General features: G+C 55.0%; 1 protein-coding gene and 2 non-coding genes across 4 annotated transcripts; 2 read left to right on the top strand and 1 right to left on the bottom strand.

Moving 5' to 3' along the window:
- The first annotated feature begins 19,172 nt into the window (after window positions 1-19,172).
- On the top strand, window positions 19,173-123,201 carry GRM4 (glutamate metabotropic receptor 4). Of its 2 annotated transcripts, none has more exons than XM_030315286.2 (10): window positions 19,173-19,716; window positions 61,306-61,522; window positions 87,169-87,304; window positions 90,221-90,375; window positions 92,587-92,727; window positions 105,879-106,079; window positions 106,311-106,447; window positions 109,732-110,667; window positions 116,870-117,116; window positions 123,059-123,201. In XM_030315286.2, exons 1-10 carry the CDS (start codon window positions 19,198-19,200, stop codon window positions 123,106-123,108), a joined length of 2,739 nt encoding a protein of 912 aa, XP_030171146.1. In that variant the 5' UTR covers window positions 19,173-19,197; the 3' UTR covers window positions 123,109-123,201. The 2 variants fall into 2 exon arrangements, with proteins under 2 accessions (XP_030171146.1, XP_030171147.1); XM_030315287.1 differs by lacking the exon at window positions 123,059-123,201 and adding an exon at window positions 121,990-122,612.
- Window positions 78,172-78,244, bottom strand: TRNAK-CUU. Its single transcript has one exon. It is a non-coding gene; the product is annotated as a tRNA-Lys (tRNA).
- Window positions 123,202-134,110: 10,909 nt separating the features above from the next.
- Window positions 134,111-134,416, top strand: TRNAW-CCA. The gene is made up of 2 exons: window positions 134,111-134,147; window positions 134,381-134,416. It is a non-coding gene; the product is annotated as a tRNA-Trp (tRNA).
- The last annotated feature ends 119,749 nt before the right edge of the window (window positions 134,417-254,165 follow it).

Here is a 254,165-nt window from a genome sequence, read left to right as displayed (position 1 = left end):
TCCAGAGCTGGGGCTATGCAGAGTTGGGCCAGGGACGGAGGTCAGACGAGCTCTGCAGCGAAACTGGTATGCAGCATTGGCCTGGTGGCTCCCCCTTTCTGGGTCTCAGTGGCTCATCTGTAGCCCGAAGCGGGGGGGGTACAGACCCCTGAGGTGGTAGGGGCTAGGAGAGGCCCAGGTGTGGGGATGTTGGGGTGGGACTGGGTGCATGAGGTGGGCCGGCTGGGGGGCCCTGGGTCCTCCACTCATTCCCATGCCCAGCCCTGCTGAGAGGCCCCCACTCCCCACCTAGCCACTCGCCCACCTTCCTCCTGCTGGTCCCCCGGGGTCTTCAGTTGTGGGGGCCTCATGCCCCACTCCAGCTGGTTGGAGTTCTATTAATATTTCAGTTTGATGAATTAAAGATTCTTTCTACCCTCCTTCTGATGTCCCAGGAGGGAATTAAAAACGAATCCGATCCAATCAAATGCCATTGAAATGCAGCCCACGAGGGGAGGAGCGGGTGGGTGTGGGCTTTTCTTTCCCAGCTCTGCTTTGTCCTCTTTGGGGTGTGTGTGTGTGTGTGTGTGTATGTGTGTGTGTGTGTGATGGGCTGGTCTTTGTGAGGCGGGGACAAGAGGCAAGAGAAAACTGGGGCGGAGGAGGGCAGAGGGTATCTGCACGGTTGCCGCTGCCTTTAGAGGGGAACTGGATCCCGAGTGTGGCTCAGGTTGCAGGGAAACTGAGGCTGTGGGGTGGGGAGGGGCGGTGCAGCTGTGACCCCAGCCCCACGAGCTGACCACGACTGCCCCCTGCCCCTTGTGGGATGTTGGATGCTTTCCAGGTCAGCTCCACCTCCCTGGCTTTCCCGGGCTGTGCTGGAGATACCTCAGCAGTGAGGACGTGAACCTTGGGGATAGCGTGAGCGGGATCGTGAGCGGGATCGTGAGCGGGATCGATGCTCCTGAGGCTCTGACAGCGGGAGGTCCTGGAGGTCATTTCCAGCTTTCTGTCCCGTCAGCTGTCTGGGTTCCCCTTTGGAGGGAGCAAATGCTGGGGCTTCCTTCCCGCACTGTCCAGGAGCTTCCTAAGGGGGACCGAGGCTGGAATACGTTGGGGGCGGGACTGACAAAGGGGCTTGCTGGCAATTTCCAGCCCTGCGGTGGATCGTCAGCCAGGCCCTGTGGCCTTTGCCTCCTCCCAATGGCCTGGGGCCCATTTGGAAGACAATCTAAGGCTCCAAATCACAGCGTCCTTTACACTTGAAAAGCCTTTCTCCTCCCATTCTTTCCTTTCACCCTCAAGGTGGCCTGAGTCCCTGCAGCATCACGACCCACACTTGACAGTTGAGGAAGGACACTGAGGCTCAAAGCAGGGGACTGGCGTGCCACACCATCAGTGCAGTGGTGCTGGGACTGTCTGCAGCTGGGCGGTCCCCGGAGTGTGTGATTGAGATTGGGGACAAGTGTGGAGAAGGCACAGCGGAGCGAAGACATTCCCTGCCACCAGGGCCAGCTGGACCGCGTCCCCTCCTGCGCCTGTCACCTGGCTGCTCCCCCTGGCGCCCAGAGCCCTGCCACTCAGCCAAAGGAGCGGGCTGGCCGTGAGGCACGGGCGGGCGGGCGGGCGGGAGGGGCTTTTAAATGTTAATTGTATTTTGACATCCCGGCTTGTGACATCCATCCTAATGACATTTGGCTCCCAGCTGACAGCCCCCGGACATGTGGAGGGAGAGGGATGATAAGTAGTTTTAAATTGCAGTGTGGCAAAGAGGCTGGAAAATCCTGAGTCTTAAGAAAAAAGAGACAGGGCCAGGAGCGGGAGAGGGAAGGAGGAGGTGAAAGTGGAAACCAAGGAGGAGAAAGAGGAAGGCTCCTTCTGTCTGGGGGGTCAGCCATTCATTTGTTTAACAAGTGGACATTTATCGGGCACCTACTGCATGCTCGGGGGCACAGTCTCAGCTGCGGGGGCGAGGGGGAGGGTGTCAAAAGCCCCGTCTGGCTGTGCGCCCCACTCCCCCACGTGGCTCTCAGTGCTTGTAATTCCAGCCCCTCCGTCAGGGTGTAAGTGACCCTCCTCCCTGACCTCCCTTCCCTGCCCCCCTTGAGCTTGAGGCAGCGCCGCCGATGCCTCCCTGGCTTTTCCTTTCTCCTGTCCCCTCTCTCTTCAGCCCTATGGGTGGGGAAAACGAGGCTGAGGAAGGGAAGGGGAAGCATCATCTTTCAGGCCAGGGAGCTCCAGAGCAGCCGGAAGTAGCTAAAATTGACCTTGGACCATTTGTGTCCCTTCACCCGCCCCACAACCACAGCCCTTCCCCTGCCGTCCACTTGCTGAACTTCCCCTCCTTCCCAGCTGCCTTGATCGCCGTGCAGGCTGGAAGAGACAGAGGCTCCCAGCCCAGCCTTCTGTCCCACACCCCCATTTTTGTGGGGTGCTCCTGCAGCGTGGGTTAAGGCCTCTCTAGCAAGTTGGTGCTGAACGTCCTCTAAATCCTCACATACCTCATTTGGCTTCTGCCTCCGGTCCTGTGCGCTTGGGCTTAGCAGAGCTGTGTTCCGAATCTGCTCTGTTTTGCTCTCCGCTCTGTCTAGTCTCCTCTTTCCCTTTACAGGGGCTGGAGGGAGGGTGTGGGTATGACGGTGCTGTGTAACCTGGAAAAGTCCTTGGTCCAAATGGAATGATTCTAGGAGCATAGACCCTTATCAGAGACCCCTGGGGCTAGATCTTTTTGGAGTTTAGAAAGATAATAGGGCGCACACATTACAAATTGTACAGTCCTCCAGGAGGCCTCGTAGTGGTATCCCCAAAACAAATATGCTGGCTCCTATTCCTGCAGGGAAACAGAGTGTCTCCCACCAAGGGAGCCAGACAGTGGCAATGACTTGCTCTCACATCAGGTTTTGCAGCCAGACGAGTTTGTTGAAAACTTATGGACAAGCTTGTGGTGTTCAGAGCATTCTGGACTTTGGAATTGTGGAAAGGGGACGGCAGCATCAGCCGGCCCACGACTCCTCAGAAAAATCCCAGAGCTCATAGGAGGGGTCCTGGAGGTTGGACCCACACTGGCCTAAGGGAAGAGCAGATTCCCCGGGTCCCTCTTCTGCTAACCCTCAGGAGTGTCAGGAGCCTGTCCCAGAGCCCAGGCTGGGGGTATTTCAGAGCGCCCAGGCCCTTGACACTCAGTATCTCCGTGGGGCAAAGGAGAAGGGCTGGTGTGACCATGGGAGGCAGAGTAGGAATGACTGACCCCAGCTCTCCACAACTCCTCCATGCCTGCAAAGTGACTTATGAGTCTCCAGAGAGCACGGAGCCATTGCCTTCTCTTGCAGTCAGCTTTTCATCCTGGAAATGTCCCGCCATTATTGTTTAAACCAACTCTCCCATCACAGGCGTTTCCGTCTAATGGCCTGGTTTAGGGGAAACCCAAATTGAGACCCATCAGACGCTGAGGTTGAGACAGTGGCTGGGTCACCGCAACATGGGGACCCTTTATTAGGTATTCCAAGCCTGCCGGGCTCTCCCCTGGCCCCTGCACCTTCAAGTTCACTTTGATGTATTTCAACAAATTCTAAACTTCAGGATTTTCAAAGGCAGCTGCCCTCTCCTATTAGGATTCTTTGGAAATGGAGACATCCTCGTAGGAGTAGCTCGGCGGGTTTGAGTTGCCAAACGCGGGGGGGGGGGGGGGGGGGGGGGTGGGAAGGGGCGGGGAAGTTGTTTCCCTTACCAGGGAGATCAGAATAAGAGCTGGAAGGAAGGATTTGCTGCAGCACGAGGGAGTGAGGTCAGACTTCAGGAAGAACTTCCAGGTCAAAAAGCTATGAAGCACAGGGCCCGGGTGGCTCAGTTGGTTAAGCGTCCGACTCCTGGTTTTGGCTCAGGTCATGATCTCATGGCTGGTGGGTCTGAGCCCTGCGTTGGGCTCTGCGCTGACAGCGTAGAGCCTGCTTGGGATTCTGTCTCCTCCTCTGTCTGCCCCTCCCCTGCTCGCTCTCTCTCTTTCAAAATAAATGAATAAACTTAAAAAAAAAAGTTCTGAAGCACACGTGTATTTTTATTTGCGTTAACATTTGTATTATCATTTTCTCTAGGACTGACCACCTCTTTCCCCTCCCCCAAGCCCCTGTCCCCCCAGTGCGAAAATGGTGTCTCCTCATCTCCGGGTAAGCGTGTGCACATGGGATTGGTGGGACTGGTGGATTAGAATGACCACCGTGTTTACCCCACGAGTGTCAATCAGGTCATCCTCTTTAAGGGTTTCGGAAAGAGACCCAACCCTGAATCCCGCATCCTTAGAGAAACCTGAGCCCAGCGCCTCTTCTCACTGATGGGGAAACCAATGCTCAGAGAGGCTGGGCCTGACTGCCCCAGGCCACACAGTATGAGCACCAAGGACCTAGCCTCTTGCTTCCAGCCCTGCGCCCCCCTTCCCACACCTGGGCGCCTCCCAGTCAGGGTACAGCTTGCTGAACAGGGCATTTGGGAAGTCAGGCCCTTGCACCACCCGGCCTGGGCCAGGGCACTCGTGACCTGACCCCTCTGCTGATCACTCACCTACAGAGGTGGCTCTGTAGCTCCCTTGTTTCCCCATGATGCCCCCAGCAACCCCGGGGGCAGGGGACACCAATTGAAGTTGCTGGAGGGGCGTGTGTGTATCTGTATGTCCGCGTGTTTAGCTGTGTCTGAGGGTGCCCGTGTGAGTGCGTCTGTATACGTGTGTGTGTGTGTATCTGAATGTATCTCTATGTATGTGTCTGTGTTTCTGTGTCAGTCTCCATGACAAGTCAAGTCAGCCAAAGTCAGCAGGAGGGAGGAGTCGGCAGGAGAAGCTGGCTCAAGCTAGGGCTCACAGGTGAGCGTGGGCGGCTGACCACTCAGAGGCAGGGAGGCCCGGAGTGGCCCAGGACGGCTGCCCGGAAGAACTAGGCCTTCAGGCTGGGTACCTTCACACTGGACGAGTCCACAAACCCAGCCATCTGCCAGCCAACAGCGTTTCTTTTTTTAACCCCTGAAAAATATAGCCTGCCCAGCCTTCTGCGACACAGCTGGTGGGGGGCGGGGGGGCAGGATAATTATGGCCAGAGTGAAGGCAACACTGAGGGGCAGGGAGTGGGGAGAATGGCTGGGTTGGTTTGGGTTCTCAATAAACCGTGGCCCATTTATTTCCAGTTTAATTAATTAATTGATTAATTAAATAAAAGGATATTGAGGACAATATCCTGTGTTAAAAACCATAGTGGCTCCCACTTACTGGCATGTGAACACGGGACTGGGTGCTGTGCGTACATTCTTTTATTCCCTTTTGATGACGGCCTGGCCCGTAGCTAACTTTCCATGAGTTAGACAGAGGACCCCCTTTTAGGCAGACATAGCCTCAAGACAGGACCTGTCACTTGTCAAGCCTGAGGGAGGCTGGATTTGAGCCTCCCAGCATTTCCTATTCTTGCACACCAGCCCTGCTCTGAGGTCAGCATCACGGTCCTTGTTCTATGGGTAGGGAGCTGAGGCACCCTGGCCAGGAGGACCCCGGCAGGCTCTTCCCAGGGACGAGGCCTCCCCAGGAGTGACTTGACCGTCCTGCACGCCCAGAGGAACGCACACTCTTGTGGCCTTAGCTTAAGTCTCTGTAAAATGCGCCGTGCTGAGGTGTGGGTGGCCACGGGCTGCACTCCTCAAGGGCAGGATGGTGTGCAGTCATTTGTGTATTCCCAGGGCTGGGAATGGAACAGGATCTTGGCCAGTGCTGGTTGTGTTAAAAAAAAAAAAAAAAAAAAGAAAGAAAGAAAAAAAAAAAAAGGCATGAATGAATGCATGATCCAGGCCTTCCATCAGAGGCTTCAGTCTGACTGGGTAAATGAGACATGTATTTGGGGCCATTACATATGTCAGCAAAGGGAGTTCAGGCTTTGCCAACATTTATTCATTCACCAAACATTCACTGAGCTCACAGGCATCGTGCCAGGCACCGGATGAGCCACGGTGAACCAGTTGTGGTTCTGGCCTGGCATAGTCTGGGATACTGGAGGAGGGGGTGCCCGAGTGGGTCTCTGGGAAGGGGCAGGGGTGTTGGATAAGGGGCTTGGAGGGAGAAGGGGCAGACCAGTAGGGGGGAGGGTCATTCCTGCTATCCCCAGACATTCCTTTGACCCATAAGGGTGCTGTCTGCGGAAATTAGGGGTGGGGCGGTAAGAGGGATGGTGGGTCCCCCCTGACCCAGGCACCTTTGAGCACCGGGTGGCACTCTGCAAATCAGCCAGGAGGACTGAGGTACTGATGGGGAGGAAGGCCACTGCGAGCCACTCTCCCCCCAGCTCCCTGACACTGTGCAGCACACCCTCCCCGGGACAAGGACAGTCACACGTCACAGCTCTAATTGAAGCCGCTTCTGCAGTCTGGGACGAGACGCTCTTGTAATCCTAAGAGGGCTGAATGGCTCCCTCCCTCTCTTCTTCCTCAGTCTGCCTCTAAGGCCAGACCTCCCCCACGAGTTTTTTCAAGTCCCCCCCCCCCACCCGGAAGGAGGAGAGCTGGGGCTCCAGCCTCTCCCCCGGGTTGAGGGATTCCCTCCTGGGCTTGTGTTAGCCTGCCCGCCTGGCCACCTGTTACACTTTGCAAACCAGTGCTGGAGAGAGAGGAGCAGGCTGCGGGCCATGGGCTGGGGGTTCCCCTAGCCTGGCGGGGTTCTGGGGCCTCAGCGGAAAGGGGCCTCCCTGACAGGCTGTGAGATTGGGGGCAAGTGCAATTGCCTCACTGAGCCTCAGTTTCCCCCCGCGTGGTATGCTCGAACCAGGAGCGGTGGGGCGTGCAAATGAACATGCCACATGGGGGCACACGCCACGTGCATGCGGATGTGTGAGAAGAGGCCCTGCGGGTGGGGGTTCTAGTGACGCACGGGGGTGGGGAGGAGCGCAACCCCTTCGCATCGCAGTGCTTTGCTGTACTTCTCAGGGTGTGTGTCGGAGGCTGTGTCGCCTGCCCCTCGACCTTTGGAGTCAGGAGGGCCCCGCCCGCCACGTCCTGGGGTGGCTGAGCTGACACCCGCAGGGTGGGGGGAGGGGGCGAGGAAGGGGGCTTCCGGGAGAGGGCGCCGGTGGGGCGTGGTGGGAGCGGGGAAAGACCGCGGGGCGGGGGGGGCGGGGTGGAGGGGCGCTTGGAGAGCTCCGGCCTTCCCGCGGCGAAGGTGCGGGGTCGGAGGTGGGCTCCCAGGTGCTCTCTCTTTAAAAGGCCGGCGGAAGCGCCGCGCGCTTGGCCCGCACTTGCAGCGCAAACTTGCCGGGCTGGGCTCGCGCCTTCTCGAGTGCGGCAGCGGCAGTGGGCGCGGGGGCTGAGCGGCTGCGGTCCCCTCGCCCCCTCGTGCTCCCGGGCGCTCCCGCCCCCTCCCGCAGCCTCCCCTCTCAGCGTCTTCCTCGCTCCCCCTGTCTCTCGCTCGCTCTCCAGCGCGCTCTCTCGCTCGCTCTCATTTTTTCCTGCTGCTGCTGCTGCTGCTGCTGCCGCTGCCGCGGCGCCGCCAGGCGCCCGCATCTCGGCCGGCTGCGCTCGCCAGTCGGCTCCCGCTCCACTCCTTTCCCCTCCCGGAGCCCCCGGCTGCACCCCGCTCCCCGGAGCCGCCTCGCCCGCTCCCTTCGGCTCGGACGCCGGGCTCCGCGGAGCCGGAGCAGGGCTGGCCGCCGCTCCCTAGCTCGCTCGCTCGCTCTCGCCGGAGCGGCAGCAGAACGCCGCGCGCTTGGAGGCGGCTCCGGCCGGGCAGCCGCCAGCTCATCCCCGCCGCGTCCGGGACTCCGGGCGGCTCCGCGCCCGGCTCGGTCCGCAGCGTCAGCGCCGTCCGCCGCGGCCCCGGCTCTGGGCAGCGCGAGCAGCAAGCCGCCGCCGCCGCCTCTCTGCGCCCCCGGGGCAGGCGGGAGCGCAACCGACCCCTCGCCGCGGCTCAGACCTCGCCCGCGCGCGGTGAGTTGTGGCCCGCGGGAAACCGGCAGAGGGGACCGTGCCCTCCGGCCTCTGGGGCGCGGGCTGCGGCGGGGACATCGGGGCTCGGGGAGGTGGCCTCTGACGAGCTCCCGCGCTCAGGGCTGCCCGGAGGAGGGCCGGGGGATCTGAGCCCTCAGGGCTAGAGGGCGCGGGACCGAGGCTGGAGGGTCTCCCCGAAGGCCCCCGAGGGAGGGAACGGGGCAGCGGCTTTTTTGCGGGCCTGGGGGAAAGTGTCTCCGTGTAGGGGTGTTCTGTCAGGTTCTACCGGATGGGGGGGGGTCGTGCCAGCTCTCAGGTGGGGGCGGCGGCATTAGCGCGCCCCCTCTGCGGAGGGGCAGGGCAGGCGGGGGCGCGGGGCGTTATTTGCACCTCTTCCCCGCCGTCTCCCGGCGGGAGGGCAGCGCCAGCCTCGCGCGCCTCGGCTCCTTTCCCGTGCACCGCGTCCCGCTCCCCTGGCCGCCCCGGCGCCACCTTCGCCACCGGCCGAGTCCCCGCTCGCTCGCGGCCGCGGCGGGTTGGGACGGCGCTCCAGGGTCTGGGGTCTCCCCGCGGCCCCGGGACCTCAGGGTCAGGTTCTCCTCGGATACTCCCCACCGACCCTCTCCGAGACCCCGGTGAACCCCCGGCGGGGGCGGGTGGCCAGGCCCCGTGTGTGTGTGTGTGTGTGTGTGTGTGTGTGTGTGTTGGGGGGGTCCCCTCCCGGGTCGGGCTTCCCCGGCGCCCAGGAACTGGAAGAGCCCCCTCCCCGCGCGGGGGCGGGGCTGGGAGGTGGAGGCCCGGACTGAGAGTGGCGCCCCCGCACAGGGGCGGTCTGAGGCTGTTTGTGCTGAAATGGGGCGGCGGTAGCGGCGGCAGGGAGTCCTGAGGCCCGAACGTACGAGCGCCCCCTGCCCCCAGGCCACGAGTGACACCCCTGCCTTCAGACTTAAGGTCCTTTTTAGAGGAGGCTCCTTGCCTCTTTACCCCCTCTCAGCGCCATCCCTGCCCATGGGTGCGGGTAAAGCTGCTTTGCGGGACTGGGCTGGGCTTGCCTAGTGGGGGGTCCGAATCCACGTGTCTGTTAGAGCCGTGGTTAGTCTTTCTGACCTTTGTCATCTGTCAGAAAGCTCTCCGTGATGGCGGAGTGGGGGGTGGGAGTACTGTGTGTGTGTTCCCATCGTAGTCCCCTATTCTGGGGTGACAGTGGGGGCTCAGGGCAGGCAGGGCGGCCAGTGTTCTAAGTCTCCATACTGGACACCCCCTTTCCACAGCCTGGTCCTCAGCCTCACATCCCTGGGGCCAGCTCATGGTGGAAATGAAGGATGTTCTAATTCCCATCTCCCCACTCCCCCAGGACGTGTGCTGGGTCTGCCCCACTGTCCCCCCTGAGATCCATGTGGAAAGCTGGGCCGCAGGCTCTGGGTCTGCGTCCTGAGCGCCCCAGAGGCCTCAGGGCCTGGGTGGGAGAGAACTTCAACGAAGAGGTGAGGATCCCCGGGAGGTCTTTCCTGGTGACCTTTCCTGAGGTAGCAGAGAGAATTCCTACAGAAGCTCCTGGGTGTGGTCACCTTTCCTGGGCAGGCTCTGGGGGCCAGTGGTGAGGGCCCCTGAAGAGGGCCTGTCTGCAGGGGAGAGTGGGGGTCAGAGCCCTGGTCTCCCTCCCTGGTGCCCCCAGAGGACCACTTCTGGGAGGGCCTCTCTAGCCTTGAGTCAGAGTCCTGTCCTTGGCATGGAGTGGGGGGCTCTTGGTCTGGGTTGGTGCCCCCAAGCCTCTGCTTAGCCTTGGATGGGCATGCCTGCCCACAAATGAATTAAGTGACCACTGTTTTCACCTTCCTCCAACTTTTTGTCTTTTAGCCATAAACTTTCCCCCACCTGTCAACACCTTCAACCTCTCAGAGACAAAAAACCAGAAAGTTATAACCCTCTGAGACGTAGTCACCGCCAAGGGCTACCCCTCCCTGAGACATTTGCATTTAAGAGAGGCCCAGAGAGGGAGTTGGCGGTGCTTAATCCCAAAGAATGCTCTACTGGTGGTGATTCTCCGGAGAGAGATGTCTGGGATGGCAGGGGGGGGGGGGGCACGCAGCATGGCTTCGAGAACAGGTCCCGAGCAGGCTGAGGGGGAGGAGGGGAGGCGGGAGCACGTCAGGAGTCGAGCTGCTTTCTCGGCCTCAGTGGCCTAGCGTAGGCCGCTCCTGTCTTCCTCCCTTATCCCTCCTCCCCCACCCTGCGTCTGGGCGGCTTCATTCTGTTGGAGGCGTGACGTCCCCAGGAGGAGCGCCTCGCACAGCGGCAGGCAGGCATCCTGAGGTAGGTGAGAGCATAGGGAGCCAGCGAGCGAGCGAGCGAGCGAGCGTGCTGGCGGGCAGGGTTGGGGATGGGCCCAGGCCAGAAAATCTCTGAAGGGTCCCCAGCCCAGCTTCCAGGATGCTTGGCCACACCCGAACCCACCGTGCTGCAGGGGGACAGCTGGCAGGAAAGGATGGGACCAGGACCCACGGGTTTCTGAGCTTTATAATTACAGCCGTTAGACGCATCCTCTCCCCTAGACGAGTGTGGAGCCGGCAGCCCCTAATTACCACCCACCCCACGACATCTGCCCACCCTGCTGTCCTCCCCTGCTCGGCCGAGAACCTAACTTTGCGGTGGGCAGGCCCCGCTGGCAGCCTGGGCAGATGGGCCCGCTGGCTGCTGGCTGGAAGGTTATCTCACTTCTGCAGAGTGGAAGCTGCCTTTGCTGCCCGGGGAAGGTGTGTGTGTGGGGGGGGAGCTGGCATCTGGACTCTGGCTCTGCTCACTGGGGCTGGCATAAGAGCTGCTGGCTGTCCAGGCCCACCTGAGGGAGGAGGAGGCCGAGGGGCTTCCCTTGGTGGGCAGCCGGAAGGACGCCAGTGTTCTGTTGCTCCCACCCAGCCTGGTGCCGGCTCCTGGGGAGAGCAAGAAGGGCTTGTTTTCGTGTCAACTCTGCCCTAGTTAGCAGGGGACTATCAAAAATTAATTTAGAGATTTCACTGCCTTTGGCCCTTGCAGAGTGCAGGCTGCCTTTTCCCTGGCTCTTGGGAACTCTGTTTCTTTCTTGGCTGTGCACTGTCTCCGGCCTCCGTCCGTCCTCTCTGCCCTGCCTCTCTCCCAGTGTCCCCCTCTGCTGCCTCTGGGCCCAACCGGAGGCTTGTAACTCTGCATTCTAGACAAGCTTCCTTCCTTCTCCCCCCCCCCCCATCTCCCCACCCCCGCCAGTCCTCGAGTCAAGCTCCTGGACTTCTGACTTCTGCCTCACGTCCTCCCTGCTCCCCGCCCCCGCCCCAGCCTGCTTCTGAGAGGGAGGGGTATCAGCAGAACTGGCTCGTAAAGACGGGCCTACCCCACAGCCCTGCCCACCCCGCCTCCTAGCCTGGAGGCCTGAGAGAGCCTCTACCGTCCTGTCCATGTTTCTCTTGGCTTCTTGGAAAAACGAGCACCACAAGGATAGTAAAAATCACCCCCTAAATTAAAGCTGATGACTCCCGTCGAAATGTTTTATTATTAACCTCACCGTTTAGCAATCTCGTGGCAGCAGTGAGGCATAAATATATGTGTACACACGTATATTAAATAAATTGGGGAACGCGGTGCATAATGACATTATCTGGACCCCATTCAATTAAGGTAGATATTATCTGCGGTAATTGGGAAATGCCAGCCCATAATGACAACCCATGCCATTCTGGGCTGAGCCACGCTGACGAGCTGGCTGTGGAGTCTCGTTAGGCCTCCCTGTTCTGGAGAAAGCACTGGCTGCCCATTGGCTGTGTTGCTGGGAGTCCTGGGAGAACTCAGACAGCTGCTGGTCCCAGGCTGGGCCACCCGAATGGGGACCAGGAGGTTGGGTCCTGTGCTGTCCCCTAAGCTTAGCCCTCTCTCCCCTCTGCTTCTTGGGGAGACAGAAACTAACCCCCGGACCTGTTTTCTGGTTGGGGCTGTGACTTCTAGTAAAAACACTGTCATTGCTACAGGGTGAGTTTTAGATTTTGAATATAGAAATAAAGTCTGGGGAGTTGACTTGGTTTCTTGTTTCTACTGAGTGATTACTTCGCGGGTGTCACTGCCCCTTCTCTGTGCCCGGCCTCAGTGTGGCCTAGGGATGGAAGTCTCGCCCACAGCCGTGGTTCATGGCTGTGCAAGACGGTAGGGTTTGGGCTTTGACTTGCTAAGCCAATGGGACCCAGCCTTCCAGGGCAGTGCTGGAGTGGGGTGGGGGGGAGCTCTGATTTAAGGAGGGGGGACAGGAAGAAGGAGGAGAGAGGAAGAAACCGCATTAGCCATGAAACCCACAATAGCAACAGCTGCAAACAAAGACACTTGCCCACTTGGATTGTGCCAGAAGCCTGGGGAGGGTGGTGGTAGGTGGCGGTGGGGCAAGTTGGGGTAGGAAGGAGAGGCCGGGGGGCTGCATGGAAGTGGGATCTGGTGGGTGGAGGAGATTTGGACTCTGGTTCTGGGAGAGGGGGAAGGTCAGGGTTGGGCATTTCCTGGGCTGAACCGGTGGGACAAAGGTCTGATGAGATGGCCTGGCTTTGCCCTCCAAATGATGTGAGCTGCTGTGGCCTTAGCAGGCGGCTGCCTTTTGAGCCTCAGGTTTCTCTTGTCATGAATCCTTGCCTATCACTGGGCTCACAGCCCTTCAGTGGGCCCCCATTTCTCCATCCCCATGGGTTTTGCTTGATCTTATATTCAGTGCCCTCTCTGACCTCCTCTCCTACCTCTGCCCCTTCCCATTGCCGTCCAGGTAAGCTGGCTTCCTTGCAGTTCCTTGAACAATGAGTGCTAAACACAGGTTCAGGGCCTTTGCACTCGCTGGCTCCCTGCTCTTTGCCTGGGGCAATTATCTCCTGGAAATGGCCGACACCTTTACTGTTTTTGAGTTTCTGCTCGTGTGCCACCTTCTCAGAGAAGCCTTCCTTGACTCTCTTTTTCTGAAAAAGCCCCTGGGTCTTAACCTCCCCCCTTACCTGTCTTAGTTTTCTTCACAACCCCTTGATTCCCTGAAGCGCCACACATTTTTGTGTAGTACGTGTATTGTCTTTCCTGTGCCACCGCCCCCCACGCCCCGTGGGATGTTGGCTCTCCAGGGCAGGTGCTGGTGTCTGTCACTCCCAGGAGTTTCCCCAGAGCCCAGAGCAGGTGCTCAGCACCTGAGTAGGTGCTCAGCACATATCTGAACGTGATGTTGAATAACTGAGGGGTCATGGTACAACAGATTGTATTCTATGCCTGACCACACAAGGGGGTTATAAGAATTCAGTGCAAGGTCTGAGTCCTACTCTGCGTCCACTGCAGCCCCTCTACCCTGGGCTGCCTGCTGGCTCTGGGCAGGGACCCGGCTGTGTCTTGTTGTTTATTGAGAATTTCCTGTGTTCTGAGCCTTGGGCTAGGCACGGGATACAGAGATGAGGGTGGTCGTCCATGCAGGCCCTTAAAATCTTCCAGGCTCATCATTGCCAAATAGCAACAGAGAGAGAGAGAGAGGTGTTAATGTGGAAGAAGGAAGAAACAGGAACTTGGCTAATCAGGGCAGGCTTCCTGGAGGAGGAAGGGTCTCAGTTGATACCTGAAGGGTGAGAGTCACAGGGAGGGAATCATAGAGTGGGGGAAGCACGGGCAATGGATTTGAAGTTTTCTCCTCCTTAGTTTCTGTCGGCATTAAGCTAAGGAAATGCTTCCTCTTCCGTCCTGTCTTCCTTCCTTTTCTTCTTACCTTCCACATATATTTCTCCACTGTCTCCAGTCACTTCTGAATCTGGCCCTTGCTGTTTTGGTGGAACAGGGAAGGGATGGCCTGTGGAGTGAGATCTGGGGTTTCTGTACTTGGGAGGGTTCCTGATGCAGGCCGGTGGGCTGGAGCTGCTGGGGGACATGGAAGGAAGGGGGCAGGGGGCCCAGACGCCCACTGTGCCCTCTTCCTTGCTCTTAGAATGCGGCCTGGCTCAGGGAGTATCTAGGAGGAGGGCTGCTGTTTCTATTAATATTGAAATTGATGACCCGGGAGAGGGGGTGGGAAGAGCCCAGAATCATTCACTCCCATCACATCATTCATTCACTTTCACAAACTTCCACTGTGCCAGGCTGGGGTGCAGAGATGTCAAGACGAGTACAACACGATCCCCTCCAGTTGTGGTCCCTGTGGGGAGAGGGTTGGGCTGCGGGGGTTTGAGGGAGCTCATTGACCATCCACCTTTCCCCACAGACTGGGAGTCACACGGGCGGATATCAAACCACGGGGCCTGTTGCTGGTGCAATTGGTGGGGGAGAAGGGGGTTGCAGCTTCCTATTACCTGCTCCTTGGGTCTAAGCCTTGTCCATATGGGAGGAGACCATCCAGCAAAGCACACCTCTGTGTGGCCAGTGCGGGGTCCCAAGGGGGATAGGAGAGAGGTGGCCACGGAGGTGGCCTGCCGTCCGGCGTCTCGGGTCCTCATGGGCTCCTGTGGGCACGGGGTGGTACAGGAAGGAGCGGGGAGGCCTCCGGTTCCCCCTCACCTTTTCCGACCGGGGACCGGAGCTGCCAGACCCTCCTGTGGAAATGTGAGATACTCATCCATTCCCAGTGCCCCAGCTTTTCTGAGCACCTGGGCTGGGCTGGGCCCCGCTGAGGCAAAGGTGAATAGAGATGAAAAAGCGTGCTGGAGGGACCATGGAAAGGCCGAGGGGAAGGGGCTGCCAGCAGCTCTGGAGGCATGGCTCAGAGGAAGGCAGAGGACAGGGGGCCTGGGTCTCCCGGCTGAGCCTGGAGGGGTGAAGAGCCACAGCTTGAGGGTCCCCTCAAAGGCTGAAGGCAGGAATGGGTCGCTCTGGAGGTGTCCCCCCCCCCCCCCTCCAAGCAAAGTGCAGGATCAGTTCCTCTGACTCTGCCCTTTACTTTGGTGTTTGGGAGAATTCTATTTCCTTAGTTTTGGGAGAATAAAAAGCAGCTTCGTGAAAAGTGAATCAGAGTAAATCACGGTGCGTCTCTTTGGATCTGGTCATTGTTCCGTGGTTTGTGGTTCTTCCTGGCTCAGGCCCTGGTTGTGGGAGGAAGGATTTAGGTTAGACGTGAGGAAGCATGGGGTCCTGCTTGTTAGGACTTGGAAGGGGTCACTGAGGCAGGTTGGTGGAGTTTCTCCCTGCAGGCCCGCAGATAGCAGAGAGGCCCTCAGATGGTGGGGTGGCTGGGTTGGGGGGGGGGAGGGGTCCACTGCAGCCACTCCCCGGCTCTCCTCACATCCCCTTTCCCTGAAGAGAATGTTCCGAAAAATGCGGTTGGCCAGTGAACAGTTGTGTGCGGAGATGACCGCGTGTTCTTCACTCCACTCCTCATCCCTCCCTGCCTGCCTGGGGCCAGAGATCTGGCAGGGGGCAGAGGGGAAGGGAATACAGGGGTTGGCGGAGAGAGGTGGGGAAGGATAGAATAAGAGGCCCCACTGGGAGTGGGTGGGCACACTGGCATAGACCTGCCGCTTTCTTGGTGACTTCATTTGGGGAGTGATAGATCCCCTCCCCCCAAAATGTCCGAGGTGTGAGCTTTCCTGGCTCTTTTAGAATTCGGGGTGTGGTCTGAGGACTCCAAGCCTCCCCTGATGTGGCCCCCCTTCCCCAAGATGGAGCCGCCCTGTGGGGTATGGAAGGACGCCTCGCTCCCCCTCCTGCCCTACCCCCAGCCTCTGCTCTTGGTGGCTCCTTTCACCCTCAGAGTATTTTTACTTTTCCCTTGTTCCTGTTACAGGATCAAAGGAAGGAGGGGAGGCTAAAAGAGGCGGTGGTTTGCCCAGCTCTTTGGAAATGTTCAGAAAAGGCAGACCTGGCAGGGCTGAGGGGTGGAGAGGGGCCCACTAGGCAGGGGCTGGGCCCAGTGCTGGTGGAGGGAAGCCGGAGGGCAGTCTGGCCAGCCTGGGGCAGGGCCTGGGGCCTTGGGGTCTTGATTCTAACCCTGCAAGTATTTGTTTTTCTCCTCGCTGAGGGCTCCTTCCTCCATGCAGCCTCTGCCCTTCCCCATTGTGTATGTGTGTCTGTCTGTGGTTTCCGGTATGTTTGTGTGTGTGTGTGTGTGTGTGTGTGTGTGTGTGTGTGTGTGTGTGTACATGTGCCTGTGTATGCACATCACTCAGTCTGAAGGGGCTGGGGCTTCAAGGAGAAGCCGGTGTTGAGCCCTCACGAAGAATCTGGAAGCCTGAGCAGGGCCTGACCGTCAGAAGCTGTTGTTCATTGGTTTCCCAGCCTGAATCTGCCCTGCTGCGGCCTCGGCACACAGCCTGTCACGATGCCAAAAATCCTTCCACTTTGAATTCAGGCAAACCAAGCCTGAACTTGTAGGCTGTGGGACTGGGCAGGGCCCGAGAGCCCCTCTGGGCTGGCGTGGTGGGGGGTTGGGGCAGGGGCCTGCGTGGCGCTGTGTGCCTGGGCCGTGGGCCACTGTCTGAGGTTCGGAGCCTCGGCTTCCTCGTCTGTGTGGTGGGGATAGGAATACCGCCCATCTCCCGGGGGGCGTGAGCGTCACCTGGGAAAACGTAAGCGAGGCCCTTAGTGTAGCGCCTGGCACTTGGCAGTATGATGTCATTTGAAGTTATCTCTCCGTGGGCATCAGAGCACTTGGACAGGACAGTGTTTCATTGTGTGGGCTGTCCCACCCAGGGGATAGATGCAGGCCCGGAGGTGACTCCTTCCCATCATTGTCACAACTGAGAATGGCCTGCAGGGGCAGTATGGCCACTAGACTGCATCCTACTCCAAGCCTTCCATTTTATTTCATTTTATTAAAAAAAATTTTTTTTTTTTACACTTATTTATTTTTTGAGAGACATAGAGAGACAGAGCACAAGTTGGGGAGGGGCAGAGAGAGAAGGAGCCACAGAATCCGAAGCAGGCTCCAGGCTCCAGGCTGTCAGCACAGAGCCTGACGTGGGGCTCGAGCTCACAAACCGTGAGATCATGACCTGGGCCAAAGTCGGACGCTTAACGACTGAGCCACCCAGGTGCCCCAAGCCTTCCATTTTAGAGATTTTGAAATTGAGAACCTCTAGGGCATGGCAGGACTGTGGGCGCTCTTGAAGCCTTCTCCAGTTTCTCTTTTCTGAATTGCCCAGTCCTGGCATCAGCAGCTAGTACCCACATGGCCCTCCAGGAAAGCGAGCTGTTAAACTCACCCACATGAAGGTGTAGGTGAGGATGACAGGTCCGTACAGGTGTAGCCGTCCCCTCCCCGCATTTTAACAGCTTTCACTCTTAAGCCTTCCTCCGAGCACTAACCCCCGGTGTTCAGTCACTGGATCCTAGCTTCATGGGTGAGGGTGGTTATTAGGAAGATTTCTTGCAGGCTTCCCCAGGTCTCCCAGTATGGCTGGTGCTGGCTTTGAGTCCTGACCCATCTTGCTGTGTGACTTTGGGAGAGTTATGTGATGCCTCCGGGCTATCGGTTCACCTGCAGAGTGAGAATTAATAGTTGTGTTCTTGGCCTCTGAGGAGCTAATGGGTGAGGGAGCATTTTGATGAGGGGTCAGGTGTGAGGTGAGGATCCAGAGGGCGCTTGCCAGAGAAGCCCAGGAATTGAGGCTGGACCCTTGGGTGCTGTACCGTCTTCGCTCCTCTCCTTTCCCCAGAACCGGAACAGTCAGTAATTCCTGTGTGGGGGGAACTACAAGTGGGGGACGGGTGGCTCCGAGACCCCGCCTGGCCTTGATGCAGGGACCACATCGCTAGGAAAACCTGATCCAAACACAAGCCCTTCTTCCAAATGGCTAGGGAAACTGAGGCGTAGAAATGGCTTGCTAGTCTTCATCTGACAAACCCCTTGGGGCCGGGGGGCCTTAGAGTGAGGCCCCCGGCCAATCCCTGACTCAGCTTCTAGCTCTTCTCCCTGTGGCCTTCTCAGTTGAGGGGAGGGAGGTTGCTGGCTTTGAGAGGGAGGCTGGGGCCAAGGAAGGAACCCCAGGGGAAATTAGCCCAAATTAGCAGCGAGAATGAGGAAGAGCTGGTGTTGTCTCTTCTACCCTTGCAGATAAATATTTAATCACAACAACAATAATAATGACAATGATCATGATAATGTGCAGTAGCTCAGGCCGTAACCTGAGCCCCACTCTCAGAGGGAGGAAGTGGGGGAGAGAGAAGGAGCAGCAGAGAAATGGGAGAGATAAAGACCAACAGAAAGAGGGTGGGGGAGGGAGGCCAAGCACATGACAAGGAGGCTTGCCTCTTGAGCTGGGAGCCCCTGGGGTTGCCCTCTGCCTGGGGTGGCAATGTGAAATTGGCATTGTTTGAGGAGGAGAATCCGGGAACCAACAGCCCCACCTTCTCCCTGGCCTTCAGAGTTAGCAGCTCTCAGCCTGATTTCTTCTGCAGGGGGCCTTACTGGCTTTCCTGGTCTCTCTCCGAGTCCCCAAGGAGCCTGAGTGTCTCTGGTTCCAGAGCTGGCAGCTGGGAAGCTGGGCTCTACACACTGTTTCACTTCTCACTACCTGTGTGACTTGGGCAAAATGCTCTCTTGCTCTGGGCCTCAGTTTCCTCATCTCTAAAATGGGGTTGGGCCCTGCAAAACTGGTTTCTTGTTACTCCTTCATGTGGGTGAGCAAGACCTCTCTTCCGCCCAAGCCAGTTCCAGGCTGTTCCTGGGAATTGCGCTCTCTGATGCCTAGGTTTCTGATGGCAGTGGGTACAGGCCTTAAGAAGTCTTCAAACATGACCTAATTTCTGCCTCGGGCTCTCCCACTTGAACCAAAGTTGAGCAGCAGCTCCAAGAGCCAAGTTCAGAGTTGTGGAGCCTGCGGTGATAACCTCCAGTGTCTCCTTCTCTCAAACTCCTGATGAGCGATCAGAATAGCTAATGTCTTCTTTGGGCTTCTGTTTGATTCTCTCTCTCTCTCTCTCTCTCTCTCCCTTCTAAGGTTGATAGGAGGAGAGCATTGGAGCTGTTTTCTCCTTGATGCCAAGATACATCAAGCTAGGAGCACTCTCCTGTTTTCACATTCATCCATCAAGAACAGGCCTGCAGGACGTGGGGACCAAGACTGGAGCTCTGCTGCTCCCTGGCTACTCCCTGTCGCCCATGGGCATGGCCTGTGTCGGCAACTGAGCACTGCCTGAGTGGCGAGGAGCACCAGCATGGGTTACCCTGTTGGCCGTCCTTGGCCACCCTGCTGCTGAAGCTGCCCCAGAGAGACTTGTGGGGGCTGCCCTGCCCATGCTCACCCAGGCTGCGGGGCTAGGGGCCTGCCAAGGCTAGGAGTGGGGCCCGCCATTCATGGGTCTCTAGGGATTTCCGAGATGCCTGGGAAGACAGGCTGGGGCTGGTGGTGGGCCCGGCTGCCTCTTTGCCTGCTCCTTAGCCTTTATGGCCCCTGGATGCCTTCCTCCCTGGGGAAGCCCAAGGGCCACCCCCACATGAATTCCATCCGCATAGATGGGGACATCACACTGGGAGGTCTGTTCCCTGTGCACGGCCGGGGCTCAGAGGGCAAGGCTTGTGGAGAACTTAAGAAGGAAAAGGGCATCCACCGACTGGAGGCCATGCTCTTTGCCCTGGATCGCATCAACAATGACCCGGACCTGCTGCCCAACATCACGCTGGGCGCCCGCATTCTGGACACCTGCTCGAGGGACACCCATGCCCTCGAGCAGTCGCTGACCTTTGTGCAGGCGCTCATCGAGAAGGATGGCACGGAGGTCCGCTGTGGCAGTGGCGGCCCACCCATCATCACCAAACCTGAACGTGTGGTGGGTGTCATCGGTGCTTCAGGGAGCTCGGTCTCCATCATGGTGGCCAACATCCTCCGTCTCTTCAAGGTTAGTGCCTGGCTGGTTGGCCCCAGATGTGTGTTTGTACCAACAGCCCCAGCCCTCCACACCCAGGGTGCCAGGCCTGGCCAGCTTCTTTCTCCTGTTCCTTCCTGGACTCTGGGGAAGAGAGTATGTTTCCCAGGGAGCAATATATGAGAATTTGGGGGCAGTCCTATGGTTAAAGCCTAGGCTCAGCAGAGTGGAGGTGTCAGGGAGGGACCCAGTGCTGTGGTGCTGACCATGGTGCTGAAACAGCACACGCGGTCTGATCAACTGCACTCCTCAGTGGGGAATGCTGAACCAAGAGGGGAAAAGGAAGTGCTGAACAACAGAAGGGAGGAGGAGCTAGGAAGACAGATATATGTATATATAAAGACAGACAGATGGATACATGGAAATATAGGTAGATAGAAAGGTAAAGAGAGTAAAAGAGAGAGAGAGAGATAGATAGAATCGAAATACAAATGTTGGAGATTGCCAGGGAGAAAAAGCAAGACTTTTGTTTTGACATTGTTTTCAAATAATTGCAATTCCCAAGAAAGAGATGTTTTTCTTCTAGTAGCTGAGAGAGCCCTGTGTGGCCCTCCTACTCCACCCCAAGATTATGGTTAGAAAATGTGTCTTGATATTTTGGATGGGGCATTGGGCTACGGAACCCATAGAGAATGGATGAGGGCAGGGAAAGGGCCTGGAAGGAGCAGGCAGTCTCTGTTTCTGTTGCCCTTGGCCCCGAACTAGGCTTCCCTTGCTCATTTCCTTCCTCCTGCCCTTCTTCCTTGCACACCTTTCTCCCTTTCCTTCTGGAATCCTTCCCTGCCCCCTCCTTGCTACCTCCCTTCCTCTCTTCCTGGGGCAAGAGCTGCTGATTTGCAATTCAATTGGAGCCAAGTGCTTCGCTAAGCTGCTAAAACAACTGAAAGCTACCGGGTAGAGAGAAAAACATTACAAGCATTTTACCAATAATTATGAGCCGCTCTGCTCTCGGAGCCTGCCTTGTTTGCTCTGTGTGTTTGTGTGTGCGTGTGCGACTGCGTGTGTGTGTGTGTGTGTGTGTGTAAGGGGGGGAGGAGGGAGAGAGAGAGGGAGGGAGAATGTGAGGAAAGAGGAGGAAGGAAAGCCCAGAGGAAGCTGCTGGGTCCCTCCTTCACCCTGGTGTTAGGCTCTCAGCCTTTGGAGATGGCCCCTTCTCTCCTCAGAGTCTCCAGAGTTAGGTGCAGTGGGCTGAGAGAGGCTGTCTGGGCCCATGCAGAGTGGGAAGTCTGAGGCTGAAGCTCTCTCACCTGGACCTTTTCTGGAGTCCATTTGCCCAGTCCCATGATGCATCCGTATTTGGGGGCATTTTGGGGAGCGTGGATAGAAGTGGGGGTGGATGGTGTGGAAGGTCACCATGTTGGGGATGGGGGTGGGGACGAGTGGTAAAGAAAGGAAGCTAGAGTTGTCCTGTCACAGTGTGGAGTGGGGGTTGGAACTTTGTGGGGCCATGTGCTGTGCTGTCTCACCTATAGGCCTTTCTGGAGTGTTGGTTTTACTTGGTGGTTTTATGAAACACTGTCTAGGAACACTATTTTAATTTTCCAACAAATGGATGCATTATGAAGAATGCAGAATTAAGATGAAGGAAACTTTGCAATAGACAATCTGAACAACCTCTGGGGGGCTGTGCTGCCTGAGGTCATTCCTGGTAGATGGTTTGGGAATGGGTAGCCTTCCCACCTTCCCTGTTTTGCATTGAGGAGTGGAGACCCAGAGCGGAGGAGGAAGCCGGGCTCAGCTGCTCAGGCCAGGGCCTGATGATGGTGATGGCTTGGGCTAGCTGAGTCATCACTTCAGCCTGCCTGCCCCAGGCCTGAGAGGTGAGGCTACTTTGGCCATCAGCAGAGGGGACAAGCCCCAGACTCCTTGTCAGTCTGTCTGGATGGGGCCTAGACCCCCAGCCTTGGAGAAGGCCAGACCACAGATGGGGCTGCTGCAGTTTCCTTATTGGAGCTTTTTATTAAACACTTTTGGTGACTCTGGATGTTTCAATTTTTTTTTATGTTTATTTATTTTTGAGAGACAGAGACAGAGTGTGAGTGGCGGAGGGGCAGAGAGAGAGGGAGGCACAGAATCAGAAGCAGGCTTCAGGCTCTGAGCTGTCAGCACAGACCCTAACACAGGGTTCGAACCCATGATCCATGAGATCATGATCTGAGCTGAAGTCGGATGCTCAACCGACTGAGCCATCCAGGCGCCCCTACTCTGGATGTTTTAGAAAACAGCCTGATGGGGCCCTGGGGGCTATGACCTCAGTGAGTGCCTCCCTGCCATCTCCCAGGGGCAAGCCAGTGCCCACTTTATAGGGAGGTAGAGAGGATCAAAGGAGTGGAGAGGTGTCACGTGACACAGGGTAAAGGCTCCAAGAATGGTGAGCATGTTCTTGGAAACATGGATATTTCGGGATGAGGCATCCAGTGACCCCACATGGGAATGCGCTGTGACCTCTGTGCTCACCCCTCTTTGGTTGGAGAAAGGTCTCTGGTGGGGTGAGGGTGCCTGGGCCAAAGTGCATCACCAGCCAGGGGCTCACAAGTGTTTCATTTTCCCTGCCCATCTGGTCACCTGTGAACATGGCCCAGGCCTCAGTTTTATCTGTGCCTCCTCCAATTACAGAGAGATGAATGGGTTGGGGCAGAGGGTCAGGAGTCTCCCTGGCTGCTCAGAAAGAGAGACGGGACAGGGGCGGGGGTAGAGGCCTGGGAGGAGAGAAGGAATGGGGGACAGAGGGGGCACGTTGGGAAAGGGAAGGGAGGGGCAGGGCACGGAGATGGGGACCGAGCCAGAAGGAGTCAGTCATCTGTGGTCTGCATTCCCTGGGTTCCTTTTAACAGCGTTAATGTTCCAGGCTGGCGACAAGAGGGCTCCTCAATAATTAAACTGATAGAAATGAGAGGCTGGGTGAGAAACTTAGAAACCATTTACAGAGGCAAAGGGAGCGGAGGCCCCAGGCTGGCGAGCATGAGGGAGGGGCACCCAGGCAGGGACAGAAGCTGTGTCAGGTGTCTATTTCAAAGGGCACCACTGCAGCCCTGCTCTGCCAAGGCCAATAAGTGGGGCCTGCTGGGAGCTTCCACCAGAGTCTGTGATTATAGCTCCCCTTCCTCCAAGAGGTGAATTTCCTGTGCACAGTTCAGAGAGGAGCTCTGGGCTTGGGGACACTAGAGGTGATTTCCTGCCTGGCGAAAAGCTAATGGGGTGCAGTTGGGGCCAGGGGGTGAGCAACCTCCCAGCTACTGGAGCTGGAAGGGCCAACTCCCCTTCGTATAGAGGTGGAATCTGACCCCTGTTAAGTGACAGGGCGGAGCTAGAAGGCAGGTCCCCAGCTCCCAGGCCTGACTCCTTCCAGACTGCCTGTCCAAATAAACTGGGTTGGAAGTGAGACTCAGGCCTTTGTGGGGACCAGAAGCCCTGACTCTGAGTAGTCTTGGATCTGACTTGATAGCTTATATCCCTTACTTCCTGTCCCTTCATCCTCGTTTTGGCTCTCTTCCGGAGACAGGGAATACTGATAGGTATAAAGCATACCTTTTGGAAGACATCCTAAAGCCTGAGGATGTGGCCTACGTAGTGCTATGTTGGGACAGCCCAGGTTTGGGTGCCAGTTAGGCCTGGGTTTGAATCTTCGTGCCCCCAGAGTTCGCTCACCATATAGGGCATTTGCACCATAGTGTGAATAAGCCAATAAGATCTTTCCTTGAGAGCAGCCGTTGTTGGGGGGAGAAGGAACATGTTAAGTGCCTTCGGAAGGAAGCAGTTTTCAAATCCCAGACTTGTGAGAGCTAGAAGGATCCAGAAGTCATTGCACGGAGTCCCGCCCTCATTTGCAGCAGGCAAAAAAGCTGAGGCTTGAAGAAGGGGAGGCTAGCCGGTCCTTGCCATCTTGGCTAATTGTTTAGCTTGTTTGTGCCTCTGTGTATTTCCTCGCTTGTTAAATGGGGATGATAATGGTCTCCTAGGCCAGGTGAGAGAATTAGGAGTTAATGTCCAGGGAGGGCCTAGCACGGTGCCTGGCACACAGTCAGCCCACAGGAAATGTCATTGCACAGCTTGTGGCTGGACCTGAAACCAGCACGAGAGACTCCATTGATGTGGAAGAGGCTGGAGCGGGTGGGCAGTGACAGACGGTGACCTTTGAGGCCGATCCTGGAGAGGCCCCACCATCTGCTGGGCCTCTCGTGTCTTCCTGAAGACTGAGCAGCCAACTTAACTTTCAGATAACGAGCTTTGTTTCGCTGTCACAACAGTGGCATGTGGGAGGAAGAAGCTGGCCGGAGTGGAGGGAGGGCAGAAGGGGGAAGGCAGGAAAGGGGGTGGAGGGGACACTGGTGAGCAGGGGAGAGGGTGGAGGTGGGCAGGTGCCCCAGGTTCCTAAGAGAGACCGGGCCAGGGCCAGTGGTGAGGCATACTAGCCCTTCTGGGCACCCCCCCCCACCCCCCCCGCCTGGCTGTGTGATGCTCTTGACCCACGTGGGGCTGTAAGTGCTGTAACGGTTTGTGGCTTGTTTCTGGAGAAAGCTGCCTGCTTGGGGCTTGGCCTGTCTAAGCTCCTCCGCGCCTGGCCCAGGACTCCTGGGGAGACTTTGTGGCTTAGATAACGCAAGATGTTCTGTTGAGGATCTGGCTTTGTGTCTTCAAAGTGTTTTCGTTGCACAACCAGGAGGAGCTTTGGAGACAGTCCATCTATACTGCCCCCCCCCCGCCCCCGCAGCATGCCCTTCTCCCTTGAAGACCACTTCATCCTTCCAGCACCCAAGCCAAAAACCTGGCAACAGTTTTGACCACCCTTTTTCTGCAAGGAAGCCCTACAGGCTTTCCTTTCAGAATGTGTCCTCTGGGGCCTCCCACCTCTGGGGCCTCTCATCCAGACCATTGCAGAAACCTTCTCTTCTTCCCCCTGCTTCTTTTTTTTTCCCCCCTGCTTCTAAATGGGCCTACCACAGCCAGACTTCTGCTCAGTGGCCAGGGAGATCTTTCTGAAAGCTGAATTAAATCTACTCACCTCTGTTAAACCTTTTATTGCTTTTATTTTTTTTTTAATTTTTTTTTCCAACGTTTATTTATTTTTGGGACAGAGAGAGACAGAGCATGAACGGGGGAGGGGCAGAGAGAGAGGGAGACACAGAATCGGAAACAGGCTCCAGGCTCTGAGCCATCAGCCCAGAGCCCGACGCGGGGCTCGAACTCACGGACCGCGAGATCGTGACCTGGCTGAAGTCGGACGCTTAACCGACTGCGCCACCCAGGCGCCCCACCTTTTATTGCTTTTAGATTAAAATGCAAACTTCCAAACCCTTGCCTGTCTCAGAAGCTCTGTGCTACTTGGCGCCCAACCACGTCTGTTGTCTCTCCTGGGTGCAATCCACACAGTCACTCTATTTTCCTTATGGTCCGTCATGACACTGTGCTATTTTCCCCACCACAGGGCCTTTGCACCTGCGTTCCCCTCTGTATGGAATGTTCTCTCCTGACTCGATGAGGCTAGATCCTTCTCATTCAACCTTAAGCTTAAATGGACTCCCTCCCCTCTGCCTCTCCCCCCGCCCCAGTTATTCTATCTTGTTTCCTCATCTTTCCCTTTATGGCACTCATCACAGTTTGTACTCATGCCCGTATTTGCTTGTTTTCCCTTTTGCCGCTGGCTTCCCCCTCTAGACTAGGGGTTAGCAAACTATGGCCCATGAGCCAAATCTGGCCCACCACTTGTTTTTGTATGACCCATGAACTAAGAATGGTCTTGGTATTTAAGTGGTTGAAGAAAAAGAATCAAAAGAATAATATATCACAACACAGGAAGATCACATGAAATTCAAATTTCAGCGCCCAGCGATGAAGTTTTGTGGGTATACATAAGACCTACATTTGTGTATTGTCTAGGGCTATTTTTAAAATTTTTATTTATTTATTTTTTTATTTTTTGAGGGGGGCTGCGGTGCAAGTGAGCAAGGGGCAGAGAGAGAGACAAATCCCATGAGGGGCAGAGAGAGAGAGAAGTGGGGCTCATCTGAAGTGGGGCTCGAATTCACAAACTGTTGAGATCATGACCTGAGCTGAAATCAGATGCTTAACTGACTGAGCCACCCAGGTGCCCTACAGGGCTACTTTTTTTAAAAAAAGATTTTATTTTTTTTAATGTTTATTTCTTTTGGAGACAGAGAGACAGAGTGTGAGCTGGGGAAGGGGCAGAGAGAGGGAGACACAGAATCCGAAACAGGCTCCAGGCTCCGAGCTGTGAGCACAGAGCCCGACGTGGAGCTCGAACTCACGAACCGCGAGATCGTGACCTGAGCCGAAGTCGGATGCTTAACCGACTGAGCCGGCCAGGGGCCCCAAAAAGATTTTATTTTTTAAGTAATCTCTGTATCCAACATGGGGCTCGAACTCACAACACTGAGATCAAGAGTTGCACACTCTACCGACCCAGCCAGCCAGGTATAGGGCTACTCTTGAACTACCGCCTGGGGACTGAGCAGATGAGACCAGTTGACCCTCAGCAGCACCCGTAGGACCCCCGGCTGGTGCCAGGCCCGCAGTAGGCTCTCAGGAGTCTTGGCTGAATGGTGTCATGGAGAGTGAAGCGTCTGCTCCCCCATGTCCCCCCAAACTCTGTGATACCAGCAGGGATGCCATGGTCTGCACCACCCCGCAGACGCCCCTGGCCGTGGGGATGAGTGCAGCCCGGCCCATCGAGCCATTGGGTCAAACCAGTGCCAACCAGTGCCCATCACTCTGGTGAATCCAGGGCCACTTGGATCTGTTTCCACCCTCCCAAACACCTCCAGCGCCTCCCTGACTTACGGAATTGGAATTCCCTTCACCTACACCTTTTTCCCTGTTCGAGGGTAACCCCATGCACCATTTTAGGCTGTTATTAGAGATTTGTCCCAACAAAGCTTCCTCAATAGATATTTGGGGGTGAATGAGGGACCCTTCAGAAGAGGTGTCTGAGGTGGAATTATCACAGCGTTTGCACGACACATATCCTGTGCCAGGGTCTGTCTTAACCCTCACGGCAGCCCGCGGTGGGCAGTTGTTATCCCCCTTGTACAAGTGGGCAACTGAGGCACAGAGAAGCCAAGCAACTTGACCAAGGTCCCACAGCTAGCGTGGTGGAGCCAGCATGCAAACTGTGCGGCCCCGAATCTACCCATTTTGCCACTCTGCTCTCCTAACTCTTGGCCATCCGATAGACTCGGGTTTGGGACCTGGCCTACTACTGCGTGGCTTTTCTGAGACTCAGTTGATCGTCTGCAGCGCGGACACGATGGCACTCACCTGGCAGAGGTGATAATGTGGGCAAAACCCTTCGTAGGCGCTTTGGGGACACGGGTGTTACCGGAACAGTTTTGATATTGGTAGAATAGTTTTGATAGCGTTGGTGAGGGGCTAGGCGGCCGAAGGGGTGGGGAAGGAGGGGAAGAGGTGGGGGAAGTAGGTCTTGCTGAGGGTGACTCTCAGGGGCTGTTCTCAGGTGAGAAGTGCATAGCCCATGCTTTTACAGCGTCCCTCTTTCCCCCAAGCACCAGGTGTCCCTCTGTGGTGAGAGCCTGGGAAGGGGGACGTCAGGACGTCAGGGTCAGGCTGGAGCCTGCAGAGAGAGGGGAGGGAGGTGCGGTGGGGGGGGGGAATGTGGCACTGGGCTCAGAGCCCCCCACTGACCACTCCACTGGCTGTTCTCTCTGCCCTCTGTGCTCTGTCCCAACCACCTGGTTACTGTCCACAGTGGAGCGGTGCCCCCACCCCCAATATAGTCAGATACCGGGGATGCAAGGCGGGGGGGAAGGATGGGTGGGTAGGGCTGCAGGGGGAGACGTTGCGTTGCCTCGGTGGTTCTCAAGCCTGGTACCTCATCACAGGCACCTGGGGAGTTTACTAGAGCATCGGATTCCTCAAGCTCCAGCAGGCGGATGAGGCCTGGGGGCCGGGCCTGTGGTTGGACACCTGCCAGGAGGCTTGGTTGGCCACCAGACCGTGTGGTCTGAGTCGGCCTAGTATTCCCATCCCACCAGGCTCTCCAGGGAGGACCCTGCCCCCGCTGCAGCCCTCTCGAGCCAGCTGCCTCGCAGGTGCACCCTGGGGTTGCAGACCCAGCTCTGAATACAGGAGGTTTGGGGCTGGAAGCCTGGGTTCAGCTCTGGTGACTGGATTGGCAAACAGGCTCATGATTGTGAAATTTCAAGGAGGCAGAGGGGCCTCTGGGGCCGCTTCCCAGAAATGCCCTGGAGGGAGGCCTGGTGCGCTCCTGGAGTCCAGGTAGGAGATGACAGGGCCCCGGGGCAAGAATTCATTCACTCATTCCACTCACGGACTCCATATCGAACATCTTCTCTGTGCCTAGCACTGCTAGAGAAGTGTTCTCCATCTGGCTGCACCTTGGAATCACCCAGGGAGTTTAAAAAAATCCTAGTACCCAAGCCCCACCCCAGGAATTCAGATTCATTGGTCTGAGATGGGGCTTGGGTTCCCCAGGTGATACCCATGTGCCGCCCAGGTGGAGAACCACCGCTCTAAGCAACTTTGTAAAGCAGGAAACAAAACGGAGTAAGGCCTTGTCCCGGTGGGCTTCTATGTTAGGGGGGGAAAGCAGGCAGGGAACAGGTAAAATGTATAATACCTAATGGGGGGGGGCAGTTCCCTGCAGAACAAAGCTGAGGCATGGCGGAGGGGTGCCAGTGTAGACAGGATGGTTGGGGATGGCTTCACTGAAGAGGGATTATTTCTGCATAAGCTCAAATAGAGCAAAGGGACTTGCCCATTGGATATCTGGAGAGTGTTCTAGGTAGAGAGAACAGCAAGTACAAAGGCCCTGGGGCAGGGCTTTGCTTGATTGTTGACCTCGGGACTCAAGAGGGAGGACCAAGACAGCTCTGGGGATGGGAGAGGGGGACCAAGGGAGTGCCCAAACCTACATCTGGACCCTTATTGCTGCCAAGGGTGTTGAGGGGGGGAGGGGTCAGCAGGAGTCTGGGGACCTTGGGCAGTCACTGGGCCTCTCAGGACCTCAGTTTCCTCACCTGTTAAATATGCAAATGGTCCCTGAACAGTCCTTGTGAAACCACAGAGGTGATGGGTGGGTGGGGGAGGAGATATAAGGGTGGAGGCTCACTCTTTCCCTCCGCTCCCACTCTGCTGGCCTCCTCCCACCCCTGGCCCCTTGTCCCTCTTCCACCCCGTCTCCCTGGCCTGAGGAAGGAGAGCTCGAGATAGGAGCGAGGCAGGGCCAGCCAGATGGGGAGCCCCAAGAGGCAGTAGCATGCGATGGTTAAGGCATGGGCTCCGGGGCCAGATGGCCTGTGCTCAAACCCCTGCTCTGCCGTTTATCACCTGGGAGTACCTCTCTGTGCCTCAGTTTCCTTGTCTGTAAAATGCTCCCCACCTCACAGGGCACGGTAAAGATTAAGTGAATACACGGAAAGTGCTCAGACCAGCACCTGGCACGTAGACTGGGGACATCGGCCGAGTGCCTGGTTGCGGCGGGCAGCCCAGAGCGCTCACTGGCTTTGGAGGCAGCCGCATGGTAGGTGGCTCGGATCTTGGCCCCAGATCCCTCACCCTGTCTGGACCTTGCTCATCTCATCTGTGAAATGGGTAGAATCACGTGTACCTCTCAGGGTAAGGATGTAGGATAATGTAGTGAGGAGCTGGTGGTGTGGGTGCACCGTAGGGCTCGGTAATGTTAGTCCTCATCGCGTGCAGGCAGAGCATTGAAGGGGGGTTCAAGGGGGGAGGGGGAGTGATCTGAGCCATGCAGGCTGGGGAGCTGGACAATGTGGAGGGGCAGATCGCTGGCTTTTGGCAGAGGGATGATGGGTGAGTGTAGCTGAGTTCCCCCCAGTGTGTTGGTCCTGGGGCTCTCCAGGCACTCACTGTGAGGTGTGGGGGATGCTGGGTGATCTCTGGCTCTCCACTTAGGGGAGGGCTGTGGGTCCCCTTACCACTGAAGCCTCCCATAGCTCAGGGACCTGTGTTCTGGGTCTGGCTCTGCTGACAACGCGCTGTGACCTTGGCTGTTCTGTAAAATGAGGGCATCGGATCAGGTGGGCCAAGCCCACTCCTCTACCTGGTGGCCTCTCCTGGAGAAGGAGCACTGAGCCTACTCCCCAGCGGTCAGGTTACCGCGGTATTGCCATGGCCCCAGTGGCCTTTCTCGTGGCCTCTCCGGTGTAGTCCAGCCTGCCTCGACCCTGCATATTCTGAGTGTGTGCTGTGCTTTCCAAAACCCGCCTCGGGGATTTTCCTGGCCGTGTGCTCCTCCTGGAACTTCCCTCCTGATGCCCGACTGGCAGAGTCAGACTCCTTCTTCAAACCCTGACTCAAACTCCAAGACTCTCCTGACCCGTGAAGGGCTGAGCTGTTCCTGGGGTACGTGGGGTCCTTTGTGTGGCTGTTGTGGGCCTCCCTGACGTCCATGGGCTTGTGGAGGGCAGGACTGGGCCTCCCTGGGACCCAGGGACCTGGGCCTGGGTCTTCCCCTTGCCCTCAGTGCCCCTGGCCCTGTCTGTCAGCCTTGGGAAAACCGAGCAACCCCGCAACCCCCCTCCCCCACCCCAAAGCAACCCCAGCGGCGTGGGAGCTGTGCCTGGGGCAGGGGTGTGGCCCATGCCTCCGCCTGTCTCTGTCAGAGGGTTAAGCTCATAGTACCTCCCCCTGCCTAGTCCTAAATGAGCTGTGTGCTTTTCCACTTCCTCCCAGTTTATTAAACTTGCATTTTTATGACCCAGACATGTTGGAAATGAAAAGGCGGCACATTCTGCTTTATATTCCAATTGACCTTTACGCTTGCCACTTACTTGGGGGCCCCGGGCTGGGGTGAGGTGAGGAGATGCATGCCCCCGCCTCCAGGCTCTGGGCTGCCGTGGAGAATTGTATCCTGGAGCCACGTTTTGGGGGGCAGGGAAGCGGGGGAATCAGAGCCCCCCTTGGTCCCCAGCCCCTGCCTCCTTCTTTGGGACTCTGTGGATTTCTCTGCTTCCCTCTTCTGTTCTCCCCCCATCTCTCTCCTTCCTGCCTTTTATACCCTCTCTGGCTCTGCCTGGGCCTCTCTCTGGGTCATGTGGGGTGGCCTTATCCATGGTTAAGGCCAAGAGGTAGGAGTGGCCCACAAGCTCACCTGTTTCTGGACAGGTGTGCCCCGCCTCGTGGCCACTCTGGCCACCTGCCCGCTTCACACCTTGATTAGGGCCGTTGGTACCCTAATGTGCTGAGCACTTTCTGGTGGGCACCCAACCCCTCCAGGTCCCCTTTCCGTTCTCAGATGGTCCTCTCCACCCCAACATAGCTCCCTTGATTGAAGATGTGGCCTGGCTGTGGGCAGATGCTGCTCGGGGCTGTTTTCCTCGCCTGTGGGATGACCGTGAGCGGGCTCTGCACGTGTCCCCGGGGGGTGGAGAGACAGGGTTGGTCTCAGGGGTGTGAAGCTGTTTCAAAAGGGGCCAATCCTGGCCCTGCCACTCCTGCCTGTGTGATCCTTGGGCGGGTCACATGACCTCTGAGCCCAGTTTCCAGATCTATAAGATGGGTAGGATGGTTGTATTAAACGGGACAATGAAAAGTGGCACATGACCCAGTTCGAGGAACAGTAGCTGTTGTAACGCGTGCTCATGTGAGGGGGGGCTGGATTCTTCTCCCTGTTCCTTTCTTTCTTCGTTCCTTCATTCCTGGACCTGAGTCCTCCCCAGGCTTCTGTTTTCCCTGGGGCCACCGAGAAGTGCCCTGGGATGACCCAGGAGGCATGAGGCACAGGTACCACGAAGATGGACCGGCCTGGCTGCCGGCTCTCTAGCCATCCCCGGGGGCCTAGGGGAATTTAAAACTCATTAGGGCTGAAATATGCTGGAGGGAGAGAGGGAGGGAGCCCGCTGAGCACCACCCCATGCGGGGCGGGAGCATAGGGGGGCCCTAAGGGTCCTTGGGTGTCTGGGCATCTCTGGCCGGGGCTGAGGAGCAGTGAGGCGACACTTAGCTCATTCTCCAGCCCCTGGGGCTGTGGTTCAGTGGGAGGTCCTGCAGGGTGTGTGGGGGGGGGGCGGTATTTGTGTTCAGGGCTGCTGCCTCCCTGTCTCCCTCCAAGTTCAGGCCCTGATTGCTGTCAGGGAGTCCAGTGTGGCCCCCTCGTCAGAGCAGCAGGAAGAGGGCAAAGCTGGACCCTTAGGAACGAATTTGGGTGGCAACCCCCCTCCCCCACCAGGGAGGACATTTGAGGCTTAGGACTGGGGGGCCGGGTGTGTGAGGGGTGTGGCTTCCGGGACCAGGTCTGTTCTGAGGGGGGATGGGGATATGGGGTGCACACAGCTTTCACAAAGGAGCCTTTTATCAAAGATGAGTGGTATCTTCCAGGTGGGCTTGACGAAAAAGGTCTCTCTCTCTCACTCTCACAAGGCATCATGTATTCTATTACCCTCCAAACTTCAAGCACATGGAGAATTATGGAGACAAATAAACTGTCCTAGACTCATCACGTGGCTTGATCAAATATTGATATTTTGCCCTACTGGTATCAATGTTTGTTTTCATGCTAAGGAAGAAAACATTGCAAATGTCATCAGAGGGCCCGTGTGAGGGTCCTTGTGCTCCCCCCCTTCCTCCTCAGAGGCCGCCACCGCCCTGTCCTGTGCGGATTGTTTTTAGTTCTTTTAATGACTGTGCACTTAAAAATAGTTTTGTGTGTTTTATTCATTTTTGAGAGCGAGAGAGACAGAGCATGAGTAGGGGAGGGGCAGAGAGAGAGGGAGACACAGACTCTGAAGCGGGCTCCAGGCTCCGAGCTGTCAGCACAGAGCCCGACGCGGGGCTCGAACTCACGGAGTGTGAGATCATGACCTGAGCTGAAGTCGGACGCTTAACCGACCGAGCCACCCAGGTGCCTCTAGTTTTGTGTGTTTTAAGCTTGATAAAAAAATTGGATCATGTTGGGTGTCCTGGGGCTGGCTGCGTTTGCTCAGCTTGTCCCGTTCCTTTTCTTGGCCGTGTGGTTCCTCACTGGAACAGCGCCCTGTGCATTTACTCGTTCATTTCTTGGGGTCACCTGGGCAAGTCCCCTGATGATCTTCCTGGCTCGTCCCAGGGGTGCTGCCCGACCATCCTTGCCCGTGTCTCTTTGTGTTCTTGGGAGAGTTTTCTTGTGGGTCACACTCGGGAGCGGAATTGCAGACTCGTGGAGAATACACCTCCTGAACTTCTCCAGAGGCTGCCATGTTGCTCTCTACCTTTGATGCAGGGTGCTGGTTTCCAAACCTGTCTCCCCATTGGAACCCCCTGGGGCTTGTTAAAACACAAGTTTTCACCAGATGCCTGGGCCTACGTGGCCCTGCGACGGGGACTCTCTGCGTGCGAAGTCTTGTTTCATAAGCTCCTGGGGGCTTCATGGACCTACATTTGGAGGTGCCTTGCCTGGATCTGCCAGTCACTTGCTGTGCAACTTTGAGCAAGTTGCTGGATCTCTCTGAGCCTGAGTGTCCTCCTCTATAAAATGGGGGTGATGATAATGGTGAGGACTCAGTCAGGGTTGGCCCTTGCCTCCTCTGGGGGTTGGCTTGGTGCTTTTGAGGTCTGTGATGTACCCAGGGTTGCCACGGCCTGACCGGGCTCTTGTGTCATCCAGAGGAGCAATGTACCTCCTTGACTCTGTCTGTGAAGTCGGTTTTGGGTTCGTTGTGTTGGTCAACAAGCATGATGGACGACTGCCCCGTGCAGGCCATGCCATGTTTTAGAGACCTGGAGTATGGGCCAAGGACGCTGATGTCAGAAGTCAACGGTCAGTAATTCCATGACAGTGAGATGAGGGCTTTCACGGAGGTGGACGAGGCCCGGTTGGGGGGTGGGGTGTCAGGGAAGGCTTCCTGTAGGAGGACAACTAGCTGAGATTCAACAGTGAGCATACAGCGAGGTAGGTGGAGGGCTGTGCTGGCCAGTGGGGGAGGGCATTCCAGGTGGAGGGACCCAGGAGGCCAAAGGCCTGGTGGTGAGAGAGGAGAGGGAGAGTGGGAGCGAGCCTGGTGCTTGCGTGGGGGTTGGCCGTCTCGCTTCAGGACTGCTGAGGCTCCCGGTGACACAGGCATCTACCTCCTGGCAGTGGTTGCCTCTGACTGAGGCCTCAGATTGCAGCTGGAAGGGGGTTTATGGGAAGCCTGAAGTGTGAGGAAATGTTAAGTGCCTTATAAGTACTTTGATTATTTTAAATTGCTTAAGTGGTTTCTAAGATGGTCCTAAGTATCCCGGGGACACAGACACAAAATCAATTAGGAAAGTACAACAAACCTAATGAGGGGAGAGTAGCCCCCTCCCCCACGCCCACCTCAGCCTGGCTCTGGCCCTGGCCCGTCAGCCCGCACCAGGACCCCTTCTTTCACCTCCAGCATCGGGCTGGGGAGCCCCCAGCCTCTGCGCTGGGCCCTCCTGGCCTTGAGTCCTGCCTTCTCGCTCAAGTGTTTTGCGGGGTGGAGGGAGAGGAAGGGGTGTCTGGAGGGGTAGGGACGGGAGGCAGAGAGAGGGGTTGTATGTGGAAGTGCCTGAGAGGGTCTCCTTTAAAGATGCTTCTCTCTTCTGAATGTGCCTTTTATCCAGGGGCCCTGGAGCCCCCTAGGCCTACAGTATTACCGTTAATATTATTATCACCATCATTGCTATTTACAGCATTATTTTTTAAGCGCGTAATACATTCCCATGGGCTTTCAAACATACCAAAGGACATACCCCAGCCCTACCGTGGAGGCAGCCGCTGCTCCCCGTGTGACCTTCCAAAGAGGGCTGTGGTCTGGACTCGGGGCTGTGGCATTGCAAACTCCGGGGGCGCCATTCACCATTGAATGTTCGCTGAATCTGGGGTGCGGGGTGGGGGGTGGGGATGTGTGCACGCATACGTTCTCCTCCACTGTTTTCACACGCCGCAGCACCTGCCTGGTGGCCGTGGGGATTGCTCATCAGCCAGGAAGGACCTTGGCCTTTGTACGGCCACAGAGTACGCCCTGCTCCCAGTCTCCTCGTGGCAGACACCAGGTGCTTCCCAACCTCGTGTGTTTGATAACACGCCTTGTGCGACTGACTTCGTGCCTCGGCCACGTTGCGTGTCTCTGTCGGGAGAATTCCTACAGAGCGCCGGGTCACAGGACCAGTGTATTCGTAATCTCTTGCCCTCCTGCCGGCCAGGGGTGGGGGCCGCACTTCCTGTGGCTGCGTCTCCACCTCTGCTGTCAGCCGGGCGGGGCGAGAGGAGGCCCTGTGGCTGATGCTGACCCGGGCCCTGTGCCGCCAGCCGCGTGCAGCAGATCGTGGGGAGCAGGGACCCCGGTCCTTGACGCAAGAGCTGCCCAGAAGAGTGAGTGGGCCCCGCTTCACTGTGAGTCTGTGTGGGGGTGGAGGCAGGGGCAGGGGCAGCTCCAGGCCTCTGCGGGGGTCTAGCGGGAGCCGGAGGCCCTGGGCTCCTGGGTCTCCATCCCACACATGCTCTGAGAAGGTGCTGAGAACCGGCAGGGTGGATGACCATCGCTGGCCTGGCTCGGTTGTCTGCCCGCCCTTCCCTCCGCCCCCGCGTCATTCAGGTGTGATTGCTCCTAGCAGAACTGCTTCTGTGCCCACGTTCTGCTGTCTTTGGGCCCCATGGCTGCCTTGTGTGTCCATTTAACAGATGCAGCTCTGAGGGGCGGTGACTCCTTGGGTCCTGCAGCGGCTCGGGGGTGGAGTTTGGCTGGTCCCTTGCCTCCCTGGCTCCTCAAGGAGTGCTTCTGTCCCAGGTCCGCAGGTAAGGCTCATCCGTCCGTCCACATCTCGGTTTAAACACTTCTCGCTGCCCGCTGCCGGGAGGGCCCCCCCTTCTGTTCTAACCAGCCTTGGGCCCTTGGCAAAATCACTTAGACTGGCCTCTCCATCTTCCCATCCGCACAATGCATCCAGATCCAATTTTACTGAATACTTTCTGAGGGTAGTGAGGCAGGAGATTCCCCACTTCTTCCCGGAGGGCCTCAAAACTCTTCTTTTGGGGGACTTGAAACTGTTCTTGTTTTCCATGTGATTTTCCATGCAGTACCTCCTCGGAAGCACCAAGGAATCCGCTGCCTCCTTCCTCCTACCCCAAGGTACACAGTGAGATGAGCAAAGAGCCTTGTCACCTGGAGCACATTGTACATATTTATTATATTAATTTTGCATAATTCACCGAACTCTCTTTGAAAGAGATGTGGCTTCCCTTATTGAAAACTCTCTTTCCCATTCCGCACGTCCAGCTTCAAATGTCCTCCTCCCCTGAGACCTTTCCCGCCCAAACCAGTCCCCGCCTGGACCAACTCCCTTAGTCAATGCTGGCCCCTGAGCTTTCATTCCCTCTGGTCTCTCCACCGAGAGACCCTGAGGTTAGGGACGATGTCACCCGTTTCTTTTGTGGGTCCCCACAGAATCTGGAGGGATGAGTCAAAAAATATTTTTAACAGAAAGCTGTCAATGTGAAGAACAAAAATCTCTGTTCCTCAAAGGAATCAGGCACAGAGCCTCCTGGAAGTTCGGCAGCTGGTACTTGATTTGACAATGAACTTTCCCAGGTTCATTTCCCAATGACCTTTCATGAGAGGTCCGATGAGTGGGTTTTGCTACAATCTGTACAGTGGTCTTTGGTAACGTTTTGAAGGAAGAAGTGGAGTTTTCCTTAGCTTTTGTTTGGTTTCCAGTTTAATTAAAAATACGTATGTTTTATGTACAGTTTGCGAGTCAGCGTAGGAGTATGGCCCATGATTTTGGGGACTTTCAGACACCTGCTGTAGGCAGCTTCTGAGCATTTCTTGGAAACCGTGGTACGGCCTTAGGGCCCGGTGATAAATGGGAATAGGGGAAGCAGGGGTCACTCACAACCATCGGCAGGTGACGATCTTTCACAGTTGCTTCTTGGTCATTCCACACGACGGCCCTACAAAGTGGTCAGGACAGATGCCCTGACTTTACATGAGGAGATTGAGACCCAGAGAAGTTACTGTGTGGGAGGCCACCTAGCTAGTCAGAATCAGAGCTGGGCTTGGAACAGGGGTCCCAGACTTCCAGCCCAGTGCTTGCCCTCTACACTCACCTGGATGTCACAGGCAGATCCTTTGAGGCCACCAGCTCTTAGTGTGAATCCATGGGTGGTGGTGAAGGTGACTTGCAGGCTGGAAGCATGTCGGTCTTTCCTCTGCCCCACAGAGCGCGGGAGAGTCAGCCTTGGGCCCCTATGTGTGAGTGTGGCTTATGCCCCCACACTCCTTCCTGCTGGTGTTGTTATAAAAGCCAACATGTTCATTGCAGATCTGGAAGAAAACAGAAGAGCATAAAGAAGCAAATGAAAATTGCCCACTCATCCCGCCATCCAGAGTGACAAACCTGAAACGTTTGTGTATTTCCTGCTAGCCTTTCCTGTGTATAATTTATGACGTTGCGACCGTAACATCTATGTGGTTCTGTAGCCAGCTTTTGCCCACCAGGCTGCGGTTGGGAGCATTTTCCACCATCCTTAAATAGTCTCTGAAACATGGTGGGTGATGGCTACGCAACCCCCCATCAGGGGGCCCTATCATCTTTTATGTGTCACATCTCTCTGGTGGCTGGTGGGGCGTGGGGTTTCTGGGCTGCTTCCTCACCGTGTCTGGGCATTTGCAGTGGACTCTCCCTCCGTGGGGGGATGTGACCGTGAAGGCTTGGGTGCTGGGTAGGTGGGAAGCAGGAAGTGGGAGGGTCCTGCCTAATTGGACCGGTAATCCTGGGAGAGACAGGTGCTCAGGTGAGCTCCCTGAGAGGGCGGACGGGAAGGTGGACATAGCAGGTGGAGTGTGGGAGGCAGAGCCAGGTGTCCTCAGTGATGCTGTGGGCGTGGGACACGGGGGCCTGGAGAGACACGCTCAGCTGAACTACCGGTGTGGGGCTGAGAGATTGTGGTTTCACTTTATTCCTGCCCTGGGTGAAAGCCCCTCCCCCCCCCCCCCCCCCCCCCCCGGTGCTCCAGAAATTAAACTCAGGGATTCCAATCCAGGGCGGTGGCTGAAGGGGAGGTGGTGGGCAGGGGGCCAGGCTTGGCAGGGAGGGGAAATGACCTCATCTATACCATTTGCTGTGGACAGGTGGGACGCATGGCAGGGGGTGCCTGGAGAAGGAGTTAGCAGCCCCTGGGTTCCCAGGGTGGCATTGTCTCTACAGGCCATCCGGCCTACCTGCACCCAAGATCCCATCTGCTGGTTTCTCTTTCTGGTCTTTCCTTTGTCCACCTTTTCTTCCCTCTACATTAAAAAGAATGGAAGTATAACTTATATGTAGTAACGTGCACACATTTCAGATGTACTACTTGATGAGCATTTATAAATGTGTATATGTGTATGAACATCAAGCCAGAGAACATTTGCAGTACCCTAGAACGTTCCCTTGAGCCTCTCTTAGTCAATATCCTTGCTTCCCCAAGGCTAATCACTAGCCCAACTTCTAACAGCATGGATTATTTGCATCTGGCTTTGAGCTTGTATAAACAGAATCATACAGTAAGCCTTTCGTGGCTGGCATCTTTCACGTGATCTGGGAGATTCATCCATGTGCTTGACTATATTCCTGTTTTTCATTGCTCTGTACTATTCCGTCGTGTGCTTAGTTCGTAATTTACGTATCTCCACTCTGCTTCCGTTGGACGTCTGGGCTGAATCTGGTGACTGGCTATTATGAATAAAGCTACTCTGAATATTTGTATACATGTCTTTGAGTGGACACAGGCACCCATTTTGCATATATGTGAACACACATACCACATACACGCGCGCGTGCACACACACACAAGTTGCTGGCTCATCGGCTACGTGAATGATTAGCTTAATGAGGCATCCTCCAAACATTTCCCCAAAAGGGTTATGCCTTCTTGCCTCCTTTTTTTGCTTTGGAAATTCCACCTGGGCTTCTAGGCCCGTCTCAAATGCTACCTTGCCCGTCATCTTGATGGATAACAACACCCATCATTCAGGTGTCAGCTCTACAAGGCAGGATTGTGTCTCGCTTCTTTACTGCTCTGCCTCCTGGCCAGGAACATAGTGGGTGCTTAATAACACCCATGGTTAGGGGCGCCTGGGTGGCGCAGTCGGTTAAGCGTCCGACTTCAGCCAGGTCACGATCTCGCGGTCCGTGAGTTCGAGCCCCGCGTCAGGCTCTGGGCTGACGGCTCAGAGCCTGGAGCCCGTTTCACATTCTGTGTCTCCCTCTCTCTCTGCCCCTCCCCCGTTCATGCTCTGTCTCTCTCTGTCCCAAAAATAAATAAACGTTGAAAAAAAAATTAAAAAAAAATAACACCCGTGGTTGAATTTATGTGCCTGGCACTGTGTCAGAGCCTCACATAGATTGTCTAAGGTAAGTGACCAGCCGGGAAATTCTACAGGTGAGGAGACAGGCTTGTCCAGGAAGCAGCAGAGGCCCGCAGCACCGCCTTTCCCTGAAGCCTGCGCTCATTCCACAGTTCCTGGCGGCATGTGTTTGCAATTTCTTGCTCTTTTTCAGCTCGCCCACTTTGATTTCACTCGGCCTCATATTCTAGTCCGGGGGTTGTTGAAGTAAATCTCGTGGGTGACCTAGTTAGCTTGTGACCCAGCCAGCTCTTGGAGGATCCGCCAGTTCTGTCTTCATCCTGAGTCTGTGCCCCAGAAGCAGGGAATTTCAGGCTGGGGTATGGGTGGTAAGGCTGCAGAAACCCACTCAAATGAAATCAAAGCCCTCTCTTAGTAGGGCCAACATTCGTATTTCGTTTTTACCTTTTCAAAGCCCCTCTTCATTGATTGTGACACTCCCTGGAGATCACAGCCTGGGCATCATCATTTGCATTTTCTGACTGAGAAGAACAGAGCCCAGGGAGGTGGTGTGATGTGCCCAGAGTTTACCGTGTTGCTTGGAGAAGAGCCGGGGGGGGGCCTTGAACTCTTGCCTTCCGGCCATGTGCTGTAAAGTGTGGCAGGGTGTGCTGGGAGCTGATAGAGAATCGGAGTTCAGCTCAAAACCCAGCCAGGCTTGTCCCAGGGCTGCTTTGGGAAACCAGAAAGGCTCTTTTAGGTCATCGATTTACTAAATGGTTTTTTTTTTTTTTTATTTTTTATTTTTTTTTCAACGTTTATTCATTTTTGGGAGAGAGACAGAGCATGAACGGGGGAGGGGCAGAGAGAGAGGGAGACACAGAATCGGAAACAGGCTCCAGGCTCTGAGCCATCAGCCCAGAGCCCGACGCGGGGCTCGAACTCACGGACCGCGAGATCGTGACCTGGCTGAAGTCGGACGCTTAACCGACTGCGCCACCCAGGCGCCCCATTAAATGGTTTTTTAGAGCCCTGGAAGTTTTGCCAAGTGTCTCAGGGGCAGCTCCGGGTTAAAGGTCACAGCGGAGGCTTGGAGGAGGGGGCACTGTCCGTGGTGCTGAAACAGGACTTGGCTGTGGGGAGGTGAGGGAGGGAAGCAGTGTTGGCCTTAGGGGCGCTTATGGCTTCCCAGGAGGTGCTATCCTGCCAGTTTTGGTGGGAGCTGGGCATGTGGCCGGGCAGACGGTGCGGGTGCCTTGATATTTTAATTGAAGCCTGGAGACACGGTTGCTCTCTCTACTGCGCTAACAATGTACGGAATAAATAATTCAGCAGTGGTTGTGTTGTGCCTGCTGTCCTCACCCATGGGGGTGGCCACGCTCGTGCTCATACGTGCAGGCTGCCGGGCTGGGCCAGGAGCTGCTATTATGGGCTGGACCATTTTAACAGGGCCCTGGCCACCTCTCAACCCTGGTGAATTGGTTTCCTCCCAGGCACCCCCCAAGGAGAGGTTAGTGGAACGTGGGGCCAACTGCTCCTGTGTGTCACGATTAAGTGGCACTTAAAGGTCCGTTTGTCCTCAGACTGGCCTGAAATGCCAGCAAACTGGAGGAAAGGCCCCTCTTAATGGGCACTCTCCCTGGGCTGTGTTTGAACTGGTTCCATTTGATTCAGCAAATATTTATGGAGCTCCAAGTTTATGCAAGATACTGGAGCAGGTGGTAGGAATGGGAGAGATTGCCAGAGTGAATTAATCTGGGTCCTTCCTGGATGGGGAGGTGTGACATACATGCGATTTTGTCATAGCTCAAGTTGGGGTGTAGGAGGGCTATGGTGGAGGTGCAGGTGAGGGTCTGTGGGGCCTCAGGAGGGAGAACTCGCTTTGGACAGGGCACGCACGCGGTGGCTGCCTGGAGGAGGTGGTCAGTGTCCTGCAGGCAGAAAAGGAGCCATGATAGTGCTCTAAGTGGAAAGAGCAGGCGTAGCTGGAACTTCGGGTGTGTCTGGTATGGAAGCAGTAAGGCTTGTGGCATGACGGCAGGACGGTTGGGTGGTGGATGAGTGGAGACGGCTCGGATGAACTGGGGGTTTAGGCCAAGGGTGTGGACTTGATCCTGTAGAACAGTGCCCTGGCTAGATTTGGGGATTAGAAATATTCCTTTGGGTGTGGAGTGGAGGGTTGGTTGTAGGCTGAGGACTTAGTCTGAGAGAGTGATTGGGAGACCAATGAAACAGTTCAGATTAGAGGCAATGATGGCCCGAATGGTGGCCTTGGGCATAATGTCATTCATTCATTCATTCATTCACCAATCAGATTAGTGAGCCAGATGTTGGGCTAGGCTGCAATACAGCAGTGAAGGAAAACACATACAGTCCTTGCCCACATGGAGCTGACCTTCTACAGGGGGAGAAAGATAGTAAACAAGATAAGCAATAATTCAAGTGGTGACAGGCGCTGGGGAGGAAAATTACATAGGGTCGGAGTTTTGAGAGTGACGGAAGAGAGGAAGGGCTCTTTTTTTGTTTTTGTTTTTGTTTTTTAATTTATTTATTTATTTTGAGGGAGAGAGCACAAGCAGGGGAGGGGCAGAGAGAGGGAGAGACAGAATCCCAAGCAGGCTCCACGCCGCCAGTGCAGATTTCCATGCAGGGCTTGACCCCATGAACTGTGAGATTGTGACCTGAGCCAAAATCAAGAGTCGGATGCTTAGCTTGCTGAGCCACCTGGGGGTGCAGGAAGGGCTCTTTTAAGCACGTGGTCAGGGAGAGTGTGTTTGGACATAGACCCAGGAAAGTAAGGAAGGGAGCCAGGTGGCTGGATGGTGTTTGGGTGGAGGGCACAGCCAGTGCAAAGGCTCTGAGGCACTCTCTGGTTGCCCTGTATAGACTGGATTTGCAGCATGGGCAGTGGCAGGCAGGCACGGAGGAGTTTGTAATAACCCTCCACCCTCTTCCGTCCCTCTCTCCTCCGTTCTTCTCCCCCCTCTTCTCCCCTCCTCCCAGGGAGACAATCAACCCCCAGTGCTCCTCCACAGAAAGCCCTGAGGTGGCTTCCCGGGAACCTGGCAATTCCCATGAGCCCTGCCCTGCCCCCCCTGGGCCCCAAATCCCAGCCCACCAGCACCGAGACCCTCAGCCACAGCTAGATGCGCCCAGGGTCCTCTCTGAGCCTCAGCTTGTCTCCCCCTATAAAGTGAGCACCAGTGACAAATACCTCCCTCACCCGGTTGATGTGAGGTTTAAATGGGAGAATGTATGTGGAAGCTGTAAATGGAAGGCAATTATTCTTACAGTTTTCAAAGCCAGAGGGAAAGACCAAAGAGAGTGGTCGAGGGAGGTCCCTGAGAGTAGTTATTTAGGAGCCTGTGACTCTAAAAGGTGGCCTGGCACAAGCAGAAGTGGATTCAAAAGCTGCAATGAAGAGAAATCTGGGGAGGCAGCTGCCCAACAAACTGCCAGCGGAGGTCGAGGGTGCGGGGCGCGTTCTTGGCCCAAGAGCAGTGCAGTGACCTGTGGTGCTCCTTCCCCTGCATGGGAAGTCCTTCCTCAGCTTGCCCTGTGCCCTGCGCCCCCTCCAGCTCCTTCCTCCCAAGGCGTTGTGGCCAGGATGGCGTTTCCAGCTGGAACCATGGGTATCAAGGTATCCTCATTTGGGTGAGGGGATGCTCATGGTCCCCACCTTCCACACCGAGGCCCTTCTCTCCCTCTCAGGGAAACTGGGGAGTCTCCCACCCAACCATAGGAACCTCCCTCTGTCCCATCTCTGGAGGGTGGTTGAGTTAACTGCCGTTCATATTTTTGGCAGAGGGCTGGCAGTGAGACCCAAACTGGGAGTGCTCTAATTGAGGGGTTTCTTCTGGGGAAATCCCTGTGATTGGCATCCGGGAATCATGGATCTGCCGCGGTCCTCCCAGTCGTCCTCCCAGCCGTCCTCCCAGAGGCACAGCTTATAGAGCTGTAAGCGGGAGACACCTCTTCCCTGGGGCGGGGGAGAGGACGAAAAGAAAAGGCCTGTTTAATTTAATTCCGTGTTTTATTGCTCGTTGGATAAATAACCTTCATTAAGATGGAAGGTGGGGGGATGGACAGGGAGAAGTTTGATTAATTTCGAGCTGGTTTCTCGTTTGTTAATTTTCTCCCAGTTCAGCAGGATTATTAAAACAAATTACAGATACTGCTCTCTCCTCCCTAGGCTGGAGCGGGGCTTGGCCCGCAGGGAGTGATCCTGCTTCCCCCACCCCACTTTCCACTACAGTTATACACAAGGTGCAACTTGGGGTGAGGGAGGAGGCCTCCCCACCTCAGGGTCTCTGGGCAAGGCCCCCCTATTTCTTGTTGGGGTTTTCGTGTCCCCACAGCCTCATGGAAGAGCTCGACAATCAGGTAAAGCAGCATGGGGGTGCTGGCCAGGACACCCTCCCCGCAGCAGAGCCAGTGACCCGGGGAAGGTCGGTGCCTGGGGCGGCGGGGGGGGGGGTTGCCTGCCAGCCCCAGGGCCCACCCCTGGTATCCGTGGGAGCAGGCCAGGCGGGCAAGTAGGGTAGGCCGGCACACAGCTTCTGGGCTGCCCCAAGCCGGTGCCCAGTCTCTCAGTCCTGCTCCACCCCCATGGCCCCCTGGCCACTGCCTGTTCAGACCCTTTCCCGGCCCATCCACTCTCGCCCACCTCGAGCTCTGCCCCTGCCAGGCTGGATCTCCCACTGGCTCCATCCAGTCCTGCAGAAAAACTGCCACCTGCCGGGTGTTAATGGGGGATAGCAGGTCAGCACTTTTCCTGCTCACCCGTGGGCAGTTGAGAGTTCCAGCTGCTTGATGGGCACCTGGGCAGGGCAGTGACTTTTGGGGGGGTGGTTATGAACACTCTTTTGTGTTCCCCAAATGTACTGTGGATGCTGACTCTGCCAGTTTTGACTGTACCAAAGTGTGTGTGTGTGTGTGTGTGTGTGTGTGTGTGTGTGTGTATACGTGGGTGTATGTGGAGGGGGTGTGGGTGAGCACTTGAGTGTGCGTGCGTGTGAATGACTGAGCCCTTCCGGGATATCCCTGCGGCACGCACATGTGTGCAGGTCCTTCCATTTGGACGGGCTGACTCTGAGCCCGCTGGGCCCTGGCAGGGCTGAGTTCTGGTGCGTATGTCCGTCTGTATGTGTGTTTCCTCCTTCCTGGCCCCTGCCACCATCGGCTGATACTCTGGAGCATGAGATTGGACTGTCCCGAGCCGTCCACCTGGCCATGGCAGCCCCACGGGTGATTGAAGAGAAGCCTGCCTCTACTTGGCTCCTTGTAGCCTGTGGGGCACAGGGTTCCCCTGGAGAGGGGCCATTTCCTGTGGGCTCCCGACTCTCCACACCCCCAGCCCACCCTGGAGGGCCTTCCTGCTGTCTCCCCCATCTCCAGGTGGGAGCTGGTGGGACGGGCCAGGGGAGGGGCAGCACCTCTGTCTCTAGCCCTGGGGGCCTTGGTCTGTGTGGCTCACAGGCTGTCGGCGCTGCCGATCCTGTGAGGCACAGCCAGAAGACTGAGGCAAAGAGAGACACGTTATATAAAGTTGGGGGGATAAGGGCCACGGGGGAGGGGACGGGGCACGGGGTGGGGCTGCTTTAGGCGAGCTGTCCGGTGACAGCGTCTCTGAACAGTGACATTTGGTCGGTGGCGTGGATGGAGTGAAAGAGCATGCTCTGTGGCTCTGTGGGGATAAACCAGCTAGGCAGAGGACACGCTGGTACAATGGCTGAGAGGCTGGGCTGCGCTTGGATGCTCAGGGACTGTTTAAGGAGGGCAGTTGGGGCGGGGGGGGGGTGCGGCGGTAAGAGTGGAGGTTAGCGGGGCAGCAGGGCCCACACAGGGCTTGGGATTTCCTCCCAAGTGGGAGGCCGGGGCTGGGGGAGGGAGTTGGGCAGAGGATGGTGTGGCCTGACTCCTGTTTTAAGTGGCGGTCCTGCCTGGGTGTGCCCCGCTGTGCCCCCTGTGTGTGCGTGTGTGCACAGTGTGTGGACCTAGACCACCAAACGAAGAACGGGCCAGATGGCCAAGCAGAGCTCTGGGTAGGGGTGTAAATGCAGTAGAATCAAGGAGCCCTGGGAGGCCTTCCATCTGGGGGCACAGGCTGGGGCTCTGTGGTTCCAGAGAACCACACAGAAGCACATGAAAGGACAGAGAGAGATTTCATTTCAGGGTCTCGAGAAGCCTGGCAGATACTGGAGCTGGGATGGGCTACCTTGTGAAGTGGTGAGCTGCCTGTCCTAGGAGGTGGGTAAGCACAGACCCCTGTCAGGGGCACTGGAGGGGGCAGTCCCACCCTCCTCATCTAAGAGTCTCTGGTTAAAGGCTCCCTCTTCCAGGTAACATGGGTGGCTTTGAAAGAACTCACTTTGATCCCAGCGATGGGGATTCTGGCCCCCGTAGCAGGTGTTGGGAGATGCTTGGGGAACTCGGGCTGAGCTTTGTGCTCCTCTCAATTTACCCTATGGATGCCCGCTGTCTGCTGGCACCGAGGGGGGACCCGGCGTTCTCCGCTGTGATGGTGGCAGGACCCTCCTCCAGGCTCTGCTACCCGAGGCTCCCCCAGTGGGACCTGCTGAGGCCCGGGTTAATGGGCAGAGCTTTGTCAAGCCTGGGCATTCTGGGGCAGGGGCCTGAGTGGGTGAGACAGAGTGGAAGGGGCCAAGATCCACTCAGGGCTTCCCTTTCAGAGAGCGGTGTCAGCTCAGATTACCAGTTGCTGGAAACTGGATGCATCGGGCTGGGACAGGGAGGGCCTGTGGGCATCTCCTGCCTGTCCCCTCATTGTCTAGACAGGACCCAGACGTGCTGCTGGTTCCTGCCGTGGGCTCTGTCTCTGACATTGAGGGGCCTGGGTTTCAATCAGTAAGCAGAGCGATTGGGGGAGGACGACTTCTCTCCCAGTCTCCAAGTTTTGCCTAAAAAATTCAGATAATAATGTCTACCTCGAAGGGTTTTGTTAGGAGTAAATGAAGGGAGGTAATGATAGAGAGCACTGTCTGGGGTCGGTCTGCTGGAGGTGACCTCGTGACCAGTGATGGAGGAGGAATGAGAAGAAGGGAAGGAGCCAGTACAGGTATCTTAAAGAACAGGTTTGCTCAGTGGGTGGCCAGGGCCCAGGCCACTGGGGACTGCTGGGACACTGCCTAGAGCAGGCCCTTGGTACCAGGCAGGGACCGTGCTATCCCCCACCGCATCTAATACCTGGCACATTGTGGGCAGGAGGAATGTGGTCGCGGGACTCAATGGCACATTTGGAGGTTTCTGCAGAAGGTGGAAATAGAAGGGTCTGGGGACAGACCCACCCCAAATCGCACCTGCTTTCCTTCTGGAGAAGCTGGGGCCTTCCAGGCTGGAGGCTGAATATCCGGGCCGAGAATTGAAGGAGGCAGCCACAGCAGAGCTTGGAGTGTCTCCGAGGCGATTCAGTCCAGTCCTTATTTCCATGGGGAGGTAGGACAGCTCAGCTGTAAGGGCGCAAATCCCTGCTTGGCCACCTACCAGACGCCTGTCTTTGGGCAAGTAGTTTGACTTCTCTGGGCCTCAGTTCCCCCATCTGTAAAATGGGCGAAATGCTGGTGTCTCTGTCTATGACGGGATTCTGGTGAGGACTAAACAAATTAATACTAAGAACAGAGCCTGGCACGTAGTAAGTGCTCAGTAGATGTGACCTATTACTGTAGTTATGATTCTTAGACGAGAAACCTGGAGCACAGGATGGAAAAGCGTCTAGTGTGAGGTCGCGTGGTGAGTTGGTGACAGACCAGAATTCAGGTTCTTTCCATCGTGGCAAGCTCACAGAGCTGCAGAGGGCAATGGATGTGAGATGCAGGGGTGGCCTTTTCCTGCTCTGGGCCTCGTCCCTGGCCGCCTCCTCACCCTGCCTATGTCACTGGGACAGCTGGAGAATCCCCTGGGAGCCTGCTTATCTTGAAGGGACGGGCTGGGGTCAGAGGGGAAGCAGGCACCTGGAGACCTTATTTGCCTGTCTTCTGGCTCCTTTGGTTTTTTGGAGAGCTTAGGGTTTAGGGCAGGGCTCACGAAGTGTCACAAGGAAAGAGATACTTGGGAGGGCTTGTGGGGAGGTCATACTTGTCTCCATCTCCACAGGAAGCCCCTGGCCCAGCTGCCCTCACCTCTCACCTGGACTAGTGCAGTGGCCTCCCCACTGCTCTCCTGGGTCCCCATCTTGCCCCCAGGCCTGTTTTCTGTACAGGTGCAGCTCGGGTCCTATTCTCCCATCTTCTGTGTGATTTTTTGCCTTTCCTTGAAACTGCTGTGGGCTCTTGGCCACAGGGCCTTTGCACTTGCTGCTCCCTCCTGTCCAAGATGCTCTTTCCTTTTCCCTCTTCACCTGGGTATTGTCTATCCATCTTTCAGGTGTCAGTTTCCTGCCTGTCCTCAGGAAGCCTCCTCGGGTGCCCTGACCAGATCCAGGCCCTTATTCCAGGCTGTCACAGGCCCCTTGCCTCTTCCGGCACATCTGACGTGATTATGTATGTGTGTATCTGGTTAGAGACCATTTCTCCTGTTGGACTCAGCTCCATGAGGACAGATATTCGATGTTCACTATGGCATCCCTGGTGTCTGTCATGGTGCCAGACACATCGCGAGTGCTCAGTAGACATATTTTGCATGAATGCATGATGGGGTGGGAGGCCCATATCACCTCCACCTTTGCCAGGGGCCAAAGCCCTCATGTTGCAGGCTGATGTGGGGCTTCCACAACAGACCTCCCCCAAGAGGGCACCCTGGGGTGGAACACCACCCAGAGTATACCCGCATGTGGGCCCCTCCCTGAGGGTGCCAATAGAAGATGATGGTTCAGATTGAGGGGCTGCTGGGGACAACGGTGGGGGCATCCAGGGATCAGAGAAGCTGTGGGAGGGTGATGACACCCCCCACAGACTGGGTGCTCAGCAGTCTGTTCACCCCAGGGCCCCACTGGAGGCAGTGCTGGGTCAGTGGGGTGGGCAGGGGATGTCAGTGGCCAGCCAGCGCCCCCCCCCCCGCCCCCCCGTGGTCTTGGCTAAATCATTGCCACTTGGCCTGTCCATTCTTCAGTTTCCTCATCTGGACCAGGCCAGTGGTTTTCAAACTCTTTAGAAGCAGATACGTTTCACCAACAGAATCATGTAGAGAAACTCACTTATGAAAATTAGGTAAAAGCAGACTGCTGCTCTAGTTCATCTGTTTGTTCATTGGTCATTCATATTTATTTGCAGAACCTGGAAAATCAGGGCTTTGGTGCCAGGCACGGTCCTAAGTCCTGGGGCTCTGGCAATGAGCGAGGCAGACAAAAACCCCTGTCCCCGTGGGACCGACACTCCAGTGGGGAGGTAGATGATCAGGAGGACGCGTGAATGAAGTGTGTAGTGTCACAGGCGGTGGTGAGTGCACACCCTGTGCAAAGGTCCTGGGGCGGGCTCCTGCCTGGTGTGTTGGGAGGAAGAGCGTGTGGCCCCGGTGGCTGGAGCAGAGCAAGTGAGGGAGAGGGTAAGCGGGCGGTGAGGGCAGGAGGCTAAGGGGGCAGATTGCGTAGGGCCTAGTGAGCCATTGAAAGATGTTGGCTTTCACTCTGGCTGAGATGGGAGCCTCTTGAAGAGAGGAGGGACATGATCTAGCTTGGGTTTTAGATGGGTCCCTTGGGCTGCCGGCTAGGGACTGGACTCTGTGATGGGAGGCGGGGGTGTGGGAGGTGGGGGGGCCAGCGAGGAGGCTGCTGGGATAGTTCAGGCCAGAGATGCTGGAGCTGAGGCCCAGGGTGGTAGTGGCGACGGAGTCGAGCCGTGGTTGGGTTCTGGATTTATTTTCAAGGTGGAGCCAGCAGCATTTGCTGAGAGAAAGAGGAATCAAGGATGTATTCGGTACTGTGGCCTGAGCAGTAATTACCTGGCTAGGAAGGACTTCGGGAGGTTCTGGGGGCCCCCCTAGATGGCCATGGGTAGCAGGTAGTGGGCGGGAGCCTGGAGCTTGGGGGTGTGTTATCAGGTTATGGGGTGGCCTGGGAGTGAGTGGAGAGAGAGGGTGGAGGACCGAGTCCGGGGTTGCCAGCGTTCAGGACCAGCCGAGGAGGCTGAAGAGGGGCTGTCTTAGAGGGAGGAGGGCACCAGGGAGTTGCCAGGCAGCCAGGTGGAGGGACTGCATGGTCAGATGTCGCTGTGGGGTCAAGTAGTGTGAGAACTGGCTGGAGGGCTCAGGCCGAGAGCCCCCAAACCACAGCTTGGGACCGTGGCCCGAGGATCGCCTGGCTTTGCCTGCTCGGTCGCACGTTCCTTTTGCTCTGGTCTGGGCCCTCCTCCCCTACCCGGGGCTCTGGCCCCCTGTCCCCAGCGAGAGCCCTAGAGCCTCTGTGGGGCCTCCCCCCGCCCCTGCCAGCCTGGCTGTGGCCCAGGCAGTGATATAAATCACATGGAGTGATGGTGATGTGACTTTTATCGGCCTATGTGTTCAATAATGTTAATACATCCCATTATATCATATTATAGTAATACAGAGCCGTATATTACACATGGGTGCAGCACGTTAACTTGGGAGAACACTTGGGCAGACGCTGTGGTTAATTTTCCCTCCGCCTGGCTGTGCCCCCATCGGCGCTCAGTGTGCATGAGGAGGACAGCAGGTGTAGTTACGGACCCCTCAGGCGTGCTCCACTCACTGAGGTTGTCCCAGCCTTGCCTCCACTTCCCGCAGCTTGGGGGGCAGATGTCACTCCTGTGCTGTGGAGGCCCCTCCCTCTGTCCTTACCTCGTGAGTCCAGTAGGCAGAGGTCATTAAACACCCCCCCGCCCCGAACAGATGTGGAAACTGAGGCTCAGACATGGGAAGCGGTGTGCTCACCGGACGTGGAGGGGAGAGACCTGGAGCGGGGACACTTGACTCCCCATCCTGGCTGCTTCGCGGGGTGGGGGGATGGTGTGGACAAAGGGCAGGAGCCGGGAGTGAACGTGGGGCGCGTGCCAGGTGCAGCAGGCCCTCAGGGGCTGGAGTCAGGTAGACCTGGGTTCAAGTCCCACTTTGCCACTTGTTGTGATTTTATTTCCAGATGTTCTAGGGCCTCTGTTTCCTCTTCTAGAAAACGAAGGCAATAAAGAGCATTCACTTCGTGGGGTTACTGTGTGGGGATTAAATGAGATAATCCCTCTGAGGTGCCCATCATGGGCTGGGTGCTCATTAAGCCACAACTACCACGCCTGTTATGATGACGACCAACACCTAAGCAGCCTCTCGCCTGCTGCACCCCCCGCCCCCAGCCCCAGCCCTCATGTCTCGCCCCCACCAAGCCCGTTATACGTGCCCAGAGCACTTGAAGGTTGGCCCCCTGGGCGAGTCTGGAGCCCTGCCCTCACCTGCTTGGACACTTGGGTGTAGCCTAGCGCCCAGTGCTGCCCAGCTCCCTGGCTCACAGGGAGGAAGCCCAGCTTTGCCATCAGGTGGGCCTGGGTGACCCCGGGGCTCCTCAGCCTTCTGAGCCGCAGCCACAGCTTCTCGTTAAAATAGGCCTACGGTTTCCTGTCTCGGGCCTGCGGTGAGAATTAACACAGGGAGAGCCCGTGTCAGCTGACGGCCGCCCCCGGGGGTGTGTGCCAGGGGTATCGTCACGACTCCTAGCGTCTTGGATGTCCGCTGCTCTCTTTCTAAAATTTAATATCCATCTTCCCACAGGAGCCTCAAAGTAAGGTTTACACTGTGCCCATTTGACAGATGAGGAGACGGAGGCTCACGGGAGGTGACTGCCCACAGGCCGCAGAGCGAGGCAGGGGGCTGCTTCTCACCTCCTGGATCTTGGGCTTTGAGCCCCTCTTGGAAAAAGGGGTGCAGGCCTTGTGGCCGCAGGGCCCCTGCCGGGTCCTTGGCCCGTCCTCTCTAGGCCTCTGGGCTCCTTCGTCCCCTAGCCTCCCCCGCCCATATGTATCACTCTTGACAAGGTTACGGAGTCAGCATGTAAAACCTGCACAAGTGAGTGTAATTTATTGATCTACATTTTGCTTATGAAATAGGACAAGTGCTGATTGAGGATCTTGTTTGCTCTCGCCCTTGCACCGCGCGCTCCCCCGCCTGTGCTCTTATCGGCGGTAATTCCTTGGAGTCTGCATCCGAGCGGCTCCTTTGTCAGCCGGCCGAGGCCCTCCACTCTGCGCCCTCTGTTCTTCTCCAGCCTCCGTGCCTTATCGTGCCCCATTTTTTCCCGGGCTCCTAAGGAAACATATAATGTTTAAAAGAGTGAGACAGGGGACTGAATAAAGCACTTTCTCGGGAAATATTTGTTCAAAGTCCTGTTGCCTCATCTGTCTGGTTCTCTCCTGGAAGACATAATTCAGAACAGTCCTGGAAATTAATCCAAGTGTCCGCTTGCCTCCTGATAAGAGGCTGGGTGGGCCCCGGGGAAGGGGAGACAGAGGTGGGTGTGGGACAGCCCCACAATGATTGCCTTCGAGGGGGCTGCTGTGAACTCGGGGTGGGGGTTGGGAGGGGCGGGCACAGCAGGCCCCGGAGGTGAGGGACACCCCATTGAGCCCTGGGGAGGGAGGGGGGAGACCTCAGAGCAGCGTCTGTGTGCCAGGCACTGCTGTGGAGTGGCCAGCTTCCCCAGGCAAAGCGGCAGACCATGCAAGCATGGGAACTCGGCCACTGACCAGCTCCGTGAGCTTGGCAAAGCCTAGGGCTCTGAGCTTTGGTCTCCTCACCTCGTCTAAGGTGCTTACGACCCTATGGAGCGTGTCCTCGGGCTGCTTGTGTGGCAAGAATGAAGTGGCCCCTTTGCTTATTGGGCACCTGCCCCGTGCCAAATCTGTGCCGGGCGTCCTGTGGGGAATGAAGGAAAGGTCCCTGGATTCATGGCGCTGCCGTTTTAGGAGGAGGTGGATATTAAGTGGAAAAGTAAACAAATGTTGAGCACGTTAGAAAGCGATCATTGTTCTGAGGAAAATCAAAGCAAGGAAAGTGGAAATGGGGTGCAGGGTAGGGAAGTAGGATTGGTCCTAAAAGGGGTGGTTGGGGAAGGCCTTCCTTGAGCAGTCTGTCTGTGAGGGAGGGGCCACATACAGATCTGGGGGAAGAGCATTCAGGCAGGGGGGAACAGCCAGTGCGGAGGCCCTGAGGCAGAGTGTGCCTAGAATGTTCAGGGTTCGGCAAGGAGACTGGTGTGACCAGAGCCAGTGAATGCCGTCAAGCTGGGAGTGGCCGGAGGTGAGGTCAGAGGTAATGTGTGGAGATGCTTTGTTACAATGCCAGGTACTATGGATGATTTTGACAGACTGCCCTGAGCTGAGCTGTAAAAGGCATTTTATTAGCACCTGGCAGGGTCTCCCAAAGGGAAGCTGGCATGCGAATTTTGCATGAGGAGGGGAGGTCTGTTATTTCTCCTGTCTCCTTCCCACCTTAAACACCCCAGTCCTTCCTGCTGTGAGATGATACGAGTTGTCTCCAAGCTGTCTCCCCATTATGATGCCAGGAGAAGGAGGCCACTTGTGGCTGTGGGGCCGTGTCACCCTGTGTGGGGTGGGACATGGGTAGTGGTCCCAGCAAGGGACCCTGGCCTGGCCAGTGGAGCTCTGGTGACACTGGAGGTGCCCACACATCCTGGCTCTGCCTGGGGCCTTGGGAAGAGAAGCAGGGGCCAGGAGCCCACTTTCTGGCAGCCTTGGGTGGGGTTGGTGATCCTAATTAAAAGCTTGGATCCAAAAGGCTTGATGGTGGAATTTCTAATTAAATCAATTTCATCTCGTCTGGGAGACAGAGGTTTGCATATGATAAGCATGAAATTAATAATTATGTTTAGAAATTAGCTGTTGCTCAAAGCAGAGCCATTTACACAACCCCTCTGGGGCCTCTGGCCCCCACCCCTGCCTGATCCTTTGTGTTGGAGACAGATGGGCCACTTCACCCCAGAGTGTGACAGCCAGGAGTGGAGGGGGGCGCCGAGCTCGGTGGAGGCGGGTGGGAGGGGTAGTAGGGCTGGCTTCCTCTGCTGCTGCCCTAAGGACACTGCCCCACAGGAGATTCTGCGTGTGTGTGCGTGTGTGCCTGCACACGTCCGTGTAGACCCTCTTGTATAAGGGGGAGGCTGGGGTTTTATGTGACAGTTAGTAGCATGGGCTCTGGAGCCTGTCCCTCTGGGTTCAAATCCTGCCTCGGCCACTTACTAGCTGTGTGAGCTTGGACAAGTGTCTTAACTTCTCTGTACCTCAGTTTTGGGGAACATGGGAAGAATAAGAGGGTCTACTTCCTATGGTTATTGTAAGATCAAAGGCGTTCAGGCATTTGTAACCACTTAGGACTGTTCTTGGCACATAGTAAACACTCAGTAAATGCTAGTTCTCATGATGATGATGATTGCGTGTGTGTGTGTGTGTGTGTGTGTGTGTGTGAATGTGATTCAATTCAGCCCCAACCAGCCTGTGCCGAATGTGAACCTGACACCTCCAGGCTCGTGAGTTGGAGATGAATAATAAGACGCTTTCCTGGCTGTCCCGGAGCTAGAGCGTAATGCTTCCGCCTCCTGCGTCCGTCAGCCTTGGTGAGGTTAGGTCGTGAGAACGAACCAACCTCAGATCTCCGTGGTCTAAAATACATAAACTAAATGCTTACTGCCCCACATGTCTACGCGGGAGGGCTGAGTGTCCTGTCTCATCCCCTAGGCACCCAGGCTGGCCTGGGACATCGCTGGTCACGGTGGCAGAGGGAGCACGTACCCTGTAGGGTCTCACAATGGCAATGAAACGCTCTGGCCCCGAAGGAAGGGCATTTTCTGCTCCCGCCTCGTTGGCCAGCATACGACACAAGGCCCCAGCCAACCACCGGGGTCAGAGGGTTGAATTTTACCACGTGCCAGGAAGGCAGGGAGCTGCAAGTGTCCCCAGCGGCTCTCAGGACAACATCAATTGTGTGCACCTCCGTTTGTTTTCGATTATCTCTCTCACTAGAATGTCTGTTCCCTGAAGGCAGGGATTTTTGTCTCTGTGTGTTCACCCCAGTGCCAAAGAGTGTGCAAGGCACCCAGTAAGCACTCCGTGAACCATTACCCAGTGGGTGAATGAACGAACGAATCATCAGAGTCTCCGGGGTTTGTGTGGGTGGGCGGGGGCGGGGGGGGGGTGTGGGAGGGAAAGGCTGGGGGCCTCGGGAGCAGCCGAGGCAAAGGGACCACAGCGGCCTTGTGGGCAAATTTTACTGGCTTTTAAGATAGCATTTGCCTCCTGGGAGAGTCTGCTCTCCACTTCTCAGTCACGGTGAGGAGGTGCTGCAGGCCATGGTGTGAGAAGAAGAGAGGGGGCCTGTGTGAAGGCAGCGGAGGGCAGGGTCACCCAGTGTCCAGGCCTGGGCAGGGGCGGGGTGGGGGGCGGAGCCAGGGAGGCTGAGTGCCTGGGGGCACCTAGACGCAGATCGGAGACTGTGGATGCAGCCCCCAGCCGGGGGCTGAGTGACTGACTGACTGCACTGGGGCACAGGCCAGCCCCGGGCCAGGCAGGGGTGCGTGGCGAGGCCCCCGAGTGACGGGATGCGTGGGGCTGGCGGTTGGTGGCGGATCCGTGTCTGTAGAACAGGGTAGTGAGATCTGATTAATGAGGGCGCCCTGAAGTGAGCGGGGAAGTGGCCAGCAGCCCCCAAATGACCTACTGAGTGTGGAGAGGGGAGGCCCTCAGCTTGTGGGCCTAGAGGAGGCCCCGGGGTGGGTGGCAGACAGTCTTCCTACCCGGGGTCTATCCTCGTCCTTCCAAAGACCACCCGGATGCAGGGTCAGCCCCCTGCCCAGGGTGTCTGCCCACCTCCTGCTTCCCAGGCCTTGGGCCTCTGCTTCTCTGTTCCTTAGTAATTGGTGGGGGGGGGGGCATCTCCGTGGGGAATGGGTGTATGAGGCCTCCTCGTGGCTGTCCTAAGCTGTAGGGTCACTCTTATCCTCTGCTCTTAAACCCCGGGGTCCTTGTCAGAGGTGGCCTGGTCAGGGTCAAGGGCAGGGGCCATCCGTGCCCCCTCCATGTGCTGGGTCCCCCCCGTACTGCTCCTCTCGTGTGTCCCTGCACCCCCCCTGCCGTATCCCTGCTCTCTCGCTGTCACGACCCTGCCCAGCTGCTTTGAACCCCCCTTGACCCTGCACCCCTGTCTTTGTACCCCTTCAGTCTGTCTAAGCCCTCGTCCCCACACTGCCAACATTTTCCCTCTCCACAGCCCCCCTGCGAGACCCCCAGTGAATCTCTTATCGCCCCAAACCTGGCTTGTCGGCCCGGATGCATGTTACCCCGAGACCGCCTTTCCCAGCCCCCACCAGGCTAGTTCTCTGAAGGTGGGTTATTTAAATGGGCCCTGAGCACCTGGCTGAGAGGAGGGGCTTGGTGCCACGTGAGAGTGTGTGAAGTGCCTACTGTGTGCCCAGCGCCTCCCCGCCCCTCCTGAGGCCCCATCGAGGGAGGAAGGGGAGGCTGGCAGTGTCTCCTCCACTGGGCACTGTGTCTGCAGCAGGAGCCCCCTGGGAGATGACGGTGCACGGCTCAGGTGGCTGAAGGGGGCGGGGGCGGGGGACAGGGTCCCTCAGCCCTGACCGTGCAGGCCAGGCCTTTGGAAGCTGGCGTTCTCTCCTCTCACAGGCCCTCTGAACTACACATTCCTCCCCGTGCAGCTTTCATGTCCCTAAAAGCCTGGCTGCCTTTCATCTGTGAGGAAAATAGCTGATGCTGAGAGCCGGGCTGTCGAGGCCTCAAGCAGCCAGGATCAGAAGGGCGGGGAGCAGGCAGCCAATCCGGGGTCTGCCTGGCCCAATGCGGGGTCTCCCTGCTTCCCTGGTGAGAGGGGCTGCATCCAGCCACGCGGGGGCCCCGAGGTCTGCCTGGGGCCTGGCCTGGCCGGCGGCCGGAGGTGGCCCCAGGGTCCCAGCTTCAATCTGTGGCTGCCTGGTCTGGCTTGTGGGTGGGGCAGAAAGAGCAGAGTCAGCTGGGACGGTGGGCAGGGCCTGGGGCCAGGACTCAGGGATAGTGAACAGGAGGCAGAGCAGCTCAGTCGGTGCCTTCTTTCTGATGTCTCCTGGCTGTGATGTTCAGAGGGTACTTCCCTCTCCCCGAGCCTCAGTTTTGTCATCTGCAAAATGGGCACGTTGGTCCTAGCCTTGCCTCCTTCTCCAAGGATAATACCCAGCAGTGCCCACGCGTTTGAAGCACTTTGCAAGTACTTGCTCGTGCAGTCCCTTCTGTTGTCACTGTGACTTCTTTATAGGGGAGGAAACTGAGGCCCAGAGAGGCTGCTCGCTTGCCTAAGGTCACAAAGCTGGATGACAAGGCTGGGTCATAGCACAGCCCTGCGCATGCGCAGGCTGGCTCCGTAGTGTGCTAGAGCCTAAGCTGGAGCCGATGCTGTGCTGCGCAAAGCATTAGGGAAGAGGCAGAAAGGGGAGGTGGCTTTAAACACTAAAGCTCCCAGGAAGAGGGTTGGGGTTATTGTGGTGTGGCCCTGGGGTATCCATGGTGATGGCCATGGGCCCCTGGCTATGTGACTCAGGGTGCTGCAGGCCTTGCTGAGGTCAAGGTAGAGGCTTCATCCCTGACTGTTCTATAAACAGCCTTGAACGAAGTATCGGCTCTCAGGGGACTGCGCTCTGGTTGGCTGTTAGGCGCTGGGGGTGTCCCACCTCCTACCCCCTTCTCTTCCTCTGGACCGTGTGGGACGTGGACCAGCCACTCTCAGGGAGTCCCTAGATTCTGCTAGACTGGGAGCCAGTGACCCCGAGTCTGCACTGTGGGCACCCTGGGGCACTGCCTGCGTGTCTGGCTGTTTTGCTACCTGTGGGTAGGTATGCGGGGCTGCTGACCTGGCCCGGGGCAGCCTGAGAGCAAGTTCAGGCTCTCAGCACACATATGCGCACGGGCCTTTGCATTGGCTCTTCCCTCTGCCTGAAGTGCCCTCCCTCCAATTACCCACATGGCTCCTTCCTTCACCTCCTTGGGGTCTTGGCTCAGATGTCACCTTATCAGAGAGACTTCCTCTGGCCCCTCTAACAGTCCCCTGCCCTGTTCTTCCTTTTTCTCATGGGCCCTTATTCCCGTCTAACAGCTTGGTATCCCCTTTCCATTGCCTGCCTGTGTCTCGACTGGGAGCCCCACGAGGACAGATTGTCCACCTGTCCATCGCCAGCACTCAGAACTATGCCTGGCAGGCGGGCGGTGCTCAGTGACTATTGGTGGGAGGAATGAATGAATGTACTGTGCGCTCGTGTGCTCGGGGCACATGCCCCAGCACGTGCATGCACACGTGGGTGCACACGCGCACATACACACACACACAGACAGATGCACTTGGCATTCATCTTCATTGTTGCTCAAGCCCGGAAGCAGCTTTTGTCTTTCCCCACGTGGCGTGGACCTCCTTGTCACTCTAGAAGCCTGAGAGAGAGAGAGAGAGAGACAGACAGACAGAGAGAGAGGGAGAGAGAGATTTTTTTCACCGCCTCCCTCTCTCCCCTCAGTCACTCATGCCTTCTGCAAGCGGGAGGTTCTGCCCGGGTGCCAGCTCCAGACACACTGTGCGTCACTCTGGGGTGCCCCCACCTGCTCCTTCCAGGGGTGCAGTGGGTGTTGGGAGCAGTCCACTTTTCTCTGCGTTTCCACAAGTAGCCCTGCCCAGCATGATGGGGGCGTCTTAAAATGCCTGCTGAGTTGACAAGACCAGGCATCCTCACCCCAGGAGGACGTGCCTGGTGCCCCTGGAGCAGCCCTACTCTGTGCTGGGGGAGGTCTGAGCAGGCTCTCTGGAGCTCAGGGAGGGCTGCCTGGAAGAGGTGACAGGGGCCCTGTGGGCAGAAGGAGCCAGGCAGATGGACCGAGAGTAGGCCAGCCGTGGTTGGTCAGGGGCTGCTGGAATCCAGGTTGTGGCTGACCCTTGTGCTGGCATTGGCAGGGGCGTGGCCGCCCCCTCCCCTGTCGTGCTGCTGTTGGGAGAGGAGAGGACTTCTCTGAGGAGAATGTTAATCAAATGCCCCTCTGGCTTCAGCTGTGCTGCTGAGACAGAGCTGAGGAGGCATCAGTCAGAGCGCCCTTGGGCCAGGTTGTCCCAGTCACCCTGTCCCGGGTGCCCGGTGACGGGGGGGGGGGGGGGGGGCCCTGCGTCTCCCCATGCACTGCAGGCCTGGGTGGGGCCAGGGGGGAGGAGGGCCTTGGAGAGCCTGCGGGTCAGCATTCCAGGAGGAGGCCCCCCACCGCCAGGAGCACAGTAGTAACAGCGCTGGGAGAGAGCTGGGGGAGGGACCAGGAGGGGGGGCATGGGGATAGAGGGCTAAGGGAGGTGTAGCGGGAGGGATCATAGCCCACCTTTGGGCTAACCTTTTGAGTGCTTACTGCCTGCCCGCAGTTCCCGAAAATTCCCTCCTGTGACCCTCACGACCTCCCATTTGGCAGCTGAGAAAACTGAGGCCCGAGAGGTGAAGCAACTTGCTGGAGGCTTCCCAGTTGGTGGGTGGCTGTGCTGGGATTTGAACCCGAGCAGTTTAGCTTCCAAATCTCTGCTGAAACCACCCCGCTAGGAAACTCGGGTGGCCTGGAACTGAGGAGCCTTCAGACGGGGAGGAGGAGCTGGCCAGGGATTATCCCCTGACCCTGCTCAGGAAGCTGTCCCCTCCCTCCCAGCCACCTCAGGGCTGGATCCCTGTTCCAGGGTCTCAGGAATTGTTGGGGGCAGATCAGGGGCCCCTCCTGGGCTTCCAAAATCCGAGACCAGGGCACCCCTGCAGGCTGACTAACATGGACCCTGTGGGAACCCCATGCTTGGCCCTCCCACCCTTTGTGGGAACGGGGGCTCGTGGTGGGATGGGGGCCTGGGTCCTGGTCCCCGGACGCCCGTCTGTCCGGCTGCCGTCCCTGCCCATGCAGAGTGCCTGAACCGGAGGGGAGGCAGGGAGGTGGCTTGGAAGGAGGAATGAAGGATGAGTGAGAAGTTGCCTGTGGGAGGGACCCCGAGACCTCCCTGGGCTCCGTGCCCCTCTGCTGGGCACAGTCCCTTTTGACACAAGCGCTGTGTTGGGTGGAAACGTCAGAAGCAGGAGACAAGCTTCTTCTAATTAGCGGGTTCTTCTTCTAAGAGAGCGGGTTCCTGGGCCTGTGATTAGCACTCCTCGCTGAGGCCCAGGCCCAGGCGGAAGCTGACAAACACCCCGGAAGCTGACAGACAACCTGTCTTCTCTCGGGGACCTGCTGGGACGGCAGGCTGGTAGGGCAGGCCCTGGCCCCACAGTCCCCACCACCTGCTCCAGCTCCAAATTCAGGGCACTTCTGTTCAGGGGGATGATTCAGGGGTGCTGTCTGTTTTGTTTTATTGTTAAAAATTGGTTAAATATGGACATTTCAGATATGTTCAAAACAAATAGGGTGGTGAGCCCCCACGTACATGTGACTCAGAGTTGTCCGTTCTTGGCCATTATTCTTTCTTCTTGGATGTGCTCTCACTGTGATGCTTTGGAAACAAACCCCAGACCTCCTCAGATCCCTGCATCTTTCAATATTTCAGTACATATCTCTAAAACCGCAGGTCTCAACTGGGGACAGTTCTGCTCTGCTCCCTGGGAGGCACTTGGCTGCGTCTAGAGACGTTTTTGATTGTTACAACTGCGGAAGGCAGGGGCTTCTGGGATCTAGTGGGTAGAGGTTGGGGTTGCTGCTCAACATCCCTCAGTGCACAGAACAGCCCCCCAACAAAGAATTATACCCCCAAAGCATTAATAGTGCTGACGCTGGGAGACTGCTCCGAATGACGGACTCTTAAACACCCAACCAACCCCTGCGGCTGTGATACCCTTAGCGGGCCTTCAAAATAACAGACGCTTACAATTAACCATCAGCTATCTGGCTAGAGTCCACATTCTTGGGGGTGTTGTTTTCGTGCTCCGTGCTCTCCAAGTCAAGGAGGACCGGGCTACTTTTCAGAGGCTGTTGACACAGGTAGGAAAGGGGGCGGATGCTTCGGCTCGGGAAGATTCTAGGCGGGAGGTATGTTTGCATGATTCTACATGCAAAACATACACGGGGTATGAGGGGGAAGGTGTCCTCCCAACCCTGTCCCCTAGCCACCTGGTTCCCTCTCTGGAGGCAACTTAGCTGTTTTGTTTCAGGGCGGCGAGAGTCTGTCCTGCCCCCTCACGTGATAATGGGGATGCTGTTCACACGCAGAACTGTGCCTCGTTTCTTTCTTTCCTCTGTGGGTCTTGGAGAGCTGTGCAGAGCAGTGCATGGAAAGCTGCCTGGTTCTTTTTCACGGCCAAATAGTATTCCTGTGTGGCCGTAGCCTCCAGAGATTTGCTATTAGAAACAGTGCCACAGTGGTTAACGTAGCATATGCCATCTTATAAAGATCACAAGAATTACAATGAGAGGGTTTGGGGGTTAACCCTTAGTTGCTCAGCAAATCCAGACAACCAAACATCTGTTTTTCCCACCTCATCCTTTCCTTTTTCATGGATGAGCTCAGTGAGGGGAAGCAATGAGGGGCTTGCTGGGGCCCACCTTGGGGGGGGGCATCACAGGGGCTGGGCTGGGCCATGTTCTTTTCCTAATGGGCATCCTCAGTGGAAGGCAGATCTCCAGTGTCCCCGGGGATAGGGACACCCAAAGCACAGTCCAAGTGGGCAACCTCTTGTCCAGGGTGTGCCCCAAATCCTGCTGCCCTCCGGAACGTTCCCCACTCTCAGTTGCCACAGGCTGGCTGTGAGGTTTTTGTCCTTTGGGAATGGTTGGATATCAACCACAGGAAGAAGGACAGCTTCAGGGCTCTGCATCTCACTTTTGCCTGGGGAGGGCCCAGGTGGGGGTCTGTGGGTGCGGAAAGGTGCTCTGTGGAGAGCTGGGGCAGGAGTCTGCTGTTGGGCCCTGTATCCCAGCCTGCGGAGAGAGGGACTTCCCCGGGGTGGGGTCCCTGTCCACTCTGTCCTCCTGCAATTCTATCTGTGGGGTGGTGGGGCCCTGTCTTCTCTGACGTGGGCAGGACAAAGGAGCCATGGGGACAGGGTCTGCTGGGTGGTGACATGAGTGGCTGCCTGGGGGGAGTTGATGGGCGAAAGGACTCTCAGTCTTTATGTAAATGGAGGCACCCAGAGGCTCTGCTGTGTGTTTATGTATGTAATCCTGTATGATTCCAGGGTGTGTGTGTGTGTGTGTGTGTGGTCCAACCCGTATCACAGGGTCTCGCCCAAGACAAGAGGAGGCAGTGCCCTGACCCTTCCCAAGGCGGTGGGGACGAAAGGAGGTGGTGAGTAGTGGTGTGGTGCTGGCTGGGCATGGTGGGGGTGCCAGCAGCCCCCATCAGCGGCCCCTCTCGCCCCCAGATCCCCCAGATCAGCTACGCCTCCACAGCCCCCGACCTGAGTGACAACAGCCGCTACGACTTCTTCTCCCGAGTGGTGCCCTCGGACACATACCAGGCCCAGGCCATGGTGGACATCGTTCGCGCCCTCAAGTGGAACTACGTGTCCACGCTGGCCTCGGAGGGCAGCTACGGCGAGAGCGGCGTGGAGGCCTTCATCCAGAAGTCCCGGGAGGATGGTGAGTCGTGCTCGGGAACAGGGGGATGTCAGGGCACAGCGGCCAAGCGCCGCCTGAGAGCCACTCTCTGGGTCCTGCCCCAGGCCATTCCCTCGTGGGCCTCAGTCTCTCCCGGGAGCACCGGGGCACAGTCTGTGGCCTTGCCGGCCTGCTGGGTGACTCCCAGGGGGCAGGGGGTGGACGGAATGACTTCTGCAGATGTGGCCAGGCAGACAGAGGGACCGCCAGTATTCCCGGCGTGGGATCCAGTGGGACAGCTGCTGTTCTCAGACAGAGAGAGAAGGGGAAGGGGGTGGGGACGGAGGTGGTCTTGTTTAGGGGCGGGTCTCAGGGACCCAGGAGCTGGGAGATCGGCCAGCAGGTTCTTGGAGAAAGAATTGTTTGAGGAATTGAGCTGTGTGTGTGTGGAGGGGGGGTGTGGGGTGAGAGAAGGGGCCGTGTCTTACACGGGGCAGGCGGGGCTGTGCTCCTTCCCTGTGTGCCCCTGGGTGGGATGTGAGGACCTGCGAAGGTGATGTGCTCTCCTGGAGGTCTCCCCCGTTCGCCACCGGGCACCCTTCTCCCCATTAAGCTTGCTGCATTCCCTTAACTGCCCTCAAACGCTCCAGGGATAAAGCTTTTAGGTATCAGCGGGCAGTAAGAGGCAGGCACAGCAAGGGTTAACGCGCTGCCCAGTCTGAAGCCTGGGCCACCTGGTTCCGATGGCCCCATGGCCCGGCTGAGGGAGGGTGGCCTGCATGGGGCTGTGGTGGTGGGGATCCAGATCAGCAGTCAGGCCCCTGGGCTGAGGGCTCCAGCTGGGTTGGGTGAGCCTTGAGAAGAGGGATAGTTCAGAGAGGATGGGGTGTGGGGGAAGCAGAGAGGCTCTTCCCCCTCCTGACAGACCCAGCTCCTGGCAGAGGGGCCCCTGGCCTCTCCCAAGGCTCTTTCTCTAAATAGCTCACTGTGGCGCCCTCGACCTTGGAGGATGGCATCTGTATATTTATACCCGTATAACCCCGGGACTCTAATTGCTTTTCCTAAGGACCACAGAGTATCCAGAGGCTGGCGTTGGTAACACCCTGCGGGCATAATCCTGCTATAAATCTCAGATAAGCCCCTTTAATTGTACAGCCAGCACAGCTCGGGTGCCTGTAACCTGGTGGAGAGGACGGAAGTGGGGCGGCGCTGACCGATGGCTGTGGCTCCAGGCCACTCCCCGCTCTGGCGGCTGGCCAGGCAGAGGGGGGCATGGGGTAGATGGGCCCTGCTCTCACCTCTAGGCAGGTGGGCGGCAGCTCCCTGGGGGCCCCCTGGTAGCATCAGGCCCCTGGTGCCCCAGCCCCCTGCCTCTGGCTGCCCTCATGCGCTTCCCTGCTTTGCTCAGACACAGGTGCCTCTCTCTGGTCTGGCCCTGCCCACCCTGCTCTGGCGGTGCCTGTCCCCAGTGGCTTGAATCCTTTTCCACACTAGCCCACCGCCTGTCTCTTTAAGGTGGGCGGCAGGATTTGGGGACAGAGGCGCTAGATGGGGGCAGGGACAGAAGGTCTAGAATTTTCATATTCGGTTGTGTTCCGTCCCTGCCGTAAGGTTCTAGAAGCCACTCCTGGTACTCACAAGGCTCTCCCTATGTGCCTGGCACACGCCGAGCACCTGTTGTCCTGGGTGATCCTCCCTACCCCATGAGGTAGGCACCCCTCTTTTATAGGGAAGGAAACTGAGGCTTGGAGGGGCCAAATAATAGCTTGCCCCGGGTCATGCAAGTGAGAGGTGGAGAAGGGATTTGAACCCAGGCTGTCTGGCTCTAGGACCAGACGTCGTAACTGCTTTTGTGTTCATCACTCCATCTTCTGCCCCCGTTTCCCATGGATGGGGGCATGACAGACAGTCACATACACGTGCGTGCATGCACACACACAGATCCCACTGGGGTGAAGTCTAGGTGTTGTGTTTTGGCTGAAACTCAGACTACTGTTTGAATTTGCCATAAGCATATAATCAGTCATTTGGTAGTTAGAAAACATGAAATCTGCTCGAGATTTTCAAAAAGGAATTCTAGAAAAATAAGAGAACTAGCTGTTCTGCCAGGGCCTGCGGCTCAGGGGCCCTCCTGGCCTGGCACAGGTGCCCGTCACACACCCCTGTGCCCCATCCCGTCGCCAAGGGCCTGACCTCCTGCCTGCCCTGACCTCCCACATCCTCAGACCCTCCTGCTGTCTCCCCTTGTAGCCCCAGGGCCCTGGCTGGGCCTGCCCTCGTGTTCGGGCAGCTAGGTCTCCCCTCATCCTGCTAAATGAAATTTGATTTGGAGGAACGTCTTTAGGTGGGTGAAAAGAAAAGGAGAGAGAAAGCCATGCTCCGGCTGGCCAAATTGAAATCCGAATTGAGCGGCCTGTAGAAAGAGGCCGCTGTACCTTGTAGCCTAATCCCTGTGAAAGATTAAAGATGTCTTTGGCCGTATATTGTATTGATTCGTCCTCTGAAGTATAAATCATCTGTGAGTTGCTCAGAAAAGTGTCAGCGGTGTAGAGGGGAGGGCACGCCTGCCAGGCTGAGGATGCACATCAGAGCTGAGGGGAGCTTGGCCAGCAAGTCCTGGGTGCCTGCTGTATGGACTTGATGTCCTACAGGGGAACATAACTGTGTCCAATTTAGAGATGAAGAAACTGAGGCCAGAGAGAGTAGGTCATTTTCCCAAGGCCACGTAGCCAGGATGTGGAGGACCAGGGATGGAACCCAGCTCTGTCCTCTGGGTGGGGAGCTCTTGCATAGCACCCAGCGCTGACTGGGCCATTGGCACAGGGCATAAAGAAAGCCCTGGCCCCGAATTTCCCAGCCCCCATTAGCACCGTGCTGTCCCTGGGCCATCCTGTGGCCCTTGACTGAGCCTTGTCCCGTGCCAGGCACCCTCCCTCCACAATCATGAATCCTGGTGATGACCCTGAGGGCCTGGTGTTTGTGTTCCCATTTTACAGATGGGGGAACTAAGGCTCAAAGGGGTGAGGTGGCTTGCCCAGGCTCACACAGTGAGATGCTGGAGCAGGACTTGGAGCCAGGCGGTCAGACCCAGGCCCTTCAACCCCATGCTGTCCGTCTCTCCCAGCCTGGATCACAGGGGTGGCAGCATGCGGTTGACGGGTCAGTTCTGGCGGACGGACCCAGGCTCCGGCTTGGCCACTTATTGGCCGTGAGAGCCCTGGAAAGTCATTCCGCTGCTCAGTTTTGGTTTTTCTCATCTGTGAAATGGGGGTAAGCCAGAACGAAACGTGCTTCTGGCCCATGGCTGTGGGAGCTCTGGGACACACATCAGAGGTTCATTATCAGGGGTCTGGCTGCCTGGGCTGTGGCCCTCCCCGCTCTCTGACCGTTCCTAGGGAGGCCTGGGGCGAGCTGGAAGGTCTGTGGGGGCCCTGACTGAAGCTGCAGGCCACGTTCCGGGACAGGGCTAATGACAAAACCACAGGAGCCCAGGCCAGCCTGGGCCTTACAGGACAGCAGGTCTCGTGGTGACAGGGCAGCGAGGTGAGCTCCCAAGGCAGCTAGGGCAGGACACGTGTGGGAGTGAGGGGCGCACATATGTGATTTTCTGGGCACGTGACCGGCAGGCCTGCCTCAGTAGGGGTGTCCGGGGACAGGCCCGTGTGCGTGTGCACGCTTGTGCATTTCCCCCGCTTTGAACGCCAGGGCTCCCTCCTCCTTGCCAGGCTGCGGCTGCGGAGGGGAAGGCCGAAAGGCAGAGTACAACCAGTGCTGGGATTAGGCATGCAGCGCAGGCCCCACCTGGGCTCCCGAGATAATGCGGAGTGAGTCACCTAGGGAGGGAGAGACAGGCTTGAGGGGGTGGCACAGACGTGGCCCTGCCCTCGGTGCCTCCCACCACCGTCCTGGGCCCTCTCAGGGTGGGGCTCTGGGGTGTAAGCTTTTATAGCCTCACAGCCTTTCTCTGCCCATGGGCCCCCCCCCGTGAGCCTCGGTTTACTTGCAGCAGTGCTCCATTTCACGGATGAGGAAGAGGAAGGCTCAGGGAAGTTAAGGGGCCTGCTTAAGGTCAAACGGAAGTGTGGAGTAGCAGCCCAGGCTCCCCGTGTGGGCGACAGGAGAATGGCTGATATTAGTAGGCAGTATTTATGGAGTCCTCCCGCGGACCAGGTCTTGGTTTACACACTTGGTTCGTGTTAACTCATCTAGCCCTCAAGGCAGCTCCATTATATGGATGGCAAAACTGAGGCTCAGAGAGGTTAAGTAACTCCCCTGAGGCCACCCAGCTGGAAAATAGCAGGAGTGGAATTTGAATCCAGCAGAAGGCTCCCCCACTTCTGGTGAATGTGGCAGGAAGGACACAGGTCAGTTCCTGGCAGGGGTCTCTCCAGGGGGTCACCTGGGGAATTTGGTTCTGGTCCTCTCCGGTAGGTGGTTCCAGCACGCTGGGCACATCCAGGCCCGTGCCTCTAGGGTGGGAACGCCATGGCCTCTCTGGTGGTGACAAGAAGGGGTGGGGGCGGGTGGGTCAGGCCTGCTCCTTGGAGGACGTCCTGTCCCTTGCACGGCGAGAAGTTCCAAAGCCTCATCTCCCCGCTGTGTCCCTGTGTCCCCTATTGATATTCCAGAGATGCTGGTGAGTCAAGCTGTTGCTGGTCTGACCTCCAGCTCCAACTCCCAGGGCTGAGCATCAGGCTTGCATTTAGATGGCCTCAGTCAGTGCACCGGCAAGGGTGGTGACCGGCAGCCAAGGCTCAAGGCCGGGGCACCTCCTCATCCCATGGCTCTGTGACATCTCTGGACTCAGCTTCTTTTGCTGTGAGGGAACACTTGCCTTCTGGAGGCTCCGAGGTGAAGGGGGAAGAGTTTGGCCAGCCAGAAAGCTTTGTGCCACGGGGGTCGGGGGATGCTGACACTCCTCATATATCTGGGAAACCAGAGAGGTTTGCCCCAGGGCCCCCCCCCCCCGAGATCCAGAGACCCCCTAAGAGAGGGCCACTTGCTTTCCTGATGCCCCCCTGGTCTTTTCTCCTTCCACTCTCCTCTCCATTTCTCTGCTGCAGCCACACCAGCCTCTTCACTGCTCCTCTAACACTCCAGACATAAGCCCACCTCAGGGCCTTTGCACTGGTGGGTCCCTCTGCCTGGAACTGTCTTTCCCTGAGTATCCATGTGGCCCACATCCTCGGTGCATTTGGATGTCTTCTCAGCTGTCCCCTCTTCAGAGAGACCTTTCTGACCACAGTATCTGAAATAGACCCTCCCCCGGGCCATCACTCTCTGTTCCCTGTTCCCCGCTCTGTTTTTCTTACAGCACTTGACAAGTAAATGTGTATTTGTTTATGGTCCACAAGGGCAGAGATTTTTTGCCCGTTTTGTTCTCCGCTATGTGTCTCCCTGGCACATAGTAGCTGCTTAGTAAATGTTTGTGGAATGGGTCACAAAATCCAGCCCCCAGCAACTCACTTCTTTAGCCCTTCTCCCACTCAGGGGCCTGAGGCTGCTCTCCTGGCCTGCAGAAGGGCAGACTGAGGCACGGAGGGCTAGGTTGAGCTGTCCCGGGACCCCAGCTTCCTCCCCGCACCAAGCTCGCTGGCTGGCCCCGACCCTCTCGAGACTCACTGAGGACAGCATCCTTTCCCGGAGGCAGAGCAGGGGTATGAGAACGCAGGGCTGCTCTGCCGCTGCGCCAGGCTGGGATGTAGGGCTCAGGCTCCTGTCATTCTTCGCCACAGTGCCTGTCTTGGGATGCTTCCTCCTGAGATGCAGCCTGCGCTGGAGGGCAGGAAGGGGAAGAGGCTCGGTCTTCCGGACTCACTTGAGTTTCCCAGCTGGCCTGGGCTTCACGCTCTCTGTGTATGCAGCCCCCGTGTGAGGAGAGGAAGGAGCCGGCTCCCGGTGCGCACGGGAGGAGCAGTGCACCACCAGACCCAGCACCCCGCCCTGCCTGCAGCAGGTGCTTAGCAGAGTTTGCCTGAATGAGAACCAAGGGCTGGGATGATGCGTCTGTTAAAGTAAGAGATACACTGCGGGGGACTCGGCCCAGCCAGACCGGCTTAGACACGTGAAGAGGAAGGGAAGGGCATGCCAGGTGGGGGAACAGCATGAGAAGGAGGCTGAAGGGAGGAGTGAGTCAGGCAGAAGGGACCTGGCCGAGGGGCCTGGCTGTGGGATGGGGACCGATGCGAGATGGAGCTGAGCAGAGTTTTTTAAAGCCAGTCCTGTGTTTTAAAATTTTCTGGCAGTTGGGGTCATGTCTGCTTACCCAAGGGAGTGTATTAGCACAACCCAGCTCTACCTGCTGTGTCCCCCGCTTGCTCAGAGCCCTGAGTGGCGGGGGGGGGGGGGCCCTCTGCCCTTAAGGCTCAGGCCAAGGCTCCGCCTCTCTGGGGGCTTCCCTCCCTAAACTGCTCTCCTCCCAGGTGGAGATGCTCACCTGAAGGGAGGAAGACCTTCCCCAGGGCTCACCACCTGGGAGACCTCAAGCACATCTGCCCCAGTGCCTATCGAACTTTCCCTGGGCCTCTGCCGTTTGACTCTGGCTGGACTCCTTGAGGCTGGGGAGGGATAGGGCTCTCTTGGCTCTGTGCTCCTCACGCTCCCTTGCACCCAGCAGGGCCTCAGTGGATGTTTATAGAACGAACACGTGAGCAAACAGATGACCAGCCCTGTGTCCTTGGGTCCATCACTGCCCTTCTGGGGCCTCCTTCTTGCTCATCCGTAACAGGTGCGGGGACATCAGCTCATCTCCTGCATCTAGCTCTGCCCCCTACAGGCTGTGTCCTCACAGTCCATGGCCCCTGGCTCCAGGCATTTTTCTCCATAAGCAAAGGCTCTCCGAGGAGCGCTGGAAAAGAAGACATCTCTCAAGACCTAAAGGCGTGAATGTCAAATGATGACACTTCAGAGTTTGGTCTTTTGGTTCAGGGATTATTGGGGCCAATTCCATGGGGACGGAGCCTGGAGCATGCAAATCTTCTCACCCCTAATCAGATGAAATGTGGTTGAAATTAGCCAAGGAGCTGGGGAGCTGGAAGCAGGAGGGGTCCTGCCACTGGATTTAGCTTGGTGTATGTGAGAGTGAGGTACTTTGTAGCATCTTCTTCGGGGGAGACCTCTGGACCCTCCCCACCCCCCCCCCCCGGCTGCTTCCGGGAGTCACAGCACAGGCCCAGTATGCCCTGGCCATTGGCCACACGTTCTCCAAGGATGTGGAGGGGGAAGTGGGCCCTACCTCGCAGCCGGTCCCCACCATTCTAGCTTAGCAGCCAGGCCGCCAAAAACTTGAGACCCATCACGTCTCCTGCTCCCTTGTTCTGCTGCTCATCACTCCACCGTAGGTGGAGATTAAGTGGACCTGGCACGGGCACCCCCTCCCGAGCCACGAGGCCTACCACGCGCCAGCTGGGTCTCCTGGACAGCGCTTGGAGATTGGCAAGGTGTTGGCATCGATGTGACTGCTTGGTGATTGCCAGGTCAATCTTCGTACTGCTGTGAAGATGAACCCCGAGCTTGCCCGGCCCGCCTTGGGGACTTAGCCTGTCCACTCTGATTTCTCTGCCACTCTGGCCTTTGGCAGGGCGCTGACACCTCTTGATTTTGTGAGTCCCCTGGGTTGGGTGTCATTGGGTCACTTTTCCTGCTCTCTCCAATTCGTCTCTGATGTGCTTCCCCTGACCTATCACAGCAGGGACGTGCACCAATCTGGGTTTGCCTCTAAGCTTGACGGGGATGACAGGAAGAAGAAGATATTAGATGCCGAGCCCTTCTTGCCCTGAATTTGCATCCCTTGCCTCCTGGACAGGAAGCAGCATTTTCTTTCACTGGTCTTCTTTGTGGAACGTGTTTGAAGATTTCTTTGGGGTTTAAAAAAACTTCCCTTTGTTGGTTGCAGCCCCTTTGTGGCTTTGACCTTCTGAACCCTGTCCTCTGGATGCCGCGGTAGAGTGGAGTGGGTAAGAGCCCAGATGCTGGCTCTGTCACCATGAGCTGCGCCACATCGAGCAGTCCCTTATGGTCTCTGGGCCTCAGTTTCCACCTTGTGAAAGGAGGATATTAATAGTAGCCTCCCCTCACCGCCTTTTAGGTTGCTGTGAGCAGTAAGCGAGTTAATGTGTATGAAGTGCTTAGGATAGTCTGGGCCCTGTAAAAACACCAGGCTGCCAAAGGTGTCAGTTGTCACCATTACTAATCAGAGTGGGGGAGCTGGGCCCACTTCTAGTTCTGCTTCAGTCTCTGGGTGGCTGTGTAACCCTGGGCTGTTCACTTTCCCTCTCTGAGTGTCAGCTTGATGACCAAGATGAAGGCGATGGGTTAGGGGACTTCGGAGGTCCCCCAACGTGCATCTTTGCATGCTCACCCACCGCTCTTGGCTTTTCTATCTGTCCTCACCACATGGAAGTCCAGGTACCATAGGGTTGGCTCCAGCTTCCGGTGTGTCCGTCGTTCTTGGGCCCAGACTTAAGCCCACAGAGTAGCCATGCACAGAGCAACCTGATCCTTCTGATTTTTTTCCCCTTTGTTAAAGAGCAATTGGAGAAGGCAAGTGACCTTCCCCTGCTCAGGTTTGGGACCTCCAGGAACCCTCTACACCTGTTTGCTGACTATTGGACTTCAGCCTGTTTTCCTATCTGAGGTAGGGTCCTCAGTACCCCCACTCTGAGCTCCTTGGAGATGTAGCTAGCTAAAGCATGCCCCATACTGCCTTTTCTCTGAAGCTCTGGAAAGATCCTGTGAGCTCACCATTTTCTTTCCTCTCCACTCTGAGGCTTCCTGCTTCAGGCCTGTATGGGGCTGCTGAGTGTCCTGGGTGGGGTCTCAGCCTCATCCTCTACTCCTGTGTGACCTTAGGCAAGTCACTTCCCCCCCCCTGAGCCTCCAGTTCTTCATCAGTAAGACCAGCAAGGGGCTGGGTACCTTCTCTGATGGGCTCATGCATGTGGACACAACTGAGGGCTGCTCGTAGCCATTTTTGCCTTGTTATTCTGTGTCCACCAGCCCTCTTCCCAGTGTCTTTGAGCCCCAACAGGCCCTGTCTAAAAGGCCCCAGAGTGGGGTGCCTGGGTGGCTCAGTCACTTAAGCAACTGACTTCAGCTCAGGTCATGATCTCACAGTTCGTGAGTTTGAGCCCTGCATCAGGCTCTGTGCTGACAGTTCAGAGCCTGGAGCCTGCTTTGGATTCTGTGTCTCCCTCTATCTCTGTACCTCCCCCACTCATGCTCTGTCTCTCTGTCTCTCAAAAATAAATACACATTAAAAAAATTTTTTAAAAAAAGGCCCCAGAGGTAGGGAGGGTCATATTCCTTGGTGGTCACTTCTTCAGTGCTTGCTCCCTTCATGCTCCTGGGGCTTTCAGGGACTCAGAAGGATGGAGTTCAGGCCTCTAAGTCACATAGAGCCTGCTCCATAGGATGCCGCTGGTGAGGAGGAGAGTGGGGCATTTCTTTGCCTCTTTAGCTCCTCATCCATCGCCTCTGCATGGTAAGTCATTCATTTGCTGAATAAATATTTATTGAGCACCTACCGTGTGCCAGGCATTGAACCAGGACACTAGGGACATGGCAATGGACCAAACAGATGAAGATCCTTGGCCTTGTGAACTCACATTTGGGGAGAGGGCCAGAGGCAGCTTACAGTAAACAAGTAAATGCATCACTATATAATACAATTTCAGGTATCCCCCTCCTACAATTTCAGGGAGGAGCTGATGGCATGCTATGGAGAAGAATAAAGCAGCTGGCAGAGAGGGCCAGGTAGGGGAGACAATCTCATATAAGGTGGTCAGAGAAGGTGCAGAGGTGGCATTTGGGCAGGGCCCCAAATGCAGTAAGGGAGTAAGGTTTGTGATCTCTGGGAAGAGTGCCCCAGGCAGAGGAACGAGCAAGTGCAAAGGCCCTGAGGTGGGAGCCTGCCTGGCATTTCTTGGAGAATAGCCAAGAGGAGGCAGGAGCAGAGTGAGTCAGGTGGAAGGATGTAGAAGAGGAGGGGCTGATCACGTGGGGGCTTAGTTGGCCACTGGGAGGACTTTAGCTTCTAAATGAGATGGGAACTATTGGAGTGTTGTGAGCAGAGAAGGGACGTTAACGGAGTTGGGTTTAATAGGATCTTTCTGGCTGTTGTGTAGGGAACAGACTGTGAAGGCTGAGATGACTGAGGCAGGAATGCCACTGAGGAGGCCACTGCCATCATCCAGGTGAAAAGCGATGATGGCTTAGACTGGGAGTGGGGATGATGAGAACGGACTGATTTAGGGTCTTAATTTTTTTTTTTTTTTTAATTTTAGACAGACAGATAGAACAGGAGCAGGGAGAGGGGCAGAGGGGGAGAGAGAGAATCTTAAGTGTGGATCCTGACGCAGGGCTTGATCCCACGGCCCTGGAATCATGACGTGAGCCGAAATCAAGAGTCAGATGCTCAACTGACTGAGCCACTCAGGCGTCCTGAGGGTGTATTTTGAAGCTCAAGCCCGCAGGACTTGCTCCTAAATCGCATGTGGACTGGAGGTCGCTCAGGCAACTCCTGGGTTCAGCACCACGGATAGCGGCAACCACCCCAAGGCCAGACCTTTGGGGAATCCCTGGTTGGCTTTGGTCCCAACAAACTGCCAGTTCTCTGCCAGTCTTTGGCTGCTGAGCAAAGCCTCATCTTTAAAGTGCAGGTCTCTTCCCCTCAATTCCGTCATTAATTTTTTTTTTTTTTTAGCCAAACATATTTATTTCTGGGCACTGCTGCGAATTCTTTTTGGGATGAGGCAGGTGTAAATGCAATTACAGTTGATCTTTGAACAGCCCCGGGGGGGTGGGGGTGCCAACCTCTGTGCAGTTGAAAATCTACATATAAGTTTTGACTCTCTCAGAACTTAACTATGAATAGTCAGGTTGACTAGAAACTTCACTGATAACATAAATAGTTGATTAACACTTATTTTGTATGTTACATGTATTATATAGTGTTATAAAAAAGGAAGCTAAGAAAGAGGAAATATTATTCATAAAATCACAAGGAAGAGAAAATACATTTACAGGACTGTACTGTATCGAGAAAAATCCACATATAAGTGGACCTGCACAGTTCAAACCAGTGTTGTTCAAGGGTCAACTGTATATAGCTGAGAGAAGAGGTCTGGAAGCATTTGTCTCCAAAAATCCCTGCATCTGGCTAAACAGTTGTTTGGGGAGGGGGAACCTCCTTGAGGAGGGGTGATGGGAGGAGAGCCTTAAAAAGTGGGTGGGCCTGTCCCAGAAGAGCAGAAGGGTATTCTGGGTAGAAGAACTGCCTAACTCATGCAGTACTTGGTGACGTCTTCCTTCCGAGAGTGAGGAGGGACAGCATTCCTGGGAGAACAGCAGGCCTACGTGGGTTTGGGGGAGTCTGGCCCACGGCAGAGACCACTGCCCCCCCCCTCCCAGGAATGCCACAGACTTGCTGTGTGTCTTTGGACAGGCCATCATTCCTCTTTGGCTCTCAGTTTCTCCATCTGTAAAATGGGGATAATCGCAATCCCTACTTTGCTGGTTATTGTAAGAATGACAAAAACAGGTGAATTAGCCATCGGAAAGGCCAAGAAAGGGCTGAAGGGCTTGAGGGGGGGCTGTCTTTGAGGTCTGAGCCCCCAGTGGTGAGCACTTGGTCTCTTCCTGGTGGGGTTTCTCCCCCTTGCATTGTGACTGTCCTCCCCTTTCTCCCCAACTTACATTATATCCGTGCCTTATATCCGTGTCCCATTTTCCTGTAGACAGAATGATCATATGGATATTCTATGCAAATTCTCATTTTTAATGAGCCAGAAGGAAAGCTAACGACCATTTGGTAGACATCTTGGGACCCAAGGGAGGCTTTGGGATGGGGGGAGGAAGCAGGACAAAGTGACAAGCGAGAGGAGAGGGGAGGGAGGGAGAAGAACAAAGATGGAGAGGGACACAGTTGGGGCTGCCGTGGGGGGAATGGGAGGGGTGCCTTGCCTGCCCCATTTTACAGATAGGGAAATGGGCTTAGAGAGAGGAGGCAACTTGCCAGTCACCCCAGAAGGTGGGAGAGAGAGGTAGAAAGGCGGAAGAGAGGGGGAAGATCAGCTGGAGAAAGGAAAGGGGGAGGCAGACAGACCAAGGCTCTGGCTCATGGGACTTGGTTTCTTTATCTGTAAAATGGTCACCTAAGCCATGGGTTGATTGGGAGGAATTAATGAGAGAATGTGTGAGCACTGCATGAACTTGAGGGCTGTGGAATAATGGAGGAGTGTGTGTGTGTGCAGGAGAGAGAAGGAGAGAGAGAGAGGGAGGGAGGGAGAGCCCGATTCGGGGCTGGTTCTCACCAACCGTGACATCTGGGCCAAAATCAAGAGTCAGACGCTTAACCGAATGAACCATGCAGGCGCCCCTAGGCCAACTCTTCATTAATTAGTTCATTCTTTCATTCCTCAGCATCTGTTATCTACTTCGTAGATGGCTATCAGCTCCGTGAGGGCAGGACTCTGGTTTGTCCTATGAATAGCTGTGCCCACAGTGTCAAGGACAGTGCCTGGTACTGGGCGGGGGGGGGGGTGTGGGTAGGTGCTTCATAAGTTGTTGCTGAATCAGTGAATGCTCGAGCCTGGCAGTGGCCATCTCCCATAATTTTCATTCACTGTGCTAAGTGCAGTGATTGAGATGTTGGGATCGTTAAGGGCGCCCAAGGAGAAGGAGCCTGGGGATACCCACGAAGGCTTCCTGGAGGAGTGGGCCATGCACTGAACCCTTAAGAGTGGACAGGTGCTGACTTGAAGGAGGAGTCTGGGGAGGGGAGTTGGGCACAAAGGCAGAGGAACAGTCTGAGCAAAGGCAGGAAGAGAGGGACACCTTGGTGTATGTTGGCAACTGTAGGTGCTGTTGGAGGTGGATGATGAGGGTGCAGGGCCTCAGGACTTGGACTTGGCCCTGAGAGAGGTGAGAGCCACTGAGGGAAGGGAGTGGTGGAGTGGGATTGGAGTTTTGGTGGAGAGTTAGGGGGCCAGGCTGGGCTGTGTAGGTGAGGGACTCTGGTCTGGTAAGACGGTGTTGATGGGAGTCGGGGTGCACAGCGGGTTAGAGCTGAGGGGTCAGCTGGCTGCTTCCGGGTGAGGCCGGACCTGCCCCGGGAGCGCTGAGCCAGCCTGGAGAGGGGCCGGGGCAGCATGTGTGTGAGTAGCACATGCTGGGCTGCCTTGGGCCGATCACGGCCCTTCTCTGGGCCCTGGTTTCAGTCAGAAAGGAGTGCTGCCTCCCCCAGTTCTGGTGTGCAGGATGAGGGTCAGCTGAGTATCCGTTCCCAGCTCCCTTGCTCCAGGATGCCCTCCGGAGACCCACTCAAGGCTGTTCCCAGGGTTTAGGCCTGGAGCCCCTGTCCGGGTCTCTGTCTCTGTGCTCCTAGCTGTGGCCCAACAGTGTTGGGAGAGCCTGGGGAAGCTTGTTGGGGTTAGGTGAGCACCGGGCAGCTCAGGGCCCACATCTGGACCTCAGCCCCAGACCTTTGTCCATCATTTCCTGCTCACCTGAGTCCTGGGCAGCCCATTACTTCCAGAAAGCCTCTCATGGCGTGCTGGGTCAGGCTGGTGTCCGCCTCTGTCCTCACTGCTGTCCTTGCCACCGTCCTCTGCCAATGCCAGTTAATGAAGCACGCACACATTCACCGTCTGGGTCCTCCCTCCCTGGCGTGGGTCAACAGCCCCATTTTCTGGCCGAGGTAGCTGAGGCCCAGTGGGGTGAGGGGATTGCCTGCATAGATCGGTGCCGGGGCTGGGCCCCCCATTTGCTGCGTGCTCTGCTCTTGTGCCACCTCTCCCCCTGGCCTGGCCTGAAGAGGAGGGGGCGAGAACTGGCGCGAGAAAGGGTCCGGGAGGACTTCATTACCCAGTGCCTGCTTGTGGCGGGGGGGGGGGGGGGGGGGGGGGCGGGTGCTGAGCCCGCCGCCGGCGGGGAGACATGCTTGGCCTGCCTGGGTAATTACATCTCAACATTTCATTTTGCTTGTCAGTTTCCACTTCCTGGGGATGTGGGCTCCTAAATATTTCATCCCGGCCTGCAGCTGCCTGTTCCTCCCTGGCCAAACCACAGGCCCAGCGGCCGGCCCCCAACCCCGGCCCCTCCCTGCCCAACTGAGCTTTGTCAGTTCCTGCTATGGGGTAGAGCTGGCCAGAGGTCAGATTCTTCACGCCCCTGCCCCATGCAGGGTCCCCGCCACCAGCCCATCACTGGCCCCTCTCCTCAAGGGGTCAGGGGTGAAGAGGCCAGGCAGACCACACTGCTGGCAGTTAGGCTCAGTTCAGCCGATGTTGATTAGCACCTACTGTGTGCCTGGCACTCCGCTGGAAACTGGGGAGTTAGAAACGAGAAAGACACGGTCTTCGCAAAAATGGGCTTATGGACTGATGGAGGAAGCCGACAATCACATTATAATAGCAAACGCTTACTGAGTGCTTCTGTGCCAGGCCGTGCACAGAGCGCCTTACGTGTATATTAACCTAAGGCCCAGAGAGGGAAGTAACGTGTCCAAAGTCACCCAGCTAAGAAGTGGCTGGGAGCCCTCACGCCTCAAAGCACGAGAGCTACAAAATGGGTCACAGCACAGGCAGAGGATGGCACGTGCCTGTGGAGAGGGTGTAACGAGAGCCCAAGTAGACAGTGATGAGTTCCGGCTGGGGCAGAGATCTGGGATGTTTCCAAGGGGAAGAGGAGGAGAAAATGAGCCCCTGTGGGGTGTTGGGCGGATAAAGAGCAGGAAGGGTATTTCTGGCAAAGGGACCAGCGGAGGCTGAGGGTGGGAAAGGCTGAGTTGAGTTGGAGAAAGAGGTCCTCTTGTGGTAGAGTGTGGAGTTTGAGGCTGAGGAAGCGGGTGTCAAGGGACACGGGGGTCCCGTTGTGTGAGGAGCCCCTCGGCAGAGGACTCTGAGCTCACACTCGGCGATCCTGTGTCCGGCTGCCCCCTGACTCGCTGTGTGAGCCTTGGGCAGACTCTTCCCTACTCTGAGCCAAATCTGAGAAATGGGTGGGGATTCCCTCAATCAAAGGATGCCGGCATGGCCACTGAGAGTGGGGGGGAAGGCGGGGCCTGGGGGCTGGGTTGAGGCAGGGGTCTCCTGCGGGGTGGGGGGTGGGGGGTGGGCAGTGGGCGGGGACAGGTAGGAACCAGCCATCTCTCTGTGCCTTGCACCCCGTCACCACCACCTGCCTCCAAACCTCTTTGCTTCCTTTTTTATTTATTTTTTTCTGCCTTTCTCGCTTCAAAGGTGTTTTGCCTAAATGGGTTTGTGTTAAGATATTAGGTCGATCACTCAGCAAATTTCCCTCTGCTCAGAGCTGAGCACCATGAATAATGCAGCTCTGAACAACGCTGCCACTGCCCAGCAGCCTCTGGGGAGGGGACAGCCACGTTCGGCTCAGAGGCACTGAGCCCCACAGCTGCCTTGATTAGTCCCCCCTGGACCTGCCCCTCCCCTCCCCCACCTGTCCCCTCCGAGGCCCGGCCTGTCCACAGGTGATCCCTGCAATCTTCACAACGACCCTGCGTGTCTGGGGTGGGGGTAATGCCATCCTGTTTTACAGATGCAGAAATGGATGTTCAGAGAGGTTGGGCAAAGTAGCTTTTATCACGAAGCAAGTAGCTGGTTGAAATGGGACATGGGCCCTGCTGTGCCCAGACTCAGCCTCCTGTGTCACACCAGGCCAGCTCTCTGATGCCCGTGTCCCCTGCACCCCCAGAGCCAGCCCGGTTCTCCACACGGGCAGGGCTGGATGAGAGTGGAGGCAGAGGGAGAGGGTTTCAGAAGAAAGACAGGATTTGCCTCACTGGAGGGGCCACCGAAGCTGCTTGGTGAGTTGCCATGAATGCATGTGTGTGTGTAGGGGGGTGGCTGGGAGTGGTGGCAGGGGCTGAGATTGTTCAGGAAAGGAAGCATGTATGTTCTGCCCTGGACAGTCCCTGGGCTTCCAAGCTTTGGTCCTGGGTTCTTCCCAGCACCCTGTGTCCGGGGACAGTTCTTGCTTTATCACGGTGCCCCTGGTCCCCAGGGCTTCGCTCACTAGCCCTGGGTCCTGGCCCAAGCTGGGTGATGAGGTCTCTGCCTTCCCTGCTCCTGCCCTCCTCCTGGGGCAGCCTCTACCCCCACTGGCCTCACCGACTCCCCGGAGGCATTGGCTCCAGGAGGCAGACGCAGGCCTTCACAAACTCCATCGCATTTGAGCCTCCCTCCCACTCCACCGGGTACAGTTTCTTTAAGTCCTTTCCCATTTTGCAGATGGAAAGTCTGATGCTCAGAGAGGCTGAGTAACTTGTCCAAAGTCACACAGTGAGTAAGCCGTGGAGCCTGCATCCTTTGCCTCGAGCTGGAGGGGCGGAGGAAGCTGAATGCGGGTGCAGTGTTCATCCTTTGCACACACCTTGGGGGTACGTTAAGGAGGCACCTCCAGGCGGGATACTGGATGACTGTCTTATCCTCATTGTCCCTTGGTACCTGGTCCCTTTCTGGCTCCAGCCAAATCTCTCACAGTGGGCCCACTACCTCCCTAGGGCTGGAGTCATCCTGGCCACAGTGGGGAGGGTAGATACTCTATTTCATGCCCTTCTCTACTGGCCCTGCTGTCTTCCAGAATCTGAGGACCTGCCAGTTTGCATGGCTATCTTATACTTTTCTTCCCTCCTTCTCCTCCTCCTCCTCCTTCTTCTTCTAATGTCAACTCTACCCCCAGTGTGGGACTTGAACTCACGACCCCGAGATCAAGAGTCTCATGCTCTACCAACTGAGCCAGCCAGGTGCCCCTTTGCTTGTTCTTTTTTTGCCTGCGTGTTTCCTAAGCGCCCATAGCGAGGAATTTGCATTTAGGTGGAGAAATAAAATCTCAAGACAAGGCAGGACTGAGAGAGATGTCCAGGTGTGTGTGAGGTGTGTGCATGGAGCTCACGAGTGAATCCTACAAGGGCAGATGCTGTGCGCAGCTTATCTTTGTAGCCTGGCATGAAGTAGGTTCCAGGCGCAGAGTGGGTGCCCAGTGCCTGTGCGCACAGATGTCCGGGCGCTTGGCCTGACCAGGTGGTGGCTCAGAGGGGAGGTCACAGTGGGCTGCAGGCGTCAGGAGCTCCCAGAGGAGCTAGAAGGGTTTGTGCAGGTACAGGTGCTCACCTTGGATTCCTGCAGAGCCTCTGCCCCTACAGCCGTGTTGGTGGCTCCTGCCCCTCTGTCCCTTCCGTCCCCATCAGTCCGGCACTCAGTGGCTCGTTCATCCGGCAAGCGTGAATCAGTACCTGTCTCCCGCGCAGGTGTGGCATGAGTGCGGGACCCCTTGGGGCTCTGACTAGAGATGCAGGTAACCAAGGCCCAGTGAGGGAAGGGCTGCAAGGGTGGGAGCCCCCTGGCTGAGGGAGCAGAGGCCTGTGGGGGCAGCAGTTGTGGTCGGATGGCAGATTCTCGTAGGGACCTGAGTAAGGCTGGATGTTGCAGATCTGAGGAGGAGGTGAGACCTCAAGTCTCTGTCTCTGTCTCTGTCTCTCTCTCTCACACACACACACACCCACCCACACACGCACGCATGGAGCCACCGAGGGTTGTAGGGAAGGAGCCATGTGTCAGACGGAGGCTAGAGTGGAGGCTAGAGGGTGGGGAGTAGGTCTGGGAACAGGAGCAGAAAGAGACAGTGGCCGTGAACCCGGCCTGAGCTGCCGCCCACCCCCACCCCCCAGAGGCCTCGAGCCCCCTGTGGAGACCCAGGCCCAGCTGGGGCCAGAGCTGGTCAGACTGGGCCCAGTGCGGGCCCACCCCTCACCCTCTCCCGCAGCCCTACTCGCCCTGGAACAGCCACGGGCCAGGGGCCTTCTCCCAGGGCCTGGGCATCTTCCTGACCTCAAATCACCCTCCAGGCCCGGCTCTGCTGCCTGAAAACAAAAGTAGCTCTGGATTCATCACTGACCCTCTGAGTACCTTCCTTTCCTGAAAGCGCATTTGGGGAGAGGGCCTGGCTCTTGGAGTGGGAGGAAGGAGAGCAGGGCCACGCGCGCGTGCGTGTGTGTGTCCGTATGGTTTGGGGTGACTCCCAGCCTCCCTCGTGCCTTCCCCCACCTCCCTCTCTGCTAGAACCTCCAGGAACCTGGGGGCCCCCCCTCGGGTTGTGCAACTCCCCCCACCTTTCTCTCCATTGTTGCAATTTGCTGCCTTCACATTTTGCCATGATGTAGATTTTTCCACTTGATTTCCCAGGATTTGTCTTTTCATTGTTTTTCTCTCTTTTTAAATTTAAAAGGGGGGAAAAAAGCAAGGAAAAGAGAAAGAGGAGAGGAGCTCATGTCTGTGCTGGCCTCCTGCAGCGGCCAGCTTGTACCGTGAGGGGAAGGGTGGGTTCAGCCGTGGGGAAAATTTCTCCTCCCTAGTCTGGAGCCCAGCCCCCCAGTGCTGTTTAGGCCAAGTGGACATCCTGGGTTGCAGAGTGTGATCCCAGGGCTCTGGGCGCTGGAGAAAGACGGAGTGGATGTGGAGTCCTCCCAGGACAGGGAGTGCTATGGATTGGGGTGCCCCATCCTGGCCACTCTGCCCACCCCTCTGCCTGTGTGCTGGCCGCTTAGCTCCTTTCTCAGGGCCTGGTGAGGGAGGGAATGAGATTTGGAGGAAGAGACAGATGCCCAAGCCTGGAGGATGTGGCTGAGGCCTCTGGGGAGGAACCAGGGAGCCTAGGTCCCCTGACTGCCCCACCTCGTGGGCTTGGGGTTAGCTGCCTTGGTGGGAGGGCCTTTGCTCTCTGCCTGCCCTGGCTTCCAGGGTGGGCCCAGCCCGTAAGTGGGGGTGCTGCGGAGGGAGGAGATCTGGGGGTTGCTTGGGGGGTGGCAGGATCGCGGGGATGCTTATTCAGACAGGTCGAGTGGGGAGAGCCATGTGGCAGGGGACAGGGAGGTGTGGGGAGGAGGAAAAAGTGGGCACAGGTGCAGTGTGTGTGAACCTAAGTCCACGGGGGCATTAGGGAGACCCCTCCAGGCAGGAAATCTGGCTGGCTGACGCCCCCTGGGCATCCCTTAGTGCCCGTGGGTTTCCACGTCCCTGGCCTCAAACAAGCGCGTACAACCCCAGGCAGTGGAGGACAGAGAAATGAGGTCATTTCAACAGCGAGCTCTCACTTGAGGATGGGATCTACAAGTCCAAAGTGTTTTGAGTTCCTGGCTGTCAGGCAAGGCAGCAGCTCCTAGGGAAAAGTCAAAGTGGAGTCCAAATCTGTGCCTCTTAAGCTGCACGGCCTGGCCTGAACTTCCCCGTCCTCTAGGACAAAACCGGGCGGAATGAGGGGATGCGGCCCCCACTTCCCGCCCTCACATCACCCTACTTTCTCGTCTCTTCCTCTGCCCTGCCTCCGAGATGTTTTCTGCCACTGTGAGTGGGCTGTATGAGGGTGGGGGGCTCTGTCCTCCTCACGGCTGTATCCTAGCCTCGAAAACCTCCCCGGTACCTAACAAGCTCGGTAAACATCTGTAGACTCAGTGAAGGGAAAATCGTGGTAGCATGTGGGCACAGTGTGTTGTTGAACGCAGCGTGAAGCGTGGACGAGCCGGCAGCGGGCCTGGCACCGGTGGGCCTTCTGCCATGTGCTCCTGCTGGCCCGGAGGGCCGGTCCTTTTGCATTTTCCCTCGGGCTCATTGCTGTCTTTGCTGGTCTTGCTTTCTTTCCCAGCTAGACCGTGAGCTCCAAGGTAGGAATTTTACTTCTTATCACTTCTCAACATCTGATTGTGCCAGGAACGGAGCAGGGCAATTCTCGAGTGAATGCATGCATGCGTGAATGAATGCGGATGGATGGATGAGTGAATGAACGAACGAACAAATGCACAGGCCCGGCCTCGCCCTTGGGGAGTGTAGTTGGAGGCAGACGCCGACACAGATACCTTGGCTGGGCCTGGAGAACACCGGGAAAGGTCACCAGGCCGCAAATGGAAAGGGCTCAGAGACCACAAAATACAACAGGCAACCGATATCAAGTTTTGCTAGTGGAGTCTCTATGTCACATTCAAGTTGGGGCAGGTGCCTGGAGCCCGGGGGAGTCACGGGGGACAGCTGGCCAGCTCATGGCCTGTTCTCAGGGGAAGAGCGGATTTCGGGAGCCAGAAGGCTGGCAGGAGAAGGGCGGTCCCAGACAGGCACCCCCCACCCCTCCCCTCCCGTGCACTGTGGATGCCACTGGGCTGCGAGTGCTGAGTAGCTCCATTTCACAGATGAAATAGGGAGGCTGGGGTGTGCCCTGGCATGTTCTCCATCAGGCTGCACACGTGAGGACTGGAACGCCCTCACTGCCACTTGTGCCTGGAAGGTTTGTCTCGCTTGGGTCCTGGGGTCCACGTTTACCAAGCACGCGACGAATCTAGCAGACAGAAGCTCCTGCCTTCACACAGCTTTTGCTCAGAGGTACGTGCGTCTCCATACAGACCGCATCTTGTTTTATTATATGCGGTCTTTAAATCCCTCACAAATGGGACAGATCAGGTTGCGATTTGCCTTTTCGAGCGACTTTGTGTCCTCCCAGGATTTGGTTGGGCCGACACACGAGAGCTGTTTTCTTTCCATCGGGCAAACACCCATTTGTCCGATCTTCTGTTGTAAAATAGTTAGGTCATTTCCGTTTGTTTGCTATTGCGAACAGCGCTGTGGTACATGTCTGGCCGGCTCCCCCTCCCCATGTGTGCGTTTCTGGGGAGGAACGCAGAAGGGGGCGGGCCGGCTTGTAGGCAATCCGCACACTTCACTTTACCGGATGTCGCCCTGTGGTCTCCAAAGTGTTCCTTGGATACTCCCTCATGGAACTGTCCAGCTTTCTCAGAGTAGAGGCAGGGCCTGGAGGGACGGGACCAAGGACAAGTCCATTTTGGCAGGTGGGACGGCACAGGACGAGGGGAAGGTGTGGAGATAGGGCAGGCTCTGTGCTACCGTAGCTGGGGGTGCGCTGGGCACTCACTGCAGGAGGGAGCTTGGAGGGGTGAGGGGGCTGGCGGGGGCCCAGGGAGGCGAGGGGATGCCCCAGCCTTCACTGTGGGTTTAGTCTGGGCTGTTACGCTGTGACAAAGCAGGCGGGAAGCAGTGAGAAGGCTGGCCTGGGTTTTAACCCCCTTGGTGCAGCGGTGAGAGCCTCATCGGGAGGGGGGGTCTGCCCCAGCTGCTGTGTGCCCCTGGGCAAAGCGCTGCTCCTCTCTGGCCTCATCCTCCTCGCTCCCTGTCCAGCTCGGGCCGGGAGGTCTCTGAGGTCCCCACGCCCGCATGTGCTCAGATGTTCTTGGCAAGTGCTTGTGGCTTCCTGCCCTTGGCCCTGTGAGCGGAGGCACTGACTTGGCGGGCATCAGAGCCTGTAGCTGGCAGCTGGGGTGCTTGCCGGGGGCTGGGAGGTTGCGGTGTGGAGTGAGGGGCTTGCCAAGGGGGGCTTAAGGGGCCACACCCAGACTCCTGCGTGTCCCCTTCCTTCTTATGATCCTGCGCCTGGAGTCTGGGAGAGGTAGGAGGCTCCAGCCTCTGATCAGAGAGTGTTCTTTGCCACTTAGGCTTAATTCAATTATATGTGCTCTCCGTATGGACCCTTGGATTATTACTTTATCCATTGAGAGAGGCCATGGGGAGAGGAGCAGGGGGTGCAGACAAGTGCACCGTCCCCGGTAGAGAGGTTTGAAGAGGGCATCCCAGGGAGCGTTGGCCATGGTCCCCATGGTGATGGTGATGGAGCTGCAGCCTCGGGGACAGCACAGGGGACAGAGGGGACAGAGGGCTGGCGGGCTTGGTGTCTGACTTGGAGTCTTTCCAGGGCCGGGGAGGGGTGGCAGGAGGTAGGGGTCAAGAGAGACCCAGTGACCCAGGCCTTTTCTTTCTCGGCCTAAGAGAGGGTTTGGACACAGACCCAGATTGCAGTCCCACTTACTGGCCGTGTCAGCTCCGTCAGCTACCTAGCACCTCCGAGCCTCAGTCCTCCTCTGTAAGATGGGGCTATGAGCACCCGCCCCAGGGTGTGTGAGGACTCGTTGCACGCCCGGCCTGCAGTGCACGTTTCAGTAAATGCTGGTCCCTCTGAGGCTACTCTGGTCCTCGGTGCCGCTCACTACTGACAGCTTGCGTCATGTCAGCAGAGCCCCTGGTGAGCCAGCCACTTAATCCCCCATTCGGGGGTCCCCGGAGCAGCCGTGCGGACAATTGGGCAGCCACGCAAAGGGACCCTGTGGGTACTTGGTTTCTCACCTTGGGACAGGGACACCAGAGGGCGCTTACTCCAGAGCAGGCAGTGTGCTCAGACATGCCCATGTCTGTGGCCCGCAGGATGTACCCTTGACCTTGTACCCCAACCCATTGTCCACGTGGCCCAAGCCATGACACGTTGGACTGGCAGAAGGGGCGGTTGCCGGAGACAGATGGCTTGCGTTTCAACCCCTACCTCGCCACTGACTGTCTGTGTGACCTTGGGAAGCCACTTAACCTCTCTGTGCTTCAGTTTCTTCATCTAGAAATTGGCGATGTGCCGACGACACCCCAGATGAATGAATCCTTGTAAAATTTGCAGAATAATATTCACCGGGCGTCAGACGCTTCATAAATGTTCACGGTTGTTGTTGAGCTCTGCGTAACCCCCCAAACTTCCCCTCCAATCCCCTCCCTCCCTTGGGGTTGTAAGAGTATCCTGCTCAGACCATACTCCCATCTCAGGCACCTTGTGGCTCACATTCTAGCTGACGGAGCTGTGGTCACTTAATTCTTCTCTCACCAGCAAAATGAAGCGTGCAAGATATGCCCTGGGGTGTCAGGTAGGACCATCCCATGGATCCTCCTGGGAAGGGGGGGGCATGGCCCAGAAAGACCGCCTTATCTGTGAGTTCCTCCCTGTTTGAGAACAATTCGCTCCCATTCCCTGCTTCCCTCCCTTCTGCCCTGACCCCCCCTCCTCCCTCCTGGAGCCAGGTGGCTCTTTCTTACCCCCCCGTCCAGCCGCCTCCCCTTGTCCATCTGTCTCTCCAGATGGGGGGGAAATGTCACAATTGGCCCACTTTCTAACTGGAAAGGAACCATATGGAGGGTTTAGCTGGGAGCAGAGGGTCTACCCAGCTGCCATTAGTGCAGGGCCAGCGCCGTGGGCAGCAGATTGGCTCCCTTTGGCTCTCTCTGCAGGACCCGGGACTGGAGGGACCAGTCCTACCCAGGCACCCTCCCTCCTTCCCTCCTCCTCTCTCTTTCCCATGAGCTCTGATGACCATGGTCTTCTGTAGCGCTTGGGATTTCTTTGGTGCCTAAGGAGAGACCTGAGGAGCTCCGCCTGCCCCAAAGAGGCAGAAAGTAAGGGAGGGGGGTTCTGGTCAGTGGGTAGGGGCAGAGGGCTGCTTTGCCTGCTGCGGAGAACCAGGGGGTCTACTTCCTGGGGACAGGGACGTGAGCGTGCCCGTGTGTCGTGCGGCCCCAGGCCTGGCAGGTGCCTGGCGCAGAGCAACCCCTCTTGTAGTGAGGGTACCTTGTTTTTCCCCAGAGTGTCCCACATCTGGCTGCTTACGCCTCCTCCCTCAGACTCAGCTCAGGTCACTGCCTTTGGGCAGCCCTTCCTGGTTGCCACCTCCCTCCCTGCCCAAGGGTAGAAGCCCTTCCTGGGTGGTGGGGCTTGGGTTTTGATACTTTTCCTGGTGGGGTAGGGTGTGTGTCCCAGAACTGTGGGCCCCTCGCAGTGCAGGCCCCCACACAAAGGTGCGTGGAACCTGTGCAGAAGCATCAGGTGGCCTCGGCATGGGCAGAGAGGCCATTTGGAAGCCCAGGGGTAGCAGCAGCCGGGTGCCCAACCAAGGTAGATGGTTTGAGGCATTGCTGGGTCCCCAAGGGATCCTGTTTGGGGTGGAGCTGGGCTGAGACCCTTGAGCAGAACCCAGAGGAGGCCGACAGTCTTCGATAAAGGATCTGCTTCATTAAGAATAACCCCCCACACTTTTCTATCCGCCGAGCCCCGACTCTGCCACCCGGGGCCCTGGGGTTCTTAATCCCTGGGGGCTCCCCTGCTCTGTATCCCAGTAGGGGCAGGGAACCGTGTGGCCCTGGGCAAGCTACTTCTTTCCTCTGAGCCTTAGGTTCCTCGTCTGTCAGGTGCCGTTGATACTAGAAACAGTGGTCCACAAGTGCTTTTGTGCCAGATCAGGTGGGATTTGGATGCATGAATGACACCTGTCTCCTGCCGGCCCTGGAGAGACATGTCAAAGGCTGGGGACTGGCTGGGGAAAGTCTAAAGTGCTCCCAGGGTTTCTGTGAGCCTCACAGATTCTGTGAACCTGGCCCTCAGATTGACGCTGCCTCCCGGATGCTCCCGCAGGTATGGGGCTGGGCTTCTTGTAGGGGAATGAGCTCAGGAGATAGGCAGGCCCTGGCCTCTTGTCTCCCCCACGCCCCCCCCCCTCACCCAGGACCCAGGCAGGCAGGCAGTGGGCCAGGGAAGAAGGAGAGACAGGGGGGCTCCCAAAGACTCCCTGACCCCTTCCGAGCTCCTCCTGAAGCACTGTGTTAGAATGGCCCTTGAACTCCCAGCTGGGAATTTGCTCACGAATAAGATGGGGAGAGGCACCCTGCAGGGCCAAGGAGTGGAGTGGGAGCTGGGGAGCCTACCTACGGAGGAGTCTGTGAGTGCCCGGAGAGGAGCTTGGGAAGACCTGGATGGCCGGCCGGCCCGGGATGTGCCCGGGATGTACCCGGTTGTCCCGGCTCGTACGTACGCAGGATGTACGGGTACGAGCCAGCAGCCACACGGTGCTCTTGCCGAGGGGGCCTGTTGATGAGCACACGGCCCGGGGACAAGAGCCCTGGGAGGTGCGCGTGGATGTGGATGTGGGGGGCGGCAATGGCCCAGGGTGGGCAACTTGCTGTCTTCTCAGGTTTACGGCTCCACGACGCCTTAGGAGGTGGCCTCAATGAAAATAACCAACGTCTACTAAGCACTCTCTCTACGTGCCAAACATTATTGCATTTATGTGCACTAACTCACTTAGCTTTGTAACAACCCTGTAAAGTAAGTAGTAGTAGTATCTTCACTTTGTAGATGATGTATTTGAGGCACAGAGAGGTTCAGTAACCACCCTGAGGTCACACAGTAAGTAGTAAGTAGCAAAGCTGAGGTTGACACCTAGGCGGCCCAGCTCCTCAACACTGCTGTATCGTCTCTTGCTAGCAGCCTGTTTATACATGGGGGAACTGAGGCACAGAGAACTTAAGTGACATGTCCAGGGTCATCCAGCTGGTGAGTGGTGGAACCGAACTTTGTGGTGTGGCCGTTGTAAAAAAAATTTTTAACACTGTATTTATTTTTTGAAAGAGCACTAGTGGGGGAGGGGCAGAGAGAGAGAGACACACACGCGCGCGCACACACACACACACACACACACAGAATCTGAAGCAGGCTCTAGGCTCCGAGCTGTCAGCACAGAGCCGGCTGCAGGGCTCGAACCCGTGAACCGGGAGATTATGACCTGAGCCGCAGTCGGACGCTTAACCAACTGAACCACCCAGGTCCCCTGTACTGTGGCTGTTCTAACCACACAGCCTGTGCCTAGAAATCAGGACTTTGGAGTTAGGGGTCCAGCTGGGGGGCCAAGGGCAGCCCCTGGCCTCCGTCTCCTGGAGTGAGTGTGTGTCCGAGGGGGTGGGGTGAAGAAGGGACAGACCTATGCTGCCTTGCCCCCCCTCCCCCACCCAGGCTGACTGGTGCCCTTCCCACAGGGGGCGTGTGCATTGCTCAGTCGGTGAAGATACCACGGGAGCCCAAGCCTGGGGAATTTGACAAGATCATCCGGCGCCTCCTGGAGACCTCAAATGCCAGGGCGGTCATCATCTTTGCCAATGAGGATGACATCAGGTGAGGGCAGGCGGCCGCGGGGTGGGGTTCGGGAGCCAGTCACGGGGAGAGCGGCAGGTCCTGCTGGAGACCTTGCTAGACAAGCCTGACCCCACCTAGGATCCGGAGAGGTGAAGTGGGTAAGTGTGTGAGCTGGGAGACCCCTCAGGCTGGGGCGCAGGCTATTGCTAATGGGCACCCCTCCCGCCTCCCCTACTCTGTTTCCTACATCCGTTCTGCCAACCGGGGTAAGCCGGTACTTTAACAGAGGAGTTAAGGTCCTGGGCTTTGAGCCAAAGCACTTAGGTTCTAATCCTGCTCTCCCTCCTCCTAGCAGTGTGACCTGAGGCAAACTTCTCAACCTCTCTGTGCCTCTTTATTGCTTAAAAGACGGTGGGGGGGTTAATGATGCCTGCCTGAGGTTTGAGAACTGAATGCAAGAATGTGCATAAAGGGCTTAGAGCAGAGTCCTGCGTAGCAGGTGCCCAGTGTGTGGGGAGCCCCTGCCTCCTTTCCTGGACAAAGCTTGGAGCAGTGGGAAGAGGCCTGGGCTGCGGTTCTAGTCCTGCTTGGGTACACACTCACCCCTGAGCCTCAGTCCCCTCCCTGAGCATTTGCAGAGGAAATGGGTGGGCTTTGGGTGCGACGACCACACAGTATAAATGCTGGGCCAGCTCACCTGTCTGCACATCTCCCTCTCGTCCTGAGTCAGAATCTCGGGAGCACTTCAAAGATGACCCTTGAGTATCCACCCCTATTAACCCACTTCCCTTCTTCCTGCCCTTCCCCCTGCTACTACCTCTCAGACTGATATCAAGGCCAAGGGGGGGGCCAGACCTCCGCAATTCTCCTGAGTGGGAGAGACAGAAGCTCTGAGCTCGGGGAGCCCCAGTCTGGGGAGGGGAGACACAGCCCTGCCCTCAGGAAGCCTCAGCCTGAGGGGGAGACGCAGCTCAGAGTCTGGTGGGGGAGGCATGGCCCTGCATTTGTAGAGGAGGATGAGACGGTAGGTGTGATTCTCCCCAGACGTCCTCCCTCAGATAGCTGGCCTGAGGCGTCATAGCGTGCTGTGCCCTCAGGCCTCCCCTGCCCTCCAGCCCGGCCAAGGCCCCCTGTCTGCCCCTGCCCCCATGCGCCTCCTTCCCTGTTGCTACCCAGTGTCCATCTGGGTCCTGTTCCCTCCGACACTTTCCCCACTCGGTAAGGACCCCATCCTGGACTCCTGAGTTGCAGCAAAACAGACTTCCCCCAGGAGTCACTGCCAGGTCCCTGCAAGGAAGGAGGGGGAAGTTCTGGAAGATCATTAAGGCCTCAAAAGCCAAAAGACCAGCTCTAAGGGGGAGGTATCTCAGGCAGTGAAAAGCTGGGAAGGGGGAGTCAGGCTGCTGAGCCCGGAAGTTGCTCCTGCCCCCCTCAAGGCTTTCAGGCCCCTTAAATTCTGCCCCAGGACATTCCTGTTACCCACAGGTCTGCCAGCTCCTGGGGCAGGAGGGCCCCTTCAGAGGTCCTTTGCCTCACTTAAATCACTGGTCCCTGCATTCCTGTCCCCGCCCCCACCCCAAAGCCTGGCGCTCAGATCCCATACCCCACCCAGGGGTGCACCCCGCTCTAGGCCCCCTGCTTAGCTCAGATGGACCCATGTGCTGGGAGGGAGAGATGAAGGCACTGGGCCATGTATCCCACAGAGGGGAGGGCTGACTCCAGAAGGACCGGTAGCAGGAAGTGTGGGGTGGGGGGTGCAGAGGCATTTCTGGAAATCCACATGTATTTTCAGAAGCAAACAGAAATAAAAATAAACCCAGGTGACTTTGCAGGGATGGAGGCCTGGGAGCTCTGGTCATCTCTGGCTGGCCAAATGCAAGTGGGTATTAATAGGGCTGTGGGTGTGGCTTCTGAGCAGCACCCCCCCCCCCCACTAGATTAATGTGCCCTGGCGGGTGGGGGGCTGCAGCAAATTTGGGGGACCGGGAATATCGAGAGTTGGGAGATGCTGAAGGAGGGAAGGTATGGGCTCTGTGGCCTGGAAACATGTTTGTCCCTGGCAGCCCCAGGCTGTCCCACCCCAGCTGGCTGCCTCCTGCACAGGCCCAGCAGCCACTCTCAAGCCCTGGTGGCTGTGTCCCAGTTTCCAGCATCACAGACTCTTACTTGCTGTGCAATCCCGAGCAAGTTGCTTGCCTCCTCTGTGCTCCAGTCTCCCCGTCCCCCCCCCGCCCCCCATGGGAAGCACTGGGTTGGGGGAATTCTTCCCAGTCCTCCTTGGTTTTCTCATCCCTGAGCGTCTCCTGTGGGCCGCGCCCTATGCTGGGCTCTAGGGTCCCTGATTTGATTACGACCAATGTCACAGTAGGACTGTGACACCCTCCATCCAGGAGGGTGTGGAAAGCAGCTCTTTGGAGGCCCTGGGCTTTTGGCACCGGAAGAGGTGGGGTGGAGAGGGCTCTGCTGGCCCAAGTGCAGAGGAGTAAGGGTGTAAAGTGATGTGTGTGTGTGTGTGTGTGTGTGTGTGTTCGCATGTGCACACATATACATGTGAAAAGGATCCAAGAGATGTGGTCGTGGGATTAGGGCCGGGTGACATGAACCCGAGAAGATCCAGGCTGGGTAGATGTAGTTCCAGGGGCCTGAGTCAGATACGGGGCACGTACGGTGCAAGGACAGACGTGGCCCTGGGGGCAGGAGTGGGTCTGGGGGAGCATGCTGGGCCTGTGGGCAGGGGTGGGCCCAAGGGACAGGCAGGGGCTACAGGAACAGGGGTGGGTTGAGAGGGGGGCGGCCATGGGCCTGTAGGCGGTGTGGGGCAGGGGGAACGATGGGCCTGGGGGGACAGGTGTGTGTCTGGGCAGGGTCAGCCAAGGGCCCCCAAGCAGGTGTGGCCAGGGTGGGGCAGTTGCACGGGCAGACACGGCTGGGCTGGGCTGGCGTGTGTTCCCACAGGCATGTGCTGGAGGCAGCACGGAAGGCTAACCAGACAGGCCACTTCTTCTGGATGGGCTCGGACAGCTGGGGCTCCAAGAGCGCACCTGTGCTGCACCTGGAGGAGGTGGCGGAGGGCGCTGTTACCATCCTCCCCAAGAGGATGTCTGTGCGAGGTAGGCCCGGCAGCCCTGGGGGCCGCGTGCCCGCCGCTCTTGCCTGCCACCACTGTCGGGGTCATCCCCAGCTGTTGCTCCTTCCGTCCCCCTCCTCCGTTCCTCGCCCAATCCTCATCTTCCCGCGTCCCGCCTCTTTCCTCCACCTTGGCCCACACCTTCTTTGTGCTGACGTTCTAGGCTGCGCGGCCTTTCTGGCTACACTCAGCCCCGCTGGGATTCAAATCCAGATTCAGCACCTTTCTTCTCCCTTCTCAGATATTTTTGGGCGTGGGGAACATGGGGCACGTGTGGCACGTACAGGAAGCTTATTTATCAAGGACTTTCCTTCATCCCCAAACACTTCTCTCATCTGGGAGGAAGAGGCAAGGCCCTCGCCCTGCCTGGGGCAAGTCCTCTGTCAGAAGGGGGCTGGGAGCTCCCAGCAGGTGACAAGAAGAGGGTGCTGGGGGGTGGGGGTGGGGGGGCAGGGTTCTCCCTGCAGGGCTGCCTGGGTCTGGCAAGCCCTGGGTGGTGTTGGGGTTGGGCCTGTCCTGCCCGGCATCCCTTCTTCTTGGGGCAGAACCCACAATCACCCTGGGCAGGGACGGGCTGCCCTGGCTAGAACCTCGCTGTGAGTGAGGCGTGAAGTTCCCATTAATGGCCCAATTTGGCAGGGATCTCACTGTCCTCACCACAGGGGAGGCAGGCTCCCAGAGCCTTCTCCCCTGCTCTTGCTTCGTTAAATAGAATCCAGCACTAATGGAGCTGGGAAGGCCTGCAGACATCCGTCTCTACCGAACTTTCCAAGACACCAAGGCCGGAGCATGGGAGGCACTTGCTCAAGGTCACACAGCAGTGTTCTCTCTTTGCCCTGAGGCAGAGGGAGTACAGGCCACAGAAGTTTCCACATTACCCTTCTCAGCCTCGAGCCATAGTAAATACAAAATAACAGTAACTCTGGCTATTGGTAGACATCTCATTTAGTCTTCTCAGCAACCCCACAGGACACTTTTATCCACATTTAGTAAATGAATGCATTAAGGCTCAGAGAGATTAAGTGACATATAGTGGCTATTAAGTCGCATAGCTGGGATCAGAACCCCAGAACTTGCTTGACAAAGTCCCTTTCCTCTCTGGGATATTAGAGAGGACTTTGAGCAGTGGTTCTCACCTGGGGGTGATTTGACCCCCAAATGCCCTTTGGCAATGTCTGGAGACATTTTTGGTTGTCACAACTGGGGGGGGGGGGGGGGCAGTGATGCTACGGGCATCGAGTGGGTGGAGTCTAGGGATGCTGTTCACATCCTGCACTGCACAGGACAGTTCCCCACAACAGAGAATGGTGGGGCCCCAAGTGTCCAGAGCACCAAGGCTGGGAGACCCTGTCCTAGCCCAGTCCCTCACCGATGTCAGCTTTTCTCCTGCAGCTGGCTCCTACAGCCACTGAGCCTCCACTTGAACCCGGGCCTAGACAGGAAGCTCACCACATGGTGTGGACCCTACTGAACTTCTGGAACTTTTGGCCCACCCCCAAGAGCTCAGTCAAGTGGGCACATTACCTGGAACAGTCATCAATACAGAAGGGGCACTGGGAGGAGAGCCGAGGCATTCTTCACCCGCCAGCCCGCCCACCCCGGGGGGGCGGGGGCTGGTTCTGGGCTTAGAGCTGCGTTGGTGAGTCCTCTTCGGAAATTCTGAAGGAGGAAGCCGTGTCTGTCAATGATGGGGCAGTTCTGGACTTGAAGGCAGAAGATCTAGGCCCTGGTCTTGCTGTGTGACCTGGGTCATCCCCTCCCCTCTCTTGTCTGGTCTTTTCAGAACCAGAGAGCTTAGGTGCTCCCAGCTTTGGTCAGCCCCCACCAGACTCTCTGTTCTGATCGCAGGACGCCCAGGTGGCTCCTTCTCACAGAGGCCCGATATTAGCATTCTGGTGGTTAAAAGGCAAAGCACCTCACCGGGCACTTCTCTCCCATAAAGGCAGCAGTTGTAAGATTACACGTGCTCCCCCTGGGACTTAATACAGCTCTTTTCATCTTGAATGAAATGAAAAGCTCCACATTTTGTTTTTTCCCCCCCGGCCGGGCCCTGGATCAGAGGCTATGCTCTTCCCTTCCTCCCTCCCTCTGCTTGGGCCATCCCTAAATCTCTGGGTAGTGGAGGCGGCAAGGGCTGGGGGCAGGTGGGGAAGGGGGGCGCGAGGCCGTGACGTCTTGGTTGGTTCCCTGCCAGGCTTCGACCGCTACTTCTCCAGCCGCACGCTGGACAACAACCGGCGCAACATCTGGTTTGCCGAGTTCTGGGAGGACAACTTCCATTGCAAGCTCAGCCGCCACGCGCTCAAAAAGGGCAGCCACGTCAAGAAGTGCACCAGTGAGCACGCGCGGGGCGGGGCCAGGCTGGGCCTGGGGGGTGGGGGGGTGGCCCTACCGCAGGAGTGGGGCGGGCCGTGGGGGGGGTGGAGCCTGGGGGCGGGGTCTGAGGGGGCGGTTCAGGGCCATTCTGGATGGAGGCCTTGGGTGTGGGAGGGCTCAGAATCCGAGAAACTCAAGGGGCTCTCATGCATCCTTGATGCTGCTGGGATGGTGGGGGGAAGGGGCTCCTGGATCTCGGCAGAGTTTCCCTCCGGCCTGTGGCCACCTCGGGGTCCATCTGGATGTCTCTAGGACGAGCCCACAGAATTGACCCCAGCTGCCCTGTGTGGGAGTCCAGAAGCTCACCGGTGTGAGCATTGTGCAGAAACCTCTCGGTTCCCTCAGCCATTCAACGAACGCCAGTTTGATTCTCAGGGTGTGCCTGGCCCTGTTCTAAGCGCTGTGGATATAGCACCGAATGAAAGAGTCAAAAATCTCTTGGAATTTTTATCCTAATAGGAAAACGTTTAATCGAGATAAATAAATCAACTATAGAATATGTCAGAAAGCAAATGTGCAGTAGAAACAAAACAAAACAAACCAAAAAAAGAGAGATGGCCTTCCTGTAAAGGTAGCTTTCGGGCATAGTCCTGAAAAGGATAGGGAATGAGCCCCAGGAGGATGGGACAATGGGTCCGTTTTACAGATTGGAAAAGAGGCTTAGAGAAGGTAAGTAAAGGGAGCTGAGTTCTCATAGATGGAGGGTGGTTGAGCAGGATTTGAACTCAGGTCTGAGCTGCAGGCCCTAAGTCCCCTAGGGTAGCCATCATGGTGTGTTCACGTTTGTATACATTCAGGTGTGGGTCCTTGTGTGCTCTTGGTCTGGGCAGTCCTGCAGCAGGATCCTGCCTCAGTGACTTTGAGGGGGCTCCGGGTGTCTCCAACATGAGTGGTACCTATGTGAGGGTGGTGAAGTCCCTCTTGTACCCTTTGGGCTATTCTGTGTAGCTTGGGAGGAGGGCCAGATGAGCACAGGGCCACCTGACTGGGTGCAGGGACATGCTGCATGGAATGCTAGGCAGTGGGGAGACCCCCAGGGCTGGGGGAGGAGGAAGCGGGATTAGGTTGGTGGGCAGGTGAGGTGGATGCTGCCCTCTGGTGGCCAGGGCTCTCTGGGAATCAGGAATATTGGCCACTTAGGACCATGGGTATCCCCCGGGGCCCAGCAGGCAAGCTCATGTGTGGGTGTATGTGGCAGCGTGTGTGTGCACACACGGGTGTGTGTGATTGTGTATGTGCGTGAGTTGGTATGTCTAAGGGAGAAGGCGTATGTGTGTATTTGTCTTATGTGGGGGCTTATGTTCCTGGATGAGCTAATAACCATAAATACCACTGTGTGTTAAGTATCTGTTGTGTTCCAGATACTTTACAGGCATTATCTCATTTCACTCTTAAAACAGCTCTAGGGACTTTTGTGGTCCCCGTATTATACAGGATACTATGGGGAGTCAGAGAGGCCAAGCAACTTGCCGAAGGCTGCACAGCAAATGCCTTCATCAGGCAGTAATCACGGAGGAGGTTTAAGAAGTACAAGCATGCCTGAGCACAGGAGCCTGAACCTTCATGGGTAGGGTGACCGAGCTTCTTGTTCACTCCTTTTCTCCTGGCATAATTTTTGAACACATCCCTTTTATTCTTAAAAGCGCCTAAGTGGCGTTGGAAAATGGTGAGTTCACCCTGATCATAGGTCACCAGGCCTGACTCGAGGATGGGAATAGGTGAGACCGGAGCTGGGGGCAAGATGGGTATCTGGGGCCTCCCGTGTCTAGCCTGCCAAAGGCGAGGGGCTTTCTGGAGTCACCTCTTGGTCTGGGAGGGGCGGGAGGGAGAGGGCCTTGGTCAGCCCCCGTAGGCTCTACTCAGACGCCCAGGTCTCGGGTCAGGATTCGCAAACGTCTCCCGCCACCGCGCTGGTGAACTGGGGAGAGGGGTACATCTCCGCAGCCCCGAGGGAGATGTTTGGGCTGTAGGAGCAGGTGGAGGAAGGAGGCCTAGAGCAGAATCCAGAAGAGTGTAGAGCTTCCCTGCGAGCCTGAGGCACGCTCTTGTGACCTCTCTGGGCCTTTGCTTTCTTATCTGAGAAATGGGATTGATGGTGAACCGGGCCAGAGGATATCTCGGGGTGGAAGTGACAAAGTATTAATGGAAGCACTTGATGAATTGGGAAATGGTGGCTCTCAGGCCCGACTGTGCATTAGAATCACCTGGGAGCTTTTAAAACTATACCAGCACCACCCCAGACCCATTACATCAGAACCTGAGGGGTGGGGCCTGGCCTACGGGTTTTGGGAAAGCTCTCCCAGGTGATTTTATGTGTACCTAGGGCTGGGAACCGGGGTGGGGACAGCCTTGTTCACGGTGAATTTCCGTGGGAGCTTTTAAAGCTACTGATGCCTGACTCCCACCCCCAGACATTCTGAGGGAGTTGGTTCTGGGTGCAACCTGGGCATCGGAATTTTTTTAAAAAGTCCCCCAGGTGGTTCTACTGTGCAGTAAAATGTGGTAGCCCCTGGCTCAGAGGGAGAGGCGGTGATGGGAGGGAGGACGGCTTGCACCCCAGACCTGCAGACTGGGGGAAGGCATGAACAAAAGAGCTGAGGCTTGCATGAACACAGGTGGTGAGGAGAAGGACAGCACGATACAGCTGACCCTGAGCCCTCCTGCTGCAGCTGAAGCCCCAGGAGAGGCTGGCAAGAGTCCCGGCGTGGCCCCAGGTCAGGCACGGTGAGCCCGTCTATCTCGGGCTAACGTGAGGAGCAGGGCTACAGCCAGGAATGTTCGCTCGTGGGGCCTGAGACCCACCCTGGGTGAGGGGGAGGTCACTCTGGCTTCCCATGGCCCCGCCCAGGTTTGAGCTGAGCTGCTCCCTCGGGAGAATGTCTTAGGCCAGGGGGACCCGGGTGACACCCACGGAGTGCTGCCCTGCCCCGGGACAGCTGGTGGTGGGGGCGGGGAGGGCAGGGGAAGGACTCATCCCCGGGTCTGGATCTGAACTCTGTGTCCTCCCTGCTGTGAGACCTTGGACAGGTCATTTCACCTCTCTGAGTCTCAGAGAAGGCAGGGGAGTCACTGCCCATCTCCGTGGGCTGTGGTGAGGATGGGGGGGCGGGGGGATACCATGCACGAAGAGGCTGGCTGCAAAATGATGTGTATGATCAGTGTTGGTACAGTGGTTGTTGATGTGGAGGGTGAGTGGGAGAGGGGGGTTTCCAAGTCTGTTGGTACCGATTCCGTCAGCTGTAGGATCCCGGATGCGAGAGGACAGTTGGTAAAGGCACAGGTGCAGCACCCATTTTACGGAAGAGGCTACTGAGGCCATTTGAGAACATCATAGCACTAGAAAATTGGCAGAACTGGATTTATACCCAGGCAGCCCGGCCCTAGGGCTGGTGCTGCTGTCTCTCCTTCCTTCCCACTTCTCCTGTGTCCTTCCTTCCCACTTCTCCAGGCCCCCTCAGTCTTGCCGCTCCCCCCACCCCACCCCACCCCCGCCCCCACCAGCCCAGGCAGGCTCTCTGTTCTCTACATACCCCCAGGCTGTCTCCAGAGCCTGGCTTCCCACTTACTTCTTCCAGGACGCCTGCCCCTCAGCACTGGTGGCCTCCTATTGGCCCACTCTGGTCCCCTTGATGCAAACAGATTCTGCAGTTGGCCTCTGCCTGTTTCAGTCCCACATGCCGCTCCTGGAGGGCGCCACTTCCCCAGCACCTCCAGCCTGCGTGCCGAATGGCTGGGGAGAGAACGGCTGTGACCGGACATAGTCTCATAAGAGCAGCAGATATTGGCATTTGGAGATCGGGCTGGTATGTCTCCAAATGGTAAGGGTGAGAGCAGACCTGGGTGTGAGGCCTGGTGCGGCCGCTTCCTAGCTGTGGGACCTTGGCGGGGCGTTTTACCTCTTGAGGCCTCGGTTTCCTCACCTGTAAAACGGGAATCACGGTACCCATGGCCATCCCCGTCCCAGCAGAGCTGTCTCGCTCCCCTTTTCCCAGGGAAGGGATGGAAGTGATCTGTGGGGAGCGCTTGCAAATTGCCCAGGGACCACCCTGCACCTGAGCCAGGTAGGGGTCCCTGAGTGGGGAGTCTTTGCAGCTGTCAAGGCCCAGGGGAGCCCTCCCCATCTCCCGGGCCCCTCCCTGGGAGCACGCAGAGAGGGTTCGGGAATTAAAGCCGTAAACAAGGCAGATGTAGCATCTATCTTTTTGACAGTCTGCCAGCCAGGTGATGGCTGAGCAGAGGAAGGCCCAGTTTATGAGGAAACAGGAGAAATTTACTGCCTGCTGTTCCCAGGGGCTGGGAACTCCGAGAGGGAGGGTGGCCTCATGGCAGCTGGGATGTGTGGGGAGACTCCTGTCACGCAGACCGCGCTAACAGCCACACCACCACCACCAATGGTAACAAGAGCTAGTCGTTAGATGGCATTTGTTACTTGTCAAGCTCTGTTCTAGTGGTTTGCTTTGAATCTTCCCGGCAACCTCTTTTACAGATGAGGAAACTGAGGCACAGAGAGGCTAAAGACTTGCCCAAAGTCACAAGATCATGCGTAGCAGAGGCTGGGATTTGAACCTGGCCGGTCTAGCTCCACAAATATCCCGCCTCAGAGCAGCTGATGTCCTAGCCCCGGGGCCTTCCTGGGTATTCCAAGCCTGGCTTTGAAGGATCTTCCTATTTGCACATTCCCAAAGGAACCCGAGAAAGCCTCCTTCCTGGGGGAAGGAGGGAAGACCAACATTTGGGATTACCCACTATCTCCAGTGGGTGCCAGCCCGTGCCACCCATTAGAGCAATTCGTCTTTACTCAAGCCATCAGCCACTCGGTGGCTGGAGGGCTCCCTGCCACCCCCCGGCCCCCAGTGCTGCTTCTCACTGGTTCCAGCGGCTTTCACGGAGGCTGATTGCATGCCACCCCCGTGCTGGGCTCTGTAAGGGGCACTGGCCTGCCCGGGGAGCTCCCACTGCAGCTGGGAGACAATACAGCTTTTCAGACAAGGTGACGGTGGGTAGGATAGCCTCAGCAGTCAGTGCCACGGGTCTCCAGGGAGGGCCGAACCGTGAGCCTGGAGAGAGCAGACTCAGGAAGTCACTTGGAAGGAAATGGAAAGTTCTGGGGGATCAGGGAGGTTGCGCTTTTAAATCGTGAGGTCAGACGTTCTTGCAGAGAAGGTGATGCTTGAGCCAAGACCCAAAGGTAGTGAGAGAGCCAGCCGTGTGGAGACCCGGGAACGAGCTTGCCAGGCGGAGGGCACAGTGCGTGCAAAGGTCTGGAGGCAGGCTCTCACACCTGGCAGGCCTGGGGAGCAGTGAGGAGGGCCCAATGGTTGAAGCAGAGAGTATTAACAGGAAGGAGGTGAGGTTAGAGAGGCGGGGCTGGCTGGCCCATCCCAGTGGGCCTTGTAGGCAGTTTGTCGGGATTTAGTCTTTTATGCAGAATGAGACAAAGCCATTGCGGGGTTTGAAAAGAGGATTGATGTGATCCGATTCCTGTTCTCACAAGCTCACTCTGCGGTCTGGAGAGGAGGTGGGGTGAGGGTAGAGTGGGAGACCAGTTCAGAGGCCGGTGCTGTAGCCTGGGCGGGAGGTAATGGGGCCTGGAGCAGGTGGTGGCCCTGGAGGTGGGAAAGGGGTCAGATTTCTTTGTCCGTTTGGCAGAGTGGCCATGGAGTTCGCTGAAGGATTCGAGGTGAGAGGAAGAGGACAGTAAATCAAGGGTGGCTGCGTGGTTCTTGGGCGTGCACGAGATGGGTGGAGGAAGGTTGGGCTGGGGGGGGGGGGCGGAGCCAGGAGCTCAGTTTAGGCCTGAGATGCCTGTTGGATGTGGATGTAGAAGCCTGGCTGGCCTTGGGATTTGGGGAGCTGTCAGCACATGGATGGGGCTGGCTGGGGACACCAAGGGAGGGAGTGTCATTGGGGTCCCTGCACTGAGCCCTGGACACTGAGATGTCAAGGGGTGGGGAGAGGAGCCGGCACAGGTTTGGAGACCAGAGCTCGGTCTCCATCATGCACTGTCACGCTGCAGGTGAGATGGGACGGAGACCGGGTGAGGGGATTTGGCAGCGTGGGGAGACTCCTTGGAGAGATGGGTGCCAGACCAGGATTGGAGTTGATCAGGAAGACAAGGGAGAGAAATTGACGATGGTGGGTAGGAACAATGCTTTCGAGAAGTTCCATTGTACACAGAGAAAGAGGGATGCTAGCTGGGGGTGGGCCGTGTGGGTCAAGAGAGGGGTTTTGTTTGTTTAAATGGGGGGAATGACAGCATATTTCCACGCCGATGGGAAAGATCCACTGGAGGGAAAGCCAGCTTCTGCCGGAAGAGGAAGGAACATGACTGGGTGATGGGGGAAAGGAGGCGACCGTGTGGGGCGACTGTGTTTCCCGTCCCTGGAGCTGCCTCCCCTTTGCCCCCAGGTCCCGTCCTACCCTGTCCAGGAGAGTTAAGCCCAGGCTCTCCTCCTGGGCAGAGGTGCACAGGCCTTAGAATCGGCAAGGGGCAGAGAACGGCCTTGCTTGCTCTTCTCCAGGTATCACTCTTGTCTAGTGGTCCTGGGTGCCAGGTGCCTTTCACAGACCAGGGGACCAGAACTCAGAGATGCTAAGCAACTCGCCAGGTCTGCAAGAGGCCGAACGGGGGGTTCAGGCTGCTCCCATCTGGCCCCGACGCACATATCCTGTTTCTCGAACTGGGGATCTGTGAACATCTGGAGACACGTGCTTGAAGTCAGACTCTCAGGGACCTAGGGGTTCCAGGACGAGACTTGAGCTTTGCTTTTTCATGCAGCGGCCATCCAGAAGGTATCTTTACCAATTTCAGAGACAGAGCTTCTCCGCTGCTGTGGTCATCTGCAATTGGAAGTCTCTGTCACAGCTGGGACCACCAACTTCCAATGTCAATATTTTCATCCTGGGGTCATATTCTTGCGGGTCCGCAAGAATCGTTTACCTTCGAAAGGGGCCTGCAGCTGGGCTGTACCACCACAGAGCCAGAGAGAACACCTGGGAGACAGGAGTCCGCCTCGACTGGCCAGGTCACCTTATCTCGTGCCACTGAGGTGGTGATCCCCATCTGCCCCAACCGGTAATCCCGGAGACACCTGAGGTGGTTCCCTGGGACAGAGAGGAGAGAGTGGATGCTGGGTTTGGGGAAACAGGCTGAGGGACAGAGGGGACCAGGCTGAGTTAGAGATACCTCAGACTGGAAAGCAGGTGTCTTGATGGAGGGCAGGGCTCAGCAGGAACCAGGGTATGAGGCTGAAGAATAGGAATGGGACCCTGGACAAGGGACAGCCTGTCATGTGACTTTGGGGCACGACGGGCAGGACGGGGGAGTGTGGAGCCCAGCCTCAGGAGCAGGACGCAGGGGCCCCTCAGAGAAACCTGTGTGTTTCAGGGAGGTGACAGGGAGAATGCCTCAACCACAGGAGGTCAGGAAAGAGGGGGATGGCCAGAAAGCACAGTGTGGCAGCTTTGTCCCCCCATCTGCGTATCAGCGGGTGGGCTGACCTGGGCCTCTGTCTGCCTGGGGTGGGCACCCCACGCTTATCTCAACTGGAGGGAAGGAGAGCCAGCCTGTGCCAGGCCGTAGGCAGGACGGAAGGGGTGCCCGGGCTTGGGGAGAGGTCCCTGGCTGTGGGATGCTGCCCAGGGGAGGAGGGCCCGGGAGGACAGGAAGCAGGTTTACAAAGCCCTTCTGTATATAAGGTATGATGCTGTGTGTTATGTCTGTGCCTCCTTCATCCTCCCGCTGGCCCCTCAAGGTCAGTATGAGTACCTCGAATTTATGTGTGAGGAATGGAGATCTTACTTGACCTAGGTCATAGAGCTGGTCCGTGGCGGAGCCAGGAGACAGGCCCAGCTGGGCGGATCCTGGGACCCTCTTACGCTTCTCCCTGGAAGTCTGCCCAAGGGATGAACACTGGTGTGTACGTTTGCATATTTGTATGTAAATTCAGGCTTCTACGTGTAGATGTGTGTGTTGTGCCCACGCACCTTGCTGGATTACACGTGGCTGTGACTGTGGACATGCCAGCCGCTCCCCCCCCCCAGTCCCCTCCGTGCTCCCCCACCCTGTCTCTGCCAGTGGAGTTAATTAATGCCCCTGGGAGCAGCCCTTGGCCCAAGATTGGCAGGAGCTAGAGTGTTTGTCTCCTCTGATGGGCAACACTGTGTCTGTGACGCAGTGTCCTGGCGGTCCCCAGCGGGGTTGAGCCCACCCGGTATCAGCTGCCTCCCTTCCCCATTTCTGGTTCCTACCCGCTGCTGGTGCTTCCGGGTGTCACCTCCCAAAGAAAACACTTGCGGGCTTCTTGGCCCAACAGTGGGTGAATCTGTTGGTGACTCTGGATGAGTGCCACGCGATATATATGTTACCTGTGTTTATATGTGTTTGAACACGGGTGTGTGTATAGACCTTGTGTATCAGTGCATGCAGGTGCACGCGTAGACGTGTACATGCGCGAGTATACACGTAATTGATTTTGTATTCCTTTACGTGAGGGAGCCGCTTCAAGAATGCGTGGCGCGAGCGAGGGAGGAACTCAGGAGGGTTGCAGTTAGGTGGGGTGAGTTGTGGGGAGGTGATGGGGGAGATGAGGAGGAACTCTGATTATTTCAACCTTGAAAACTCATTTCAATTACAATTTACAACCTGCAGACAAAGGCTGCAGTCACCGTAGTAACCATCGCTGCAGGGTTTTGACGGAGAAAATCCTCTCCCGATGCTTTCCCGGCTGGCTGTCACCCGTGGCAGAGCCAAACACATCTCTGGCTCACTGTACCTGGGGGCACAATTAGGACATCTTCAGACTGTTGCTGCTGTCATTGCCACCATGTGTCTGGGATTTGTCTCTTCCGATAGCTCTCAGAAATGTGTGTCCTTCTGGAACTGCCTGGGCCTGGGGGTCCTGCCCATCCGTGAGGGGATTTCCCGACTCCCCCTTCTCTCCACGGCCACCACCTCCTCTAGCCCTGGCGACAGGGATCCTTGACCCCTGGGCCCCAGAGGGAGGGAAGGAGGCAGACCAGGGACTGGATGGAGGGAGAAGAAGGGGAGGCACTGTTCAGGGTGGAGGAAACTTCTATGGAGCTAGAGAGATCCAGGTTCAAATCCCAGCTCTGCCGCTTACCAGCCAGGCCAGTCCCCAGGTGTGTATGCCCATGTGCTAGTTGCCAGGATTCCTGTAAGATTCTGGACACATCGCTTGACCACTTGCAAGCCTCAGTTACGTCCTCTGTGAGGGGGCCAGTTCCGCCTGCCTCCCTCGGGGAAGAGAAAATGCCAGGCGTGTGAAGGCTCTCCGTGAGCACCAGCCATGCCGTAGGGTTATTTGCTGAGGAATCAGGAGGTGTGCGGGGAGCCGTGCTGGTTATGGGCACGGTGTCAAACATTCAGGACAGAGCACTTGTCCTTGTTTAACTTGTGTTTATGATTCCTGTCCACCCCCCGCCCCCAGCACTGTGAGCCACTTAGGCTCTGTCATTGTTGCTTCCTGAGGAGCTCAGGAGAAGGGCCCTTGGGGTTCGAGAGGTGTCGTAGAGGGTGCGCTCAAGACCTGGTGTACCCTTGTGAATAAATGTCCTTGCCGGACCTGTTTTCTCATCTGTAATCGCGGCTGGATTTGAGATAAAAGTCAAGGATGTGACGAAAGTGTGTGGAGAAGTCTCTGGAAGTGCATGGCTGGCCCTTTGACAACTCTGGGGTGGAGATTCTGGAGGGGCAGCACTGATGGGCTCCTGAGAGCCCACAGGACCCCAGACCCCTTCCCGCGGAAGCTTCCCCAGGCAGAGGCGGACTCTCCTGGGGAGGGTCTTCCCCAGTCTGGTGTCCGTGCAGGTGGCTCGTGATCCCAGCGAGAGCACTTGGTCCTGGACCCAAGAGGCCCAGGAATGGATACTTCATTCCTCCCCCGCCCCAGTGAGGAGGGACCCCTGGAGGAGGAGAGAGGAGAGGCTGAGGGTAGCTCAGGTGGGGAGGTGCAGCCGGGGTCCCTCAGCCCAGTGTGTCCTTGGCTTTGGCAGAGAGCTGCCTGCTCTCTGCAGCGGCCACAGCCTCCCCTCCATCGTGGTTGATAATTCAATTCAGTCTCTCACCCATAAGAAATGAGGGTGTGATGGGAGTGCGGGTTTGTTGAGTGGTGTTTTATGTTTTCCATTCCTCAGGCCGAGGGGAGCAGGACCTCGGGCTGGGTGGGGTCCAGGGCTGGGGCTTTCCATGCAACCCTGCCCCAGCCCCCTCCCTCTGTTGCCCTTTCGGGACAGGATTGTCCCTTCTGCGTCTCTCCTGGTCTTCAGAACTTTGTGATCAGACGCTCAGACAAGAGGGCAGGCTGGTGAAGCTGGAGAATTTGTCTTTCGTGTGTATTCCCATCTGTTTGTGCCTTGGCCTAGAAATAATGCCGTCTATTAGCAAAACTCTGCTGGCCCAGGAGCTCCGAGGCAGGGATGGACTTACACCTCTTTGTGTCCTCCGGTGTTTGGCAAACCTCTGTAGCACTTGGCAAAACACCAGGCCTCTCTTTAGGTCTTGTGAGTATTAACCTGCTAATTCTCATAGGGACCCTATCCTGACCCTCTGAGGTAAGTACCATCATTATCCTCATTTTGCAGATGAGGGGACTGAAGTCTGAGAGCTAGGGTTCTAGCCCAGATGGTCTGGACTTTGAGTCCAGTCTCCTGCAAATGCAGGGCAGTGACAGCGGACAGTGAGGGCCTTAGCTGACCAGGAGAGAGCCAGGGAGGCAGCTTCGAGGTCCGCCCTGCCCCCAGTCCCGAGGCCACACTGTAGGAGCTGTGGGCCTGTCAGGACTCAACAGTGTCCCCAGAGTCAACTGGGCATCTGCCCTCAAACTGTCCAGTCTGAGTACTGGTGACACTTGATCTCTGACCCTGTGGTTGGGGTAACTGGAATCAGGTTCTGCCCTTGGTCACAGGGTCTTGGTGGCCGAGGCAGGGATATGAAATGTGCCACCAGCTCTGTGGGAGCCCTGGGCAGGTAGGGCACAGTGACCGTCTACTGGCTAAAAACGCAGGAACCCAAGGAGTTAGCTGGGGACTCCTGAGGCCTCAGGTCGAATGCAGTCTGGAATGGAGGGAGCGGGGGAGAGGGGCTGTAGCTGGGGACACTCATCTTATCATCAAGAGGCCCAGGCCATGTGACCTGGGCCTTTCCTCTCAAGGCCTCAGTTTCCTCATCTGTAAAATGACAGAATTGGAGCAGATGACCCCTTTGGTCCTGCCATTCCTAGCATTGGGATCCCATGATTTCTGTCATCCACTCAGCAGGTGGGGAGTATCAGCCCTGAGCTAGGCTGAGGATGGGGTGGGGTCCCAGCCACCTGGTCCGGCCAATTGAGGGGACACAGAAGCGCAGCCCGGTCATCCCCACATCCTGGTGGGGCAGCGACCGTCCTCTGGGTGGGAGGGGATTAGATGGTGGAGAGCCCACAGGGACAGCAGTGGGTTTCTCTGTACCCTGTGTCTGTCTCTGAGGTGTCCAAGGCGGAGGGATGGACGTGGGGACCCCTGGAGTTCCCAGGGAAGCAGGGCCCGGTGCTGCCCCAGCCCTACCTGGCCCCCCGCACGATAGACATGGGAGGCCCAAGCTGTGGCCCGTGGGGCTAGGCTGGGGTGCGGCCACTTCTGCCCCTGGGGAATCACCTCTGCAAGTGATGCCCATGGGAGGCCCGCTAGCAGGGAGGCAGGGGTGTATGTGGCAGGGGATGGGGGGCGTGTCTTGCGAGGGTTAATGTCTCTGTCCTGGTCTCCAGGGGGGAAGTCGCAGGCCATGATGCGGGCAGGGGCTGTGGCCTCAGGAGTGGAAGCCAGCCTTCTCTAGCATTCTGCCCATCCCCTCCCTGCCTCCACTCTGCATCCTCCAGCCCCCTCCTCTCCCCTCCCTGCTTTCCTGTCCCCCTGATGCCGCTCTTACAATCCATCAGGCCGAGAGTGGTGCGCAGGCTTGGAGCTGGAGTAACTGAGTTCAGGTTCAGCACTTTGTGGTTCTGGGACGTTGCTGGGCTTTCCTGTGGGGAACCATGGGGATAATTACTCACCTCATAGCCCCCTTGTGAGAATTCGGTGAGTTATTATGCATAAAGAGCTTAGAACAATGCCTAGCACAGAGCAGGTGCTCACTAGAAGTGATTAGGATCGTCTGATTGTTACCCTGGCCCAGGCTAGGAAGAGCCTCCTCCTCCAGAAAGCCTTCTTGGCCTGCTCTGGCCTAAGGTCCTCTGTTGCCCACCTCAGAACCCCTCCGCCCCCCATTCTGACAATTTAGCACAATGATAATGTGGATTAGTCACCTACTCAGTGCCAAGTGTTTTCCGTGCCTCGTCTCATAGAAGCCTCTGTGGGGCAGGATTATGATCCCCTTTGTACTGAAAGGACACTGAAGCCTCAGGCAGCCAAGGAGCTGGCACAGGGCCCAGGGCCTAGGGGGTGAGGATGGGAGACCGGAGCCCTACGGCCACGGTGCCCTGGGGAGGGTGATGGTGGCTTCTGGTGTCTGGGGCCACTGGAAACCATCGAGGGGGCACCAGGTGGCCTGGGTCCCCGAACCCTGAGGGATCCGCAGTCAGGCTGTCATGTTTTCTGGGCTTCAGTTTTCCCATCTGTATCCTGTGCCGGGGGCAGCGTCCCCTGGCTGGAGTGGCTGTCCATGGGTGAGCTGCCCTCACTGTCATAGCTCTTGTTCTGGCGATCCCCAGCCTGGGCGAGGGCCAGCCGCTGGCGTGATTAGTCTAGGCCAGGCTGGGGGACGTCAGGCAGGCTCCGCAGCCACAGGGAGACCCCCTGGCTGACTGCCTTCTGAGGGCGATCAGGACGTGCGGGCCCGTCCTGGCTGTCCTGGGGCGTCAGGGCGCACGGTCTGGCAGTAGGGTGGCGAGGGCAGTGGACCCTCCCCTTCACTTTTTGGGATCGTCCCCCAGGTGCTTCCATAAGACCATCTCTTGGGTGATAGAGCAAGCGCTGGGCTAGGAGCCAGGAGGCCTAGGTGTGCAGGGAAGGGCTGCGTCACCTCTGTTGGCCCCCGGGAGCCGCTCTGGTTCCCACCACATGGTCTGTGAGGACGGTGGGCCTCACGGACGCCCCACTCTGGCTGTCCCGTTGCAGACCGAGAGCGCATTGGGCAGGACTCGGCATATGAGCAGGAGGGGAAGGTGCAGTTTGTGATTGATGCTGTGTATGCCATGGGCCACGCGCTGCACGCCATGCACCGTGACCTGTGTCCGGGCCGCGTGGGGCTCTGCCCACGCATGGATCCCGTGGACGGCACCCAGCTGCTCAAGTATATCCGCAATGTCAACTTCTCAGGTGGGTGTCCTGGGCCATGCAGCCAGGGGAAGGGCTCCCAGGGTTCTGTGGGGGTAGGAGAGTGGCGGGGGGGGGGTGTCTCCTCAGATGTTTCCAGGGGGTGTAACCTCTCAAGATGTTCCACACAGGGGCCTCCCCAGAGGTGTCTCTGCCCTAGGTTCGTGATCCTCCCTGCTTCTTAGTAAAAGCTCAGCCAAGACACTGAGTACTAACACTCCCCGGCCCCTACAGGCATCGCCGGGAACCCCGTGACCTTCAATGAGAATGGAGATGCCCCCGGGCGCTACGACATTTACCAGTACCAGTTGCGCAATGGCTCAGCTGAGTACAAGGTCATCGGCTCCTGGACCGACCACTTACACCTGAGAGTAAGCGCCTGGCAAGGGCAGGGAGGGGCCCCAGGAGGGAAGAGCAGGGGGAGGCAGCCACTGTGGAGCCCCGACCAGTCCTGAGCCCGGGGTTTGCTGCTGCCAAGTGGGGGCTTCCTTCTGTGCCCCTTTCCAGGCCTCAGAGGGCCCTGAGTGCCACCCCAGCCTGAAGTGGAGGAACAGGACAGCTGGACTTCTGGTGGCTGGACCCCTGTCCTTTCCCTTGGCCTCGGGCCGTCCTGCCTTCCACCTGCTGGCAGAGAAAGACCCCGGAGTGAAATGGCTCAAGGGCTGGGCTGGTGTGGGGAAGGGAGATGAGGAGGGGGAGGGCTGCGTTGGGACAAAGGAGGACAGTGGCGTAAGGCAGAGGGCGCAGTCAGATGGGGTTTCTGGTGGTGGGTAGAAAGCTGTTTGAGAGCATTTCCTACGGCCATCATATTGCACTAGAAGGTCGTCATTTTTCTGGGTGTTATGGGCGACTGGGGGTGGGGGTCTTCTCCTGGGTCCTCCTAGATACATTTTCCCGGCTCGTGATTGTCCCAGGGATTTGGTGGCTTTCCCCCTCTGGCCTTCAGTGTACCTGGCTGAGAATGGAGCCATGTTTTTGGAGAGAGAGGACTTGTGGTTCATCCCCCAAGGAAATGCCTGTAGACTTGGCCCCTCCCTTGCAGGATGAGGGGTGAGACGTGCTCAGGGTGGGCACCGTGTGACAGCCAGATGGACCAGAGAGACGCAGGAAGCCCATGTCTGGCCTCAGCTATCTTTGCACCAGACCCTGGGCAAGTGGCATTGTGCCCCTGCTGTCCCCTCTTGTAAGAATCTTCCAGCGATGAGCCCCTTGAGCTCCTCAAAGCACTTTCTGCCTGCGATTCCATTTAGCTCTGACAATCTTCTAAGCCAGAGGAAATATCTCTGGAAACCCAGCCTGAGGGATGTTCCAAAGGCCACACAGCAGGGCGGGGGGCAGAGCCCATTCCTACAGCAATGCTCCTTGGGTTGGTGAATGGAGACAGACAGAACAGGGCAGGTGAGGGCACTTGGCAAAGTGGGACAATACCCCAAATGGGGGCGTGTCTCATTTGGGTGCAGTGGTAGGAGCAGTGGGGGCCAGTGATTCAGTTCAGCAGCAGCAGCGGCAGCAGCTAATCCTTGCTGAGCACCTGCTGTGTACAGCTCCTGTTGTAAACCCGCGACCCGGCTGTGCGGATGGCAGCCCCATGAGGCGGGTACTATTTTTATCCTATTCCACAGATGTGGTAAGTGAAGGCAGGGCCGCGGTGTGGGGGGTCCGTGGACTCGTCCCGGATGATACAGGGCCCCTCCACCAGCATGGAGTTGGGGCCAGGGTTGGGGGGGGGAACGTTAGGGGGAAGGGGACCTCAACCGTCTCATCTTCCCCACTTTGTCCAGTGCTCAGTTTGGTCTGTGCTGTGGGGAAAGGAAAAGGAGGAAAAGACTTCACCCTGCCTGCCACTGTCTTCCCCCCCAGGGTCTGAAAGTGAGGCGGCCTCTCGTGGCCAGTGCCCGGGCCTCACTTCTTCTGTGACAGAGTCCGCAGAGATTCCCTGGGCCCCCACTGTGTGCCAGCTCCGTGCTGGGGGCTGGCTGTGCCGCAGGGAACAGACGCAAAGCCCATGGCACTGACGTCCTGGGGAGATTTAAGAATTTCATTATGACTCCCGGATGGAAGCCACAATAAGTAACAAAGGGCAAAGTGGCCTCATATTTGCTATCATTGGATCAGGGGGGGAAACAAAGGCTCCGAGAGGTTGAGGTGTTTGCTGCCGGGCTCATGACTGGCTAGCAATACACCTGTGGTCCCAGGATTCACCCGCGTTCGTTGCTCTTTCCACCTGAGCCAGAGTTTTTTGGCACAGCCACTGTTGCCCTGTGTCCCCCTGCGGTGTCACAGCTCCAGTGCACAGGGGAGGGGTTGTCCTGCCTCATTGTTCCTGCGGGACGGTGGCACCGGGTTGTTGCTGTGCTCTTGGGCTTTTAGGACCACGTGGCCCTGTCATGCCCGGAGCCACAGGACAAGCTGCTCCCCTGAGGTTTCCTTCTCGCCTCCCATGAGGCCGTCTTTGGACACCCCCCCCGCCCCCACCTTTTCCTCAACTCTGAAACCCTCCCTTCGCCCGACCAACCAGTTAATCTTTCCCTGGGAGCGAGTACCCAGCCCAAAGGAGCACCTATCTGGCCAGGAGTGCTGCTCTCCAAGTGTGAATTCTTCCTAAGGGCCACTTAATAAAGTGGAATAGAGGCTTTGTTTTTTTTTAATTTTTTTAGAGAAAAAGAGAGAGTGCAAGTGGGCGAGAGGGGCAGAGGGAGAGAGAGAGAGACAGATAATCTTAAGCAGGCGCCACGCTCAGCACGGAGCCCGATGTGGGGCACGATCCCACAACCCTGGGAGCTCCTCCATCATGACCTGAGCTGAAATCAAGAATTGGATGCTCAACTGTCTTAGCCACCCAGGCACCCCTGGAACGAATGCTTTGAATATGGCTCCCAAGTGTAGTCAGACTCCCTCTGCTCAGGGCCTAGAGTTCTTCTGGGCCTCTCCCCTACTTTCCAGACTTTTGTAACCCTGAATTCAGTAGGGTGTGCCAACACGCCTGTGGCTCCTTTGCTCACAGCAATTGTGTCTTCGGGGACATATGACAGTGACTTGCACGAATTTAGAGCAAGATGTAAAGAAACGCTAACCCCTGGGCACATATTACGCATCCTCTGCGGAAACTTCTGTTCATTGCTCTCTGCTGAACTCAGCTTCCTGAGCCGCCCGGAGGAGGCCCCTTGGGCTAAGCCATGAGGCAGCGCATCTCTCAGCATGCACATAAGTCACCTGCGGGGTCTGGCTAAAACTCAGATCCTAAGACAGTAGGTCTGGGGTGGGCCAAAATGTCGCATTTCCAGCAAGCTCCTGGGTGATGCTGCTGCTGCTGGTCTGGGGACCAGCAAGGGCATAAGGGGCTGGGGTTCAGAACTCTTGAGCTCTCTCTGCTTCCCTGGGTGACTCTAGGTTGTCACTGCTGTTCTCTGGGCTCCGTGTCTCCATACGGTCCTTGAGAGTTTAGGATTCCCCATAGGTCAGCTATGTCTGAATCACGCTGGGGGGGGGGGGGGGACTTATTTAAACCGAGCTGTTGGATCCGGCGGGTCCTGGTGGGGCTGGGCGGCTGCATTTTCCCCATTTAACTGGGTGATTGAGGCGTGGGGCCAGTGGGGTGGCCCGGGGCACCGGGCGGCATATCCTGAGGCCGGCTCCCCTGTGCTGTCGTTGGCAGATAGAGCGGATGCAGTGGCCGGGGAGTGGGCAGCAGCTGCCCCGCTCCATCTGCAGCCTGCCCTGCCAGCCGGGAGAGCGGAAGAAGACCGTGAAGGGCATGCCCTGCTGCTGGCACTGTGAGCCCTGCACGGGGTACCAGTACCAGGTGGATCGCTACACCTGTAAGACCTGTCCGTATGACATGCGGCCCACAGAGAACCGCACGGGCTGCCGACCCATCCCCATCATCAAGCTCGAGTGGGACTCGCCCTGGGCCGTGCTGCCCCTTTTCCTGGCCGTGGTGGGCATCGCTGCCACGCTCTTTGTGGTGGTCACCTTCGTGCGCTACAACGACACGCCCATCGTCAAGGCCTCGGGCCGCGAGCTGAGCTACGTGCTGCTGGCTGGCATCTTCCTGTGCTACGCCACCACCTTCCTCATGATTGCCGAGCCTGACCTGGGGACCTGCTCTCTGCGCCGAATCTTCCTGGGGCTGGGCATGAGCATCAGCTACGCGGCCCTGCTCACCAAGACCAACCGCATCTACCGCATCTTCGAGCAGGGCAAGCGGTCGGTCAGCGCCCCGCGCTTCATCAGCCCGGCCTCGCAGCTGGCCATCACCTTCAGCCTCATCTCGCTGCAGCTGCTTGGCATCTGCGTGTGGTTTGTGGTGGACCCCTCCCACTCGGTGGTGGACTTCCAGGACCAGCGGACGCTCGACCCCCGCTTCGCCAGGGGCGTGCTCAAGTGCGACATCTCGGACCTGTCGCTCATCTGCCTGCTGGGCTACAGCATGCTGCTCATGGTCACGTGCACCGTGTATGCCATCAAGACACGCGGTGTCCCGGAGACCTTCAACGAGGCCAAGCCCATTGGCTTCACCATGTACACCACCTGCATCGTCTGGCTCGCCTTCATCCCCATCTTCTTTGGCACCTCGCAGTCGGCAGACAAGGTGAGTGGCGGAGCCCCCCGCGGGTGGGGGGGTGCGGGTGGGTGAGAGGCCGTGAGCCCGGAGGCAGCCCCCGGGGGCTCCCCGGCCTCTCACCCTGCTCTGGAGATGCCTTCTTCCACTCCCCGCTGCCTTCTCTGTCTCCAGTCTGTTCTCCAGCCTCCAGGTTGTCTCTCCTGTCTCCCACCCTTTCTCTTCTCCTGCTTCTCCTTCCCTCCTATCTCCTCTCCCTCCTGTCTTCCTCAGCTCTTTCCCTCTTTCCTCTCTCCCTCCCATCACCTCCCTCTCTCCTCTCCGTCAGCCCTGGACGCTGACCCTCTGTCAGCCTCCATTCTCTTCGAGACTCTCCCTCACCTCTGTCCCTACCCAGCCCCATCTTCCCTGCCTTCCACTCCTCTCTTCCTCCTCCTCTGTCTGCCCCTCTCTCTGCCTTCACGGGATCCCAACGGATCCCTAGGTGAGGGAGGGAGGGATCAGGCACTCACTCCTTCTTTCCTGGTCCCCAAGCCTCCGATGCCCCGGGAGCCGGGGATGTCATCCCCTCCAACATCCAGAGCTGCAGAGAGGTTGTGTCCTGCTGGCTCTGTCATGCCATCCTGTGGGCCTGGACTCACCCCAGGACCCTGTGTACTCTGCCCACAACCCGGCCCCAGCACTGCCTGGCTTCTGTGGGGTTTTATCTTAAAGGATTGGGAGTCCCGGAAGCCAGAGGCCAGAGACAGGGGGGATTGTGGGGACCGAGGACCGCAGCTCCTGGTCCGAGCTCCATGTCTGGGATCCTGGGCAAGCCAGCTGGCCTCTCCGCCTCAGTTTCTTCATCAGTAGATTGGGGCCATGATCCTTCTCTTGCGGTCCTTAAGGTGTTGTAAGTCACATGGCATGATGGGTGCGAAGGCAGTTTACCCACTGTGGGGGGGGCGGGAGGCTGGGGCTGAGGAACCCGGAGGAGGGTGATGGGGACAGGGTCAGAAAGATGACAGGGCAGATGGTGGAGGACCCGGAGGCTGTGGGAAGGACGCTGGCTTCTACCGTCAGCGAGAAGGGAGCCACAGTGGGGTTCTGAGCGGTGAGGAATGGAACATAGTTCAGATTTAGAAGGATCCCTCCTGCTGCTGGGCGGAGCCCTGAGGAAGTGAACCAGGAACGGGGCCAACGTGGGGGTAACTGCAGTGATCTCAACAAGGGGCTGCTGGCAGCAGGGGTGATGGGAAGTGGGGGCTCCCGCAGGTGGGGCTGGCTGGATTTTGGATGGACTGCATGTGGGGCAAGAAGTGCAGAGGAGAATCAAGGATGGCTCTGTAGTTTTCGGTGTGCGGATCATCGGAAGGAAGGGATGTCCGGCCCTAAGGTGGGGAATCTGACGGCAGAGGAGCCTGCTTGGGGGCAGAGATCGGGCAGTCCTCTGGATGTGCTAAGTTTGGGATGCCTGTTAGAGGGCCAAGTGCCGCCGTTGAGCCAAAAGTTGAATATGCTACAAGTCCGGGGTTCGGGGCTGAGGGCCGGGCTGGAGATGTAGCCAGGGGAGTCGTCAGCCCGTGGATGGCGTTTGAAGCCATGAGCCCGCCCAGGTGTGAACTCCTAGGGATGCTTGGCTTTCGGTGAGGCTGCTGCCAAAGCTGCCATGGATGGGGTGCTTGTCATGTGCCAAACACTCTGCCTAATGGCCAGCAGGCTCCACAGCAGCAGGCTAGGGTAGATGTCACCATCCCAATTTACAGATGAGGACGCAGAGACACAGAGACGTGAAGTGATTTGTCTGAGATCACACAGCCAGTAAGTGGCATGGCTGAACTTGACCCTGCTCCGCCTAACTCAGGAGCCCAGTCCACGCTGCCCCCTGCAGCCCCGGGACACGTCCCTGCCCTGGGGCTTCTTTGGCATGTACCACTTCTCCTCCAACGGTTCCTCGAGGGCAGGAGCTGTGCCCTCCATTCTGAAACCCGTGGCCTGGCCCAGGGAGGCCTGTGGCCTGTCTTCCAATGGCGGCTTGTGGGCTGAGGGGTCCTGAGAAGCAGACGTCAGTGCCCTGAGGTCAGAGCCCTCCGGTTTGGCTCCAGGTCACCCTGCACTCTGACCTGAGTCAAAGCGGCCACTGGGCCCAGCTCACGCTGTGAGCGAGGTCTCCAGCCCCCCACTGGCCTGCGGGGTGCAGGTGCAGACAGAAACCCCTTGCCCCGCAGTGCCCAAGGGGCCTCCAGAGCCAGCGGGGGAAGCCACGCCCCAGTCCAGGAAGCTGGCGGCTTGAGAAATGACCTTCGGCATTACCAGGAGGCTCGTTCCCTTGCCTCCTCAGGGAGTAACGGTACAGGGCTGGAAGGCAGACAACACGGTGGGTGAGCCCCTTACTCTGACTTCCCGTAGGTTCCTCTGGCTGCTTGCCAACACAGTGCTCCCCCGTGGGGTCCACACCCTCCCGGGGTGTCAGACCCTCCAGTGGCCGAGGCCCAGCCCCCTCTCTCAGCTCCCACATCTCTCTAGGCCACCCTGCCTGCCTCTCTTTTTTCCCTTTTTAGGAGGCTCCCCTCAGTATTGATTATGAAAAGAAGCCTCTGAAATGATCTTTTCTGAGGCCCAGAGAGGGGCAGGGACTTACTTGCCTGGGGTCACACAGCAGGCTGGCCTCACACCGACTTGTGGCCTAAGACCCTGCTCTGCACCTGAGGGGTGGGACAGGGGACACGACCCTCCCCTCTGGGCTGCTGAACGAGGAAGGGGAGGGGAGCTCTGAAGTCCCTGTGGGTTCAGACCGCCAGACCTCCTAGAGGCATAGGCAGTCCTGGGGCTGTATCTGTGCTGTGTTTTGTCAGCACTACAAGGTGCCCCAGTGGAAGCTGTAGGCCTGGCTGCTGTGTGTGTGTGCATGTGTGTGTGTGTGTGTGTGTGTGTGTGTACGTGCCCAGGCAGGGGTCTGAGTCAGGCATGAGTGTACAGGGGTGAGTTCAGGTGTGTGTGCGTGTGAATGCAGAGATGCGTGTGTGTATGGTGTGTACGTTTGCGGGCACGGGCGTGTGCCCAGGTGCGTGTGCACACACGCCTGCAGGTGCCCAGCAGGTGCCCGTTTCCCCCCCGCGTGCAGGTGCGGGCGCAGAGTGAAGCTGTCAGTGCTGCTCCGATGAGCAGGCGGACGGATTTCCCAGCATTAGCCCGGATTTCCAGGGGTTATCACTGCAGCCGTGTGGCATGACTGAGCCGTCTGGAGTGTGCTTTCTCTACCCCGTGGGGTTACTGCTCAGTCAGCCTTGGGCGGGACCTGGCCCCAGGGGCTGGCCAGGTTGTGGGGAAGTTCATCGATCTGGCTTGAACAGATCCTGGGGATCTCAGTAGCCACTAGGGTCGGCCTGGGCAGAAGCACGGAGCAGGCAGAACTCCTCAGTCCCCTCAGCAGGGCCCCCTGTACCGTCTGCCCCCCAGGCCTAGCACAGAAACAGGAAAACGCATCGTCGACCTCCAGGCAGCTCCTTTCTGTGTCCTTTGCCCCACCCCCAGGGTGACCTCTGTCCACACCCATCAAACCCAGCCTGCACTCTGGGGAGCGGTCACTTGTGAGGCTAAGGCAGGACTTCTTGCAGAGGACAGAGTGTGGCAAGGGCCCGACTGGAGAGGGGAGCAGGAGTTCAGGTACCTCTGTCTGGGAGATGGGCGAGTGGGAGAAGAAAGCACATCCCGGAGGTTGCCTCTCACCCCATCTGCCTTTGAGAGCTGCATCCGTGCCTGGGCCCCTGCCCTCTGGGGGTGCCTGCTGGGTTCTAGAGGTTCTAGAGGACCACTGCTTCTTTGAGAGAATCAGCACGCTACATGCACCTTCACACAGGAGGCCCCAGAACGGTGCCTGATCTGGGGGTGGGGTGAGCATTCCAGACCCTGGGGCAAGGAAAGGGACTGGGGGCGTGCAGCCCCACTTCTGCTTACACAGAGGGGGCCACTCCCAGCCTGCATGGCCAGAAGAGCCCCCAGGGCCCAGGCTGGGAGGGTGGGCCCCCAGCAGATGGGAGCAGCTTTGCTTAGCTTTGATCTGTTTACACTGCATCTTGTATTTTGTTTGCAGAAAGGCTCCTAGGCTGAAAAGCAAAATAGAAAATAGAACACCAAGGATTGTGCTCTCCCCCCCCCCACAACCCCCCCCCTCCGCCTGCTCAGGGCTGGCTCCATGGTTTTCAGGGCTCTGTGAAAAAAGAAGGGGAAAGCCCCTTGTTCAAAAATGATTCAGCATTCAAGATGGTGGCAGTAGGGCATGAAACCAAGTGTGTATACCCACGGAGCTGACTCTGCCTGGGATACTGGAGGCGCCTAGCATCCCATAGTGGGTCAGGGCAGAGTGGAGTCTGGCCCCCAGGCCTCTGGTCCCCAACACAGGGCTGTGTCCACTGCAGGGCTCAGAGAGGGGCTTCTGTCCCTGGTCCCACCAACTCCACATGGGCCCAACTGCACCCTCCTAACCCCACCCAATCAACAAGGTGGAGCAGAGGGTGTATCTGACTTAGAAACATGACCCTTATACGCAAGAACCCCCAGTGTGAGAGGCAAGACTGCCCTTGCCCTCAGGGAGCCCCCAATCTAATGAGGGAGACATAGCCTCATCCAGTCCAATGGTGAAGATGTTGATTAGCCCAGACCTTCATTGCTGTCTCCAGTGGTGTGGAGCCTGTCCCCTTCCCCCCCCTCCCCCGCCCCAGCTACCAGGCCCACCTCAGCAGGTAGAAGAGGTAGTCAGCACCCTCCCACTGGCTAGTCATGCTTGGAGGTAACGCTGTCACTGGAGGGTGGGAGTGTAAGGGCAGGGGTGGGGTAGAGTGGGGATGACTGTGTCCAGAGGGGTGTGTGCTCCCTGGGGACTAGGCTCTTATTCCCCTGGGCCTGTGACATTTCCTGAACGGTGACAATGAAACAGCTTCTCCACACTCCCATCCTCCTTCCCCACGCTGCTGTGCAAGATCACTCAGCTTCGGTCTGCGTTTGGGTGGCCCCGTGGGTTGGGAGAGGTAGGTGCTCTCATCCCATGGCACTGATGAGAAAACTGAGGGCCAGAGAGGGGTTGAGACTTCCTCAGGGTCACACGCCTCCCTCCTTTCAGACCCTAGAGCTTCTCCAGCCTCTCTCCCTAGGGGAGCTGGAACAATAGCCTTCAGACCCAGGTCATGAGGCATTTCTGGAGAAGGGCAGGAGATGGGGTGGGATATGAGAATGGGTGTCATGGGGGGGGGTCGGATAAAGCCGGGGGTCAGGGAGAGCTTCCTAGAGGAGGTGGCACATCAGCCAGGCCCTAGGGGAGGGGACCCAGGCCTAGAAACAGCCGATGTAGGGGGCAGAACATTTCCTGCCTTCCCTATGCCCAGACCTGGGGGCCACAGCCTCGGCCTCCTCTGGCCCCAGCCAGGCTGAGGGGGCGGCTAGAGGGGCACCTGAGGCTTGGAGGACTGGGAAGGAAGGAGGAGGCGGGGAGGGGACCCCAGGCGGGGGCGGTGGGAATTGTCAGGCCCTGCCTGGAAGGCCCCACTATTGAAGAATGGATTAGCCGACACCCAGATTAATGGACTTTCATTTTGCTAAACATCTGTCACCGTTAGTGCTGGCGAGTGAGCGTGAAATGAGCTTTGACCAATGCTGCCATCGCCATATCTTGCCAGGCGCTGTGGCTCCCGTGCCAGTGCTCTGCACAGGGTGGCGTGGGGGGGGGGGGCGTCACTGAATGGACGCTTGGTCAAGGGGCTGTGGCACACCCACTGGGAGTTACTGCACCAACAGATGTTCCTCTCCTTCCCAGCCCCGCGCAGGGGACAGCTCCTGGGAGGCTCAGCTGTGGTCCCCTGAGGGCCCTACCTCCCTATAGCACGTAGGAGTGGGGAACCCTTCCATGCACGTAGCACGTGCCGGGCATTGTTCTACGTCCATTCACCGTTTGTCAAGTCATTTCACCCTTACAGCCACCCTATGAAGTAAGTGCTATCATATCATGCCAGTGTTATACGTGAGGAAACTGAGGCACAAGGTGGGACTTGTCCAAGGTCACATAGCTAGAAGTGGTAAAGCCAGGATTTGGTCTGGTCTAAAGTCCCGGCTCTATACCTTGACTCCCTTTTGCCCAAAGTCAGTGGGACACAGGGCAAGGCTCCCGGGGTCTGTCCTCTGTGTGTCTGTCTCTGGGGTCAGGGCCCCTGAGGCGCCAGGCGGAGCCTTCTCTGACGCCGTCCCCCTGGCCCCCCTCCAGCTGTACATCCAGACAACGACGCTGACCGTCTCGGTGAGTCTGAGCGCCTCGGTGTCCCTGGGGATGCTCTACATGCCCAAGGTCTACATCATCCTCTTCCACCCGGAGCAGAATGTGCCCAAGCGCAAGCGCAGCCTCAAAGCCGTCGTCACCGCCGCCACCATGTCCAACAAGTTCACGCAGAAGGGCAGCTTCCGGCCCAATGGTGAGGCCAAGTCTGAGCTCTGCGAGAACCTGGAGACCCCAGGTGAGTGCCCAGCCCTGCTCCTTTCCCTCTGGGCCCGCCCAGGCCAGTCTCCTCCTTCAACAAGGCCCGCCCCCCACCCCCCAGGGACCCAGGCCATGCCCCTCCCTGAGCTGGGTCCTCAGTGGGTACTGGGAGAGCCCGGAAGCCACAGGTGAGTGGGAACTCTGGGAGAACCCTGATGCGCCAGGTTAGTGCCCCTCTGCCCCGCCCCATCCTAGCAACCAGGAGAGAACCTCAAGGTCCCCCCCACCACCTAGCCCTGGCTACCCCCTTCCAGGGATATCTGCCCACCTGTGGTGAGGCCATGGGGGAATGTGGTTCATGCAGAACAATGGGGGACTCTGGGATTTCTCTGGTCAAGGGGTTGTCTCGAGGGCCCTTGCCTTCTGGCCCTTAAGTAACCTGGGCACAGAGGCTCTGGTGCCAGCCTGGCCACCTTCTACCAGGGCCATGAGGGTGTGGGGCCTCAGGATGTGGGTCCCCAGGAAGGGTAAGGGAAGGAGTGAGTTGGACTGAGGGCCTTCAGAGGCCTCAGTTCTCAGGTAGCAGGGTGTTCCCAAGGGATTGTCCAAGGAGACCTCAGCAGTAGAGGGGGATGGGGAGAGAGAAGGACACAGGGACCTTGGCATCTAAGGGGCAGGCCCAAGGTCTCGGCCTGGGCAGGAATGTACATGGGAGGGAGCAAGGCCACCATCTTTGCCAACTTTTCTGGTCCCCCTGCAGCCAGCCCTCTGTGAGAAGAGATTGAGAGGAGAGAGAGGCAGAGCATGTGAGGGACAGGTTAGACCTTGGGGGCACCTGTAATAGTGGTGACCATTTCCTAAACCCTGATTGTGTATCACACCTACCATGTACCAGTTTTCGTCTTCACAGCAGCCTTGAAAGGCAGGTATTTTTATCATCTGTGTAATACAGAAGAGTAAAGGGAGGCTCAGAAAGATTAGGGACTCACCCAAGTCACGCAGCCAGCAGGTGCCTGGCCTGGACTTGACCTCCACGGTAGTATCACTGCTCCCTTCTCAGAAGGACGGAGGCCTCTGCCCTGGGAGGTGAGCCGTGGGGTCTCCTACCTGTGGGGTGAGAGATAGAGGGGTTGCTATGGTCACCCTGCCCCCTCTGAGATGCTGGCTCCCTCCCCGGACATCCTGCAAGTGCCCAAATAGTTTAAATGGCAGCATCTCCTGCCTCCCCTGCTCTCTGAGAGTCCTGGGGGGCTCCCGTTGGTGGGGAAGGAGGAGCAGAGCCCCCCCGCCCAGGAGACTTTCAGTCCCAGAGGGACCTGGGAGTTAACACTCAGCTTCTAGCTTCTAGTCCTGGGGCAGAGGCCCCAAATGGACATCGGCCATGGCAGCAGGAGGGATATGGGCTAGACTCCAGGAGGGTCTGGAGCACAGGCTGCGGAGAGGAGGCCCTTTGTCATCCGCAAGTAGGTCAGGAGAAATAGGAGACCTGGCCTCCCTGGTGTGTTTTGGCCGGGGCAGCGCCTCTCACAGGCTCCCCACCTGTGGCTCCGGGTGAAGCATCCTCCCTTCCTTTCTGGGCACGGCTTCCGCCTGTTGAGTGACTGCCACCTGTGGAAAGAAGGAGAGTCCCTTCCTACATCCAAACAGGACTTTTTACTCCCAAAGCCCTCTCCCCTGTCCCGTGATCTCGACAGGAGGCCCGTGAGGCCTGGGTAGGGCTAGAGGTTTGATTCGCAGCCGAGGCCCAGAGAGGGTGAGGGATTCTCCTGAGGTCACACAGCAAGGTGGTGGCTGGCTGGCCCCACACAGTGTCTTTCCCTTGACCCTGACTTCACATGGCCTCCCTATCTCTGGGTCTCCATTCTCCGGGCAGAGCAGTATACCTGGCTTCTGGCACACCCCTTTCACTGACATCCTGATGACTCTGTGTTGCCCCCCCCCCCCCGCCGTCTTTTGCCAAATGACCTCTGGTTCTTCTCAATCTTGCTCTTCCTCCCAGAGCACCAGCTTCCCTGGGACCTACAGCCCTCCCTTCAGGTGCCACGTGGGCCCTCCACTCTGAGATGGGAAGGGGCACTGTCCTCCTAGAACTCCCCACCTCTGGCCTTTTGTGTCTAGATCTGCAGAAACCCCGCGTGCGGCCCCTAGCCAGGACCTTCTGTCCCGAGCAGGGACCCCTCACTGCTCCCCACCCCCCACTCCTGACTTCCATTTTCCTCCTTCCCATGGAGATTTACCCTTCCCGGGTTCCATCCCTCATACCTTACTCTGCTGGGGCGGGAGCAGGTCTGTCAAACGAGCTCCAGCCCCTGGGCTCATCAGAGTGGGGCATTAACCCTCCAGGGACCATGGGTGGCTAATTAGAGCTAACACTCCGACTCCAAAGGAGGGAAGCAGAGTGTGGGACCTTCCCTGACAGTTGTGATAGACATTGTTCCTTCTGCCTCTCTTCAGGTTGGTCACATGGGGACAGGGTACAATTACTACCCCTTCCCACCCCACCCCCCACCAGACAAGGAGGGGAGCGGAGGCTTGGCGAGGGGACATACAGTGTTCCCAGCCCCCTGCTTCCTGCAGGGGAAGGGTGAGAGCTGCCGTAGAAGCCAGAGGCCAGGGCCCCTTGCCCCCACTGCCCCTTAGCTCGGTGACATCAGGGGCTGTAGACATGTTGGGTAGGAGCCAGGTGATTAATTCTGGGGATGCCAGACCGAGGGGGCGTGAGCAGGAAAAGTGGGGAGATGTCACTCCTGTGAAACAGGGACATTTTTCACTCTGTCACTGGCAGGCCACGTATCTTTAAACAAACAACAGAATAAATAATTCAGGGGCCTGATTGCGGGCAGATTGGGCACAGAGACATGGGGCAACAAATGGGGGCTGTCAGCTCGTGCTTGCCGTTGCCCAGCTAATTGTTATCTGAGGTGGCAGGGACTGAAAACCAGCAGCAACAGCCTGTCATCGGTAAGGGATGGGTTTGGGGACCTTTGTGCACACCCCTCACCCCGTCCCTCCCTTCATGCTGAGGATGCCCCTGGAGTGTCGCTCTCCCCGCCCTGTCCTCATTGCTATAGTTATTTCAGCCCTGTCCCTTTGCAGGGTTTAAAGAGGATTTCCATCCACCCTGTGGCTGAGAGCCAGCCAAGGGTTTATTATCCCATTTTACAGATGAGGGACTTGAGACTCGAGAGGTTCAAGTTGTTGGAAGGGCTCCTTGGCAGGTGCTGAGATCCCCTGACCTGGGGAGGGCAGGACTGGACCCAAAGTCTCCTGACTCCTGGCCGGAGCGCTTCCCTTTGAGCCTCACAGTTAGCTCCCGGGAGCCCGGGCAGACTCACTGCTCCCATTTTCCAGATGGTGAGACCGAAGCTCCGCTGAAGGACTCTGGGGCCCCTGGCTTGTAGCTGAGGGCCGAATGCGCTTCCAGGTTCTGGAACCCAAGGACTGGATTTTCTATTGGAGACAGCTCTGGTCTTAGAGGGACAGCAGGGCCCAACTGTCCCTCACCTCCCCCACCACCTGCTCCCCTCTCACCCGCCTCGGTGCCCCCACGGCCACCCTCAGCGCCCATTTCCCTACAGTTGGTGGTTTTGCTGCTGCTGCAGTTTTCCTTCACCCCTGAGCCATGGCTGCTGACGGGTTTACAGGTTTGGAAACTCAATTTTATCAGTTCACCCAGGGGGTGATGGAGCCCTGGGGAACTGATTCTCATCGGCCTGGCCTGCAGCTCGTGATTAAGCTGCCGGCTCATTTTCTGACAGTGCTGGATAGCGGAGGGTGGAGACTGGGGCTGGGGGAGCCCCTCAGGACAAGCAGTTGGGGCAAAAGGGCCACCGCTCTCATGTAACAGGTAGGGAAACTGAGGCCTAGCAGGGTGGGGGAAGAGCTTCCGGAAGTCACAGAGGGGGGGGATTAGAGGCTCCTGTCCCTAGATCTGTGCACCCTCATACCTCCCTCTCAGCACCTCTGGCCTCATGGCGGTTCCTTCCCCAAGTATGCCCAGCCAGGCGCCTCACGGGTGCTGTCCATGGTCCTTCTTCTCTCATGGTCAGCTGGCGCCCTGGAGGCGTATGGGTCATTTTAGAAACGAAGGTGGCAAGTCTTGGCACACTGTAAGGTGCTGTGTTCTTACTCTCTTCCTGAAGTCATGGGCCCCGTCACCTGTCTGGGTGGCACCTAAAACTCAAAACTTCCCGGCTACTGCCCAGCCAAGTGATTGTTCATGTTCTGCTTGAATATTTCCACAACCACATAAGGCCATCCTCTCCACTCAGCTCTGGCCGGGAGAAAGTTTGCCCTTTCCTTTTGTTCACCTGCCCTCCACCCCGCGTGCCTCCCCACTGGTCCTGCGGTGCCGTCCTCTGCTCACCCCACCCCCAACGAGTTTGCTTCTTGCCACACTTGATGGGCCCTCTGAGAGTTGGACCCAGCAATCTGGCCCATGTCAGTGGGCTTCCAGCTACACTGGTGTGGTAGATGGGCAGGAATGGGGACCCAGGTTTCTTCCATCTGTCTCCGTTGGCTCCCAGAGGGCTGTGCTGAGGCTAGTTGCCCTCAGTGTCTGTTCTGCCTGTGGAAAGCAGAAAAGAGGAAGTACAGGAGAAACCATCTGTTTTAATCAAATGACACGCAAGTCACACACAGCCCTCACGACCCTCACGTGTCATTCGCAGGAACGCCATCAAGCAGGGAGCTCGGGAAATGTAGTCTTTACTTGGCAGTCATGGGCCCAGGGAAAACGGGGTAGAGAGGATTGGGGGGTACTGTGGGCAGCCCACCGCACTGCTCCCCTCAGTGCCCTCTGCCCCAGGCCAGGCGCCTTGGCCGTGCACTCCTTTCCTGAGCAGACAGGACCCTGATGGGGTGTCAGGGCAGCTTTGCGAACAAGGGCCCCCTAATTGTCTCCCATCCAGCCTCCTCTGGGCACCAGCACACAACTCCCACCCCAAGCGGCAAGGCTGACCTTGATTACTCTCCACTGAGCTGTCCCAGGCCATGGAGGGAGACCCTGGATCTGGACAGGACAGAACCAAGGACCTGGCCAGGGTCCTCACCCCAGTGCCTCATTTTTCACATGAGGGTGGCATTTACCTAGCCTCCTCACTAGGCTGCCGTGAGGTCTGAACCCCGGCCGGGCAGAGGCAGGAGGAGGCTCGTGCTGCCCCAAAAAGCTGATGTTGTCACCCAGCTGTGAGTGGTGGGGAGGGCCCCAGGAGTGGCTGAGGGAGGGCCAGAGCCATGGGTATGGATAAGGAGGCCTCGGGGCTGAGGTGAGACAGGGACACCTATAAATGGGAAGGGTAGCCGGACCAAGGCCCAAGGGGACCTGGAGGCCTTCCGCTTCCCTTAGGTGTGGCACGGGGGCCAACTGGTCAGCTCGTCAGTTTCTAGCCTCATGAGCCCCCCCTGCTCCGGTTCCATCAGTTATTTCCTCCGTCCCAACTCACCACTCCCGTCCCCTAGGCTGCCAGGCTATGTCTAATGTCTGTTCTTTGCATGTGTTCTTCTAGAACGTGTGCTGTTGACCTGAAAACTTCTGTTGATAATACTTTAAGGCTATACAATTATATTACAAATAAAAACAATTCTCTTCAAGTGTGGTGGAGTCGGGAGGTGGCAGGGGCTTCGTCGGGGGGTGAGGGTGGGGCGGGAGTGTTCTAAGGAGGGGTCCTAACTAAAACAACTGTGGGGAGGGCAGGGCACTCCAGGCAAGCAGCCTGGCCCCAGCAAAGATGTGGAGGTGGGAAGGATGTTCAGAGACTGGGCGAGTCCAGTGAGGTGGGGGGGTGCAGGGTGGTGGAAGGAAAGGGGGGGCAAGCGATGGGATGGGTGGGGTGGGGCCACCATGCGGTTTGGGGGCTGTGAACTGCTTGGTTCAGGGGTCTGGACTTGATGCCATGGGCAGGGCAATGTCTGAGCGGAAGGGGGGTTTGAAGAAGCCAGCCCCTGATACCTGGGTACCCCCGGTCTCTCTCCTTCCAGCACTGGCCACCAAACAGACCTACGTCACCTACACCAACCATGCAATCTAGCTAGGCTGCCAGAGCCGAACAAGAGGAGGATCCAAGACCCTTGTGGCTGATGCGTCGGGCCAGGGCCACTCCCAGGGGCCCAGCTGATGTCTTGCCTGCCCGTGGGCGCCCACGGACGTGGCTTGGTGCTGAGGACAGCAGAGCCCCCGGCGGTCACTGCTGGGCAGCCTGGGCAAGCCGGGCAGGTGACAGGAGGAGGACAAGGGGCTGGGGAAGCTTCAGGCCACCCCAAGAGCCTGCATCTTGGACCATGGCCCCTCCTGGCCCCAAATCACAGGGGCCCAGGCTGTGTGGGCCCCAGTGTTGGTTTTCTCTCTCTCCCTTCGTCTCTGCCTGTCCCACTGGTGACCGTCCGAGTCCGTCTCCATCCCTGTCTTTATTTTATCACTGCCTTTTCTCTCTGTGTCTTCACCTGTGTGCTCTACTCTTCTTTCTTTCTGCCTCTGCCTCCTCTCCCTGATGCATTCTCTGTCTCCAGGTCTCTCCAGTTTTTTCTCTTGTGCTCCACCCAGGTCTCGTGCATTTTTCTTCCCTGTCCTCGCCCCCTCCTCACCTTCATCGCATCCCGCCTTTGCTCTCTCCCCGTCACCACCTCCCAATTCACCAAACCGTACGTGTCGCAAAAGAGAAAAAGCTCAAAAAAATTCCAAACACAAAAAAGCCAAAACAAAAACGAATCTCGCGTGTGTTGCAAAGTGCCGCGTCCTCCTGGTGGCCTCTGTGTGTGTCCCTGTGGCCCGCAGCCTGCCCGCCTGCCCCCTCCCGTCTGCTGTGTGTCCTGCCCGCCTGCCCGCCTGCCCGTCCTGCTGATGACACGGAGTTCAGTGCCTGGGTGTTTGGTGATGGTTATTGATGACAATGTGTAGCGCATGATTGTTTTTATACCGAGAACATTTCTAATAAAAATAAACACATGGTTTTGCACCCTGGCTCCACATCCACTGAGGGCCCTGCAGGGGGACCCCAGTCTCAACCTGCAGCCAGAGAGCCTGGAATTAGAGGCAAGGAGCAAGTGGGTCATGGACCCTAGGGCTTGCGGGCGATGGAGGCTGCCTCCGGGGCTGGCATCGAGTGGGAGCATGGAGAGGCCTTGGGCAGGGAGGGACCAGGACTTTGCAGCAGATTCCAGAAATCAGCCGCTGGCGGTCCCCTAAGTAAGGGGGATGTTCTATTCCTGTCCCTGGCCCTGCAGCCCCTAAGGAAGGTACCGTTTTGGCCCTTCCTCTCCTCTCACAGTCCTTACACCTGGGCCTCCGATCCCCGCCCCGTAACGAGCTGCTGCTTCTCCTCCATCTAGCCCGGAAACTCTCCTCTTGAGACATTGGCTTCCAGGGCTCCCAGCACCCACAGCCCTGCCCTCCCGCCTGTCCTGTCTCCAGGTGACAGGTGCTAGGATGATGTGTGTCTCTGTCCTAGAGATTGGAGTGTGGCGTGTGTCCGCGTGGGCCAGGTGTGTGGCACAGGTATGTGCGTGTGGCTCCCCCAGCCCTGTGTGTGTGTCTGTTTTGGCTGCACGTCTGTGTGTGCTCTTGGTACCTCCATATGCATGCTTGTCTGTCTAGCGTGTCTGTTTAGGCCCAAGTGGGGGTAAAACCACATTGCACCCACATCGTGACGATGCTTGTCCCTGGCCAGCGGCAAGTGTGCAAGTGTGTGTTCACAGCAGCTGGCTTCGTTGGCAGGTTGGGCGGGAGGGAGCGGGAAGCAGCTTAGGGGCTGGGCCCCTGCCGGGGGTAAATTACAGAGCCAGCGACACAATGAGGCCACAGCGGCAGCTGAAGCCCAGGCTTCCTGTGCCGCCCCTTTCTGGCCCGCCCCAGGCCCCACACCCCCTCCTACCTCCTTGGCTGGCTGAAGTGTGGGGTGCGAGGGCCAAGGGCCTGGAAGGACCCCAGTGGGGGCCAGGCAGGGACTGGGCGTGTAGAGGTGAGGCTGGTGCATTAAATGGTGCCCTGGGCAGTGCCCCCTATGTAAGCCCATCTAACTCCTTCGGGAGGGCTAGTGTCACGCTCACCTCTGCTCAGGCAATCTGTTCCCTTGGAGGGCCTGGGAGAGAGAGAGAGAGAGAGAGTGTGTGTGTGTGTGTAGAGCACCTACTTTATGCTCGGTATTTGTAAGGAAAGGAAGGGCAAAGAGGGTGTCTCTCACTGATTGTCTTGCTTTCGCAGGATGGTTCCTGCGCCCCAGAATAGATTCTACCCAGTGCTCTAGCCTAATCAGGCAAAACTAGGTGGTCAGACCAAGGGTGTTTGCCAGAAGCTCCCAGGGCGGGGTGTGTGAGCGCGTGCCTGTGGTGGGGGGCGGTTTGGATGAAGGGGAGTGCAGCCAGTCCTCCAATGACATCTCCAGCCCGGCACCTTGTCCCCTCTCTGGTCTGTTTCCCTCCCAAGGCGATTGCGGTATTGAGGCCCAAGGCTGGGCGGAGGATTTGATGCTCAGCACAGGCCTTTCCCAGGTGCCCTCCCCACATCTGTGGAGCCCCCCATATCTGTGGAGCCCCTCTTCTAGGTTCCACTGGGGAGAATCAACTTCTTTCCAAGGGGGGTGCTGCCTGCTCTGCTCCCCTCAGCGCCCAGAGCCAGGGGTGGGCTCTTGGTGGGCCTTAGACCCGTCAGGCATTCCTGAGACTTGGCCTAGTCCAGCCTGCCTAGGACTCTGTGAAGGGGCAGGTGGAAAGGAGGCACCCAGGCCCCGGCCTCGGGGGGGTGCCAGTCAGATGGAGGAGACCTAGCCCCACCTTCAGGGACTGCCCTGAGGGGCGAAACACAGCCTGTCCCTCAGGGAACTTCCTGTCTGATGGGGAAGATCTAGGCCTCAGCATTTCTACAGCCTAGAAATGCCGAATATCCCAAAGGAACATAGTTATAGGAATAGGGTGGGGTAGGTAGGGGAAGCCTTGGGTGGGGTGTGAATTCCAAGGAGCCGTGTCCGGGAAATGGAGAAGTGTGCGGCTCCATGGGTCAGGGGTGGAGAGGAGGGACTAGTCTCCCCAGCACTTCCGGGAGGCAGACCCGGCGCAGGGGTGTGGGAGGGTGGGTGCCACGCATCACCTGGAAGGCACAGCCGGTGAAGCCGGGCCTGGGATCCCATAGGTGGGCCCCACTGGGATGTGCTCTGATGCACGGGTGGGAAAGCCCCGTGGCTGCTCACCTTTGCTCCCTCTGCCATGCTGTTAATTCCCCGGGTTCATGTGGGACACCCAAGAGAGGCAGACAGATGAGCAGTGCCTTTGGAATTTTATACTTCAAAAAGATGGGGGCTGGCTTTGCAGTGTCCCTGGTTCCCTGGAGAGAGGGATGGTGGCCCCCAGAGACCTTTGCTCGGTAAGCAGGGTGATGGGGTGTCCGCAAGCTCCCAGGGAGAGGCCCAGAGGCCCCAGGGCTGCAGCCTCCTCCTTTGTGGGTGGGGCCGGTGACAATACATTTTACAAGCTCCCCAGGTGTCTGCTATGCAGCCCAGTGGGCCAGGGAACTCGGTGGTTTTCAAGCTGTTCCAATGGCAGAACCTTTCCTTTAAATCAGCAGCAGCATCCCCGGGAACTTGTTAGAAAAGCAAACTATGGGCCCCACCCAGACTTGGTTCTTTACGCATCCAATCCACAGGTACTAAGTACCTACTACGGGCCAGGCTGCGGGTGTGCAGTAATGAACGAGGTGGATGTGGCACTGGACCTTGGGGTTCTGCAGACAAGAGGGAACAACGCCCACTCGAGAGCTCGTGGAGGCCCAAAGCCAAGGCTAGGCTACTACTAGCCCGGGGCAGAAGCCCACCAAGCTACCAAGCCAGCGGGGCACACAGGACACCTTTGTGGAACTCCTAGGTCCCTGGGGACTCAGCTTCAGAGGCAGTATACAAGCTTGGGTCCCTTCCAGCTCAGATGCGAAGTTCCAGTGTCTCCTAGTCTGTTTCTCCTGTCCTGCCTTCTCAGGCCCCGGTGGCAGAGGCAAAAAGGACCAGGAAGTGGCCTGTGAACACCATGCCAGGTGCCCCCACACCATCTCAGCTTCCAGGCCCAGGGAGGGGTCCTCGGGAGCCCACAGAAAGATGCTGACCTTTCAGGAGGCCACGTGGCTCCTCTCTGGCCAGAGGACAGGCCACAGGCCCTTTGTTTTAGAGGCTCTTACTAAGGCCTGCAGCTTCCTCCTCCCAGCCTGGGGTTTCCATCTGCCCACTCAACAGCGAGGGGAGACTGAGGCACTCTCCCTGACATCTGAGCTTCTCTCTGCCCCCACCGCCTGCCCTGCACTGCCCTGGGTGCCCAGCAGAGCTTGGCCCTGGCACTCGGAGCCTCCCAGGGCTTGGACCTCCCTGAAGACAGCCTGGCACTGAATGGCACATGGTGCCCAAATCTCACTTCAGTTGGCAAAAGCAGCAATTAGCATTTAATGAGGCTTCTTGCTTTATTTTTAGGTAACCTCCAAGGCCCTGCCTGTGTAATTCAGCCCGCCATTGCTCGGCAGATAATTAAAGCATGTCACCATAATTTGCCTTTTTTTTTTTTTTTATAAAGCCCATAATTATGTTTTTATTGCAAGGGGGGGTGGGGGAGAGAGGAGGGAAAGAAAACAAAGAGGTGAAATTGGGGCAGGAAATGGGGCTTGGCTCCCTTAGCCAGGCTCCTCTACCCCATCAGCTGACCCAGGAGCCCCCATCCTGGCTGTGGCTCCCCAGGGCTCCCTCAGCTTCAGGGTCTGCCCTGGGCACTCCCTGCCCAAGAATGCCTCCTTGTTGGCTTGCCTTGTTGGAACTTCTGGAGAGCCCTCCTCTTCCAGGTTGGGGTGGGAGGGCCTTCCTGCTCTTCCCTTTCCTTATAAAACCAGTCCCAGTTTGCTGTTCCAGTGGGCAGGAAGGGGGTCGGGTGAAAACCCGAGTAGCCTCAAGTTGCTGTTTCTTGAGCTGCATACAGGCACCTGGGAGTTTCTTTATACTACTCTCCACTTACACGTTTGAAGATTTCCACGGGAAGTGGAATAAAACCCCCCTCCCAGGGAGGGGTCTGCTAACAGAGCCTGACATCTGGAGTCCGCTTCCAGGGGCACTTGTGAGTTGCTGTTCTTTCTCACTATGAGGTGAAGGGCCATCTTTCTGCAGGAACTATACTGCAGTCTAGTATTTTGATGCTGGAGCGTGGTGGTAGGTGATCTTTGCTGGGCCTCTGATAGATCTTTTTGAGCCTGCAGGCCATGCTAGGAACAGGAAGGGCAGCTGCCCACAGCGTTTCAGGGAGCCCGCTGCCCCCAAACATCTTCCCAGCTGCCACCTGTGCTACTTAAGATTCTACCGGTAAAGCCTCAGTCTCCTGGGCCAAGGTGCGTTCGCCCAAAACACATCAATTGCTTGGCAATCCTATCGGAGTCTGGTATGAAGATACCAGCTGCCCTGGGGTGTGGGACAGGGGACAGGTAAGTTGTGAAAGAACACGCAGATTACCTTAACTCGAGTAGCAAGTGGCCCTCTGCCCCTTTCTGAACACCACCTCACCCCAACATCATATTACGTCCACGTGGTTTGCACATCATCTTCCTGCTCCCACAAGGATGTCAGCCCCGTAGGGCAGGGGGTTTCATCACTTTGATCACAGCTGAAACCCGGGGGCCTAGAACAGCACCTGACACACAGCAGGCATATAATAAATATTTGTGGAATGAGTGAGTTGTGGGGGAGGGGCTGGGCTGGAAACCCAGAGGGGCCTATTTAGCTGTATCCGCACCTCCACAATGCCCCGTGCTTGGCTCTGACCCTGAGTCTCTGCCCAAAGCCCAGTGGTCATTTCTTCACTGTAGCTGCCCAAGGTCTTCCCTAGAGGCCCGAGGTGAGCCTGAATGTAGCAAGCTGATGATTGGAAAGGGAGCTGATCCCCCCGCCCCAGGGTGAGAGACACCCTGGAGTTGGTATCAGGGGGCCCGGATTCTAGGTAAGGACCTGCTGCTGACTCGCGGTGTGCCCTTGGGCAAGTTGCTTTCCCTCTCTGGGCCTCAGTTTCTTCATCCGTAAAATGAGGGATTGAGTTCTGAGCCCTCGCAGCCTGGGTAGGGAGCCAGCATTCCAAGCAGTACAGGAAGGGGAGGTGACTGGGAAGAAGAGTCTTCGGGGGCATGTTGCTATGGCAACTGTGCACACATCAAGGGGTGGGGGAGGAGCTTGCCTATGCAAATGAGGCCCTTGCTTTGGCATCCCCAGTCCCGGTTGTCTGTCTGTGATCTGTGACGGGAGGAGGTTTTGTTAATACTGTGGGGCAGGGGGAGAAGACGGAGAAGGGGTGCGGGTTGTTTGGGGGGCAGGACCAGTCCAGGTGGGCCGGCCAGCCCTGCACTCTTACCACAGTGTGGTGCTCGGGGGTGCAGGTCAACGGAGGTGGTGGAGGAACCTGAGGTCCGGGGGGCAGAGAAGCTGGTGAGGATTTGAAAGGCCCCAGAAAGACCCTCCCCACCACCATCCCGATCAACCTAGAAAATCAGAGAAGCACGGTTTTCAGAGGATCCCAGTAAAAGCTCTCCCTGGTAAGCACTGTCCCTTCCAAGGGTGCACTTGGGAAAGCAGGGAGCAGAGCTTGGGGGGAAGAACCCTGGCTTTGGTCTCTGCCAGGTCACTGTGACTCAGGCACCTGAGTCACTCAGCCCTCGGAACCTCGCTTTCTGCATCTGTGAAACAGAGATAATACTATCTCCTGAAGACGATGTCAAGACTCCAAAGGACACACGGGCAGGTCAGAATGGGTCTTGCACCTGCCCTGGAGCCCTACCCTCCAGGACAGTGCGTGTGTGCCCTTCTCTTCTTCCTCCACCCGGCTCGCCCTCCTCTGTGGTTTAGGACTTTTCTTCCCCCCCACTCCTCAAAGGCTAGAGCTCCGTCTGGGGCTCCTGGCCCGTGCCCTTTAGTTCTTTTCTTCTACCTCAAAAGTTCCGTGGGCTCTCTCCCACCGAAACTCACGGCCTCAGCGCTTTCCCAAAATTCTGCGTCCTCCCCCTTCGTTTCCCAGCCTCCCTTGCAGGCGGCTAGAGGCCACGTGACATTTCTGGCCAATGAGCTGTGGGGAGTGGCCACGCCCATCACTTCCGCCGGGGCCTATGGTGTTCTTCCGCCAGGCCCCTCCTCTCGCGGGTTTAGTTGGCATAGAAGATGGAGGGCCGGTGGGTCCCCGAATCGCTGGCCCGAGCACCTCCTCTGCCAACCCGCTGTGAACTTTGTGTGAATAAGAAGCTTTTTTGTTAAGATGCTGAGATTTCAGGATTTATTTGTTTCTGAGTTACAGCTTTTCCTATTCTGACTAATCTATCATCAGACAAGTGCCAAATTTATGTATCTCTCCCAGCCTCCAAACCTCCTTCCGTGCACCCTGCTAGTTACTCAGAATCATCCGTGGTGGAAGCCACAGCGTCTCCTAAATGTGTTCCTCTCCCACGTCCCCCGTTTTGGTGATCGGCAGCCACCTGAGCCAGAACCCACAGCTCCCCCTACACCGCGCTTCGCACCCCAGGGCGGTGGCTAAGTCTCCGCCGCTCTCTCTGCCGTCCCTGGATTTCATGCCGTCACCACCTGTCGCCCTGGACGGTGGGCTCTGCCCCCCCCCTTCCCCCAAGCTTCCAGTCTTCATCTCGGTTCCTTAAACATGCTGCTCCCTGCCTTCTGGCTTGTGTCTTTCCCGCGAGAAATCTGTCGTCATCCTGATCTTTGTCCTAATGTATATAACCTCCCTTTTCTCTGGCTGCTTTTAAGGTTTTCTCTTTATCGCCGGTTTTAAGCAATTTGATTATGACGTGCCTCGGTGTGACATTTCTTCATGTTTCTTGCACTTGGGTTTGTGGAGCTTGTGGGATCTGGGGGTTTACTGTTCTCATATTTGGAAAGCTTTTGGCCATTATTTCTTCGAAACTGCTTCTGTCCTCCCCTCTATCTTCTCTCCTTCAGGGACCTCTGCACACATGTATCTGGCCTCAAAGTTGCCCAATAACTCAGTGATGCTCTACTCTTTCATTTTGGGTCTGTTTCCTCTTTGTGTTTCATTTTGTGTACGTTTTATTACTATGTTTTGAGGTTCCCTAACCTTTTTTCCCCCCTCTGTGGTTTCCAACTGCTGTTAATTGTTTCCAGTGCATTTTTCATCTCAGCACTGTAACTTTCATCTCTAGAGGCTCAAGTGGGTCTTTCTCATACCTTCCATGTCTCTAGTTAAGCGTTTGTTTTCCCCCAGCTTCTTGAACGCGTGGAATACAGTTACAATAACTGTTTGAATATCCTCGCTCACTCATGCCATGTCATTTCCCGGCTGGTTTCAATTGATTGATTGATCTTCTCATTATGAGCTGCATATCCTTCCTCTGCGTGACCTGATCATTTCTTATTGGATGCCCGATATTGTGAATTTCACTGCACATGGTGCTGGTTATTTTTGTATACATATAAAGGTTCTTGAGCTTTGTCTGGAATGTGGTTAAGTTACTTGGAAACGGTTCAATCCTTTCAGGTCTTGCTTTCAAGCTTTGTTAGGTGGGGCCAGAGCAGCATTTAGTGAGGGCTCATTTCGCCCCACTGGCAAAACGAAACCTCTAGGCTTTCTCCTCTGGTTGGTGGGTCATGTGTAATCCTGGTGATCCGTGCCCTCTAAGCAGCTTCCGCTTGCTTCCTGCTGGAACCTGATTGCTATGCAGCTGGGCTCTTGAGGGAAGATTCCTTGGGATTCTCTCTGCGTAGCTGTCTCTTCTCTGGCCTCTGACTGGCAAACTCTACCCGCTTTGGTCTCTCTGGACCCCAGCTCTGTCTGCCCTAGCATGGGAGACTCCAGGCTCTTGGCTGGGTCCCCTCTCTTGTGCCAGAGCCTGGAAGCTGTCCCTGGGCATACGCGTGACAATTGTAGGGCTCCCCTCCTTTGTTTCTCATGTCTCGGGAAGCACTGTCATTTGTTGCTTAATGTCCAGTGTTGGAGAATCCTGGATTCATGTATTTCATGCATTTTGTTGTTGTTTCAGACAGGAAGGTAAATCTGGTCCCTGCTACTTCATTTTGGCCGGAAGTGGAGGTGTCTTCCTGTCTTTCCAAGCTGCAACCACGCTCAGGCTGTTTCCTGCCCATTTTTATCAGAGGTTCCCCCGTGAGGTTGGCCTCATAACGAGAAGGGCTAACTTAGGGCCAGGCACCACTCCAAGTTCAACATGTATTGGCTTGTTTCATCTTTACCACAACTGGATGAAGGGAGTACTAGCTTTAGTCTCATTTTACAGACGGAGACACTGAACCCCAGAGAGGTTAAGTAACTTGCTCAGGTGTGCACAGCCAGGAAGCAGTGGAGCTGGGATTTGAACCCAGGCAGTTAGCTCCTGTGCTCGCCCTTAGCCCCCAATCTGCATTGCCTCTCCAAGATACCCCAACTAGCCCACCATTCATTTCTCCGTTCAGTTGCTTCTCAAGCACTGCTATGTGCCCAGGTTCACTGCTGGTTACTAAGAGGCAGAGCAACTGAAGAAACAACTGTGAAATAATGGGGAAGTGGAGACTAGGTCCACGGCCCGGAGCTCAGGGGCTCTGAGTCCATTTCCTGAAGGAGTAATACCTGAGCCCACCCCAGAAGGATGTGAGATCTGCAAGCTGGAAACAGGAAAGGCTATTTCAGGGATGAACAAAGAGACAGAGGTGACAAATAACATGATATTTGGGAGGAGGAGCCAAGGAGGGGCATTGGGAAGATGGAGATGAACACTCCAGGGATGAGAGAGGAATCTGGAGAGGTGGGCAAGGGTGAGGGGAGGAGGGCCTTGTAGGGTCTGCCGAATGGCCTGGTCAGAACTGCAAACTGGGATGGCCATTTTAGGGGTGATGATTTGGAGGGCGTGGCCTGGAGCCTGGGAGACCTGTTAGGAGGCCACTGCCTTGGGCCTGGCAAGAGATGAGGACCTGGAGAAAGGCGAGGAGCTGGAGAGGAGAGACTTGGTTAGATGCAGAGGGGAAAGAGTTGGGGCTGAGGCTGGCTGGGATGACTGGTTGGTGGAGCTGCTGGAAGGGAAGAATGATGACTTGTGTTTCCTAGTTATATCTCTAGAAGGAGTGGGCATGCACTCCATGTAATGCTTTCCTCTTCCCTATGGCTGGGAGGCAGATGTGATGGCAGGAGCTGGAGCAGCCACTCTGAACTCAGAGATTGGAGTCAAGTTTAAGGGATGGCAGAACCACATTGTAGCCTAGGGGTACCCAGCTCTGGACTCTTAGGCACGGGAGAACTCAACTTCTATTTTCAAGCCATTATATTTTGCTGTTTCTATAACAGCAGCTTACATATTCTTGAATGAGTGCACCTATATTCCGCTGACTCTCCAGCATGCTTTTTTGACTTTTCTACCCTTGTCTTAACCTTTGCCTAAGTTGGTCCCTATAACCAGGGATGCCATCCCTTCTGCTACCTCTACCTGCACTTGCTTGGACAATGGGCATGATCAGGTCAAGATTCTAGCTTGTATTTCTTCCTCTGGGACAAGTCCTGCTGTGCCTCCACTCCGCTCCACTTGTATTTTCTTGACCACTTCTGTATCTAAGGCCACAGGTTTCTCAGGGGCTGGCCATGTCTCATTCCTCTGCATGTGGCCAATGCCCTCTTCCAGTGGGGACTCAACCAATATGTGATGGTTGAATGATTCTGAGGAGTGGGCATAGAGAGCACATGGTGGGGCTCTTAGGAGAATTCAGTGATCTCACTGTATTAGTCAGGTGGGCTAGGTTATGCTGTGTAACAAATGACCACAATTTCTCAGGGGCTTAAAACCACAAAGATTTTGTACCTTGCTTGCAGGTCAGGGCAAATGGGCACTGCTCATATCATAGTGACTCGGGGACTGCAGATGATGGAGGTTCCCCATCTTATGATGTCATCACCTCCACACAAGTTTTTCTTGGCAGGGGAAGAGCACGGGCGGAATTGCGTAACAGCCCTTAAGTGCTTCCATCTGAAAGTGACACAATCCTTTCCGCTCATATTGCATTGGCCACAGCAGGGTCTCTAACCCCTATAACTGGTGCCTGGCTGGCTCAGTTGGTAGAGCATGTGACTCCAAATTTTTTTTTAACATTTATTCATTATTGAGAGACAGAGAGACACAGAGCATGAGCAGGGGAGGGGCCGAGAGACGGAGCGACACAGATTCCGAAGCAGGCTCCAGGCTCCGAGCTGTCAGCCCAGAGCCCAACGCAGGGCTCGAACCCACAAACCGTGAGATCATGACCTGAGCCAAAGTCAAATGCTCAACCGACTGAGCCACCCAGGTGCCCCTAGAGCATGTGACTCTAGATCTCATGGTCATGAGTTCAAGACCCATGTTGGGCATGGAGCCTACTTAAAATTTAAGAAAAAGATGCTATAGGGGCCCCCGGGTGGCTCAGTTGGTCAAGCGACTGACTCTTGGTTTCAGCTCAGGTCATGATCTCATGGTTTCATGGGTTCGAGCCCCACATCCAGCTCTGCATGCTGACCACACGTGGAGCCTGCTTGGGATTCTCTCACTCCTTCTCTCTCTGCCCCTCTCCTGCTTGCACTCTCTCTCAAAATAAATAAACTAAAAAAAAAAAAATGCTACAAACCCATATGACTCCAAGGGGATGAGGATTTGTAACCCTGTGCCTAGAAGAGGAGAACTGGAAATATTGCTTAGCAGTGGTGACGTCTGCCACAGTCAGTGATGTAAAAGGTCTGGTTCAGTATTGAGAATGTAGTCCAATGATCGACCAGTGTTTGTTTTTACTCCTTAGCCATTCATCATTCAACACGTGTTTCACTTTACACAGTGGCAAAAGACAGGTAATGTTCCTTGTCTCATGGAGTTATGGGCAAGTGGGGGAAGAGGGACAGACATTTCTCTAATCAACACCCTCATATATATATAATTACAGTTTGTAGTAAGTGCTCTCCCAGCAAAGAATGGGATCCCATGAAAGAGAATAATGGTGTGTGTGTGTGTGTGTGTGTGTGTGTGTGTGTGTCTGTCTGTCTGTCTATATGAGAATGGGGAGTCAGGAAAGTCCTCTCTGAGGGGGCTGACTTTGAGATGAGACCCAAAGAAAGAGGAAGTCAGGGGATGAGGGCAGGGGAAGAACTTCTTAGGCAAAGGGAACGGCATGTGCAAAGACACAGAGGTGGGAAAGAGTCTAGCAGGTTTAAGACACTAAGGAGGCTGAGTCTGGTGCAGTGATTTGTGGGGACTGTGAGGGAGGTGGGGACAGAGAGGACCAAAGGCGTCACCACCCAGGACCTTGTAGCATGCAGTCAGCAGGCCTCTGGAAAGCTTTAAGCACGATGGGGCCTGACCTGTGCCTTTAATGACTTCTGAAATGTTTGTACACCCAGTGCTCAGGTGCTCCCTTCCTTCCTCCTTTGCTTCTCCAACTGTTTTCATGCCAGGGGTTCTCATCAGGTCCTGTAGCTTTGACTCCCAGATGTGTATCTTTAGCCCCGTTCTTGCGCCAGAACTCAATCCGTGTGGCCCCCTGGGTACTCCTCAGCTCTGCCAGTATAGGGGACAGCAGTTTTCCTTCACCCTCTTAGGATCCCTGGCTGGGTCTGAAAATTAAGACAGAGACGTATTAACAGAAGAAAAGCATACAGGTTGATTTAATGCGAGTTTTACACAATACAGGAGACTTCATAAGGAAATGGAGACCCAAAGAAACAGAACTGGGTATTTTTATGCTAGGTTTGATGAAGTAGGCAGTCCTGTAGAAATACGGGTTAGAGACTGCCAGGGGAACCATGGGAACTTAGCTGATTTATTTGTTGGGGTTCTTCTGGTCCCTGCTTTGTCTTCAGAGATAAGGAGGCTCCTTTCCTCCGGGTATGGGGAAGATGTCTCTCCCACAAGAGTTTCATGACTTGTTTCAGGGGAGAAAGCCGTTTTCTCAAACGCATTCAAGTTTAAAATATTCAATACGCCAAGGTGCCATATTTGGGGGTAGCGTGTCCTGAACCCCGTTACTGGGTATCTCCACCTTAGCGTGAGCAGATCCAGACTTTTGCATACTCGTCACCCTGTTCCTCTTTCCTCTCCCCTCTCAATAAAAGACCCCCCCTCCTCACAGTCAGAAACTTTGGGCTCAACCTTGACCCCTAACCCCTACCCTTCACACAACGTGTCAGCAAATCCTGTTGGCTGGCCTTGAGGATGTCTCAGAATCCAACTGCTTCTTCTTGCTGGGTGCAAACCACCATTATCCTTAGCTTGGGTTATTTAGATGCCCTCCTAAGCGGCCCTCAGCTTCAGCTCCTGCCCTCTTACTCAGTTCCCCAAACCTCAGTCAGAGGGCTTTGGGGAAAACGTACATCGGATTCTTTTACACGCCTGCTTAAAACCCTCTGGGTTTCCCCCTCAGATCTCTAGCTAAGTCGGGGGAGATTCGGGGTCGGCCCTCGGTATTTCTCCTGCCTCATTTCCTTCCTTCCTTCCTTCCTTCCTTCCTTCCTTCCTTCCTTCCTCCTTCCTTTCTCCCTTCCTCCTTCCTTCCTTCCTCCTTCCTTCCTTCCTTCCTTCCTTCCTCCTTCCTTCCTTCTTTCCTTCCTTCTTCCTTCCTTCTTCCTTCCTTCCTTCCTTCCTTCCTTCCTTCCTTCCTCCTTCCTTCCTTCCTTCCTTCCTTCCTTCCTTCCTCCTTCCTTCCTCCTTCCTTCCTCCTTCCTTCCTTCTTTCCTTCCTTCCTTCCTTCCTTCCTGCCTTCCTTCCTTCCTCCTTCCTTCTTCCTTCCTTTCGTTCCTTCTTCTTCCTTCCTTCCTTTCCTTCCTTCCTTCCATTCCTTCCTTCCTTTCCTTCCTTCCATCTTCGCCTTGCTTCCTTCCTTCCTTCCTTCCTTCCTTCCTCCTTCTGCCTTCCGTCCTTCCTCCTTCCTTCCTCTTCCTTCCATCCCTTCCGTCCTTCCTTTCCTTCCTTCTTCCTTCCTTTCCTTCCTTCCTTCCTCCTTCCTGTCCTTCATTCCTTCCTTTCCTTCCTTTTCCTTCCTCCTTTCCTTCCTTCCTTCCTTCCTTCCTTCCTTCCTTCCCCTTCCCTTCCTTCCTCCTTCCTCTCCTTCTTTCCTTCCTCCTTCCTTCCTTCTTTCCTCTCTTCCTTCCTTCCTTCCTTCCTTTCTTCCTTCCTTCTTTCCTTTCTTCCTTTCTCCTTCCTTCCTTCCCTCCTTTCTTTTTTCCTTCCTTCCTTCCTTCCTTCCTTCCCTCCCTTCCTTCCTTCCTTCCTTCCTTCCTTCCCTCCTTCCTTGTCTTATCCTTCCTTCCTTCCTTCCTTCTTTTTCTCCTATCCTTCCTTCCTCCTTCCTTCCTTCCTTCCTCCTTCCTTCCTTCCTTCCTTCCTTCCTTCCTTCCTTCCTTCCTCCTTCCTTTCTCCCTTCCTCCTTCCTTCCTTCCTCCTTCCTTCCTTCCTTCCTTCCTTCCTTCCTTCCTCCTTCCTTCCTTCTTTCCTTCCTTCTGTCGCGGTCTTTGCCTGTCCTTCCTTCCTTCCTTCCGTTCCCAGTCCTTGTTTCCGTTCCTTCCTTCCTTCACTTCTTCCTTCCTTCCTCCTCCTTCCTTTTCTCCCTTCCTCCTTCCTTCCTTCCTCCTTCCTTCCTTCCTTCCTTCCTTCCTTCCTTCCTCCTTCCTTCCTTCTTTCCTTCCTTCCTTCCTTCCTTCCTTCCTTCCTCCTTCCTTTCTCCCTTCCTCCTTCCTTCCTCCTTCCTTCCTTCCTTCCTCCCTCCCTCCCTCCCTCCCTCCCTCCCTCCTTCTCTCTCACAGTCACCCGGTGGGGCTCCCCGATCTTGCCCATGATTCAGGTACTGCTGTTCCACCATGGAACCTTCTCTCTCCTAATGCTGGTGAGCTTCACTGAACTAAGTTGTCCTCACAGAGAAGTGTTTCCGGATTGCCCCTCAACAGCACACCCATCACTACTCACCACCCCCACTTTATTTCTCCTCATGGACCTCATCACACTCCGGCATCACATAACACATTTAATTGTGTCTCTCCCCGGGAGAACAAAAGCACTGAGTGGGCAGGGACTTTATTCTGTTGTCCACTAAACTTATTTATTTATTTATTTATTTATGTTTATTTGTGAGAGAGAGAGAGAGAATGAGTGGGGGAGGGGCAGAGAGAGAGAGAGAGAGGGAGACACAGAATCTGAAACAGGCTCCAGGCTCTGAACTGTCAGCACAGAGCCCGACACGGGGCTTGAACCCACGAACCACGAGCTCATGACCTGAGCCAAAGTCGGCTACTTAACCGACTGAGCCACCCAGGTGCCCCTTTTTTTCTGCTAAACATCTAATGCCAAAAACAGTGCCCAGCACATGGAAGACGTTCTAGAAATATTTGCTGAGTGAATGAGTGGAGTGAATGACCTTGAAATTCCAGGGACTGCTAGGGCAACAGAGACCTCGTTTTGTTTTATCCAGGATGAGGCCGGTTGGGGGCAGTTTGGGTTTCGGGAGGTAAAGACTAACAGCTTTCGTCTGTCTTTGCTTTCTCCTCGTCCCAGGCTGGGCCCTGTGCTGACAAACAAGCAAGAGCTCACCAATATTTGTTCTCGAAGGAAACAATAATGTCACCACAAATTGAGGTGTGGCTGTTGCAGTTTACGAGGTTAAGTGTGCTAAGTTGTATAAATTGGGAGCGTTTCTAGCCTGGCTGTGCCCTTGAAGCATTAGAGACACCTTTTCCCTAAATGTGTGTTTAGGGAACTAGGCTGAACTATGGTTGTCCCAACACAGTGTCACTTTGAAGTAGAATAATCCAAACTATGGGAAATCTATGCTCAGTTGCTATGATGGCATTGGTGGGCCCCAAAACCAGGCCTCATCCATTATTCATTCATTCATTCATTCATCCATCCATTTGAGGAGTCCATACCGAGCATCTCCTGTGGGCCAGACACCAGAGTGGACAAGACCAACACAGACTCCAAGGACAGGATGAATATTCCTTCTGTGGCAATCGCTTGGGCCTTGGGCTGGGGGGAGGAAAGGACACTCTCTGAGGCTGTGGGTCAGGGAGGTGAAGAGATCTGGAGATCTGAGGGGGGGGTTGTAGGAATCGGGCCTTGGCCTCATGGAGTCAGGCCACGAGGGTAGGATTCAGGGGTCTGTGAACCCCAATCATCACTGCTGCTGGTGGGCATGTCACGCCTTCTCATGACTCTTTTGATTGTCTCCCAAGCCAGGTGCACACAGGAGCAGGGAAAAGGGGTGAAACAGAGAGGCGGCTAACAGACAATGAGAGGTGAGCCAGAGCAGCAGATGTTAGAGAGGTGGATGCAGGCAGGAGTGACAAGTGAATATATGACACACCCAGAGATGCTCCATAAAATAGACAAACTATTCTTTGAAATGCATGGCTGTGTGTATAGAATGAATGAATAAATGCAAGGAAAATCTTTAGAATGTCAAACATAAAGAGAATGCTGGAAGCCTGGGTGTTAGGGAGCTCCAAAGCTGCAGGGAGACCCAGGTCATTTGCACACACATCTCCATGACCTAGATCAGTGTTTCTCAATAGCAGCGCTGTTGACATTTTGGGCTGTATTAATTTTTGTTGGGGTGGGAGCTGTCCTATAGGATGTAGGATGTCGGGCATCCTGTAGGATGTTTGGCAGCAACCTTGGCCTCTACCCAACAGATACCAATAGCAACTCCCTCTTCCAGTTGTGACAACCAGAAATGTCTCCTGGGAAACAAAGTTGTCCAAGTCCAGAAATAAAGGCTTAGAGGAGGAAGGAGATGGACTGTGAGCACTCATGGTGGGGAGTTGTAATTGAGACCCTCTACAAAAACCAGGGCTTTGAAAGACTGTACTTTTGGTGAAAGGATAGAGGGGAAAAAATCCATCCTGTGGCAAAGAGAAAGGGTAAGAAAAGTTGTCTATTTCAGCATGAGCTCAGGTAGAAAGAAAAGCCTTTAAATTTGTAACCACATGGCTACCCACACAGGGGTTTAGGGTAAACATTTGCATTACCTATGGCTTGCAGGAAACTCCAAGTGGTGAAATTAACTCCAGGTATGTTAGTAGTACCCAGAGCACCTAGCAGAAGCAAAAGCAAAGTCTCCTGGGAGGGACATACCCTCAACTCTCGCTGTACAGGATTCTGATGGATAGAGCTCAACCGAGCTTGGGTTTACAATACAAAATTACAGAGTACACAAGGAAATAATCATGAGTGAGTTAGAAAACAGCAAATGGTAGAATTAGTCCTCGAGAGTTAAGATATTGGGATGATCAGATCCAGAATATATAAAAAAAAAATAGCTTGTGTAAAATGTTTAGAGAAATAAAGATGCTACCAGGAAAACCAGGCAAATATGCATGTGAACAAAGACTAAAAAATGAAAATAAAAATGATGAAATTTAAAACTCAATGGATGGGTTAAACAACAGATTAGATATAGTTGAAGAGATGGTTAGTGAACTGGAAAATAGATTTGAAGAAATCACTAGCCATAATGCAGCACACAGAAAACTATTAACAAGAGGGAAAAAGACATGGGAGACAGAATGAGGAATTTAACAAATGTCATCTAGGAATTCCCGAGGAGATAGTTGAGAGAATTGGGGGAGGCAATATTTAACAATATGGTGATAAGGAGTTTTCCAGAAATGATAAAGAAAGACACATGCTGGGAAGGAAGCATGAAGAATTCAAGCAGAGTAAGGAGATCCACCTAGAAACATTGTAGTGAAACTGCAGAAATCCAAAGAGAAGTCCTTAACAGCAGCCAGATAGAAGTCAGATCACAGATGGCCCCAGGATGGAACGATGGAACTGTGGCACGTGAACACTTGTCCTTGGGATGCCCAGGGATTACCTAGGAAAGGGTACCTCAGGAGGAATGCCTGATTGCTGCCCCAGGATCTGGTAGGGGTTAAAATATTAAAAGAAATATAATCTCAATGGCCCCTTAGCCAGGGGTTCGTGGTTGCACAGCCCAATGTGTGGGTGTATGTGGGGGGTGCACTCAGTAACCTCTGGGCAGAAGCTTGGAGGTTACCTCTGCCTTGAGAGGGGAAAGGGCCACTTTTGGAACACTGCTGGGGCAGGTCTGGGGAGGGCAGTGAACAGGAGAGTATGTATGAGTTGGGAGTATCTGGAGGGGCTCTGGGAACTGACTGCCCACCTCTAGGCCTATTTTGGGGCCAGTGTCCTTAAAGGACTCTGGAGGACACTGGGACCATCTTCCCAAACCACAAAGGTTTGGGGAAGGAAGAGGGAGAATGGAGGGATGGGGGAGGAGTGGGTCTGTGGTGTGTGCAGCCCCCCCCCCCCCCCCCCCCACCGAGCGTAGGAGAGAGGCTGAGAAGGTTGAGGGGAAACCCAGGGACTGCCTCTATTCCTGGAAAAATGCAATGTCTCCTACCCCTGCACACACACACACACACACACACACCCTTCTCTATTCTTGCTATGAATTTCTCACCAAACAAGCTTCATTAATCGTCTAATAACCAGATTAATTAAGGACGCTGAAAGTAAACAGCAAGAAGGTAATTTGCTCCTGATTACTGTGTAATTGCAGGAGGATGAACTCATTTACATATGCAAAGAAGGCTGCCTAAACAGCAAATGACAATGGAGAGAAGTAATTGTGTACCTGAACCCCCCCCCCCCAATCTCTCCCTACCGCTTCTGCCTCCTCCAGCCCCGTACTTAGCCTTCTCTAGAAAGCTGATCACCTGCCTGCGGGCAGCCCAGCCAATCCGGATCCCTGCCCTGCAAGTCCCCTGGCCCAGGCCGGCTCCTGCAGCTCCTTTCCCTCCCAGAGAGGTATGTCTCACAAAACAAGTCTGGCTTTGGCCCTGCTTGAATGATCTTGGCAACGTGCTTCCCAAACCCAGAGTTCCTTAACTTCAAAATGCTGTCTGCAGTCTTTAATACGACTCCACTAAAAGACAGTGAGGGAGCGCTTTATACGTTGCAAAGCGCTGGGTCAAAGCTTGCTGGGCATTATTTTTTACCTGAGCAGGGATATGCTGAATGTGCCTCTTCAAAGGCCCCTTAGAATCCTGCCTCATCCAGGAAGCCTTCCTGGATTGTGCCCTTCCCAGAAACTGGTTTTCCTCCGGGGCCGCAATTTGCTAGTTTCTAGAGAAGCGCTGGCCCCACAGCTCCCGCTAAATCCCCGTGTCACGCTGGGGGCTGGAGAGAAGTAAAAAACCCAAAGTACCCCCTCCCCCATCGAGGCTAAGCTCAGGCTTGGGGGGACCCCATGCTGGGGCGCTCCTGGTCCCCCAGGGCCTCTGACGCCAAATTGTTTTCTGATGGCGGCCTCCATCTCTCCTGAACTCAATTTGCGTTTTCAAAGCAGCTAATAGACGCATTAAAAAATCCATTTTCACCGGGGATTGAATCTGACTGAAGCGAGATCAATGCGCAGAGGCCCCCCCTCCTCCTCCCCCACTCTGCCCCCGCATCGCCATGGAGACCAGGGAAGCCGCCGCGCCCAGCTGGGCTCCAGCTGGCCTCTCTGCTCCCCTACCTTCCAGCGCCCAGGCCCCACCCCCGTTGTTGTCGTGGCCCTCGTCCACACTCAGCGCTGGTTAGCTCACCTACACTTGCCACGCAACCTCGCGCGCGCGTGTGTGTGCGCGTGTGTGTGAGGGAGGCGGCTGATTTATAGATTGAACTGCACCTCCAAACTTGATTTCAACCCACCACCACCTGCTCAGCCGGCTGTGATCGTTGCACAGCCTTCGGAACCCCACAGCCTGGCCTCTGAGAGGCTGCATCCTGCGTGGGGTTCAAATTCCGCTTGTCCCCTCTGGCCCTGAGACCTTGGGCAGATCACTTCCCCCTCTGGTCCTCCTTCATTTCCTCCTCTGTAAGGGCAATGCTCATACCTTCCGTGCAAGATTGGGGTGAGGGTGAGGAGGAGGAGGAACCATGCTGGTGATGGCAGAGAAATACATTTTCAACCTTGAGCTGCTTTGGGGAGACATGCTGTGCATGTTTATACACATGATGGGAGACAGCCCCCCGCCCCAGCATTGGGGAGCCCCTGTACTGTGATCTATGTAAGGGCAGGAGCTTCGTCTGCTGTATACTGTGGCCTGATGCCCGGCTGACACTGGTGTGCCTTTTAATATTTGTTGACTATTCAACGATGAAAGAGGGACCCACCCACTACCATGCTAGAAATTGGAGAATAGACTGGTTTGGCAACTTGGGTCTGAGTCCTGTCTTCTCCACGTAACTACTGTGTGGTCTTGGGAATGTTAGCCAACACCTCTGTGCCTCAGTTAATCTGTTAAATGAAGATACTAATTGTACTGACCTCATAGTGCTGTTGTAGGGGTTAAATGACTCAAATATAGGAAGTTTTAGAACAGGGGTGGCACCCAGTGAGTCTTCAAGAAGTGTCAGCTTTTATTCTTCAAACCTTATGCCACGGTTTTATAGGAGGGGGGGGCCTGCCCCCAGCCCTGTCTCTCCTTTCCCCTGGGTCCTCTGCCCCAGTCCCTGAGTACCTGGCCTCCTGCAAAAGTCCCTCATGGTTTCCTTCTGTGTTCTAGTCTTTGGGGATTAGGACACCTGGGTGGGCACAGAGGTCACCTCTTGTTACCAAGTCCATAGCTACTCGCCAGCCTCTGGTCTCCCTGAACTTCAGCTGCTGTGTTCCCTCATTTCTTTTTTTTTTCTTTTTAAGTTTATTTATTTATTTATTTTTTGAGAGAGAGAGAGAGAGAGAGCGAGCGAGCGAGCATACCTGTGGGTGGGGCAGAGAGAGAGGGAGAGAGAGAATCCCAAGCAGCCTCCTCATTGTCAGCATAGAGCCCAATGCGGGGCTCAAACTCATGCACCATGAGATCATGGCCTGAGCCTAACTCAAGAGTTGGACCCTTAACCGACTAAGCCACTCAGGTGTCCTCGTTCCCTCATTTCTGCCCTCAAGCCCTCTTGCTGCCTCTGAAGCCTCTTGCTTTGCTTTGGTCTCCAAAGAGAGCCTTAGTGGGTGGGTGAGATTAGGAGGCAGGATCGGGGGGCTGGCCTGGGTTTTGGACAAAACAGATTCTGGAACTGGGGGGATCTGTGGTGCTCAGGTCAGGACCCCTGGTGGCACTGGCTCCTTATTAGCAAGCACCACTGATTTTGTGTGGCTCAGCCTGGCATGGTAACAACCTGGTTTCCTTTCGGGAAGAAAAGTGCCTTTGAAGGGTCAGAAAGCTGTTCAGGTCTCAGGGGCCCCCCAAGCTGGCTAGAGCTCCCTCAGGCTTTTAACTCAGAGAGTGGGCCCTCTGGACCTAGCCTCAACAGGAAGGTCAGCCCCTTTACACACACACACACACACACACACACATACACACAGCCCTTCTCACCAAAATCTGGGTGAGTCCCCCCAGCCCCTGCCCTGGTCACCCCCTCTCCAGCTCTCTTCTTCCCTCTGGTGCCCGTCATGGGACCATGCTGTTTGGAGGGACAAAGGTATTGAGGTGGGCAGAGGGGCAGAGGGCTCTCAGTGGTTTCCAGTGGAGGACTGGGGAGTTGCTGGCCTATGTGAAATAGATATTTAAGCACTCAGTGGTTCCAATGGAATTTGAGGTCCTGGCTTTGAGTCCTGGGTCCACCCTTGAGTGAGCTGGTTCATTTCTCTGTGTCTCAGTTTTTCTACCAGTAAAGTGGAGATGTGAATAGCAACTTTAGTAATAACGATTGCTGCCTTGAAAGGTCATTACAAGGATCAAATAAGACTCAGGAAACTCGTAAACTGGTTAGGTCTTCCCTCCTGGCCTGGGAAGGTAGAACTGGGTATCCCTCCCTTCCATGTCTGCAGAGCCCAGCAAACACCAAGTGCTTAATAAATGTGGATGGATTTGAAAAACCAGAGGTTCCAGGGAGCCCAGGCCTGAACTTATGTGGGAGATAGAGAGAAACCAAGATGTTTCACCAAGAGGAGAGGGTGGTAGAGAGGGAATTGGGGCAAGAGGACATTAAAACATCATGGCTTTCAGGGCCACCTAGGTGGCTGAGTCAGTTGAGTGTCTGAGTTGATTCATCGTTCAGGTCGTGATCCCAGGGCCGTGGGATCCAGGCCTGCATCAGGCTCCACACTGAGTGTGAAGCCTGCTTAAGATTCTCTCTTTCTCTCCCTCTGCCCCTCTCCCCTGCTCGCTCTCTCTCTCTCTCTCAAACAAAATTTAAAAATAAGTAAGCAAATAAATAAATAAATCACAGCTTTCATATAAATAAAAAATAAACACGTATGAAAGATTTAGTAGAAATCAGTAAGATGTTACCAGTGCTTCCAAGGAGGGTCCAAAGAGCAGATCCATATATGGGACACCAGGAAATGAGTTTACAAATAGTTGAGAAACTGGTCAATAGCCATAGATTAGTAATCATTGGTACCCCTACCAGACAAAAGTCACTTGCATTTCTATGGAACAGAATCATTTGCTTTACCATCAGTTTTGTACAACTTACAGAGTTGTACAAACTGCCCCAAGGTGGTGTAAGTCAGAGGGCCCGGGCTGTGCAGTAGACAGGACACTGAGGGGTCTTCCTCTCATTTCAAAGTTTTTCACCATTTTTTATGGGTCGGGCATGAGAGGTGGCCTGAAGAAGGCCCAGCGGCGGGGCCAAGAACTCAGCTCATCAAAGGCATACGCTTGCTTCACCCCCTTTTGGATTTCCTGGGGTCTCTAGCCTTCCTGGGCGTTGAGGCCCTGGGGGGGAGACAGCCTGAGCCCCAGATAGCCCCAGCATCCTTGGCTTTTCTTTTTATTATTTTTTTAAATTGCCGTAAAACAAACTTAACAGTCAAGCGCACAAAGATGAAGTCTACAGCCTGATGAATTTTTACACACGTATATGCCCATGTCACCATTATTCAAATCGAGATATAGAACATTTCCAGAACTTCAGAGGGGTCCCTCACGTGCCCTCCTAGCCAATAACTAACCTCTATTATTCTGTTACCCTAGATTGGTTTTGTTTGGCTTTGAACTTCAAATGAATGGAATCGTACAGTAGATGTACTCTTGTGTCTGCGTTATTTCAGCCATACGATATCTGAGAGCTCCATCCATGTTGTCATAGACAGCAGGAGTTTGTTCCTTTTCATTGCCAAGTAGTACTCCATCAAATGGTTATACCACAACTGTTTATTCTTCCGCTCTTGGATGCCCATGTAAGTTCTTTCCAGATTTGGGTCGTTCTGGATAAAGCTGCCATGAACATTCTTGCAGGCGTCTTTTGGGAAACATGTTTTTATTTTTCTCCAGTAAATGCTTCGGAATGGAACTGTTGGGTCTTAGGTTTGATACATGCTTAGGTTTAGGAGATGGGGCCAAATGGTTTTCCAAAGTGGCTGTACTGATTTCCATTCTTCCCAGAGGTGTACTGGGAAGTGTAAGGGTCCCAGTTGTTCCGCGGCCTCACCAATGCTTGTATTGTCAGGTGTGTTGGGTTTTTTTTTTTCCCCTTCATCTTAGCCATTCTGGTGGGTTATGGTGGCATCTCGTTTTGTCTTTGTTTTTATTTTTTTTTACTTTAGAAAGAGAGAGTGAGAGAGCGTGAGTGGGGGAGACGGTCAGAGGGAGAGAGAGGGAATCGTAAGCAGGCTCCATACTCAGTGCAGAGCTCTATGCAGGGTTGATCCCGTGACCCCAGAATCACGACCTGAGCCAAAATCAAGAGTTGGATACTCAATTGACTGAGCCACGCAGGCTCGCCTTGCGTGTTTTTTAAAAAAATTTTTAATGTTTATTTACTTTGAGAGAGAGAGCTTAAGCAGTGGAGAGGCAGAGAGAGAGAGGAAGACACAGAATCTGAAGCAGGTTCCAGGCTCCAAGGTGTCCGCGCAGAGCCCAACGTGGGCTCGAACTTGTGAACCGTGAGATCATGACCTGAGCCAAAGTCAGATGCTTAATGGATTGAGCCACCCAGGCGCCCCTCATTTTGGTTTTAATTCACATTTTCCTGGTGATTCATGATGTTGAACATTTTGTTGTAGTTTACTGAATATTCGGGATAGCTTGTTTCTGAAGTATCTAGTAAAGTCTTTTGCCCATTTTTAATTTGGTTGTCTGTTTTTTTTATTTGTAGGAACTCTTTATACATTCTGGGATGTGAGTTCTTTGTCAGATATATGTGTGCCTAGGTAGCTTCTTCCACTCTGCAGCTTGCCTTTTCACTCTCCTAATGGTTGTCTTTTGATGAACAGATGTTTCAAATTTCAATGAAACCCATTGTTTCTTTTCTAGTTAGTGTTTTTGTGTTATGTGTAAGAAATCTTTGCCTATCCCAAGGTCATGCAAGTATTCTCATATTTTTGCCTAGAAACTTTATTGTTTTGCTGTTCACATTTAGATCTATGATCCATTTAGAATTAATTTTTGCTTATAGTATGAGGTAGGAGTCGAGCTTCCCCCACAACCCCGTTGATCCAATTGATCCAACTGGTCTATCACTTATTGAAAAGACAGTCCTTTCTCCACTGAATTGCAATGGTGTTATTGGGGAGGAAGAATTTTCTTTCTACCCTTGTAGAGTCTTTAGCTAGTTTAAAGAATTTTTTTTTTCAACAGAGAGAATGTAAAGAACAGTCAATTAAAAAGGTATTGTGGGTTAATAATGACACAGAGTAGCTACCATGCCCAGAGCTACAGGAACAAAGGAAGCAGCCCGGTTATGAAAATTTGGAAGGTGAGGGAGGCCAGTGCTAGGTTCCAGGCCTCTGAGGGGCTGGCCAGCCTAAACATCACCTCCTGGGAGAGGGGGTCCTGATTCTGGTAACGCCCCTGGAGACCATGCCACCCTTCCCTTCAGGACACTGTCCACAGGTAGTAATGCGGTGTTTATGTGTGCTGGTGTCTATATGCCCTCGGTCTCTCCCCCGGACCCCCAACAGCAGTGATTAGGCCACGCTGTACATCATTGTGCTAAGTGCCCCTCAGACACCTCGTTGACAGAATCATTTCTCAGGGGCAGTACCTTGGGAGTTTCTGCTCTGGCTGGGCTGGGACTCCGTCACGCATCTAAATTCTACTCGACTTTGAACCTGCTTTTCGCCCAGGACTTTGCTGGGACTAGAGTGACCCAGAGGGGCTCAGATAGACTCCTGGGCACAGGACTAAAGGTGGCGCTCCCTCTTGAGGCTGTGCAGGTGCGGGGTGAACCCCGAGATGAAGCTCCCTCCAAGCTCCTCACTGCTTCACGTTCGAACACGAAATTGACATAGGACAGATTAATAAGAGAAAAAACAAATTAAATCTTGTACAGGCAGGAGGCTTATAAAAATATGAGACCCAAGGACAAGTCGAGCATTTGAGGCTCGACTCATTCCTCCTGAGCTGAGGAATGGGATTGGGGCCTGAGGCTTCAGAGGAGGGGAGGGTAGTAAGGGCAATAAGAAAAGCAGATGTTTGGCAATTAGATGTTTACCCTGCCATATAGATAGGTCCTTCAGATAAAAGTTATGTCTGGTCATAGCTCTCTGTCTGAGCCAGACCCCCTATGAAATTCTTTCAGGTAGTTAAGAGAGAGGTGAAAGCTTTTCCTGAGTCTGCGGTGTCTTGATTGTTCCAGCTCATTATCATCTGCATGCCGAAGTGGCATATTTTGGGGTCATGTATTCTACTCCCCTTCGGTGCCCTTGTCATAAATCAGTTGACCATGTATGTATGTGTGGGTCTATTTTTGGATTCTATTAAATTAGTCTATTTGTCTACCCTTAAACCAATATCACAGTGTCTTAATGTTTATTTTTGAGAGAGACAGAGCGTGAGCAGGGGAGGCGCAACGAGAGAGGGAGACACAGATTCTGAAGCAGGCTCCAGGCTCTGCTCTGTCAGCACAGAACCCGACGTGGGGCTCGAACTCACAAGCCGTGTGATCATGACCTGAGCCGAAGTTGGACGCTTAAGCGACTGAGCCACCCAGGCGCCCCGGATATCACAGTGTCTTAATCGCCATAGCTTTATAGAAAGTTTTAAAATCAGGTAGCTTAAGCTGTCCATCTTTGGTCTTTCTTCTTCATGACTGTCTTGGTCATTTTAGATCTTTTGCATTGTCATATGCCTTTTGCAGTAGGCTTGTTGATTTCCACAGACACCTGCTGGGCCTTTGACTGGGCTCCTGCTGAATCTACAGATCCTTTTGGGGAGGATCGGCACTACCTGTAATGGAATCTCCCAGTCCAGGAGCATGGTGTATCGCTCCATCCATGAATGTCTTCCTTAATTTCTCCTGGCATCCGGTCTTCTTTTTAAAACCCTACTGCATTCTGGCACTTGGTGGGAACTAACTTCCGCCGCAGTAACTGCTGTTGCTGGAAGGGAGTTCCGTATCTGGCTGCAGCCCTTCAGGGGGACACCCGGGAATGGGGCCCTGAGAGAGGGAGAGGGACACGTGGAGAGATCTAAGGAGGGAAGGGGGCGGCCAGGACCCCAGCCACAGTCCTGATCGCCGAGCACCCCTCTGGAGGAAAATCTGCTCTGTGGGAGCTCTCTGAGCTTGGCAATTTTGCAGAGGACTCATTTAAAGTGCTTTCCTGTCTGTGGGATGGAAATGGGATTGTGGCCTCCGTGTGGCATAGCGGTTGTGAGGACTGAAGAACGCACAGTGCAGGGCACTTAGTAGATACTCAGTAAATCATACGGGCGCTTGTTTTGGCCTCAAAGGAAGACTGATACCGCCAGTGTGGACCCAAAGCTGGAAAGGACCAGCTCACGCCCCCCTCCTCCAGTCATGCTTTTTTCCTTTCAAGGACACACGGAAAGTGCCTTAGTAGTCAAAGAGCTGGAAAAATAAGATGACATCTGTCCAGAGAGTTTGAACAGATAACGGAGGCCTGGCCCCGGTGGCGTGTGACTTACTCCTCTTGTCATCACCAGACTTTTCATTCTCTCAACACACGTGTGTTTTATCCCATCACCCAGCTTCCGGGCCCGGGCAGCCGCAGTCCGCCTCACCTCGGGCCTCCCTGGCTGTTGAGGGTCCGAAGCTTACAGGTGGAGATTCTGGACCACAGGCACCGGGCTCTGCCAACTCAGCTCGGCCCGCTGGCTGCGGCTGGGGTGGCCGCTCACTGCCAGCTGGTGCCCCCACCCAGGGCGTGCTGGCTCTCCCCAGGCTGGCCGCCGCTCCCACCTGTGCGGACCTGAGGGCCTGACTCTAATGTTAAAGGAACTAATTAAACCCTCCGCAGCTCTTGCTTTGGTTCCTAATCACCGACTTCGTGCTGACAGAAGCAGTTTCTCCCCAGATTATTCTTAAAGGGGGCAAACCCTTTTCCTCCTGAACATCTTCAATACAATTACATGGAAGAGGGCGATTTTAAAATACACTCTACTAAGCGTTTTCCTTTTTGCTTAAGAAACACTCTGGTAGCACGTGTCTTGGGCTACGTATGATCTCATTTAGCCCCGCACTAACCCTGTTGTTATCACCCCCAGTTTACAGGAGAGAGGCACCTGTAGCTGCCCGAGGGGGGCAGATAGTGAGGGACAGAGCTGCGGCTCAGGCCCAGGCAGCCTGGCCCCATAACGTCATGGTTCATCTCTCGCCCTGGTGGCCTGAGTGGGAAACACCTTCCCCGGGCAGCTGGCCTCAGAGTGGCCTCATTTTAGAACCACCTGGGGCTTCACCCCTGGTAACCCTCCACTGGGCCTACGGTCCCCAGCTCCGAGCCCTCAGCAGGGCTCTCATTAGCTGCTTGCTCCTAGGGGTGGGGTGGGGCATCTACCCGCAAGGTTTCCTTCTTCCGCCCACACCTGGACACTAAAGAGGCTGCCCGAGGGTGGGCAAGAACAGGACTTCTCCCTGTCTGGTTCCTGGCCCATGGCACCCAGGTTGGGGAGAGTTGTTATAGGTAGTCAGGCATTATGACATTTGCAAATAAGGCATGTTCTGGATTCTTGGCACGAAGCAGTTTATGTGGCCACCTGTTATCTAGGGAGCAGCCAGGGCTGCGGTTTGGGGGCCCTCAAAGGGAGGAGGCCCCGAGGCAGCCTGCCTGACTTGCTCCTCTTGAACCTGGTCTGATATTGTCCTTCTGAGCTGCTGGAGAGTGAGAGCGAGAGAGTCCTAGGTCTTGGTCCCAGCGTCAGCATCCAGGATGCATACCGAGTTCTAAGTAGACTCCTACCTCAGGACCTTTGCGCCTGCTATCACTGCTGCCTGGACCGCTCTCTCCCCAGATGGCCGCATGGTTCACTCTTTTACTTCCTTCTGGTCTCTGTTCACGTGCCATTCCTCGGAAAGGCACCCCTGACCACGCCCTTCTAAAATAGCACACACTCTCCAGGCCTCTATCTTCTGGTTTTGCTTTTTCTTTCTTCATAAGTGCTATAAAAACATTCCATGTATCTGTTGCTTTTTTATTTATTGCCTGTCTCTTCCCCACCGGACTGTAAGTTCCATGAGGGCAGGGACTTTCAACCCTTGTTCATTACTTAGTATTCTCGGTGCCTAGAACATGCCTGACACAGTACGTGTTCGATAAATACCCACTGAATGGTTGATCAGTGAGTGCTGTGAGGCTGAACTGCTGCCCTGTGTCTCTGTGACCACCTCTCCTTGTCTATATAAAGGGGAGATGGAGGCTGCTCTCCTATGTGACCAGAGGGTGTCTGTTGCTGTCAGGATAGGCCAAGTTATGCTGCAGTAACAAACAAGTCCAGAAGCTCAGTGCTGAGCTCTGACTTCCCTGGGCTTTCCCTCTATCTCATCTTTCACAATGTGCCCTGTGTCTTTGCCTCTCCTATGATAAGGAAGTGCTGAATAGTAACATGCCATCGGTCTCTCTAGATCAATCATATCTGTAGGTTGTGAGTTCTTGGATTTGCCCCTGATACATCCACTGCCCACCCCCCCAAATCTGGCAAGAAACCGAACTCCAATCACTTGTCCCACCCAAATTTTTACACCCTGCTTGTGACGTCTGTGTCCTCTTTTCAAGGAAGCCTAGAGACAGATCATTTTACCAGCAGGGTGTGAACCTGCAGTGATGGCTGAATAGCTATCAGTGATTTAGGGCCTAATAGGAAAGATGGCCGCCCCAAAGCTAGAAGACCTGCTGCCCCCAACTTGCCATACACACACACACACACACACACACACACACACACACCAAATCATTTACAGTGAATGGGGCCTCACCTTAAACTAAGAGCTGCAACACACAGAGATGGGGGGGGGCAGGGAGGGGGGCGAGCAAAGCCCACACAGAGCGGCACACAGAGAAGAGCTCTCACTCCCTGGGTGGGGTTCAGGTAGGGCTTCCCGGAGGAGGGGCTCCCCTAAGCTAAGTGCAGAGGCTGGGGCTGTGAGCCTGGTGAGGGCAGGCGGGGGAAGCTGCATTGGGCAGGAGGAGGAGGAGGGGAAGGGAGAGGGAGGCAGGGGGGCTGGCACTTTGGAGCAGAGGCTTCTCTACAAACCTGCTGGGGAAAATCAATACCTGGTTGGGTCTCCAGGCCCCGGGCTTGAGTACCTTGTGCAGAAACTCCATGCACAAAGCAGGCCTCTCAAACCTCACTGGAGCAGCCTGACGTTGGCACAACCCCACGGAGGGGAATTTTGCAATGCCATTCAAAAGTAAGTGTCTTTTCCTTCCAGCCCTGGAGTTCCACTGCTCCCGGGGGCCTGGGTCCCTGGGTCCCTGGGATGGCTCTGTCCTCTTCGACTTCTTCTTCTTCTTTTCAAGATGATTACTTATTATTGAGAGACAGAGAGGGACAGAGCGTAAGCGGGGAGGGGGCAGAAAGAGAGGGAGACACAGAATCTGAAGCAGCCTCCAGGCTTTGAGCTGTCAGCACGGAGCCAGACGCAGGGCTCGAACTCATGAACCATGAGATCATGACCTGAGCTGAAGCCAGATGCTTAACCGACTGAGCCACGCAGGCACCTCTGTCCTCTTCAACTTCTGATGGGGTAGACACCCTCTCCCATGAACTGCCTGCATGAACAAGCTCCCATTCCTTTGCATGGCCTCAAGGCCCTGGGCTCCCTCCTTCTGGGGCCTCCTGTCCCTCTGTTTCTCTGTCCCCACCCTGCAGGCATCACCACACCAGTGCTGGCCCCATCTCTGTTCCCTGACTGAGCCTGCTCTCCCCCTACTTCTGGCCTTCCTTGTGCCATCCACTCAGCCTGGAATGCTGTTTCCATTCTCCATCTGTCAAAACCCTGGTCACCTTTCAAGACCTCACCAAGGTGGCACCTTGCTGAGGACCCCCTCAGAGCCCCAGTCAGAGCCTCTCCTCTGTGCAATGGGTCACCAAGATGGCTGACTAGAAAGCGGGGCAAGGAAGCCCAGGGGCTGAGAGCCTGAAAGAAGGATTGGGACCAAGAGACCAAGGAGAGCAAAGGAGGGTAACTTCCGGCCCCATTCATCCTGAAGTATGGGGTGGGGGAAGGGTACAAGAGGGGTTACAGAGGTACTGGGAAGGAATCATCTGGATTTCGCAAGGCCCTGAGGTGATGGGAAGGCTCTAAGAAGAGGGAGGTGGTGGTAGCCCAGGAGGGAGCCTGGGGGAGGGAGAGGATTAGGGCTCATGGGAGGAGGTGGGGGGCGGGGCAAGGGCTGGTGGGCTACTGGGAAGCCATGGGGATTTGAGGTGATGAGGGGAAGTCTCTAGAGGGGCCACCCATTTTGATTGCCTGGGCCAGCTCAGGGGACAGTGGCTCCCAGGAGGGTTTTGAATCAGGGGTTTCTTTCCATCAAGATGCAGACAGCACATACACCAGGCTGTGTAGACAGCACAGACTGCTGTGTAGACAGTATGTTTGCATATGTCTAGGCTCACGAGAGGTAGGAGAAGCTGGTAGAAGGATCTGGTGGCTTGAGGATGGGAGGGGGACAAGGGGGACCTTTTTATTTTTTTTACAAATATTTTATCATGATAATTTTTAAGCATACAGCAAGGTTGAAAGAGTCGAATAGAGGACACCCGTCTATCCACCACCTAAATTCTATAATCAACGTTTCACTAGGTTTACTTTATCCCACATCCCTCCATCCATCTTATTTTTTGAGGCATTTCAAATTGGTTGCAAGCATCAGTATACTTCACCCCTAAACACTGCAGGATGTGCATCATTAACTAGAGTTCAATGTTTGTTTATAGGGTTTGGTTTTTTTTTTATGTTTGTGTGGGGATGTCTGGAGATGATATTTACATAAAGTGAAATGCACAAATCTTAAGTGGAGGAGCATTCCTACAGCTCTGAAAAAGGATTATCCCTGTGTAATCCAACTTCCGCCAAGATATAGAACATGACATCACCCCGGAAAGTTGCCTTATGCCCCCTCCCGGAGGATCTCTGCAAAGCTGTTCATTGTATAACTTTTGCGTGATTGATGGTCACCAATGTCCGTTCTCCCCTTGAGCACATGGCTACCCAGAGAGGACTACATTCCCCAGTCTTCCTCATGGCTTGGTGCGGTTATGTGATTAAGTTCTTACCTCTGGAGTATAAGTAGAAGCATCATGTGGCTGCTTCTAAAAGCCATCCTTAAGGGGCGCCTGGGTGGCTAAGTCGGGTAAGCGTCTGACTCTTGGTCATGATCTCATGGTTCATGAGTTCAAGCCCCGCATCGGGCTCTGGGCTGACAGTGTGGAGCCTGCTTGGGATTCTCTGTTTCTCCCTCTCTCTCTGCCCTTCCCCTGCTGGCGCATGCCCTCTCTCTCAAAATAAAGAAATGAATTTTAAAAAATAAAAAAATGAAAACCATCCTTAAAAGACAGCTGGTGTATCCTTGGCCCCTTTCTTCGTCTCTCCTGCCTCCTTCCTGTTGCCTGGGACACAGCTTTCATGGCCGCCATGTTGGGCCATGGAAAAGGGGACCCACCTGATTTCAGCCACTGTCAACTGACAGCCTCTGTTACAGTCAAATCTATTCTTTTTTTCAATTTTTTAAAAAAATGTTTATTTACTTTTGAGAGAGACAGAATGCAAGTGGGTTGGGGCAGGGAGAGAGGGAAACATAGAATCTGAAGCAGGCTCCGGGCTCCGAGCTGCCAGCACAGAGCCCGACGCAGGCCTCGAACTCATGAGCTGCGAGATCACGACCTGAGCTGAAGTTGGACGCTCAACCGACTGAGCCACCCGGGAGCTCCTAGTCAAATCTATGCTAATGACAAACTTCTGCGCTTTTCAAATGTTGTATTATGTGCACGTTTTACCTATTGAAAAAATTAAATTATTTTAACATGAGAGTAAACATAAAACAAATATAAAAAGGGCCTCTGCTGTAGAGACGGTTGTCTGCCCTTCCCGCCCCAGGAGAGCAGTAGTCAAGCCGTAGCTGGTCTATTAGTTATAACTGTGGATTGGTGTCACACAGCAGAGACCCGAATTAACAGCGGCTTAAACAAGATAGAAATGTGTTTCTCCGCACGTAAAAACTGGAGCCAGCCAATATCACAGATTTGTGACCCAGCTTTTATTCTCCCAACATTCGGTATTAGAAGAAGAGCCACAGTTCACAGGGACCTGTTCAGTTTACACGGAAAACAAAGCCTGGACGTTGGGCCTCACACTTGAGGTGGCCACGGGATGCTGTGCTTTCCAGGAGCTGTAGGTTCCCCCCTGGCCCACACCGTGGTGAACCCTCTGACACCTGCCTGCACCCTGGGCAAGGGCCCCTCCTGCCTGCAACAAAACCTTCCAAATGTAGGGGGCGCTCCCAGCACCAAACATCTCAGGCCTGGGCCAGCTCCCCACCTTTGCTCGAAGGCTGGCTCCAAATTGCCATATGGGTTCCCAGACAACCTCTCAGCCCCCAGGGCCCTCCTCCCGGGGCCTGGGGATTTGGGGGTGAATTCTCCTTATCGGGCCCTGCAGCAGGTCATCAGCCAGGCTCCCGCCCTCTTGCTGACATCCGGCGATGTTCACACAGCAAATCTTAATCTTCTTAGGCCGTCTTCACTCGCAGCTGTCAGATTCTGTGCTCACTGCCCTCTCAGCCTTCAGCTCCTGGTCCCAGCCGTCACCGTTCTACACCCTCCTCTCCCCCAACGGGGCATCCTGGGGAGGGAGGTGTCATCCCGGGGAATGTTTATCTGGCACAACTATCCCTTAAAAGTCACCCTTTGGGGCTGCCTGGGTGGCTCCGCCGGTTAAGAATCTGACTCTTGGTATCAGCTCAGGCTGTGATCTCACGGTTTGTGGGTTTGAGCCCTGCATCGGGCTCCGTGCTGACAGCTGACAGCACGGAGCCTGCTTGGGATTCTCTCTCTTTCTCGCTCTCTCTGCCCCTCCCCCACTCGTGCACACATTCACACACTCTCTCTCTCTCAAAATAAATAAACTTGAAAAAAAAGTCACTCTTGGATTCGGGACTTTCATTAGACCAGCAGCAATGATAGACCCCGGCAGTAGCAATAGTAATTAGCCCTACTGTTTTCTAAATGCCCAGCAGGTGACAGATGTTCGCCTGACGTTTCCTGAGGCAGGAACTTGTTTGCTTCCATTTTGCAGATGAAGAAACTGAGCGTCCGTCCGAGGTGTTAACAGACACTTCCAAGGGTTGGATTTCAGGCCAAAGTGCCCTGCGGCTTGACGGCTATATGCTTTCCAAAGTCGAGGACAAGGCCTGGAGTCTGGTCCAGCTCAGTCCCTTGCCGGCTGTGTCACCCTGGGCAAGGCCCTTAGCCTCACCCACCTGGTTTCTGAACCTGTGAAGTGGGAAAGGGGGGTGCGTGGGACGCAGAGACATGATACGTGTGACCTCCTGTCTGTCTCCTAGGCTCTCTAGGGCAGGGACCCCTCCCGGCCTGGCCCTCCGTGACCTTACTCAGTGCTGTCATGGTGACCTGAGTTGCCGGGGCTTCTGTTGACTGACACACCTCAGGGGGACCCAAGGGTGGGGAAAGGGGGAGTCACAGGGGCTCCTTAGGGCGGGATGGGATGAGGAGGTAAGAACAGGGAGGGGTGTGGACATGAGGGTGGGAAGGGACAGAGATCTGAAGACACCAGGATGACAAGGGGCTGGGGGGAGTTTTAGAGCAGGGCAGAGGGACCTGGGCAGCCTTGGGGACGTGACCCTGGGTGGCACACCACGAGAGAAAGACGAGATCCAGCGAGCTACGACATCGGGGGGCGGCTCCTGTGTGAGCCACTGCTTGGCGGAGGGTCCTTGGTCCTGGATGGCTGCAGGTCTCATCTGTCCTCTCCACTCTGCACCCCTCAGACCTGCCCACTCCTTCTGAGCTTGGCGATGTCCCAGTTCTGCCTCTAGCGCTCCAGGGAGCTCCTGCAGCAACCGGCTCCTTCAGGGAGGCCCTACCACCGCAGAGCCCTCCCCGCCGCCCCTCCTGCCGCGACAGCATGCGGTGCCGGTGGGGGTGGGCAGTGGGTGACAGGGGAATCCAGGGCAATGAATTACAGAGAAACCTGTCAGCCCTCAGGGCAGCCTTTGGAGGTGGGGGCAGGTGGCAATTTGGAGAGCAAACTCTAGGTTGTTTACCCACTGAAGCGTCTCCGGGTAGGTATTTACTTTTCTGCCATGCTGGTGGGGGGAGAAAATGAGCACGGGGCCTCCGGGGGCCTCAGCAAACAGCAGAGAGGCGTCTGTGTGTTAACTGATTCTGTCAGCCGGCTAGGCACCTCACGGAGGTGATTGGCATGCTGGGTCTGGGCCGCCTTGGCGACAGCTCGGAGAGCTCAGCACTGGCCAGCCAGAGGGAAACGCGGTCAGTGAGGCTGCACCCCGCCAGCACCCCGCTGTCCAGAGAAGGGAGGTCACAGCTCAACCAGAGCCGGACCTGTCCCACAGGGGAAGCATTTCTGGGAGAGGGACTGGGGCCGTGTGGTCACCGGGCACTCGGGGCCAGGCTGGGCACGGCTGCTGCCAGAGCACGGGGCTGTCCTCCAGCCGACCTGATGTCCAGGCAGCTCTGATGTCCAGGAGGAGTGGGCCTGGGCATGAGACCCGGGCACCCTTCAATCCTTTGAGGTCTTTTGAGCGTAGGGACGAGGAGGTCTGTTGCTGTCTTGAGGGCTACCTGGGAGGCTCACATGTATCAGTGGAGAATGTTGTTTTAAGTTGGCTTGTTTATTTTGGAAGAGGGTGTGTGAGCAGGGGAGGAGCAGAGGGGGTAGGGAGAGAGAATCCCAAGCAGGCTGTCAGTACAGAGGCTGACTTGGGGCTTGAACGTGTGAACCATGAGATCATGACCTGAGTGGAAATCAGGAGTCAGACGTTTAACCGACTGAGCCACCCAGGTGCCCCTGTATTGATGGAACTTTGTAGAATTTGAAGAGCTAAGAATTTGAAGGGCTAAGAAACACAGGGTGTAATCCTTTCCCAGACGCATTTCTGGAGGTTGACTGATTCTCTCTTTTTTTTAAAAAATTTTTTAATGTTTACTTATTTTTGAGAGAGGGAGAGAGACAGAGCATGAGTAGGGGAGGGGCAGAGAGAGAGGGAGACCCAGAATCTGAAGCAGGCTCCAGGTTTCCAGCTGTCAGTGCAGACCCTGGCGTGGGCCTCGAACTCACGGACCGTGAGATCATGACCTGAGCCGAAGTCAGATACTTAACCAACTGAGCCACCCACGCGCCCCAATTGATTCTGGTTTTAATAGAGAGGAGGTAGAGAGAGGCACTGTTCTGTCCCTTGGTCCCCTCACCTGTGGAATGGGTGTGATAATAAAAATACCCCCCTCAAGGGTGGACGTGAGGGTAATGAATCCGTCCCTTGAAAGTTCCCAGGGAGTGCTCAACAGTGTTGACTCCTACTCTGTGCCTGGTTGTTGGGCATTGTCTCTGTGCCAAGGACCCACGGACAAGATCATACACCGCAGTTCTCAAGGTCTGGTCCCAAGACTCTTCCAGGGGTGAGGGGCTCGAGGTCAAAACTATTTTCATTTGAATACTAAGGCGCTATTTGCCTTTTTCATTGTGCTAATATTGGCAACTAATGGTGCCCAAGCTGTGGCGCCTAAAAATGCTGGTGCCTACGGGCACCTGGGCGGCTCCTTGGTTACACATCCGACTCTTGAGTCCAGGTCTGGTCATGATCCCAGGGTTGTGGGATCAAGCCCCACCATGGGCTCTGCACTGAGCATAGAACCTGCTTAAGATGCTCTCTCTCTCTCTCTCTCTCTCTTCCTCCTTCTGCCCCTCTCCTTCTCAAAAAAAAAGAAAGAAAGAAAGAGAAGAAGAAAGAAAGAAAATAAAAAATGCTAGTGCCTCAATACAAATCTGGCTGCTGGCACCAAACTGTACCAAGCAAACAGTGACCACGGTTTTCTTTTCTTGCAGGAAGGAGAGGAACACTTTTCCCTTCTTCCCTTCCAGGTGGTTCAGCTGGTCCAAAAATTAAATTGACAGAAGACAGATTAACAGGAGAAAAACAAATTTAATTTCACATATGGGAGCTCATAAAAATATGAGACTCAGAGAAGTGACCGAAGCGGACAGCTTTCGTACTTTTAGGCACAGAAACAATACCTTTGTGAAGAATTGATAAGACAAAGAAGTTGGGGGCTTGGCAGTAAATTAATGACGAAGTAGCAGGTTTTGTTTATCCAGCCTTCTTGGCCCCAAATTCCATACCGCCGGGGATGAGGATGTTTCTACCTCCTGGTACAGTGAGGGTACCTTTCACATGGGGGACTTATTTCCCGCTTTCAAGGGGGACAAAGTAGGGTCAGAGTATCCTTCTTGCGTGTTTCCCAAGTAACCGTAGTTCAAAATAATCAGTATGTCAAAGTGGTATATTTGGGGGCGGCCTGCCCTGAACTCCATCACCAGCTGCACTGAAAGTCCTTGATTTGCCAATAAAAATCATTAACTTTATTAAATCTGTATCTTTGAGTACACATCCTTTTAATATCCTGTGTGCTAACGTGGGAAGGACAGAGAAGGCATTTCGGCTGCATCTCGAAGCGCAATCATTGTCTCAAAGAATAGCGCTACGTGATTGTTGGGGTTGAAAGCGGAAGCAGCCATTTTTTCATGGGGCACTGTTTTTACTTGGAAACAACAACAACAACAACCTGTAGACAAACTAGTTATTTTTCTCGGGTATTTGACGTACATTTTCTGGAAAATGAATGAAGGGAGCATGTTGCTGCAAGGAAAACAACGGCATTTGTTGCCAATGATAACATTTGAGCTTTCAAGCAAAACTTTGAATTTGGGACCAATTTTCTCTGGGACCAGGAGCTTGACAGCTTCCTAATAACTTAAAGACTTTATTTCCGAATGGCCAACACAGGGTGTTACAAAATCTTACACGGGTAAAAGACCATTCAAAGTGTAAGATAGACCAATGGATTTTAATGTAACAGAATACAAAAAGTTTGTTGGTGAGGTTTCAGATTCCAGACTTGAACTCACCCTTAAGAATCTACAGCAGATTGGGGCACCTGGCTGGCTCAGTCAGTAGAACATGAAACTCTTGATCTCAGGGTTGTGAGTTCAAGCTCCACATTGGGCATGGAGCCTAATTTTAAAAAAAGAAAAAAGTGGGGGCATCTGGGTGGCTCAGTTGGTTAAGTATCCAACTTTGGCTCAGGTCATGATCTCTCACGGTTCGTGGGTTCGAGCCCCAGCTCGGGCTCTGTGCCGACAGCTTGGAGCCTGGAGCCTGCTTTGGATTCTGTGTCTCCCTCTCTCTCAAAAATAAACAACATTTAAAAAATTAAAAAAAAAAATCTATGACCTCTGTCGAGGTTTGGTGTAATATCAAAGACGAATTGGGGCGCCTGGGTGGCACAGTCGGTTAAGCGTCCGACTTCAGCCAGGTCACGATCTCGCGGTCCGTGAGTTCGAGCCCCGCGTCGGGCTCTGGGCTGATGGCTCAGAGCCTGGAGCCTGTTTCCGATTCTGTGTCTCCCTCTCTCTCTGCCCCTCCCCCGTTCATGCTCTGTCTCTCTCTGTCCCAAAAATAAATAAACGTTGAAAAAAAAAAAAAAAGACGAATGTCCACAATAATGGAAGAGGCTACTGGAATTCTCCCTTTCCTGGCTCCCTATCTGAACGAGGCCAGATTTTCTTCATCTACTTCAAAGCAGCATATTGAAGGAGATAGAATATGGAAGCACATGTGAGGATCCAGCTGTCTTCTATTAAGCTAGACATTTAAAGAGATTTGCAAAAATATGAAAAATTCTGCTCTTCTCTCTTTTGTTTCCCCAAATAGTCATCTTTCACAAAAATGTATTCCTGTTATTAACATGTACTGAGTTTCTTATTTTCATCTTTAAGTGAGTTAATAAATGAAAACTTAAAATTGTCTCAGCTTTAATTTCAAATGTGGTAAAATATTGATAAACCTACATCAAACCAAAGCTCTCTGGGGTCCTAAATAATTTTTAAGAGTGTAAAGGGGTTCCGACACCAAAAGGTTTGAGAACTAATGGTCTAGTACATGTGGGGTGGGAACAAGCAAACCGTTATACCCAGTGGGGCGAAGGCTGATGTGGGAGGAAGATGGACTGACTGCTGTAAGGTAGAGGGGCAAGTTAGGAGGGCTTCTAGGAGGCGGTGACCTTTAAACTCAGCTAAATGTGGCAGACAGGAGATTGTCCAGGTTACGAGAACAGAGGCTGGTATGAGTGTTATGGATCCTTCTATCAGCTTCTGACTTAGAAAACGTACAGGTGAGCCCGGCTGAGCTGCCGCGGCCAGCGGCTCCCGTGCAGGGAATCCCGAAAGGTCTGGACAAATCGAAAAAATAGCTTCTGGCTGGGTGTGCCGACACTGTTGCCGAACAAACTCGGATAAACTCGTTTGTCGCAAGAGAAGCCAGTAACTCAAGAGACAGGGCTGTGGAAGAGAGAAAGGGAGAGATGTATTCTGGGTGCCGGCAGTCAGGGTAGGTGGCATGCTCAAGCCTTAACATCTGACCTATCTGCCTGCAAGATGGACACCTGGAGTTTTATAGGAGAGGTTCAGAGGGGGGTACGTGCAAGAGAGGAGGCGGGTGTGTGTGTGTGTGTGTGCGCGCGTGTGATCATGGATGGGGTCGGTCTGTGCTCAGTGCGTGATCCTGGGCAGGGGAAGGGACGTGTGGGCTGAGGTCTTCTGGGCCTTCGGTTGCTATATGGGCTTTTCCTGGCCTGGCTATTGGAAAGTTCCAGTCATTACAAAACATCTTTATCAATGCCTCAAGAAAGTGGGATGGGAAAGAAACACAAAGGGCTTTAGTTAGGGCATGATTTAAGGGCTCTTGTCTATTTCTGGTTTTTAACTGTTGGGATCTATAGTGGACCACGAGGACTTGCTGACACGAGGAATCTCCAACAAACAGCAGGCAGATCCCAGAAAACCATGTGAAAGGTTAATTGAGACCAAAACATCTGAACAACGATTTGAGCCGTTTACCCCAGACAAAAACACTCAGGCTTTTGCGTACTCTTCCCTCTGAGGGCACCCTGTCTACACATACCCGGTGTAGGCAGATTCCCCCACCCCCAGCAGAGAGGCCTGTGGACACACGGCCAGAATTGGATCATTCACCAAAACCGTGTCCTGTCCACCCTGGCCCCCAACCTCCAAGCCGGGGTGAGCACAGGGCCTGCCTCCTCCTCTCAAGGCCTCCTTCCCAGGGGCTTTATCAGTTTCCAGGGTTTAGCCAGCCTGAGGGAGCAGGGAGGAGGAGAAGCTCTGGCCCAAGGGGAGGAGCCAGGCCTTTTAATCACCCAGAGTCCTCTGGATGTCTGTCTCCAGCTGGGGCAGGAGGTGGGCAGGCCCGTGCCCTCAGAGTCCCTCCAACCCACAGCCCGTGGCCCTAGCACCGTAACAGGGCGTCTTGCTTTTTGCAGTGGGGCTGGCCCCGTTACTAGCAAGAGGTCAAAAAGGGCACCCAGGCTGCCCCAGGGTGGGGGCGGCAAGAGGAAGAAATTCAGTGAAGCTTCTTGTTAAATATTCACACTCTCTCCCTCTCCAGTCTCCCCCGCCCCCTTGCCCTGGGGAGCCAGGACTCCACCCTCCTCCCCTCCCGTGCAGCTGCCTTTAGCCCCTCCTCCGGGAGCTCAGAGTCAGGGTGACCACGGACCTCTGGCCCTGGGGACCTCCTCTTGCACAGTCTGTACCCCCCTAGGCCTCTGTGCAGTGCTGTTACTTACTCCGCCTCCCCCGACTTCTCCAGGGGGTGCTCCCCTGGGGCTCTACCCACCTTGCTGGCCCCCCACACCTCCAGCGGCTTTGCTCCCCCCCTCCACCCTCCTGCTGTCTGACGTCCCAGGCACCGCCCTTGACCCCTGAAACTGTCAAGAACACGTGCAGCTGCAGCAGCAAGCAAGGAAGACTTGAATGACCGCGACCTTTTAATTTTTCTCATACACCGAGAAGTCTGGAGAGGAGAGTCCGCACCAGCCCAAGCCGCCCAGGGATGTCACGTGCTCACCACTAGCTGCGAGGGAGGTTGAGAGGGTTTGTTTTACTGGTGCTCTTCCCATTTCTGGCCCAGAGCTCCTGAAACTCTTGGAATTTCCTAAGTGACAAGGCGGCAGAGTGTCTTTTGTTACGCGAAAGGCAACTTTTGTAAGCCTGGGGGCTGGTTGCCTGGAGAACCAGCCACGGGGGATTACAGGGATTCAGTCCTTCCCGCAGACCTTCAGGGAGGGGGGCAGGGAGGGTGAATCAGTTGCCAGTGGCCTGTGATTTAATCGTCACATCTGCGTGAGCAGGTCTCCACAAAAGCCCAAAAGGACGGGGGTTCGGGGAGCTTCCAGATTGGTGACCACGTGGCGATTCAAAGAGGGCACGGGTGCTCTGCACCCCTCCCCCTACCTCTTTTCCACCTGCCTGTTGCTGAGTTATGTCCTTTTATAATAAACTGGTGATCTAATAAGGAAATGTTTCTCTGAACTCTGCGAGCAAATTCATCGAACCCAAGGAGGGGGGTTGTGGGAACCTCCGATTTATGACCAATCCATCAGGTGACAGCCTGGGCTCCGGACTGGCGGCTGAAGTGGGGACAGTCGTGTGGGACCCAGCCCCTAACCGGTGGCATCTGACGCTATCTCCAGGTAGACAGTGTCACAATTGATTGACTTCACAGGACCCCCCAGCTGGCGTCACAGAATGCTTGGTATGGGGGAAACCCCCAAACACTGGAATTGGGTCCAGAGTGGACCGTGAGTGGGCAGCCAGCCCTCCATGGGCACAAATATCTACTCCTGGAGAAAGAACTCTTCTCCCTCGAGGCCCCTGCATCCTGACGCCTCCGAAATTGTTTTGAACCACTGACTTCTCTCCTGGGCTCTCTTCTGATCAGCGATTCCAGTTGCCTGGGCTGGTGTCACCTTAAAACCACAGGCCCCCAAATCCAGCCAACCAAGACAAGCCCTCTCCCCGGGTCAACAGCCCTGCGGTTCTCTTGGTTGTCCAAACTGGAAACAGCCCCCTTCTCTCTGTCCCTACATCCAATGCGAAGCTTCTGCCTTGGCAATGTCTTCCCAGGGTGGCCAGCTGGTCCCAACTCTCCCACAGCCACACCCCCATCCCCCATCCCCCATCCCATCGCTGTCTCTAGCTCCCTCCCCACCCCACTGGGCGGCTGTCTAGGACAACCGTCTACAGGCTCACAGGACTTCCTGATGCTCTGGGTCCCCATCGTCTGGCCCCAGCTCACTCTCCTGGCCTCTTACCCCGTTTGATATTCTAATCCTCTACATCTCTGAACCTGGCAGGGACATTTGTGTGCACATTTGTGTGCAGAAGTATATACGTGTGCCCACACACCGTGCTCTGTTCTCGCACGAGATGATGGGGAGGAGGGACACTCGATGAGTGTCCCCTGTCCTGGCTGGGCACTCCCGCCCATGCATGGTGCACTCCTTGTGCCGCCGGCCGGCTCCCTGCTCACCCATTACTCCCAGAATGTGCTGCATCATGGCTTTGATTCCATGCGGCCCCTCGTGGCCTCTCCTTGTACTTCCCCCGCCACTCCTGCACTCATAACTGCCCTGTCTGCTGCATTTTGGTCAAGATCCTGAGCAGATTCCAGCACAAGCCACAGGTCAAGGCAGCCTCTGTCACTAGTGATTAGTTGCCCCTAGTCAGGTGCCTGCTCTGTTCCACTCGGGGCAGGCATGAGATCATGTGGTCCGCACCAGGTTGACCTGCCAAGGGGGCTGGAGCCATGGGGGCAGGGGTGATATCCTCCAGCAATCCTATACCCATGTCCCCAGGTCCTCTGCTCTGTCAAAGCCCTTCTCAAATATAATCTCCTCCAAGAAGCCGAACTTCCTTGCAGTTTCTGGCTGCTGGGCACAGGGGCTGGGTTGGAAAGAAGGCCCGTGGCAGGAAAGAGGAGAGAAAAGGTGGGCCAGCGCTTACCTGCAGAGGGCACGGAAGCTTCCCCAGCTGCAGCTGAGTCAGAAGTGGGTGGGGGAGACGAGGCGTGGGGCAAGATGGAGGGAGCAAGGTGTCCCCTTTGGACAGGGCGCCAGCCCCAACTCGCCCCTTTATCTTCTTCATTACCTGCTGCCCTGAGGGCTGCTACGGTTTGTGAGCCTTGCCTGCTGCACCGATCCTTTTTTAATGTTTATTTTTGAGAGGGAGAAGGACAGAGCATGAGCGAGGGAGGGTCAGAGAGCGAAGGAGACACAGAATCCAAAGCAGGCTCCAGGCTCTGAGCTGTCAGCACAGAGCCCAATGTGGGGCTTGAACTCACAGACCGAGAGATCACGACCTGAGCTGAAGTTGGCAGCTTAACCGACTGAGCCACCCAGGCGCCCCTGCACCCAATCCTTTTATAGAGGACACTGAGGCTCAGGGACAGGGGAGGCCAGAGATGTCAGCCAAGATCACACTGCTGTGCTGGGCCGGGAGCCTTGACTCCTAGGGGAGCATTCCCAGCCACCTGCTCTCCGTTCCCTCCCACCCCAAGTCTTGCTGGTGGCTGGTTCTTTCGGCCTCAGGAACACAGAAGCTCTGAGCAGACCCCTCTCCCCTCTTCCCAGCTGGGTCGGGACAGAAGCCAGTAAATAACATGCTGCCCATCAATCAGAGGTCACTCAGGCCAGGGCCGATCGATGGCCGCAGACAGCCAGGCAGGCGGGTAATGAAGTGCCAGCTCCTTGGCGGGGGCGCGGCTGGCCCTGGGATTTAATCCCCTTGCCTCCCCACGAGTTTCCAGCTCAGGTGACAGGAGGGAAGATAGATGAGGCTCTGAGGCCTGTGGGAGGAGGGGGCCCGGGCTGGGGTGGAGTTGGTGACGCTCACGGGGTTGTGGGGGGAGGGGTTGGGGGGGGCACAGCAGTCCTCTTTGCTGCTGCTGCTGCTGCGGACAGCCTCTCCAGGCAGACCTCCCTTAGGGATGTCCCAGGGGAATGCACACTCCCTGTCCACCCTGCAAAGCACATTCCACACTGTGTACTTACCCCAGGAGACATGAGGCTGTCTGTCCCTCTAAAATGGAGTGCTCTGGCGGCAGAGGACACAGGAGACTAAGCCTTGTTGCACATTCAGTGTGTCAGCTCTGTGTCATCTTATTTGGTCTTCACCGAAGTCCGGCCTGATAAATATTATTATGTCCATCCTACAGATAAGGAAAGAGGCTCAGAGAGGAGGAGAGGTTTAATAAGTAGAGCTGCCCCATAAAGGACCAGACCAGGCAGCTTCATAAAGGGGTGAGTTCTCCATCACTTTGGGCATTCAAGCAGAGGCTGGAGGAATGCTGTTGGGGGGGCTATGGAGGAATTCCTGCATAAGATGGGCTTTATACTACATGGCCCTGGGGTCTCTCCCAGCTCTGAGCCTTTGGGAAACAAGGAATGGGAAACAAGGAATGAAGTGGGTTTGGGGGGCAGGGCCCACAGCGCGAGGTAGAGGGATTGCTAAGCGAGATGCGGCGGTAAAGCACCACGTCTTGCAGACCCTTTGGGCACTCGGGAGGCACTGCAGAGGCCCCAAATGTTTGACTCAAGTTCATTTCTGATACCATTTTTACAATAAAACAGTATGGAAGAACAAAGAGAGTCTGGCAATTACGCTACACAACTTTTAACCCGTTCGAAATCACCAGAAAGTTTGCTTTGAGTGGACCCGGGGCTAGCGATTCTCCTGCATCTGTATTAAAGAGCATCGCAAGGAGAGATAACGTAAGAAACAAAGCAGCGTCTTTAAACTTGCAATTACTTATCTGTACGAATAACTAATCGCGTACAACACAAACAAAATGGGAAACAAGTTGGAGGCGAGGACAGAAACCATCACCCATAAGCCCTTATTTTTATTTTATATTCAACAAAGCAACCTGTTCTCATCTTATCTAATCGTGTTATAATTGTTCTCTCTTATTATAATAAGAATATGACATACATGTGAGCATATCAGATGCAAAATACGACTTTTATCTGTTTTGCCCATTGTAATTCTACTTCGATTTCATTCAAGGAAAGAGCTCTGCCGGTGAAAATGCTGGGATGTCACCACAGGAGAGTGACCTAGGTTGCCACCCCCAGGCCCTTTCCAAGCAAGCTGGGGTCAGGGGGTTGGGATTTGGATTTACAACCTGCCTCTTATACAGAGGCCACAGCCTCGGTGAGCCTGGACCTCAGCTCCTAGCAACAGCACCCATGGTGGACACCTGACCAGGACCCCCAGGTCCATGGCCGGCGGCTGGGGAGGAGCTTGCCCTGTGCGCTGTGGGTGCAGGGATAAACAGGGGGCAATGGGAGCATTCTGGCTGGTTCTTCCCTAGGAGGGAAGTCTGGAGGAGGGGCAGGGGTGGCGAGGGGGAAGTTCAGTCACCTTCAGAGAAGGCCGACATCTGATGCAGGGGGCCACGTGTACCAGAAATAATGAGGCAGATGAGGACACACGTGGGAGAAAAGTACACAAAGATGATGATGTCTTCTGCTGGGGACAGAGGGACCGGTAGATGGGAGCTGGTCTCTATCCTTGATCCTGCTCTGTAGTCTGACAAAGAAGCCCAGAGCCTGTGGCTACCCTGGGCCCTGAACTGCCTTCCCTTCTAGAACTCTCTTGTGGTGACTGCCAGGCTTTAAGGCTATTTCTGGGGCCACAAAGATGCCCATTGGCTTCATTTCTATCATGCGTGTCTGCCCTACCGACTCTCTGACCTCTACACAGAAAGTGCTCATCTGCCCTGACCAGCAAGACTCAAGCCCCCCTCTCCAAACAGCCCTGAGAGATGGCCTTGATGGAGTGAAGGTTTGGGATTAAAATGCCAGCCTCATCTCTTATCACTCACTTCTTCTCTCCCTTTCAGCAGCCCCGGTCTTAGGTCTGCCCCTCCAACCCCACCCCCACCCCAGCACACTCCTACCTCAGGACCTTTGCACTTACTATGTCTGCTACCTGGGAGTTCCTTCCTGCAAAGCTTTGCACAGTAGGCTGCTTCTCAGTCTCAGATCTCAGCTCAGGGGTCACCTCCCCAGACAGCCTCCCCCTCCCAACTCCCTCACCCCCGCTACCACCCATTCTATCACTTGGATTCTTTTTTCTTCTTAGTATATGTCATGTTTTCTACAATTGTCTTGTTTACTTACTTGTTTCATTGAGCATTTTGTTCCTCCACAGGATGGGGACCTCATCTGCCATGTCCACTGCTGCGTCCCTTGCCCCTACCTAGCCCCATGCCTGGCACACAGTAGGAACTCAAAATATGTGGAATCAGGCAGCACAAAGCTTGGGATTTGTGCTTGCTTTTCAGAGATGATTTCCTGAGAAATGGGTGACATCATTTTCTTTTAAGTTTTTTTTTTTTTTTTTGAATGTTTTACTTATTTTTGAGAGAGAGAGAGAGACAGAGATAGAACATGAGCAGGGGAGGGGCAGAGAGAGAGGGAGATACAGAATCCAAAGCAGGCTCCAGGCTCTGAGCTGTCAGCATAGAGCCCGACGCAGGGTTCGAACTCACAAACCATGAGATCATGACCTGAGCCGGAGTCTGATGCTTAACTGACTGAGCCACCCAGGTGCCCCCGGGGTGACTTCATTTTTAAGCACAGAAGCTTGGGGCCTTCAATGGGACAATGGACAGAGGGGAAAGAGCAGCTGCGTAGATAGCGGAGCCTTGGTATGGGGGGCGGGTAGCAGGAGTTTCTGGCATGTGGGAAGACCTAAAACTTGCTCTGGGGGCAAGCCAGCTAGAAGGCAGAAGGTTCTGGGTCTAAATAATGTGAAAGGAAAACACCAGGGCAAGGGGGCACAGAGGGAGGGCCCTGTTTCTGGCCCTCAGTAGACCCTGCCTTCCAGAGGAGGGAGGCCCAGAGCCGGCCACTTACTTAGCAGAGAGAAAGGGGGAAAGAGAAATGCAGGGGGAGAAAAAAAATTTCAGAAAAAGAGCTTTTAAGACATCAGAATATTATCAGAACCATAGGGAACTCCGTCTTGCCCTCCAGGGGTCTCACCCCACAGACGGTAGGGCCACGGGCTCTTCCTGGAGGTCGAGGAGGGCTTTGGATGGGTGGGTGGGGAGAGTTTGCTTGGTGCAAGGAGAACAGTACCTTAAGTTAAGGGATTTGAGCAAAGGCTAGGAAGTGGGACTGTGCAGGGAACATTCAGGAAAAGGTGTCTAGACTGGTATGAGTGGCCTGGAGGAGCCCGCGGGGTGGGGAAGGAGGAGCAAGATGGCAGGCCTCAAGGGAGCCAACTCTTGGCCAGGCGATGGGAGGTTTTAAGGGGCTCGGGCCCGGGCGCTCTCCCCTTCTTGCAGTCCGGTACGGGAGGTGTGCGACGCCAGGCTGACAGGAGCTGACAGAAATGTGTCTGCTATGTCCCCCTCACGTCCCGAAACACGGCCATCCTTTTCATCTGGCCTCGCCCTGCTCACCTCCTCGTTTCTGATCTCGTTTAATGCAGCAATTAAATTTTAGAGGCCCATCAGCACGGTCCCTCGGATGCCAGATTCTTCCCAGATAGAATTATTTAATAGACTGAATGGCAACTGTGCAGGCTCTGACTGGGGCTGCAGACCCACCGAGGCAGAAAATTAATAAACACAGCAGCCGCCCCCGCCGCGCTCTCTCCGCAGGGCCTGGCCTGCCTCTGCTCACCCTCTCCCGCTCATGGAGGGGCTGATGGGGACATTTTCCCAGGGCAGGGGGCACTGGAGTTTTCTGGAAGAAGTACAGGAAAGCCTCGGGGACTTGGCAGACCATCTCAGGATATTGGGGCCAGTCCAGGAGCCCATTTCTGCCACTTATTAGCTGAGCAGTGGGAGACGTGTCAGCTTGACCTCTTTGGCCTCAGTCCACTCATCTGTGTAATGGGGTCACAGTGAGGCTCACAGAGGTGATGCATGTAAAATGCGTGGCGGGATAAGCAGCCTATGGCAGGAACGTAACAGACAACAGTTCCTTCCCTCTCCCTCACAAATAATCACGGCCCCTGTGCTGATGTTGGGGCCGCCTGGCTGGGGATAGGGAGAAGGAAGGGGTGAGTGGGGAGTGGTAACAATAGTGGTACCCAGGCAGTTCCTGACTTCCAAAGCATGAAAGGGCCATACGTGGGGGCGGCTGGGTGGCTCAGTCGGCTGGACGTCCAACTTCAGCTCAGGTCATGATCTCGCGGCTTGTGAGCTCCGACCTCGCGTCAGGCTCTATGCTGACAGCTTGGAGCCCTGAGCCTGCTTCCGATTCTGTGTCTCCCTCTCTCTCTGCCCCTCCCCTGCTCGTGCTCTGTCTCTCTCTGTCTCTCAATAATAAATAAACTTTAAAAATAATTAAAAAAAAAAAAAGGGCCGTAGTTGGACAGGAACTTGGGTGTGTGGCCCCAGGAAAAGAGGTCCCCACGTCTGGCCTCATGGGTAGGAATCTCACTCTCTGAACGTTCTTGGGCCGGTCACTCTTGGGGCTCAGTTTCCTCACCTCTAAAATGGGCACAGGGACCAAGTGCTCGGAGTATTGTGACGCTGCTGAGACAACTTTGAGCCCCTGGCATAGCAGTAGGTGCCCTGACAATTCTGGTCTCACCCGCAGTGTGCCAGGCGGCCCCCACATGGGACAGCCCCAGGGGAGAGGAGCGGCTGGGGCGAGGTGGAGCGGGACCAGGAGGGGGTGAAGCACACTGCTCAGGAAATGAGGAGCACGATTCTGGGGGACAGGGGCCTGGCCTGATGCCTGGCTTAAATCCCACGCTTGTGTCTGGGGGCAGTGGCTCATGCTCTGGCTCCCCCCGCCCCTTCCACACCGAATGGCCCTCCTTGGTGGGTGGTGGGTGGTGGGCGGGGCTTGCGGGTGAGGAAGGTTAGAGGGAGACCAGATGTGGGCGGGGGAAACCTGAGCTGGGATCCCATATTCTTCTAACAGGTACGGTCTGAGCACCTACTATGTGTGGGGACACAACAGTGAGGTCAGCAAAGATCTTGTCCTCACGGAGTTGATGTTAAGCCGCGGCTTAGATGAGGGTCAGCGCTGTGGACAGAGAGGGGGTCAGTGGGTGCCCAGTAACAGGACAGGAGGTGCTGCTTTTCATATGGGGCTGTTAGGGAGGGCCTCTCGGAGAAAATGACATCTGAGCAGAGCCCTGAAGCAAGCAAGGGAGCGTGTGGATATCTGGGAAGAGCGTCAGGGCAGAGGGAACAGCCAGTGCCCAGGACCTGAGGTCGGAATAAGGTTGGTCTGTTGGGACTGTGAGCAGAAGAGTGACAGGATCTGACAAGGTTTTATCAGGGTTTCTGTGGCTTTGGAGGGGAAGGAAATTGAGTGCAGAGGGCAGACGAAGAAGCCAGCAGGGGTCAGTGAGGAAGCTACATCAGCTATCCAAGTAGGAGGTGATGGGGTCTTGAACCAGGGTAAGGACAACGGAGGTAAGAGAAGGGCTGGGAGTCTGGGTATGTTTTGAGGGTAGAACCAACTGGAAGCATAGACCCAGGGTTGAGTCCAGGATGGTCTGTCTTCCTCAGGCCTCAGGTAGCTCAAGCCTCCCACCCGGCACATTTTCTGTCCTTCAGTGCCTTGACGCTCTTTGGGATGACTGGCTCCTCTGAGCCTTCCAGGAAGCTTCTGGGGCTTTGGGGAAGAAGCCCAAGGTCTGGGGAGAATCTTCCACTGAGGCCTTTCCCTCCCGTTCATTCCCACCCCAGACATCCCTGCACCCTGGCTGTACACCCTGGGGTCTGAAGCCTTGAGTGGGGCCTGGAGGAAGGCACGGTTTGCCCATGGACGAGGTGTGTGTGTGTGTGTGTGTGTGTGTGTGTGTGTGTGTGATTTCTGCCACAGTGGGAGATCCTGTGGGGGCTATGAATGGCTCTTTAACGCTGAAGAGGGGGTGACAGGCAGTCAGAATGGGGAGGTGTCGCCTTGAGAGAAGGTGTCCCTGTGGGCGCTCAGCCCCTTTACCCCAACCTTCAGTCAGGGTGCCCTGCCTCCCGAAAGCCCACCGCCTGGGTGCCATCCAAGCCCGCCGTCTCCAGCCTGGCTCCCGGGCGCCCAGATTCGGACCGGGGGCTCGTGGGGGCGGCGGGGCACCCAGGCCCAGAAGGGCGCAGGAGGCAGTTTGCCTGGTGCGCACAAGCCTGCCGTGTTCCCGAGTATTATGTGGAGAGAAATCAGCCTTGTTTTCCGTTTTCCTCTCAAAGGGATAAAATGAAAAGGTTTCCCGATTGCCTCTAAAGAGGGTGCTCGGCCTTGTACTTCCCACGCAGCCAAGCCACCATCTGGGGAGGAGGGCTGGGCTGGGGGAGCGGGGATGAGCTGGCCTCTGGGTCCCCAGCCCTGGGGTGGTGACCCATATCTGCATTGCACAGCCACCCTCCCAGCTCCCCCGTGTTTCTGAGGTGCCCAAATTTGAAGACCACCGGTGAGGGCTGTGTCCTGAGATCTACTTTACCGTCTGCGTCTTTAACTCCTGGTCCTTGGGGACCTTGGCAAGTTCAGAGCAGTTGGAGCAGGGGAAGGGTGAGGGGGTAGGCTGGGGGCCAGCTAGCTGCCCTTGGGCTGGGGAGGGGGCCCACGGAGGGAGGTTAGAGAGCCCCTCTTCATGCACTCCCTCCCCGCAACTCACTCCTGCTGGCTGCAGGCCAACGGGAGGAAGCCTCAGGTAAGAAGCCCCAGCTTGTAGGCAAAGGCCCTGAGGCAGGAGAGAGCTTGGCACTTTTCAAAGAACTGAGAAAAGGCTCCTGTGTAGAAGGCTGGATTGCTGGTGGGAAATGAGGGCTGGAGGCCCTGCCTGGCGAGGAGTTTGGCTTTTGTTGGAGCCCACTGGGAAGCCTTTAAAGATTTTCAGCAGGAGAATGACATAGTTGGATTAAGAAAAAAATTTTTTTAATTAAAGTACAGCAAACTGGACTTTATTGGGGAGGGGGGTGCTATACAGTTCTATGTGTTTTTAACACATGCATAGATTCATGTGATCATTACCACAATCAGGATACTGAACAATTCCATTAGCCCCCAGACTCCCTTGTGCTGACCGTGTATAATCATCCTTCCCTCCATCCCTGACCCCCGACAACCACTGATCTCTTCTCCATTGTTACAGTGTTGCTTTTTCCAGAATGTTATGGAGATGGAATCTTACTCCATCACCTGGCATAATGCCTTTGGGATTTATCTCAGTCCCTTTTTGTTGTTGAGTAGTATTTCATTGGATGGATGCCCCACATTTTTTTTGTTTAACCCTTTACTTTCTGGCGAGCATTTGGGGTTTTCCCAATTTTTGATGATTAGGAATATAGCTACTATAAACATTCATCTACTCTGTGTGTGTGTGTGTGTGTGCGTGCACATGCGCTAAGAGTTTTCATTTCTCCAGAATAAGCATCCAGGAGTGCGATCGCTGGGTTTTATGATACGTGTATATTTAACTTTATGAGAAACTGCTAACCTGTTTTCCAGAGTGGCTATATAATTTGCATTTCCACCAGCAATGTAGGAGAATTCCAGTGGCTCTAGATCCTCATCTGCATCAGGTATTTTTTTTGAGGGGAGGCAGAGAGAGAGAGAGAGGGAGAGAGAGAATCCTTAACAGGCTCCACACCCAGTGCAGAGCCCGACGTGGGGCTGGATCCCAACTGACCAGGGGCGCCTGGGTGGCTCAGTCGGTTAAGTGTCCGACTTCGGCTCAGGTCATGATCTCATGGGTTTGTGGGTTTGAGCCCCACATCAGGCTCTGTGCTGACAGCTCAGAGCCTGGAACCTGCTTCAGATTCTGTGTCTCCCACTCTCTTTCTGCCCCTTTGCTGCTAGTGCTGTCTCTCTGCCTCTCAAAAACAAATAAACATTAAAAAAAATCAATTAACCATATTTATGTGGGCCTGTTTCTGAGCTATTTTCTTCCATTTCCCTAGGTGTCTATCTCTTGCTAATACCACCCCTGCCTTTATTATTGCATCTTTATTAAATCTTAAAATTGGGTGGTATGATCCATCTGACTTTTTCTTTTTCAAAATTGTTTTGGCTATTCTAGTTCCATTGTCTTTCCATATAAATTTTAGAATCAGCTTGCTTATGTTTACCAAAAAATCTTACTAGGATTTTGATAGGAGAGAATTGACATTTAACTATATTGAGTCTTCTGATTCATGAACATGGTATGTCACTCCATTTATTTAGGTTTTCTTCGCTGTCTTTCATTGTCATTTGTAACTTTCAGTGTACAGAGATCCTGCACGTGTTTTGTTGTATCAATACCCAAGTATTTCATTGTAGGGAATTATTGTAAATGATACTGTTTTCTAAAATTTTGGTCTCCAGGTGTTCATTGCTAGTAAAAAAATATATAATTGATTTTTGTGTATTGGCCTTATGTTCTACAACCTTGATTAATTCATTTATTAGTTCTAGGAGATTTGGGGTATTTTCCATATTTTCTACAAAGACAATCCTGTTGTCTGCAAGTGGGGACCATTTTATTTCCCCCTTTCCCATCTGTATGCCTCTTATCTCTTTTTCTTGCTTCGTTGCACAGGCTAGGACTTCCTGCATGATGTTGAATAAGAGTGAGGAGAGTCGACATCCTTGCCTTGCTCTTGATTTTAGAAAAAAGCATTCTGTTCTTCATTATTAGGTTCGATGTTAGTTATAAGGTTTCTGTAGACATCCCTTATCAGACTAAGAAAATTCCACTCTAGTCCTAATTTGCTGAGAGGTTTTTTTACTATGAATTAATGTTGAAGTTCATCAAAATTTTTTTCTGTTTCAATTAATATGATCATGTGATTTTTCTTCTTTAGTCTGTTTATATGGTGGATTATACTGATCGATTTTCAAATGCCGAACCAATCTTGCATTCCTAGGATAAACCTCACTTAGTCATGGTATATTATTTACCTTATTTATTGTTAATTCTATCTGCAAGTATTTTGTTGAGGATTTTTAAAATATGTGTTCATGAGGGATATTGGTCTGTAGTTTTCTTTTCTTGCACTATCTATATCTGGTCTTGCTTTCAAGGTAATGCTGGCCTTGAAATAGGTTGGGAAGTGTTTCCTTTATATTCTGGAAGAGATTGGTGTTATTTCTTCTTTAAATGCTTGGTTACATTTGCTAGTGAAGCTATCTGGGCTGGGAGATTTCTTTTTTGGAAAATTTTAAATTATAAATTCAATTTTTATCAATAGATACAGGGGTGCCTGGGTGGCTCAGTCGGTTAAGCGTCTGACTTTTGATCTCAGCTCAGGTCTTGATCTCAAGGTCTGAGTTCAAGCCCTGTGTTGGGCTCAGTTACTTAAAAAAATAAATAAATAAAATAAAAAAATAAAATAGATACAGAACTTTTTGGGTAATCTGTTTCTCCTCCTCTTCCTCCTTTTTTTTTTTTTTTAATGTTTTTATTTATTTTTGAGACAGAGAGAGACAGAGCATGAGCAGGGGAGGGGCAGAGAGAGAGGGAGGCACAGAATCTGAAACAGGCTCCAGGCTCTGAGCCATCAGCACAGAGCCCGATGTGGGGCTCGAGCTCACAGACTGTGAGATCATGACCTGACGTCAGATGCTCAACCGACTGAGGCGCTCAGGCCCTCCTCCTCTTCCTCCTTCTTATAATCTGTTTCTTCTTGAGTGAGTTTTGGTAGTTGTGTCTTTTGAGGAACCATTTAATCTACCTTGTTGAATTTAATGTGTGTAGAATTGGTAACATTGTCATTATCCTTCTAATGTGAGAATCTGTAGTGACATACCTCTCATTACTAATGTTGATAATTTGTGTCCTTTCCTTTTTTCATTGTCAATTTAGTTAGTGGTTTATCAATTCTATTGATCTTTTCAAATAATCAACTTTTTTTGTTTTATTGAGTTTTTTCTATTGCTTTTTCTGTTTTCAATTTCATTGCTTTCTACCATTTTCTTAATTCCTTCCTTCTGCTTGCTTTGAGTTTATTTTGCCCTCTCCCACTCCCCCAAGTCTTTTAGTTTCTCAAGATGGGACTTGAATTGATGTTTTGAGACCCTTCTTTTCTTCTGATGTAAACATTTTAAAGTTATAAACTTCCCTCTAAGCCCTGCTTTAGCTACAATTCACAAATTTTGACTTGTAATTTTATTTTTGTTCAGTGCAAATGTTCTTGAGATTTTTTTTTCTTTGACTCATAGATTATTTATAAGTGTGTTGTTTTATTTCCAGTGTTTGGAGATTTACCAGTTACCTTTTTGTTATTGACTTTAATTTAATTTCATTATGGTCAGAGAACATATTTTGTATGGCTTCAGCTTTTTTTTTAATTTTTTTAAATATTTATTTCTGAGACAGAGAGAGACAGAGCATGAGAGGGAGAGAGGCAGAGAGAGAGAGGGAGACACAGAATCAGAAGCAGGCTCCAGGCTCTGAGCTGTCAGCACAGAGCCCGATGTGGGGCTCGAACTCGCAAACCGTGAGATCAAGACCTGAGCTGAAGTTGGACACTCAACAGACTGAGCCACCAGGTGCCCCTGGCTTCAGCTTTTTCAAAAAATTATTTTATTTTACTTTTAATTTTTTTTTCAACGTTTATTTATTTTTGGGACAGATAGAAACAGAGCATGAACGGGCGAGGGGCAGAGAGAGAGAGAGAGAGAGAGAGAGAGAGAGAGAGACACAGAATCGGAAACAGGCTCCAGGCTCTGAGCCATCAGCCCAGAGCCCGACGCGGGGCTCGAACTCACGGACCGCGAGATCGTGACCCGGCTGAAGTTGGACGCTTAACCAACTGCGCCACCCAGGCGCCCCTTATTTTATTTTTAGAGAGAGAGAGAGAGTGTGCGCAAGTGGGGGAGAGGGGCAGAGGGAGAGAGAGAGAGTCTTAAGCAGGCTCCACACTCAGTGTGGGGCCCAATGTGGGGCTCAGTCCCACGACCCTAGGATCATGACCTGAGCCAAAATCAAGAGTTAGATGCTCAACCAACTGAGGCACCCAGGCTCCCCATATGACTTCAACTTTTTAAATTTGTTAACATTTGTTTTATGACCCAGGATATAGTCTATATTGGTGAATGTTCTATGTGCACTTGAAAAGAATGTGTATTTGGCTGTCCATGGGTGGGTTCTATAAATGTTAAGTAGATCTAGTTTGTTAGTGATGTTGTTCAATTCTATATCTTTATTGAACTGTATACTTTTTTTCTATCAACTGCTGAATGGAGTTTTGAAATCTCCACCTGTAATTGTCTATTTCTTTATTCAGTTCTATCAGTTTTTGCTTCACGTATTTTAAAGCTTTGCTGTTAGTTGCATACACATTTAGGAGTGTTATGTCTTCATGGTGAATTGACCATTTTATCAGTATAAAATGTCCTTTTATATCCGTGGTAATTTTCCTTACTCTGAAATCCATCTTGCCTGTTATTAAAATAGCCCTGTAGCTTTCTTTTGATTACTGTTTGCAAAGTACATCTTTTTCCATCCTTTTATTATTAACTATCTCTTACAAAGTGGGATTTTTTTATAGACAACATATTGTTGAGTCTTATTAGATTTTTTATTCATTCTGATACTCTCTGATTTTTAATGGGTATGTTTAGATCATTTGCATTTAATGTAATTATTGATATGCTTGGATTAGAACTTCCATTTTATAATTTGATTTCCATTAGTTCCCTATGTTATTAGTGCCTCTTTCCCTCTTTCTGCTCTCCTTTGGATTATCTGACTATTTTTCTGTATTCTATTTAATTTATTCATTGAAAGTGTTTTGTTTTGTTTTGTTTTACTTTATCTCATTGTATGTTTTTTTTTTCTTTTACCTTAGGAAGGCTGGGTAGATTCTAAACAACTTTCCCAGGTTTTCACAAAGCTCCTTGAGATAATACAAACTAATTCCAACAAAGAATCTGTCAAGATTCTCGTGTTTTAGATTTCTAAGAGACGCGGAAGCTACCACTTGAAAACACATTGTATTATTTTGCTATCAGCATGCCTTTGAGGAACTGGGTCCACCTGGATTTCCCTGAACTGGGAGGAAGGTGCCCCGCCTAAACGCTCTGGGAACTGTCTTCAGACTTCAGCATCCCATTTCATAGATGTTGGCCTCAGTAGATCCTGAAGATTTTCTTTACAGACTCCTGCTCTTGGAGTTAATGGGATCTCATGTCTGCTCTGTCCTTGGATTTCTGGAGACCCCACACAAATCTCTTAATCCATTTTCCACTCTCCCAGAATCATAATAAATTGACTGCATTTTCTCTGGTCCAGTGATGATAAATCTTTTCGCCTCAAAGATACGAAGTTATGAAGATTTTCATTTTTACAGAAGTATAGTAAAAACGAGTATACTCAGCATTTTCTCAGACGAAACACCATTAGGTAGCCCTTCTCCAGTCTATCATGCTATAAGGTGATTGAATCAAGCCAGAAGAGCTTTTAGAGATCATTTAGTGTGGTCCCCCACTTTATAGATGGGGAAGCTGCGGCAGACAGAAGTAAAATGATGTGCCCAAATCCAACAATGTGGTATGAATGAGACCAGGCCCAGACCCCTGTGTCCCTGGCACTCAGTCCCGTGTGCTTTCCGGGTCCTAGGTTAAGGTCCATATCCTCCTTAGGTATTTTATGGTGGTGACTCTGAAGCATCATATGGTCTCAAAGTGCTGAATTCAGTCTTAGTGTTGCTTATGTTGTTATATTATAATCTTGCAAATACTGATGCCAAGTGTGATGTATATTATAGATGAAAACTTGACTGATCAGAGTATTTGGTTAAATGGAACATTTCGTTTCCAGGCATTTTCTGGCACACAGTGGGCACTCAATATAATATGAGCTAATTTAAATTGTTGCCATTAATAGAATTTTCTGTACTTAACACTTTTTTTTTCTGAAAAAGAAAAATTTTATTTTAAATGATATTAAAAACTTTTTCAATGCTTATTTATTTTTGAGAGAGCGATAAACAGAGCACAAGCGGAGGAGGGGCAGAGACAGAGGGAGACACAGAATCCAAAGCAGGCTCCAGGCTCTGACCTGTCAGCACAGAGCCCGACGTGGGGCTCGAACCCACGAACTGTGACATCATGACCTGAGCCGAAAGTGGATGTTTAACCAACTGATTCTCCCAGACACCCCTAAATGTTATTTTTAAAAATTGAAACATGATTGATATGGAACATTAGTTTCAGGCGTACAACGTGTTGATTCAATATTTGTATATATTGGGAAGTAATCACCACAATAAATCTAGTTAACATCCATCACCATATATAGTTACACACTTTGTTTCTTGTGATGAGAATTTTCTAAATGTACTCCCCTGGTAACCTTCAAATATACAATACAGTGTTATTGACTATAGTCACCTTGTTGTACATTACATATACTTTTTTTAAAAAGTGGTAGATCTAGTGATTACAATACATATACTTAACTTTTCTGACTACGCAGCAAATTTTGTTTGAACCAGATCATCCGGCCACAGTGTGGGGTTGCATGGAGATCGGTAAGGGTAAGGCTTACCAGATTTGGCAGATAAATATACAAGATGATCCTTGAAATACTTTGTGAATTTCATAGAATTTTAACTAGACAGGAACATTAAAAAATACACTTGAATTTCAAGGAAGCAATGAGAAATTGTGCAGCGTAAGGATGTCCCACGCAATATTTGGGATATACTTATACTTTAAGAATCATTGTTTCTCTGAAACTCAAAGTTAATTGGGCATCTTGCATTTTACCTGGTAACCCTAGTTTGGATGTTACTTTGAGTGAAGGTGCCCGGAACGAGGGAGGAGTGGTGACGAGATAGGTACAAATAGGCTGATCCATAAAGATTTAGGAGGTAAAATCTAGAGGACTTGGTGATGGATGGGACATGGGGGAGAGACAGAGGGAGGGGTCTGAGAAGTGGGGCAAGATGGGTCCTGGAAGCCAGAGGGAATTGGGGTTGAAGGATGTTTAATTTTTCCTTCGGATGGGAGACACTTGAGTCTGTTTAAACATAAATGGTAAGAGAGAGAGAATAAGTGAGCTTGGAGGAGCTACCGGTGACCGGACTGTGGAGCATTCTCCGGAAAAGGGGAGAAATTATACTGCACAGGCAGGTGGCAGCGAGCATGACCTTGGCCGCGAGGAAGGACCCCTTCTCCATTATGCAACCACGGGCACTGGCTTTCACCTGGGTTCCCTGAAAGCAGAGTCTGAGACTAGACTTGGTACAAGTTAAACTCCAAGTTTAATGTGGAGACGGGTCTACCTGTGAGGCAACCCCAAGAAATGCGAGGGAGGGAGTGGAAGGAGCGAGAGAAAGAAAGAGGAAAAGCTAAGGGGAGGGGGCAGGATTATTGAGCTGGTCACCACGATGGGCAGTGGGAGGTCAGTCCCTCTGGGACCTCTGAAGACCCTGCAGAATATGCACCTCAGCACTGTCCCTCGGAACGATGTTTATCCGTCTACTCCCATCTTCCATGAACGGGGTGGCCCCTGGGGTATTGACGCCCCACCCCTTGGGTCCACTGTGTCTGCAGGCTGCGTGGGTCCCGCCCCACCCCAGAGAGGGTGGATGGTCCCCAGGTGGCATGCTTCATTGTGGAGAGCTGTCTATGCTGGAATCCCAGGAGGGCCGATGGGATATGGGGCAGGGCGCTCAAATCATTATTATAGGAATACGGTGGGCACTCAACAGGCAGGGAGGTGGCGGGGGGGGGGGGTCACAGGGGGTTCTGTGTTAAGGCGGGAAGGAGGTGGTGGATAGGTCAAGGGGCAGGGGACAGAAGGGACCTTGGAGGGATGGACCTGCTCATGGAAAGAGTAGGTGAGGCCAGAGCAGCTGGACCCGGGTAGGTGGATTTGAGGGCAGAGTGGGGCTGGGCGGGGCTTCCAGTGCAGCCTCTATGGGGCCCCCAAGTTCCTCCTCGACCGCATCCATGTTCCATTCTGCTCAGGCCACACTGGTGCCCTAAGCCGTCCCTGGGACTCACCAACACTAAACCGTCCCTGGGACTCACCAACATTCCTGCCTTTGCCCTCACTGTCCCTTCTATTTGGAACTTCCCCCCACCCCCTACACCAGCAGGGCTCCCTCCTCACTCCGGGAGCATCCCCTTGCCAGAGAGGCCCTCCTGATGACCCGACAGAAGACAGCACCGTCATCCCTCTCTGACCTGCTGTGGTCTGTCTTCTCAGCACACATCACCAGTGGCCGTTATCATAGGTGTCTATTCACCTACACATTGTTTATGCCTGTGACCCCTCCTTCTGCCCCTCTCGCTCCCAAAGGCTGGGGTTTGGGTCTAATTGGATCCCAGTTGCATGGCGGGTGCCTGCTCAGAGCCTGGGACGGCACCTGGCATAGAGTAAGTGCCCGGCACATGTTGTTGAAGGAATGGACCAGAAGACTGAGGCCCAGGGAGGGGAGGTGGCTTTGGCACCCCAGGGGCCAGGGAGGCTTTGTGCTGGATGCTAAGGACACCGCGACACAGACAGGTGCACAATCAGGTCCACCACTCAGAGAGACCCTCGGGGCTGTGGGTGCAGGGGGAGGAGGAGGGGAGGGGGCGCTCGAGTTCTCAAGGTGACAGGGCTTAGCCGGATGGAGAACAGGCAGCAGAAATGGTGTGCGCAGAGACACAGAGCTTGAAACAGGCTTTTTCTGGGAATCGAGGGAAACGTTGTGGGTGTGGGCTGAGGGGGGGCTGGAGGGAGCAGGGAGGGCATGGCTTAGGATGATCTCTACATACACAGGCAGGGACGGGATCGGCAAGTGCTTTGTGCCCTGGGCCACAGGGGCTTGGAATTGATAGCTTAGGCTGCTGGGAGCCCCTGAGATGCTATAAGCAGGCAAGGAGCATGATCAGATTTGTAATTTAGAAACATCTCGGTGGTGGCTGCCCAGAGGAGAGAAAGGCCTGGAAGCCAGGAAACCAGTTAGGAACTATCACAGTCAGTCATCCGGGCCACGACAGGAATCCGAATCCAGGAGGATTCGGCAGTGGGGAGAGGTGCTTCGGAGACTCTGGCAGGACAGAGGAGGGGAGGTGTTCGGTGTTCATGTCTGAGGTCCGCACCTGCTAGAACCAGGGGATGGATGGACGTGCGCTCGAGTCTGTGGTGGCGAGGACAGAAGCCCCAGTCCAGGCAGCCTGGATGAAGAGTGGGGCTGGCTACACAATTTGTAGGGCCTGCTGGGGTCCCTTGTTGGAAAAATCATTAATAATTTTAAGGCAGAGGGGCTCCTGGGTGGCTCAGTCGGTTGGGCATCCGACCTGGGCTCAGGTCATGATCTCGCGGTCCGTGAGTTCGAGCCCCGCGTCGGGCTCTGTGCTGACAGCTCGGAGCCTGGAGCCTGCTTCGGATTCTGTGTCTCTCTTTCTTTCTCTGTCCCTCTCCCACCCACACTCCGTTTCTCTCTCTCTCAAAAATAAACAGTAAAAAAAAATAATAATAATAATTTCAAGGCAGCAACAGCAGGACATTAGGCCCGGTGTGGGGCCTGTGTGGCTGCCCAGGTCTCACACCCGTGGAGCCTGCCCGAGAAGGGGAGAGCTTTGGCTCACAGAATCTGGCAGAAGGCGCAAAGCCTAGGAGGGTCAGGGATGCTCCCTGGCCTTCAGACAGCTGGCAAGAGCTGAAATGCTCCCGGGACCCTCAGCCACTACCGACACTGCACCTGTCACCAAGGAGAAGGGTACGGACCTGCACAGCAGAAGTAGGGGACGGCGTGACTAGTTAGGGAAATGGCTCTTCGACGGTTTGGAGGCAAGGTTGAGGTGCACAGAGCCTCGCCTCCTGCCACCCCTCACTGAAAGGACGTCCTGCTCCACTCTCTGTTTACGCCTGGACCCCTCTGTAGCAGGCACGGGCTTGGCCCTTGGAGCCAAGCCTGGAGTCGCGGCAGGAGGCTGCGGCTGGAGATGAGGGCTGGGTCACATCTATGTGGGTCCAGGCCACAGAGATGCCAGCCCTCCCCCCACATATGCCAGAAAGCAGCACGGCACAGCATCCTCCCAGAGGCTCCTCGCAAGTCTGCACATTCACTCCAGCCCCGAGACAGGCTCCTTCGTGTCAGCTTTTCAGCCCCTGCCTTCTGCTGAAGGAGCTCACTCTTCACCATCCAAGCGTCAGAAAAGCCAGCTGAAAGGGGCTTAGCCAATGGGAGTTTTCATTATTTCTATTTATTTAACACCAATATTTCCAGGTATAGGTACAGCCATATAACTAAGGGGTTTACCAATAGTTCACTTTTATCCTCATAACAGCCCTGTGAGATCGTCTCTCCGCCCCTTGTCCTCCTTCTTCTTAATTTTACAAATGGGGATGCCGAGCTAGGTTACAGAAGTTCACAAGCTTGCTTAACAAGATGTCAGGAGGTCGAGGACATCCAGGGTAGGTACCGTGGCTCAGTACATTATCCTGGGCCTCATTTCTGCTCATTATTCCCGTCAGCTATTCTCAGCGTATCAGCCATGTTTCCCCTCATGGTCACAAGGTGGCTGCCACATCACATGCTCACACCTCGGTATCCAAAAGCAGGAAAGAGCTGCTAGCACACGGCTTCCTTTTTAACAGGGAGTAAAATCTCTCCCAGAACCCTTCCTCAGACTTCTCTGTAGGCCCAAACTGGGTCACATGCCCACCTTTAAACCAATCACTGGCAAAAGGGAACAACGGGCTTGCTGTGATCGGCTTTGGCCTTGGGGGAGGAGCGTTCCTTCCCTCGGTTCCCACACCAGAAGAGAGAGGCATATCTGTGGGCCCACCGCTGGGCTTCTCAAAGGGTCAAACCCTCTTGCTGCCCCACGTTTCTGAAACCATCAGGGCAGCTCAAACAAGAGTTTAAGGGTCCAAAACGGCTTCTTCACGGGCAGGAACAACTGTGGCGTACCCGGAGAAAATGAAGCCGGAGTGGTTTGGCCGCCGCGGCAGGATTTTCCGTTAGGAAAGAGCAGGGCAAGTGGTTGGGGAGGCAGGCGGTGGGGAGATCGCGGAGGGCTCCGCCTGAGAGCACAAGGACGCTGAGACTCTGGGGCAACAGGGAGCCAGCGAGTGACTCCGAGTAAGGGAGGGTGAGGTGTGGTGGGCTGGAGCTCACTCCGGTTGGCCTGGAGGATGCATTGGAGAGGGACACTGGCCAGCGTGGTGGCTCCGTCCGCCTGAGGGTGGTGGCGGGTTCTCAGTCTCCCCCTCCCGCTGCTCTCCAGTGTTACTCTCACCCCTCCCCACTGAGAGAAAGTGGCGCCTCCCCTATGGGTGCTGCCTCCTCTTCCCACTCTCTCCCCTTCCCAGGCCTCTGCGGACATCTGGCAACAGCAGCTTCCTCTCCCCGTCTGTAGGACTCCCGCCCACTCCTCCTTCCCTCCCCGTGTGGCTTCTGACCCCACCTTGTCCCCATAGTTTTCTCAGGAGGCCCGCCAAGGAGCTACGCCTATGGGTAAAGCCTTGAGGAGACTGAGATAATAAGATTCCCTGTCTTGCAGGCAAGAGAGACGCTGCTGGCGGCAGGTGGCCTCCTAGCAGGATGGGAAGGTTTGCCCCCGTGCATGTGACTTCCTAGAGACATCGAACAGCATCTGACCCAGTCTGAGCTGCTGGTGGCTTTCTGTGACACTGCTGCCATCACGATGAGGTGACACCTTTGCCCCGTTGCTCTCCCCTCTTCTCACCTCTGAGCCAGCGTCTCCCCGTCGTCCTCTGCCCTCCAGACTCCAGTCTGCATCTGCCGTCTGCATGGGTCCTTAAACCCATGGGCCAGCTCAGAAACATCACCTTCCTCCTCGTTCCTGCTCTTCCCTGTCTTGACCGGTGGCTTGCTTTGTCTTCCACCAACCGTGCAAACCAGGAGACAAACTAGGGTTATTTTTAATTCCCCGCCCCCCTCTCCCCACCATCTACCTCCAGTAGATCAGCGAGCCAAGAGGACTCTTCAGAATTGTCTTCCAAATCTCTTCTCAAATCCGCAGCCTGCAGCCACGGCCCTGGTTCAAGCTTTTCGCCTTCTCTCGCCTAGACGACTCCTGAAGGCTCCACGCCGGCCTATCTCAGGCCATCAGGTGCGGATCCAGTGCTTGGAGGAGCCTGCCGGAATGATGCCCAAGAACTGGCCCGCCAGGAGAGTGGTGCCTCTGTCTGACAATCCCAAGGCCAACGTTAGCGCTGTTAGTTTAAGAGCACATCCTGGGGCGCCCGGGTGGCCCAGTCGGTCGGGCGTCCGGCTTCGGCTCAGGTCACGATCTCGCAGCTCGTGAGTTCGAGCCCCGCGTGGGGGTCTGCGCAGACAGCACGGAGCCTGCTTGGGATTTTCTCTCTCCACCCCTGCCCCCTCTGAAAATAAAGAAATAAACGTTAAAAAAAAAAAAAAAAAAAAAGAACGCATCCCACACCCTGGAGCTGAGGGCTAGGGTCGGGAAGCCAGGAGGAGGATGCCACTGTCTCCTGCGATGGTCCCTGCAGGAGGCTGGAGGCTGCACACTGCAGAGCTACCCCATGTATTTGCTCCCTTGCCAGCAGGAAACAGACAACGGGAGCAAGATCGCCCCACCCACTGGGCCTTCCAGATCACAGGCAACTGCTTCCGCCTAGCAGAACCTAACTCGTATTTTAAAACTTAGCTGCAAGGGAGTCTGGAAACGTGGTGTCCAGCTTCCCAGACCCTGCAGGACGGGCAGGCGCCCAGATGGGAGTGGGAAGGGATGCTGAGGGCCAGTCCGCTGCTCTGTTTCAGTCCACCCTCCTTTCGGCCCCTCCGAGGAACATTCTAAAGTGTAGGTCAGATAGTGTTGCTTCAACTGTGCTCGCCCAACCCCCAGGGCTCCTGGGACAAAGTTCGACTCTCCAGCCTCGCTAGGGGTCTGTCCTCATGATGTGACCTCAACTACCTATCAGCTGGCTCCACTCCTTAAGACTCAGCCCCTCCCAGCCCCTCACCTCCACCCGTCCTCGTCCTCGGCACCTTGAACGCCCCTCGGGTGTGGCACCTTCTGAATTACAATGTGTGGGTCTCCTCTTCAGGTTCCCCTTGGGTCCTCACGCATAGGGAGGGTGCCGTCCGCCCTGCTATCCACAGAACCTAGCGCGGGAACAGAAATCATAGCAGTTGCTCAAAAGATATTTACCACATGCCAGGTGCCAAGGGTTTTATATTTATCAACCCATTTGATCTTCCTAACAGCCTTCTGAGGGCACGTGGCAGAGGCCGCTCCCCATCCATCATTGTCCCCCCTCTCCCCTCCCTGGGCACACGACTTGACCCATGTCCTGGCCTGCCTTGCCCCCAAGCGCGCCCGTGTCCCGCCCTCTGGGTGATGGAAACCGAGTGGAGGTGAGGCGCGCCTCCTCCGGGATGGCCACGGTGCTGCCTCCACGCTCCTTCGCCCCCCCCCCCTCCCCGGGGGCAGACACAGAGGAGACCACGAGGACAATGGCAGGGCCCTTCAGCCAAGGGAAACAACAGGAGGGGAGGAGCCTGGGCCCTTGGGCTGCCCTTCCCGGCTGAAATGGGAGCGGGAAGCAAGCAGCTGTTGTGTTTGAGCCATTGCCTTCTGGGCCGATTCTGGCTCTGAGCGGAGGCTGTGATTATTCCCACGTGAGGATCTGCGTTCTGGAAGTAGGGAAACTGAGGCAGGGGCCTTGGGTGACTTGTCTGGCGTCACACACCTAGTCAGCTGAGTGCTGGGGTGAATCCAGGCAGCCTGGTCTCCGTGCTCTGCCCCCTCAGTAGGTTCTGAGGGAGGTGGGGGCAGAGGGGAGAGTAGGGCCCTGGAGGCTGGTAGCTGGGGAGCTGGGCTGGGAGGCCGGGAGAGGGCAGAAACAGAAGCAGAAACAGAAGGGGGGGACCCAGCTGTAGGGAGCAGGGGAAACAGGTGCAGGGGGTGCGGTCAGCAGCCTCTCCCGAGATCGGACCCAGGAGATGAGGCGGTGCTTGCGTGTGAAGCCTGGAGGGTTCAGTACAGATCTGAGTGTCACGGAGGGAACCCCTGTGTTCAGGACACCAGGGAGCCCTGACGGTCATCTGGCCCTCCTGCTGTGGAGGAGGAACCAGGCTGGGCAGTGGAGGGGTTAAGTGGCTTGCTACAAATCCTGGTGTGGCCTTGTTTTTTTTTTGTTTTTTGTTTTTCTTTTAACTCTAGAAGATGACTTGGGTGGCAGACGCGCAGCTCCAGACTCACATCTGGAGCCCGGAAAACCCAGGGCGCCCCTGCCAGCCCTGGCTCGTCCTGGCGTCACTGTGCTATTATTTTTAGCCACCGTACTCACAGAGAAATACTGCCAGCATGTGAAAGCCTGCGTTAATTAATTAACCAGGCACTTCATTGAGCGTCAGTGGCGTAATTGTTGTTCGTGGCAGATAAATACTAATTGAATATTAAGCACATATTTGTGCAGAAGGAGTCGCTTCGGGAGCAAGCCATGCCCTTTGTCAGCCAGATGTTGGGACTCGTTCCGGAGGCTGAGTCATTAGCCCGGAGCGCCCTGGTATTCAGGCTGTGCTGTTCCGTGTCAGAGAAGGAAGGCAGGCACTTGGGGGGATGGGCTGTCAGTAAAGGGTGGGGTTGGGGGTGGGGTCTGCACAGACAGACCTGGGAAATAATAATTGTGTTAAGCAGATGACAAATATGTATTGAGCTTGAACTTGGGCAATTCTCGGTGTGATTTTAGGCACTGGAAAATACCTCCCTCCCTTTGAAATCCTTCAAACATCTGGTTTATTCCTAGCCAGTGGAACAGACAAGCTGGGGCCCGTAAACTTCCCATTTTACAGGTGGGAAAATGGAGGCTCTGGGAGGCAAGGTGGCTTGCTCAGGACCACAAAGCCGCAGAATTCTGGTCTCCTGGCTTCTAGTTCTGGCCTTTTCCCTCATGGCACGTAGCTCAGGCTTGGCCCCCAGGCCCCTGGTCCGCCCAGGGGAGATGACTATCTTCCCTTGGTTCTTTGGACTCCCCACATCTCAGGACCGACTGGGCCCCCCAAGAGTCGAAGCCCTCCCCAGCTTTCCAGCCCTCATTACTGGCCCAGCCCTGTCAAGGGTGTATGAAGCAGTGTAGTAAGGAATGCAGGCCCTGAAGCCAGAATTCTTGGAATCAGAGCTTAGTTCAACCTCTTATATGCTGAAAACTCTTGGGCAAATTGCTTAAGATCTCTGTGCCTCAGTTTCCAAATGGTGAAAAGCTTTCCTCCTCTTTCCCTCACCACCCACAGGGGCACAGATATGTGCCAGGTAGGCTGCTTTGGTAGGAAGAACTTGCACTGCCCTCTTGGTCAGATGCTCTTGCAGTGAACAACCTGCCCGACTGTACGCGGCAGTCTGGCTTCCAGGATTGTTATGAGAGTAAATAAGATATCACACCTAATGCGTATAAGTGATTATCCTCTAGTTTTCTGACTCCACCACCTCAAGGACGGGGCATGACTTTGCTGCCACCCACATGCTGCCGGCAGCCTCCTTTACAAGGGCTGATAAGAGGATGTTGACACGGAGTAAGGACACGAGAGGAGACAGCTCTTGTCACAGCCCCAAGGGCAGCAGAGGTTTCTGCAGAGCCTGGTAACAGTTCCGCTTCCAAGCTCTGGCCCTGGACCCTCAGAGCCCCTGAAGGAGGAGCCCTCCCTCTATCCAGTCCCAGCCTCTGAGTCACTTGGCCTCGGGGAGAGCTAGCTCACAGCCATGTGAAAGTCTTAGTGTGGGCTCCCTCGGAGGCAGGCCCTGAGACAAGGGTTCAAATCCAATTACACTCATACTGAATTGGGACAGGATCCCAGGACAGCCCGGGAGGCTGGAAGGCAGTGCCCTGGGCAGCCAGGGCAGAGCCCTCTGGGAGAGGTGCGGGGCATGCCCACAGTCACCCTACTGGGGGCTCCCAATCCCAGCTGTCCCGGCCGTCCCAGGGCTGCCACGTAGGAGGGCTGCGCTGACCTGTCATCGTGCTCAGAGAGATTCCTGGCTTGACTTGAGCCGCGGGCACTGAGTGCCTAGGAGATAATGGCAGCCTCGACGGTCAGCCCCACAGCAAAGCACCTTCTCACTGCTTAGTGTGGGTGCCCTGCAAGGCAGGAGGAGCTGCGAGGGCCTCTAACAGCCGGAAGAATTGTAAGAGGAGACCCGGGGGCTTTCAGCCTAAGGACAGTCCTTGCCATGTGCCACGCACCAATGGATGATGTTATTCCCGCGATGCGGGCCCTGTTGAGTCCCCTCAGAGAAAGTGAGGGCTCAGAGAGGTTGAGCGCCTTTGCTGGCATCACAAAGCTAGTAAGCGCAGAGTTGAGTGGCTCCGGAGCCCCTGCTCACTGTCCCATACGAGCCACGCTGTTCAAAGCCCACCAGGCACAGATGTGTCCCCAGCCTCCGCCTGCTTGTCCCAAGCCTCCCCGTTTCCTCCCTGCCGTGCTGGCCTTCCCTTCCATACCCTCCTCAGCCAGTGGCTGGGAGTGCAGGTGGGGGACGGGCCCTGGCCTTTGCCAGCTGCCCAGTGTCTTCGTCCCCTTGCAGTGCCCTCCTAAAGCCATTCTTGTTGGTCAGGATGCCCCCCCCCCCGGGACTTTCAAGGACAGATGGGGCTCTGGAGACAGACTCCCACGGGGCTCCATCAGCAGGACCACCTCCATATGAGGGAAACCCCAGCCTGAGAACAGAGGCAGGGCCTCCGACTCTTAAAGAACCAGCACCTGCCCCCCACACGTCTGATGGGCGGAGCAGCCCCTGTCCTCTGGGAGCTCCCAGCCTGAAGGTGACAGCCCTGGCTGGAGCTTTGTCTCCTCTACCTTCTCGACAGGGTAACAGGGTCTGAAGAAGCCCACGCTGACACCGAAATACCGGACCGAAGCTTGGCATTCGGGGTGGGCGGTGCTGTGCCAGGTTGAGGGTGAGCCTTCTCCTCCCGGAGTGGACGGATCCGGGGGCCCTGCCGGGGAGGGTGAGGCCAGTATGGCGACAGCCAGGAGCCATCTGTATCTCTCACCAAAATCTTTGTCATCTCTTGTGCTTGGACCCATAGCATGGAGAGATGGGGGTCTACATGGGGTTGCCGTGTTCTCAGCGTCCCCCAGGGCAGCCTCCCAGAGTCCCTGGGCCTGGTGGGAATCAGCGAAGCGATTTGGGGGTGAGGTCAAGGAAGAGACCTCAGAGGGGCCCACGCCATGACCCGCACAGCCTGGGGTGTGGGTCTTCGGTGACCAAGAAGATGCTTGAGAGAGGCCGGGACTGCCCGACGCATTGGCCCCGAGGCACGCTGGGGGCCCCAGCGCTGCAGCCTCCTGTGACAGCTATACCCGCCACAACAGCAGAGCTCTCCGGGGACGCTGATGACATCAGAAGTGCCCCAGGAAGCCACCCGCCCCCCAGGGAGACAGACAGGACTATTTATACGGAGGAAATGCAGCCCTGTCACCCTCCAGCTCCAAGTTGCCTTCTGCTTCCCCTGCTTCCCCCGCTCCGCGCCCCGGCTGCTGCTGCCTATATTAGGAGCTTGGCAGATGGAAGGAGCCGGGACCCTCCCCCACGCCCCGGGCTCCCTGCACGTGCCGGGATGGCCCTGAGCCAGCAAGGGCCTGGCCCACCCTTCCTGGGCTGCCTGCACCTGTCTCAGACCCTGGTGGATAAGGACCCCATGTCAGGCTGATTCTGGGAGGGGGACAAACCAGAGGGAGGGTGCAGAGAGGTGGAGCAGGGCTAGAAGATGAGGAGCAAAGAGGGGGTGCAGGGAACAAAGTGTAGAGACGTGGGGGTGGGGGGAGCAAGGAGCAGGGAGCAGAAGTAAGATCTGAGAGGGAGGTGTAGAGCAGAAGAGAAGTCCGAGGTCTCAGGAGCCCCCAAGCTGTGCGGCGACCACGTGCAAATCAGGAAGAGGCACCCTCTGTGGGAGGACTGACTTAGAAAAAGGTGTAAGTCAAGTGTGTCTGTGTGCGAAGAGAAAGATACCCTTCTTCCCAGAGGATCTGACCCCGAGTCAGGTCGCCTACTGCAGTCCCCCCTCACGACCTGGCAGCCTGCTCCAGGGCCCCTGGCAAGAGGAGGGGATGAGGGAGTCAAGGCTGCCTTGGGGCCTGAGCTCAGAGCTGGGGGCTGCTCGAGGTGGACTCCAATACTCTCCCTGGCAGCCAGGTTCTGACCGTCCAAGAGGCGGTCCGGTTAACCGCGTTGGCAAGTAGCCAAACAATTCTTACCATCTCCCAACGGAGGGCTCCAGGCTCACCAGGGAGCCCGGGGCTCATTGGGGACCACGCAGCGCGTTGCCCCAGCCAGGCAGAGAGCCAGCAGGTGGCCCAGGGCAAGCTCCGGCCTGGTCTGCTCTGGGGGCAACCTCCGGCCCCCCCCACTTCTGGCATCAGTAGCTGTCTCCCTCTCCCGGAAGCCCTAGAGGGGGGATGGCAAGCATCTGGCTCAACATCCCAGGCCCACCTGGGGCCCATCCTCTGTCCCCCTTGGCTTCCTGTGCCCAGCAAGTGGGGCCTCTCACCACCCCGGGTGACTGAGGGTCCTTGCAGCTTTGATTCCTGATTGGGTTCTGTGGCTTTGGCACCGGGAGGTGTGAGACTGAAGTGTAATTTGCATTTTAATAAAGAAAGTTGTATTTCAGTCATTTGCATTTAAATAAGGTGCTGTTTCCTCCCTCCCTCCCCTGCTGCTGGCAGCACCTTTGGGAGAAGGCTTCCCAGGCCTCCCTTCCCTGCAACAGCGTCCTCGGCCAGCTTCAGTGGGGGATCATGGGAAAGCGGGGATCCTCCCCAGCATCACTGGAGTGTTCTCTCTGCCCAGCTCTCCTGCACAGGCACACACGCATGCATACACGCGTGTGCTCACAGCACAGGCCCCCTCGACCCACGCCACCACGTGGGCATGCACACATGCACGATCGTTCGCAGTCAATACGTGCTCGTGCACACACCACGTGTACAGGCAAACACGCTGGGGGGCCCCTGCGTGACACCGCAAACTTGGCACACACAGGCACTCACATGCAGGAGCACGCACACCCGCACCGAGCCACCAAGAGTGACAAGATGCCCTCGGGCCTCGTGCCCGCCCGGCTACGCAACCGCAACCCCGGGGGAAACCCGCCCTCGGAAGCTGACACCCACCCGTCCACCAACACCTTCTGATTATCCGCGTGTGGACTCAGGGGGGGGACGGTGTGAGTCAGGAGGGGCTGAGATGCCTGAAGAGAAGGCCTGGAGAAGGGCGGGGCTCACGGCCTAGCATCTCCCCCGCGTCCCTAGACCAACCGCCCTCCTCACCCCAGCTTCGCGGAGAGCAGCTTGGGCTCCTGGGGTGCAGATGTGCGCGTGCTGGCAGTTTCCTTCCTCCTTGGCCGAGCCCTTTGGCTTACGGGCTCGGCTCGGTCCCAGTGGCTGCCAGCTTGCTCTTCCTGGCTAGAGCCGTCTGTCTCCTGAATCGGCTCCCCGGAGTCCACCTCCCCTCCAGCGTCCCAGACTCTCCAAACTCCGAGTTTCTCTTCCCTCTTCACGCCCTCCTCTTTGTCCCCGCCTCCCCTTCTCTCCCAGCAGTGCCGCCTGCGGGAGGGAGCACAGACTTTCACATCACGAAGACCAGGCTTCACTCCTGGCGCTGGCTCGCTTCCGCATCTCTGCACGGGACAGCCGCGCCTGTTCCTAGATGTGTGAGGCTTGACAAGTCCCAGAGTCAAACGCTTGGCTGGCTCCGTGGTCGGGGCTCAATAAATGCAGATTATCTGGCATCACGGCAGAGCCCTGAATGCACACAGCCCTCCTCTGTGGGCCTAGAGATTGGGTCCCAGTATAACCTCGGAACCAACGCCCATCACGGTCCAGCACAAAGGACCGTAGCGGGAAGCGTAGAGCCCCGTGCATGTGTGGGAGACCCCCTGGATGCTGTGTCACCTCACCTCTCGGAACCTCTAGTCCCCCATCTGTAAAATGGGCGCTACCGTGTCCACCTCACCTCCCTCGAAGGATAGTGGAAGCAGCGGATAAGCAACAGTGTGCTCTCGTGCTGGGGAAGCTCTAAGGCAGAAAGGGAAGGTGTGCGGGGGCCACTTGGGGCCCTGGAGGGACAGGCGCTCACTGGAGATCCCAGCCCAGAACAATGGATGTTTCTCTCCCCAGCAGCCAGGACACCCAGGCAGAGCCTGGGCAGGCCATCGGTCCTCCCGGGGCCCATCCCCGTCGCCGTGTACCTGTTCCACTCAGGAGTGCCCCGACACCATCTCTGTCCTCACGGCCACCCCCAGGAAGCTGGTGATACTGTCCTAATTACAGACGAAAACAGACTGCAAGGCCAGGGTTTTCCCACCACCCCAGACTCCTGGCAGGGCCGCGGGGAAGGTTGGCACCTGGGCCCGGTTGAGAGGAAATGGTGGTGACAAATCATGCGGATATGTGGATTTGAGCAGGGGGCCTGGCACAGGCAAGGGCCCTGAGGCGGGAGGGCGCCAGCCTGTTCAGGGACAGGGAGGCTGGTTGCCTCTGGCTTCCCTGACTTCCGTTCGCCAGTGTGCCCTGCAATGGTTGTCATTTTCTGTGTGTGTTGTAACAGCCGGGAGGTTGGGAAGAGGTGCCCAGGGAGCTGAGAGAGGCCAACCCAGGCCTCCCTGAGCAGGAAGGGCAAGGGTGCCGGCCCCCGGGATGTGTTGTGGCAGTAAACAGGGAAACTCAGACAGGGGAGTGGCAGGGCAGCAGGGATGGGGCTTGGCCAGGGGGGCGGAGTTTGCCGCCGTCCCCCCCTCCCCCCCCATCCTCAGGACCTCCTTTCCTAAGGGTTTGTCCCAGATGCCTTCCTGGCCTGGCCATCCCCATAAATGCCTCCAGACTCACAAGTTAGGGTCTTGGAGGCTTTTCCCTTCTATGGGTACGATTAGAATGCCACACCACCCCCCCATACAAGAATGCCCGTGCAGGCACAACCCCCAGCTCAGCCTCCCTGGACAGTTCTCCCTGTTTCCAGACACTGCCTGTGGCCCAGCCCTGGCCAGTCTCCGTAGAACGCCCCAGACACCTGCAGGGGGAGAACTCTGTGGAATGCCTTCACCTTCCCGGCTGAGGAGCCCAATCCTTGAGCCAAGCCTAGACCTAGGGAAGTCACAGCATTGACTAAAATATGTTATAAATTAAAAAAAAAAATTTTTAACCTTTATTCACTTTTGAGAGACAAGAGAGAGACAGAGCATGAGTGAGGGAGGCGTGGGGGGGGGGGGGCGGACACAGGATCCGAAGCAGGCTCCAGGCCCTGAGCTGTCAACACAGAGCCCCATGCAGGGCTCGAACCCACGAACCACGAGATCAGGACCTGAGCCAAAGTCAGACACTTAACCGACAGAGCCACCCAGGAGCCCTCCGATTTCTTTCTTTTTTTTTTTAATGTTTATTTATTTTGGAGAAAGAGAGACAGAGACAGAGTATGAGCAGGGAAGGGGCAGAGAGAGAGGGAGACACAGAATCCGAAGCAGGCTCCAGACTGAGTTGTCAGCACAGAGCCCGACGCGGGGCTCGAACCCACGAACCATGAGATCATGACCTGAGCCGAAGTCGGATACTCAACCGACCGAGCCACGCAGGCGCCCCATAAAATATGTTATAATTTACAGAGCTTTCACCATGTGCCGGGCCATGTACCAAGCATACTAGTTTATCTTCACAACAACCGTACGAAGCAGGTAGCCGGTCTCTATCCCTAGTACATCCCTCATCTTTCCTATAGATGAGGAAATCGAGGCTCCAGCAGGTTACATGATGAACCCAAGGCTTCGTATTGAGCACGTCAGAGAGCCCGGCTCACCCACGGAGCTCTGACTCAGCCCCGCTCTCACCCCTAAGCTATATTCACTTCTGTGCTGTATTCCTTCCTTCCCTCCCTCCCTCCCTCCCTCCTCCCCACCTTCCTTCCTTGCATCCATATTTACTCAGCTCTTGCCCTGTGTTGGGCCCTCTCGGCACAGAGTTTATACACTCTAGAACAGCGGCCCCTCCCTGTTGCTATGCCCTGTACCCTCTGGCATCTGAAGAAGCCCGCAGACCCCTTCTCAGAATAATATTCGTAAATCCACCCAGTAGAACGCGTTATGGATAATGCAGTTATCAAAGTATTAAGAAACTGGGATGAGGTAATACATGTGCTTCTTTATGAATGCATTAAATAATAAGATTGAGCAGTGGGTCTAATAAAACTACCATCACTTTGAAGTAGGGTTGAGCATAAATGATATTTCAAGACTTGTGCTGTGATTATAATATGATCGGAAATTATCTGCACTTTCTGTGTGTGACAGAGCCCCGGGTTCTGTGACAACCGCTGTGGTTTGTTGCCAAACAGGCACGATGGAAGGAAGTGCTAAATTTCAGCTAAAAATGAGTAAAATAAAGACGTGATTTTTTTTTTTTCCATTCACGTTCACTGACCTGCTGAATTCCCAGGGATCCTTGGGAATCCCTAGACCCCAGGTCCTTTCTAGAAGCGAGAGACAAAGGGAAACAAACAGATACCAGCCAGGAGGTGAAAAGTGAGGGGGGGGGGAACCAATGAGGAGGAGGTCAGGGAGGGAGGGGGATGAAGGGGCTGGGTGGAAGTGAGGGAGGGAGCTTGGGGGCCCCTGGGGGAAGAGTGACCAGAGGCAGCAGGGAGGAGGCCAGTGAGGCAGGGGTGCCCAGGTGGGTAGAAGGTGGGGGCTGTGAGGTTGCAGAAGTTTGAGCCATGCTAACAATGTGGATTCCATCTAGGAATGGCAGGGCTGGGAGACCATGGAGGCAGGTGGTCTGACCCGTGTGCTCACGGGGGCGCTATGGCTTCATTCCTCCAGGCTCCCATCCTGGGTGGCAGCAGTGGGGGTGGGAGGAATGGGTGGATTTGAGGCATACTTTTCAGGCAGAGCCGGCGGGAGTTCCGAGGGTTGAAGGTCAGGGGGAGAAAAGGGAGGTGCTATGCCCTATTCCCTGATCCCCCCCCTGGCCCCCCCAGAGGGCTGGCGGGAGAGCGAAGGCTCTGGGCGCTTGGCCCTGCTGCACAAGACGTGACGGTGCTCTGGTCCCACCACCTGCCCCTAGCCCCTCAAGTTGCCCTGCAGAAGCTGGGGCAGGAGGCAGGGACAAGGGGGGAGCACCCAACAGGGGCCAGATTGCAAACCCACCTCTCCATGTTTCCAAGCTACTGCTCCCCCTGTCCCATCCATCAGTACTGCCCTTTACCAAGGTCTTTGAGGACACCTTCCTGCTGCGTCTACACAGTATTAGCTTTGCTAAATTACTTGCTTTGCCAACGCCCAGGGATTTCCTCAAGAGATCACTTATCTGCTGTGTTGACACGGATGTCCTCTACTTACTCTCACTTCCTGGGCAGCTCAGGAACATCCCCATCGTCGTCGGCCCGCACACACCACTCCCCCTCCTCCAGGGTCATTTCCGAAGACAGCTGCAGGGCTGGGAGACTTTGTCCCCAACTGAAAACCAAGCCATCCTCAGTAGATGCTCAGAACATGCGTGTTGACTGAGTGAATGGGGGGAGTAGTAAGGAGAGGGACCACCTCTCGGCCCTCTCGGGGTCTGCTCTCTTTCCTGTACCGTGAAGTCCCGGAACATCAGATGTACCCACCATCCCACGTGAGAGCAGGGGGTGAGCCCGGGTCCCGGCGCTGAGGCTTGGCCGCCATTTTGGACTGTCCCTGCCCTGCCCTGGAATCAGCTGGATGGTGGAACAGCGGAGTCACATCTCGCCCCTCAGCCTGTCTCTGTCCCTCACCACGGCCACGCTTTGTGGCCATTTGGTTCTCTGGTGAAACAGTTTTTTGCCCTTCCAGCTCACCACCAATAAGACTGCGTAGTGGGACGTCAAACTCCCTGCTGCCGGGGGTGTCACGTCCCAGGGAAGCGCCCTGTGGTGCGTTGAGGGAGTCCGCGAGATTCCCAAAGCCCGGATCAGGGGTTGGCAAACTGTGGCCGGTGGGCCCAATCTGGCTCACCACCTGTTTTTGTATGGTCTGTGAGCTGAGAATGGTTTTTTACACTTTTAACTATGGGAAAGAGAATCAAAATAAGGATAATATTTTGTGTGGTGTAAAGATTATACGAAATTAAAATTTCACTGTCCATAAATAAAGTTTTACTGGCCCGCAGCCACGCTCCGTCGTTGATGTATTGTTTACGGCTGCTTTTACACCACGTCTGCAGAGCTGGGTGGTGGCGACAGGCTGCATTGTGGCCTGCGAACCTCAGATCGCCGTATCTGGCCCTTTACAGGCCTGAGTCTGTGGACCCCCGTCTAGAGCCCCGTGGCCTGTGGAGTCTGGGAAGTGCTTGGGTCGCAGAACCACGCTCCTTTACCCCTCAAGGCATGAGTGTTTTCCCACCTGTAATTCACACCCCCTGCTAAGGTCACTGTGAGGATTTCATATGGCTTTGGGCGGCATCTGGCACTAACGGGTGCAGAGCAGAAGTTCACAGTTGCCCTTAAGGGTCTAGCTGTGGCACGTTTCATCCTGGAGAAAGCAAGCTGCCAGGACCGCAGCGGGGCCAGCCTGACCGGGGTGGGGGGCAGGGTCAAAGGGCTTCTCCTCTGAGGTTCAGTAACTGTGAAGTCGCCTTGGCCTTGGGTGGGAGAGGAGACCCATGGGGCTGGGTCACTGCCTGGCCCAAGGGGTAGGTGGGGGAAGAAGGGTGTGGTTCAAAGACCACGGTACAGGTGGTCGCTGGGGATCTGGGCCAGCCCCTGTCCTTCCTGGGACCATGTCTATCGGTATCACTGGAGTAAACCTGTAGCCTCCCCCACCTCCAGGTCCGAGGCTGGGAAGACCCTACCAACACCCTCCCCCTGGCATCTTTCTACAACTTCCCGGGCGTTTGTTACCCCTGGCCACCTGCTCCCAGGGCAGGACCCTCTGAGTGTGGCTGGCCCCGGGGCGCTCAGGAGCAGGTGAAGCTTGCCCAGGCTGGGACGTCGAATCCCTTCCTCTCGCCTCCCACGGTGGCTTTATTAATTGTTTATATTGAAGTCTGTTAATTGGCAATAACCAGCGTGTTGAAGTGTCTTTTAATCACCCCCTCTCGGGGCCCTGAGGCTGTGAAGGATTGGTGGATTCAATAAAGTGAGAAGGAATTAGCACCCCCCCCATCCTCTTTATTATCACAGTTAGATAAACTGCCAACACCTGTCACACAAACGGAGTGGGAAAGAAAACCAGCCCCTCCTCCTGGCCCCGCCAGAACATTCTGTGAGTGAGGTGAGATGCAGGCCTGACCACGCTAGGCATTGCACACCCACAGCTCCTCCCCCACGGGCACACACATATGCACCCACGCCCTGCCCCCCCCCCCGGGATGTACACAGACCCACAGACACTTCCCGTGCTTAGAGCACACCCATTCGGTCAATAAGCATTTCTTGAACACCTGCTGTATGCCAGGCGCAGTGCTCTCTGGGATACGATAGTCATTTGTCATTGCCCTCGAGGAAACTGCAGACCAACGGGAATCGGACCAGTAGCCAGTTGCCAAATAGTAACATTAGGACAATGAGAGACGCCTCAGTGGGGTGCTTTGTGGGCCAAAGACTCTGTTCTTGGGGTACAGGCGGGCAGTGGGAGTAGGCCCTATAGTTGACACAACCTTATACCCTCCGGACAGTCGCATAGTGTAGGTACACTTGTCACACCCACACTCCTGTGGTTACCAGGACTCTGTCACTGGGCTTGGAGGCAGGGCAACAAGGAGGGCTTTGTAAACGGGTGGGGTCTGGAGCAGGGGGAGCTTCCTGTGTGGGAGGGGCCACAGTGGGAAGCTCCAGCCGGGAATAATTGACAAAATATCAGTAAATTAAATAATATGAAAGTGCATGTCTGTTCCATCTAAAAGTCCAGGGTCACGCAGTCCAGGGATGACATGGCAGTTCTGCTCTGGAGTCCTCAGAGACTTGAGCTCCTTCTTTCTTATGGCTTTATTGTCTATGGTCTCCATGCCAGGGTCCCCTCATGGGCCAAAATGGTTGCCGCCGCTCTAACCATCTCATCTGCATTCCATCAGCAGAAAGGAAGAAGGGGTGAATAAGAAGGGGCAAAGGGGGTATGCCAACTGTCTTTGAGCAAAATTCCTGGAAGCTTCTATATGTCCCATTGGCCAGAACTTAGTCAAATGACTAAGGAAAATGTCTTTATGCTCCAGACAGCCAACCGGAAGGCGAGGTAAACAGATACCGTAGTAGCAGAGTTTTTCCCAGGGGTCCGCTCCCGCATTCGATGTGTTCCCCCTTTTCCACTGCTCCTGACTGAGTCCCCAGGAGGACATGAGCTGGGAGTTTGTCCCTCTCCAGCCTCTCCATACCCTGTGGACATAACCCTACAGGGAGACGGTGCTAGTCTGCCTGCCATAGCATCCCCTGGTCCGGGGCAGGGTGAAGCGGGGAGGGAGTAAGGCCCGCTGGGCCTAGGAGCCAACCAGTCAGAGTGTAGCCTCCCAGGCTTTGCTGGCTCTTTCCCCACAGCCCTGTTCTCCAGACGCTGTGCTCAGCTCCAGGAGCGCAGCTTCTGGTGAGGGCAGGACCACCACCTGCCTTTCTTTTCAGTGGTCAGTATTTCCTAGATACCAGAGGTACTCAGCACCAGACCAGGTGCTGGGGGTGCAAAGGAGCTTAAGGAGCCTGTAGACGAGTTAGAGAAGGTATACACGTGTCACTGCAGAGAATAAAGAGGACTCAGTGGGACCTGGACCCGGAGGTCCTGGTCTAGTCACCCCTCTCCTACCCTGCACACAGAGGCTCCGTATCCCTCCTCCTCTCGTGGCCTGGCTGATGTCAGAGCTGAGCTTGTCTTCAGCTGCACCTTGTCTCCACCAGCTTATTCCTGACATTTGTGCCTTCTTTATTCCTCACACTGAGTGCCCCACAGAGGACGGCCTCAAGGGAAGTTTCTGGTATGGAATGCTTCCCTCTGTGTCCCGGGGTTTCCTGACGGCGTCTGATAGAACTTGATTGATTAATCGATTCATTCATTCATTCAACAGATGCGTTCTGGGCTATGAGGACACAGCGGAAACAAAGTTCCTGTCCTCGGGGAACTCGTGTGCTAGGGTAAAGGCCTTGCCTTCAGGCCTCAACTCCAGTCACAGATCCCCAGTTTTTACTTGGGGATCTCCCTCCTCTTAGTCTGTGTGGAGTGAGTGGAGCTGACCTCACTCCCGGCTCAGGTGGGCAGGTGGCCCCAGCCTCACCAAACCCAGTCAATACCAGAGCTTTGAAGAGGTGTCCCCTTTCTGCGGGAGTTTCACCACTAGTAGAGGGAAACCCTGGGCTTTCAGGGGTCTTCCCTGCCTGCCTGTGAGTGAAGCCAGCTCATAGGAGTCAAGACAATCCTGGTGACATTACTTGAGCATCTGGATCCAGCTGTACCTGAAGCTCCAGACTTCACATCGACTTGAGGAAATAATTCCATCCTCCCCCCCCATTTTTTATTTTGTTTAAGTTAATTTGAATACGGTTTCTACGACTTAAAACTTGATGAATACAAGGGTTTAGGATGTTACCTCTCCATGGGTATTTGGATTTAAATAGAAAGAACTCTGGAGGTGGAGATGTATTTAAACTCTAAAGGAAGAAGCTAAGGAGAGGAATACATTAGAATATTTAGAACAGGCCTGGTCTCTCCAGTGAGCCCGCACCGCTGGCTCCGTCCCCCACACCCACTCTGTCTCCACCCAGACTTTCCTCTGGGTTCTGGAAGCTACATGTTCTACCCAGCTTCCCACCAGACATGCCTGCTGAGACATCCCATCTGCACCCCACCAGGTCCTTGTCTCATATTCAACGCACCTGCCCCCGCCTCCACTGTCCCCTTCACCCCTCCCAGCCCCTCCCCTGTCAGGCCTGCCCTTTCCTTCTGGCTTCCTTCACTTCCACAGCCACTTTGGCTACCCGTCTGGCTCCTCACGGTGCCAGCACCCTCACATTCTCTCCCAACCTCCTGGCCTGCGCTCCCCCCATCCATTCCTGGCACCTGCTAGGGGCTCGTTTTAAACACAGGTGTGTTGGGGACAGACTCTCTTTGGTCCCTAATCTTCAGGTGGGGTGCTGAGGTGTGGCAGGACTGCTCCGAATGGTCCAGACAGGGGAGCTGGGGGAATTCTGGGAACAACCTGGTTCCTGGTGCCTCAGAGACGGGAGAGACCGCGGGTCCAGTCTCTGGAGGAGGGAGACCGGAGTCCGGTGCCGCCTTAGAGATCCCCTGAAGGATGGAACTGTCCAGAACGTCCCACTCTGCCCAGTGCAGGCTAGATTTGGCCGAACCTTGTTGGGCAGCCCTTACCTCTCTAACCTTGAGGCTGGGGGGTGAGGGTGGGGGTGGGGGTATGGCTGACAAGCTCATGATGTGAGGGGGACATGTGGCGCCTGGAGGACCCCACTGGAGATAGCCCCTGCCTTCCCAGGAGACCTCCTCAGGGAAAGTGGGGTTGTTTTTTGTTTCGTTTTGTTTGTTTGTTTGTTTTGTCAGGAGCAGAGGTGCAAGGAGGAGGTAAAACTCCAGGGTGAATACACCTATCCCTCACTCGGCGACTTTAATTAATTTCTAAAAGCCCTGCCCCTGACTGCAAAGCCATAAAAATGAAAAAATGTTTTCATTAATTTTCATGAAAAAAATTAGAGCGCGTTCCATCCCATACCAAGACACCCAATTTCTCACAGACGGGAAAACATAGCCATTGGACAAGGAAAACAGGTTTATGGAAGGAATAAACAACGACCTGAAATTAAACACTGTGGTTTGTAACTAAACTATAACGCGAGGAACGTTTAGCTTTCCCGCACGGGCGGGGCCAGTGCTCTGACGTCAGTGGGGAAGGCGGGGCTTCTCCCAGGACCAGCTTTCCCGCGGCGCCTTCCGGGGTCGGCGGTGATCTCGCCGAGATGTAGTTAGAGAAAACGAACTTCAGCCAGAGTCAAGGCTGACCAGAGAGCACTTCCAAACAGATGGAAGTGGGGGCGCAGGCAACAGCCTGAGCAGCGGTGCGAGCTGCCTCTTGCTTCTGCGCTGCTCGCTGCTCGGTGCACAACAGAGCAAACCGGTCTGGTTCGTGCAAACGTGGCCCCGACTCCAGCGGATCACCCACGGGACAACCTCTGCCCGGAGACGGCCGAGTTGAGTAAATACATGGGGAGGATGTCTTTGTCTGAAAACGTCATGCAGAATTATCACTTTTAGAGTAGATTTAATTATTGGGTTTGGGGGTGAAATGTTTTTATCACACACAAAAAGGGAGGAGCTGTTGTCTGAAAAGTTGTGTACCTTGTGGAGGGCCGGTAGGGCAAAAAGTCTCCAAGAGCAGAGCCTGAGGCAACGGCCTGTTTCTCCCCAGGACTCCGCTCCCAGTTTCCCAGCCTTGTTGGTAGATGGCTTCTACACGTCCAGGTGGCCGACAGAGTGGGGGGTGGGGGTGGGGGGTTGAGAGAAGAAGCCAACCCTTCTGGTAGTGGAGGGTGTTTGGGAATTCAGGAGAAACAGAACTAGAGCTGAAGCAGGTGGGTTTTCCCTCCTGCGGTCCATCCAGGGGCCACAGCTCTATCCCCTCCAAACAGCTAGCTGAGGTTCCAGAGGAGGAAAAAAAACCTCATGAACATGGTTGGAGTCGGAGCTTCTAAGATTCAAGTCAAGACACGGGGCTGTGATTCTATAATCATGGCAGGAGTAGCAAACCTGGTTCTTCTCCCCACCCGCTTGCCTGTGTGGAGTCTGCTGTTTCTGGGGCCCAGCATCCATTTCCCCCACTTTATGGCAATAAAGCCCCTTATCTCCTTTAGAGGACTGACCCTCTCTACCCTTGCTCGTGTTGTTTGGATAGGATTGACTCCTCTCAGCCCCAGGCGCGGGGCCTGGGTGTCTGCAACCAGTCAGTGAAACTCCCCAGCCACAGAAATTGGTCCACAAATGAGTACATGACCCAGTTCAGGCCCAGGAGGCACAAGGACGCTGGAGGATTCTGGGAAAGGAGGCTCTCTGCTTTCCCAAGCATTGTCAACAGTGTTGTGCTCACTGCCAGCAGACTCGAAGGAGGAAGTGTACAGACTGCTGATAGCTATTCTGTGGGAGATGGAGAGGGCAATGTTAAGATAAGGTCGACACCATGGAAGGCAGAGAGGAGTGGCAGGAATAAGGCCTTTAGTGTTATCACTGGGCTGCTGTGTCCAGCCTTACCTGAAGCAGTTTAACTTTGTATTCTTGAAAATTGTGTGAGCCCTTCTACTTTCTAAGCCGGTATTTTCTTCTGTTTGCAACGAAAACATTCCTTCCTGATATTCCTGGTTTCTGCTCCGGAGAACATAAAAGGTCACTACCGTGTAGGACAGAAAGGAGAAGCCCTGACAAGGGGACATGCACGGGGTTACTGAAGATGGAAGTCTTCTGGACACAGCCCACGTAGGGCTGGGGGCACCAGTGGCATCTGATTCATGATGGATAGCTCAGGCTCCCAACTTCTTGGAGACTCAGGGTTAGGTATTCAAGTCTCTCTGAGCCTGAGGCAAGAACCCATTTCCTCAAGGGGGAAGGAAGCGTTCCTTATTAAAAAGCTCTAGAGAGAGACTCCATTGGGACTTTCCCACTGGAGAAGTTTTTGCCTGCAGCAAGCTCCATCCAGCACTGCGCCCCGCCCTGGACACCCCGAGCACCACTGGGCAAGCGCTGAGGTCGGGGGGGCGGGGCTTGCATCACGACCCAGGCCCCTAGAGACTTGGCTTGCTCGGGACCCCGCTCAAAGCTGGACACTTTCCAGCTGGCTTAGAAAAGGTGTCAGCAGAGTTGACCTCAAGGCCGCTTCCAAAATCCAAAGAAGTCCACCAAGCATTGTGCCTCCTTTTCAGAGGTAGGGGGTTCAAGTTACAGCAAATTCTCCTCGGCTTTGAAGAGAGTATCCCAGCATAGCTCAGACCACAGACCTGCAGGATCCCTACTGAGGTGGCAGGCCCTGAATTGTGTCCCTGTGTCTGTCAGGTGTATCTTTTTCTTTTTTAAAAAGTTTTAATGTGTATTCAGTTTTGAGAGACAGAGAGCAAGCAGGGGTGGGGCAGAGAGAGAGGGAGACCCAGAATCCGAAGCAGGCTCCAGGCTCTGAGCTGTTGGCACAGAGCCCGACTCGGGGCTCGAACTCATGAACCGCGAGATCATGACGTGAGCCGAAGTCAGACGTCCAACTGACTGAGCCACCCAGGCGCCCCTGTCAGGTGTATCTTAACGCCCGATGCCCTGTGGGATGGGGAGAGGGCTCGGGGAGGAGCTGGAAAGCCACCCTCCCTGAGGCAGGGCAGTAAGGTTCTGCTATTGCCTTGGTCAGGTGCACGCTGCCTGCTTCTGCTGTTCTCTGTTTGTCAGACGGAGTGCGTTCCATTTTCCAGATCGGCGACTGAATACCAAGCATGGGGCTAAATGAGTGTGCTCTCCCAAGGGGCCCACATCTGGAACAGCAGCTGCGAATGGAATCACCACCCGCATAACTTTGCAACACGCCATTGTTGTTTGCTGAGATCTAGCTGTTTTCCATACCGGCCGGTGGGGGGGTGTGTAGAACGAGGGTGTGATGGGGATCATCACAGCTCTGTCTTTCTGGTGTTTGAGGGCGGCACTCAGCCGGGCAGTCACCGTGTTTGTAGGTAATGGAAGCCTAAATGGCTTCCTCCTGGCCCTTCCTCTTGTTAACAGGCCCTGGTTTTCTGTTCAGGAAGCCGATGTGGGTTTTCTGTCACCCACAAGGACCTCCATCTCCTGAGACATAACCTCTGGAGGCGGTCAAGGCCCCATTGACCTCTAGGGTAGGTTGAATTCAGCGGGGAACACAGTGACCCTGAACTCCCAAAGTCGTGCTGCTCTGGGAGTGAGAGTTAGCCAGATTCTCATCTAACCGTCGCCCCACTTCTGTGCTCAGCAACCCCGGTAAGGGGTAGGAGCTTCCTCTGGGGGAAGCTGGATGGAAGAAGATTCAGCGTGTCCTCTGAATGCCATCGCAACAGGTCCTTGCCTAGAGGCGCTGCCCACCCCTGCCTTTGAGACGCCTTGGGTCTGGACCCAGCCCAGTTACAGGGACTCAGAGCCCATTACTCAGCAAACCTAGAGGTGGGTGGGGCCTCAACAGGCTCCTCGCTCATTGCATCCCAGGGCACCTTTGAGCAAGTACCCCTGCCCGAGATCTCTGCCCCCCCAGATGCCCGCTCTTAGGGATGACCATGCCCACTGTTTTCACACCATGATTATAGCAGGCTGGGCCACCAAAGCTCTACCGCTCGCTCTAAGATTAGAAAGCCTGTGGCAAGAGCAGCCCTCTGCCAGAATTCCTGGACCACAGAGAGGGGGTAGCTGAGCCCATTTTAAGGATTTGGAAAGTAAATGGTTAACAGGGAGTGTGATTGGTATTGGCCGTGTTTCATGTGTGGCCGTGAAAATGCATATCGCCTACTGCAGGGTTCATAACATCCACGGCCCTTGCTGCTGCTTTGAGTCCTCCACTGGATTCGTGTCGAGGCCACACCTCCCGGGGCTGCACCCAGCCCAACTGTGTGTGGCAGGGACACCAGGCAAGACAGGGCTTGCCACATGCAGGGCTCCTCTTACCAGTGACTTTGGCTCCAGGACCTCCCATTGGCCTTGATGAAACTTTCCCACAACTGCATTGCCCTCTGGGATTCTTCCCAGCCAGCCTTCCTCCCTCCCCTCTGCCCTTCCCAATGGTCAGGCTGCCTTGTGAGCTGGTGGCCCTGCCCACCTCCTCTTCTCCCTCCCCTCACAGATGTTTCCCGGGTCGCCTCTTGATGTCTCCTTTCCTGGAGAACTCGAATTCGCACATTTCACCTTAGGTCGGATAAGAGGTTCATGGATGTTTGTTACATTGTTCTTTATACCTTTTGTCTATCTGAAATATAGTACTAATTCGGTTAAATTAGCATTTATTAAATACTAATATTAAATTCGTGTTTTGTTAATTAGTATTATCTTTTCTTTTCTTTTTTTTGTTTAATTTTTAACGCTTATTCATTTTTGAGAGACAGAGAGAGACAGAGCACGAGCAGGGGAGGGGCAGAGGGATAATGAGACACAGAATCCAAAGCAGGCTCCGGGCTTTGAGCTGTCAGCACAGAGCTCGACGTGGAGCTTGAACTCACGAACTGTGAGATCAGGACCTGAGCCGAAGTCAGCCACCCAGGCGCCCCATATTTTTTTCTTAAAAGAAAAAAGATTATGAACCCCTCTCACTGGCGGTATCTTCACAGGGAGCATGAAGGGGGCGGGGTGCCCCGGAATTGATGGGGATGGGTAGATCCAGTAAGCATTCTTGTCTTGCATTGGCTCCGTTCCTCTAATTATGCCAGGGGCTTTCTCGTCCTTTTTGCCCGATTAGTGCAGCTCATCGTTTGGCCCAGGTTCACAGTAGTGACCTCTGCAAAATGTCAGAATTTGTGCCAGCTGCCCGAGAGAGCACCCTGAGTGCAGAATTTCCGGTGACTACACCCATCTCCATAAATGTAGCCGGGTCCACACCTACATCCCTCCCCGCTTGATCGAGGCACCCTCAAAAGTCATTCACACATGTTTTCTTCATATCTTACAAATATAAATTGGTGACTTCCTGCAGCTCATTTTGGGTATGACTCTTCCAGTCCCTGGATGGTTCGTTGTACCTTCTGGACCGCGTGGAGCCCAGATCCTCAATATCCTGGGAGAAACTGAGGGTGGGCCATGAGGGGAGTCAAGGGGAGGGGACAGTGAGCTACCTGGGGACTTAGGGTCCTCCGACTCCTCATAAGCCTCCCAGATATCGCCATTCCAATAGGACACAAATGTTTCCTGACCAATGCCTGCCCTTTCACAGAGGGGAACAGGTAAGGTTGTGAATTCAACAGATGCTGTAAGTCGGTAACTTCAAAATCAATCTGTAAGTTCAGGCTTCTGCAATTTCAACTCCCATGGCTATCTGTGATGAAAGATTCCTTCAGCGTGGTCACCTGATGGCCCTAAATTTTATTCTGGGCCTTGAGGCGAACATTTTGATTTGAACCTGTCATTTCATTGCTTTAAATTATCCAGTGTTGGGAACAGCCATCCAGCTTATGGGCCCAGCATTCCCCATCCTTTATACACTGGCCGTGGCGGTGGCCAGATCTCTCACTTTGGGTTGGTACATGGTCCCAGGTGACTGGAAGGTATAGCACGACTAGCGGTTCACCACTGTGTACCCCTGGTAACCACTCTTCTGTCCAATCATACGGACCCGAGGCTTACTGATCCGGGCCTTGTGGAGTAACGAAAACCAATTCTAAGGAGCTCTTACGTCCCTAAGGGTTTTCCGTGAATCCCACTCCTGGTACCAATTTCTGAATTGGGACTATTGGGTTGCAGGCATCAGAAGTTGACTTCGAAAAGTGAGAAAGGAAGGAGGGATTTATTGAAGAGGCAGTGGAACAGGTCCCAGAAGAGAAGGGAAAGCTAGACGATGGGCCTCAGGATGGATGCGAGCTGGGGCAGCTCTGGGGATCTGAGTAGCTTAGATCGTCCCTCTGGGGCACCGCCACTCGGTGCCTCAGGTCTCACCACCTGCCATCCCCGTGTGTCTCCATTAGAGATGCAGATTCTTGAGAGAGATGCTCATCAGGCTGGAATGTGTCCTGGACCTAACCCTATGCTTAGGGACACAGGGATGGTGACTGGCCACCTCCCAGAAGCAACACAGAGCCAGGAAAGCTATGCGTCCCCCTCCCCCGACCTAGGAAAAGATGCTGAGCAGCTAAAACCAGCATGTGGCCCATACACCCTTTCAGTTCTGAGCCTTTTCACATTCTATTCCCTCTCCCTGGAGGGCTCTGCTCTCCTACAGGCCTTGGCATAGATATCACACACTGCCCCCCCCCCCAAGGAAGTTTCTGTGAGGTCCCAAACCCAGGATAAGTGCCCCTCCTAAGTGATTCCATAGTGCCCGTCTCCCTGTGTTGTAATGGTCTGTTTACTTGTCTATTTCTCTCACTGGAGCCTCAGCTCCGCGATTAAAGGGATCGTGTTGGCCTTGCTTATAACCCGCAAATCGACGAAATGCATGGCACACAGTAGGGCCACAGTAGCTCCTTGTTACGTAAATAAAGGGTGAAGATCTGGCTCTTTCACTAGCCGGCTGTGACCTCAGGGAAGGCCCCTTCCCTCTGCGTTTTGGTTTCTGATTCAAAGAACGTGGACTAACAGCCTGTCTTGTTCCGGGAGAGTTTGATGGCAAGAAACAGAAATCCACTCAAGCTAGTGGGGAGTATGATGAGGAATCGGGGGATCTCACAGAACCCGAGGGCTTCGCCGAGAGCTGGGGCAAGGTTGGGAATCAGCATAGACGCTGGCTTCATCTGGCTCCCTCCCTGGACCATGGGGCCTCATGCCTGCCTGTCACCATTCCGAGTTCCTGCTTCTTGTCCCTGTTCATGGATGACAGGGGCCTCTTCAGCACACATGCATCAGCTCTTTCCAGCTCTTGTGTCGTGGGCTGGGTTCCCAGGAGGCAGACGCTGAAAGGGAGACAGCGGGCCGGAGATTAGCTTTGGGGTGACTTACTCACTAGGTGGGCCACAACCACTTACTGCTGGCGAACCTTGGGCAGCGCCCGTAACCGCTCCAGCCTCAGTGTCTCCGTCAGTAAAATGGGGATAAGGGTAGTGTCTACACCATTAGGCGACTTCATACAACGGAGCCTGGTATATGGGAGACTCTCGATAAATGTTAGCCCGGAGATCAACGATTCCGGTGGTGGCGTCTAGGGCACGGTGGCAGCGTGTCGGGGGTGGGGCATCTGCCGTGCCCCCGTCCTGTGGGCTTCTGCCTTGGAAAGCATTGCTCACTGAGGTACGAGTGATGTGACGTGCTCCTGGAGGCAGGCGGGGTCAGAACTTGGTTTCAATTTGAGAAGTTTAGGGTCAGAGAGCAGGGTACCTGGGTGTGGGCATGCCACATGTCCTGTTGGGGGGCAGGTGGCCTTCGGCGTGGGGGGGTGGGGCAGCTCAGGGGGGGACGAGCAGAATGGCACGTGACCGGCTGGCTGGGCCCCCTCGGGCCAGCTGGAGTTCATCTCAGTGAGTGAAGTTTGGCCCTGGGGCCCCAGAGCCTCTTGTCTCTTCTTTTTTTAAATTTTTTTTAACGTTTTATTTATTTTTGAGACAGAGAGAGAGACAGAGCATGAACGGGGGAGGGCCAGAGAGAGAGGGAGACACAGAATCCGAAGCAGGCTCCAGGCTCTGAGCTGTTGGCACAGAACCCGACGCGGGGCTCCAACTCACGGACAACGAGATCATGACCTGAGGTGAGGTCGGACGCTCAACCGACTGAGCCACCCAGGCGCCCCTCTCCTGTCTCTTCTTCACTGTTGGGGAATCACAACAAATCGAATGTGAGCCACTTTAGTGAACTGATTCAATTTGGTGAACAAAAAAAGGCAAAAGGGAGGGAAATGTGTATTGCTTCCAGCCATAGGGCCAGTGGTTAATCTCGGCTTCAGAACCCTGTGCCGGTGGTGGCTTAAAGCAAGGTGGAGTGAGGTGAGGGCTGGCTTTCCTAGAGGAGCCGATGGCCCCTGGGTCGGATGCCCTCGGGGGCCTGGGACGGTGTGGGTCAGGCACCCAGATGGGCTCAGGGCAGGCGTGCACCCGCACACCTATATACACGCATGTACATGCATACTCACACGTGTGCACGCACACGCTCCGTGAGCCGAGGAGGAGGCCCTCCCACCCAGCACTCTGCATGTGCGTGTGCAGGCCTACCCCACCCCTCCCCACACGGGCCTGAGAAGCTGACCTGGCCCCTCATCGCTCCTAGCCTCGGTTTCTCCATCAGTAACGTGGGCACTGGAACAGGACTCGGAGGGCGCCCAGGCAAGCGGGGGAAGCTCTGAAAACTGCCGGGGACCTCGATCAAGGCGTGCCGGAGCTTTCTTTTGCACCTCTTGCTGTCTCCTGGTGACATCTCTGGCACGTGTCCTGAGTCTGTGGCCTCTGGTCTCAGAAAAGGACCGAGTCACTGATGGCCTGGCTGCGCGTCTTCTCCCAAGTGACCTGCAGCTTAAGCCTTTCCCACCAGGTCCCTTTCGCAGGCAGGCACCAGGCAGAGTGGTGAAGAGCCCAGCTCTGGAGCCCCGCTGCCTGCACGTGTGTGACCTTGGGGCAGTGACTGAACCTCTCTGTGCCTCAGATTCCCCTTCTATAAACTGGGGCATGCCGGCTGGGTCTCAGGGGTTGTTGTGAGGGTCCAATGAGTATATAAAGCTCGTAGAGCTGTGCCGGCCTGCAGTGAGCACACAGGAGGGTTAGCACTCCTGGCAGCAGCAGCAGCAGCTGGGTGCTGGGGAGAGCCGGGAGGGGTACCCTAGGTCAAGTACATGTTGATCTCCATGACAAGGCGCTCTCCTGACCATTGATGTCAGTATCTCTGGATGTTGTCAGGACATCAGGATTGCTAGAACTCTCCAGGTGAGTCTACTGTGCAGTAGGACTGAGAACCACCATGTTAGCCAATTACTGGCCAGGCGGCAAGTCTGGGTGACAGGCACAGCCCACATGGAGGCACCTGGGTGTCCAAGCTGAGCATGACTACAGGAGAGCTTCCTGGAGGAAGAGGCAGAAAAGGTGGAGGACAAGGCTGATGGGGGCGGGGCGGGGGTGCGGGGATAGGTGGTGGTGTGGCTGAGGCGGGAGGGGCCCTGGGGCTCAGGTGGCCGCTGGGCACCTCCTCAGCTGGCTACCTGCTGCCCGCCCTCCTGGCCAGGATGCCGGCTCCTCCCAGCTGCCTCTGCTTTTGGGTTCTTCTGTCTCCTGGGGCGCCTGCGCTCCAGCTGGCGCCCGCCTCGTTAATAAAGGCAGATTGCTGCTCAGCTCGTCCCCAGCACTCCTGACGGGGCCATTAATATTCCAGGGAAGATTAACTCCCCCTCTGCTCCCTCCCCTGCAGCCGCTGGGCCCTGCCTGACAGATGAGGGCCTCTGACTCAGACAGAGATGACGCCTAGAACCTAGGCAGAGGCTGCCTGAGATGACCTCTGGAGCTTAGGTGCTTTTCCTGCCTCTCTGTAGGCCCTTCCAAGTTTCACCTGTGAAGGTAGGAGAACATGGATGACAGATCCTGGAGAGGCTGAGTGGGGCTGTGCTCAGTCCTGGGACTCTGGATGGAATCTGAAGGGATCTAATGCAGTCTTTTTATTTGGCTCAGAGAATGCGAGTGACCTGCCTGCAGTCACGTGGCGGGGCGGACCCCAGGACCCCTGACTTTGGGCTGAGCAGCCTTTGCACATCCCCAGGGTCTGGGCAGAGGGATGACACCCCACATGCTTCCCAGAGGCCTCCTGGCATGGGGAACTGCCGGCAAGACTGGGGCCTCAGTGAGGCCCGCCCACCTCGCTGCGGGGCCTTCGCTTGGACCTGCTATACTGGGGGTGGGGGTGGGGGTCCTTGAGGGACTGGTGGGCAGGATAGGACCAGAATGCTGCCCCAGGGGCCCTGGACGTGGCTCCTCCTCCAGGTGATCTCTGATCTCTGGTAGCTTCTTCTGTGCCTGATGGTGGCCAGGGGTGGGTCCGAAGGTGTCAGGAGCTCTGAAGGAGGAGAGTGGGAGGCAGCAGAAACGGGAATCCAACCGTGGAAGACTCTAATTTAAAGGACCCACCCCTCCCTTGAATTCCATTTCTTCTCTGCCAACCTCCAGCTCCCGACCACACACAGGCACATATACCCCCCCGACCCCACACCTACCACACGCCACATCAACACCCCCACATATACACACACCACACAATACCCCCCCACACACACACACACACGTGCCAACACGCACACTCAAGTGCATGCAGAACTCATCCATTCCTGGGCTTTTGATTAGCACGTAAATGCTGCTGACACCCAAATCTGTGACTGGTCCAGTCTCTCGCCGAGCCCCAGACTCCTATCTCTATGATAGAGTGACCCCCAATGAACCACCTCCTGGTACTTACGCCCTGTCTAGTCCCCTATTCTTGAACCAGGGCTGGCTCAGATCACGTGGCAGAGGTGATGCCGGGTGTCTTTGAAGGCTGGGGCATTAGAAGCCTTACTCCCAGGACAGTCCTTGGACTCTGGCCTCCATGCTGTGAGGAACCCACAGCCCCAGCTGAGCTCCCGGCCCGCACCACCTACCAACAGGTCAAGGAAGTCATCTTGAACCTCCAGCCCAGCTGAACCTTCAGATGACTCCTCCCCCAGCCATCACCTGACTGCAACCTCATAGGGGGAACCCTGAGCTAGAAATGCCTGGTGAACCCAGAAAACCCATAAGAGAGAAATTGCATGTGGTGCCACTGTTTGGAGTAATTGGCAATAGATGATCAAACACAAGATGAGGTTGGATGAGCAGGAGAGCCTAGATTTGGGGGAATCCGGGCTGTGGCACTTACACGGGTCGTCTCGTGGGGCCACTGTTGGGGTAGGACGATGTTTCTCCTGAAGGGAGCCAACAGTCCCTCATCCACACACACAGCGGATCTGGGCAAAGAAAAGGAGTACATGGGACTGGGTCTTAGACCAGGGGTGTTACGAGTAGATCTGGCTGCAGATAACCAAAAATTCTCAAATGGTATTTGCTCACAATGGAAGGATGTTTCTTTTGCATGATATCCAGAGGTAGGCAGTTGTGATATTGTGATTTACAACAAGAAGTATATATTTGGTCTTATATATATGGTCTATGCTTCCTAGCACAGAGCTCCTAAAGGTGTCCTTTGTTATGTTAATGAGGTGACTTTTGGACCCCACCTAGGATGGGGGACTGGTTGCCTGGAGAACCAATAGAGCCATGGAAGGGTTGAACCTTTCAGTTCATGTAAGCGATGAATCATGGGAATCTACCCCCAAAACCAAGAGCACACTGTATACACTGTATGTTAGCCAATTTGACAATAAATTATATTTAAAAAAAAAAAGAAGAAAGAAAGAAAGAAAGAAGAAAGAAAGAAAGAAAGAAAGAAAGAAAGAAGGAACCTTTCAGTTCCACCCCTCTGACCTCTGGGGAGAAGAGAGGGGCTGGCGATTGAGATCAATCACCAACAGCTAATGGTTTAATCAATTGTACCAATGTAATGAAGCCTCCATAAAAAAACAAAAAGATGGGGTTCAGAGAGCTTCCGGGTTGCTGGCCACGTGGAGATTGCACACTCAGAGGGCGTGGAAGCCCCAAGCCCCCTTCCTGTACCTTGCCATATGCCTCTCTTCCCTCTGCTGCTGGTTCCTGAATTGTATCCTTCTATAATAAAAACTGGTAATCTAGTGTTTCTCTGAGTTCTGCAGGCTGCTTTAGCAACTTCACAAAACCCGAGGAGGGGGCCATATGAACCTCTGATTCAATCGGTCAGGACAGGTGACAGCCTGGGCTTGCAACTGGCATCTGTAGTGGGTGGGGGCAGTCGTGTGGGACTAAGCCCTTAACCTGTGGGATCTGACACTATCTCCAGGTAGATAGTGTCACAACGGAGTTATGTAAGCCACCCAGCTGGTGTTGGAGAATTGCTTGGTGATGTGGGGAAACCGCACCCCCCATGTTGAAACTGGGTGCAGACAACCCCTTAGTAGTTGAGGCCAATGCGGCACTCTGGTATCTGGGGCCCAGACTCCAGGGATGCCCTTTACACTGTATTCTGTGTTCTGTTTATCATAGAATACAATGGAAAGTGTGCACCACATAGGGTATGTCAGACTTTTTGCTCCGTTGTGGGTGCACCTTCTATTCCCAAGGTCACCCCACCTTGTGATCCAAGGTCACTGCTGGAGCTCCAGACATTACATCTGCATTCCAACTGTCAGGAAGAAGGAACGATGAAGGTCTCACCTCCTCCCTGGATAGACACTGCTTGGAAATGACACTTTTACTTCTACCCCATTAGCCAGACTTACTCACGTGACCATATCCAACAGCAAGGAAGGTTCTCCTGGATGGGTACACGCCTAGCTCACTCAGGAGCTCATAGAGGCGAGTGGGTACTGGGGACATTAGCAGACTCTACGGTAAGGGGATCCGTTGCTTTCTGGGTGCAGGGATCACTTTGGCCCAGGTCCCAAGGTATGGAGAGGTCGTGGGTTAAGAGGCCTGCGGCCACGTGGAAGGAAGAAGAGGGCAAGGCCAGGAGTAATGCAGGGCGCTGGCCTCAGAAGAGACCCTTGGGTGTGGTCATGTGATAGTTAAATGTGGTCATGTGATAAGTGAAATTTACCATAGGACCCAGCAAATCCACTCCTAGGAATTTACCCTGGAGAAATGACAACATCCCCCCATACCAAGACTTGCCGTGAAATTTTCAGAACAGCTTTGTTCCTAAAAGCCAAACGTCGGAAGCAACGTAGTGGCCCATCACCTGGTGGAGTTCTATTTGGCAATGAAAAGGCACGAACTACTGCTAAGCACGTGCCACAACACGGACCTTCAAGTCGTCTGCTTCGTTGAAAGAAGCCAGATGGAAGAGGTCACATATCGTAGGATTCCATTTATGTGAAATTTCCATGAAAGGCAAACCTGATGGGCACAGGAAGTAGACTAGTGGTTGCCAGGAACGGAATTAACTGTACATGCATTTAAAGAATCTTCCTGGGGGGTGCCTGGATGGCTCAGTCGGTTAAGCAACTGACATAAGCTCAGGTCGTGATCTCGCGGTTTGTGAGTTCGAGCCCCGCGTCGGGCTCTGTGCTGACAGCTCGGAGCCTGGAGCCTGCTTCACATTCTGTGTCTCCCTCTCTCTCTGCCCCTTCCCTACTTGCACTGTCTCTCTCCCTCTGTCAAAAATAAAGATTGAAAAAATAAATAAATAAATAAATAAATAAATAAATAAAAGAATCTTACTGGGTGATGAGAATGAGCTAAAGCTGGATTATAGTGATGGTTGCACAACCCAGTCCATTCACTAAATATTGACTTGTCCATTTGATGTGAGTGAATTTTAGGATATATATAATATGACTCATTAAAGCTAAAAAATAAGAAAGATATTTTATTTTTTAATTTTTAAGTGTTTATTTATTTTTGAGAGAGAGAGAGACAGTGTGAGCAGCGGAAGGGCAGAGAGAGAGGGGGACGCAGAATCCGAGGCAGGCTCCAGGCTCTGAGCTGTCAGCACGGAGCCCGATGTGGGGCTCGAACTCACAAACTGCTAGATCATGACCTGAACTTACGTCAGATGCTTAACTGACTGAGCCACCCAGGCACCCCTAAAAAACATATTTTAAGTCACTTCCCCAGAGCGGGCTTCAGGGACACCTGTTCCCCGCTAAATGCAGCCCTCCTTGCCTTGCCTCATGGTCCTTGCTCCTCCAGCCTTGTGTCAGGTGGAAACTATTTGTGAGGGATGGGTTTCATGTGGACGCTCCCCTCTAGAATGGAGTCTCTGTGGGAAAGGGCCCAGGCCTATTTTCTTTTAAACAGCTTTCCTGAGGTATAATTTGCACACCATACATTCACCCACTTAAAGTATACAATTCAATGGTAGCACGGATTAATATTTTCACAGATAAGCACAATTATTGTTGACTCCATTGACCGCGGAGGCAACTTGAGAATCTTTTCCTCACCTCAGAAAAAAAGCCCATACCCATTCCCTTCCCTCCCCTCAGCCCTAAGCAACCACTAATCTATTTTGTCTACAGATTTGCCAATTCTGGACATTTCTCATAAATGGAATGACATGGGATGTAGTCTTCCGTGGCTGAGTTCCTTTGCTTATTAATAGGCGTAACGCTTTCGAGACTCATCCATGTTGAGGCAGTATGTAACGGCACTCCGTTCCTTTTCATGGCTGAACACCCTTCCATTGTACAGATAAACCACGTTTCGTTTATCCATTCATCAGCTAGACAGTTGGATTGTTTCCACCTTTTGGCCATTACGCATAGCGTGTGCGCATTTTTGTGTGGACATATGTTTTCATTTCTCTTGGGTACATACCCAGGAGTGAAATTGCCAGGTCATACGGCAACTCTAGGGTTTAACTTTTGATGTCAGGCTGCTTTCCAATGTGGCTGCATCGTTTTACGTGCCCGCCGGAAGAGTTTGAGGGTTCAGATCTCCCTGCACCCTCCCCTAGGTTTGTTACCTGATTTTTCTATCGTGGCCTTCCCAGTGAGTGTCAAGTGGTTTTGATTCGTGTTTCCTTAGGACTAAGGATGCCAAGCATCTTTTCATGTGCTTACAGGCCATTTGCATATCTCTTTTGGAGAAATAGCTCTTCAGATCTTTTGCCCATTGAAAAATTGGGTCATGTGTCTTTTCACTGATGAGTTGGAAGGGCTCTTTATTCTAGATACAAGTCCCTTATCAGATATACGATTTGCAAATATTTTCTATTCTTTGGGTTCTCTTTTCACTCTTTTGGTAGCATCCTCAGAAATACACAGGTTTTAAGTGTTCATGAAGCCCAATTTACTTTTTTCTTTTCTGGCTTGTGCTTTTGGTGTCATACCTAAGAATCCCTTGCCAAATCCGAGGTATCCCGAGGTTTCCTTCTAAGAATTTTATAATTTTAGTTCTTATAAGGAAGTCTTTGAACCATTTGGAGTTAAATTTTTTTTATATGATGTAAGAACAAATGTCCAACTTTATTCTTTGGCACGTGGCTATCCAGTTTCCCCAGTGTAATTTGTTTAAAAGATCCTTCTTCCCCCATTTGGGTGGTCTTGGCATCCTGGTTGAAAATCAGTTGCCCACGAACACATGATTTTATTTCTGGACCTCGATTCCATTCCATAGATCACATTGTATATCTATCTACCCGTAAGCTGGTACCACACAGTTGTGAATTCTTTTTTTTTTTATTTTTTCAAGTGTTTGTTTATTTTTGAGAGAGACAGAGACAGAATGCGAGTGGGTTGGGGCAGAGAGAGAGGGAGGCACAGAATCTGAAGCAGGCTCCAGGCTCCAAGCTGTCAGCTGTCAGCACAGCACAAAGCCCGACGCGGGGCTCGAACTCATGAGCTGTGAGATCATGACCTGAGCTGAAGTCGGACGCTCAACCGACTGAGCCACCCAGGTACCACCCCCCCACCCCGGCTTTTTTTAATTGAAGAATCATTGCCATATACTATCCCCCTAGTTTCAGGTGTCAATTATAGTGATTCGATATTTTTATACGTTAACAAAACGATGTCCACAGTAAATCTAGTTACTGTCCGTCTCCACGCACTGTTGTGAGTTCTGTTGCTTTTTTTGTCACCACCTCATTGCCCGGAACACTGGTTCACATATCTGTTGGGTGTTCAGAGCCCAGCAAGTAAATACCACCAGGAACACACCTGTAGTCCAAAAAAGTTAGGTTTATTTAGCTTGCGCAGCCAAGTACATGCCCTACAGGATCTCCAGAGAATCTCAAAAGGAAGGTCCCAAGAGAGGCCTCTTAGAGGGTTCAGGTTGGTGCGGAGCGATTCGAGAAGAGGTCGGGAAAGCAGAGGCGGTCTGGGGTTGGGTGCTGTCTAGAAGTTGGAGGGGATTCAGTAACAGGGATCTTCATCAATACCTAGGAGGGGGGAGGATTAAAGTCGGCTGGAGCCGCTGGCCCGGAGTGGCCGTGTCTGTGTGCCCTTCTGAACATGGTCTTTGTTCCTCCGGGGACTTCTTGGTCTGATTGTCAGCCGGGCTGTTTTCTGGAAGCCAACAGATGTCCCCGCAGCAGAAGAGCTAGAGCTCCGACAGGCAGCCAAGGCAGACCCCACATATCCTACATCCTCTCAAGCTTGTTTCAGGGGCCAACACACAGACACGGGGCAGGTGGGCAGGGTGGGACGTGCCCACTGGCCAGAGTCCAGACCACCAACTCACCGTGTGGGGTGCCCTAGTCGTGTTCCTTTCCTGGCCTCAGTTTCCTCATCTGTATTATAGGGAGATGGGATGGACTGTGCCTCGACCTCGATGGGATGGACAGTGCCTCGACCTCCTTCCAGTTCCTGATCTGTGACGTAGCTGTCTTCATATGCTATTTCAGACGAGATCGGGCGCGTTCAGGGTGGTATGGCCGTAGACTTCATATGCTATTTCAGAGAGAGGGAAATATTCAGTGAAACTGGCCCTCCACCCCCACCACGCCACACACACACATACACACACACACACACACACTCACTCACTTTCTCTCTCTCTTTCTCTCTTCTCCCCACCACACAGCTGACGCATCTGGCCTCAAGTCCCTATTCAGTCTTTCAGCTCAGCGGCAACCAGACATTTGGATCTTATACCTGGCAAGGTTTTCTAAAACGTTCTTGGGATCCACATAGGGTTGCCAACATTTTCTTTTGTCAAATAGGACATGAAAAGCCGCAAGTCCTACCACCTGTTGCAAGCACTGTGTCACGAAAGGATAACAAGTAAAATGAAGGATAACACTGCCTTGACTCCCCTCATTTCTTGGACCATGGAGGAAGGTCCTCTTGGAACGGACTGTTCTCACCTAGGTTTGGGCCGGGCTGCCTCATTTCACAGCTTTGACTCATTAAAAAAAAAAGCAGATACCACGGAAGAGTCAGCCTCAATTGTCCGTAAGGGAATGATGGGCTCTTGGAGGGGGTGCTGGCAGGCAGATGGAGGGGTGGGAAGAGCTCAGATCTTGGCTCTGGACCCCAGGTCTCTGGCAGCCGCTCTGACCAAGAAGGACCCACGGGGGGCGCCTGGGTGGCGCAGTCGGTTAAGCGTCCGACTTCAGCCAGGTCACGATCTCGCGGTCCGTGAGTTCGAGCCCCGCGTCGGGCTCTGGGCTGATGGCTCAGAGCCTGGAGCCTGTTTCCGATTCTGTGTCTCCCTCTCTCTCTGCCCCTCGCCCGTTCATGCTCTGTCTCTCTCTGTCCCAAAAATAAATAAACGTTGAAAAAAAAAAAAAAAAAAGAAGGACCCACGGGCGCACAGACGTATCTCCACAGCCTCCCTAGTTGTGAGATTGGAAATACAGGCCTGGGAGAAAGCGTGGAGGACTTGTGAAGCTCTAATCAAATGAAGGCAGAACTAGACTCGTCCCTCGGGCCTCAGCGCTCTCCTAACTGGCCCCTTCTTCGTCCAGGCATTTCCCCCTCCACTGTTCACCCAGAGCCTGTGAGAAATAAGGGGTGTGTGTGTGTGAGTGTGTGTTATTCCAGTAACCTCCGGAGGTGTTTTTGTGGAAGGGAGTAAGAAGTGGAGAGTAAGTTGTCTACCCCCAGAATGATGTGGTGGGTCTGGGGTTTTTCTTTAATTCTTTAGGGTCACAGAATGACGCACGGCATCCGTGGGTTCCCTCTAGACAGTGAAGCGAGAATTTAAAGATGGGACCCCTCCCACACCCCAGCCCAATCTCCCGGGGCCTAGAATGCACTCGGCTACTGTGCCTTTAAAAAGCGCTCCAGTCCACAAAGGAAACCAATCAGCAGATGGGGGAGGAGCGACTTGGGAGCCTGGCCACCAGCCTTGCCTCCGAGGAAGAGTGACAGCCTCCTGAGGGAGCCTGAGCAAACTTGTTTAAAGGAACAGTGTCCCAGATGGGCCACTCTCAAGGTGTTAAGACTTCCAGAGCTCCTGAATTGACCAATGCATCCTCAGAGTGCCTGCCGCCCCCACCCCCACCCCCAAGATGATAATTTGCTGGGAAGGACGAGTGATTTATCTGTCTAATTGGGCTTTTATTTGCATTTTAAATCACGCTCTTTTGCTAAACTAATGGACCCCCTATTTATAGATGACTCCAACACAAAGTGACTACTAATTACTACAATTAATATCACGTTAAGGGCTTGCCAGCCAACTTCACAGCAACTTGTATCGCCTACTCATTTTCAATTAAGGCACATTGACAGGGAGAATACGCGGTTATTAAGAGCGAGCCCTGGGGTGTAATTACCGCTCACAAGGTCATTAAGCAACTCCCCTGCGGGGTTGGCACCTTGGAGCCTGGGGGCCGGGGGCCCAGATCTGTGCCCTACCCTGGGGCCATAAAGCCTCAGTGCCCCAGGCTGCCAGGGCAGCTGGGGGCCTGGCTCTGAGCTGCCCGGAGGTGGAGTAGATGATGCCAGAAGGGGTTGGGATGGGAGAGCCAGGCAGGGAGGCTGAGGAAGAGATCCGCCCTTTCTCGAAGACAGCCACCGGAGAGCTGAGGGAACTGCAGGCTTCCTGGAGCAGCAGGTGTCTACGGAGACCTCCTCCGGGACAGGGAGGGGCTTGGCAGCAGGGCTGTGGGACTGAGGGGATGAGGGCCCCAGAAGGAGACCAGCTTCCAGAGCACTGTGTGGGGGCAGGGCCTACGAGCCTGGCAGGTAGAGAATGGGCTTCGGGGATAGGAGGAGGTCCCGGCTCCAAATGCAGAGGAGTGGTCCCTTCTGACTAAGAGGAGGAGACCTTGAAGGTGAGGAGAAGCTGTGGCAGAGAAAGAAAAGGCCTGGAAGGGGTGGGGAGGGGGGCAGAGGCAGAAGTCAAGGGAAAGTGAGCACCTCGAGAGGGTGCTCTTGTGGCTGATGGTCCCCTCATTCTTCCTCTTCCCCTTGGCAGAGGCCAACCTGCCATGGACCAGGTACAGGCTGGTGGGGAGATTCTGGAGCCCAAACCCCCATCAGGCAACCTGTGGCCTCAGGGTCAAGGACGCTGTGGTAGGGTGATGAGAAGCCCCTGGCAATGGCATGCCGGAGCTCCTGAGGGCCCATCTCCAGTCTTCCGCATTCTGCCTTCCCCCATTCTAGCACTTCATGTTTACAGCTCAGAAATTACCATGGTGGTGGGGCGCCTGGGTGGCGCAGTCAGTTGGGCACCTGACTTCAGCTCAGGTCATCATCTCATGGCTGGTGAGTTCGAGCCCCGCGTCGGGCTCTGTGCTGACAGCTCGGGGCCTGGAGCCTGCTTCAGATTCTGTGTCTCCCTCTCTCTGAGCCCCTCCCCCCCCTTCTCTCTCAAAAATAAAGATTTTCAAAAAATTAAAAAAAAAAATTACCGCAGTGGAGGATTCAGACCACAGAAGTCTGCAAAGACTGTGGAACAGGGTGTTTTTGCCCTCAGGTAACCAGCTGCTGAGCAGATACCGGCAGTTACTGCCCTGGGTCAGCCCATCAGGGCGGTGCGTAGGGCCTTCTTTGATGTCCTTAGCACTTGGCCTGTGTATGTGTAGTCTGCCCAGGACTGAGTTTCACAGGCACCCAGTGGAAGCCCACTTCTAAGAAGCAAGCCACATGGGTAGCACAGGGGCTCGCAAATGAGGCCGGATCCCCGTGGTCCACTCCAGACCTGTTGTCTTGATTTGGGAAAAATGCATAGGTCTGGGGAGACCCTCCCTCCCTGTCTCTGGCCTCAGACCCTCCCTAGAGGGTCCACCACCCAGGCTGGCACCCACCCCCACCTACGGCCTCATCAGGAAGGGGCACTGGGCCTTCACGGGCCAGAGAGGAGGGGAGGGAGTGCACTGGGCCCTCCAGGGGAGAACCGGGGTAGGCGTGAGTGTGTGAGAAGTTCCTGCTGCCCCTGCTCTTCTGGAAGGTTCTTCCTACCTCCCCCCCTCCCCAACAAATCCTCCCCAGGCTCTGTCTGTACCACGTCCATTGCCTTGTTTCTTGGCACCCCCACCCTTTCTAAATCGCCTCCAGCGGCTTCTCTATTCCTCCCCTGCTCCCCAAGTGCTGGACGCTGCATCAGTGTTGGTGGCGAGAAGGGGGAAAGGCAGGGAGAGGGGGCGGGAGGAATTACAGTTCTGTGGATCAGGATCAGGTTTGCCTACGCAAAAATGATGGGGGACAAACAGGACAGAAGCTTCTCTCTCACCTTGATACAGGCAATCCGGGGCTGGTCCTTGGTGGTCAGCCGTTGCTCTTCCGTCCTCACAACGTGGCCTCTGTCTCGTGGTCAGAGATGGCAGCCAATCACTTGTCCACCTTCCAGCCCAGGGGCGGCGGGAAGAGGAACACACTTGTGCCCTTTCCGGGCTTCCTGAAATCCACACGTGGCCGCACGCAGCTGCCAAGGAGGGCTGTGGGATTGTGCAATCACTTCATTTCCACCCCCAAAAGCAGGGTTTTATCGCAAAGGCAGGGATGGATGTGGAGGGACGAGAGCAGTCCATCACGCAGTGACTGTGGCACTCCTTGACAGGATGGTCAATGTCGGTGACTGTTGGAAGGACTCCTGGCCCTGGACAGCTGCTGCCAGCTGCCACACCCCGCAGTCCCTTTGGGGATGGCTGAAAGGGTGTCAGGGTCCAGGAATCGGAAGAACCGGGGCGGTCTTCAGCCTCCTTTCCTGGCCATTGAGACGTTCCCCGCTTCTAGGGCTGGGACTGGGCGTTCTCGCCTGGCCCTCTGTGGAGCCAGAGAACTTTCTTCCACAGCACAGGTGTGTGTGCAGTTGAGGGCCCAGCCAGGAGCTGGCAGCCCGCCCCCAAGGCTGTCGGGAGGGAGGGGGCGGGGAGGAGATCCTTAAATGGAGGAGAGGGGGCTGGAGGGTGACAAGAAGCAAGGGCCAGGGCATTTCAGATCCAGAGAACCGAGACAAACTGAAAGCGGAGACCACAAGGGGCAGGGGGCACTCGCAGAGAGGTGGGCAGTTTGGTGGGACCAGAAGCGTGGGCTGAGTGCGGAAGTGGGGTGGAGAGAGGTTAGGGCCATCTGTGTTTCCACGTAGTCCTACGTGATTGCTCAGTTTCCCCACCGTCCCCCCCCCCCCCCGCCAGCACTTGTTGTATGTCAGGCATCCTTCTTAGAATCGGAAATGCTTTATCAGTATTTTTTTCCTCCCCAGAGATCCCATGAGAGACAAGCTGCCCGTTTTATAGGCTCAGATGTGCCCCGCTCAGGGGCTAAGGAACCTTGCCATAAAACCCAAGTAGGAAGTGCCACGGAGTGCAGCCCCAGAAGGCAGGGTATCACACAGCACTGCAGAACCTGGGACTGTCTCCCCAGGAGCTGGGTCATCTCCTCACCCCCACCCCCCAACTCAGGCTCAGTCTCTCCTAGCTGCGCTCACCCTTCCAGTAGCATCCAGTATAACTTCACCTAGGCTTCCTGGGGCTCCCACCGACTTTTCCCCAGCTCCCACCAACCTCCCCCCGACCCCGCCCCACCTCCCTGGCAAATGAAACCTACACCTTCTCCCACCACTCAGGGCTCAAAAGGCAGTCAGAAGGGGGAGGCAGTCAGAAGGGGGAGGTCACCAGGGCTGTGTCTCCATTCCTGGGCCAAGTGCAGACAGGATTTTTCTCTGGGCAAAGAGTATGTTCAGGGGCTTCAGTCCACTAAGCCATCTTGCTCTGAGTGGCAGAGAGGGAGCTTGGTGGGGGGTGGGGGGTGGGGGAATGGGGGTGGGAAGGGGCTGTCGCTGCCCACCAGTGAAGAGAAGGCATATAGTAGGCGCTAAATAACTGATAAGCATGCTTCTTGTCTTTCCCATCATAACACAAAGTGCTTTGTGAACATTTCTGGTTACTCATGAAAATCTACGAATGACTATCTTCTTTTATGACAATTTAAACAAATTTAGCATTTTCATTTTTCCCCAAATTTCCTTTTTAGGTGTAGGTAGGGATCAGGTTTAGATTCGAGGTTATAAAGCCCAAAGAGAGGATTCGGGTGGCATGATGGAGTAGAACCGGATGCCTGGATTTGGTAAGAAGGAGGCGAGTGACTTCGTGCCAGCCTTCTGTGGCCGCACTCCTGCCCAGACCACCCTGGCCGCAACCCCGTGCTGATCCTGCCCCGCCAGAAAGCGGGCTCCTAGTCAGCCTCTAGTTGACCCTTAGCTAGAGCCTAGTTAGTCCCCTCTTGTACCGGCCCCTCTTGACAGAAGCCACACCTCCTATTGCATATGGAAGAGAGTATCTACTGAACCCTGATCTCCCTTCCGTGAGGCCCCCCTCCTTTATCCTGCACCCTTGCCCCAGCCCCCCACCACCACGAAGTACCAGCAGTTAAATGCCCTGAGGTCACCAGCCCTGGTGCTCCAAGTAGGGCCTTAGGTGCAGGGGCTCTGCGGAGGCCTGTGATCTCACCCAGCCCCCCACCCCCCAAGGACCCCGCAGCACCAAGGGACTGCTCCCCAGGCCACCCTTGGTTTTATTCCCTGCCCCACACACACAGCTCTGGACACCCTGCGCTGGGCCTGCTTCTCCAACCTCGTTTCTTTCCGCACCCTCCAGATTCCTCCCTGTTCCTTAGCTGTGTCACTTGTCACCCTCTTGGATTCCTTCCCAACTTGCTCTTGTCTGCCTTTTAGGTTTTAGCCAGGACAGCTCCCGCCTCCTGGAAGTTCTCCCTGCCCATTGCCCCCTCTAGACTGGGATCCACGCCTCTTCTACGTGCTTTCCAATCCGTTGTGCTGTCCCCAGCCTCCACTTACCCCACCACTGCCCCCTCTGTGGTGGCAGAGGCCATATCCATCGTGCTTTCTGCCAAATTGCCATAAAATGCCAATCCACTCTTCAGGGGCCAGCGGGAAGGCTGCTGAAGCCAGGACTCTGCCCTCCACGTGGGGGCCTTTGGCAAAATGGAGGAGGAGACAGGGAGGCAGCTATGCCAGGGCACAGTCGACTGGGGTGCTGGTGTGCACCCCAAGGCCCTTCGTCCTCCCTGGTGATTCTCAGTGACTGCACATGGGGATAGCACGTGAGGTGGTTCTGGCTGATGAGATATAAGCATGAAGGGGACAGGCCCAGTGCACCCCATCAGGCCTTCTGTCCCTTTCCTCTGCGCATGGTCCCTGGAGGAACATTAGCATCTTCTGAGCACGAGGGTGGAGGTGACCTGCTAAGGACGACGGAAAGACAGACAAGGTCCCGATGGCCTGGGTCCCAGCCCCAGTTTGCCAACCTCCACAGTTCCTCTCCCAGTGGGTGCCTGGGCCACTGGCCAAGACCCTTGGGGAGACTCCTCCTGCCCTCCTCAGATGTCCTGGCTGCCCACCGGGGACCTGGAAGCACCTCCTTTCCCTGCCACTGTGCCATCATCCCTGGTCAGGAGACTGTTCAGGCACCCTCCTGGGCCACAAAGCCCCATCAGGATGTTCCCAGGCTCTTACAACCTTTATGACACTGCGTTCTAATCATCCATCTGAGCTGAGGACCTTAGTCCTCCTTTCCCCGGGAGGAGGGAGTACTCAACGGCCTGATCTCCAACCCTGTGGTCTGTCTAGCTCCCCTACCCACCTTGGCCTGTTCCCTGCTCCTGGAGGGTTGATTAGGAGACCCTAAGGAGGCACTCCCTTGATCCAGCCTCCAGGGATCATCTGGACCTCAAGGCTGGGGGCGTGTCTGGGATCCAAGCACAGATGTGTGTGTTTGGCTCCTCTGTTGTAGACTTTGGGCCCAGGATGCTACACAGGATGTTCAGTCCAAGGCCATAGGTGGAATCAGTCAGTATCAGCGCTTGGCTCTCTGGGTCTCAACGCTAATGACCCAGTAAACACGTTGGAAAGGACCAGGGGATGCTGGCAGCCAGGGAGCCCTCTTTTTTAAATTTTTTTTTAACGTTTATTTATTTTTGAGACAGAGAGAGACAGAGCATGAACGGGGGAGGGTCAGAGAGAGGGAGACACAGAATCTGAAACAGGCTCCAGGCTCCGAGCTGTCAGCACAGAGCCCTACGCGGGGCTCGAACTCACAGACCGCGAGATCATGACCCTGAGCTGAAGTCGGCCACTTAACGCACTGAGCCACCCAGGCGCCCTGGGAGCCCTCTTGAGTGAAGGCAGAAATACTACATCTCCTGACAACAATGGTGGCTGATGGGGAAGGGCTGCCACATTTAACCAACACGACACAATTGGACAGAGAAAATGAAATTTATTTGGGCTATAGCTTAAAAAAGCTGTGCCCACCTTTTGGGATGAGCACTGGGCGTTGTGTGGAAACCAAATTGACAATAAACTTCATATATTGAAAAAAAAATTAAATTAAATTAAATAAAAAAAAAAAAAAGCTGTGCCCGAATGCTCAATCTGGTTTAAAGTCCAGTCCCATTCACTGATGGAGAGTCTCTGCGAGGCCCCATATGTACCTGCTCCGCTCTTCAGGGTGGGACTCCTTGCCCCATGGGTGCAGGGTTGTGGCTCCTTCTGTGGCCCGAGCAGTGCCCCTGCTGGCACTCTGAGCCAGCTCCGGCCTCCACGGGGTCCAGCGCGGTGTCCACACCGGAGTGACCCTTACACCTGGGCACCTCCAATCGAAAAGCCGGCCTCTTCTGGGTCTTTCCTAAAGCACATGGGGACCAGGGCAGCCCAAGAAAACTAAAGAGTCTAACCCTGCAGTCTGCCCATGAAAGGTGGCCCAGGTGTAGGTCTGTGCCCAGGTGGCCATGGGGACACTTGCCCTTTGTTTTCGATGTACTCAGCTAGTAATGCTCTCCCCAGAGGCTCTGGGACTGAACCCTGGAGAGGGGTTTCTCTTTCTCTCTTCTCCTTCCCAGGATCCCTCCTTTTCTGCCTGGACCTCACTTAAGGAAAAATTCCGTAGTCCAGCTCGCTCAGCCTGGTCCTCAACATACTACTGAGGATGACAGAGAGAGTTAGACACTCTTCTTTCAGAACTGAAACCTAGTTTGCTAACCCCTGGGATTGTAGCTAATGTAGGCGATAGAACCAGGCACTGGTGATTTTTTCCACTGCCTCTTTGTCCTTTCTAGAACAAATTGGAATGCTCCCATATGCCAACTTTAGCTATAATGCTGTGTCACTTCTCTATGTGGCCTTTATTGCTGGGTTTGCTCCCTTGCTCCCAGATGGGTTTTTTTTTTCTTTTTTGGTGTGGAAATTGGCCAGTCCGCCGTAGGAGTTGATGTCATCCTAGTCCATTAAGAGCCCAAAGCCCCACCCCATCCCCAAACCACCCCAATCCCTGTTTTGCATATATTCTCTTCCTGAAAAGTTGAGGCTAGCAGAAGGCAAGCACCTCGTGGCGGAAGAGTCTCTGGCCATTCAGACCCAAGTTCAAGGCCAGGCCACCATCCAGAGGGACCCGGCCCCAGGGACAGTCCTGACACAAGGCCCTGACCCCAGGTCCTCTATACTTCCAAGCTCTTCAATCAGGGACAATGCTTTGGGACTAAAGCTCTTCCTGGCTCCGACCCAGATTCTTAGGAGGCAATTCTCACACTCTCTCTGCTTCCCCTTCCTGCAAGTAGGGCCCACATCATTCCTGCACCTTCCCCACTGTTAGGATCCCAAGTGCTATACACAGGCTTCTGCTTTGGTGGCTATTTGGGACTAACCCTTAACCCTCCGTCATCCCCTCAGCTTTACCTACTCCAACTTCCTAAGTCTATGAACTTAAGTTATGAACCAGACTATCAGGCAGGATCAGTCCCAAAGGGGACTGCCTCCTTTGAAGTCCTTCAGTGTGGGTGTTCCTGCCCAGAAAGCCCCCTCGTCCTGTACCATCCAGTGAGCATTTCATAAGACCCCTTACTTGGTCTTCTCTGACCGACAGGGGTCCTGTGGGCTGCCAGGGAGGCCCAGGGACTGATACAAGGATCTGTCACGGCCCCCATTGATCTCAGGCTGTCTCAGCTCCCACCATCGGGGACAGTGGCCCCACTTGCAATGGGATCTTCCTGTGCTGCCCCAACTGGCCGATTCTGCCCACCCCCCCCCATCCTTCCCCTTCACTTCCTACAGTCTGTGAATGCACATACAATACCCAGAACAAACTGGATCACAGCTGTCCTTCAGGAGACTCAAGAAAATCCAAAGAGGTATGAAGGTGAAAGCCATGAAGAACCAACCAGAGGATGAGAACTTCCCCAGCCATGGACACTTCCGCTTGGTCAGAGACAAGTGCTTCGTGTCATGTCTGAGATTTCCTGAACATCTTTATGTTATGTTGCCCCACTGTTCTTGGCAGACAAGCATTAAAAATGGACAGGACTCTATGCCTGACCAGGAGGTGACTGGCCTGGCAGCTGGAGCGCCTCTCCCAGGCCACCGCTGAGGGCAGGGAGAAGAGCCTGCGAAAGTTGAACAGGTGGAAGCTATGAAGGTGACGAGGACCCAGCACTGAGACCCTGAGGCTCAAGCAAGAGAGGGTCCCACAGGGATGGACCCAAGACCAGGAAGCAGGATGGGGCTTACACGGCAAGAGCCCTGCTATCATCATGGGAGGCTGAGATAAGGGAGATTGGCGTGACACAGCCGGGGGCAGATGTGATAGATGGTGGGTCCATGCAGAGGAAATGCCCAATGGGGCACCTTGCTCTCTGGGGACGGCAGCATGGGAGGCTGCAGAGGCTCATCAGATCAATGCCCAAGGGACAAGTGTGGAGAGTCCAAAGCCATGCCTTTCTCTACATCTCTTGGGCCCAGACACCAAGCCCTAGAGGCTCCCCAAGGCTCAACGTTTAATGCTCTTTGGAGATGTGATGGGATGCTTCCAGACCTCCCATCAGGGGTGAGGGGCCTGGCCAAGGCTGGTCAGGCCAAGAGGACATGGGTGGGGTGACAGGCAATCTGCCCTCTGATCCTTGCTGCTTGAATAGTTTTGTCCAGCCTCAAAGATCCCCAACCCAGACTGGTATCAGCTTGGGGTTCCTCTTTCCAAGCGCAGATATTTTCTCTCTTAAAAAAAAAAAAAAAGATTTGAACTCCCTTGCAAATGTAGAAAGAGGGAAGGAGCCCCTTAGAAGAAAAAGGCATCACTAACCTATTCTAGAATCCACCTTCAGTGAAGTTCTTAAGCTCCTCTCTGAGCTTCCCTGTCCCGCTGTCTGACATTTTCTGAACTTGGGAGGTAATGGGACCCTGCGGGCCAGGGGGAGATCTCTAGGTACCTTCCATTCCTTTTCATTGTGTTGGCCATGCTGGGGTCTCAGAGGCCGCGGTGGTGGCGCTGTTAGCTAGAAAAGGAGAACAGGGCCGGAACCACCTACGCTAAAGCTGGAAAGAGGTCCAGATTAGAGTCTCCATCTACAACTTGGGTATTTGAGTGGGCGTGGGGAGGGAGGGGACAAGGGTCTGGGGGGGAAGTGCTACCTGTTCCCGCACGTAGTCCAAGGCCCTGCCTGTCTGCCACTGGACTGAGCACTGTCACCCAAGGACTGTGACACCCCACAGTCTCTGTATGCACAGCACCACACCTCCACTCCATCAGACAGCCTGGGGACCACACTTCTCCCTCTCTGACCCTCAGACACCCCTGTGGACTGCCTGGCCCTCCAGAGCCGACCCCATGCCTAGGCAGGGAGAATAGAACTGTACATTTTTGGTCCTCCCTTTCCCTGCCTCCAAGGGGTTCAGGCTCAAATGAAACCAGGCTTAAATCCCATTCCACGAATCTCTCAGCATGCCATCTGTCAGGGAGCAAACATTAGCCAGCCCCGGGCCCCAAGATGCATTCTCTATCAGTGCCTGGCGGGACCTTGATGCAACTCTTGTCCCAGAGACCTGGTGCTTGTCCATCTGTTGTCACCCACCCATTCATCCATTCAACAAATACTCATTGAGGGCCTAACCGTGTCAGGCCCCATTCTAGAAGCTGAAGGTACAGCTGCAGTCAAGAATGACCAGCACCCCCTGCCGCCCGCCCACCCCGCATGGAGCTTACCCTCTAGGGAGGAAAGACAGGCAACCAATAAGAAAACCAAGATGGACAAGGTCTATCCAGATAATGTCAAGAAAATAGGACCAACAGGAGAGTCTTGGGGGTGGAGGGAGGCCTCTGGAGCTGAAGGACATCAGAGAAGGCTTTTCTGGGAGGACAGTTAGCTGAGCTGGACTGGGAAGGAGGAGCCAACAACACACAGAAGAAACGTGTGTCAGGAGAAGCCAGACAGTGTCTCTTCTGGGAACCGATTAGGGCTTGGAGGAAGGCAAGATCTCTGCTCCCTAAGGAAAAGCCGCTGGCCATCCAGGACTCTCTGGAGGCCCCTCTGCCTGACAGTCTGCCAAGCTTGTCTCTGGTGGGAACTCTACTCCCATCACCCCACCAGGAGCCTGCCCTGCTGCCTCATCCCCAGCCAGTTACTACTGAAGAGGAAAGACAAGCACAGCCCAGACTGAGATCATATCAGAGGTCCTCTCCCCCAGTCCCCACTCTGTCTGTCCCTCCCTAGGGTGCAAGAACATCCAGGGGCCCCTGGGTGGCTCAGTCGGTTAAGCGTCCAACTTCAGCTCAGGTCACGATCTCACGGTCCATGAGTTCGAGCCCCGCATCGGGCTCTGTGCTGACAGCTCGGAGCCTGGAGCTTGCTTCAGGTTCTGGGTCTCCTTTTCTCTCTGCCCCTCTGCCTCTCATGCTCTCTGTCTCTCTCAAAAATAAATAAATATTAAAAAAAAAAAAAGAACATCTGAAGGATGATTTATTGCCTCCACTGTTCAGTTCAGTTTGGCCTGTATTCCTGGGCCACCTGGGCTGTCCCCTGCTTCCAGCCGTCATGGAGCCTGGTTGTGGACGCCAGCCCCGCCCTGGGAGGGACCTCCTTCCCCTCCCTGTGCCCCAAACCCTATCAGTCCCCTACAGCCCTCCCTCTGAACTGACCTGGCCGGGACAGGACTGATTATGGGGCCCTCTGGTCCCATATGCAAAGCAGCAGTTCCAAAGCCCAGCCTGCCCACTTAGACGATGGTCTGGCTTAGGAAACCCTAAGGTCTGTCCCCTCAGCCCAGTGTCCAAGTCCACAGCTTTCCTAAGCAAATCTTCCTTTCTTGGTCCCTTCACCCCCACTACCTCACCCCTACCACACCACCTGAGCCTTTCCTACATTCCCTTGCTCCTGAGAGCGTCCCAAGCACCAGGTTTAACTCCTGCATTGCCCTTGAACTCCTCTCTTCCACCCTCACTGAGCTGTCATCAGTCGTTGGAGCAAATGTCATTGTTGTCTATAGCCAGCGTCCAGGAATATTCAATATCTTTTAATACAGGACCACCGCCCACCATTACACAGGCAGCCTGGCTTCCCTGAAGCTCCGCAGTTATCCCCAGGGTGGGTGTGCAGGGGCGGGGCAGGGGCAGGGGGAGCTTTGCAAAAAATGCAGTGTCAGCTCTATCTTCAATATATTATCTTGCTTTAGTCTTAGAGATTAAAACCGAAGTTAAGCCATAAATGGAGTTTCATAAAACAGTAAATACAATATGGGATTCAGACAATAAAATCTCTGTTGTCGGAGGACTGCGGAGCTGGTGGCGGGCTGGAGTGGAGCACGAGGTCCCAGACCTCGGAGAGCAGGTCAAAGGTGATAGAAGCGAGGAGGGTGCGAGGAGGGGGGGGATGTTGTAGGTATCTAGATACTTCCCCCTCCCCCAGCCACCACCAAAAAATAGCCACATATTATTATTATTTTAATCTTTATTTATTTTTGAGAGAGAGATAGCGTGTGAGCAGGGGAGGAGCAGAGAAAAGGGGGGAAACACAGAATAGGAAGCAGGCTCCAGGCTGTCAGCCCAGAGCCCAACGCGGGGCTCGAACTCACGAACCGTGAGATCATGACCTGAGCCGAAGCCAGACGCTCAGCTGACTGAGCCACCCATGTGCCCCAAAGAGCCACAGACTCTTTAGTGACACTACAGAATGACTCCTGGGGCAGGAGGAAGGAGGAGCCCTTGGAGGCCTGTCTCCTGCTGCTTCCTAGTTGTCTCGCTAAAGTCATGTGGAGAGGAGAGGCCCAGAGGACAAACCAGCTGAGGGCTAGATGGTTCTGGAGAATTTGCTGGGGATGAGGAAGCAAGTGGGGGAAGGGTCCTGGCGGGGGGGTGGTTGGGGGGCTTCAGGAGTTTGGATTTGGGGGCACGCAGGAGGGAGAGAAAGACAGGGCTTGGCCACCTCCACGCCCAGGAAAGAGGCTCTTTCAGCCCGGCTGGAGGTGGGCTGACGGCAGACTCTGTTGTTGGTGCAAGTGGGTGGTCAGGAGGCGGAAGGGAGAGCGGGAGCTGCGGCCACTGCCAGAGACAAGCTGCCAGCAAGAGTTCCCCCTCTTACTGTCAATCATTTGCATATATATGGCCCAAAAGGGTGGCCATCATTTCCCCTCCTCCCTTCTCTGCTCCCAACGCCCCCAAATGGCTATCCTCCCAGCCACGCCTTATCCACGGAACATCCTGCCCCACTAGGAATCTTCACGCCTCTCCCTTTCCCCTTATACATTGGGGTCTTCTTCACTGTCTCTATCTGCCTCATCCTCTTCGCCTCCCCAGCCCCCTTGGTAACTTGCCCTGGGGTCTAGAACCTCCGATCTCCAGGTCAACCCACACATAGCGAGTGCTTGCTGCCACGTTCTCTGGCCCAGCCGATACCCAGGCCGGGTCACCACTTCATTCTAGCACCCCTACTCTCCTGCTGGATTCGTTGTCCTCCAATTCTGCTCCTCCGAGGGTTCTGATGCGGTTACACAAGACAGGCGGGGCCTCTGAGCACTGGCTGGATAAAGCGCTCCAAGTTGCTGGGACTGTGATGCAAATGGAATCGGAGTAGTTTTTTATCGAAAATAGGAGCAAATGACAATTGGTGCCAAACTGCACCGAGATTCCGATTGGTACCTGCCCAGTGACAGTCAGTAGTCAGGAGGAAATGCAAAGGGATGGAAAGCAAATGGTAACATTCACCCACGTAATCTGACCACTGGCAGGCCCGGGGAGGGGCAAAAAGCAAAGACAAATCCGTAGCTGTTCCTACACGCGCATCCCAAGTCGAGAAATCAAATGGCGTGGCTGGTGCCGTCCCCACAGAAGTGAGTGAGACACAACTGGTGGAAGGCAGCTGGACCGATGACAGTGGCTCTGACCGATGAGAAATTCTACAGGAGGGAAGAAGGCAGGAGGCTGCTCAAACAATCCTCCATCGCGCGGATCAGCAAACCGCGGTAACGTGGCCATAATGGACTCGTTGTCAATAACTAAAGCTCGTTTTACTAATTGCCCTGCGACGTTCCCCAAAGCTCTCTAGACCTTTCGTCTTTTCTAGTTGTGCCACTTTGCTGGATGACGAGCTCCAAACGTTATTCCCATCAGTCAGTTGCCACTTTACTCCTCGGAATAAAACTCCCTCTCTCTGGGCTCAGATTGCTCACTGCCTCTTCAGGACGAGCAACAGAGGTGAGGTTCTCGGGGAAGATACGTGGCTGTGTCCTCAAATACAGAGTTTTCTCATCCATAAAGACGGGAAATAGGCTGGGTCCATTCTCCAAAGTGACAGACTTTGGAGTGGGAGGGGTCCTCAGGGCGGTATCGAGGCTCTCAGTGCCCACATGATCTTTAACGCTCTCGTGGCAGAGGGATGGCCCTAGTACGCCCTCCCTGGTACTCAATTTCCGGGAAAGGAACCAAATGTGGCCTTTCATAAGGGAAAAAATCAAAAGGAATTGTTTAAAGAGCAAAAACCCCCCCAGAAAGCCTTGGAGAAGACTTGAACACAGAGAAGGGAAAACAAAACAAAACACAACATAGGACAGAAAGTCTAGGGCCATGACCAGACCCCACAGAATGCCCACTGCAAAGCCACCGTGAGCAACAAGCCCACTGGGAGGGGCAGCCTGGGGACGAGCAGAGCCCCAGGCTCCTCACATACACCCAGTGGGCCCCTCACAGCCACCGAAAGCGGGAACTGAGAATGACTGTGGCCACAGAGAGATTCCATCAGCGACCAAATGACGGCAGGACGCACAGAACCCCAGACAACACACGTCTTATGAACTAATAAAGGCAGGCGTACCCTCGCGTCTGCCAATGACACACAGAGGGAGAAGGACTGTTGTGCACAGTGTCCAAACTAGCCCTCTCTCACCACCACCCAGTTGGCTCCTGGGGGAGCCAGAGGAGCTGTGGCCAGGAGAGATGCTTCTATCCTTCTTGCCGGGACCCGGGCAAAGCCTTGGCCACAGATCATGTCCGTGCGAGTGCTTTGAACAATAAAAGGGTCTATACCCATCACTATTGTTACCGTGTAACACTATGGTTAAACCCTCACGCTCCCTTCTTTCTGGCCCAGACATCGTAAGACCTCGAGCATGGTTGCCCAACAACTTCTAGCAGGGATGTTGAGGATCTCTTGGGCACCTTGGGGCCAATTAGAAAAGGCACCCCTCCCAGGTGGATCTGGGACTGCAGGGCCCTGTACGGCCTGCTGAGGGGAGCTGGCACCCTCTAGCAGAGGGATAGCCTCAGCTACCTCCCAGGTACTCCGTTTTAGACAAAGGCCATAGCTGTAGGTCTTGCTTCAGGAGACACTAGACACAAAGCTTGGACGATTCCAGAGGGGAAATGGCCTTTAGTTATTTATGATGTGGTTGGGCATCAAGAATGCCTTTCGTCATAACGGACGAGGGCAGGGGGAGAAGACGGAGGGGATGGCACTGGAGAGAGAGAATCATTGCCATCTTCATACCTGCTGCTTCCAACTGGCCAGGAGGCCCAACTTCTGTTATCGGAAGTGATCTCAGAAGGGACTGGCCTTGGAGCCCAAGGGAATTATCGCTTCACATGAGATAGTCTCCCTCTTTTTTAAAGTAAGCTTTTTTTTTTTTTTTTTTGAAGGAGAATAAGCACACAGAAAAATGCCGCTGTCACAAATGCACAAGGCAGTGCATTTCGCTGGCTGAATGGGCCTGTGGAGCTCCTGGGGAACAATTGGTACCCCGGTACCTCCCTTTTCTAGTGACCTCTTCCCCCAAGAGTCATCACTATCCTGGAACCTAATGCCACCGATTACTTTTGCCTGTTGGTAGAACTTTACGGAAAGGATGGCAAATAGCACCTAGTCTTTTATGTCTGACCTCTTTTGCTCAACAGTTACATGTTTTTGAGGCTTATCCAAGCTATTGCATGGAATTGTACAGTATTCCCCTATAGAAATATACCACAAGTTATTTATCCATTATCCAGTTGATGGGCATTTGGGAAATTTGACATTTTCAATTGACTTTTTGTTTGTTGGCTGGTTACAACGATAATCAAATAGTCATTATAAAAACATGTCCCCATTTTTCAATCTCATGGAGAACTCCAGGCCCTGGGGTCCCACTGGGGTCTCAGCACCCAGGATTCACTTGCTTCCTTTTTTTTTTTAAGGTTTATTTATTTTTGAGAGAGAGTGACAGAGACAAGAGCCTGAGCAAGGTAGGGCCAGAGAAGGAGAGACACGGAATTGGAAGGAGGCTCCAGACTCCGAGCTGTCAGCACAGAGCCTGACGCGGGGCTCAAACCCACAAACCGCGAGATCGAGACCCGAGCCAAAGTTGGATGCTTAACCAACTGAGCCACCCAGACGCCCCTGTTCACTTCCTTCCTTCACTGCTTAGACCCTCATGTCACCAACATTCACTCCTATGAGCTGTTGCCCATTTGTCTCAGCCTCCTTGGAGACCCCTAATCCGGGAACAGTCCCCGACGTGGGTTTTCAATTTCAAGTTCTCAGGCCTCTAAGTACCTCAGAAAAGCTGCTGTCCAGCACAGTGTGAGCCCTTGGCACCTACCTCCCTTTCACTTGGCTGTGAAGTCTCCAGACACCTTGCAACCATTAGCTGAAAACCCTGAAAATGCCCTCAGCAGCAGTCTCACGAGAACAGGGAGGGTCCGGTGCTCAGTGTGCCTGCGTCCCACCCCTCCCCTGCTCCCACCAGCTGCACCTGCCTCTCCCAAAGTCTCTCTGAGCCTTCCACCAGCCCCTCCCAGCCCCCGTCCCCAGGACTTGGTCCTCAGAAACCCTCAGCCCCTCCTTCTCTGGGGGCATCTCCCCATCAAGCGGCTTCCTGCTGGGGCCACACAGCACTCCTACCGTGCCACAGAAGCAGCCCCCAGCCCAGCTTCCTACCAGCCTTGCTAAGTCTGCAAGATACAGCTGATGCCTTCAAAATGTAACCTACAGGCGGCATTCGACATGCTCACCAGGGCTCTCTCTGTCCCTTGATTTCTGGGACACCAACTTTTCCTAATCCCTCTCTCTCCATCCTCCCGACCCCTACCATGCCTTTTCGTAGTCCTCCTTCCCTGGTTCTCTCCCTGTGCCTGACCCTCAAGCATCGACTTTACCCAGAGTTCCGGGTTCATCTCTATTTTCTGCCTCCTCCTCTCGGCAACACCAACTATGGGGACCCCCAGCTCTCCCCACCCCCGGCCCCACCTTTCCTTGCTGGGGTTCAGGCTTCCTATCCAGCCATTCCATCTGAAGATTCCAGAAGTCTCGGAAAGGTACCTTGTGAATTATAGCCTATTCAGATTAGAAAACAAACCATCAGAGCGCTTTTTTTTTTTTTTTTGCCACACAAACCACACAGTGTAAAGCCCAGCAAAGCCTTGCCAGGTGGGTTGCACAGCAAACAGTCTGGCCCTGCTGAGCATCCGTGGTGCCTAATCTTGCAGGGTATAAGGGTGGGGGGTCTCCCACACTACCCAATAAAGTGCACTGGAATTATTGGTGGAGTGTCAGATTTGTGTGCGCACCGAAAGGAAACATGGATTTCAGACACTGAGAAACCACACCGGAGAGAAGGGCTGTCTCAGCCAGGGAGCCAGCAGGGACAAAGGCCCTGCCACACCGGGAAGCTTGAGCAAAGCTCAGTGATCCAACTGTCTACAATGACAGGATTTAGAACACGCTTCAGTAAGAAATAGACGACCTTAAAGCAGGGGAAGCACACAGCTACGAGAGCCAGAGAGGGCAACTGTGCTCAGAGGGCGGCCGGCCCAGACCCGTGGCGTCCCGCCGAGGGACACCCAGAGCCAGTCGTCACTCTCTCCGACTTCATTCGCCTCCCGATGGCTCAGGGCCAGTGCCTCTGGGCCCGGAGCAGGACAGAGAGGCCTCGGAGGGGGTTGGAGAGCGGCTCTGGAGAAGAATGTGAGAGGGCGACGTGTAAAGACAGAGGACCATCACTGACACTGCGATAGAGACCAGGAAGTAAAACTGGGAGGACCCACTGACCTCGCTGGAGCCTTGTCCCCCCACCTTATTCGTAGATAGTTAAGCAGTGCCTGTGGGGAAGCATGGCTTCCGGTACGGCCTTGCAACAGGGACAAGGGTCTGGGCACCCCTGAGCACACGAAGCCAGTGAAAGGTAAGACCACCAGCAGGAAGAACGATAGAAGCTCATTTGGCCCCCACACAGCGAGAAGTTTCCACATCTGAGACCACCTCGAAGTTCTGTTCACGCCACCTCAAGCAGAACGTTCGCAAGGCTTTTCTTCTCTAGTCGAGAGGAAGGAGTCACGGAGCTCAAGGCATTCTAGAAAGAGGAGGGCTGTCTACAAATCTGTACATCGCTCCTGTGCATAAGGATTTGGCAGCAGGGATGGTGAGTCAGTTCACGGGATGATGCTGTATCGGGGCTGGGACAGGCCCTGGAGCTGGAAGGACCCTCTTCTAACCAGTTTCAAGTTTTTTTTGTTTGTTTTTTTTTTGGTAGCCTCTTCCATTATTCTCCCCTAAAATGATCTGCTGTTACTCTGTCCCTGCAGACCTCCAGGGTAGATTCTCCTTCTTTGGGGAGAGGGCACACAGTGTCCCTGCCTGGGGGGGGGGGGGGGCGGGGACTCCTGCCCCACACGTCCTGCTGTCCCTTCTCTGACTGCCTTTGTTTTCTTCTTCCAGAAGCAGCAGTTGCTGAGATGACAGCCAGGAGAAAGAAGGAAGAGAGAGGGACCTGACCACCTGCTGGTGGGGCTGCTGAGGCCCCTGTCATCTCAGAGACTTTGAAGGCAAAGGAGGAAAAAGGCCTCAGGAATTCGGCTCTCTTCCCTCCCTAAAAGGGTCTGCCTCCAGCTCTTCCGGAAAGACCATTCCAGACTCAGAGTGGCCCTCCTTCTAGAGCAGAGCCTTGTTGGCCTTTCGGGGAAGCAGAAAGCCCCAGATCATCCTGCTTCACAGTTTTATCTAGGATCCAAGAGAGCACAACTTGATCGTTCGTGCCCTGCCGATGGGCAGGTCCCCGTTTGCCAGTAGAGAGGGGGAAGGAAGACCAGGCTGCCCAAGTCAAGTGACAAGGTCAGTAATGTAGGGAATGGGACAGAGTAAGAATGGAGCTCAATCTGGAAGGGGGCCCAGTGTCTGAGGGCCAGGGTGTTCAGGTAGAAGGAAAGACATCCTCCCTGAGATCCATCGCGGGAGTGGACCCAGGTCTCTGGGTCATCACCATCCACCTCTCTCCAGGCCCTTTCTGCGCCACTGGTCCCCACCACTGCCCCCAGACCTCTCCCTCTCCTGTGCCTTCAAGGTGGCCTCAAGGACAGGAAAAAGCCATTGGAAGGACCTTTCCTGGCTGACGGGAGCCCCTAAGACATGGCAGAACCAGATGTGTCTGGTGGTTACCCCACATAGCCCTCTCTTCTTTTGGGTCCCATTTGGCTCTGTGCTTGACCGTCTCCCAGCAGTCCAGTCCTGTGGCCTCTGTGTGCGTCTACCTCCCTTTCCTCAGGACTATCTTTTGGCTTCTCCTCCTCTGTTTTCATCCTTGTCTCTCTCCTCCTGGATTCTTCTCTCTCCTACCACTGTGTCTGGTCTTACCGTTCCTCTCTGACCCTTCCTGTTTCTCTCCACCGTCACGCAGTGGATGAGGGCCAGAACATAGAGCTGATGTCACAGGAAAGAGTGCCTGGCACAGTCCCTGAGTGGAGCCTCGTGGTGTCTGAGGAAGGACTCGCCTTTCCCCTTCCACCGGCCCCGCACCCTTCTGTGAGATGCGAGGGGTGAGGAAGGCGGGGTGGGGCACAGGAGGAAGCTGAAAAACGCACCAGCTTCCTGCCTTCACCCCATCCGAAGCCTGCCTTTCCCTGACAGGGCTCCTCTCCCAGCTCTTCTAAAGAAGAGAAGGTGCTCCTTTTCTGATCCATCCCAGCCTGGCAGCACCCTCCTCTGACATCTTGCCTCATCTTCCTGACCATTCTATCCCCACCCCGTTCCTCGGTGACGCTCCCTCCTCTTCTTGGCGCCCCCCAACCCCCTTCTTCCCATCTTCATCTATCAGCAACCCAGAGGACTCTCACATTCACCTCCCCACCAAGGCTAGGAAGAGTGCCTGGCACATAGCAGGTGCTCAATAAATATTTGTTGGATGCATGAATTGAGAGCTCTGGCATCAGGCTCATAGGTTTTATCTTTGCCCCAATCCTTCCCCCTGCATAGGTTCCCGGGTGGAGACAGAGCTGTCTCTACTCCTGTCTACTTGCACAACGCATCCATCCCCACAGCCAAACCTTGAACCTGGACATCACCTAAGAGGTGCGCCATCCTGGCTGTCCACAATTCCCTTCTCTCAAAATGCTTCCGTGGCTGCTCGTCTCAACTCGCGGGCCTCCAAGTCCATATCTGGTTCCTCCACCCCACGTCACTTCTTTACATCTCCCTTCACACTGGGCCGGCCTTGCCTTTTCCCCCAGCCTTGGAACAGCTTGACCTTTCTTTCTTTCTAGTCTTACACTTGAGCTCTGCTAAGAGAAAAATGCAGAACTGCAGGTTTGTTCTATTACAAAGGTGTGATGAACCAGCCTTCTTCTGTCGCCAGCTAGGTCAGTTTACTAACCCTTTTTTCCATTCCCAGAGTTTCCTGTTGCCCTCAGAAGTTCTTAGACTGTCTCCATCACTTGTCACTTCGGTGACACGTCCATTCTCGGTTCACAGGTCATCATCCGTGAACTCCCTCCCGGGCCCTCTCACCCTCTCTGCACACCGCCCCACCCCCACTGCCGATTATCTGGTCATACCCTCCCCCAAACATGTTCCTCACTCTTTTTCTAGGGATGATTCCTCCACTGGGACTTTGGATCCCACAGGTCATTCAGCACCTACCAGGCTGGCCAAATATCCCTCTCCTTAGGATCCTGTGAAATTACTTCTGCTTTTGCTTTCTCCCCGCCCCCAGCCTACCCAGGGGTCAACACCTCCCGATATAAAGCTTCCCTCTACCACGCCTCTTCCTTAAGCTAGCATCCTCTTTCAAAAATGCTGTTCATTGAAAAATAAAAAAAATAAATAAATAAAAAACTGAGGGTTGATGGGGGGTGGGAGGGAGGGGAGGGTGGGTGATGGGCATTGAGGAGGGCACCTTTTGGGATGAGCACTGGGTGGTGTATGGAACCCAATTCGACAATAAACTTCATATATTGAAAATAAAAAGATAAATAAATAAAACAAAAAACAAAAAAGCTGTTCCCCAGAAAACTTCTGGAAAGGTCTTCGCGGTCTGTATACACAGATTGCCCATCCCTCCTGCCCACCCTACCCAGTGCTATTGGCCTCTGCTCCCCCAGTCTAATGAACCTGAGGTCCCAGAGGGCTATATCCTATGATCTTCCTTTTTTATCACAGAAGAAACACATGCTCATTTGAACCACACCAGGGGGAGAACCAAATACCGTGAGTCCTCCCCACCCCAACCCCCCACTCCTTACCCCACCCTGAATCCCATCTCCAGAGGAAATAGTGTTAAAGGTAGAATGTGGATAGATCCTTCCAGATATTTTTCTATGCATAAACATATATAAAGTTTTATGCACACAAATAGTTTTAGAAACTTAAATGGGACCCTAGGACACATATGGTTCTGTCCCTTGCTTTATTTTAATTAATGTATCAACATGTTTCCATATCAGTGCCCACATCCCCATCACATTTTTGGGGAGGCTGCATTTGTATCCCATCCACCGATGCAGGTGAATTTAGCCACCACCCCCCAATTAACGACCGCTCAGTCTGTTTCCAATTTGTTCAACATTGCAAGGCCAAGGCAACTACCCTTGCATGTGTATCCTTACAAAGTTACGGGAGCATTTCTGTTGGAGAGGCTTCCCAAAGTGAAACTGCTTTTTACATTAAAAATGGCCCTCCAAAGAGGCTATCCCAGCTCCCCTGCCCCCCCCCCCATAGCACAAGAGGGTGTTTCTGTCCATGCCTGGGCAGGTGCCTGATAACCATTCCCTCATGACACCTGTAGCACAGCCCCACCCCCCACTTCTGCTGTTGGGTTACTTCTTACCTCTCCTCAAACCTTCCCCCACGCCTCCACATGGCCCATCCTCCTCTGCCCCCCCCAATGTTGTCTCCTGAGTTTCCTGTTTTTGCTTTTTGAATGGCCTCCTGTATCATCTTTATGCTAATGGGCTTCACATGGGTCTCTAAGCACCCCTCTGCGGCTCCAGACCCTTTCTTTCCATGCCCTTCAAGGAGCAGGGAAGTCAAGCAATTGGAGTGAACTGCCCAATGAATGAGGGTTGCACAGGTGAGTGTGAGGAAAAGGAGAACTCATATCGCCCCTTTCATTCATGCATTCTGCATATATTTATTGAGAACCTATTAAGTGCTGGGGGGTTGCAAGAGAAGCTGGGGGCAATAGTGAGCTGAACCAGGCAAAGTCAGTCTTGCTGGGGGGAGGGTACATTAATCAAATAATCGCACAGATAAACGTACGATTTCAAACTGTGCTAAATGCCGCAAGGGAGTGATTTGTGGAGACGTCCCTGACAGCTGCCAGGTCCAAGGGGCCCAGGAAGGTGCTCCCCAGGGAATGACATTGGACCTGAGATCTGAATGATGGGCAGGCGTTGAGCAGACGAAGCAGGTTGGGGAGGAGCTCTCCACACTGGAATGGAAGGCCTGGCCAGAGAGGAGTAAGGCACATTCCGGGGTCCTCAAGGAATGAGGACAGAGTTTGACATGTGGCTGACGGCTTGGGAAGACTTGGGATGGAGAGGCAGGCAGTGGAGTAAGTAAGATGTGTGCTTTGTGAGAGTCTTGCTCTTGACCTTGCCTGAATTTCTTGCCATAGGAAATAACAGGAAAACGCTTGGTTCCCCCTGCTTTCCCCTCTCGGACCACCGGACCTCGGATTTAGGATGCACTGATGGCGGAAGCAGGAAGCAGAGGACTTCCCCCTGCCATTCACTGATTGTCCTTCTTCTCTCCCTAAATTCTGCCATTGCAGATTTAACCCTTTTCCTTGGTTGGACCTTCAAAAGCTTCCTAATAAGTCATTCACTGAAAAGAGCAAGTTAGCATCTGAACCACAGCATGGTGGGGGAGGGGGGTGTGGGGGGGGGAGGTTGGCTTGTGACCCATCAGTCTACTCTTCTGTTCTGCCCAGCCCACCTCTCGCTTTCAGAGGCATGTTATTCTCAACTCTGGGGACCTGTGCCAGGCAGTGCTTTCTCATGGGGAGGGTTTCTATTTTTTCAGTCACTGGCATTTTCTGCTCTTGCGATCTGGGCACCTCTCGATCAAGCCTCAGCAACGCTGACCCTTGTGGGTAAAACAAAGCCACTTAAATCGGCCACGGGCCCCATCTTCCATCTAACATAAATCTCCCCAGATGGTGGTCTGACCACTGGCTACCCTATCTGGCTGGCCACTCAGAGGCTTCCGCGGGCACCAACCGAAACGAAAGAACAGGTGATGTACAGTCTGGAGCCTCATCCCAGCCACCCTTCAGCTTTTCAGCCAAGAACCACCCACTCTTTGCCCAGGGAGGCCTCGCTGACCTCTAACCATAGGGACTCCCTTTTGTCTCCCTAGAAGAAATGCCGTTTCCATCTACAAGGAGATTTACCCTCCCCTCAAAGTTTGAAACATGTCAGTTGCTGGTCCTTTTCACACACCTGGCCAATCCCGTACTTGATTGCCGAGGTCCAGCCTACTCCCCTGGCCACACCAGCCTCTTGTGTGCCGCCTGGGGCCCTTGGGGTGAGGACTTAAAAGTTCTCCAAGAAATAGGCCAGCCAGCGGCGCCCCCCACCCCCAATTCCACAGCAGCCCTACGCACATTAGCAAGCCCACTGTGACATCGCATGAGTTCCCCCCCCCCCCCCGCCACCTGTGCGTGTCCACACTGATTAACCAGCCACTAAGCCTTGCCTCAGGAGTCACCGAGGCGCTCGCCCAGGGCTGGGCCTCTGACTTTGAACTTGTAGTGAAGAGGGGGTTCCCCGTAAGGGGAGACCGACCCTCCTTTCTGGATTCTCGTTCTGAAAGTGTGGAATAAGAGGGCAACAGCTCCTCTCCCTTCTCAACCCGAGAGACCTCGCTCAATATACTTCCGTTCCATTCCAGAGGCCTCCTCCAATCAGCAGGAGACTGGTCGCTGCGGTAACAGCACCGAGAGGTTATGAAACAAAGAACAAATGAAGCCAAGCCCTTTCGGAGAACAGAGCTTTCAGGAATGAAGCCCTCCGTTCATTCATGGAGGAAAGGATGTGGGGGTGATCTCGGGGCTCCTTTCACCTGGACGGCACGTGGCTGCCACCAGAGCTCTCCCACCTGCTGTTGGGGCCCCCCGCCAGGTGTTGTGGTTTCCCAGCCCAGGGGACGATGTGCTGGCTTAGGGTCTAAAAAGGCTACAGTGCCAGCAGAGACAGCCCTCGGTGACCTCAGTTCTCCAATGCAAACTTGGGAACCCTCTTCTGCATGAAGAAAGGGATATAGCCCCACGGAGACAGCACCTGCTGAGGGGTGCAGGGCCCAGGCCACTTCCAGAAGCAGCTTCACGACTCCAGTCCTTAAACTCTTCTAATACTTGATGGAGAGTAGACATTAGAGGGTATAAAGTACTCTTCTGGTGCATCTTCTCAATTCCCACCTGGTCTCAGTGAGCTGCAAACTATTCACTCAGAGGAGATAGGATGACCTCACTCCCCCCTGGCCCCTCCCGGGAGCGGGTGGGGGCAGCTCCCCTCCTACTCCATGGAAATGAACTGGGTTGCCCTCCCTGGAGAAGTCAGCCACCCATTCTGTTCACGAGTATAAATACAAGGCTTGGTGGGGTCCCAGCAGCCCCGCTTCTTCCAAAATGGAAAGCAATGATCATCTATCTGCTAAAGAAGCCAAAACTCCAAAGGAAACTGCTGAGAAACGGAGGCAAGGGGCTGGGAACCCCCAGAAAACCCAGGCGAAAGTAAGTCCTCTGGGATGGTCTAAGATCTTCCTACCACTGGCCCCTGACTTCTTCCCCTTCTTGGGGTGGGTGTCTGTGCCGGCTCAGGTAAGGAGGCCTCCAGCAGGGTCTCCAGGCCTTCAGGACATGATGTCTGAGCAACCAGTCCTCTGCCTGCTGGCGGGGGAGGGTGCGTGTGGCAGGGTGGGTGGGCAGGGGGTTGCCTTCCCCACTTGTAGTTCTAGGAATCCGGGGACACCCCTCTTGTGGCTGTGGGCAGTGGCCAGCTGTGCTTGAACAGCTGTCTCCAGGGGCATTATTGTCCCGGGAGTGGGACGCAGCTGTCACACTGCCTGCCTGCTGGGGACAGGGGTAGGGCAATGTGTGCAGTCAGTAACAGACACACAGAAGGAGGGAGGCAGCCCGGCTCGGTCACCGTGCTTTTTCCTCTACATCTGGGTATGGGTTTTAGTGGACATTTCTTGGCAAAGAGGCATCCCAGTGTACTTTATCAGCTGCCATCCCCTCCTCCCATGCCTTCTAATTAATATCTACTACGTGAATTATTTATTGGGAACAGATGTTGGAGTTTAAAGAGTATTGAGTGGGGATCCTTTTGCTAATCAATTTCTTTTCACAGGTTTACTCCTTCACTACAAGCCAAATTGGAAATTTCCTGGCCACTGGAAGAAGCCTGTGCTCTGAGAAGCCTGTGTCATGAGTTTTGTAGCTCACCCCTCCTCCGTGCCCCTGCCCCCACCCGTCCTGTGGCCTGCTCTTTTGCTCCCCACCCCAATCCTGGTCAGGATGTCTCCTATTGATTGGAATTCTAATTTGATCTGGAGAAAAGGTATTGTCCATCCTTCACTCTCCAACCAGAAAAGACAAGCACCCGTCCTTGTTTTGGACCAAATGGTAACTCAGTGAGATCTGGGCATGCCTCCCCAGGCTTCAAGCCCAATTTTCCCAGGTCATGCCATTAAACATACATACCCGGGATCAAGACGTCAGCCTGAAATTCTGAACACAAAAGGGCTGCAGGACTAAGTGACCCCATCTGTGTCTCACCCAGTGTCTCACTGGGACACTCCGGGAAAGCCAAGGTAGACTTTGCCCATTCAGTCCTAGACTCACAGAAAACTCCTTGGCAGGCCTGCTAAGTGCCGGGGGCAGCTTTAAACATTGAGGGGGTGGGGAGGAGAGTGGTAAATGCTCCCAACAGGCAGAGGCCCTTTTCTCCACAAGAATTCACAGTCTAGGAAGTGGCCACGCCTGCACCTTGTGTTTTTCTGCCCAATGAGGGGTGAAAAGAGAGGAAAAGCAGGCTCTGCCCCGAGTGACTCTTTTTCCCTGCTCTCTGCCTGCCTCCAGCTCCTAACCTGGGTTCAGGAGAGAAACTGAGGTGTTGTGGAAGACCACGGGGTTTCCCATGCCCACCATCGCCCCATTTCGTCTGCCAGCAACTCAGGGGGTCTGCCGCAGTAGAGAGGTGGGCTACAGGGCAGAGACAGAGGCAGAGGCAGGTAAATCAGGCTGGTGAACTGCCTTTGCCCCACAACTAATCTGTCCACCTAGAGCCGTGGTCCAGAATTCTCTGATGGTTCTGTAGTCTAAGCTTCTATAGTCTCACAGTGAGAGCCATCTCCTCTTGAGAGTCCGTCTTTACTTGGGAGGCCTGGGGGAGGGGGAGCCCCAGAGAAGGTTTGCTTTGGCTTCTTCCTGGACCCCCAGGAGTATCACTGTCCCAGGACCACTTTGGGGGCGAGTTGCTCACTGTTTTGTATTTCTGGCTAAAGCTCGTCTGTGGGCTCAACTGCCAATATTCGAGGCATGAATCCAGGGAAGGAGGGAAACCTTGCAATGACTGGAGATGCAGGTTTACGAACCACAGGATACGGCCAACAGGGAGGGACCCTGTGCAGGGACGGGTTGTCTTGGGAGCGGAGGACACACAAGGACAACAGAAACAGGAGTAAACCATTTCTTTTTTTTTTTTTCAATATATGAAGTTTATTGTCAAATTGGTTTCCATACAACACCCAGTTCTCATCCCAAAAGGTGCCCTCCTCAATACCCATCACCCACCCTCCCCTCCCTCCCACCCCCCCCATCAGCCCTCAGTTTGTTCTCAGTTTTGTTTTTTTTTTTTTAAACTATTTATTTTTGGGACAGAGAGAGACAGAGCATGAACGGGGGAGGGGCAGAGAGAGAGGGAGACACAGAATCGGAAACAGGCTCCAGGCTCTGAGCCATCAGCCCAGAGCCCGACGCGGGGCTCGAACTCACGGACCGCGAGATCGTGACCTGGCTGAAGTCGAACGCTTAACCAACTGCGCTACCCAGGCGCCCCAATGTTCTCAGTTTTTAAGAGTCTCTTATGCTTTGGCTCTCTCCCACTCTAACCTCTTTTTTTTTTTTTTTTCCTTCCCCTCCCCCATGGGTTTCTGTTAAGTTTCTCAGGATCCACATGAGAGTGAAAACATATGGTATCTGTCTTTCTCTGTATGACTTATTTCAGTTAGCATCACACTCTCCAGTTCCATCCACGTTGCTACAAAGGGCCATATTTCATTCTTTCTCATTGCCATTGTGTATATAAACCACAATTTCTTTATCCATTCATCAGTTGATGGACATTTAGGCTCTTTCCATAATTTGGCTATTGTTGAGAGTGCTGCTATAAACATTGGGGTACAAGTGCCCCTATGCATCAAAGAGTAAACCATTTCAAGTAGGTTGGAACCTGACGTCTAGGTTGCATTTGGCCCGATAACGCAAGTAAGGAGCAATCACATAGTTTATTTTGCCTCCCCAAAGGGGAACTTGTGATCCCGGGGCAGCTGAGAGAAAATAAGCTTCCGTGCTCCATTCGAGGCAAAAGCTTTGAAGGGGACCAGGCTGGGGGGCTGGGGGCTCTGCTTCTGGCTGAAGTCAAGAAACCATGACTGGGACTTCAGACCCGACAGAGGCTCCCTTGGCCTTGTCCAATATTTGACAGTTGTCACTCGCCATGTGCAGAGGTGCCTGTGTGATGAGCTCCTGGCTCCCAGCCCCCAACACAGATCCTGACAGGGACCACTGTCTAGAATTCTCCAATAATTCTCAAGTTGAGGCCTAAGCCTGCTATTCATATCTGCTCTTCTGGCGTAAAACTCATCTTTTGGGGATGTGTCTGAGCAAAGCAGGGAGCCACGATCTCAGTGGAGGCCCGGACCCTGCAGGCAGTGGCTACGCTTGAGCCCAGAAAGCCTCCTGAGTCCTCATGTCTCCACAGGGAACTTTGCAGAGCATGCGAGGGAGTTTGCCTCAGAAGGGGTCTGGGGAGCGCTCATGTCAACAGGCCCCTTCAGTGTGGCTGATAATGACATGAGTGCCTGCAGCCGTGATCCACATCTGAGAATTTCCCAGTTTATAGCCTTTAAAGCCCTCGTACACAGAGGTGTCCCTCTGGTCCTGGAGCAGTAAGCGGTCTCGGATCCTTTCAGGGATGCTCTTGTAGGGGCTCAGTTTCCTGGGCTTTGGGGACCAACCATTCTGCCACAGCCAATGAAAACAAGACCAAGCAAAGAATATGGCCTCCAGGGTAGGATGTGACCCCACCACCCCTGGGGAGAGAGCATGTGCAGGGAGCAGCAGTGGGGTGGTCCTCAAAGCTAGGACTCAAGTCACCAGCAAGGATAGTGGGCCTTTACTTCCTTCCCAGCTCCGATTCTGTGCACTGTTGGGACCACTTGTCACCTGCCTCAAAGAGGTGTCTCTTTCACCTCTAACCTATTTGGGACAGGGGGGCAGGCCTCGGGCTTCCTTGATCCCTTTTCTTCACAAAGTTAGCCCAGGCTGATCAGGCAGGCAAGAATGTGTAGTCTCCATACATTTTTTTTTAGGGAGCAGGAAGGTAGCTTGGAGGCTGGGGGGGGGGGGAGGGGTATTTACTGCCATGGCCCATAGACAACCCAGCGTCCACCCAGGAATCCTTCATGTTCCGGCCGGAAGGGAATTCCTAGCAGCTCTTATGTTCCTGGAAGGCACATCCGACTTATATAAATGAAAGCAAGTGGAGCCTGCACAGGTTCCATTCTCCAGTAGTTAAAGCTCAGACTGAGCTACTTCTTCAGGTACTTTACACGAGTTCAGTTAATTCTCCAGCTCCTCCTCACCCACTGCTGATGTGGATCTTCTAAATGTGCCCATGGCCTTCAGGATCCAGTATGTGCACAGCCAATGCCACTATCTGCCGGTTCAAAACCCAGGCTACAAGGGCCCACAGGTGAATGAGGCGCTCTCTGCCTGTAAGGGAGTCTGCCTCAGGTTGGAAAATCAGATGAATAGGAGGACATCGTGCCTCAGTGAATTTGCCCGTATCCACACATGCCGCACAGGCAAAGTCTTGAACCACAGCTAACCTGAATCCTGGCCTGGCACCTTGTGAACCCCCCCAGAACACCGAAGGATGAAAGCCCACCCTGAGGTCACTGCCAACCCCCTTCTTCTCCCCCAGGAAGCTGTCATGAGATAGTTTCTTACCACCTCTGGGAGAAGAGAATATTGGGAGGGAAAGACCTCCTTTCCAGATGCTCATGGTGGAAAAAACTAAGGCATGAGCAGTCATGCCTGATGGATTCAAACCCTGGAGACCCAGAACCCCAAACTTCCCCTCTTCTTCCAACCCCATTCTATGGACTGTACAGATTCCACCATCAGGGAATGTCTCCCAAAGGTAGCCGAGTACTGATAGCAAACGGCTGGTGCTGGTGCTGGGTGACCTGGAGTACCCCCACCCTCTTTCCCTCCAAAAACTTTTATGACACCCCTGTCCTTATTTAGTAACCCTGGCTGGCACCTGCCCACCCCTAGAGTTTGCCAGTCTGGTGTTAGCTGATCGAAGTCCATGAACTTTTCACATTTCCAGCCCCAGGGTCTATGTGCAACGAGCGGCCACTGACTTCTGCTCCGTAAGAGCATGCGCCAGCCCATTCCCTATATCACACGTGCTCCTTTTTGCCTCTCCCCAGACTCTCCATGCCAGCATTTCTTCAAGATGCCCACAATTGCCCCTAAAGAGGCATCCATAGCAAGCTTATTACTTCACAGGAACCGAATTGTAGGTTGAGCTATCCACATTTGTAAGTGCAACTTTAAAAGGGATAGAGTTAGGGGCACCTGGGTGGCTCAGTCAGTTAAGCATCTGACTTTGGCTCAGTTCAAGGTCTTGTGGTCAGTGAGATCGAGCCCCGCGTCGGGCTCTGTGCTGACAGCTCGGAGCCCGGGGCCTGCTTCGGATTCTGTGTCTCCCTCTCTCTCGCCCCTCCCCCGCTCACGCTCCATCTCTGTCTCTCAAAAATAAAAATGTCAAGAAAATTAAAAAATAAAAGGGATAGAGTTGGCAAATCCTTGCTCCAGAGTATCCCGACAATATTAGGGCCTGGAAGGTGGGGCACAGTTGCTTGCCTTCCATTTGGGAGCCGAATCCTGCATCCCTGGAGTAAGCTAGGCCTCCACCTCAACATACACCATCTAACTTGATGCCCCTGCCAGGCCTCCCCTACACTCATATGCCCGAGGGTCCCGTCTTTTGTTCCAGCCTCCAGCTTTCGCCTGTCTGGGTCCCCGCGGCGACCAAGAACAGAAACTCCTGGCAGCAGCTGGGCTGAACGCTCAGAAGCCAGCAGCGCGACAGGGGTCAACAACCCGCCTAAGCCACAGCCATCTCCCTCTGGGGCCAAGGGGGCCCGCGAATCAAGAAGCGTGGGAGCCTCTCTCCCGGCTTCTCAGCCTCCTGGACGTCCCCCACCCCCCAGTCCCGCTTCTTCCCGCGCCCCCGCCCTCGGACCCTTCTGATGACCAAGGCCCGTTCGCCCCCCAGGGAGCTCAGGACCGCTCTGCAGCGCGGCAGGACACGCACAGCCGTTGGGCGAGCGCAGTTACCCGACGGCCTCCGCGCAGGAGCGGCGGGCGGGCGGGGTGGAGACGCCCCGCCCCCCACCCCGCCCCCTCTAACGGCCGAGGCGGGCGGAGCCCGCAGCGGGTGGGGTTGAGCCGGCGGCGCCCCGCCCCGCCCCTCCCCCGCGCCGCGCTTCCCGGCGCGCTCCACCAGCGGGTCACTCGCTGAGAGGTTCCCGGGGGTGGGTGATTGTGGTTCTCCGCCTCTCCGGACTCCTGCCCGGGGAGGGGGGGGGGAGGTGAGGACTAACTCGGAGGGTTTCCTGAGACATCCCTGATTTCAAATATCCTGTCCCGTTGTCGGACGGAGACGCCCTCCCCGCACTTTGAAGAACTGCGCACTCAGGCATTTTCTAAAGGGTCTCATGGAATTGAATAGAAGGGATCGAGGGTTACCAAATTCAGATAGGTTGATCCACCAGATTGTCCCTGGGGTCACAAACGGCTTTTTGCGGGGTAGGGAGGGGCGCTGTAGACCTTGCCTTCCCAAGTCTTTGGGCTTGAGGAGGAATGGACAGTGCCAAGGCCAAGGACTTTGAGTGAGCCGGGGAGAGGTGGGGGTAGGGTGGACTCAAGACCTACCATTTTCATCTCACCCAATGAGACTGAAAGCCCAGCTCAGAAGTGTGAGGTGCCTTCAAGTCCTACTTCTCCCCAGAACCTCCCGTCCCCCCCCCCCCATCTACCCTGAAATCAAAGGATCGTTTTTAGTTTCTTCAAGAAAAATTCAGTTTCTCCAAATCCACCTTTCTGCCCAAAGGAGTGGACAAGCTACATCTCTCTCCCTGTTCTAGACAGAGTCCTGGATAATCAGCGTCCTTCCTCTCCCACTCTGCCTTTCCTCCCCACTGAGGTCCTCCAACTCTAGCGAGGAGATCAAGCAGTGGCATGAAAAGAGAGGAGGTGAAAAGCCATTTCCCTTCAGTCTAACAGGTTCCTTAGAGCCTGGAGGAAGTAGAATTAATAAACTGAAAGTGATTGCAACCAATCTCTGCCGCACTCCCACCTTACCACCTGCCAATCATTCCTTTTATTTATTTTTTTCAGTCATTCCTTTTAATACCTGAGGACTTTTTACAAAATGTAAAGTGAATGGCTATTTCTTGAGGCAAACAATAGGTGGCTCTGAAATTATAGGATTTGTGTTAGTGTAAATCCATTAAGACGGAAAGTTTATAATCGTCCTCATTTGCATTGGTGACCGCAATCCAACTAGTCTGCAGGTACGTCCTCCCGCCCTCCCACCCAATCCATCTATGACTATTATTGTCACAGAAAGTCATGGTAAATTGCAAGCAACTGGACCCCAAAAGAGGGAAAGAAGGAGGAAAAATCTGGTTTTAATTTTTTAAAACATTTTTATTTATTTTTGAGAGTGCGCGAGCAGGGGAGGGGCAGGGAGTGAGGGAGACACAGAATCCAAAGCAGGCTCCAGGCTGTGAGCTGCCAGCCCAGAGCCCGAGGTGGGCCCAAACCCACTTAACGGTGAGATCATAACCTGACCCGCAGTCAGCCGGCTTAACTCACTGAGCCACCCAGGCGCCCTGAGACACCTTGTTTTTAATTAGAGCTTGGACTTTAAAGCTGTGAAAGCTAGAGGGACTTACCTTTAAAATGCAGATGTGGGGCGCCTGGGTGGCGCAGTCGGTTGAGCGTCCGACTTCAGCCAGGTCGCAATCTCGCGGTCCGTGAGTTCGAGCCCCGCGTCGGGCTCTGGGCTGATGGCTCAGAGCCTGGAGCCTGTTTCCGATTCTGTGTCTCCCTCTCTCTCTGCCCCTCCCCCGTTCATGCTCTGTCTCTCTCTGTCCCAAAAATAAATAAAAACGTTGAAAAAAAATTTAAATGCAGATTTGTGTTGTGATGGTCTGAAGGGGGGAGGGAGAGACTGAAACAAGATGGAGAACTCTTCCCTGTGGCCTGTGACAATTAGGTTAAGGTGGTCCACAGCAGAAGCCAGAACTACTCAGCCCCACAGCAAAGAGGAGGTCTCACACTACAAGGAAGTGCAGCTCGTCTCTGGTGGAAGTGGTAGTGACAGTAAGGGACAGAAGGGGGACAGTAAGGGACAGAGCTGTGCTCTGCTGTGCTTTCACCTCAGCTGGCTCTGTGGGGGTGGGGGTGGGGAGACCAAGTTTCATGGGCAGACTCGGTTTGAGGGAGGGATATTCACACTCTCACAGATTCTCTTCTCGGGAAGAACCAATTTAATTCAGATCACCTGCAGGTGGACTCTGGGCTCCGTATTGTCACGTCCCAAATGACAGTGTCCTTGGGAACCTTGGCAAATCTAGGAAAGGGGCTGAAGCCTGCGGGGAAGGCTAAGAGAAGCACCCATACTGGATAACCAGGCTTGGGGTGGTAGGAGGCGAGGCCACAGAGTGTGGAATGCCTCTGCCCTGCCAGGAGGGATTCGGGGTGCCAGGAGCATTTCCGGTTGACCGTGATTCCCCTCCGAAGCCCTCTGCCAGCCTCCCGAAGGGGTCAGGGTCTGGAAGGCCTCCATATAGGGACAGCTTTGTTTTGTGATTTGGCATGCTCTTGGCATTTAAAAGCAGAGGGCCAGACTCCAGTGGTGCTCCCAGAAGGAAATCAGAAACTATAAACTAGGGGCCAGGACTTAGGGAATCTTTGAAGAGTCTGTATCTTGTCATTTCTGATTGTTTCTATTTTGGTCAACTTTCTTTCTCTGTAGTTAAACCCTGAATACGGCAAAGAAGTGAGGAGCAAGAAGACCGTTCTTCTCCACAGCTAGTCTTGAGTGGAACCAGATCCTTCTCAAATGAGAAAGACTGAACCCTTGGGGCTTGCTGTACAAAGAAGTGTAGTGGGCTGGAGGGGTGTAGGCAGAAATGGGGTGCTCTGGGCTTAAGTACAGAAAGTCTCTGGGGACATCACTGGGGGTAGGCCGCATGGCCCAGCAGAGAAAGCCGGGAACAGAGAGTTTGCACAGAGGTCTGGGGTGCCAGGATGGACCAGGGAAGGAATGAATGGATCTGGCGGGCGAGAAGCTGGACCACGATGGAGCGCAGTTTAATCTCTCCTTTCTTTGATTTGTCCCCTGAATTTGCATACAGCCTGGCCACTCCAGCTAGACTGTTTGCCCCTCAGGAGCTGGGGCTCTTGTCTTATTTTTTATTCCTCATAGCACTTATTATTATTATTCCTCATAGCACTTTATTCCTCATAGCTCAGTGCCTGGAGCACGAGGTTGAATTTTATTTAAAACGATTTGCCTGGGGCGCCTGGGTGGCGCAGTCGGTTAAGCGTCCGACTTCAGCCAGGTCACGATCTCGCGGTCCGTGAGTTCGAGCCCCGCGTCAGGCTCTGGGCTGATGGCTCAGAGCCCGGAGCCTGTTTCCCATTCTGTGTCTCCCTCTCTCTCTGCCCCTCCCCCGTTCATGCTCTGTTTCTCTCTGTCCCAAAAATAAATAACGTTGAAAAAAAAATTAAAAAAAATAAATAAATAAAAATAAAACGATTTGCCTTAGATGGTATATTTGCAAACTCCTTCTTTCCAGATCTCAGTTTATTTTTTCCTGTAATTTTAAAGGGATTCTCTCAGACTCTCCGTAGGCTAAGGGAACTGAGCTCACAGTGCTTGAAGCTTCCTTCCAGAATTCTCAGGAAATGGAGCTTGTTGGCTTAGTGGGCTATTTAATTCTGTTTAGAATTAACATTGTCTAATAAGATATGTGTATGTACCCGGAGTGGGTAAAGTGCTATACAAATGAAAGATGGTATTATTTGCCATACGACATCTTTGATTAGAATGGATGATTCTCTGCCAAACTCTGAAGGCCTAAAGCCAGGCAGGTTGATGAAAGGGAAGGAAGTCTAAATGGCAGAGCCAGAGTTTTACTAGACTTGCACAACGGGGCCCTTAGCACGGCAACAGGAAAGTGCCCTTCTGAGTTGGGGCTGACGGGACAAGGCTTTGCCAAGGCAGGCTCATCTCTGGGCCCACACCCCACCCAAGGAATGCTGTCTTTCTAGAAGCTGCACACCTGAGTTGGGTCAAACCCTGGACTCCGCCAGCATGGGAGCCACCTAGCGTGCCTTCACATTAATGATCCAGATTGTTGTTCTAGCAATAGCCTTGCCTCGGGGTGTCCATTAGAATGCTACTTACTAATTTAAGGAGCCCAAGGTAGAGTACTTTGGGGTTTTCAAAAAAGAGGGAGCTGTGCTCCTATCTTGGTGAATTGGAAGATGTCTCTCCTACATGTCC

This window comes from Lynx canadensis, chromosome B2, assembly GCF_007474595.2.
Source record: "Lynx canadensis isolate LIC74 chromosome B2, mLynCan4.pri.v2, whole genome shotgun sequence".
Lineage (NCBI taxonomy): Eukaryota > Metazoa > Chordata > Mammalia > Carnivora > Felidae > Lynx > Lynx canadensis.
The sequence above is the reverse complement of the archived record's forward strand: the minus strand, read 5'-3'. Positions and strand labels throughout refer to the sequence as shown.

Coding starts and splice junctions, on each gene's coding strand:
- GRM4 (XM_030315287.1), top strand. CDS start 19,198: ATGCCTGGGAAGACAGGCTGGGGCTGGTGGTGGGCCCGGCTGCCTCTT. Junction 87,305..90,220: donor GCCAATGAGGATGACATCAG/GTGAGGGCAGGC, acceptor GTGTTCCCACAG/GCATGTGCTGGAGGCAGCAC. Junction 106,448..109,731: donor CCGACCACTTACACCTGAGA/GTAAGCGCCTGG, acceptor TGTCGTTGGCAG/ATAGAGCGGATGCAGTGGCC.